The sequence below is a fragment of the Bos javanicus genome, chromosome 16, assembly GCF_032452875.1.
Source record: "Bos javanicus breed banteng chromosome 16, ARS-OSU_banteng_1.0, whole genome shotgun sequence".
Classification (NCBI taxonomy): Eukaryota; Metazoa; Chordata; class Mammalia; order Artiodactyla; family Bovidae; genus Bos; species Bos javanicus.
Window position 1 is genome coordinate 38,026,281 of NC_083883.1, and position 247,161 is coordinate 38,273,441.

A 247,161-nucleotide genomic window follows, 5' to 3' on the forward strand; every position below is an offset into this window, starting at 1 on the left:
GGCTGTGGCCTTTCATCTGAGTGCCAGGTACTCTGGGCAACCACAAGTACCTCCTCTGCTGGTTGGGCCTGAACCCCACTCTCCCTCAGAAGACTGTGCGTTTCTCCAGTGCAGGCACTGTGTCTTAGTCACTTTTGTAACCTCTGGCTCTTAGTGTACTTACTAAAAACCTATTCAAGTCACATCAGATTCCTGGCATCTGAGAAGTCTTCTCTCTCAGCCAGCCATCTATTCAGAGCAGTGATACTGTCTTTGCCTGTAACACTCAATGCTCTTCCATAGCCCTGGTTGGACTGGCACCCTCTCCACAGCCTGCATTAGCCCATAGCCCACAGAATGTTCTTGCATTCAGAACCATGAACCCCTTGTCCTCTTCCACCACACGCTTTTCAGTTGAACAAAAATATATAGAATTGAAGGAAGCACTAGGTCTTTTTTCTTTAACAGATAGATTGTGTGTGTGTGTTCAGGTGCTCAGTTGTGTCTGACTCTTTGTGAGCCTGTGGACTGCAACACACTGGTATTGTGGGAAATGACTCCCTGAACAGTGTCTCTGCTCTGAAACTGGGGCTCAGAAGAGCCTGCTTGTGCAGTCTGACCAAGCGAGTTCTTACACAGAGGGTGTAGAGTTCCCAGGCATAATTAGAACAAAGGCAGCTTTAATTGTGGCTTCCACTGGCCTGAGGGTCCCTGAGTGAGTCCTACAAGGATAGGTAATTTTGAATTATGCTTCAAAATTATTTGCATGTAAATTTAAAAATTGCTTCCTTTCCTTGTGAATATCTTTGTTATAAAAATGTGTAATTTACTGAAATACATGTAAATTCTGGCCATGGCATTAAACAATAGATTATCATAACATAGAGAAATGGGAAAATGGCAGCTGTATAAAATCACTTAGCTGGAAGTAATCAAATCAAGTCCAAATTTTTAATCTTCAAATAATTCCATGTTCCTGGCTCCTAATAAAAGGGAATTGTCTTACCAAGAGTTATAATAGTCTCCTAGGGATTTGCTCTCCTTTAACAATAAAGAGACAGGAAAAGGTGTCATTTGAGGTTTTAATTTGGCTGACTCATTCATGAGTAAACTATGTGTACCAAGTGTTCTCTTTCTATAGCTAAAGTTTGTTGTTTTACTCTGTTATTACAGTAAAATTATGATTTTTAGCTCTTCTGTCAATGTAATTAATAAAACTTTCTGCAGGAAGTCTTTTGCTGAAATGAAAATATAAAAGTAATATATTCTCTTATAAAGGATCCCTACCCATACAGAAAGTTTAAAAGAAAAGTGAAAATCATCCATTATATCACCTCACCCAAAGATAACCACTATTAACTTGGTAGGCTTTCAGAATTTTTTTAATTCATATATTCAGAAAAATTTTTTCAACAAAACTATATTACAGTTTTATTTTTATATTTTGGTTCTTAAAACTAAACCATATATTAAGGACATCTTTTCTTATTAATAAATATATACCTACATCAGCCTTCATAAGGGCTGCATAATATTCCATTATATAATATGCCATAACTTATTTAAAATATCCCATATTGATAAAAATCTTGCTATCATAAATAATACTGCAAAACATTGTAGGATATTTATCTTTGCCTATATCTGTCCTATAATTTCTCTAGGAAAATTACTAGAAGTGGATTTACTAGGGCAAAACCTATGTGCATTTAAAATATTGACAGAAACTATTTCATAATTCTCCAGATAAAAATATAAATTTGACTTCTATCACCAGTAGGGTATGAAAGTGTTCATTTCTTCAGTTTTGCTCTAATGCTCACTTTATCAATTTTATAACTTAAGAAACTTGGCCAAACTGATAAATAACTACCAATTTAAGAAACTTCACCAAACTGATAAATAACTGCAACAAAAATCTCATTTTTCTAATTTTTATGAAAAATTTTAAAATTTTCTAAATTTTATGAATTTTTCTCATTTTTTAAATTTTAATTTTAGATTACTAGAGAGTTTATCTAATCTGTAGTATTTTGAGACTATAACACAAAAAACTGGGACACTTTCCACTTAACAAGCTTGGGGACTTTGGTACAGTCACTGGCAGTGAGGTGTGAATGGTGGCAGTCTCAACAGAGGTGAAAAACGACAGAAACCATAGATGTCCAAGACGTAAACATGAACTGCTCCGTGGGTTTTTGGCTGCTGCTTTCGTAGTTATTCAGTTCTTGCCCATTTTTAAAAGATTATCTTATTTCTGGGGACTGCATTGTTAGACTTAACGAGGAGAATTCAGATCAACATGTGAACCTGAATAATAAAAAAAAAACCAAAACTCCATAAATACTCTGGAATACTTGGCACCCAAATATCTTGGTTATCAAAATGAGTCACTGAACAAAATACATATTAACTCCAGCTGTGACATTAAACAATACATCAAAATATAATAAAGAACTGGAAAAACAGCAACTATATGAAGTCACTTAGCTGAAAGGAATCACATCAAGTCTGAGTTTTTGAGGCTCAAATAATTCTATGGATTCTGGCCCTTGATAAGATGGAATTGTTTTTCTCAGAGATTTCTCAGAGGTTATGAGATGATGGGGACCCTGCATAACTCTAAATGAAACATTGGGGTCCTACTACTGCAAGGCAAGGGACGGAGTGGTTCTTTCTGAACAAAGTGGTCTGCTGGTAATCACTAAACGCCTTTTAGGTCGAATCCATTTTTTTCCAGTCTACTTTACTCAGAATGTCGAGCTTTCAGTAGTTGGTTTTTAATAAATATCTGAGTTGTGTGGCCTTGGGCAAGTGGCTTATATTCCCTTAGTTCAACTTTCCTTATGTGAACTATCTAAACAATGAAGAGGTTGCATAGTGTACCATGACCAATTGGGATTTGCCCCAGGAAGGCAAAATTGTTTTAACATTAGAAAATCAGTTATGTAATTCTCCATATTAAGAGAGTAAAGAAGAAAAGCATGTAAACTTCTCAATATACACAAAAAATGTTCAGTGAAATTCAACATCCATTTATTTAAAAACAATTAGAATGTTAGGAAACTTCTGTAATGTAATAAGTGTTATCTAAAAGAAAATCTTTAATAAGCATTATACTGAGTAGTGAAACACTGTAAATGTTCCCTGTAAGATCAGTAGTCAGACAAGATCCCACTGTTTCCACTATTCAGTATTGCACTAGATGTCTTAGACGAGAAATAAAAAACAAAGATTACTCTAATTTCATTCTTTTACATGTAGCTGTCCAGTTTTTACAGTACCACTTACTGAAGACACTGTCTTTTCATCATTGTATATTCTTGCCTCTTATTTGGCAGATTGACCATAAATACATGGGATTCTTTCTGGGCTCTCTGTTCTGTCCCATTGATCTATGTGACTTTTTCTGTCAGTGCCATACTGTTTTGATTACTAGAGTTTTGTATTATAGTGTGAAGTCAGGAAGCATGATTCCTCAGGCTCTATTCTTCTTTCTCAAAAATCTTTTGGCTATTCAGAGTCTTTTTTGTTTCCATACAAATTTTAAAGTTAGTTCTGTGAAAAATGTCATTGGTCTTTTGGTAGGGATTGCACTGAATGTAGATTGTCTTGAATAATAAGGTCTTTTGGCAATATTAATTCTCCCTATCCAAGAACATGGTATATCTTTCCATCTGTTTGTATTATCTTAAGTTTCTTTCATCAGTGTCTTGCAGTTAACCAAGTATAGACCTTTTACCTCCTCAGGTAGGTTTATTCCTAGATATTGTATTCTTTTTGACCCAATGGTAAATGAGATTGTTTTCTTAATTTCTTTTCCTGAGAGTTTGTTGTTAGTGTATAGAAATGTAGATTTCTATATATTAATTTAAAAATTTTTTTCTTGAAGGATAATTGCTTTACAGAATTTCGTTGGTTTCTGTCAAACCTCAATATGAATCAGCCATAGGTATATATTTATCCTCTCTCTTTTGAACCTCCACCCATCTCCCTCCCCATCCCACCCCTCTAGGTTGATTCAGAGCCCTGTTTGAGTTTCCTGAGCCATACAGCAAATTCCCGTTGGCTATCTATTTTACATATGGTAATGTAAGTTTCCATGTTACTGTTTCCATACATCTCACCCTCTCCTCCCCTCTCCCCATGTCCATAAGTCTATTTTCTCTGTCTGTTTCTCTACTGAGCTCTGTAAATAAGTTCTTCAGTAACACTCTTCTAGATTCCGTATATATGTGTTAGAATATGATATTATTCTTTCTCTTTCTGATTCACTTCACTCTGTATAACAAGTTCTAGGTTCATCCACCTCATCAGAACTGACTCAAATGCATTCCTTTTTATGGCTGAGTAATATTCCATTGTGCATATGTACAACAACTTCTTTATCCATTCCATCTGTTGATGGATATCTAGGTTGTGTCCATGTTCTAGCTATTGTAAACAGTGCTGCAGTGAACAATGGGATATATGTGTCTTTTTCAACCCTGGTTTCCTCAGGGTATATGCCTAGGAGTGGGATTGCTGGGTCATATGGTAGTTTTATTCCTAGTTTTTAAGGAATCTCCATACCATCTTCCATAGTGGCTGTATCAATTTACATTCCCACCAACAGTGCAAGAGCACTCCCTCTTCTCCATACCCTCTCAAGAATTTATTGTTTGTAGACATTTTGATGATGGCCATTCTGACCACTGTGAGGTGATATCTCATTGTGGTTTTTATTTGCATTTCTCTAATAATGAATAATGTTCAGCATCTTTTCATGTGTTTGTTAGCCATCTGTATGTCTGTTTAGGTCTTTTCCCCACTTTTTGATTGGATTGTTTGTTTTCCTGGTATTGATTTGTATGAGCTGCTTGTACATTTTGGAAATTAATCCTCTGTCAGTTGCTTCAGTTGCTATTATTTTCTCCCATTCTGAGGGTTGTCTTTTCATCTTCCTTATACTTTCCTTTACTGTACAAAAGCTTTTAAGTTGAATGAGGTCCCAGTTGTTTACTTTTATTTCTATTTCTGCTACTCTAGGAGGTGGGCCCTAGAGGATCTTGCTTTGATTTATGTCATCAAGTGTTCTGCCTATGTTTTCTCTGAGAGTTTTATATTTTCTGGTCTTACACTTAGGTCTTTAATCCATTTTGAGTTTATCTTTGTGTATGGTGTTAGGAAGTGTTCTAATTTCATTCTTTTACATATAGCTCCACCCGTTATCCCAGCACCATTTATTGAAGAGCCTGTCTTAGCCCCATTGTATATTCTTGCCTCCTTTGTCAAAAATAAGTCACCCATAGGTTCATGGGTTTATTTCTGTCTTTTCTATCTTGTTCCATTGGTGCATATTTTTATATTTGTTCCAGTACCATACTGGCTTGATGACTGTAGCTTTGTAGTATAATCTGAAGTCAGGAGGGTTGATTCCTCCAGCTCCATTCTTCTTTCTTAGGACTGCTTTGGTTATTCAGGGTCTTTTGTGTTTCCATATAAATTGCGAAATTTTTTTGTTCTAGTTCTGTGAAAAATGCCTTTGGTAATTTGATAGGGATTGCACTGAATCTGTAGATTGCATTTGGTAGTATAGGCATTTTCACAATATTGATTCTTCCTACCCAGGAACATGGAATATCTCTCCATCTGTTTATGTCATCTTTGATTCTTTCATTGGTGTCTTATCATTTTCTGTGTACAGTTCTTTTGTGTCCTTAGGTAAGTTTATTCCTAGATATTTAATTCTTTTTGTTGCAATGGTGAATGCAATTGATTCCTTAATTTCTCTTTCTGATTTTTCATTGTTAGTGTATAGAAATGCAAGTGATTTGTGTATATTGATTTTGTATCCTGAGACTTTGCTAAATTCTCTGATTAGCCCTAGGAATTTTCTGATGCTATCTTTAGGGTTTTCTATGGGCAGTATCATGTCATCTGCAAACAGTGAGAGCTTTACTTCTTTTCTGATCTGCATTCCTTTGCTTTCTTTTTCTTCTCTGATTGCTGAGCTAGGATTTCCAGAACTATGTTGAATAATAGTGGTAAAAGTGGACACCCTATTCTTGTTCCTAATATTAGGGGGAATGCATTCTGTTTCTCACCATTGAGAATAATGTTTGCTATAGGATTATCATAGTAGGCCTTTACTATATTGAGGTAGGTTCCTTCTATGCCCATTTTTCGAAGAATTTTAATCATAAATGGGTGCTGAATTTTGTCAAAGGCTTTTTCTGCATCTATTGAGATGTTCATATGGTTTTTATCTTTCAATTTCATAATATGGTGTATCACATTGATTGATTTGTGTATATTGAAGAATTCTTGCATCTCTGGAATAAACCCAACTTGATCATGGTGTATGAGCTTTTTGATGTGTTGCTGAATTCTGTTTGCTAAAATTTTGTTGAGGACTTTTGCATCTATGTTCATCAGAGACATTGGCCTGTAGTTGTGTGTGTGTGTGTGTGTGTTGTCTTTGTCTGGTTTGGTATCAGGGTGATGGTGGCCTCATAGAATGAGTTTAGAAGTATTCCTTCCTCTGCAATTTTTTGAAAGAGTTTTAGAAGGATAGGCATTAGCTCTTCTCTAAATGTTTGATAGAATTCTCCTGTGAAGCCATCTGGTCCTGTGATTTTGGTTTTTGGGAGATTTTTAATCAAAGCTTCAATTTCAGTACTTGTAGTTGGCTTGTTCATAATTTCTATTTCTTCCTTGTTCAGTCTTGGAAGTTTGAACTTTTATAAGAATCTATCCATTTCCTCCAGGTTATCTATTTTATTGCCATATAGTTGTTCATAATAATCTCTTATAATCCTTTATATTTCTGCATTGTCTGTTGTAACCTCTCCTTTTTCATTTCTAATTCTGTCGATTTGATTCTTCTCTCTGTTTTTCTTGATAAATCTGGATAAAGGTTAATCAATTTTATCTTTTCAAAGAACCAGCTTTTAGTTTTATTAATCTTTACTATTGCTTATTTCATTTCTTTTTCATTTATTTCTGCTCAGATCTTTATGATTTCTTTCCTTCTGCTAATTTGGGGGCTTTTTTGTTCTTTTTCCAGTTGTTTTAGGTGTAAAGTTAGGTTGTCTATTCGATGTTTTTCTTGTTTCTTGAGGTAGGATTGTATTGCTATAAATTTTCCTCTTAAAACTGTTTTCCTGCATCCCTTAGATTTTGAGTTGTGTTTTCATTGTCATTTGTTTCTAGAATTTTTTTATTTCTTCAGTAAACTGATGGTTATTTGGAAACATGTTGTTTAATCACCACATGTTTGTGTTTCTTACAATATTTTTCTTGTAATTGATATCTAGTCTTATGGCGTTGTGGTTGGAGAAGATGCTTGATATGATTTCAATTTTCTTAAATTTACTGAGGTTTGATTTGTGACCCCAAGATGTGGTCTGTCCTGGAGAATGTTCCATGTGCACTTGAGAAGAAGGTGTATTCTCCTGCATTTGGATGGAATGTCCTGAAGATGTTGATGAGATCCATCTCATCTAATGTATCATTTAAGACTTGTGTTTCCTTATTAATTTTCTGTTTTGATGATCTGTCCATTGGTGTGAGTGGAGTGTCAAAGTCTCCTACTATAATTGTGTTACTGTCAACTTCTCCTTTTTTGTCTGTTAGTGTTTGTCTTATGTATTGAGGTGCTCCTATGTTGGGTGCACAGACATTTACAATTGTTGTGTCTACCTCTTGGAATGATCTCTTGATTATTATGTACTGTCCTTCCTTATCTCTTGTAATCTTCTTTATTTTAAGGTCTATTTTGTCTGATATGAGGATTGCTACTCCAGCTTTCTTTTGCTTCCCATTTTCATGGAATATCTTTTTCCATCCTCTCACTTTCAGTCTATATGTGTCTTGAGGTCTGAAGTGGGTTTCTTGTAGATAGCATGTATATGGGTCTTGTTTTTGTATCCGCTCAGCCAGTCTGTGTCTTTTGGTTGAAGCATTTAGTCCATTTACATTTAAAGTAATTATTGACATATCTGTTCCTATTGCCATTTTATTCATTGTTTGGGGTTGATTTTGTAGATCTGTTTTCTTCTCTTGTGTTTCTTGACTATAGAAGTCCCTTTCACATTTGTGGTAAAGCTGGTTTGGTGGTACTGAATTCTCTTAACTTTTGCTCATCTGAGAAACAAAATTGATTGATTTCTCCATCAATTTTGAATGAGGTCTTTGACAGGTACAGTAATCTTGGTTGTAGATTTTTGCCTTTCAGTACTTTAAATAGATCCTGTCATTCCCTTCTGGCCTGCAGAGTTTCTGCTGAAAGATCACCTGTTAAGTGTATGGGATTTCCCTTGAATGTTACTTGTTGCTTCTCCCTTGCTGATTTTAATATTCTTTCTTTGTATCTAGTATTTGTTAGTTTGATTAGTATGTGTCTTGGTGTGTTTCTCCTTGGGCTTACCCTGTATGGGACTCTGTGCCTCTTAGACTTGATTGACTATTTCCTTTTCCAAATTGGGGAAATTTTCAACTATAATCTCTTCAAATATTTTCTCATTCCCTTTCTTTTTCTCATCTTCTTCTGGACTCCTATAATTTGAATATTGGTGCCTTTGATATTGTCCCAGAGGTCTCTGAGACTATTCTCAGTTCTTTTTACTTTATTCATTTTACTTTATTCTGCTCTTCAGAAGTTATTTCCACCATTTTATCTTCCAGCTCAATTATTCATTCTTCTGCTTTAGATATTCTGCTATTGATTCCTTCTAGAGTATTTTTAATTTCAGTAATTGTATTATGTAATTGTGTTATCTGCTTTAGATATTCTGCTATTGATTCCTTCTAGAGTATTTTTAATTTCAGTAATATGTGTTATGTACATAAACACAATGTATGTTTATTCTTTAATTCTTTTTGTCTTTTTTAATTGATTCTTGCATTTTCTCCATTTTGTTTTCAAGGTTTTTGATGATCTTTACTATCATTATTCTGAATTCTTTTTCTGGTAGTTTGCCTATTTCCTCTTCATTTATTTGAACTTCTGTGTTTCTGATTTGTTCCTTCATTTGTGTAGTATTTCTCTGCCTTTTCACTTTTTTCTTTTTTTTAATTATTGTATTTGAGGTCTCCTATTCCCAAGCTTCAAGGTTGAATTCTTTCTTCCTTTTAGTTTCTGCCCTCTAAGGTTGGCCCAGTGGTTTGTGTAAGCATTGTCTAGGGTGAGATTTGTGCTGAGCTTTTCTGTTTCTGTTTGTTTGTTTTTCCTCTGATGGGCAAGACTGAGTGAGATGGTAATCCTGTCTGCTGATGATTGGGTGTGTATTTTTTTGCTTGTTGTTTAGATGAGGCATCCTGCACAGGGTGCTACTGGTTGGGTGATGCCGGGTCTTTTTTTTACAGTGGCTTCCTTTGTGTGAATTCTCACTATTTGATACTACCTGGGGTGAATTCTCTGGGAGTCTAGGATCTTGGAGTCAGTGCTCCCACTCCAAAGGCTCTGGGCTTGATTTCTGGTCAGAAATGAAGATTCCACAAGTGGTTTATTATGGCATTAAGTGAGATTAAAACAGATATCAAAAACAAGAAACCAAAGGTGAACCCCAAACAAATGACAGTTACAAAATCAGGTAAATAATAATTAAAATAATGCTGCTGCTGCTAAGTCACTTCAGTCGTGTCCAACTCTGTGTGACCCCATAGAGGGCAGCCCACCAGGCTCCTCCATCCCCAGGATTCTTCCAGAAAGAACACTGGAGTGGGTTGCCATTTCCTTCTCCAGTGCATGAAAGAAAACTGAAAGTGAAGTCGCTCAGTCGTGTCTGACTCTTTGTGACCTTATGGACTGTAGCCTACCAGGCTCCTCCATCCATGGGATTTTCCAGGCAAGAGTACTGGAGTGGGTTGCCATTTCCTTCTCCAATTAAAATAATGGAACTTACACATATACATATACACCCATGAGCAAAGTCAAACAGTCCAACAAAAATAAAATACAGTAGGTTGAGCTGGTGAACAAAGAAAACCAAAAATGATATCTATCAGAACAAAACTAACTAAAGCGCAAACTGGAAAACAAAACTAAAGCAAGGTGCCAATTGGGAAGTAAAGAAATGAAAATAAAACTTGTAAATATGTTAAGAGGAAAGGAAAGAAAGAATAGATATGAAAATTTAAATAGAGGTAGATAAGGAAGTACTGCACTTTGGACTCTTTTGTTGCCATGATGGCTACTCCATTTCTTCTAAGGGATTCCTGCCCACAGTAGTAGATATAATGGTCCTCTGAGTTAAATTCACCCATTCCAGTCCATTTTAGTTCACTGATTCCTAGAATGTCGATGTTCACTCTTGCCATCTCCTATCCCTGCTTATTTAACTTATATGCAGAGTACATCATGAGAAACGCTGAGCTGGAAGAAGCACAAGCTGGAATCAAGATTGCTGGGAGAAATATCAGTAACCTCAGATATGCAGATGACACCACCCTTATGGCAGAAAGTGAAGAGGAACTCAAAAGCCTCTTGATGAAAGTGAAAGAGGAGAGTGAAAAAGTTGGCTTAAAGCTCAACATTCAGAAAACTAAGATCATGGCATCTGGTCCCATCACTTCATGGCAAATAGATGGGGAAACAGTAGAAACAGTGTCAGACTTTACTTTGTGGGGCTCCAAAATCACTGCAGATGGTGACCGCAGCCATGAAATTAAAAGATGTTTACTCCTTGGAAGGAAAGTTATCACCAACCTAGATAGCATATTCAAAAGCAGAGACATTACTCTGCCAACAAAGATCCATCTAGTCAAGGCGATGGTTTTCCCGTGGTCATGTATGGATGTGAAAGTTGGACTGTGAAGAAAGCTGAGCACCGAAGAGTTGATGCTTTTGAACTGTGGTGTTGGAGAAGACTCTTGAGAGTCCCTTGGACTGCAAGGACATCCAACCAGTCCATTCTAAAGGAGATCAGTCCTGGGTGTTCTTTGGAAGGACTGATGCTAAAGTTGAAACTCCAGTACTTTGGCCACCTCATGCAAAGAGTTGACTCATTGGAAAAGACTGATGCTGGGAGGGATTGGGGGCCGGAGGAGAAGGGGATGACAGAGGATGAGATGGCTGGATGGCATCACTCGTTGGACATGAGTTTGAGTAAACTCCAGGAGTTGGTGATGGACAGGGAGGCCTGGTGTGCTGTGATTCATGGGGTTGCAAAGAGTTGGACACTACTGCAACTGAACTGAACTGAAGATAAGGAAGATTTATATACATTAAAGATTAACTGCAAGGAGAAAAGAACCATAAGAAAAGCAAACAGAGGAATAAATGTAGAAAAAATAGTAATAGGTTTTAAAAAAAAGGAAAGAAGGGGGGGGGGAGGAAAACTCCACAGAACTGCAAAAGCCCAACATAGAGGCAGAGGTTTATAACAACATGTGACAGGAGGAAAAAAAATGTGACTGAGAAAAAATATCTCAAAAGTTTAATTAGATTTAATAGTGCCAACAAAATTGACAACTACAACAGAGGGAGGAAAAGGGGGTGGGGAAGAAAAATATCCAAAATAATCTACAGAACAAGTCAAAGCATAAGAATAATAAATGTTTTTCTTGAGTCATTGCTGTTAGAGTCCTTTCCCTTGCTGGGAGTCAAGTCCACCTCACCTCCCTAGGATGCCCTCCAACACTGTGCTGGTGGTCTCTGTACCTGCTGTGGGAACAGCTCAGATTCTAATCTGGTCCTACTCCTGTGTGCTCTTGCCTCCACATACAACTATCAGAACTAGTGTGTTTTCCTTTGTGGGAGCTCACGATGTGCTTTTATATATTCCATAAACACAGTCTGCCTAGTTGATAGTGTGGATTGAATCTGCAGCCTGAATAGCTTGTGGGAAGGTTTTGGGTCTTCTTCCTTAGCCACACTGCCCCTGGGTTTCAAGTGTGGTTTTATTTCCACCTCTGCATGTGGGTAGTCCACTGGGGTTTGCTCCTGAGGCTGCCCTGGAGGATTTGGGTCTGCCCCTGTGAGGGCCAGATGTGGAGGTGGTGCATCTGCTTGGGTCGCAGGGGTTCTGGTAGCACCAGGTACTCAGGGGAGTTGGCAGCTAGGGCAGCAGGAACTATAGTGCTCTAGAAGGGTATGGCAACCAGTATTTGCCAATACACTCCAGTATTCTTGCCTGGAGAACCCCCTCCCTGACAGAGAAGCCTGGCAGGCCACAGTCTACAGGGTCTCAAAGAGTCAGATACTACCGAAGTGACCCTGTGAGTATAGATGCAAGACTTTTTTTGCCTGTGGCATCTCTGCCCTAGTGAGGATTGAGCTTGAAAGTGGCACAGCTGCTTGACTTGCCAGGACCCTGGCAGCGCCAAGTGTGCAGGGACACAGACTGCCTCCGCCGCAGGAGTTATGGCTTTATCAGAGTCTTTTTTCAACCCTCTTGTAGCTGGTGATAAGAAGGTCTCTTTGGCCAATCTTTCTCCATAGCTCCACCTGTTCAGGCACTTAGAAGGCTCCCTTGCCTGGGGTCCTTTCTCTGTTGTTCAGTGTGTCAGACACTTAAAGGGGCACCCTGGGTGGGGTCCTACTTTGTAGTTCAGTACATCAGTCACTTAAAGAAGCACCCTTTCAGGGCAGACACTTGAAGGGCACCCTGGGTCAGACACTTAAAGGGCACCCTGGGTGGGGTCCTACTCTGTAGTTCAGTGCGGTCAGGCGTTTGATGGGCCAGTCTCTCTATTATTTGGCTGCGGATGCTGGTGTGTGGAGACAGAGAGACTGTGGTGATGGCTCCACCCACTACGTGTGACTCAGCAATATTGCCTTGCTTCCATGGCTGCCTAACTTTCCTCTACAGGCATTTCCCACCACAATCTCCTCCCTCACATCCCCTCTATCCATCTCTCCACAGTCAACAGCAGCCCTTGCCCTGGGATTGCTCCACAATCCCTAAACTCCAGCTCCCAGCTGCTGTGCTTTCCAGGGGACCTGTGTCCCTATATGGGGTATGTATAGATGCGACAAGTACTGTCTGATTCTCATTCCATTTAGGCTGCCACAGATCAGCTGTTTCACTTTCAGCCTTAAATGTTTCTCCTCTGACTCAGACAATCGCCCCAGTGTTGGGATTGGACCCCTGCTTCAGTTCCCCCACCAGTGGAGGGCAGGTCCAATCCTACTAACACTTCTGTTTTCCCCCTACTTCCTTCATCCTACTGAGTTTTGCATGATTCTATATATTCTTTTCCACTCATCAGGTACTCCTGTCTGCTCTCATCTGGTATTCTGCATGCACTTCTGTGTCTGCAGGTGTATTCCTGTATTCCATGTATCCGTGAAGAGAGATGTATTCCACGTTCAACTGCTCCTCTGCCATCTTCTTCTCTCTTCTTTATATTAATTTTGTATCCTACAACTTTACTGAATTCATTTGTAAGCTCTAATAGTTTTCTGGGGCATCTTTAGAATTTTCTATGTGTAGTATCAAATCATCTGCAAATAGTGACGATTTTACTTCTTTTCCAATTAGAATTCCATTTCTTTCTTTTTCTTCTCTGATTTCTATAGCTAGGACTTCCAATACTGCCTTGAATAAAAATGGCAAGAGTGAACATCCTAGTCTTATTCCTGATCTTAAAGGAAATGCCTTTAACTTTTCACCATTGAGTATCTTAACTGTGGGTTTCTCATGCATGGCCTTTATCTTGTTGAAGTATGTTCTCTCTATACCCACTTTCTGGGCACTTTTTATCATAAATGGATGCTTAATTTTATCAAAAGCATTTTCTTTATCTATTGAGGTGATCATATGATTGCTATTCTTCAGTTTGTTAATGTGATCTGCTATTTGCAACAATGTCAATGGACTTGGAGGGTATGGTGCGAAGTGAAGTCAGGCAAAGAAAGACAGATACTGTATGATATCACTTACATGTGGAATACTCAAAAAGTACAATAAAATAGTGAATGTAACAAAAAAGACACAGACTCACAGATATAAAAAACAAATTAGTGTTTACCAGTGGGGAGAGCAAAGAGGGGAGGGACAACATGGAGCTAGGGGGTTAAAAGTACAAACTACGCTATTGCTAAGTCACTTCAGTGGTTTCCGACTCTGTGCGACCCCAAAGACGGCAGCCCACCAGGCTCCCTTGTCCCTGGGATTCTCCAGGCAAGAACACTGGAGTGGGTTGCCATTTCCTTCTCCAATGCATGAAAGTGAAAAGCGAAGGTGAAGTTGCTCAGTCGTGTCTGACTCTTAGTGACCCCACGGATTGCAGCCTAACAGGCTCCTCCATCCATGGGATTTTTCAGGCAAGAGTACTGGAGTGGGGTGCCATTGCCTTCTCCGAAAGTACAAACTACTAGGTACCAAATAACTTGCAAGGATATATTGTACAACACAGGAAATATAGGCAATATTTTATAATTATAAATGGAGTATAATCTTTAAAATTTGTGAGTCAATATATAATCACTATAATTATATAATATTGTACATTAACTATAGTTTTAAAAAAGACAGGGAATAAAAGGAAAAAAAGATATAAGGACTGGAGAGTGAGAAACAAAATCATCTTTATTTGCAAATGATATAATTGAGTAGAAAACCTCAGTGAAATTACAGATAAGTTATTAGGACTAATGACAATTTTAAGAGGTGACTCAATAATCAAATAATATACAAAGTTAAGCTGAAATTCTAAGCATCAACACAAAGAACCAGAAAATGTGATGTTTTTCTAAAAAGGCTTTACAATATTATAAAAATTTTGGATATCTAGGAATAAACCTAACAAAAGATGTGTGGAGCCTTATAGCAAAAATTTATAAAGCTTTATTGACAAAATTACAGAAAACACAAAGGTATATTTATGAATCATAAAATATAAATACTCCTAAAATTAATCTAATCCTATATAACTCTAATTTTAATAAAAATCTCAGTGGATTTTTTTGTTATATATATTTTTTTATTTTTATAGTTATTAACTTAACAACTGTTTACTGATCACCTAGTCCTTGCCAGATGCTGTACTAGGCGTGATAGAATATAGCAATGAGCATGATGTATCCTTATCTTTATGGACCATCGTCTAGAGGGAAAAACTGACTTAAAATGAGCCAACATTAGTATGTGATATTGATTATAGGCTGTGTGCATGACATTTTGCTGATGATAAAATTGAAGCTTAAGCACATCAGTTGCCTTGTTCAGGATTGTAGAGCTGATACCAGACCCTCTTCTCAAATCAAAGTCATGAAGTCTGACTTCAAAGATCCAGTTCTCCTCATGCCACCATACAGGTTTCCAAGATCCCTTTTGGCCAAAAGTTCAGCCACTGCATATTCTTCTGTATATCTTTATGGAGCCACAGATGCTTCTGAAACATCCACAGAGTATACATGACCTGGACACAAAGCTGCGTAAGGTAAGAGTTGCAGCAGTGACAAAGTGCGTGCAGCGTTCACTATGCCGGCGCCACTGGGCTCTGTGTTTAGACATAGTTGGCAGCTGCCAGGATGTGATTTCAAGGATGTTTCTCTAAAAGCTCTCTTTCCTGGATTATCTCAGTTTTTGAAAAATTCCACAATTAGAGAGTCAGGCTCCAGGATTTCTAGGAAGATTGTGCAATAAGGGAAAATGTCAGCAACCTTCTTGTCTCCAATGCTGTTACTTTAGTGGGGCTTTTTTTTTTTTTTTTTTTTCCAGTGACTATGGTAATAATGACACAAAGGCTCAACCTTATATCATAACTAAGATTTTTCCACAGCCTGGCTTCATCTCCTGTAACTTGCCTAACCTTAGTACCCAAATGCATTGTGAAGGGAACATCCTTGCATAACCATGCTTCAGAAATGGGATCTGAGACCTGTTCCCCCAGTCCTAATGAATGAAACCCTACAACTCACCTGGCTGGAGTCCTGGGCTACTACCCCATCTCACCTTCTGCCTTGACCTTGCTGTAGGAAGCTTCAGTAGGTAATTTAAGGCAAGTGCTTAAAATTCTCTTTTCAGGTTTCTGAATGACAGTGAACACCAATAAGTCAAACTGATGGAGACTAAATAGGAAGGAGAAGAAATGCTTCTAATAAATAGGAATCAAGCCAAGAGCTGAGAAAAGCCTTTCTCTAGAGACTGTTTTAATTCATAAACCTGAAAAATCAGGAGATTATTTTAAACAACTGGTTGTTTATTATGTCCAGTGAGATAAAAAGAGAATATGGCATCAGGGACAGGTGTGAGAAAAAAACAAGCTCAGCAATATGTGGTGGAGCAAAGAAAATAATGGCTGTAAACTGTAAAACTGTAAAAAGCAGAATTGTTACTGCAGAAAAGCAAATCCAAAGGGCAATGTCTATGTTGTAATGATCAAGAACTTGTCTCTTCAATCAGACGGGTTTGGCTTTAATTCAATTGCAATTTGGCTTTAATTGAATTACAATTCTGCCACTTGTCAGCTGTATGACCTTCCGAAATTTATTAGAGCTCCACACATCATTCATAAAATAACAATAATGGAGGATTAAATAAGATAATGCATTTAGAGTGCTTCATGTAGTACCCAGCACATAGCAAATGCTCGAAAAACTAATGCCTATTATTATTTTTATTCTAACTGGTAAAGTTGACATTTATTCTTTGGATTTAGGCATTCAGGATCCACTGCTCAAATGCTAATATCCCTGGGAAAGGTAGGTATTATTATTATTGTTGAGCATCTGCTTTGTATAAGGCAAGTTTATCAAATAACTAACTAAAAAAGAGGAAGAAACACCAGTATTTTGAAGACCTGTACCAGGCAGCCTGGGACTCCCACCAGGTGAGCTGCAGGGTTTCATTAGCCTGGAGTAGGGATACCAGGGTAAGGTGTGTTTCCCTGATGTGACCATGGTAACATCAGGTCAAGGGAGATACAGGAAGAACACCAGTTTTCTGGCTCTTCCCATGACCATGCACGTGACTGACCTCACCATTGTGGAAGAATGCTGATGGTATTAGCAGACCACACTCTTTCGTGTGGAATTACAAATTTTTTTCCCATCGCCTATAGAAGATTCATAGTCTCACTAGGGTTTCCCTTATATTACTAGGTTTGCCAACTCATATTCCCCTCCTTGGTGCTGGTGGTTTAGTCACTTAGTCGTGTCTGACTCTTGTGACTCCATGGACTGTAGCCTGCCAGGCTCCTCTGTCCATGAGATTCTCCAGGCAAGAATACTGGAGTGGGTTGCCATTTCCTTCTCCAATCCTTCTCCTTAGGAGGTACTTAACCTCCAAGTATCTCTGACAGAAAGACACAATTTCCCAGGAAAGGTCATAGCATGGTCTGGGAAAATTGCCTTATTCATACTAGCTCTAAGATCCCAACTGGGTTGATAAGTGATGGAGAAATAGTGGGAAATGACTGAGTTAAGTCATTTTTAGGTGGTGTGTATCTACTGATAAAGAAGAGGGTCATGATCCCAGGCATCTCAGTGAGCAATAGGAGACTGCAGATGATGATAAGGAGACTGGGGCAGGACTAGAAGCCAATTTAAACCACGTCACACCTGGGCCTGGTTCCAACTTTCTTTGGAGCAGCGAGATGGCAGCATCTTTTCCTGTCTTCAAGTACCTAGGGACTTAAACAGGAAGTTAGTTACACTGGCCTGGCAATCTTGGATGACAAAGAGTGGATTTGCTGTGTTTTCCACACAATGTTGTATTTCCCCTGCTAACATCTCCCATTGTGGAAAACTCCAAACAAATGAAAATTAACGGGAATCCAACATTTTCCTTCCTATAGTGAAAAGTTTCCTTAATAAACTCCTTTAGGAAACTCTATGTCAAGGGGTTAGGGAATTGGAGAAAGACAGCCTGAACACCACTGCAAAATTATTTTTAGCTCTATGTGTTGAAAATGAATATATAACGAAAAACTGTTGTGCACACAACAGGTTGCCTATAAAGCAATGATGATAAGCAATCTGTACACCACAATATGGATGAGTCTCATAGATGAAATGCTGAGTGAAAGAAACCAACTGAAAAAGAGAACATAGTGAAAGATCCTATAGATAGAAATAAAAATCATGTTGGACCAATATGTGCTGTTAGAAGTTGGGAGAGGGCTTACCTTGAGGAGGTTACATTTGACTCTTAAGAGGTAATGAAGGGAAGATGCTCGGGTCTGGTAATGATGTTTCTTGATCTGGGTGCTAACTACACGGATGTGTTCAGTTGGTGAAAATTCACCAAGCGGTATATTCTTGGGTGTGCGTGTGTGCTAAGTTGCTTCAGTGGTGTCCTGAAGCAACCCTATGGGCTGGGGCCTGCCAGGCTCCTCTGTCCATGGGATTCTCCAGGAGGGTTGCTGTGCCCTCCTTGGTACATTCTTGACATGTATCCATTGTCATGTGTATTTTATACTTTGAAAAAGTTCAAACAGTAATTAGCAGTCAAAACTACCTACGTTAGCCTCAGCATTCTGGCTTGATCATGGTTTCATCTTTCTAAAAGAGAAACCATCAATCACTTTAAGAATGGGCAAATTTAGGGGGATATCAGAAGAGGAAATTTTCAGAATTTAGGTTTATTGGATCATTTATTGAGTCATTAGGTTTATAGGTTTATTTTCCACAGATTATAGCAACATAGGCGTATTCCTCTATGCCAGCCCTTAAGTAATCAGAGCACTTTGTCTTTTTCTTCTGAAAAACAACCTCTGTTTCTATTACCTGAAAAAGCATTTAACCACAATTGGTAGACAGGTAAGGGCTTCCCTGGTAGCTTAGCTAGTAAAGAATCCTGGTAACTCAGCTGGTAAAGAATCCACCTGCAATGTGGGAGACCTGGGTTCAATCCCTGGGTTGGGAAGAAACCCTGGAGAAGGGAAAGGCTACCCACTTCAGTGTTCTGGCCTGAAGAATTCCATGTATAGTTCATGGGTTCACAGATTCAGACATGACTGAGCAATTTTCACTTCTGAATGGTTACAAGGCTTTGGCTTTTCCTTGTAACAAACCTCCCATGAAGATAGGTGTTTACTGCTGTTTATCTTATTCAATCTAAATCAAACTTTTTGAATTAAAAAATTTGAGTGTAATGTGAGATCTTCTGAAGCCAGAGGACTCATTCAATATTTAGTTGAAAAATTTAGTGGTTTTTATGTATTTTCACACAGAGGTGAATCATGGAAAAGTTTTTTCATTGTGAATTTTTTTCCCCCTTGGACATCAGGTTCTCCCCACTACTGCCCCCCAAAGCCCCACTGAAGGATAATTTCTTAATCAAAACCCAGTTTTTATAGTATTTTCCCAAGATTAAAAGGGTACTAGCATTTTTTATAATGATAAAATTAATAGATGATTCTTTTTTTTTAAATTATATATTACAAAAAATCACAATAATAAAAATTTTAAAGTTGCTTGAACTCCTAGAAAATAGTGGTTAAGAATTTGATATAAAATAAATATGCATACATATTCCTAAAATTCTTTCCCTTAAAAATGCATGTATGGATTTTAATAAAAAGTGAGGGTCTAATGCCATTTGAATAAAAATAAATACATTATGTGCTTTCACACCATGCCTTTCATTTATACCCTTTATTATAGCAGTCATAAAATAGTGATTTACATCATCATTAGTGTTGCTGGTAGTTAAGTGCCCCTTAGAGCTAGACTCCCTGGTTGTTACTCCCACATCTGTCATTGACCAGAAATGTCATCGTGGACAAATTATTCTTGCGCCTCAGCTTCTTCATCTGTAAAACAGAAAAGTAATATATACCTCACAGAATTAGTGTGAGTGTACCAAGGGAATATTTCATGCAAAGATGGGCTTAATAAAGGACAGAAATGGTATGGACCTAAAAGAAGCAGAAGATATTAAAAAGAGATGGCAAGAATACACAGAAGAACTGTACAAAAAAGATCTTCATGACCCAGGGAATCGCAGTGGTGTGATCACTCTCCTAGAGTCAGACATCCTGGAATGTGAAGTCAAGTGGGCCTTAGAAAGCATCACTACAAACAAAGCTAGTGGAGGTGATGCAATTCCTGTTGAGCTATTTCAAATCCTGAAAGATGATGCTGTGAAAGTGCTGCACTCAATATGCCAGCAAATTTGGAAAACTCAGCAGTGGCCACAGGACTGGAAAAGGTCAGTTTTCATTCCAATCCCAAAGAAAGGCAATGTCAAAGAATGCTCAAACTACTGCACAGTTGCACTCATCTCACACGCTAGTAAAGTGATGCTCAAAATTCTCCAAGCCAGGCTTCAACAGTATGTGAACCATGAACTTCCAGATGTTCAAGCTGGTATTAGAGAAGGCAGAGGAACCAGAGATCACATTGTCAACATCCAGTTGATCATCAAAAAAAAAAAAAAAAAAACAAGAGAGTTCCAGAAAAACATCTATTTCTGCTTTATTGACTCTGCCAAAGCCTTTGACTGTGTGGATCACAATAAACTGTGGAAAATTCTGAAAGAGATGGGAATACCAGACCACCTGACCTGCCTCTTGAGAAATCTGTATGCAGGTCAGGAAGCAACAGTTAGAACTGGATATGGAACAATAAATTGGTTCCACATAGGAAAAGGAGTGCATCAAGGCTGTATATTGTCACCCTGTTTATTTAACTTACATGCAGAGTACATCATGAGAAACGCTGGGCTGGAAGAAGCACAAGCTGGAATCAAGACTGCCAGGAGAAATATCAATAACCTCAGATATGCAGATGCCACCACCCTTATGGCAGAAAGTGAAGAGGAACTAAAAGCCTCTTGATGAAAGTGAAAGAGGAGAGTGAAAAAGTTGGCTTAAAGCTCAACATTCAGAAAACGAAGATCATGGCATCCGGTCCCATCACTTCATGGCAAATAGATGGGGAAACAGTGGAAACAGTGTCAGACTTTATTTTCTTGGGCTCCAAAATCACTACAGATGGTGAATGCAGCCATGAAATTAAAAGACGCTTACTCCTTGGAAGGAAAGTTACGACGAACCTAGACAGCATATTCAAAATCAGAGACATTACTTTGCCAACAAAGGTCCATCTAGTCCAGGCTATGGTTTTTCCAATAGTCATGTATGGATGTGAGAGTTGGTCTATAAAGAAAGCTGAGCGCTGAAGAATTGATGCTTTTGGACTGTGGTGTTGGAGAAGACTCTTGAGAGTCCCTTGGACTGCAAGGAGATCCAACCAGCCCATCCTAAAGGAATTCAGTCCTGAATGTTCATTGGAAGAACTGATGTTGAAGCTGAAACTCCAATACTTTGGCCACCTGATGCGAAGAGCTGACTCATTTGAAAAGACCCTGATGCTCAGAAAGATTGAAGGCGGGAGGAGAAGGGGATGACAGAGGATGAGATGGCTGGATGGCATCACCGACTCAGTGGGCATGAGTTTGAGTAAACTCTGGGAGTTGGTGATGGACAGGGAGGCCTGGCGTCCTGTGGTCAATGGGGTCGCAAAGAGTGGGACATGACTGAGCAACTGAACTTAACTGAACTGAAAACACATAGAACAAGGTATGTCACATATGAAACCCAAATGTATTAGCTGTTGACTTCTTTGCCTAATATTTCCTTTTCAAAAAGCTCCATGCATGCATGGACAACGTTGGTCTTGTTTCCCATTTTATCCTTAGCCTGGTACACCTAATGTGTGTCAATAATTCTTTACTGATATTTTTAATAGCATTCAATAAGCATCTGCTGAATGGATGAAGGATTACCCATTTACTGCCAAGATATTCAATATTCATAGAGTAGTGGGGAAAGCCCACATTTTAGAATCAAACAGATTTCAAAACCTTATTTCTGCATCCTTAACTATTGACTTTCTTACAGGGAGAGAGGGGTCGACATAATAAGCTTTACTAAAATCACTGCAGATGGTGATTGCAGCTATGAAATTAAAAGACGCTTACTCTTTGGAAGGAAAGTTATGACCAACCTAGACAGCATATTAAAAAGCAGAGACATTACTTTGCCAACAAAGGTCCATCTAGTTGAGGCTATGGTTTTTCCAGTGGTCATATATGGATGTGAGAGTTGGACTGTGAAGAAAGCTGAGTGCCAAAGAATTGATGCTTTTGAACTCTTGAGAGTCCCTTGGACTGCAAGGAGATCCAACCAGTCCATTCTAAAGGAGATCAGTCCTGGGTGTTCATTTGAAGGACTGATGCTGAAGCTGAAACTCCAATACTTTGGGCACCTGATGCAAAGAGCTGACTCATTTGAAAAGACCCTGATGCGAGGAAAGATTGAGGGCAGGAGGAGAAGGGGAAGACAGAGTATGAGATGGTTGGATGGCATCACCGACTCGATGGACATGGGTTTGGGTGGACTCTGGGAGTTGGTGATGGACAGGGAAGCCTGATATGCTGCAGTTCATGGGGTCTCAAAGAGTCAGACACAACGGAGTGACTGAACTGAACAGAACTGAACCCTGACTTCCCACTTGTAAAATGGAGATAGTAATTTCTTCTTGCAACATTGCTACGTGGATCTGAGACAATTGTGTTAACTTATCAACAAAGAGTAACTATTTCTTGTACAAATATCACATTTTAGTGTCCAAAGTATTACACTGCCTATAACCCAAAGGGGCACAATTCATGTTGAATATGTCGGAAATGGTGTTCTCTGGAATATGCACTGCAGGAGGTATCATAATATACTTTACAGTTGATAAGAATAACAAAATGGCCCTGTATTAGAGTTTCTCAGGGTAAGATATTTTGGGTGTCCAACAGCAATCCCACTGCTGGGCATATACCCCCAGGAAACCAGAACTGAAAAAGACCTATGTAGCCCAATGTTCATTGTAGCACTATTTACATTAGCTAGGACATGGAAACAACCTTGATGTCAAATCTGCAGATAAATGGATAAGGAAGTTGTGGTACATATACATGTGAAATATTACTGAGCTACAAAAAGGAACCCATTTAAGTCAGTTCTAATGAGGTAGATGAAACTGGAGACTATTATACAGAGTGAAGTAAGTCAGAAAGAGAAAGACAAATACTGCATATTAATGTGTATACATGGAATTTAGAAAGATGGTACCAACGATCCTACTTGTAGGGCAGCAAAGGAGACGTAGATATAAAGAACAGACTTTTGGACTCAGTGGGAGAAGGCAAGCGTGGGATGATTTGAGAGAATAGCATTGAAACATATACATTACCATATGTAAAACAGACGACTAGTGAAAGTTTGACGCATGAAGCAAGGCACTCAAAGCTGGTGCTCTGGGACAACCCAAGGGGTGAGGTGGAAAGAGAGGTGTGGGGGGTAGGGGTTCAGACTAGGAGAGACACATGTATACCTGTGGCCGATTCATGTTGATGTAAGGCAAAAGCTATCACAGTATTATAAAATAATTATCTTCCAATTAAATTAAAAAAATTTAAAAACCCACAATTTACGGTTAACATTAGCTTCAGAGACCTTCTCTGACTATATATGCCCGCAATGCGGGAGACCCGGGTTCAATTCCTGGATCAGGAAGATCCCCTGGAGAAGGAAATGGCAATCCATTCTAGCACTCTTGCCTGGAAAATCCCATGGACGGAGGAGCCTGATAGGCTACAGTCCATGGGGTCCCAAAGAGTCGGACATGACTGAGCCACTTCACTTCACTTCAGAGACCATCTGAAGGTGATATTTTCATTTCCATGGAAAATAAAGACATAGCTATAAATTCAGGTATACATGCATGCTCATTCGTGTCCAACTCTTTGCAACCCATGAACCAAAGCCCACCAGACTCCTCTGTCCTTGGTATTTTCCCAGCAAGAATATTGGGGCAGGTTGCCATTTCCTCCTCCTCAAGGGGATCTTCCTGACCCAGGGATAGAACCTGCCTCTCCTGCTCTGGCAGGTGGGTTCTTTACCACTGAGCCGCAAGGGAAGCCCAGGACCTGGGGTTAAGTTCAAACCCTTTAAATTCCAAGTTCACTATTTTCTAAAACCCAATAAATACAGAGACATTTAACACTCTGTAACAGAGAACAAAGGGGGGAAAAAAAAAAAAGCTGAATAGGGGTTTCCCTGGTGGCTCAGTGGTAAAGAATCCACCTAATAATGCAGGATTCAGGAGTTCGATCCCTGATCTGGAAAGATCCCCCATGCAGTGGAGCAACTAAGCTGGCGAGCAGCAACTACTCAAGCCTGCATGCCCAGAGCCCATGCTCTACAAGAGAAGCCACCACAGTGAGAAGCAACTGGAGTTCAGTTCAGTTCAGTCGCTCAGTTGTGTCCGACTCTTTGCGACCCCATGAATCACAGCACACCAGGCCTCCCTGTCCATCACCAACCCCCAGAGTTCACTCAAATTCATGTCCATTGAGTCGGTAATGCCATCCAGCCATCTCATTCTTTGTCGTCCCCTTCTCCTCCTGCCCCCAATCCCTCCCAGCATTAGACTCTTTTCCAATGAGTCAACTCTTCGCATGAGGTGGCCAAAGTATTGGAGTTTCAGCTTTAGCATCAGTCCTTCCAAAGAACACCCAGGACTGATCTCCTTTAGAATGGACTGGTTGGATCTTCTGGCAGTCCAAGGGACTCTCATGAGTCTTCTCCAAAACCACAGTTCAAAAGCAGTTCAAAATTTTTCGGTGCTCAGCTTTCTTCATAGTCCAACTCTCACATCCATACATGACCACTGGGAAAACCATAGCATTGACTAGATGGATCTTTGTTGACAAAGTAATGTCTCTGATTTTTAATATGCTATCTAGGTTGGTCATAACTTTCCCTCCAAGGAGTAAGCGTCTTTTAATTTCATGGCTGCAGTCACCATCTGCAGTGATTTTGAAGCCCAGAAAAATAAAGTCTGACACTGTTTCCACTGTTTCCCCATCTATTTCCCATGAAGTGATGGGACCGGATGCCATGATCTTAGTTTTCTGAATGTTGAGCTTTAGGCCAACTTTTTCACTCTCCCCTTTCACTTTCATCAAGAGGCTTTTTAGTTCCTCTTCACTTTCTGCCATAAGGGTGGTGGCATCTGCATATCTGAGGTTATTGATAATTCTCCAGGCAATCTTGATTCCAGCTTGTGCTTCTTCCAGCCCAGCGTTTCTCATGATGTACTCTGCATATAAGTTAAATAAGCAGGGTGACAATATACAGCCTTGATGTACTCCTTTTCCTATTTGGAACCAGTCTGTCGTTCCATGTCCAGTTCTAACTGTTGCTTCCTGACCTGCATACAGGTTTCTCAAAAGGCAGGTCAGGTGGTCTGGTATTCCCATCTCTTTCAGAATTTTCCACAGTTTATTGTGATCCACACAGGCAAAGGCTTTGGCATGTCAATAAAGCAGAAATAGATGTTTTTCTGGAACTCTCTTGCTTTTTCCATGATCCAGCAGATGTTGGCAATTTAATCTCTGGTTCCTCTGCCTTTTCTAAAACCAGCTTGAACATCTGGAAGTTCACAGTTCACATATTGTTGAAGCCTGGCTTGGAGAATTTTGAGCATTATTTTAGTAGCGTGTGAGATGAGTGCAATTGTGCGGTAGTTTGAGCATTCTTTGGCATTGCCTTTCTTTGGGATTGGAATGAAAACTGACCTTTTCCAGTCCTGTGGCCACGGCTGAGGTTTCCAAATTTGCTGGCATATTGAGTGCAGCACTTTCACAGCATCATCTTTCAGGATTTGGAACAGCTCAACTGGAATTCCATCACCTCCACTAGCTTTGTTCATAGTGATGCTTTCTAAGGCCCACTTGGCTTCACATTCCAGAATATCTGGCTCTAGATGAGTGATCACACCATCGTGATTATCTGGGTCCTGAAGATCTTTTTTGTACAGTTCTTCTGTGTATTCTTGCCATCTCTTCTTAATATCTTCTGCTTCTTTTAGGTCCATACCATTTCTGTCCTTTATCGAGCCCATCTTTGCATGAAATGTTCACTTGATATCTCTAATTTTCTCAAAGAGATCTCTAATCTTCCCCATTCTGTTGTTTTCCTCTATTTCTTTGCATTGGTCGCTGAGGAAGGCTTTCTTATCTCTTCTCGGTATTCTTTGGAACTCTGCATTCAGATGCTTATATCTTTCCTTTTCTCCTTTGCTTTTCACTTCTCTTCCTTCCACAGCTATTTGTAAAGGCCTCCCCAGACAGCCATTTTGCTTTTTTGCATTTCTTTTCCATGGGGATGGTCTTGATCCCTGTCTCCTGAAAATGTCATGAACCTCCGTCCATAGTTCATCATGCACTCTATCTATCAGATCTAGTCCCTTAAATCTCTTTCTCACTTCCACTGTGTAATCATAAGGGATTTGACTAGGTCCTACCTGAATGGTCTAGTGGTTTTCCCTACTTTCTTCAATTTCAGTCTGAATTTGGCAATAAGGAGTTCATGATCTAAGCCACAGTCAGCTCCCGGTCTTGTTTTTGCTGATTGTATAGAGCTTCTCCATCTTTGGCTGCAAAGAATATAATCAGTCTGATTTTGGTGTTGACCATCTGGTGATGTCCATGTGTAGAGTCTTCTCTTGTGTTGTTGGAAGAAGGTGTTTGCTATGACCAGTGCGTTCTCTTGGCAAAACTCTATTAGCCTTTGCCCTGTTTCATTCAGTACTCCAAGGCCAAATTTGCCTGTTACCCCAGGTGTTTCTTGACTTCCTACTTTTGCATTCCAGTCCCCTATAATGAAAAGGACATCTTTTTTGGGTGTTAGTTCTAAAAGGTCTTGTAGGTCTTCAGAGAACCGTTCAACTCCAGCTTCTTCAGTGTTACTGGTTGGGGCATAGACTTGGATTACTGTAATATTGAATGGTTTGCCTTGGAAATGAACAGAGATCATTCTGTCGTTTTTGAGATTGCATCCAAGTACTGCATTTCAGACTCTTTTGTTGACCATGATGGCTACTCCATTTCTTCTAAAGGATTCCTGCCCACAATAGTACATATAATGGTCATCTAAGTTAAATTCACCCATTCCAGTCCATTTTAGTTAGCTGATTCCTAGAATATCGACGTTCACTCTTACCATCTCCTGTTTGACCACTTCCAATTTGCCTTGATTCATGGACCTAACATTCCAGGTTCCTATGCAATATTGCTCTTTACAGCATTGGACCTTGCTTCTATCACCAGTCACATCCACAACTGGATACTGTTTTTGCTTTGGCTCCATCCCTTCATTCTTTCTGGAGTATTTCTCCACTGATCTCCAGTAGCATATTGGGTACCTACCGACCTGGGGTACCAACATCTTTCAGTATCCTATCATTTTGCCTTTTCATACTGTTCATGGGGTTCTCAAGGCAAGAATACTGAAGTGGTTTGCCATTCCCTTCTCCAGTGGACCACATTCTTTCAGACCTCTCCACCATGACCCACCTGTCTTGGGTGGCCCCACATGGCATGGCTTAGTTGCATTGAGTTAGACAAGGCTGTGGTACATGTGAGTAGATTGACTAGTTTTCTGTAATTATGGTTTAAGTGTGTCTGCCCTCTGATGCCCTCTCACAACACCTACCATCTTACTTGGGTTTCTCTTACCTTGGACGAGGGGTATGTCTTCACTGCCACCCCTCCTGACCTTGAACGTGGAGCAGCTCCTCTCGGCCCTCCTGCGCCAGAGAGTAGCCCCCATTTGCCACAAGTAGAGAAAAGCCTGTGCAGCAATGAATAGGTTGTCCAGCACAGCCAAAAATAAATTAATTTTTAAAATTATTTTAAATCCCACATTTGTCTTTTTAAAAATCAAAATGAATAAAGTAGTGTCAATGTTTGTGCTAACTGCTGGTTTATCATTTAACATCGATCAGATGCTCCAGAGCAAAAGAACATCAACTCAATTCTACACCCCCATCTCTGTCCTGCATCCTGGGGTAGATTCTGTTCAACTGATATCCGCAGTCAGGACAGAGTCTCAGAATACAAAGAGAATCTCCTCTTTAATCAGATGAATAGGATATTTGGCAATAACAAGCTGCTTCTGAGGAAAAGTGAGTTTCTTGGCATGTTCCTTGTCAGTATTACAAAGCTGAAAGTTAAATTTCTCTTCACTTATAGCAGCACACCCTGTTGCCTCAACATCTTGGTCATTTGCCTCTGCTATTGTTGCTGGGGGGGTGGGGGGCATGAATCAGGACTTCAGCCCCCAGGTTTTCCCAGGACTTTCTTACAGGCAAAATCTAAAACTGAGGAGTAGTCACAGGCTGACACACAAAAGGGCCAGCCTGGGGGCTGGAGAGCACTTGCTCAGGGAGTCCTCAGCAGAGCCCCAGGAATTCCATTTCAATAGAGCAGGAAGGGGAAGTGGTGGCCTATAACCTCAGGGAATATTTCCAGATGACCCACCCAAAGTTTCTCCTGCTTTGAGGAAGTGGCTTAGCCCAGAACAGCACCACCCATGAGAGAAATGCAAATCCTAACTAGGAGAAGCAGACCCTTACTAGGGTGGGAATAATTCAGGGTCATCACCAGATGCTGTTACAATTTTTAAAAGCACTCAAGTGTTGGCAAGAATAAATGATCTTGGGTTAACTGTAACTACAATATTGGCTTCCTCTGTGTCGAAGTTTCAGTTCCCCCAAAGAACAGAAATATACTGAGGTTACAACAAGAGGAATTTAAGCAAGATATAAAGGAGAGCTTCCTGAATACTAGTTTAATTACATTTGGAACTTTTTTTTTTTTTTCCCAGAGAAGAACTGTTCAGAGTCCTTCCTGAAGAAGGAATGTTAGAATGATGTTGTAGTTAACCAGACCTCTGCAAGGATTGGATCTGTTAAGTAGTTAGAATAGGAAACAAGAGTCCAAAATGGCGGAAGCTAAAAGACAAGGAAGGGAAAAGCCTGCAAAAATAGAACAAACGAAGATCAAAGAAAGGTCTGAGGACCAGAGTGAGGACTTCAGGTAGAACAAACAGCACTCCTGGCTGGCCCAATTTGCATAGGGCAGACCCAGGGGGAGGAAAAAACATATAAAAGGAGGAGCCAAAGCGCTCTCTCTTTCTCTCTTCCCCGCATGTGTGCGCTCTTTCTCTCCACCCACCCCCCACGTGCCTGCGCTGTTTCTCTTTCTCTCTCTCTCTCCCCCACGCGCTGGGGCACTCTTCCTGTCTTTGGGTCGACATGCCCTCACACCTGGAGGATGGATTCTCCTGCCATTTTCTAAATAAAATAGAGCTGTAACATTGACTTGTCTAAGAGCTATAACACGGTTTGTCCAAGACCCGAGAGCTGTGATGTGCTGATAGCTTTAATGTCCGTCGCTCCAAATCTTTGTTGTGATGAGACAGAACCAAGGAGCATACACTCGCTTGACAGATCCATGCTAATATGTACTCTGTTATTCCTGTAATCAGGACTTTTCTGATGGCTCAGTGGTAAAAAATTTGAATGTGATGCAGGAGACCACCTGCAGTTCAGGAGCTGTGGGTTCCTTCTCCAGGGATCTTCCCCACACAGGGACTTTCAATGAATATCCAGGACTGATTTTCTTTAGGATTGACTGCTTTGATCTCCTTGCTGTCCGAGGAGAATCTCCACGGGATTCTCAAGAGTCTTCTCCAGCATCACAGTTCAAAAGCATCAATTCTTCAGCACTCAGCCTTCTTTATAGTCCAACTCTCATATCCATACATGACTACTGGAAAAACCATAGCTTTGACTGGCCAGACCTTTGTCAGCAAAGTGATGTCTCTACTTTTTAATACACTGTCTAAGTTTGTCATGGAGAAGGCAATGGCACCCCACTCCAGTACTTTTACTTGGAAAATCCCATGGACAGAGGAGCCTGTTAGGTTGCAGTCCATGGGGTCACTAAGAGTCGGACACGACTGAGCGACTTCACTTTCACTTTTCACTTTCCTGCATTGGAGAAGGAAATGGCAACCCACTCCAGTGTTCTTGCCTGGAGAATCCCAGGGATGGGGGAGCCTGGTGGGCTGCCGTCTATGGGGTCGCACAGAGTCGGACACGACTGAAGTGACTTAGCATAGGTTTCTTCCATCTTTTAATTTCATGGCTGCAGTCACCATCTGCAGTGATTTTGGAACCCAAGAAAATGAAATCTGACAATGTTTCCACTTTTTCCCCATCTATTTGCCATGAAGTGATGGGACCAGCTGCCATGATCTTAGTTTTCTGAATGTTGAGCTTTAAGCCAACTTTTTCACTCTCCTCTTTCACTTTTATCAAGAGGCTGTTTAGTTCCTCTTCACTTTCTGTCTTAAGGGTGGTGTCATCGCATATCTGAAGTTACCAATATTTTTCCCAGCAGTCTTGATTCCAGCCTGTGCTTCATCTAGTCCAGCATTTATCATGATATACTCTACATATAGGCTAAATAAGCAGGGTGACAATATACAGCCTTGACGTACTCCTTTCCCAATTTTGAACTAGTCAGTTGTTCCATATCCAGTTCTATTCATCTGGTTTTTAAATCAAGGATATTTGGGGGATAGCTCTTCTTGTCATCTCCCTAGAAAAGGTTGAATATATTTGGAAAAAGTCTGATTTTTTTTTTTAATTGATAGAACACACCTGTAAAACTATCTGAGCCTGATATTTACTTTGTGGGAAAAGTTTTAACTCCAGATTCAAATTCTTTATTGATTGTAGGAGACCATTCAGGTTTTTTAATTCTTTAGGAGTAAATAGAAACTCTGGCAAGTATATTTTTTCCAGCAAATTTGTTAGGCTCTTACAAAATATATTTTTATTATTGAGTGGTTTAGTGTCACAAAGAAAATCATCCTTGATGCCACTATATATATATATATCTTTTTGCTACTCCTAATTTTATGTATTTGTACCATTTTTCTTTTTTCTTTCTTTCTTTTTTTTTTTTTGCTTGATCAGTTTGTCTACTTTTGGATCCTCTTTGTTTCTCTACTTCAATGCTGTGAAAGTGCCGCACTCAATATGCCAGCAAATTTGGGAAACTCAGCAGTGGCCACGGGACTCGAAAAGGTCAGTTTTTATTCCAGTCCCAAAGAAAAGCAATGTCAAAGAATGTTCAAACTATGGCACAGTTTCACTCATCTCCCACACTAGCAAAGTAATGCTCAAAATTCTTCAAGCTAGGCTTCAAAGGTACGTGAACTGAGAGCTTCAGATGTTCAAGCTGGATTTAGAAAAGCCAGAGGAACCAGAGATCAAGTTGCCAACATCCATTGGATCATAGAAAAAGCAAGAGAGTTCCAGAAAAATATCTACATCTGCTTTATTGACTATGCTAAAGCCTTTAACTATGTGGATCACAACAAACTGTGGAAAATTCTTAAAGAGATGGGAATGCCAGTCCACCTTACCTGCCTCCTGAGAAATCTAAATGCAGGTCAAGAAGCTACAGTTAGAACCAGACATGGAACAACATTGTTCACATGTTGCATTCAGGAATGAAAAGCTGCCACCACCAAAACAACCCCTAACCCATGACAAGGGACAGGAAAATTTTTAAGATAAGTAATGAGATTTTCACTTTCCTTTGGCCTTAGTCTTGTCTATCTAGTGACATTTGACATTTCATGATATGCAGCCTTCCCTGTGTGACTCTGAAAGGTTTCAATGGAACTATGGTTTATTCCTAGACAGTATATTAAAAGGCCGAGACATTACTTTGCTTACAAAGGTCTGCATAGTCAAAGCTGTGATTTTTCCAGTAGTCATGTATAGATGTGAGAGTTGGACCATAAAGAAGGCTGAGGGCTAAAGAATTGATACTTTTTGAACTGTTGGAGAACTCTTGAGAGTCCCTTGGACTGTAAGGAGATCCAACCAGTCAATCCCAAAGGAAATCAGTCCTCCTGAATGTTCACTGGAAGGACTGATGCTGAAGCTGAAGCTCCAATACTTTGGCCACCTGATGTGAAGAGCCGACTGATTAGAAAAGACCCTGATGCTGGGAAAGATTGACCTCAGGGGAGAAGAGGATGACAGAGGATGAGATGGTTAGATGGCATCACTGACTCAATGGACATGAGTTTGAGCCAGCTCTGGGAGATGGTGAGGGACAGGGAAGCCTGGTGTGTTGCAATCCACGGGGTCGAAAAGAGTTGGACACAACTGAGTGACTGAATAGCAATAACAAAGGTTTACTCAACATCTTGGTATGAAGCTTGTTCCAAGTATCAGATCAAGTTGTAGTGTGTCCAATACAAACAGTTCCAACAGCAAAAGTAGTCATGATGGTGATATTAGCAGAATAACAGATTCTTTTCTTTAAGTTTATCATTTTAAACTTATTTTACTTGCATCCAATTATCTTATGTGGCATCCAAATCAAAATTGGGGAAAAAAAAACTTTCTTTTCTTAGGAATCCTCTAAGGCTGAAGGTGAGACCCTTCAGATTCAGACTCAGTGTTGGCAGAAACTTGAGCAGTAGTAATATGTAATGAGGCTGCCATGCATAAAAAACAATGCAGGGAAGTTAGTTTTCTTTGCTCCTGCGAGGGTGTGACAAGGAAAAAGAGAAAGGTAATGAAGACAGAGAAGAATGAAAACAGAAAAGTTGTGAGAAGCAAGAACTCTGTAGGAGCATCCCAGCCTGTTAAGATCAATATGAATATTAAATGGTATGATTCCCCCAGCATTACACAAACCTGTAATCATGCTGGGGCTTCCCTGGTGGCTCATATGGTGAAGAATCCACTTGCAATGAGGGAGACCCAGTTTCAATCCCTATGTTGGGAAGATCCCCTGAAGAAGGAAATGGCAACCCACTCCAGTATTCTTGCCTGGAGAATCCCATGGATTCTGGAGCCTGGTGGGCTATAGTCAATGGAGTAGCAGAATCAGACACGACTGAGTGACTCTCACTGTCACTGTCACTGCAAACATTCTACTGCTAGAACCATATTCAGGTTGCTTTGAAGGAGGGGTTTAAGGTGAAGGGGCTACTTCCTTAGTTTGGGAAAACAGCAGTTATGAAAAAATAGCCACAAAAAGCAAAGCTGGATCAAATATTTTGGCAGGGACTTCACTGGCAGTCTAGTTGTTGAGACTTCATCTTCCAATGCAGGGGATTCATGTTTGACTCCTGGTTGGTGAGCTAAGATCTCACATGCCTCGTGGCCAAAAATCCAAAACATAAAATGGGAGCAATTTGAAACAAATTAAATAAAGACTTTTTAATTTGATGGCCCACATTTAAAAAATCTTTTAAAAAATTACTTTGGCAGAAGCAAAATATTTAGAAGAAAATTAGTACCATGGTAAACATGAAAATTAAGGGAATTTTGAGAAGTTTCAGAGAGGGTTTTGGGCTTCCACAATAAGTATTTTAATGCATTGTATAATCTATTAATGATAATCCATAAAATCCATTAATAATTGGGATTTTCAGGGGCAGAGAGACCCTACTTGACAACTGGGTTACACTCCTCATAGAATTTAGTCCTCGGCCACAGCTTTTATTATGACTATTTCAAATTTTAGGAAACTGAGACTCAAAGATGTTAAATAACTTTAGTCCACACGACTAGTGTCTGTTTAACAGGTAAGGAAAGGTGATATTAAAAAGAGCTGTGTGGGACTTTGCTGCTGGTCCAGTGGTTAAGAATCCACCTGCCAATGCAGGGAACATGAGTTCAGTCTCTGGTCCTGGAAGATCCCACATGCCATGGTGCAACTAAGCCCATGCACCACAACTACTGAAGCCCACGAGCCCTAGAGCCTGTGCTCCACAATAAGAGAAGCCACTTCAATGAGAAGCCTGCACATCGCAACAAGAGTAGCCCCTACTCACCCCAACTAAAGAAAGCCCATGCTCAGCAGTGAAGACCCAGCACAACCAAAAATAAATACATATATATTTTTAAAAAAATAGCTGTGTGTGACAAGGACTTAATTTCCAAAATATACAAATAGCTCAAACAACTCAATACCAAAAACAAACAACACAATTTTAAAAATGGACAGAAGACCTAAATAGACATTTCTCCAAAGACATACCGATGTCTAATAGCCACCTGAAAAGATGCTCAACACTACTAATTATCAGAGAAATACAAATCAAAACTACAATGAGGTATCTCCCCATACCAGTCAGAAGGGCCATCACTAAAAAGTCCACAAACAATAAATGCTGGAGATGGTGTGAAGAACCGGAACACCCCTCCACTGTTGGTGGGAATGTAAATCGGTGCAGTCACTATGGAAAACAGAATGGAGGTTCCTTAAAAACACTAAAAATAGAAGTACCATATGATCCTGAGCATACATCCAGAGAAAACTCTAATTTGAAAAGATACATGCACCCCAGAGTTCATAGAAGTACTATTTACAATAGCCAAGGCATCAACCTGAATGTACATTGACAGAATGGACAAAGAAGATGTGATATATATATATATATATACACACACATATATACTCAGTAGAATATTACTCAGCCACGAAAAGAATGAAATAATGCCATTTGCAGCAACATGGATAGAACTAGAGATTATATTAAGTAAAGTAAATCAGGCAGAGAAAGACAAATATCATATATCACTTACACATGAAATTTAAAGTATGATACAAATGGATTTATTTACAAAACAGAAACAGACTCACAGACACAGAAGACAAAGGGGGAAGGATAAATTAGGTTTTTGGGATTAGCAGATACAAACTACTATATAAAAAATAAACAACAAGGTCCTACTGTATAGCACAGGGAGCTATATTCAATATCTTATAATGAAAAAGAATATATATACATACATATATATGTATAACTGAATCACTTGGCTGTACAGCAGAAACTAACACATTTAAAATAAATAATATAAAAAATAACACATTAAACTAACATTTAAAATAAATAAAATAAATTTTAAAATAAATAAAAGGAGCTATGTGTCCAATGTTGAAGAAAAAAGGTAATAAAAATTACTTAAAATAGATTTAATTTGAAGTACTAATGCTGAGCTGCTTGGGTAGGCTGAAAGAATGTGGCCATTACCCAGTTCATGCCAAAATCACCCAAGAAAGTGACCTTGAGAGGCCAGGCTGTGTCTCTTTATCTCAGCATCCTTAGAACACACCCCTATATATGGAGGATGACAGATGCTCAAAGTGGTTGCTTTTTTAATTTTAGTTACACGGGCATGTTTAGGGTAAAGAGCAGCCAGCAGCATAAGACTGTGGTCTTTAGTTAACTGATAAATGTCTACTGAAAAGTCACTATTGTAAAAAATGTTACCAGGGGCCAAGTCCTGCCCTGAGGAACCCAGCATCTGGAGGGGAGGGAGAAGAACATCTCTAACTGCTTGTGGAGGCAGTGTGAACTCTGGCATGCCAAGTGTGCAAGCCCAGAGGTACTGCAGTCCAGAAGAGAGAGGGGCCACTTGACAAAGGGCAGCAGAATTTACAGATAAAATAAATCTTGAGTGAGGTCTAGTTAGGAACCAGAAGGTGAGTTAACTATCTAAGACATAGATATGGAAGTCAGGGATATCAGACAGGCATACGGGCTTAGCAGAGAATCAGCAATGAATAGGCACAGAATATCTTTAAACTCCAGACTAACACATGTGAAGTTTACTTGGTAGTTTCTGGGAAAGCTTGAGCAAGAGAGGATAGAATTACAGTGATATTCTGGGAAGATTAGCGCTCCTAGGGGTTAAGGAGTGGAAAGAAACGGAAGCAGGGAGACAGGTCAATAGATGTAATCACTCAAGCCTGATAATGAGGGTGGAGCCAGGAAGATTCCAAAGTGAAACAGAATTAGATTTTGGTCTCCGACTAGCTGGGGTCCAGGGACAGAAAGGGAAATGCAAGGGAGTATAACAAAGCATTCAGAAAAGAAAGACACAAAGACGCTGGTTAAAAATGGTTTATGCAAATATTCTTTTTTTTTTCAAAGATCTTGTAGGAAAGTCCCTCCTTTGTTATATTTCCTCTACATGAACATTTCTCCTTTATTCTTAATTTAGGACTAAGTCAAGGATATGACAAAATGACTTTGGATTCACTACGACAAGTGGTGGAGTCTGAGAATGGAAAAAGTCCCCAGACTAAAGAGCTCTTAGAGAGAGAGAGACGTGGGTTTGAATCAATTCTGAACCCTTAAGGGAAGTGAAGTCACTCCGTCGTGCCCAACTCTTTGCGACCCCATGTACTGTAGCCTGCCAAGCTCCTCCATCCATGGGATTTTTCCAGGCAAGAATACTAGAGTGGGTTGCCATTTCCTTCTCCAAGGGATCTTCCTAACCCAGGGATCAAAACCAGGTCTCCTTCATTCCAGGCAGACTCTTTACCCTCTAAGCCCCCAGGGAATCCTTAATTGAAATCAATCTGTGTTTAGTTTCCACAAAGCAGTTTTGACAGAAACCCTCTTGCAGACTGGCCTCCTGTCTTGGTGTGCTGGGACCTGTCCATTGGGTTCACCTTTGATTACATGGTCAGTTTCACATGGATTTAGAGTTAACAAGCAGGAGGCAAGTTTGATGATACACATGAGACATGCACAGTTGTGCTAATTACTTCTGAAGCACTGTGTGAATGTTCTCGAGAAATCAGTATATCTTTAGAAAGCGTATACCTGAGGAGTAGTTTCCAAACTTTTTTGTTATGAGGAACATTCGTTAATGTTTAAAAACTGCAGGATGGTGGTTATTTTCACTATCCACTAATTGAAAAAAATACAGATGTATATATGGATGTAAAAAATAAAGGTTCCTTACTCAGAAGGAATTTAAGGCCCAGAAGTTAGAAACTACTGTTTGTTCCTACACAGCAATGTGTTTAAAGAGCCCAGCTTTATAGATATCAGGCCTCTCATCTTCATCAAAGAGTATATTCAACCACAGTCCTCATGCAAAAACACCTATGTATGATTTCATGGACCTGTATAGAATACAATTAATCAGTTCTATTACACATGGAACATGTATAGAAATAGATCATAGAATACAAAGCAAGTGTTAATAAGTTTTGAAAAATCAGAATTATACAGAAAAAAAGTCTTTTCAAAGTTAAGAAGACAAACTTTTAAAATCCCAGTATGCTTAATAATGTGAAAGTATTTAAACAACTCTTAAGTCAAAAAAATCTCAAAGAGAATTTTGAATTATTATTAATTGAATAATATTTAAGATACTACATATTGATATTTCTGGGTATAGCAAAAGAAATGTCAAGGAAATTTTATCATTTTATTGTTTATTTATTTGTTTTTTTTAAATCTTGAATGCATTTTATTTATATATATATATATATTTTTTTTACTTTACAATATTGTATTGGTTCTGCCACACATCAACATGAATCTGCCACGGGCGTACACGTGTTCCCCATCCTGAACCCCCCTCCCACTTTCCTCTCTGTTCTCTCCCTCCGGGTCATCCCAGTGCACCAGCCCCAAGGATCCTGTATCGAACCTGGACTGGCAATTCATTTCTTATATGATATTATACATGTTTCCATGCCATTCCCCCAAATCATCCTACCCTCTCCCTCTCTCACAGAGTCCAAAAGACTGTTCTGTACATCTGTGTCTCTTTTGCTGTCTCGCATACAGGGTTATTGTTACCATCTTTCTAAATTCCATATATATGCGTTAGTATACTGTATTGGTGTTTTTCTTTCCGGCTTACTTCACTCTGCATAATAGGCTCCAGTTTCATCCACCTCATTAGAACTGATTCAAATGTATTCTTTTTAATGGCTGAGTAATACTCCATTGTGTATATGTACCACTGCTTTCTTATCCATTCATCTGCTGATGGACATATAGGTTGCTTCCATGTCCTGGCTATTATAAACAGTGCTGCAATGAACATTGGGGTACATGGGTCTCTTTCAATTCTGGTTTCCTCAGTGTGTATGCCCAGCAGTGGGATTGCTGGGTCATAAGACAGTTCTATTTCCAGTTTTTTAAGGAATCTCCACACTGTTCTCCATAGTGGCTGTACTAGTTTGCATTCCCACCAACAGTGTAAGAGGGTTCCCTTTTCTCCACACCCTCTCCAGCATTTATTGCTTATAGACTTTTGGATAGCAGTCATTGTGACTGGTGTGAACTAATCTCAAAAAAATACAAGCAACTGCAGCTAAATTCCAGAAAAATAAATGACCCAATCAAAAAATGAGCCAAAGAACTAAACAGACATTTCTCCAAAGAAGACATACAGATGGCTAACAAACACATGAAAAGATGCTCAACATCACTCATTATCAGAGAAATGCAAATCAAAACCACAATGAGGTACCATTTCACACCAGTCAGAATGACTGCTATCCAAAAGTCTATTGTTTATTTTAGAAAAGTAAAATGACAAAAATTAAACACTTAAGAGTTAGAGGGAAAAAAATATATTCAATAGAATAAACCATAAGAAAGTAAAAAAGGAAAATAATAAATTTGAGAAAAAATTAACATATAGAAAAAAGAACAATAGAGAATCAGTTCAGTTCAGCTGCTCAGTCATGTCCAAGTCTTTGCAACCCCATGGACTGCAGCACACCAGCCTTCCCTGTCCCTTACCAACTCCCGGAGCTCACTCAAACTCATGTCTTTCGAGTCAGTGATGCCATCCAACCATCTCGTCCTCTGTCATCCCATTCTCCTCCTGCCTTCAGTCTTTCCCAGCATCAAGGTCTTTTCCAATGAGTCAGTTCTTCATATCAGGTTGCCAAAGTATTGGAGCTTCAGCATCAGTCCTTCCAGTGAACATTCAGGACTGATTTCCTTTGGGATTGACTGGTTGGATCTCCTTGCAGTCCAAGGAACTCTCAAGAGTCTTCTCCAACACCACAATTCAAAAAGCATCAATTCTTCAGCCCTCAGTCTTCTTTATGGTCCAACTCTCACATCTATACATAAGAATAACTAAAGAGCCTCTTGATGAAAGTGAAAGAGGAGAGTGAAAAAGTTGGCTTAAAGCTCAACATTCAGAAAACTAAGATCATGGCTTCCTTCCCATCACTTCATGGCAAATAGATGGGGAAACAGTGGATGACTTTATTTTGGGGGGCTTGGAAATCACTGCAGATGGTGATTGCAGCCATGAAATTAAAAGACGCTTACTCCTTGGAAGGAAAGTTATGACCAACCTAGACAGCATATTAAAAAGCAGACACATTAAAGTCCGTCTAGTCAAGGCTATGGTTTTTCCTGTGATCGTGTATGGATGTGAGAGTTGGACTATAAGGAAAGCTGAGTGCCGAAGAATTGATGCTTTTGAACTGTGGTGTTGGAGAAGACTCTTGAGAGTCCCTTGGACTGCAAGGAGATCCAACCAGTCCTTCCTAAAGGAGATCAGTCCTGGATGTTCATTGGAAGGACTGATGTTGAAGCTGAAACTCCAATACTTTGGCCACCTAATGCAAAGAGCTGACTCATTTGAAAAGACCCTGATGCTGGGAAAGATTGAGGGCAGAAGGAAAAGGGGACGACAGAGGATGAGATGGCTGGATGGCATCACCGACTCAATGGACATGAGTTTGGGTAAACTCCGGGAGCTGGTGATGGACAGGAAGGCCTGGCATGCTGCGGTTCATGGGGTTGCAAAGAGTCAGACACGATTGAGAGACTGAACTGGAACTGGAATTGGAAAAACCACAGCTTTGACTATACGAACATTTGTCGGCAAAGTAATGTCTTCGCTTTTTAATACACTGTCTAGGAATAAACCTTAGTTCCATTGAAACCTTTCAGAGTCACACAGGGAAGGCTCTTTATCATGAAATACCAAATGTCACTAGATAGACGAGACTATGGGCAAAGGAAAGTGAAAATCTCATTACTTACCCTAAAAATTTTCGTATCCCTTGTCGTGGGTTAGGGGTTGTTTTGGTGGTGATTCTTTCCTGAATGCAACATGTGAACAGAAGGAAGAACCAAATTGCTAGAGTCAAGAGAAGGGTAATTGCAGAACTTTGCACAAAAAGGGAAGTAAAGAGTTGAGTCAGCTGGCAGAGAATAGGAACCTTGATGGGGAAGAACATAGATGTCTAGAGGATAACTTTATTAATTTTCCACAGTATGACTTCAATATAAAACCTTTTCCTTGCTTCATCTCTTTCTCATTAACTTATTATGGAGTTAGGTCTGTTTCAGATGTGTGACAAAGAACACAGCACAGTCTTAGGGAGGCCAAGGGGTGGTGGGTAACACTCAGGGGACAGATTTATCAGAGCTAAAGTCATAAGATTAAACCTTAGTTTAATAAAATATTTCTTGAGGAAACTAAAATAGTATAGCACAGGTCCTCCAAGCTGTGGCAAACAAATCCAGAGGAATGGATCATTCTATGTACCTTGGATTCTATCAGTTTCATGAAGGCTGGTATTCTGGGTTATGGGAGAAATGGGTTATTTCATTTAATCTGGAGCATAACTGTGTGAGGAAGATGATGATATCCCTATTTCAAACTAAATCTGAAATTCAGTGAGGTTAATGACTTACAGGGTCACCCAATAGAGGTAGAGACCGGATCCCAACCAAGAGGGTCTGTTCTCCAACCCATCCCCTCCCATCTGACCCCAGCAAAGGCACAGGAAGTAGAGCTGACCTGTGGGGAAAATCTGAGCACTGGGTTGTGAGTGGGGCACAAGTGAAGGATCCCCTCTGGTTTCTAATCTCAGGAGAAGTCCTCAGATCTGCTTGTGTTCAAGCCCTTGCCTAAGGCCAGAATCCTACACTACTGAATGCATGTAAGACAAGATTTGGGTGGGAAAAAAAGTCTACATTTAAGGTTCAGTTCACAGAGCAATTTCATACCCAATCAGTGCAATAACCCTGTGAGGTAAGCAAGGCATACTTCATTCTTATGACTAAGTCTTAGGGAGGTTAAACCCAAGGTCTTTGAGGAATTTATTTTGTGAATCTTTATTTATGAATCTTCATGAAATGTCATGTGACATAATTCCTAAGATCATATAGTAGCCTCAGGGCTTAAACATAGGACTGTGTTTTTAAGTCTATATATCTTACCCCTAAGTAGCCACCTCTACTTGTGTTCTTTGATCTTGATATCTTAGTTGAATAAGCTCTTGCAATCAGGACTGCCCTGTGAGTCTGTGCAGGCTGTACTCTGCACAACTTTGAAGGATTTATTCTAAGCTACATGAATGTGAATGGCACATCCTCAATCTATGGTGCACATCATGGAGAATTGTTTGCAACAGCCCTGACATAATACAGAATCTGAGGTGGGTTTGACAAAGGAAAATGTAATCATTATGAAAAAACGATTCTCATAACGTGTACAAGTTTGTATGAAAGTTGTATAGGCCATGGTGCAAGGAGTATTTCCAATGAGTTTTTACACAGGAGCCCATTCTCTTATAAGAATTAAGCCCTTGACATTAGATGAGTATCTGTATGGGTCATAACATGCCATGGAGAAAGAGTTTGCTGCAACTGATTTTCACAGTACACTGTATTCTCTTTCTGATTTATTTGAATGCACATTTACTAAGCATCAAGTTATGAATTAGACATTCCAGGGACGTGGCACAGTGTCTGCCTAAAAGGGGGTTAGAAATTCCCTGGGGAGAAAACACACTTAGGATTTAATTTAAAAAATAACAAACCAGGTAAGATTTTATTTTAAAAAATTATATTTAAGTACAAAAAATGCATGTTACTAATCTTGCAGTAGGAGGCCAGGAAGGGGAGATTTCCAGTTTGGACTAGTTAAGGATTAGTTATGAAAACAGTGGCAAGGGTGGGGGATGCCTGAGATGAATCAGAAAGAGTAGATAGAATCAAGGCGGATACGTGAAGAGGATTGAGGGTGAGGAAGAAGGGACATTTCAACCATGAGTCAAGACATCTCTTTCCACTTGCTTTAGCTCTTCTGTATGACATCAAAGAGATGCCTGCAGCTGCCATTCTAGTGATGAGTGGTCATAAGAGAAACATCTGGATGGGGCTAATAAAAAAGAAACACTAAAACCCCAATCCAAATATAATTTAAAAAATAAAACCAACAGTGCAGGCTTTTTCTTCTCTTCTTTTGTTTGGTGCTCATGAGCTGCTATATGTGGAAATGAGCCAACTGAGGAGAGATGGCTGAAGAAGGCAGGCGACTGGAGGAGTTAAATGGGACGGCATCTAATTATAGAGGCTAATTATACTTGCTACTGCTGCTAAGTCGCTTCAGTCGTGTCTGACTCTGTGCGACCCCAGAGACCACAGCCCACCAGGCTCCCCTGTCCCTGGGATTCTCCAGGCAAGAACACTGGAGTGGGTTGCCATTTCCTTCTCCAATGCATGAAAGTGAAAACTGAAAGTGAAGTTGCTCAGTCATGTCCGACTCTTAGCGACCCCATGGACTGCAGCCCACCAGGCTCCTCCGTCCATGGGATTTTCCAGACAAGAGTACTGGAGTGAGGTGCCATTGCCTTCTCTGATAGAGGCTGGGGCTACACTGCAAATAGGACTTTTCCTAGTTGGAGCAGATCCCCAGTACCACTTGAGCTGGAAAGCAAGGATAACATCATTTTATGAATTGCCCCCACAGTACACTGGAAGGACTAGGGAGATAAAGTGTGTTCTGTAACAAAAGTGAGCCTATAGTTGCATATGTATCAAATTTTCACTATATTTAAAAGTATATGTCATCAGGTAGAGCATGGAATTGAAGCTGGAAGCCAGAATCAAGAGAGAGAATGAAATCAGTGCATTTACATTCCATAGTAATCCTTTTTTCCCGTGGTCTTGGTAGTCCATGGAAAAAAAGAATGAAAGGCTGAGCTATTAAACTCCCTGCTGCAGGCTGAAAGTTGAGGGATGGGAGATGTAGCAAAGCGGGAACAGAAGGAGCAGCTGGTCATGTTGAAAACTCTTCAGATATGCTGGGAGAGACACACTTCCTCTTCAGTGTAGAAGATGCCACCAGCAAAACTTCATGAGGGGATTTGAAGGATCCACTGACACTTTCATATCCGAAGAATTTTCTTTCAGAGCAGGTTGTTTAATATGCATCAACCATGCTGAATGAAAAATCAGAGAAAATAAACTCAGAAACTGGAAAAACTGCAAAACTTAAAGTGTTGGTGGTAAAGATAAATTGTCACTAAAGGTCAGAAGTAAAGGAACTCCATATTTCAGATGAGTTACAAGATGCAAGACATTTAATGAGGCACAGGAACGAGAAGTCAACCCCAAAGCCACGCTTCTCACCATTTCAGGTGCTTACCACCCAGACATGGTGCTAAAACACAGACCCTGTTCAGGTCTGGGGGGACCGAGATTCTGCATTTCTAACAAGTTCTTGGGTAATGCTCAAAGCAGCCAGACCTCAGAACCCACACGGAGAGAAATTTCGACAATACAGACTTTGTCTTCAGATCTAATGAATATGAAGGGCATTTTGATAGAATTTGAACAGTGGAAAAGTCAGAAACGTAGAATAAGACATATTTCAATGGAAAGAAAAATCAGAGAGAATCAAAACTCATGAAAGGTAGTACAATAGTGATTCTGAGGTCCTGATGCTGGTGGGATATGATTTGAGGAGGTGATTAGTTTTGTGAGAAAAAAAATTGACACTTGTGTACGTGTGAAACAATTGTCTTATTCTTGGAAAGAACAAGGGAGAACCAAATAGGGTATATCTTAATAACACCCTTCAAAAGAAGAACCAGATTCCGAGACTCTGCTCTCATGATGAACTGCCAGGGTAAACCACAGTTCAGCAGCTGCAAGCACGCTTGCCAATTACAGAGATAAAAATGTTTCTGAAAACAAAATTTCACGTATTCCCCCCCCACCCCAACCCCCCACCTCTGAGGTTGGCATCGTATCTTCCTGTGTATCTTGGGTGTAGCTTTTACCAGGCAGAATTTAGACACTAGAAACCAAATGAGGTGATAAACAGAGCCAGTTTGCAGAAGAGTCAAAATAACCCAGCAAGAATTGAAACCACAAATGCCCTAAGAGTCAGTCATTCACCAACCAAATGCTAATAGGGATTGGCACAAAGGACTATGCAGGTCAGTTCAAGGACTTAAAACTGATATGTGGTGTTGTGTGTGATAGTGTTCACTTCACCTTTGGCTTGTTTTAGAAACACATCCTACCTCTGCCACCCCACCCTTCCTCAGTGTCATCACAAAATGGTTTCAGTGCAAAAAACTTACAACACTGGGGGAGGAGGGTATCTGGGACTTATTGTGTTGGTCATAAAGTTCGCTTAGGTTTTTCCGTAAGACCTTATGGAAAAACCCAAACGAACTTTTGGCCAACCCAATACAACTCCAACCTGGGTGTCAAGAGACCTGAGTTCTAGAAGCACAGATGTTAAGATCTTCGGATCATGATGGGTGACCTAGATCATGGTCTTTAGATCTAGATGGGTGCAAATCTCAGCTCTGCCATTTATTCAGTGACCTCAGGTAGTTAAGTTCATTGGCCCACCACTTTAAAGTGGAAATATTAATAGTACCTACATTCACAGGCTTGTAGGCAATCTTTAATGATGTAAGACATGTAAGACACTCAGAACAATGCACAGCATGGAATTAATGGTTGATAAATGTCTGTTATTATTGTAACTAACTCTGTCACTAATTCAGGCACTGTAAGAAAGATATTTAATAAAAAGGGAAATAAAAAATTCTAGAAACAAATGACAATGAAAACATGATGACCCAAAGCCTCTGGAATGCAGCAAAAGCAGTTCTAAGGGGGAAGTTTATAGCAATACAACCCTACCTCAAGAAACAAACAACAACAACAACAACAAAAATGTCAAACAGACAACCTAACTTAACACCTAAAACAACTGGATAAAGAACAAAGAAACCCCAAAGTTAGTAGAAGGACAGAAATCATAAAGATCAGAGCAGAAATAAATGAAAAAGAAAGTTAATTAGCTCAATTATCAAGAGAGTATGAACATCAAAATCCTTTCCATAACTAAAATTCTATGATTGTATGGTCACTCCGGGAGTTGGTGATGGACAGGGAGGCCTGGCATGCTGCGATTCATGGGGTTGCAAAGAGTCGGACACGAGTGAGCGACTGAACTGAACTGAACTGATGATCACTTTGGCCAATAATTTTGAAACATCCCAAGGCATCTGGGCAAATAATTCTTCTCTGCTAGGTCCTTCTGGAATGTCTGGTAAAGCATTCAAGACCTGTGTTGATGGAGCAAACCTTTCCTTCCAACTTCTGTTCACTGCTCCTGTTCACAGCCCATACTGCGGGCTCCAGGTAGCTCTACTCACTGGCCCTTGAAGGTGCTTTCAGAGTCCCAGGACCATGCCATCTACATCAGTTCCTCTCCAGACTGCCTTCCCTGCTTTCTGTCCATACCCCTAAATCCTATCTATCGTTCAAAAACTAACCCAGGTTCCAGCTTCTCTATAAGGTTTTCTGCAATCACCATACTTCTGTATTGAAGAAGTCTTGTCTTCAATATACAGTTAATTGACTATTACCACATTCTGCCTTCATTCTTCTGATTTTTTTCCCCCTATATTTGTTAACTTTCTCAACCCACTCCAGTATTTTTGCCTGGAGAGTTCGATGAACAGAGGAACCTGGCAAGCTACAGTACATGGGGTGGCAAAGTCAGACACGACTGAGCTGTCACTCCTTTGCGTTTCAACTGGATAATAAACTCCCTGAGGTCATGCATAAGGATTTACTCCTCTTGGTACCTCAGTCAAACCTAGTATTTCCCCAACACACAGGTGTTTTAATAAACAGCTATTGATTGGTTTGTTGTAAAAACCTGTGAAGCACTTAATAAGGCAATTAGCTTAATATGGAACTTCACTTGATGCTAATACTCTTTCTGCCAGCATCTCTTTCTGCCCCTCAAAGATATCTGAAAAATTGATCTGCTTCCATCTAGTGGCAATTAAAACACAGGTAGTTCCTGTGGCCAGAAAAGACTTTCACTCAGTGGGAGTGAGCATGAAAAAAATCTTTCTATCTTGTGGATTTCCTGCCCACAGAGAGGTCAGCCTAGAGAAGGGTCAAGGGCTCCCATCTACATTATCTAATGGGAGACAGGGAGGGCAATAAAAGAAACTTCATGGACCCTATGTCCCCATCCAGTTACCCCTCCTGACTCTCTCATCTCCTTCCAGCCAAGTTTTATAAAAGAGATGATGTATATATTCTGCCTCTACATTTTCATCCCCACTGATTCCTCAATCCCTGGCTATAGGACTTGCGTCATGAGCTCAACATTGAAAACAATTTCCCCACTGATACCCTTATATTATATCTAGTAGAAACTTACTGGTTCTCCTTGCAGTATTTGAAATCATTTTCATTTCCTGCTTTCCTTAGGATCATGACCGCATACTCTCCTCATTTTTCTTCTACCTTTCTGGCAACCTCTCCCTGTTCTCCTTTACCTTAGCTGACATGTTGATATTGACCTTCCTCTGGCTCCTATCCTCTCTCCCACATCCTCTTCCATCTCACACTGTACATATTCCCTTCCATTCTCACACTGTACATACTCCTTTGGTGACTACGTGTTCCTAAGATATGGTTACCTCCTATAATGTGAGGACCTCCAGATCCATTTCTTCTGCCCCAGGGTAGCCCCTTTGGGGCAGATAGAACCAATGGACTGTGGTTGAACCACAGACACCTAAACCTTAACAGGTACAAAACTGAACTTGTGATCATCACCTCCAAAACTTCTCATTCTTTTGTGTACCCATCTCAGTAAATAATAAAACAGAGATGGTAACCATCCACCAGATCCCAGATCAGAACCATGGCAACTTATTTGAGTCTTCTCTCTCTCTCTTAGTTAATAATCATAGTCAGTTGCTTCTACCACCAGTTATCTCACAAACTCATCCTCATTGCTATTGCCCTAGACAGGCATCATTGGCTTTAACCTAATAACTTCAAATGCCTCCAAAACAGTTCTTTGCCCTCAGACTCACTCAACTCCCATGTTTACAAACTTTTATGGATAGTGATCCTCCCAAGATGCAAATTCAGCATGACATTCACCTGCTTCAACCCCTGTTAGTAACAAGTCAATGACCTCAGGATTAAGTCCATACTCCTTTGTATGGCTTATAAATTACTTTATAATAGCCTCTGTTGCCTTCTGTCTCCCCAGGTTTTCTTTTGTACCCTAAGCTACAGCTCAGTAAACTACCAAGAACTTCTCAATAACAATCTGTGGTTCGTAGGGTGGTTGCCTGAACAAGAAACCAGCCTCCTCAGGGACCATCTTGCTTCATTTCCTCCAGCATTTGAAAAGGAGCCCAGTTGTCTGGCTGGGCACCTAGTCTGTCACCAAAGTCTCATCTTTGTTGTTCGTTTGACTTATACTTTCCTTCCTAAAATTTCAAAGCAAGTCATCAAACCCTGAAACTGAGAAATGTTTTGTTGTCTTCATTTCTGCCAGGTGGGGCCTTGTATTTTCATGTGTGTGTTTTTGCAATTGAAGAAATCTGAGATTCAAGGCCAAATCAAACAACTTCCCCTTCTTTGGGGGAAGCTGTAGGTAGAATTAATGCTCCCCACCTTTCCCACATTTCTGAGGTCAGTGCTTATCAGAGGTCTTTTACCCTCTTGTGCTAGGTGCTGTAGGCTCAGGGTCTGGAATTATACCATTTTCTTAGAACCTGGGATTCATTAGTTTTTCAATAAATAAATCCTTGTTGACGTGATTGTTCACTGAATACTATATTTACCATTGCCCTCATGTTCAGTTGGGATAAGAAGAAAAAAACCATAATGCTTCCAATCCGCAAAGAAAATTCTGAAGCAATCAGAAAAGGCTGTCTTTACATAAACTGTCACTTCTTAATAGGTTATTACTTGTTCATTCATTCAGCTCCACTAGCACTGAAAAACCTGACAGCTATTAAGGAAGGTTAGCAGATTTATTACTTCGTCTGGAAACTTCATTTGGATGAGATCCCATGTAAATAACTGTGTGCTTGCGTGCTCAGTTGCTCAGTCATATCCAACTCTTTGCAAAGCCACAGACTGCAGTCCATCCGGCTCCTCTATGTTAGTCTTCAGACAAGAATACTAGAATGGGTTGCCATTTCCTCCTCCAGCGGCTCTTCCTTACCCAGGGACCAAACCCACGTCTCTTGCGTCCACGTCTCTCACATTGGCAAGAGCATTCATTATCACTGAGCCACCTGTGAAACCCATGTGAATAACTACTAAGGAGTTAATGTTTCTAGCTATAACAGGAAGTATCTTACAGAGGTAGAGAACAGATCAACAGATGTAGAAACTTCTTTCTGATCAAACTTACCTTCTCCGAGACTTTTTGCCTAAAAATAGAAGAGAAAAATGGTATCAGCAGAAATAGGCAATTTCACTATTTTTCACTTAGAAGAGAAGGGAGATTCCCTGTCTCAAAACAGTTTTTTGAAGAGTCTTATGTTAGGTGGACCTCATCGGTATCTAAGGGGATTTGAGGTCCTGGCTTAATGTTCTCATTTGAGCTTTGGTAGTTACTCATTCGGAACAGACCCATTAATGCAGATGCTTCTTAGAGCACCATTTCATCCTTGGTGCTGCTCATAAAGACAGAAGGCTAGTCTGAACTGTCTGATGATCAAGGCCCCATGTACCCATTCTTGTGTTTACCCATTCTGATCTGCCATCTCATCCTACCTACACAGTTTTCCCTAAGAAAGACAGCTGCAAATACTGTAAGAATATGTATCGTTACACCTCATGTCATCTTCTCTGTGAGAATATGCAAGAGAAATTTCACTCAGGTCTCAGTAGTACGAACTACATACCTCATCTGTGTAACCATTGTGTTCTTATCTTACAAACATACTGAATAGCATTACTGCTTATGTGTCCTTCTTTGGCTGGCTGCAGGAAAACAGGTGTATCTGAAACCTCTTTGTCCCTGGCTCTGACTTATTTGTGGTATTCTAAACCTTGACCTCCTTTTTCTTATTTTTAAACTAATTTTAATTTGCTGTGTTGAATGCATTTGAGAAATTATCTTACATTCTTTTTGAAAAAAGTAGAGTATAAATAAGTGAATGAAACTGCAGGGTTAGGCTCCAGAGGAGACAAAAGCAAAAAATGCTTTTTGAGGAGGAAAAATATCACTAGGAGGCAATGTATTTCTGTGGCTGTTAAGCTGGAGCATGATGAAATCTGGGTCCAGGTCCCTTTTTGCCAACTTAAGTGTGTCTTTGAATAACTACTTATTCTCTCTAAGTTACCATTTATCTGTGAAAGAGGCCGATAATTGTTTTCCTCACTGAGTTGATAAAATGTACTCAAAATATTTAAGCCAGGGCCTACAGCATAGACAGTGCTCAATTCTTGTTTTAAACTTTTAATTAATTCTTCCAAAATTTAGCCTGCCAGTGACATGAGCCAAAAGCATTTGAGCAGGGAGAAATAAATGAGTGAATTTCAGATTCTGTTCATTTTCATACAAATATATTTTTCTCTCATGAACAATGAAACACATAACAATACATGAGCAAGAAGCTGTTCCTATTGAGAGAGTTTCTTTTTCAAGAAAAAGGGAACTAAGGGGCATCTGTTCAGTTTTGTGCCCAGTTCTCAGCCTGTGTGTTGGTTCGGGTGGAAATTTCTTCTGGGGGGGGCGGGGGTGGGCGGAGGAGGAGAAAAATAGAGCCTCATTAATCTGAAGACCAGTGGTTTTAAGGGGCATATTTTGATGGAAGTCTGATCTCTGACCCTGGCCCCTGCTGATATGGAATTTTAGAGATATGGCCTAAAACAGCATTGCCTCAGTTTCTTCATTTACTGAATAGGGCCAGTGATGCTGACTAATCAGAATTTGATGATGCTAGGAGAAAAAATATATATATTTCTAGACAAGCGCATACACAGGGAAGCATGTTTCTGGAGCCCACCCTTACTCCTTTCTTAGGAAAAAAAATAAAGGAGCTGAAGTCTGGATATTAAGAAAACTCAGGCAGGGGCCAAAGTACAGGTTCAGAAGATCTATCTGACGACAGTATAGGGGTCAAGACTCTGGTCATTTTATTGGCTACTCTGCTCAAAATATTCACTTGTCCCTTTTTTGCAGCTTTCAGAACCCCGAAAGCCTATATACAATTCTCAGATTGATGAATACTGGATGCAGGCAGATTTATTGGCTTTGATGTTTCTTCTTAAACAGGCATCAGCTCTATTGTATTAGAAAAGCTCTAGGGGCTTAACCTGGAAATCTATCCATCATTTCTAATCATTGTCTCTAGAGGAAAAACATTTCTTTTTCCAAGAACTAACAGCTAAAAATTTTTAGAAGATAAAGTCCCTTGAGAGTTAGCGATATCAGAAGGCATTTCACCAATGAGGACGACTGAGTGTGAGACTAAAGATGCCCTGACTTCCCTACAAAGTCAGTGATCTCACAGGGCTTCTGTTTGCTTATGCTTTTCGTTGGCATAACTGTAACTAGCCTAACTGCCCGTTATCTATTTCCTGTTTGCCCCACACTGATTCCCACAGTGGGGGCACGAAGTTTTCAAGGTATCAGTTTGAGATCTTGTACAGAAATGACTCCAAGGTTAAAAAAAAAAAAAAATTAAAAACAACCCCACTGCTTTTCTCACCACTGGTTAGAACACAGCCTTAGGTAGAACCTGCCTCCTGCACCCCACTACTAAATACACACTTCAATTCTGTTTTTTTTTTATTCCACTAGCACTTATTGAAATATGTAGTCATTTGGGAATATCTCCTTCCTAAGGAAACTTCCAGCCCCACTGTCCTTAGTGGTTATTTAAATAATAGCCCTCTTATCCCAGAGGGCAGAGCTTAACTACCCCATCTCTTCTCTACCACCTCATTTCTGCCAATGTCACCCAAGGAAGGAGGAAAGAAAGGATGTTTGTGAGACTGGCTTTCAGTCTTAAGGGAAAGGATAATCAACAGTAGGAGAAAAATCTCATTCTTCTCTTGCCTTAGGTAATATTTAAGTAAATATCATAGTACTATAAGATGATGGGATACAGTCTCAGCTGAAGTTGCAAAAGCAGGAGCAGAGACCCTTTAACTGCTCAGGACTCTTCACTTTACAGTTAATGAAGTTCTTGCACATCAGGAGCACCCCCTTCCATTATGTTTCTGGGTTGGTTATAAAACTGATCTAGTACCCTTGGTCTGGGCTTCCCAGGTGGTGCTAGTGGTAAAGAACCCACCTGTCAATGCAGGGGATGCAGGAAATGCAGGTTTGATCCCTGAGTTGGGAAGGTCCCCCAGATAAGGGCATGGCAACCCACTCCAGTATTCTTGCCTGGAGAATCCAATGGACAGAGGAGCCTGGCGGGCTACAGTCCATGGGGTCACAAGGAGTCAGACACGACTGAAGCAACTTAGCACGCAGGAACCCTTAGTCTTCAATTTTGAATGAAAGATCAGATCATACCAGAGGACCACTAGGGATTGGCAGATAATATTCCTGCAATTTCCAGTGAGAATGGGTGGTGTAGCAGTCTTTACATACTATATTCATGGAATATAATATATACTAATTAATTTGATGGAAGTGAAATTAAAATGTCACTCAATTGACCCCATAGAGGTAACACAGAGAAGTTGGTTAGCTATTGTTCTGAGGTCCTTGATGGCCCGTGAAGTTGAAGCAAGGTTATCTTTAAATCTGCCTAATGTCTATACTCGTCATAATCTTGAATGTTTCTGCCTGATGACTTTGGCCAAATGTGTGAGCACATACCCAAGGCTTGCCTGACTATGGCCCTATAACCAGCAGGTTGGTTCCACTTGAGGATTTGGACACACTCAGAAGGACAGTGAGGGGAATGATGCTTCTATTCTTCAGTGATGGTGTTTTGCCTACTATGCTAAGCAACAGACACTAACTTCTTGAGGCAGTCCTCCTTATTATCTTTTCTTTTCCAGTCCAGAGTGGAGGGGAAGCGTAAGTATGGGGTGCATTTGGTTAAACCTGTGACCTTGGTGAATAGACACAGGGAAGAAAATGTGGGGATTTCCCTAAGGGACAATGCAACAACTCCCACACATTAGGAGCCAGACAGGTGTCTGACTCTTGACAAAGTTACGTATTTGGGAGCAGTGCTTTGAAAACATTGCGTGCATGCTCAGTCGTGTCCGACTCTTTGCAACTGCATGCACTGTATCCCATCAGGCTCCTCTGTCCATGAGATTTTCCAGGCAAGAATACTGGAGTGCATTGCCATTGCCTACTTCAGGGGATCTTCCCTATCTAGAGATCAAACCTGCATCTGCTCCATCTTTGGTGGATTCTTTACCACTGCGCCACCTGGGAAACCCTATGGGACATTAAATTCACTTCCTAGTAGAATTGCACTGAAATCAAAAGCATGTGGGCTCTTATAGGACCAGATCACACATTCCTTTTTTTTAAGAATTAAATAATAGCAAAGAACCATTACAATTTCTCATTTGTCTGTTAATACCCTAGCAAGACGTTCAGGTAGTAACAGGTGCTTGAAGATAGTAGGCATTTTAAAAAGACTTGTCAGATGAAAAGAAAAAATTAGCCAACTTATCGTAATGAAAGTGTATACTGGGCTGCTTCATGCATATCTAGGGACTGATGTTTATAGAACCCAGAACTTGGTATTCTGTTTTAGTCAAAGCTCTCATACTTAATTTTCTGTGATTTTGCACGTTTTCTTCCACTTGAAAGTTGCATTATTTTTACATGAAGGTAAACTCACGTACTTTTTCTTTTTAATCTCCTTGCCAGCCAAATGATAAATGCCAACCCAGAGAATGCAGTAACCATAACTGCCACCGGGATGAAGAGGGGGTTATAATCACTCTCTTCATTTATTGAGATAGTCCTGTTTATTTCTGAAAGAGAAATCAGTAAAACATTTAGATGAGGCCACAAGCATTATTTCCTTAGTGCCTTTTCAAAACATTAAACTTTCTTCCTCCTTACATCTTCTAATAATTGTCCATTTGACACTATTAGACAAATGAGGAAACTGGCCTAGGAAAACCCATGATGAGTGTATCGCAGAAGCAAAGACTAAACTAGCTTTTCTGGCTCAATGCCTATAGAATCTCAATCCTCAGATTTGTGAGTCATAGAATTCCTGGGAGATGTACCTAAATATTTTGGTAAAAAGTGGTCATCATTGTATTTAGCTCCATGATCTTGTTCACTGCCTAGGACTCAAACATAGAGAGGAACTAAAAAGTCTAGTATGACTACAGAAAAAATAAAAGCCAGTGATCTGAACCAGGTAACTTTTCAATCAAAGCAAAGTGTTAAGGCTTTGAAGCAGCTGTGCAAACACAGGCACATAAAATTACATGCCAAGGACTTGCACTAATTTGTCTTTCAAATGCTGTAGTCCTACCATTTCCCTCTACTTTCTTCACAAATAAATAAAAGGATACATCTATATATCCTCTCATAAGGGTGAACTAAGTTTATGTGGGGAACTTTATTGAAAAAATACTGATATAAAAAAATTTATCTTCTGATACCACCAGTTGAAGAAGGCACAGTAAGTTTCATCCCCGCACCCAAATGTATAATGGAAAGGAGGTGCAATTCCCAGAGGGTTGTACCTATGGACTGTAGGAGGTTAAGGAGGCAGACACTAGCCCAGCCCTTAAAGGTAATGCCCCATAAGCCTGATGTACAGTCCTCCTCTAAAGACCCCATGCCACCTCCCCAGCTCCCTACCCCACTTCCTGGCCCCAGACCACAGAGAGATCAGCTTCTCTGTGAGCTTCTACAGATCCTGCCACTTAAGGACTGCTGCCATGGGATGAATTGGGAGAGTAGCACTGACATATTTACACTACCACGTGTGAATAGATAGCTAGTGGGAAGCTGCTGTATAGCATAGGGAGCTTAGCTCAGTGCTCCGTGATGACCTAGAGGGTGGGATGGGGGTGGTTCAAGGGAGGCTGAGAGGGAGGGCATATGTGTATACTTAGAGCTGATTCATGTTGTTGTACAGCAGAAGCTAACACAACATTGTAAAACATTTACACTCCAATAAAAATAGAGCCTTTAAAAAAGACAAAAATAAAGAGTTCTTTCATTGGTGTAGTCTTGGGGCAGACGTGGGTAACTATTCTGTCAAATGCTAATTGAACATGGATTAATATAGCACCTATTGCCAGGCGCTGTGTCAGGTGGAGGGTATACAGAGATGAGGAAGACACAGTTCTTCTTATGCACAGACAGATTTGGGAGGAATCAATCTTGTGATCATGGAGAAGTATCCATTACTTTGGGAATTAGGTGATCATCGGTGACTTTTGTGGAGACATTTTAGTAGACTAACAGAGAAGTGAGATTGTACTGGAATAGAAAAATGGATAAGAAATAAGTCAGTAGAGACAGTGAGTTTAGATGTTAAGGGAGGAGGAGTTGAGAACTGGCTGGAAAAAAAAAGCAATCACTGTCATTGAAGGAAGAGGAAAGAGCAGCCAAGGATTTTATGGTAAATCAATGTGTATGAATTTATTTTTAAGCTACATATGTCTTAGCAACAAAACTTAAAAGTTTAATTTTTTTCCCACCATCTGCTTATTCATCAAATACCTCTTTAAGTCTTGAACATATTGGACCAGACTTACTCACTTTGACATCTTGGACTAGGGCTGGACCAATTTCCAGACAATCCACAGATAGTTTTTTTCTCCCCAATTAACTCAGCTTCTTCTGAACAACTGAAGGTGCATGTGGAGGAAAAGCCAAAGTCGACAAGGGGGTGATTACAGTCCATGGTTCCCAAATCGGGTTCTGTTAGAGGCTCACATTGAATCACTTCAATGAAAAAGAAAAAAAAAATCAGTATTTCTGAGCAGAGACCCTCTGTGAGGAACAGCCTTTAGCCAAACTGCCTAACTTAACTGGGGAACCATTGACATGAATCTGCTGCTGCTGCTGCTGCTGTTAAGTTGCGTCAGTCGTGTCCAACTCTGTGCGACCCCATAGACAGCAGCCCAACAGGTTCCTCTCCCTGTCCCTGGGATTCTCCAGGCAAGAACACTGGAGTGGGTTGCCATTTCTTTCTCCAATGCATGAAAGTGAAAAGTGAAAGTGAAGTCGCTCAGTCGTGTCCCAATCTTAGTGACCCCGTGGACTGCAGCCTACCAGGCTCCTCCGTCCATGGGATTTTCCAGGCGAGAGTACTGGAGTGGGGTGCCATTGCCTTCTCCGGACATGAATCTAGACGTTTCTAATTTCTAGAAATTACTTCTGATGATGCTTCCAGGCTTTCTTGTCTTGAGAATGATGGAGAGTGGTGAGTCAGAGGTAGAATGAGGAGAACCCAGAACGCCCATGGTGGGAGGGGAGCAGTGGGATTGGGGAGAGGAGGGGAGAGCTGGCTGTTCCATGTTGCTTCCCCAGCCCTGGTAACTCTCTAGCTCTTCTAGAAGCACCATGCTACGTGGCCTTGGCCTCAAGAGCTCTTACGGTGCGTTATCAACGAAGACAGAGAATTTCCTGCCTTTTACCTATTCTAACATCAACCCAAGAAGTTTTGAAAAACACCCCCATTCTCTGAAGCAAGTCCCTCAAATTTTGTGAAATTTAGCAGGTTGGTCAGTTAGTTCTGATTTCAAAAATGATTGAATAGTGCTTTTGGGAATTAAACCACTTAAACTAGTGAGTCAAAAGCATAAAGGTTGAATATGTAACCAAAACTTCACAAGTTTAGATACCACCAGTTTTTTTCCCCTAAAGAGATGATCTTGACAGTAAATAAGGGAAAAAAAAAAAAAAACCCACCATGTTTCAAATGAAAAAAAAAAAAATCAAGAGATTGTATGTTTGTTTTTCACAGAATTTCGTATTGTCCTGAGAGTTCATGGAGGAGGAAAGGTAAAACATAATTCTAAGAATAAACCAAATAAAACAATCAATAAAGACCTCTAACCCCACCACCCTGCAATAAGGAAATTGTTTGGTGTCAAGTGGGACACCACACAGAGAAGGCAATGGCACCCCACTCCAGTACTCTTGCCTGGCAAATCCCATGGACAGAGGAGCCTGATCGCTGCAGTCCATGGGGTCGCACAGAGTCAGACATGACTGAGCGACTTCACTTTCACTTTTCACTTTCCTGCATTGAAGAAGGAAATGGCAACCCACTCCAGTGTTTTTGCCTGGAGAATCCCAGGGACAGGGGAGCCTGGTGGGCTGCGGTCTCTGGGGTCGCACAGAGTTGGACACGACTGAAGCGACTTAGCAGCAGCAGCAGCAGCAGCAGGACCACATAAAATCAGTGTTATTGAAAGGGGAGAACAACCAAAATTCAACAGCAGTTCAGCAAGACTGATTATTCCATAGCAATGAGAAAAAATAAAAATAAAATTAAAAATACAGTATAACCACACTGTTCTGCTGAAAATTATATGTGCATATATATATATATATATATATATATATATATAGTGACGTAGTCACTGAGATAGTTGGTTGTTATTTTTTGTTTGTGGTTTTTCTTTTAAATTAGAAAAAATAACACCTTTGAAAAGTATCATGGTAAAATCTAAGTTAGGTTAAATTATGTTTCAAAAGAGGATATAGAATTCTTAGTAAGGCTCCACCACATTTTCTTGGTTTATAAATCCAGGATTCCCACGATAAAGCCTCTGGTACGAACATAGGCTCACCTCGACAGGTTGGTTCTGGAGATGACCAATTTCCAAATGGTGCACAAGTGGCTTCTTCAACCCCAATCATGTCTGTTCCCTTGGAGCAGTTGAAGGCACACTGCGACATGAAGCTGAAGTTCCCCAAAGGGTGAGTGCAGGCCATGGTACCCAGCTTTGGGGCCTCCAAAGGCACACATTGAGTCACTTCAATGAGAAAAGAAACAACACTCAACAGAGTTAAGAGGACCTGATGACCGGGTTTGAATCTTAGCTCTGATACTTGATAACCAAGTGTCTTTAAGCAAGGTGATTTAATCCTTCCAGCTTTAGGTTCTTTATCTATAAAAGAGGAATAATGATAAATGTATTGACTTCTCAGAGTTTGGTACTTAAATAATTTAATGCAAGTCAAGGATTTAAAGTCTGGTTCAGGGGAAGCTTTTAATGAAATATTAGCTAATCTGCGTGTAAACAATCTTATTATCTTTGGCATTACCTGGACAAAGAACTTTCAAACATAGACACGTTTAAGTGGGAATGACCAGCTCAGTTTGGAAACAGTTGCCACATTAGAGACCCTAAGTATGCTAGAGTGTTGGAAGTAGGAGGTTCAGAGAAAGACTGGGTATCCATAACTGTCTTCTTTACAATGGGAGAAGATAAAAGCTTTCAGTTCAGTTCAATTCAGTTCAGTCCCTCAGTTGTGTCCGACTCTTTGCGGACACATGAATTGCAGCACGCCAGGCCTCCCTGTCCATCATCAACTCCCAGAGTTCACTCAGACTCACGTCCATAGAGTCAGTGATGCCATCCAGCCATCTCATTCTTTGTCATCCCCTTCTCCTCCTGCCCCCAATCCCTCCCAGCATCAGGGTCTTTTCCAATGAGTCAACTCTTTGCATGAGGTGGCCAAAGTATTAGAGTTGCAGCTTCAGCATCAGTCCTTCCAATGAACACCCAGGACTGATCTCCTTTAGAAGGACTGGTTGGATCTCCTTGCAGTCCAAGGGACTCTCAAGAGTCTTCTCCAACACCACAGTTTAAAAGCATCAATTCTTCGGCGCTCAGCTTTCTTCACAGTCCAACTCTCACATCCATATATGACCACTGGAAAAACCATAGTCTTGACTAGATGGACCTTTGTTGGCAAAGTAATGTCTCTGCTTTTGAATATGCTATCTAGGTTGGTCATAACTTTCCTTCCAAGGAGTAAGCGTCTTTTAATTTCATGGCTGCATTCACCATCTGCAGTGATTTTGGAGCCCCAAAAAATAAAGTCTGACACTGTTTCCACTGTTTCCCCATCTATTTCCCATGAAATGACAGGACCAGATGCCATGATCTTAGTTTTCTGAATGTTGAGCTTTAGGCCAACTTTTTCACTCTCCTCTTTCATTTTCATCAAGAGGCTTTTGAGTTCCTCTTCACTTTCTGCCACAAGGGTGGTGGAATCTGCATATCTGAGGTTATTGATATTTCTTCTGGCAATCTTGATTCCAGATTGTGTTTCTTCCAGTCCAGCGTTTCTCGTGATGTACTCTGCATATAAGTTAAATAAGCAGGGTGACAGTATACAGCCTTGACATTCTCCTTTTCCTATTTGGAACCAGTCTGTCATTCCATGTCCAGTTCTAACTGTTGCTTCCTGACCTACATATAGGTTTCTCAAGAGGCAGGTCAGGTGGTCTGGTATTCCCATCTCTTTCAGAATTTTCCACAGTTTATTGTGATCCACACAGTCGAAGGCTTTGGCATAGTCAATAAAGCAGAAATAGATGTTTTCCTGGAACTCTCTTGCTTTTTCCATGATCCAGCAGATGTTGGCAATTTGATCTCTGGTTCCTCTGCCTTTTCTAAAACCAGCTTGAACATCAGGAAGTTCACGGTTCACATATTGCTGAAGCCTGGCTTGGAGAATTTTGAGCATCACTTTACTAGTGTGTGAGATGAGTGCAATTGTGCAGTAGTTTGAGCATTCTTTGGCATTGCCTTTCTTTGGAATTGGAATGAAAACTGACCTTTTCCAGTCCCGTGGCCACTGCTGAGTTTTCCAAATTTGCTGGCATATTGAGTGCAGCACTTTCACAGCATCATCTTTCAGGATTTGAAATAGCTCCACTGGAATTCCATCACTTCCACTAGCTTTGTTCGTAGTGATGCTTTCTAAGGCCCACTTGACTTCACATTCCAGGATGTCTGGCTCTAGGTGAGTGATCACACCATCGTGATTATCTGGGTCATGAAGATCTTTTTTGTATAGTTCTTCTGTGTATTCTTGCCACCTCTTCTTAATATCTTCTGCTTCTGTTAGGTCCATACCATTTCTGTCCTTTATCAAGCCCATCTTTGCATGAAATATTCCCTTGGTATCTCTATTTTCTTGAAGAAATCTCTAGTCTTTCCCATTCTGTTGTTTTCCTCTATTTCTTTGCACTGATAGCTGAGGAAGGCTTTCTTATATCTCCTTGCTATTCTTTGGAACTCTGCATTCAGATGCTTATATCTTTCCTTTTCTCCTTTGCTTTTTGCTTCTCTTCTTTTCACAGCTATTTGTAAGGCATCTCCAGACAGTCATTTTGCTTTTTTGCATTTCTTTTCCATGGGGATGGTCTTGATCCTGTCTCCTGTACAATGTCATGAACCTCCATCCATAGTTCATCAAGTACTCTATCAGATCTAGTCCCTTAAATCTATTTCTCACTTCCACTGTAATAAGGGATTTGATTTAGGTCATACCTGAATGGTCTAGTGGTTTTCCTTATTTTCTTCATTTTCAGTCTGAATTTGGCAATAAGGAGTTCATGATCTGAGCCACAGTCAGCTCCCAGTCTTGTTTTTGCTGACTGTATAGAGCTTCTCCATCTTTGGCTGCAAAGAATATAATCAATCTGATTTCGATGTTGACCATCTGGTGATGTCCATGTGTAGAGTCTTCTCTTGTGTTGTTGGAAGAGGGTGTTTGCTATGACCAGTGCCTTCTCTTGGCAAAACTCTATTAGTCTTTGCCCTGCTTCATTCCATACTCCAAGGCCAAATTTGCCTGTTACTCCAGGTGTTTCTTGACATTCTAATTTTGCATTCCAGTCCTCTATAATGAAAAGGACATCTTTTTTAGGTCTTAGTTCTAAAAGGTCTTGTAGATCTTCATAGAACTGTTCAATTTCGGCTTCTTCAGCATTACTGGTGGGGCATAGGCTTTAGGAAGCATCTAAGCCTGGATTCTGTCTTCACTATCTCTAGCTCAGTTCCAGAACTTTAGTTCTTCTGATTTTGACAGTCCTCTGCAGAAAGTATGTCTACTTCCTTTCTCTGACCAGTGGCATAATAGATTAAATTAAGATTTGGAATTCAGTCTTCATGTTTTAAGTCCTGCCACATCATTTAGGCAAATATTGAAACTCTTGTGTCTTATTCCTTATCAAATGTGAGCCATCATTTTAACCTTGTTCTTAAGAGATCAATGAAGAATTGAAGGATGAATTCAAGAAATTAGAAGAATTTTAATATTTTCCATCTACAGTACAAGTCCAAATGAAAGTCACTTATGTTGTCCAATTCAGTTCATGCCCACAAGCAGGTGCCTAAGTCTCAATCTTACAGATACAGTGATAAATAAAATACTGACTGATCTCAAGTTGCTGTCAGTTTGCTGAGGCATACAGACAACTAAATGGATGATTTCAACAAATGTCAGATAAATAAGAAACAAATATGTGGAGCTATTGGAACACAGAATAGGGATGCTTAGCCTGTCTTGGCATCCAAATAAAACTTCCAGAAAGAAATGGTCCCTGAACTGTTATCTTCCAGTTGAATAGGTATTTTATCCATGTGCAAAATGTGGAAGCCATGAGCACATCAATGAGCTATAAAGAAATATGGTAAGTGTGGAAGACTACAAGCATTTTGATGTTAAAACTAGAAGGAAAGAGGAGGCAGGGGATGATGTGAGATGAGATTAGATAGAAAGACAGGTGCTAAGGCAAAAGGCCCCTATCTTTTCATCAATTTAATGAGTATCTACTATATATCAAGCATTATTCTATGCCTTGAGGATTTCAAAGTTCAAATTTCATCCTATAGGACAAATGATAGGTAGAAATTAAACGGTGGGTGGCCACATATGTGTGATGTTTACTTGATTTTTTAAATTTATCAGACTGCCTATAGTATGAATAATATATTTGAGGGGAGCTAATTTAAAGATGTGGAACTCAGCTCAGAAATTATTGCAAGAATCTAGGAGGAAGATAATGAAGGCAATAGTGTAGAGTTAACAAGAAGACAAGTTGGAGAAACATTAAGTTATAAAAATGAGTAGTGTGTTACTTTGCATAAATGTAGGAGGAGGTGAGAGAGTTTTATACCAGGGTACCCATATAAATGGTGGTACCACACACTGAGATAAGGAATACAAAAAGGAAAGCTGGCTGGGGAAAATTGATTTTTCAATATTTGGGGCATCACAAAGATTATGCTTAGCATATTTGGAGTTCAGGGCTGGAAACAGATTTGTCTGTCCAAAGCTCACATAGGTGTGTGCTTCCGCAGAAGTTTCTAGGTTTGACCAAAGGGGACATGTAAAGTGAGAAGAGCAATGGATGAAAGATGGAAGATAAGAAATAACAATAAATATATGGGCTTGAGTAAGTGCCCATGAAGAAACCCAAGGAGAAACAATCATAGGTAGAAAAAAAACCAGGGAAGAGTTTTATGATGGAAACCAAGACAGAAAAAAAAAAAAAAGAATAAAATGTTCAAAAAGGAGTGAAATAGGCATGCTGATGATAAAATAATTTTTAAAAATTTAGAAATGGAGTGAGTATAAAGTATTGGATAGAAGTCAGGGCTTAGGAATTGAGTGAAATGAGCCAGAGCTGTTCCAGTCGGTTGATCATTTAAATTTGTTTGGCTTTAATTCCTTATTCATTGCAAACACTGCTCTTTTCTTATTATAATTTTCTATTTTATTCACCAGATACTTCAAATGTAGTTTTGAAACTCCACCAATATCAATCAAAGGACTTGAAGTTTTCTTTCAGTAGTGAGTTGACTAGGTCAAAGACTCTATGTCTTTCAATCTATGTATTCTTTCCTTTCTGTTTCTACCACCACAACTCAGAATGATTTCAGTGGACTCCTAATGATGCTCTCCATCATCTCATCTTCTCTCTTTTTTGTTCTCCGGTCCATCTTATGCACTGCTTCTAAGATAATTGCCCTAAATGCTGGTGTTCAGATACTAAGTGGTTTCTCACTATCAAATAAAGGCTAGAGACTTTTATTAGGCAGTTTTCAGTCTTCACAGGCTTCCTCCAGCATATCTGGCTTTCCATCAGATTAAATTATAAGCATGTGTAATTTCCACTGTGTGCATGCTCAGTTACTAAGTCATATTTGACTCTCTACGACCCCATGGACTCTAGCCTGCCAGGCTCCCCTGTCCATGGGATTTCCCAGAGAAGAATACAGGAGTGCGTTGCCATTTTCTCTTCCAGGGTATCAAACCCTCGTCTCATTTCCTGCATTGGCAGGCAGATTCTCTACTGCTGAGCCATCAGGGAAACCCATAATTTCCACTAGTTAACTGTAAATCCTTTAAGGTAAGAATCTGTAATAGATTTATCCTCATCCCCTAAAATGCCAGCCAATGTATTGAATTTATTATTATATTTTCTGACAGATACTATATATCATTATGTGAATTTTTCTTTTTGTCTTGCCTTTGTCATGATCTTGAGGATAATGTAAAACATAAGATGGGTGACTCAGCCTCCTAATGATAAACGGTATTGTTTCTTTCAGATTCAGAGTTCTAATGAATCCAACAAGCTCACTAGCTTATCCATTTCTTAACAGCCGGAATCTATCAGGTCTGATTCATTATTGTAATCCTTACAGCTTTTATTCCAATGCCAATGCTCTTGTGGCACTCAAAAGGACTTGTTGAGAAGTGAATTGAAACTTCATGCTGACTTATGAAATCTTTACGGAAAAGTAACAATATTGTGCAAGCATGGCCTACTGATCAAAACTTCTCATTTCTCAGAATGGCTAGTATCATTTTCCCCCAACCAACTTCCATAAACTATAATACTTTACATAGGAAGAAACAAAGAAACAGAAGCAGCTTACCGAATTGACACTCGGGCCCGTAGTACCCCAAGTCACAGTTGCAGGTGTAATTATTGATGACTTCCACACATTGTCCACGGCCGCTGCATGACCAGGGTTTACAAGAAGCTTTAAAGGGGTCAGAAATTATTTTTAGATGGATACTTTTTTAGTACTCCTAGTCATTTCTTTAGATATAAACAACTTTTTGGCTGTGACTATTTTAACAAACAGGGAAAAGTATATTTGTACATTCATACCATTTTTGCATAAAAACCATATCCTAAAATTTTTACTTATACAATATAGTCGTCATACAGCCATAGACATTTGTTTTTAGAATGAACTTACTGAAGCTGATACTCTATAACATTTAGGGGAAACAGTGATATACATTGAAACTCTTAAAATTTCTTTTTGTTTTGTTTTTGATGCAGTAAGTGGATTAAATGATAACCTGACCCCAATCACTTCTGTAGTATGCTTGACAATCCCTTTCATTATAGAAAGTACTGAACAAAAATTAGAGAGTCTGAACTTACTGAATTAGTACGCACATGCGTGCTCAGTAGTATTCAACTCTGTCACCCTACGGACTCTAGCCCATGAGGCTCTTCTGTCCATGGAATTTTCCAGGCAAGAATACTGGAGTGGGTTGCCATTACCTACTCCAGGGGATCTTCTCGACCCAAGGATTGAACCCAAGTCTCCTGTGTATTCTCCATTGGCAGGCAGATTCTTTACCACTGAACCTCCTGGGAAGAAGCCCTGCTAAATTGGTAGAGAGTCCAAGTGAACAAGAGATTGAATGAATGTTTCACTGTTAAAAATAACTTGGAAAAATACTGATTATTTTTGAACTGTCACCATTGTCTCTACAGAAATTTTCACATACCACAGATAATGAAATACTGCAAAGTTTCATTACATAGAATTCTATAAGATTAGGACTCCCCAGATGACTCAGTGGTAAAGAATCTACCTGCCAATGCAAGAGATGCCAGAGACGAGGGTTCGATCCTTGGGTCAGGAAGATCCCTTGGAGGAGGAAATGGTAACCACTCCAATATTCTTGCTTGGATAAGCCCATGGACAGAGGAACCTAATGGGCTATATAGTCCATAGGGTCACAAAGAATGGGACATGACTGAACACTATAAGATTAGGCCAAAAATGAAACATGTAGCATCAAGTCGCCTACTTCATGAGGGAGGAAACAAGTGATGTGAGCATCAGCTCTTGGCCCTCTGCTTCCGCTTCCCTGCCTTATTATCAGGGACACTCACTGTCTAGCTCTTCCTCTTTACTTTCCACATGGATTTGTCATCTTAATGTAAACTGATTCAGGCATAAGGATTTTGGGCATAGGGCCTAGTCTCACCCACCAAAAATGCTTAGAAGTGACATGATTCAAGCTTGTTTAGAGGACTGGCCTATTTCAGAATGCCCTAGCAGCTGCTCTGTGGTCCCAGGTTCCCATGGGGTTAGCGCGTCCGTTCCCAGCACTCTGCCCTCCCTGAGCAGTGCAGCAGTCTGGTCGGTCCCTACCTGTGTAGCAGAGGGCTGTCTTTGCTTTGTGGCAGGCATCATCATTCCATTTCCCCGAGTCTTTGTTCCTCTTGATATAGATTTCCACACAGTCCTCCTTACTCTTCCTGTTGTTGGGCTCCCCTGCACCCCAGTTCTTTGCTTCTTCAGTGAGAGATTTGTTGGTTCCCACCCAAGTCCACACCCCTTCTACTTTCCGGATTCCAATCCAGTAGTAAGAACGGCTGAAGGGAAGTGTCTTATTCAGGTATTCGATCTCTCCCTTGTTTTGTATGGCAACTAAATCTGTGTAATTTTCCCTGCAGAACGCTCTAGCCTTTTCCCAGGGCATGGGTCTTTTAGAATAATGGTAAGTCCAGCAATCGGTGCCATGATGAGCAAAGAAATCTGAAAGACATCAGTGTGAATTGTGTAGCTGCATGGTTATAGCTGAAAAGACCCTAGAACTAATCCAAGCTGAGCCTGACATTTAGAGACGAGGAAGCTGACACCTCAGAAGGGTAAGTTACCTGCTTGAGGCCTTGGAGTTAGTCATCTGCATATCTGAAGTAGAACCTAGAACTTCTAGTCCTAATCACTTTTCAACATAATATGGAATACTTTTGCTCATAGTTCTATTTTAGATGAATTTGGTGGCTTTCTAGATTTATTTTCATAAACTAGTTTTTTCTCAAAAATTATTTCCAGTAAAATTTAACCAACATATTTTAGAAATTCATATTTCTTAGTGGCTCTCGGTCATTTAATTTAATTATAATATATATGACTCTAAAATTTACTGCCCACTCTTTTATTCTGGGATAATTTCCTAAAGACCAGTATTTATGTTCCTAAAGGAGAAATAAAATAAGAACAGAAATAATGGGACACTTTGAAGTAATCTCTTTTATATAAAAAAGATAATGTTTTACCATAAAAGAGCTGCTTCTGACAGTCCAAGCCTTATATACAAAATAGAAAAAGGACAATTTACAAAACCAGATGAGGTAGGATTATGAAACTGATTTTAGATTTTGTTACACACACAAAGATACTCAACTGATGGTGTTTAATAATCACATGGGTGCTTCAAATATGAGGGCTTTGAAGAAATCAAAACAAACACATAATTACACAATGACACTATAATAATACATGCCATTCTAAGCATGGTATGATCTAAGTGAAATGCTATTATAGCATAAGGTTAAAGTTTTCACAGCCATCACCATTTGCTGAGTTTTCACTGTGTAGGGCAAATACTATGGAGAAATACCAAAGAAAACACAGATTCAATTTTTACAGTTTTCTAAGGACTCTGAGCAAGGAATAACAGATGCAAAGAATACATAATTAATCTTGATCAAATTAAACATATATAAAATGTACAGAGAACTGGGAAACAGTTATGATTAAGGAATAATGTCATAAAATAAACCCTGCAGCAAAGGTTGGGTCAAGGCTAGGAGTTCTCTGGGGAAGGAAATATTAAACATGAAAGGAAGAAAAGAGATGTTTGCAGAAAGGGTAAAATTAGCAGCTATCTACCTAATACTTTTACCTGCCACTTTTACCTATGTACACTCAGTAGATATGTACCCAAAACTGACCATATGTTTTTAAAAAAGCTTAGCAATTTATAAAAATCATAACATACCACAACAGAGCATAATCCAGACCCACAGTTTAAAGACATTCCATAAGTCCCTCTGAGCATTTTGACATTTCCATGGACATAGCTGCAAATAGAATACAAAATTTTACTCAGATTTATACTCTAAATCACCATTTTACAGGTACCTTGAAGAAGTACTTATAACTTTCTCAAAGTTCAAAGTATAACACATATGCCTACTAACCTTGTCTGAGGTAAGAGATTTCTCAGACATGGGTGAACAGATAGAATTAAATTTGCCTCAAAACTGGTGTATAGTTGATTTTTTTTTTCTCCTATTTTAGCCTCAAGTTGCTATTGCTGCTGTTCTGATTTTTTTTTTTCTATATTTCAGTAACTTTTTGCATCTACTTATCTGCTGAGCTGTCAGATAAAGCTATGTGATAGTACATATATTTTTAAAGTGTTCTTTGGTCCTTAATTGGAGAAGAAAATGGCAACCCACTCCAGTATTCTTGCCTGGAGAATCCCATGGACAGAGGAGCCTGGCAGGCTGCAGTCCATGGGGTTGCAAAGAGTTGCACACGATTGAGCAGCTAACACTTACTTACTTAGTCCTTAATGAACTATTAGTGTCTAGATTTAATATTAAAATCTCACACTTAACTATGATGGGTCAGTACTCCAAATTCCTAAAAGAATTAGGTAACCAAACAGACACTACTGAAAGAAAGGAGTTCATTTTTTCTCAACTAAACAGAAATACATTTTGAGCAACTCAAGTGACAAGACCATAAAGTTTCTTCACACCTTTACATCATATTTTCTGAAATGTTTCAATTCTCAGATAGTGCCAGTGTTCAGTCACAAGAGTGCTAATTTCCGCAAGATAGTGGTACTTCTTCAGGAACCCTCAGTAGAGACAAGTCAAGGAGAAGAAATCAGCACACGTGAGAAGAGAGATTCTAGGAACACTTTTTAATTTAGACTCAGCAATTTTAGTTTTGGCTTTTTTAAACCAAAAAGTAAATGGGCTGCTTCTTGTCCTTTGCCACCTGCCTCTGCATCCCAAGACGAGGTTCTGTCTGAGCATCTGGACATATTTTAGGCTGAAAAGCTTACCATGGCTTTGCTCCGTCCTTTCGTAGCCCTTCAGCCTCTCAGCTCAGCACCACAGGTCTCTGGATCCTTGCCCAAGGCTGGGTGTGCAGGGAGACTGCGCTCACTGTCCCCAGAAAGGCTTACTTTCTTTCATATCTCTAACCAAGGCTCACACCCTCCCCTTCCCCTTCTTCCTCCCCTTACCCCACCTCTCTGCACCTCTTTCTCCACCCCTTTCCTAGTCTGCACTCTAACACCAGCCCTAAGAGAAAAAGAACTGCTGACCCAAGACATGAGTGCTGGATTTTCCCTTCTTCCCTCCTTTGCTCCTTCCCTCTTTCCTTTCTCCCTTCCTTCCAACCTTCTTCTCCCCCTTCTTCTTCCTCTCCTCCTCCTTTCTCTGTCTCTCTCTCCTTTCTTTTTATAAGCATTAGACTAGCTCCTGGCTATCCATGGTAGAGAGCCCTGATAGTTTCAAGCACCACACACTCAAAACATTATTATTATTTTGGCCAGATTTATAGTCTCAAACCTCAGCGTTTGTGTGCTCAATTGTATCCGACTCTTTTCGACCCCATGGACTGTAGCCCGCTAGGCTCCTCTGTCCATGGAATTTTACCAGCAAGCATGTCCTTGCATTGGCAGATGGATTCTTTACCCCTGAGCTACTACATGCGGTGAAGTGAGTGAAGTCGCTCAGTCGTGTCCGACTCTGCGACCCCATGGACTGTAGCCTATCACGCTCCTTCGTTCATGAGATTTTCCAGGCAAGGGGAGTACTGCAGTGGGTTGCCATTTCCTTCTCCAGAGGATCTTCCCAACCGCGGAGGCCCTGTTAAACTCCAGTAGAGCTAACCCAACAGACTGGATTAATGGTAGCTCTTTCTCCTCCCTCTTTCCTTGCTCACCCCCTAGTGGACGTTCTTATTAATGGCACCTCCTGAAGATAGGCGACTCTAGCTTTTTGCCCCGGAGAAGGCAATGGCACCCCACTCCAGTACTCTTGCTTGGAAAATCCCATGGACGGAGAAGCCTGGTGGGTTGCAGTCCATGGGATCGCGAAGAGTCGGACACGACTGAGCGACTTCACTTTCACTTTTCACTCTCATGCATTGGAGAAGGAAATGGCAACCCACTCCAGTGTTCTTGCCTGGAGAATCCCAGGGACGAGGGAGCCTGGTGGGCTTCCGTCTATGGGGTCGCACAGAGTCGGACACGACTGAAGCGACTTAGCAGCAGCAGCAGCAGCTTTTTGCCCTAGCAGGTATCAGGGCCTACAGGTACCTTTGTATTTCTAGACCTAAGATGTAAAGGAGATAGACTGAATATAAAATTAGGACCCATATGGTGGAAAGCAATGTAAAGGAAGAGTTACTGACATAGTCAGATTAACATTTTTAAAAAGACAGTACAAAAATTGTGTAGCGCTCAACACTCCATATTTATCACCTTATTTAACCTTTATAAAGCTTAATATCACTGCTCTCCAATAATTATATTAATATATTACTTCTTTAATATTGTAATTATATTAAATAGTACTGCTTAAAAATTATTATATTTAAGCAGTAATATTAAAACAATAATCCAGTAATTATATTAAATATTACTGCTCTCCAGTGAATGTAATTATTATCCTCAATTTTAAAAGTCTCAGAGAGGTTAAAAAAGTTGCTTTAGTCACAACGGTAGTAAGAGACAGGGCTGGGGTTTTGAACCAGGGTCAGTCAGTTCTGGAAACCATGCTGTTGATAGTTAAGCTGCAATTCTGGAAGGAACCCAGAAGACATGTTGAAGTGGGAACCAACCTGGGAGCTAAGAAGACCAAGAAGTGCCAGTGCTCCTGCTATATATACCCCAAAGACATGTCTAGACCTGCGTTTCTAAGTCCTTCCTTTTAATTCTCTCAACCCTTGTCCATCCAACCAGGCTTCCAACCACACACATCCCCAGACACTGCTCTTGCCAAGGTCCTTCACTTCACTGAAGCCAAAAGCCAGTTATCTGTCCTTATCTTATTTGATCAATCAGCTCTGGGATTTCACTTCCCTAGTGACTCAGCAGTAAAGAATCCACCTGCCAATGGAGGAAACTCAGGTTTGATCCCAGATTTGGGAAGATCCGCTGGAGGAGGAAATGGCAAGCCATTCCAATATTCTTACCTGGGAAGTCCCATGGACAGAGGACCCTGGTGTGCTACAGTTCATGGGGTCGCAGAGTCAGACGTGACTGACCAATGGTGCACACGTGCACGCCTGAGTTTCCTCCTGCTTCCCTGACTAGTCCTTCTCTACTTCATTTGTTGATTCTCCCTCATCTCTCCAACCACCAGACCTTTGGAGTGCTCCACTGCTCACTGCTTTCTCTCTTCTTATTTACCTTCATGGACTTGACAACACAATCCAATCTCTACACTTTGATGACCAGCTAGATGCTGATGACTTTCAAATTTATATTTCCAGCCAGGCCATCCTTGTGCCCTAGGAATGTTCTCCATTCCTAACCAAATGCCTCCTTGATATTGCCATTTAGTTCCTCAATAAGCCTCTCAAATTGTGCATGTACTGAATTGAACTTCTGAACTTCCTCCATACCTGGTGGGTTCTTCCCACAGCCTTTCCCATTTCAGTAAATTATAACCCCATCCTTCCAATTACTTAAGCCAAAGCTTTGGAGTTAACTGGGACACCTCTCTTTGTCTCACAACTCATATCCAATATGTCACCATCTTTTGTCTTTCTCATGAAAATATTTTCAGCATTCAATCACTTCTATTTTATTATGAATCCAAACCATCATCATCTCTCACCTATATTATTGTTGCAAAAGCCTCCCATCTGGACTCCATTTTTCTGCTCTTTTCCTCTTATGGCCTGTTTTCAACAAAATAGTTTAAGTGATTCAGTTAAAATGAGTTTCATTCAGGGGCCCATCTGGAAACAAAGCTGGCCCCAGATGAGTGAATTCTTCCCCCACTGAAGAGCCTTTAATGGAGGGGCCACTTGCAACAGGTAAACAACAAGGTTAAGGAAACAAGCAAGAGAAAATGAGTATCCGGAGCCTGGCAATACAGGAAGCTATTGCATCCTTGGGACTGAAAACTCAAGGAGAAGACATAGTGTATCAGTGAGGACTGGGACCCTGGGGAGAAGTCCCCCATCAGAAGATGTAGTAGAGGAAGGAGGCAGCTGCTTCCCGAAATAGCACCAAAAAGGGAAAAGAGTGAGTACGAAATAACCTGACCACTCTCTCTTCTCATTTTCTGGTCTCCTTTTGTTGTTGTTTAGTCATTCAATTATGTCCAACTCTTTGCAAACCCATGGACTGTAGCCCACCAGGCTCTTCTGTCCATGGAAAATTCTCCAGGCAAGAAAAGTAGAGTGGGTTGCCAGTTCTTTCTCCAAGGGATCTTCCCCAACCCAGGGATTGAACCTTCATCTCCTCCATTGACAGGTGGGTTCTTTACCACTGAGCCACCAGGGAAGCCACTGCATTGCCTCTTAATCCTACCTTATGGAATCTCTAGGATATTACCTAGTTCCTTTATTTCTAGCCATCAGCTTTCTCTTTATTTCCATTTTATGCTGTACTGTTGCCAAATATATTTTGCTGCATAACTGGATTTAAAATTTTTGCCTTCTGAGACAACTCATTCCATTTGTGAAAAGCAGTCCTGCTTCTTAGGATGAGCCCAAATCTGCTTTCGTTCATCCATTTATTTATTCATTCATTCAATAAGTATTTGTTGAGTATCTACCATGTTTCAGGAATAGGCCAGGTTCTAAGATTATAGCAATGAATAAGGTAATAAGTTCCTACTCCTAAGAAACATAGAATCTAGTGGGGAAGACAGATGTTAAACAAATAATTATTTAATACCAATCAAAGAAAAGAAGAATATGGGCTATGAGAACATTAAAGAGGGGACCTGGTCTAAGGCGTCAATTGTCATGAAGGGAAATTTAAGCAGAGAACCTGAAAGATGAGGAGGAATCAGGGACACAAAGAGTAGGGGCTTTCTAGATGGGGAAGGGGAGTAACTGCAGACAGAAGAAGCTAATGTCTCCAAGGCAGGCAGAAAAACTTCTCCATTGTGGATGGAGTACAATTCCTGAAGTGCTGGTGTGAAATGTGGTTGGGAAGTGAGCAAAGACTAGATTTGTGTGCTGGTTGTGTCAATGACTTGAAACCATAGTGCATCTTAACAGCCAACTGAGAACCTAGAAACTAATGAGTTTGTGGGGATTTTATCAAGTAGTCCAGGGGTGGTAATAAAGACCCATTCTGAGGGCTCTCAGTGGGAATCAGTTGATGAAAGTTATTAAAATAGCTATTGATAGGATTTTGCACTATTGGGAGATCAAGGAAAAGAAAACATCTCCTTGATTTTAGACTTTAATCTTATAAACCAGCAGCCTGACTACATATGTGCATAACTGAAGAGAGCAATATTTTAATTTCTTTTGGCTTAGAATCTTTTGGGAGAAGGCAGTTAAAGTTTTAAGGTACAAACTATATTTTTTCGAACTGAAAGAGGACCATGAGCTCTTCCTGTTTAGGTAGATTTTTGTGTTCTTTCGTTAAAAACTTCTTTTCTAATCTTTTAATCTGCTGACACCAAGAATTGTTCCACTTTGCACTACTGTATGCGTTCTACTTGTCTATGTCCGTTTGACTTGGGTATCTTCTGAATACATTTAATTTGTTCAGTCTTCTCTTTGGGGGAACCTGGGAAAGCTAATATTCCTGCTTCCTCTGCATTTCTAGCTGATGTCTCAAGTGTGTATCCATTTCAGTCCTACATGAAAACATCCCTAATTAGCAGGATCTATACTGGTTTTCGCCTTTTCTTTAACTTTAGTACTTTGAGCTAAGAAGAAGTATAGAATCAAAGTGAAAAAAACTTTAGCCTGTACCAATGTTATAGCCTTTTATTTTTTTTTTTTTTTTAAGTCTGGCTAACCAAGCCAAACATTAAACCCTGTTTTCTTAGGAATTTCAGATATTCCAATTCTTTGATAACAATGAGATTCACAAGGTGGTTTTTAGCTGGGTACACACAAGGCATTTTGCGTTGACACTATTTTAGCAAAGAGAAGGCACACGTTCTCTGTAGGAAAAACTACTGTCTCTAACCCTGGAGAATAACTGAGTCTGGAGGATAAAACAAGGTGAATTGGTTGACTTGAGTAACCTAGAATTGAAGCTAGCATGATGCACAGACTCCAGAAGTCTTTGTTTCATCGTGCTTAATGATTGTTTTTAGATTATTAATATTTTTCCAACAACTGTACAGTCTTGAAGCCAAAACCCATATGTATACTATTTCATACACACTAGGGTGGTGATAATCAAAATGACAGGCAATAACAAGTATTGAAAAGAATGTAGAGAAATAGGAACCTTCACACATTGCAGATGGGATTGTGAAAGGGTACTGCCCTTTTGGGAAACAATTTGGCAATTCCACAAAACGTGAAGCATTAAGTTACCATATGACCCAATAATTCCTCTTCTGGGTATATGACCAAGACAACTGAAAATATAAGTCTACTCTAAAACTTGAACATGAATGTTCATAGCAGTGTTAGTCACTATAGTCAAGAAGCAGAAACAATCCAAATGTCCATCATTTGATGAATGGAAAAAGAACATGAAGCATATTCAAACAGTAGAGTATTATTCAGTAATGAAAAGGAATGGAGTACTGATACATGATAGAAAAAAATGGCCGAATCTTGAAAGTTCAGTTCAGTTCAGTTGCTCAGTCGTGTCCGACTCTTTGCGACCCCATGAATTGCAGCACGCCAGGCCTCCCTGTCCATCACCAACTCCCGGAGTTCACCCAAACTCATATCCATCAAGTCAGTGATGCCATCCAGCCATCTCATCCTCTGTCGTCCCCTTCTCCTCCTGCCCCCAATCCCTCCCAGCATCAGGGTCTTTTCCAATGAGTCAACTCTTCGCATAAGGTGGCCAAAGTATTGGAGTTTCAGCTTTAGCATCATTCCTTCCAAAGAAATCCCAGTCTGAAGGACTGATCTCCTTCAGAATGGACTGGCTGGATCTCCTCACAGTCCAAGGGACTCTCAAGAGTCTTCTCCAACACCACAGTTCAAAAGCATCAATTCTTCAGCGCTCAGCTTTCTTCACAGTCCAACTTTCACATCCATACACGACCACTGGAAAAACCATAGCCTTGACTAGATGGACCTTTGTTGGCAAAGTAATGTCTCTGCTTTTGAATATGCTATCTAGGTTGGTCATAACTTTCCTTCCAAGGAGAGAGCGTCTTTTAATTTCATGGCTGCAATCACCATCTGCAGTGATTTTGGAGCCCAAAAAATATTATGCTAAACACAAGATGCTGGACATAACAGGCCACATATTGTAGGATGATTCTATTTTTATGAAATGTCCAGAAAGGTAAATTTATAGAAGGAAAAAGTAGGTAAGTAGTTATCAGGGACTGGGAAAGATGGAGAGTGACTATTGTTGGGTCCTGTGTTTCTTTTGAGGGGTGATAGAAATGTTCCAGAATTAGATAGCAGTGATGGTCACAGGATCTTGTGAATATACCGAAATCCATTGGATTTTATATTTATAAACAGTGAATTTTATGGTATGTGATTTTTACCTAAGTAAAATAGATTTTTAAGAGCCATTACACAGGATAAATATAAACATGTTTATTATCAAACTTTACAGAGCCATGTTACGTACAATAGCTGTGATTGTAGACATTTGTTGTTCAGTCACTAAGTTATGTCCGACTGTTTTACAACCCCATGAACTATATATAGCCCAGCAGGCTTATCTGTCCATGGGATTCTCCGTGCAAGAATTCTAGAGTGGGTTGCCATTTGCTTTTCCAGGGGATCTTCCTATCTCAGGGATCGAACCCACATCTCCTGCTTGGGAGATGGATTCTTTACCACTGAGCCACCTGGTAAAGCCCAGGTATGACATTAGCTTAATAAATACGTACATAAAACATTTAAAATAATAACTTAAAATACTTGTACTGAATTAAGACTTAAGGCATTTATACTATATTCAATGCAAGCAAAAAAGAACACAACCTCTAAAAGCACTTTAGTGCTTAGTCGCTCAGTCGTGTCTGACTCTGACCCCATGGACTGTAGCCCGCCAGGCTCCTCTGTCTATGGGATTTCCCAGGCAAGAATACTGGAGTGGGTTGCCATTTCCTTCTCCAAGGAATCTTCCCTACAAAGGTATTGAACCCACGTCTCTTGCATCTCCTGCAGTGGAGGCAGATTCTTTACCACTGTGCCACCTGGGAAGGTAAAAATACTTTAAAAAACACTGAATCCCACAAGGATCAAAGTGACTGAGACTGTACTTGCTGTGCTAAATAGAATTTTCACTATTAACAACTTTTCACATGTCATCACCCTGTGGCATGAAACTTTTGTCATTTTCCCCCGTCTATTAATAGAATATCTACAACCAATTAGTTTCCTCTAAATTCTTGACAATTACTCATCCCCATAACAGCAACTACAGAGTCAGCAGCTGAAACACCATGAGGGACAAAAGAAAGAAACAGTGCCACTAAATATTGTATTACCCCCACAAGATTTCAAAGTGAGTGAAGGGTGAGTTAGGAAAGGAATCCTGAGATTCTAGAGCCTTAGTCTCTTTGCTTTTGCATGGACAAGAATATCCTTCCCTTCCAGTAGCCATCCTTCCCTTCCAGAGCCAGCACTGGAAAGGAGAGAATTGAGTCTTTTTTGGTGGCAGACTGGACTTGTTCGTTGGATTTTGTCCACTGAAGTCCTCATGGGTACCATGGCCCCACCTGTAAATGTAGCCGGTGGATGCAGTAGGAGAGAAGAGCTGGAGACCCAAGCAGACCTCTCTGTCTCTGCCATCTTCAGGGTATTGCTCTAGTTCCCTAATTTGCTTGTGCTCCTGCAATGAGAGTACATGACATCAGGATCCTTAATATTTTGCATACTAACAGCAACAACAAAATTCCCCTTCTAGCACAGACAGCTGTGTGTACTCTCACGAGGCTAGTCCAAATATGAACAGCAAATAGGAACGCTATCCTATTCAGTTGGGATAGTGAAACGATTCTGTACGATACTGTAATGATGGATACATGTCATTATATATTTGTCAAAACCCACAGAATGTACAGAACCAGGACTGAACCCTAATGTAAACTTTGGGATTTAGTTAATAATGATGTATCAAAACTGGCCCATCAATTTTAACAAAATACCATACTAATGTAAGATGTCAATGATAGAGGAAATCAGAGGGTATGAGGGAGGTATGTTGGAACTCTGTTCTTTCTACTGATTTTTTTCTGTAAACCTAAAACTGCATACATAAAAATGTCTATTAATTTAAAAAAAATCTATTCAGAGGCAACTTGAACCTTCCAAATTCTCACAAAGCAAAGCAGAGTGTTTTTAAGAATACAGATTTTAGAGCCAGACCGCCTGAGTATGATTCCTGACTATATAACTTAATAGTTTTGAGGTTTTAGGCATTACTCAACTTCCCTGTGCCTCATTTTCTTCATATATATAATAATAAATACAATAGCCCTTATCTCATAGAATTCCTAGCTTAGAGTGGTTCCTAGACTATAGTAAGTGCCATAGAATGGTTAACTATCATTATTATCATTAATGTTCATAAATGAAATGATTCATTGAAGGCAAGATTCTTGTTCCTTTCTTCTCCTACAAAAAGAAAAGAAACAACTTTCCATAAAATAACACCAAGGTGGTGATATCCCCCCTAGAAACTAGCAGGTTTGGAGGGTTCAAGAAACAGTAGAATATGTGGAGAAGATGTCTTTTTTCAAAACCATATGTGATTTTCAAATCTTACCTGATTCCTTTGGACTTAAATTAACTTGGAAGGTGTTGAGTAGCATCCATTGGATTTCAGGCTTGAGCAGCTGCTGTGGAACACATGAGAACACCAAGGTAAAGCACTGGTTTCCAACATGAAGAGAAAAATGTGTAAAATGTTCAAGGGCATGCTTTACAATTAGGTTGGTACAAAAGTATTTGTAGTTTCAGACTGTGAATTTTAAATCATAACTAGGCTTCAAACACATCGTTAGCAATCAAAATAGGAACGTTACAATCAACACGTTTTTACCAATGAGAAATAACTTGCTCTATCCCTGTAGCATAAACATGTGTGCTTTGGTATTCAGTGAACTCTTGGCAAGGATTTTCTGCCTCAGGCTGGTTGTAGAAGCATTTTCCCTGCAAAAAGTTGTAAAGCTGCTTAACGAAGTGCTAGTTGGTTGGCAAGAGGTCAGCTGAATATGGTGAATGAGGCAAAACTTCATAGCCCAATGTGTTCAACTTTTGTAAGCGTTGGTTGTGTGCTGTGTGGCCCAGCATCGTGGAGAAGAACTGGGCCCGTTCTGTTGACTAATGCTGGCTGCAGACGTTGCAGTTTTGAATGCGTCTCATCAATTTGCTGAGTATACTTCTCAGATGTAATGGTTTCACTGGGATTCAGAAAGTTGTAGTGGATCAGACAGGCAGCAGACCACCAAACAGTGACCATGACCTTTTTTTGTGCAAGTTTGGCTTTTGGAAGTGCTTTGGAGCTTCTTCCTTGGTCCAGCCACTGAGCTGGTTGTCATATAAAATCCACTTTTCATTGCATGTCACAATCTGATTGAGAAATGGTTTGTTGTTGCTGTGTAGAATAAGAGAAGGCAACAGTTCAAATTGATGTGTTTTTTTGATTTGTGGTCAGCTCACTTATTGAGCCTTTTCACCTTTCCAATTTGCTTCAAATGCCAAATGACCATAGAATGGTCGACATTGAGTTCTTTGGCAGCTTCTCATGTAGTTAGTTGTTAGAGGATCAGCTTTGGTGACACTGTCAATTGGTCATTGTCAACTTCCGATGGCAGGCCACTATGCTCCTCATCTTCAAGGCTGCCTTCTTTGCAAAACGTCTTGAACCACCACCGCACTGTGCGTTCATTAGCAGTTTCTGGGCCAAATGTGTTGATGTTGCAAGTTGTCTCCGTTGCTTTACAACCCATTTTGAACTTGAATTAAAAAATTGCTTTAATTTGAGTTTTGCCTAACATCATTTCTGTAGTCCAAAATAGCAAGTTTGATGCATGAAGCAGGGCACTCAAAGCTGGTGCTCTGAATAGGGGGATTCAGAATGGGGGGACACATGTGCATCTGTGGGTGATTCATGTTGATATATGGCAAAAACCACCACAATATTGTAGAGAAATTATCCTCTAATTAAAATAAATTAATTAATTTTTAAAAAAAGAGCAAATAGCAACAGAGTAGGAAACTATTGCTCTTCATTATAAATAAATAAATAAATAGCAAGTAATGCCATTAGCAGGGCTTTCCTAGGGGGCACTAGTGGTAAAGAACCTGTCTGTCAATGCAGGAGACATAAGAGACTCAGGTTCGATCCCTGGGTTGGAAATATCCCCTCCAGTATTTTTGCCTGGAGAATCCCACGGATAGAGGAGCCTGGTGGACTATTGTCCATAGGGTTCCAAAGAGTCAGACACAATTGTGCTGACTTAACACACACAACGTCATTAGCAAAAACACATAAATGAGAGAAATGTGAGAAATGTGCATTAAAATAATGTATAACATAACCACATTTATTTAAGAATGTATTCCAATATCAAACAGCAAATTTCAACAGTGCAAAACCGCAATTACTTTTGCACCAACCTAAATTCAAGAATGCAGCTTACCTGGCAGGAGAAAATTTTTTTGCTGCAAGAGAAAGAGAACTATTAATTTGGGCTAAGTGACTTTCAAGGACATTTTAAATCCTGAAGCAATATGACTCTATTTATCAGGGATTGCAAACTCAAGGCCTTCAAGGCCCCTATAATTATCAGAACACAAACATATCTTGGTGACAACAGGGCAGGGTGAATGCAAAGTGTACATTCATGCAAAGAGGACAGCAGCTTCCTAAGGCAGGCAGATAGTCTATAGACTCCACCTGCCAAGTCTGTGTGTCTTCCAGTTGGTCATGAGAAATCTCAAATCAGATTTGATATGAAATTTCCTATTTCATAAATGTCAGAGTTTAGTTCAAAAAAATTTAAAGACTCTGTAGGTCAAACAGATCAAGAGTGTGGTGAGATGTGTTTGCATATTCTCTGTGTGTGCTTAGTTGCTCCATCATATCCAACTGTTTGTGACCCTGTGGACTGTGGCCCACCAGGCTCCTCTATCTATGATTTTTTCCTGGCAAGAATAGTGCATATTTCCTGAGATGCTCCCAAATTTAAGCCTGTATCCCAAATACAATTTTTGGAAACATTTTCTTCATTTTCCCAGGAACACTAATTATGGCAGCCTCAGTGCAGCAACTCCTCGGACCACAGAGTTCAAAGTGAATAGCACCCCCTGGAGCTGTACAATGTTAGCACACTAACGTTTGTATTAAAACTCTTTTCCTAAGATTTCTGCTTATTTATCCTGCAGTTTATTCATGTTTATCATTAAATGACTAGTGATTTGATTCTGATTACATTTTAATCTATGAGAGACAATATGACTCATCAATGAGAAAAAAATTTTTTTTCAAAAAACCTTTTTGGAGTACATTCATAAATGCCCTCACCTTTCTTCTGAAGGCGTTTCAGAAGCCAGAAGAGAAATGATGGTATTGTCACAAGGGAGACTCCAGCAGTAGAAAGTCCAACTGCCAAGGGAGTTTGGGACACAGTGGGAGCTAAGGAAACAGGGGGTAGACAGTCATGAGAAGAAATTAAATTTAAAGTCTTCCTGTTCTGTCCATTTGCCCTTTTCTTTGTACACTGGTTATAATGTGCAAAGAAGAAGAGTCATCTAGTCCAATACATGAGGCAGAGACATGGTACTAAAGGCCTTTGAGATCAGCCCAAACCTCTCTGTGAGCTTATCTCCCAGCACAGTCAGACAGAGCTCTAACTTGCCAAGCTTTTACAGCACACCTTGGTTAACCTCTGTCTCTCTTTCTCTCTTTTTCACTCATTTTCCTTTCCCCTCCAATTTCTCCCACTAGCTCTCCTTTCTCCAATTATCAAAATTCCATCAGCATGTCACTCCTGTTTTCTCTCTTCCCTATAGAATGAAATATCCATCCCTCAAATGTTAACCTGGGTAACCTTTCTGACCTTCCTGGTTTGGATATACTGGATAGTTCATTATTGTAGCCAGATAGCTTCCTTTCTTTGCTCGCTTTCTTCTCTCTGATTCCCCCGCCCCAGACAACCACCATCACTCAGTGCTTCACCTTCACAGGTTGGCAGCATCCCAGACCAGTGTCCTGTAGCACCGCAGGTCAGCACTACAGAGCCATTGAGTGTCCATCTTTCAGGACATGCAAACGTACACTCAGTGCCAAGCACGGGCTCCCCAGTGCAGTTCATGTTGAGCTTTCCAGAAACGTCCAAACGTGAACATCGTACCACTGAAAATGAGAGCATATGGGTAGCAGTTAAGAAAAATCGCCTGGAAGACTTCTGAAACTGACAGAAAGTCACCAATAAGCTTAAGTACTACATAGTTTTCAGCATGTAGGAAATTAGAATCAAGTCCTTTGGGGCAATCTGCAAAGCAGATAAATTGTATGTGGCTGCCTCTTCATTGGGCTTCCCTAGTGACTCGGTTGGTAAAGAAACTGCCCTCAGTGCAGGAGATCCAGGTTCAATCCCCAGGTCAGGAAGATCCCCTGGAGAAGGAAAAGGCAACCCACTCCAGTACTCTTGCCTGGAGAATTCCATGGACAGAGGAGCAAGGCAGGCTTCAGTCCATGGGATTGCAAAGAGTCAGACACAATTGTGCCTCTTCAGTCCCTGGACAAATGGGAAAACGGCTGTTGTTTTTTTTTTTTAATTCCAGTGCCTCTGTTGATAATGGTACTAGACAGCCTTTTACAGGACCAATGGCTCCTGAGCTCTGTTCTGACATGTGATGAAGTTAGGGTCAGGAGAAATATTTTAGGTAGCCAGAGAGCAACTTATGAGTCTTGAGTACTTACAGATGAGGCCAAAAAGAAAGGAAGATAAGAAGGCAGCCACATCAAATTTATCTGCTTTACAGTTTGGTTTTTGTCTTGTGGTTTTTTGCAACTAGAAATAACTCTGTGCTGTATTTGGCTACAAAAATGTTAGTACCTGATGGTGAACCTTGCTTGTTTTCAGTATCCTCGCTCTTGCTTTATTAAACTAAATTTTAGTGCTTATGTATGTTTTAAGGCTGTCCCTTTAGCTGAGACCATACTTGAAATGTTTTCCTCACTGCTAGTTATAAACAGTTTCAGAAGAAGGGCATGACAAGAGTTTTAGAGTCAAATCATAAGGAGAAGGGGGTGGCAGAGGATGAGTTGGTTAGATAGCATCACCAACTCAATGGACATGAATTTGAGCAAACTCCGGGAGATAGTGAAGGACAGGGAAGCCTGGAGTACTGCAGTCCATGGGGTCTCAAAGAGTCAGACACAACTTAGCAGCTGAACAACAACAGCAACAACATGTTCTCATAATTCTATTTTGTAAATTTTCTAATGTGATTTCCCTTTAGATTAAGCTTTCTGCTTACTGATGCCAGTTTATAAAGTTATACATATTTATATATTTGCGTATGTGCTCAGTTGTGTCAGACTCTTTGCAATCCTATGGACTGTAGCCCCTTGGTGACTCAACAATAAAGAATCCACCTGCCAGTGCCAGAGCCCAGGAGATGTGGGTTCAGTCCCTAGGTTTGGAAGATCCCCAGGAGGAGGGCATGGCAACCCACCTCAGTATTCTTGCCTGGGAAATCCCATGGACAGAAGAGCCTGGTGGGCTACAGTCCGTGGAGTTGCAAAGTTATATTAGCCCAGGACAATTAAAAAACCAGCAAAGCATCCACTCTTATTCCACACAGTCCTTTCCCTGGACAAGCATGAGTTCTTTTATATGCATCTCAAAAACATAAGATGATTGTTGCCCATCAGATCTGGTTATTATAGTTAATGTAGGCAGCTGGTTTCATTTTAAGTGCCCACATGTGCAGACTGCTGTTCTTTGAGAAAGGAGACTCTCAGGCTTACCTTCACAAACTGGGACCCGCTGTGTCCATTGTCCCTGGGCAGTGCATTCAACCTGGGTTGGCCCCTGCAACGTGAAGCCCTCTGCACAGGTGAAGTGGCAGGATGACTTGAAGGCAAAGTCTCCAACCACGGAGTGGCTACAGTTCACAGTGCCGTTCTGAGGATGGCTGATGGCTGCACAGCTTACAGCTGCAACACATGTCCCAGTTTATATTAACAGATCAGACTTGCCCATTTGGAGAATAGGTTGAGATGTTACAGTAAATCTTGATGCGGAGCCACCTTACCTTTACATGTTGGCTGCTTGTTGTCCCAAATCCCAGAGGAGGTACACTGTAGGTGCTGGGGTCCAGTAAGTTTATATCCTTCCTGACACTCAAACGTACAGGTGGTGTTCCATGGGAGGCTTCCATGGTTTGGGGAACAGTTTACAACTCCATTGTCCAGATTTGACAAAGCATCACACTTAACCACTAAGGATTTGAAAGAACACCATGAAATTTTAAAGAAGAGTGAGATATTCACTTCTTATTGAACTGGAGTTTATAACACAGTAAGGAAACTACCTTCAGAGAGTAGAACTCAAAGCCCGAGGTTAACTTCTGAGGACATGCACACCCACAATAAAGTTGTTATGTTTTTTTCTTGATATTTTCATCCTCTCTAATTGACTTTGACTATGCTAAGTAGTTCCTGATCGTTTTACCTGGCTTATTTTACAACAGGCAAAAACAAAGGAAAATAGCAGATTCTAGATCAGGATTTATGACTAGTTGTGATTAAAAAAAACAAATCCCAGCATACACAGAACATTCATTTATTTTAGCCCAGCAAGACCTGGAGAATGGAGAAGGAAATGGCAACCCACTCCAGTATTCTTGCCTGGGAAATCCCACAGACAGAGGAGCTACAGTCCATGGGGTCACAAAAGAGTCGGACATGACTTGGCAACTAAACAATAAGACCTGGAGGAAAGAGTTTTTCTGTCTTTGACCTAGGAAGATAAAACAGAGAAAAGGATATACTGAGGGTACTTGGTTATCATGATCTTCAATGGTCCAATTGCATGGATGAAATTAAACAGAGAAAGGAGAGAGGAAGTCATTCAGATTTTGAGGGGGCAGTTCCACAGTTCGGTGTTCCCTTACATATCATGAGAGCCTCAGAAACACTCATGTCAAATACAGGATCAAAATTTTTCTCAAAGCCAGCTGGTACCGTATTGGGCCTATATTCACTGGCTGAGAGAACAAGTTGAATCAGAACTTGTTTAATTAGGATAAGTTTAGAAGGAACTTTCCCTGAAGTGCTGAAAATGGCACAGTGAAATGAAGTGGTTCAGTCATGTCTGACTCTTTGCGATCCTATGGACTATAGCCTACAAAGCTCCTCTGTCCATGGAATTTTCCAAGCAAGAGTACTGGAGTGGGTTGCCATTTCCTTCTCCAGGGATCTTCCCCACCCAGGGATCAAACCTGGGTCTCCTGCATTGCAGGCGGATGCTTTACCGTCTGAGCCACCAGGGAACCAAGGGGGTGAGAGATGAATTGGAGAATGCTCTATGCTTTCTGAGAGAGACTTACCATTGCATTTTGGGAGAGGAGTGCTCCATTCTCCAGAGGACATGCACCGAGTGGCCTCTATGCTGCTTGGGAGGTAGCCCTCTGCACAGCTGATGGAGCAGGAAGAGTTGTAGGTGAATTTCCCCAAAGGGTTGCAAACCAGATGTCCATGCTCAGGATGTTTCTGTGCTGGACAGGTCACAACTGAAAAAGGAAAACAAATCAGTTCTGTTCCTCTCTCACCCTGTAGCATGTGGGAAGAACCCTGGAAACCAGAACTACTATTTATCAAACGTCAGGCACCAGGCTTCCCAGGAGGCACTAGTGGTAAAGAACCTGCCTGCCAATGCAGGAGACAAAAGAGACCTGGGTTCCATCCCTGGGTTGGGAAGTTCCCCCGGAGGAAGACACAGCAACCCATTCCAGTGTTCTTGCCTGGAGAACCCCATGGACAGAGGAACCTGGCAGGCTACAGTCCATGGAGTCGCAGAGAGTCGTACATGGCTAAAGGGATTCGGCAAAGAACAGGCACCATGAAAATGTGTCTGCATTTGTTCACATCATCCAAACCATAAGCCTATGAAGTTGGTACTCTACTGTCCTTGTTTTACAATGAGAAACCTGGGACTTGAGAGTTTTCCTCCCTGTTGTCAAGGTGCCATAACTACTAAGTGGTGGATCTGGGATTCAAACGCAGGAGAATCTGATTTCACAGCTTCAGCTCTTAACCTCCTTCTGACTCCATATGCTCCGGGGAAGGCAAAGCATGCAGACCTGACACCAAAACCAGCTGGGACATAAAATGCTCCTACAATCTCAAGTGAAGGAAAAGCTGAGACCACGCCTTACCTTGCTCACATTTGAGGCCCTTGAAGCCAGGGTGGCACTGACAAGTGTAGTTGTTGATGGTCTCTACACATTCACCATGGCTGCCGCAGGGTGTGGGGTTACAGGCAGCTGTGGAAAAGACAATCCGCGATAACTATTGTTGTTATGCTTCAATGGAGTTTCTTTGAATTTAGGATCAATGATGTGTAACAGGGATGTCACCAATGATACAGAGTGTCAGAGATTTTAATGGAGGTGCTTGATGAAATGCCCAAGCTGAGTTTTAAGCTCAAAAATTTCAAACCCTGATGTTAATATCAGAGGTAGAGCTGTAACTGGCACCCGAAATAGAAAATTCACTTTATCACAAATTCTAAAGAGAATTATCCTACTGCAAATAAATAACAAGTAACTAAAAAGTGTGTTATACGTGTGCATACACACTATATATAAGTATGTGGCGGTTTAGTCGCTAAGTCATGTCTGACTCTTTGAGACTCCATGGACTGTAGCCTGCCAGGCTCCTCTGTCCATGGGATTCTCTAGGCAAGAATACTCGAGTGGGTTGCCATTTCCTTCTCCAGGGGATCTTTCGCACCCAGAGATTGAACCTGAGTCTCCTGCATTGCAGGTGGTTTCTTTACCAACTGAGTCACTGGGGAAGCCTATATTTATATATACATATATGCATATATTTAGGTCTATACTTATATATGGCTTCCCTGGTGGCTCAGTAGGTAAAGAATCTGCCTGCAATGCAAGAGACTCAGGTTCAATCCCTGGATGGGGAAGACCCCTGGAGGAGGAAATGGCAACCCACTCCAGTATTCTTGCCTGGGAAATCCCATGAACAGAGAAGTCTTGTGGGCTACAGTCCATGGGGCACAAGAGTCAGACACAACTTAGCAACTAAATCACCACCATACATAAATAAATACATTCTTAACTACATTCACACAAAGAAACAAAAAGAGGCAAATTTCAGGTGTTTAAACATTTCAAATAGAATGTTTAAAAACCGTATCTTTATAGAACATAAAATCCACGCAATAGAGATTAGTTTTTGTATACAGTCAACAATCTGTCAAGATGCTCACACACAACATCTCCCTCCCACTGCTGCCACAGACTCCCTACCTTTGTAACACAAGGCGAGTTTCTGTTTGGTGCATTTCTCATCATTCCACTTGCCTGAGTCTTTTTCTCTCTTAATATAGATCTCTACACAGTCCTCGTCACTTTGCTTATTGTTTGGTTCACCTGGAGCCCAGTTTGTGGCTTCTTTGGTCAAGGACTTATTGGTCCCTATCCAGGTCCATGTACCGTTGATCTTTCTGATTCCAATCCAGTAGTAACTTGGTGAATAGCTGAATGTGGAGTTCAGGTATTCAATCTCTTCCTGGTTTTGAATTGCAACTAGAGCTGTGTAAGTTTTCCGGCAATAATCTCTGGCCTCCTCAAAAGTCATGATTTCCGTGGATGCATGGTAAGACCAGGTTCTACTTTCTTTAAACAGGAGAAGCACTAAGGGGGGAAACATGAAAGGAATGGGAAAGTTTAGCCCTGCTGTGGTTTGAGTCTGTTATCTGAATCTTTTGTTGTCATATTTTTGGCATCTAGTGGCCTTTGTGTGCATGCTGCTCAGAGGCTTCAGTCGTGTCTGACTCTTTGCGGCCCCATGGACGTAGCCCGCCAGTCTCCTGTCCATGAGATTCTCCAGGCAAGAATACCGGAGTGGGTTGCCATGCGCTTCTCCAGGGGATCTTCCTGACCCAGGGATCGAATCCACGTCTCCTGCATTGCAGGTGGATTCTTTATTGCTGAACCACCAGGGAAGTCCCCTAGTGGCCTTTGGGATGATTCAATTGTTTTTCCAAAGTAAGAATTTCTTGGAAAAACTTTTTCCAAAGTAAAAATGGGTACGAATGGAGACACTACCATCTACTGCGTTTCTCTTTTGTAATTGACCTTCCACTTGGTGCTTACCCACTATAACCTATCAATACACCTACCTAATAGTAGAATAATAGAATAACTAAGCTTTTTTGAGCACTAAATATGCACCATCAAGCACTGTCTGAGGCACTTTACATGAGCCATGATATTGAATCCTCAAAAGGCCTCTGGGAAATAGATTACTTTTGATCACTCTTTATACCTAAGGGATCTGAGACACAAAGAGGTAAATGGCTCCTAGCCCAGGGCACAACACATTATGAGGAGGAGCCCAGGATGCTGCTAAACAACCTACATTACACTTGGAAGCCCACCCCAAGGAAGACTTATCTGGTCCAAAATGCCAGTAGTGCTAAGGATAAGAAATTTTAGTCTATCAACTGACATTGACTTACCGAAAGTGAGAGCAGAGAGATACTGTGACACAATCATGACTTCAAGAGTTCTTTTGATCCAAAGATTAGACTTGAAAATGCTTTTCTGGGGGGGAGGGAGGGAGGTACAAAATTAATTATAGAATGAACTCCCAGGCTACCAGATACCCAGATCATTCTACAATGATGTGTAAAGTGGCATCATAAGATGTTTAGATTAAAGGATTATAATCTTTTGCCACAAGGTTTATTTCAAAGAAGTTTGCCCAAAGGAATAAATACAGAAGTTAAGATTTTCATCATTTCAGTCAAAAAGAAAAGCCAGGTTTTAAGCAGTCTGAATACAATAAGAGCTTGCACAGATCTTCTATGGAAGGAGTTTTGCATATCTGTTCATATTCATGATCTGTGCTTCATGGTCAAGACTGCTCTTGTAAAGATTTCTTGCACTTACTGTTCAGTATTAGATTCCTTCCGTGTTGCTGCTGCTTCTGTGTTGTGCCACTCCTGCAGGTTTGACGTGAAGTCAGCCAAGAACAGTGGAGCCCTGCTCCTGCTGGAACCATTCTTTATAAGATGCTCGCTTCCTGTGAGTAATACAAAGATATGTCCAATCCCAGTAAAGAGGAATTCCCAGCAATTCCACAGTGCTAAAAATTACAAGGATTCATTACAAAATGAATTCTCCTTTTTAATGTGCCTTTTTATTTTAGATGAATTCTATTAATATGACACAAATGCACGGTTTTAATTCTATTAACATAAAATCCATGTCTTTAGAAAGTTTTAAAACGTGGCTTATTAGCAGTCCCTTTCCTGAAATTGTGGTAGTAATCAGAATTTTATCAACTGAAGTGAACTAAGAATAGTTTTGTCATCTATGGGCTATTACTCTTGATTTTCTTACTACATACCAGTCAATAATGGGTTTTCTCTTTCTCACCTTCCAACTCAACTCATTTTAAGGTACACTGTCTCACAGAGGTAATGTTAATCATGAAAAAATGTTAATCCTCAGATTCTATGCATAGTTTTGACTAAATTACTAGAAATAGTATCTCCCGCTTACATGTCTGAAATAATTCCTTGTTTCTTAAATATAAGAAAAATGAGAAACAGATATTCCATCTGGAAAGTGTTCATGATTTATTCAGTGAGAAAATAAAGATGAAAACTATACATATTTGTATTTAATTGAACCAAATTTGGTTTGAAAAAATTTAAATGTGAATTGCAAAAAAAAAAAAAAAAAAATTTTTTTTTTAAATGTATCAAAATGTCAACAGTAATTTCTAGAGGACAGAATTTAGGGGTTATTTTTATAAGCTTCATGACTATTTTCAGCATTTTGCAGTTTTTGCAATGACCCTCTATTACTTTTTTAGTAAAATGAACACAGTTTAAAGATTTCTGTATCAAATATAACTATATATATATAGTTATCACCTTCATATATGTATATATAATATCACTGATTCCTGCTCTTTATATTGGCATTTCTTTGGGGGGATTATATACAATATAATCACCATTCCCCATCTCTGCATCCCATCTAATTCAAATGGTAGCGACAGTAAATGGGAATCTTTTAATTTCCATATTCTGTAGAGATCAAGTGAAGCTAATATTCTATAGTTACAGCTTTTAAAAATAAGACAGCTAACAATGTACTCTCAGCAGACATGAAGTAGTCATGAGGGGATTGAGGGGGATATAACAGGTTTGTTTCTCGCACTACTTGTTAGTGCCCTGGTTCTGTGTACATAAAGACCCAAACCAAACAGAAAAAGAGAAGAAAAATTCCAATAAATACAACTGACTTAAAAAGTAAATGTATAATCCAGTTAGCTAATTTAATTCTTAAATATGCCCAAATTTAACAGAGAATATATACCATCCACCCTCCCACTGTCCTATATTTTCCAGATATTAGCATTATTTTAACTTTTTATCAAACTTTACTTTTGTAAATGTGGTTGCTGTTGCTCAGTAAATGTGGAAAGTAATCAGCCACAAGTGTTTGTTTAGATTTTAGAGAAAGATGTGAAGCTGGGTTAATATTAATATTGTTAATCTATATGTATATTAATTTTCAATAAGTTGTGAACACATGATTTGTCACTTAAAAATGTGTACTGTAGGCAGATCTTTATCTGACACAATAATAAAGTACCTAATAATTATTTTGAAAATAGTAGTTAGTCATAACAGCCCAAGATAACTACATTTACTATTATGATTTTTTCATAACTAAATTAAGTTTGTCTTTTTCCTTTCTCATTAGTTCACAAATATCTAAAAATACCTCCAATGGTGGTACAGTCCCTATTTCATTGACTATATATGTCCTGGATGCCCCAGTTATGATCTGTAACATATATTGAACCTTCATCTTGTGCCAGGCCCTGTTCTAAGTTTTTTACATATTCATCTACATATGTATTTAATTCTTACAATAGCCTATGAAATAGGTGCTCTTATGATCCCCACAACACAGATGAAGAAATGAGGAACCAAGGATTTTACGGGTCTCAACTAAAAGCACAGAGCTAAGGAGTTGAAACCTGGGCAGTCAGTCTCTGGAGCCAGCTTCCTTAACTGCTATATTCCAGTCTGTGGTTTCTCTTGTTATTTTGCCCCACAATGAGCCTCCCTATTCTTCCCAAGTCTCCAGTCTTCCCTTGCCCTCTTTTTCCCAAGCCTCCACTCTCTTTCTTCTTCCCAAGAGCAGTGTGATAGTCCCAGCTCTCCCTCAGAGTGGCTGTGTCCTGCGTTCTGAGACATGAAGGCAGGAAGGGAACTAGGGGGCAGTAAGCAGTAGACAGAAGATATAGTGAAAGTAGACTCTAGGTTCTCCGCTGTGGTGGGAAAGTGGATGAAGAGACAAGCAAGGCAGGCTGAGCTACACCAGGGAAAGTTTTGATCCCTGTATCACACTTTCCAGGAGATCCTGATTTTAAAGCAGATTCTCTCTATGGCTAAAGGGTGCAGGGACATACCCCAATACCAAAAAAGAGACATATGAAAAATAAGGAATAGAAGCGACTGTGAGTAAAGGTAACTTATTGTTATTACCACCAGAAGTATAATATTCCAAACTCACTCACCCTTACAGTTATCCTGCATTCTCCCAGAATATTTTCCACACGCCTGTCATCTGAGGTTGGGACCACAAATCAAGTACCTGGCCACTAAGAGTGGAGGGGCTTTCTTTTGACTGTAGAGTTGCTGAAAGAGGCCATAGACAGACCTCATTTGCCTCTCATAGAGAGATGCCAGCATAGTGAGGGCCAGGAGTGGGTTGACAGCTGGACTGTAGCTTCTTCACCTGCTTTTTTTGTATCAGAATCTGATGAGGGGGGCACCCTCACTTGGAGGATAGAAGAATGAGTTGAAGAGGAAATCAGGTGAGCACTGAACAGCTGGGGGTGTTGAACATTATCTCCCCTTCCCCAAATGAACCTAATGCCCCCACATAGCAGGCTGATTAGAGGTGCCTCGAGGCCACATGGAATCTCCCAAGCTCAGAAGATGCAGCTGGCTATCCCTGGATAGCTCCATTTTCAACGCTGGCCTCATATGGACACCCCCTCACAATCTCCAGCTTGAGGAGGCCAGGAGAAAAGGAAAGAAGATAATCCAAACACGGGCACCCCTCGGGCTCCATCCACCACCAGGGCTATTTTGTCTGAGGTGCCGCCCTTCCTGGCGTCATCATCAGTTTCCTGAAAGTGCCCTGCCTGGCGTCTCCACATCCTGTCATGGGGCACCAAGGACTTTAAACATTTTTGCTGCTGCCCCCAGGCAAACTCATTCTTATCTTCATGGTGAAGGGACATCCCTGAGGAAGTGAGGGAGAGCTGGAAAGAGGATGTCAAGGTTCCCAAGGCAAATGTTACAGTTTTACTCAAGGCCATCCAGTTCATCTTCCATAGCGAGGGACAATAAAAGCTATGGACAGGAGATTGTTGGGTTGAATGGGAAGTAGCATGGGCCGTAAGTACACATGGCAAGACCACCTGTTAAAGTGTGAATTTAGCTTTGGTTCCTCAGTTCCCTCAGCTGAAAGGAACTATGACCCATGGGCAGTAGCCTTCCTGAGGTTCTGGGTTCCCTCACCTCTGGGCAGTGTTGCAAGATGCTTCTTTTTGAAAGCCTTGGTAACTTGCCCCCAGATTTGACTCTGCTAACATCTAAAGTACTTCTGTAGAGTCTAAGGTAGGGAGTGCGTGTGTGCAAAGTTGTTTCAGTCGTGTCCAGTTCTTTGCGACCCTTTGGACTATAGCTCACCAGGCTTCCCTGCCCTTGGGATTCTCCAGGCAAGAATACTGGAGTGGGTTTCCATGCCCTCCTCCAAGGGATCTTCCCGACCCAGGGATCGAACCTGGGTTCGATGTCACCTGCTTTGGCAGGCAGGTTCTTTACCACTAGTGCCACCTGGGAAGCCCAAGGTAGGGAGGGGAAATCCTAATAAAGATTCAATCCTACTTGGGGTATACAAATATGATATTTCTTGCACACTCAAAATTGTGAAGTTAAATTAATCAACAGTGCTCCATCATGGTGTAGAATGGCATTTCTTGCATGACTTAAACATGAGTATATTTGATAGAAAATGAGTCTGGTTCCCTCTAAATTCATTCTGCAGAAAGGCATGTTCACTTTTTTGGGATGTGTAGCCATCTCAAAACACCTGGGTCAGGTGGGAGCCTTGGGCTCTCAATCTGCACTCCCAATCCTAGGGAGAAGTGGAGTTTTCAGACCTCTCATATGAAGAAGACTCACCTGAGCAGCTCATTTAAAATGTGTATGTGGGGTTTCGCTGGTGGGTCAGTGGTAAAGACCTCTCCTGCCAATGCAAGAGACAGGGGTTTGGTCCCTGCTCTGGGAAGATCCCATGTGCCACTGAGCAGCTGAGCCTGTGTACCACAACTACCGGGGCTGTGCTCTAGGACCTGGGAGCTGCTACTGTTGAGCCCACATGCTGCAACTACTGAAGCCTGCACACCTAGAGCCTGTGCTCTGCAACAAGAGAAATCACCTCAATGAGAAGCCAATGCACCATAACCAGAGAGAAGCTCCACTCATCACAGCTAGAGAAAGCCTGAATGCAGCAATGAAGACCCAGTGCAACAACAACAACAACAACAAAACTAATGTCTTTTAAAAAATAAAATGTGTGTCTTGGGCTTCCCTGGTGGTCCAGTGGTTAAAAGTCTGCCTTACAATACTGGACACGTGGGTTCAATCCCTAGACTGGGAAGATCCCACATGCCATGGAGCAGCTAAGCTTGTGTACCGCAACTATTGAAGCCTGCAACCCTAGCAACCAGAGCTGGTGCTCTGCAACAAGAGAAACCATGGCAGAGAGAAGCCCGTACACTGAAACTAGAGAGTAGCCTCCACTCACCGCAACTAGAGAAAGCCCAGGAGCAGCAATGAACACCCAGGGCAACCAAAAAATAAATAAGCAAAATAAAATAAAGTGCTTTATCTTCAAGCCCAACACTTAGAGACTCTGACTCAGTAGGTCTAGGGTTGGGACCAGGAATCTGTAGTTTAAATGAATATTCAGGTGATTCTGATACAAATCCCCCAGTTCTACCACACTTTGAGATATGTTGGTCCAGGATCACCTGATTTGGGAAAGAATACCAAGAAGACCCTGTGGCTGGTGCTCAGCTCTCAGTAGAATTTTGACCCAAATGTCAGTACAGTTACTGACACCCTCTCTACTGGAAGACTAGAGGCACCATTGGTAACAGTGCTGGTCAAATACAGAAAATAAGTAGGATGAGTTGTTGTTTTGATTTCTCATACATGTAAAGTAATTTTTTTAAATTTTTAATTGGAAGATAATTGCATGATAATGTTGTGTTGGTTTTTGCCATACAATAGCATTAATCAGCCATAAGTATATATGTATCCCCTCTCTCTTAAACCTCCCTCCTACCCCTCACCCCATCCCACCCCTCTAGATTGTCACAGAGCACGGGGTTGAGCTCTCTGTGTTATACAGCAACTTTCCACTAGCTATCTATTTTACATATGGTAATGTATATGTTTCAACGCTACTCTCTCCATTTCCCCTGCTGTGTCTACAAGTCTGTTCTCTATGTCTGCTTCTGCCCTACAAATAAACTACTTAGGAGTAAACCTACCTAAGGAGACAAAAAAAACCTGTATACAGAAAACTATAAGACACTCATGAAACAAATCAAAGATGACATAAACAGATGGAGAGATATATCATGTTCTTGGGTTGGAAGAATCAATATTGTAAAAATGACTATACTACTTAAAGGTATATACAGATTCAGTGCAATCCCTATCAAATTACCAATGGCATTTTTCACAGAACTTGAACAAAACATTTCACAATTTGCATGGAAACACAAAAGACCCCAAATAGCCAAAGCAATATTGAGAAAGAAAAAAGGAGCTGGAGGAATCAACCTTGCTGACTTCAAACTATACTACAAAGCTATAGTCATCAAGACAGTATGTTACTGGCACAAAAACAGAAATATTGACCAATGGAACAAGATACAAAACTGAGAGATAAACCCATGCACCTATGGGCACCTTATCTTTGACAAAGGAGGCAAGCGTATACAATGGAGAATAGACAGTCTCTTCAGTAAGTGGTGCTGGACAGCTATGTGTAAAAGAATGAAATTAGAACACTTCTTAACACCATACACAAAAGTAAAATCAAAATGGAATAAAGACCTAAATGTAAGGCCAGAAACTATAAAACTCTTAGAGGAAAACATAGGCAGAACACTCTGACATAAACCACAGCAAGATCTTCTATGACCCGTCTCCTAGAGTAATAGAAATAAAAATAAACAAATGGGACCTTATTAAAGTTAAAAGCTTTTGCACAGCAAAGGAAACCATAAACAAGATGAAAAAACAACCCGCAGAATGGAAGAAAATAATTGCAAGTGAAGAAACTGACAAAGGATTAAGCTCCAGAATATATAAGCAGCTCATGCAGTTCAATATTAGGAAAACAAACTGCCCCATCAAAAAATGGGCAGAAGACCTAAACAGACATTTCTCCAAAGAAGTAAATGGTTTTTAACCAAAGAAAGCAAGTTGCTTTAAAGAAGTACCATAAGTATGTATATATTTATTCTCCTTTCTCCTCTGATTCAAGAGGACTCGGTAATTCCACTAATTTCCCTTTTTAAACTTCTAACATGATTCTGAGATTTCAATTCTAATGTGTTTCCTTGCGTCCTGCTTGGCAGCACCTTATCTTTTTATTGTTCAGTCGCTAAGTCATGTCCAAATCTTTGCAGCCTCATGAACTGCAGCACACCACGTCCTTCACTATCTCCTGGAGTTTGCTCAAACTCATGTCTGTTAAGTCGGTGATGCCATCCAACCATCTCATCCTCTGTCATCCCCTTCTCCTCCTGCCCTCAATCTTTCCCAGCAATAGGGTCTTTTCCAGTGACCCTTCAGTTCTTCGCATCAGGTGGCCAAAGTATTAGAGTTTCAACTTCAGCATTAGTCCTTCCAATTTAGGGTTGATCTCCTTTAAGATTGACTGGTTTGATCTCCTTGCAGTCCAAGGGACTCTCAAGAGTCTTCTCCAGCACCACAATTTGAAAGCATCAGTTCTTGGCTCTCAGCCTTCGTTGTGGTCCAACTGTCACATACATGACACTGAAAAAACCATAGCTTTAAATATGTGAACCTTTGTCTCCAAAGTGATGTCTCATACACTATCTAGGTTTGTCATAGTTTTCCTTCCAAGGAACAAGCGTCTTTTAATTTCATGGCTGCAGTCACCATTGACAGGGATTTGGGAGCCCAAATAAATAAAATTGGTCACTGTTTCCCTTTCTGTTTTCCATGGAGTTATGGGACCAGATGCCATGAACTTAGTTTTAAGTTTAATGTTGAGTTTTAAGCCAGCTTTTTCACTCTCCTCTTTCACCCTCATCAAGAGGCTCTTAAGTTCCTCTTCTTGTTCTTGATGATACCATTAGAGTGGTATCATCTGCATATCTGAGGTTGCTTATAGTTCTCCCAGCAGTCTTGAAGCTCCATTTTCTGTTTCAGAATCTAAGAAATAACTAACGGGAATATCTTCAAAATGAGCCAAGCCCAGTGAGTTCCCAAAGCAGAAGAAATACGGGCAGATGGGCTGATAGATTGGCAGAATCCTTCCTGAATGTAGCCAGGCTGTTTGCCATCTGTCATTAAGAAAGAAGGGAAAATCCTCCTGGATTTTAGAAAACTTTCTTTGCTTGTTTTCCTTGGCCATTGTGCTGCTGGTTTTGTAATCAGAAATTTCCTAAATGATTATTATTAGCTTTGCTCTCAGAGCCCTACATCAGGAGAAAAACCTGGCTTTGTCACTTTTGGAATAAAAAGATCGACTCTGTTTCCCTTGTATATTGTTATAATTTTTGAGCATGTGAACGTACTACAAAAAAAAAAAAAAAAAGAAAAGAAAAAACCATCTGCTGTTTTACACCATCACTGTGACTTGGAGCAAGCTTCTTGTCCTATTTAAGTCTCAGATCTCTCATCTAGAATTAAAGGTGTTTGACCCCAGTCCCTGCCAGCTGTAATATATTATGATATAACATAAATACAGGAAGAAACTCTAAATCCGAGTGTTCCTCATTTTTCCTTGCTGTGATGTTTATAGCTAATGATTAATAATGATATCATGTACTATTGGCATACATGTGTGCCTAGTGTGTGCCAAGCACTTTACCTGCATTACTTCATGCAAATTTCACAAAATGAAAAGTAGATATTATTAATTCCATTTACAGAGGATGAAACACAGACCTCAAAAAGTTAAGTAACCAGTCTGTTTTTTCAGCTAATATGTGGTCAAGCAGGGAATCTAATCCATGTCTTTATTATTCCAAAGCCCATCTTTGTGTTGATTCCATGCCTGCTCAGATTGAAACCTTAGAAGGAAAATATACTTTAGTTTTTGCATTAAAAAAATGTTATAGCAACTTCCTTGGCTTCCTGTACCTCCAACCAGCCCTGTAAGTTCAGTGTCTTAGATTGAGTTCCTTCTGAAGCAGACCCGGCCACAAGCGTGTAGGTGTAAGTCAATTATTTTCAAGGTGATCCCAGGAAGTACTAGTAGGGGAGTGAGAAAGTGAGACAAGCAAAGGAAGGAATCTAGTAAAGGGTGCGCTAATCAGCAGGTAACCACTGTGGAAACCAGGATTCAGCCCCACTAGAGTACTGGGAGATATCTCAGAGTATTCTCAAGGAAGGGCAAGGGAGCTGAGGGATGTACCTATTAATTCCAGTCATCATTGGCTAGAGGCTGATCCTAGTGGGAGGGAGGGCATGGTTAATTCTCCTGCTCTTCCAAGTGGATTCCTGAGGCCAGAGAGAGACCTCCACAAAGAGATGCAGGTGCTTGTGGTTGGAAATGACATGATTTGACCTGGGTTTTTAAAGGATGGTCTATAAACTGTGAAAGTTAAGTGAAGTTACTCAGTCGTGCCTGACTCTTTGCAACCCCATGGACTGTAGCCTACCAGGATCCTCCCTCCATGGGATTCTCCAAGCAAGAGTACTGGAGTGGGTTGCCATTTCCTTCTCCAGGGGATCTTCCCGACCCAGGGATCGAACATGGGTCTCCCGCATTCCAGGCAGACGCTTTAACCTCTGAGCCACTAGGGAAGTGAACATAATAGGCATGTTAGTTTTCTATCACTGCTTTAACAGAATACTACAAATCTAGTGGGTGAAAACAACCCCAATTGATTATTTCATTGTTTCTGTAGGGCAAAAGTATGGGATGCTCTGCTCTGGGTTTCACATTGCCAAAGTCATGAAGTCAGCCAGTTGGACTTTTCTTGGGGGAGTCTGGGGAAAATATACTTCCAAGATCATCCAACTTGTTGGTAGAATCTAGTTCCTTGTGGTTGTCAGACTGGGATCCCCATTTTCTTCTGGCTGTCAGGAGTCATTTTCAGCTGCTGCTACTAAGTCACTCCAGTCATGTCTGACTCTATGCGACCCCAGAGACTAGTGGCAATTTGCATTCCTTGGTTTATGGCTCTCTTCACTGTCCAAAATGGCAATTTGTCCTCCTCTCTTCAAATCTCTCCGACTTCCCCTTCTGCTTCATCACTTGTTGGCCTACAACTTCTGCCACATTTCTCTGCCTTACTCTTCTGCCACCACTTTACTACTAAGGGTTCATGTGATTACACTGGGCTCACTCAAATTATCCAGGATAATCTCCCTATTTTAAGGTCAATACATTAATAACTGAATTCCATCTGCAAAATCCCTTCCTGACAGTACCTAGATTTGATTGGATAATCAAAATATTTGATTAGATAATCAAAGAGGAGAAGGGAATTTTTGGGGATGGAAGAGAACATCTTTATCATTTTGCCTATCAGAATAGGGACTTGGTCACAGGGATGCAGTACAGGAACCAGGTAAATGGCTAGCCTAAATTAGTGCTGCTGTGCTAAGGCCAATTCTGTTGTGATGTTTTCTCCTCTATAGTAAGTTCCCTATATACGAATAAGTTCCATTCTGAGAGCATGTTCATTAAGTCCAATTTGTTTGAAAGTCAACAAAGTTAGCCAAAGTACCCAACTAACACAGTTGCCTATCTAGTACTGTATTGTAACATGTTTATAATACTTTTCATACAACTAATACAAAAAAAAAACACTAAAAATAAAGAAAACATTTTAAATTTTATTTTAACTTTGAAAAGTACAGTAGTACCAGCTACATTGAGTGAGTGAGTGAGTGAAGTCGCTCAGTCGGGTCTGACTCTTTGTGACCCCGTGGACTGTAGCTCCCCAGGCTCCTCCGTCCATGGGATTCTCCAGGCAAGAATACTGGAGTGGGTTGCCATTTCCTTCTCCAGGGAACATTACCAGCTACATTACCACTGCTTTTACACTTGCTTCTGGAATTGCTGAGCTTGAAATAATAAAGATACTGTACTACTGTACTCGATACATTACTGTACAGTAAAAGACACAAACGTGCAACCACTTATAGAGGATGCACACACTTGACAGTGTACACCATACACATGAACTAACTTACATGATTGGTCATGAGAATACACTCTGAATCTTTGAAAGTTCTCATGTAGGGGACTTACTGTACTTAGAACTGGGACTAATTCCCTGAATCCAAGAATGTTACAGACCTTGAAGTGGGGATTAAATACACATAGAGATTTATAGCCTGTAGAATCCAGGACTGGCTCACCTCAGACCAAACAACTAAGAGGAAGGGAGCACAGCCCCAACCATCAGCAGACAAATGGATTAAAGATTTACTGAGCATAGCCCTTCCCACCAGACCAAGACCCAGTTTTCCCCACAGCCAATCTCTCCCATCAGGAAGCTTGCACAAGCCTCTTATCCTCATCCATCAGAGGGCAGACAGAAGAAACAAGAACTACAGCCTCCAGAACAAAAACCACAATCACAGAAAGCCAACCAATATGATCATAGGGTTCATAGCCCTGTCGTGGCGAAGGTGCTTACATAACTCACTGAAGCTATGAGACGTGTGGTGCAGAGCCAGTGAAGACAGATGGGTCATGGTGGAGAGTTCTGACAAAAAGTGGTCCACTGGAGAAGGGAATGACAAACCACTCCAGTATTCTTGCCTCAAGAACCCCATAAACAGTACGAAAAGGCAAAAAGATATGACAAGGGAAGATTAGTCCCCCAGGTCTGTAGATATCCAATATGCCACTCAGAAAGAGCAGAGAAATAGCTCCAGAAAGAATAAAGAGGCTGGGCCCAAATGGAAATGATGCTCATTTGTGGATGTGTCTGGTGGTGAAAGTAAAGTCCAATGCTATAAAGAACAATATTGTGTAGGAACTGGAATGTTAGGTCCATGAATCGAGGTAAATTGGACATGGTCAAGCAGGAGATGGCAAGAGTGAATATCTACATTTTAGGTATCAGGGAGCTAAAATGGATGGGAATGGATCAGATTACCATTATATCTACTACTTGTAGATTCTTGTGGGCAAGAATTCCTTAAGAGAAATGGAGTAGCTCTCATAGTCAACAAGAGTCCGAAATGCAGTAATTGGGTGCAATCTCAAAAATGACAGAATGATCTGTTTGATTCCAAGGCAAACCATTCAATGTCACAGTAATCGAAGTCTATGCCCCCAACCACTAATGCCAAAGAAGCTGAGGTTGAATAGTTGTATGAAGACATATAAGACCTTCTAGAACTAACACCAAAAAATTATGTTCTTTTCATCATAAGGAATTAGAATGCAAATATAGGAAGTCAGGAGATACCTGTAGTAGCAGGCAAGTTTGGCCTTGGAGTACAAAATGAAGCAAGGCAAAGTCTAACAGAGTTTTGCCAAGAGAATGCACTGGTCATAGCAAACACCCTCTTCCAACAACATAAGAGACCACTCTACACATGGACATCACCAGATGGACATCTGATGGAAATCAGATTGTGGAGGTGAAACAATCAACAGTTACTTATTAAATGAATAAATGAAGTCACTTGAAACATGTAAAACATTTGTTAATGTGTCCTACTCATGAGTTTTAGAAAAGTTGGCATCCTAATAAAAATGCATGTGCTATTCTGTCCACTTTAATTTTTTGTGATTGTAAAAACAGAAAAGCATCTGGGAAAAGCTGTCAGCCTCAGTGTCTCCTAAAAACAAAATGAGTGCTTCAGTGAGAGGGTTGCTGAGCCTCACCCACATGCCTCACCATGCTGAGAGCCCTGTGGGTAGTCAGATCACAGGAGATCAGAGGGCACCCTTCCAGGGGCATAGTTCCACACTGAAAATAATTAGGCTCAAATATTAGATGCATGGGGCTTCCCTGGTAGCTCAGCTCTTAAAGAATCTGCCTGCAATGCAGGAGACCCTGGTTCAATTCCTGGGTCGGGAAGTTCCCCTGGAGAAGGGATAGGCTACCCACTCCAATATTCTTGGGCTTCTCTGGTGGCTCAGATGGTAAAGAATCTGCCTGCAATGTGGGAGACCTGGGTTTGATCCCTGGGTTGGGAAGATCCCCTAGAGGAGGGCATGGAAACCCATTCCAGTATTCTTGCCTGGAGAATCCTCATGGACAGAGGAGCCTGGCAGGCTACAGTTCAAGGGATCACAAAGAGACTTGAATGTATGGACTAAGCTCAGCACAGCACAGCATTAGATGCACAGCTAAAATGTTTTTTTATATTTAAAGGCATAAAGAAGATTGCTCAATAAAGAATGACTCTGATTTATAGCATCTGCAAACCCTCTTTAATACTTTATTTATTTTTTGCCACACATTTGGGACTCTGATTTATAGCATCTGCAAACCCTCTTTAATACTTTATTTATTTTTTGCCACACATTTGGACTTATGGGGATCTTAGTTCATTGACCAGGAATTGAACATGGGTCCTTGGCAGTAAGAGTGGGCAGTCTTAACCACTGGACCACTAGGTAATTCCCTGAAACCATCTTTGAAATATCTTAATCCAACTAATTATTAATCCAATTTATCCAACTAATTATAGGAGGGCTAGCACAAAAGTTGGAAACCATTTTTTTTTTTTTTTTAAGGAAACCAATCTTTGGACATCTAGAAAAAAGAGTCTTGATCTGGAAACCCCACCTGAGTCAACCATCCTGACATTGCCTCTGTGTGTCTTGTCTACACACAATAGTCATCTATGTAAAACACAGGAATCAGGGTAATCAACCACATTCCTTTCATCTAAATTGCCAGTGTTATAGGTTGAAAAGTTAGTGCTTGTGTGGGGCAGAGCATCTGTAGTTATGAAATGATAAACCTGACAATGAGGAGTTTGCATGCATTATTCAGGAAAGAAACTGAAAGAAGATTTAGGGTTGACTTTCAAAATGGAATTTCCTTGCTCTCTGGGTGTTGGCTTCCTTGGCCTTTGATGGTTAGAAGTTCATTTTGTTGTTCAACAATGTTGATTTTGGAGAGAAAATAGCGTTTGAAAACCCAGAGGTCATTTTCTAGAGACTGTTACAGGAATACAGAGGGCAGTTTCATGAAGCCGGCAAGGCTTCATCTCGGCTTCTAATAGATAGGAAGAGAGGAAGAGATGAACAATACATTTTTAAGAAGTTCAGCTTTATTTCCTAAAAAGATGCCTCCAGTCAGTCTGGCTAAAGGTAATTGGCATGGGAACATCTTTATGATTCTAAAAAGTAGAATGTTTTCCTTAATTAAGAAAGTCTTGTGTGACTCGGGGAAAATGAAACAGTTTCTCAGATATGAGTGGACCATAATCCCCACTAAAAAGACCCAAATAAGGGCAGTTGTCTGGAGTATCAGAAATGAGTCATATTCAGAAAACTGAAGCAAAACCATAAATTTTTTGCATTTTCTTTGTCTAACAGATAATTTTTTGTTTATAAAATATAATTTTATCTTTGCTACTCTGCTGTCATATAAGGCATAACATCTTCACAAAACTCTTTTGGATCTACCGTCAATGATTAGCAACACACAATAGTGGTCCAACTCTCTAAACAATAATCACTAGACACACAGGATGCCCTCTCACATGCACAAATCTGCATGGAAAAGTACTACATTTTTGACTCAGACTTGTGTACTGTGGCTTATTTCCCCTTTCTAGTGTATTAAGAAATGACATGCAGTCCAATTTGCCAAAAGCAGTGCTTGTATTTTGACATCAACAGGTTACTTCTATTACATGGTGAAGTGAATACCAGTACTTCAAAAGCAGCAGGTGTAAGTGAAGTGAATTTTTATTGGGAAGAGAAGTTGTCAACTTAAATAGCAGCAAATGAAGAGCGTATAAGGAAACTCTCTGTTGTCATAGATACACCAGACCTCCATCATATGTGACACAGGAGGCATTTCAGTTTGTGATCCCCAGCCCAGAAATGTTGAATGATTTTCCATTCAATCTGATGCTTTTGGATTCCTACCAGTAAGGAATACATTAAGAATATGGAAAGCTGCTTACTGAAAGGAAACCCTTGAAGAAAAGTAAGAGATGACATATAGAAATTAAGAAGCTATGGGGACTTACCTGGTGGTCCAGTGGCTAAGACTTCATGTTCCCAGTGCAGGGAATCTGGGTTCAATCCCTGGTCAGGTAACTAGATACTGCTGCTGCTGAGTCACTTCAGTCGTGTCTGACTCTGTGTGACCCCATAGACGGCAGCCCACCAGGCTCCCCCGTCCCTGGGATTCTCCAGGTAAAAACACTGGAGTGGGTTGCCATTTCCTTCTCCAATGCATGAAAGTGAAAAGCGAAAGTGAAGTCGCTCAGTCGTGTCGGACTCTTCATGACCCCATGGACTGCAGCCTACCAGGCTCCTCCGTCCATGGGATTTTCCAGGCAAGAGTATTGGAGTGGGGTGCCATTGCCTTCTCCACATTAAAAAGCTAAAATTTGGTAAATCCAACCTTAGCAAGTTTGGTGCAGATATGGAACATTGGAAACTCCTGTCTCACTGGTAGGAGTACAAATTGGCTCAAGCAGTTTGAATTTGACAGTACTTAAATTATAGGGGAAAAAATCACCTTCGTTCAGGCAAGTGTTATGAATGGACGTATTACTACTGGCTAAAGATACTATTCAGTAAAGAGAAGGAGGTATTTATACAGTTTTAAGGTAACAGCCTAAAGATAACTTATTCATTACAGATGGGGAGAGGTGCCTTTACACAGAGGAAATCTGACAGATACCGCCTTAAGTCTACTGATCAAACTTAATGTCACCAATAAGGCATCAAATTGAATCATGTGTCTCTTTATATGATATCATGCTTAGGAAAGATACAAATTATCAATGTGATACTCTTCTGTGTTGGGCAGTACTCAAGGTAAAGAAGACCTTTATTACTTACTTTATTACTGTTGGTTTTAATCCATTTTGAGGATCTCAGATTCTGTATTTTCTTGTCAGTTTAGTAATTCATTTAAGAAAAAGGCTTTTACATTCCATTCAGTATCTTGGTTGTTTTAACGTGGAGAGTCTTTCAAAGTTTCTAACTCATCAAATTACCAGGACTGGGAAACAGGATGGTTTCTTTTGAAAATATCTAACTCTGCACTTACTTTTGTGTGTCACTTAGATTCATAGAGCCCTTTTGCCTAATAATGCAGCACCATGTGGGAAGGGCTATAAAAAAAAAAAAAAAAAAAAAACCCTTTTATTCAATAATATGGCTCTTGAGAACTTATTCTAAGGAAATAATTTAGTAGCAACAAAACACTTGGCACAAATCGTAATTTGATTTGGACAACCAAATACTGGAAACAACCTAAATGCCCATTGGGGAAATCATTTACTCTGCAACCAATAAAACACTCATTATGAAGACTGTGATAACACAGATGATGGTTCTGATGATAAATTTTAAAAGTGAACATAAAATTTGCTTATAGGCCAATCACAACTTCTAGAAAAACATGTGCACATAAGATTAAGATGGTACTGTGAAATGGAATTTTTCCTGCGATAGCAGTAAACAAGGATGTCACAGTCTTCATTGGGATTCCAGCCTCCTAAAGGTACATTTCTGAGCCCAGGAAGAACAATGCCGCTATCCAGCAGCTATCCAGCAGCCACCAGTTATCCCCCACGGTAAGTAGTAAGCGCTGAGGAGCTGGGTGTGGGAGTGAGCAGGATGTGAGAAAGCGCAAAGGCAGCCATCAGGCCACATCCGAATTTCTCATTTACAGTAAGGGGTGGTGGATGTGGCGGATGACTACCTCTTGTGTTTTTCACGTCCCTCCAGCTCCTCAAGCTGCCGTTAGCGTGAGGTGGTTGTTAATATAATCATACATAATGGCCTGCCTCGGGGAATCCTGCCCCCTTCCCTGACATTTTTAAAAATTTTATTTTTTAATTGAAGGATTATTGCTTTACAGAATTTTGTTGTTTTCTGTCAAACCTCAACATGAATCTATATAACTTCCTTTGTTCAGCTCAGTTCAGTTCAGTTCAGTTCAGTCGCTCAGTCGTGTCCGACTCTTTGAAACCCCATGAATCACAGATGCCAGGCCTCCCTGTCCATCACCAACTCCCGGAATTCACTCAGACTCAAGTCCATTAAGTCAGTGATGCCATCCAGCCATCTCATCCTCTGTCGTCCCCTTCTCCTACTGCCCCCAATCCCTCCCAGCATCAGAGTCAGCTCTTCACATGAGGTGGCCAAAGTACTGGAGTTTCAGCTTCAGCATCATTCCCTCCAAAGAAATCCCAGGGCTGATCTCCTTCAGAATGGACTGGTTGGATCTCCTTGCAGTCCAAGGGACTCTCGAGAGTCTTCTCCAACACCACAGTTCAAAAGCATCAATTCTTTGGTGCTCAGCCTTCTTCACAGTTCAACTCTCACATCCATACATGACCACAGGAAAAACCATAGCCTTGACTAGACGGACCTTTGTTGGCAAAGTAATGTCTCTGCTTTTGAATATGCTATCTAGGTTGGTCATAACTTTCCTTCCAAGGAGAGAGCGTCTTTTAATTTCATGGCTGCAGTCACCATCTGCAGTGATTTTGGAGCCCAAGAAAATAAAGTCTGACACTGTTTCCACTGTTTCCCCATCTATTTCCCATGAAGTGATGGGACCGATGCCATGATCTTCATTTTCTGAATGTTGAGCTTTAAGCCAACTTTTTCACTCTCCTCTTTCACTTTCATCAAGAGGCTTTTTAGTTCTTCTTCACTTTCTGCCATAAGGGTGGTGTCATCTGCATATCTGAGGTTATTGATATTTCTCCCGGCAATCTTGATTCCAGCTTGTGCTTCTTCCAACCCAGTGTTTCTCATGATGTACTCTGCATATAAGTTAAATAAACAGGGTGACAATATACAGCCTTGACTTACTCCTTTTCCTATTTGGAACCAGTCTGTTGTTTCATGCCCAGTTCTAACTGTTGCTTCCTGACCTGCATACAGATTTCTCAAAAGGCAGGTCAGGTGGTCTGGTATTCCCATCTCTTTCAGAATTTTCCACAGTTGATTATGATCCACACAGTCAAAGGCTTTGGCATAGTCAATAAAGCAGAAATAGATGTTTTTCTGGAACTCTCTTGCTTTTTCCATGATCCAGCGGATGTTGGCAATTTGACCTCTGGTTCCTCTGCCTTTTCTAAAACCAGCTTAAACATCAGGAAGTTCACAGTTCACGTATTGCTGAAGCCTGGCTTGGAGAATTTTGAGCATTACTAGTGTGTGAGATGAGTGCAATTGTGCGGTAGTTTGAGCATTCTTTGGCATTGCCTTTCTTTGGGATTGGAATGAAAACTGACCTTTTCCAGTCCTGTGGCCACTGCTGAGTTTTCCAAATGTGCTGGCATATTGAGTGCAGCACTTTCACAGCATCATCTTTCAGGATTTGAAATAGCTCAACTGGAATTGCATCACCTCCACTAGCTTTGTTCGTAGTGATGCTTTCTAAGGCCCACTTGACTTCACATTCCAGGATATCTGGCTCTAGGTTAGTGATCACACCATCGTGATTATCTGGGTCGTGAAGATCTCTTTTGTACAGTTCTTCTGTATATTCTTGCCACCTCTTCTTAATATCTTCTGCTTCTGTTAGGTCCATACCATTTCTATCCTTTATCAAGCCCATCTTTGCATGAAATGTTCCCTTGGTATCTCTAATTTTCTTGAAGAGATCTCTAATCTTTCCCATTTTGTTGTTTTCCTCTATTTCTTTGCATTGATTGCTGAAGAAGGCTTTCTTATCTCTTCTTGCTATTCTTTGGAACTCTGCATTCAGATGCTTATATTTTTCCTTTTCTCCTTTGCTTTTCGCTTCTCTTCTTTTCACAGCTATTTGTAAGGCCTCCCCAAACAGCCATTTTGCTTTTCTGCATTTCTTTTCCATGATGATGGTCTTGATCACTGTCTCCTGTACAATGTCACGAACCTCATTCCATATTTCATCAGGCACTCTATCTATCAGATCTAAACCCTTAAATCTATTTCTCACTTCCACTGTATAATCATAAGGGATTTGATTTAGGTCATACCTGAATGGTCTAGTGGTTTTCCCTACTTTCTTCAATTTAAGTCTGAATTTGGTAATAAGGAGTTCATGATCTGAGCCAGTCAGCTCCCGGTCTTGTTTTTGTTGACTGTATAAAGCTTCTCCATCTTTGGCTGCAAAGAACATAATCAATCTGATTTCGGTGTTGACCATCTGGTGATGTCCATGTGTAGAGTCTTCTCTTGTGTTGTTTGGAAGAGGGTGTTTGCTTTGACCAGTGCATTTTCTTGGCAAAACTATTAGTCTTTGCCCTGCTTCATTCTGTATTCCAAGGCCAAATTTGCCTGTTACTCCAGGTGTTTCTTCACTTCCTACTTTTGCATTCCAGTCCCCTATAATGAAAAGAACATCTTTTTTGGTTTTAGATCTAAAAGGGAACCCTGCCCCCCTCACCTGACATTTTTAAAAATTTTATTTATTTTTTAATTGAAGGATTATTGCTTTACAGAATTTTGTTGTTTTCTGTCAAACCTCAACATGAATCTAAATAACTTCCTTTGTTCAGCTCACAGGGAGATAATCTGACCCTGCCCATCTGTGAATGGCTGCCAGAATGAAAAGATTAACACATTCCTTCCCTGAGGTTGGCCATTCCAGGAGATATTTGCAAGATAATGGCCTTCACTTCCTAAGATCCTCCCTCTCTCTGTTCTACAAAGGAACCTGGCATTCAGGCCCCAACACAATGGTTATTTTGAGACATTAGTCTGCCATCTTCTCAGTCAGCTGGCTTTCCAAATGCGGTTATCTCAACGCCTTGCCTCAACACCTTGTCTCTTGGATTCACTGGCCTGTCATGTGGCAAGCAAAGGGAACTTGGACTAGTAACAGAATGAAAGTAGAGGAAACGAAAACACGTTTACTCTTAGCTATTCACTGTGCTGTTTAATCGGCCTTTAGTCTTTCTCGTCAGCTCAAGCTAGGATGTGGGTCTGAGTTTAAGTCCTTGTTTGGCCACTTAGAAAGTGACCCTGGGCAAGATACTTGTATTCTTTAAGCCTCCATTTCTTCATTTGTAAAACAGGGATATTAATGTACACCCCACTTGTCTTGCAAGTGTTTTGCAAGGCCTCTAACCTAAACATAGTTAAGTCACTATTATCTTTATGTTGGTAAACTATTCTGAGATATGATAACAAAAATGTTTGGTATAATTCCACTGGGATATTCCAAGTTCAAAAGATGGAATTAAAAGGCCTTATCCTTAAAAAGTGACTTCCTTCCTACTTTTGCATCCCCATTCATCACCACCAAGCCCTCATGAAATGGCAAGTTTTGCATGGTTAAAAATAAATCTTTTTGAGTATTTGACATCCACATATTCAAACCATATTTTGAAAAACTTGCTATATTTGTCCTGTCCCTATAGAAATCAGGGAGATATTATAGAAGAGAGAGAGGACTGCACATTTTTTTCAGCAAGTATTGCATCTTTTACAGAATGTCCCAACATCAATTCCTGTGAGAGAGATTAGTAGCCAAGGATTAATGGCTATAAAGAGTACTAAGATGTGGATGAATGGGGCAGTCAAAATGGAGCTCCTTGTGTGAGAACAAATGGATGCTCTAAATAAAAAGATAGGAGGTTGTGAAAAATTGGTGGGTGTAAAAATTGTTGCAATGGATTCTGGGGGAAACTTTGTCAATAGTTATCAGACTTTTACCAATTGACCCAGCAATTCCATTTCTTTCTTCAGAAATATTCATGTAGATAAACATATAATAAGTTGTTCATTGCAGTAATAACAACAAAAAGAAAAAAAAATCAGAAACAACCTAAATGGTAGTACATATAGGTCATCAAAATACTATACCACCATTAAAAATGTTAATGTAGGCATACATTTTTGGTGAATTTGGCTTAGGTCTTCAGCAACTGACTTTTTAACATTGCTCACAGAATTGGACTTCGCTGCTTAAGTCTCTGACCTCACATGGCCAACACAAGGTTTGTCTAGCAGGGGCAATGCCTTATACCATATATCACTGAGTAGGACACAAATTCTCTACGGACAAGCAAATCCCAAAGAGAAGAGAGGGAGGGACTGAAACACTGTGGGGTCAACTCCTTCTCATGATCTCTCCAATAAGAGAAGATGGACAGTTGCTGGAAAAATTTCTCTAGTGAACATCTCATCACAATAGCCCTTTGCCTGAGTCTCTAGTGTTGCACTCATTTCATGCCCTCTCAAGTATAATATTTATTTCATCTACTTTCTGCAACAGTTAGCACAGTGGCTGATACAAGAAAAATAAAAGGCTCAGTAACAGCTGGGTGAGTTAACTAATAGCACCACTGAAAATGAGAATAGCAGACCTCATAGAGTGAGCCAAGTATTGACATCATCCTGAAAGCTGATTTAGTATATGAAGATAGCAGTTATTTAGAATGTAAGGAATGCGGGTTATGGTCAGTAAGAAAATATCTTTGTATTGTCTTTGTTGTTGTTGTTTAGTTGCTAAGCATGTCCTACTCTTTTGCAACCCCTTGGACTGTAGCCCTCCAGGCTCCTCTGTTCATGAGATTTCCCAGGCAAGAATACTAGAGTGGGTTTCCATTTCATCTAGGGGATTTTCCCAACCCAGAGACCAAGCCTGAATCTCCTGCATTGGCAGGTGGATTCTTTACCACTGAACCACGAGGGAAGCCCTTTGTATTATCTTACCCAACCACATTATCGGTTCCACATGTCACTGAGGCTTTTTTCTTTTTCTTTCTTCTGTTTTTCGCTGTTGTATGCAATCTTTCTGTTCTTCAGACTGTGTAATTCTTGTTCAGCTAACTTCAAGTTCATTCATTCTATTTGGTCATCTCCAATCTACTGTTAAGTCCAGTCAGTGAATTTAAAAATTTTAGACATGTTGTTTTCTAGTTCTAGAACACCCATACTTTCTTGTAGTTTCCATTTCTCTGTGGAGATTTCCTATTTGTTTGTTAATTATGATCATGTTTTCCTCTACAGTATTGAAAATAATTATAATAGCTAACCTAAAATCTTTGTCTCAGTTTCCAACACCTGAGTTATTTTGGAAACAGTCTCTATTACACTGCCTTTTTTTAAAAAAGTATAGATCATATATTCTGGTTTATTCATATGTACAATAATTTTTTGGTGCTACCTGAACATTTTGAACTGTTCATTGTGAAAAATAAGTTCAACTGGATTCCTTGAGGGGTATGGAATATTTTTTTCTATTAGGCAGGCAACTCAATCAAACTCACACTCCAAACTCACTGCTTCATAATGGGCAGCAGCATAAATCTTTGTTCAATTGTTTGAACCTTAGTCATATGCTTGACATCTGCCATTCACACAGTAGTTCATGAGTAGCTAGAGATGTGGGGACATTATATACAGAATTTGGGACTCCATTTCTCTGGATTTCTGCTTTTCTAGAATTTTTCCTTCTAGTTGTTATGGTTGCCCTAAACTTTGCCTTCTGATTCTTCAGGTCAGTAAGATTTTAGATTTCCTATCTAAGTTTTAGCCTTGTTTGAAGCAAAAAGTTGACAAAAATGGGAACATTTTTTATCTCGGTGCTATTCCCTTCCTCCAAGTATAGATGACACTCCTCCCCACCCGGATGTCTACCTGCTTTGGGTTGCTCTCCAGAGTCCAGAATTTATGGTTGTAAATAAATTCTTCAACTCTTGAAGAACTGAGTTGAAAGGACTACTTCTCCATAATTGGAAGTTTGAATCCTCCTAGATATAACTGGACTTTAAATAGTGTTCTTCTTTGGAAAGGACTTATAGCTACTTCATGTGTACCTTCTTAGTTTCTGTTTTTCTCAGCCATAAACTTATTTCCTAGTTTCTTAGTCAGGTATCTTTCTGCTTGAAGGTTCAGTGATTGTTATCAAATGTCCTCTGTATCGTTAAATATAATTCCCTTCACTTTGTATTTATAAAAAGGAATATGTATTTTTGTTTATTAGAGAAGACAGTATGCATGCATGTGTGCATGCTAAGTTGCTTCAGTCATGTCTGACTCTTTGCAACCCTATGGACTGCAGCCCGCCAGGCTCCTCTGTCCATGGGATTCTCCAGGCAAGAATACTAGAATGGGTTGCCCAACCAGGAATTGAACTGGAAGATGTCTCTTATATAAGTCTCCTGCACTGGCAAGCAGGTTCCTAAAGACAGTATGCTGCTGCTAAGTTGCTTCAGTCGTGTCCAACTCTGTGCGACCCCATAGACGGCAGCCCACCAGGCTCCCCTGTCCCTGGGATTCTCCAGGCAAGAGTACTGGAGTGGGGTGCCATTGCCTTCTCCAAAGACAGTATAGTATAATTTAAAAAAGTACTTGGTCTTCTCAGCCAGGGAATAAAGGTTAGCATCTCAGGTTCTCACTTATTAACTGAAGGACCTTGACAAACTCATTTATTCTGGACAAGTAACAGTTTTCTAATTTGTAGGACAAAGTTCAGTTCAGTTCAGTTCAGTTCATTCGCTCAGTTGTGTCTGACTCTTTGTGACCCCATGAACCACAGAACGTCAGGCCTCCCTGTCCATCACCAACTCCCGGAGCCTACCCAAACTCATGTTCATTGAGTCGGTGATGCCATCCAACCATCTCATCCTCTGTCGTCCCCTTCTCCTCCTGCCCTCAATCTTTCCCAGCATCAGGGTCTTTTCAAATGAGTCAGCTCTTCTCATCAGGTGGCCAAGTATTGGAGCTTCAGCTTCAACATCAGTCCTTCCAATGAATACCCAGGACTGATCTCCTTTAGGATGGACTGGGTGGATCTCCTTGCAGTCCAAAGGACTCTCAAGAGTCTTCTCCAACACCACAGTTCAAAAGCATCAATTCTTTGGTGCTCAGCTTTCTTTATAGTCTAAATCTCACATCCATACATGACTACTGGAAAAACCATAGCCTTGACTAGATGGACCTTTGTTGGCAAAGTAATGTCTCTGCTTTTCAATATGCTGTCTAGGTTGGTCATAACTTTCCTTCCAAGAAATAAGTATCTTTTAATTTTATGGCTGCAGTCACCATCTGCAGTGATTTTGGAGCCCCCACAAAAAGTTAATAGCATCTATTTTAGGATAAGAGATAGCTTACATAGATTGGCCTGGTGTCTGACACAAAACAGGTGCTCAGAAAATAGTAGCAATGGCATTTTTAAAGATAGGCTTCATTTTTAGAGTACTTTTAGGCTCATAGGAAAACTGAGCTCAATGTACAGAGCTTCCATATAACTCCTTACCACTTCCCATGCACAACCTACCCCATCATCCATAGGCCCCATCACTCTAGGGTACATTTTTTACAATTGATGAACCTACGTTGACAAATCATTGTATCACTGTCACCCAAAGTTCAAAATATACCTTAGGGTTCACTGTTGGTGCCATACATTCTGTGGGTTTGGACGAATTTCTAATGATATGTATCCACCATTGTGATGTTATACAGAATAGTTTCACTGCCCTAAAGAGCCTCTGTGTCTCCAAACCTGTGGCAACCAATAATCTTTTTTTTTGTCTCCATAGTTTAACCTTTTCTAGAATTTCGTATAGTTGGAATCATATAATACGTAATCTTGAAAGATGGTTTCTTTCACTTAGTAATATATATTCAAGTTTTTTTCATATCTTTTCATGGTTTGATAGTGCATTTTTCTTTAGTACTTTCTACTTTCTGAGTGTACCATAGTTTGTTTATCCATTCACCTACTGAGGGAAACATTGATCATTTTCAGGTTTTGACAAATGTGAATAAAGCTGCTATAAACATCTGTGTGCAGGTTTTTATGTGGACATAAGTTTTCAATTTATTTGAATAAATACCAACAAACAAGATTGTTGGATCATATGATAAGGGTATATTTAGTTCTGTAAGGAACTGCCAAACTGCCTTTCAAAATAGCTGTATAGTTTTGTACTTCCATTAGCAATGAGAAAGTTCGTGTAACTCCACGTCCTCACCAGCATTTGGTTTTGTCACTTTGAGTATTATATTTTATGTAATTTTCCCTAGTTTTTCCTTGTTCAAGGAAGATAACAGAGAAAGAATATATAATGCTATCTTTTATTTGTAGTCCATCAATTAATGAGATGTTCTCATCACAGCTGATATTACTAACTCTGATCCTGTTCTCCCACTACCAGCACCACCCCTGCTGATGATGTATACAGGAAAGAAAGGAAGTTTTCCTATGTCTCAGGCTTGCATTGGTTGTGTCATTCTTAGGCTCCCTGTAAGTGAAGCATGACTTTTGCTTCGATTAAATGAAATATTGCTCTGCGTTATTACCAAACTATTTGAAGTGTCATATCTCCTGAATTAAATCATAAGCTCTTGTAGAGCAAAACTTGTATTTATGGATGCTAGTGTCACACCATAGCACATATCATATGTCCTTACGTATTGTTACATGAATTGATTCTTTCTAAATTAAAGGTAACTCCCACAGTAGTTCATATACATCATTAATTCCTCATCTGACACCCAGACCCTCATCTGTGGGAAGTGAATTGAATCAGCATAGGAGTTAGAGATGGATGACCATGTACCACAGTTATGGTTGTTGGAGAGTCTCCTATGTCATCAGTTGCCTCCCAGGCCTTCTCTTCTTGTGGACAATATGTGGCACAAGAGAAAATTCAGCAGATAAATTTGCTCAACGCACAAATTCTTTGTCACCTCTTACAGTTCACAAATGAAAGAACATCCAATGCCTTGTAAATTGTCTGATATATAAAAGGCACTAAATAAATGTTTGTTGAAAAAATACATAAATGAATGAATGAGTTCTTACCTTTAGATAATTTAACAGGCACAGTAGTGGACCTCCGCAAATGCTCAAACTCAAATTCTTGGTATTTGTCTGTTGCATGAAATGGCAAGAGAGAATTTCCTGATGTAATGAAGGGTATGGACCTCGAGATTGTGAGATTATTCTGGATTACCTATGTGGGCCCAGTCTAATCACATGAGATCTTAAAGGCAGAAAACATGGCCTGGCTAAGTTATAAAAGGATGAGATAGAGGGGAAAAGAGAAGAGAGTCAAAGTGAGAGAATGAGTTTACCCACCATTGCTGGCTTTGAAGATGGAGGAAGGGAGCCACAAACCTAGGAAAGTGAATAGCCTTGAGAAACTGGAAAAAGCGCTGAGTTGATGGCAAGTAAAAAATCAGGAACCTTAGCTAAAGCACAAGGAGCTGAATTCTATCAACAGCTCGAATGAGCAGGGAAGTGGATCTTCCCCTAGAACCTTCAGAAAGGAATGCAGCCCTGTGACACCTTGATTTTAGCCAGGAGAGACCTGTCAGACTTCTGACCTACAAGACTATAAGATAATACATTTATGATCATTTATTACTGCATCAATGGAAAGTTAACACAGAAAGACTTAAGCGAGAGTGAGTGAGCTCTTCCCTGAAAATTTTGCAGGTGTCTGGGCCTACGCCAGACAAACTTCTCAGAAGATTAGCTGATTGTGCAGCCAACTATTATGTCTAGTTCTCCAGCTTCACTTTCTTAGGCTCACTGTATGTCCAGTATATCCACAGGAAAGTCAAACCTGGATGCTGAGTAGCTGGGAAGAAAAGATGGATTGGAAATGAGTTGTGCTCCAAGCAAGAAGACAAGAGGTAGGATCCCGGCTTCTTTCTCATGTCTAAGGCTGCAATCTTATGAATGTTTTCCCTTTGCAGCTGTTGGTGACAGTCCAGTAACGTGATGGGACCTGGTTATTACAGTAATAATGGCTCTGGCGTCCAAGGACTCCAATGTCCCATAGGACTCATTGAACAAAACTGGCTGGAAATGAGCTTAAATGGGGAATTTCCTGAACATATTCCCCACTGTTACAAAGCTGCGTTGGCTTCCTCACCTACAATTATGCCAAGCAGTCACACTACACAGTCTCTAGGGACACGATATTACTAATTGCTTTCAATATAAGCAGTTTCTTAATAGACATTTATACTAAATGCAAAAGAGATGATGGCTTTTTCACCAGAAGTGGAATTGGCTACCCAACTGGAAAAGAAGACAGGAAGAGGGTAACATAGGAGACTCTCCACCAATCATAACTGTGGTGTGTGTGTTCTGGCCACAGTTGGTATTGCTAACTCTGATCCTCGTCTCCCACCTCAAGAAGACAAGGAAAGGATCATCTCCAAGAAATGGACAGTAATCCCCACTAAGTGTATCGGCACCTGACTCTTCATTGTACATTTCTTTATTTTACTTCTCAGCACTGACAGGGCCTTTATTTCAGAATGTCAATTTGATGAGTGTTAAGTCATGTCTCTGAGAATTTGATCTAAGGATAATTTGTTCTTTGGACAAAGAAGACATAGTTTGGAGCCTGGGGTCATGTGGTTGACCTAACTAGGTAAGAATAGTTAGTAACGGCAGTGAGGTATGACTCAAATTCTGTCAAATGGCCAGAGTATTGACCAGAAACAAGTGTTCTCTGGCTCATCTCACAACTTGAAAATTTCTTCAAAAATTTTAAATGTAGATATTTAGTTCCTGAGCCATCAAGGCACAATTATTATTAATATTAGCTAAATTCCTTGGTGACTTTTACACATTATTATGGGCTCCCTTGTAGCTCAGTCTGTAAAGAATCTGCCTGCAATGCAGGAGACCCAGGTTCAATTCCTGGGTCAGGAAGATCCCCTGGAGAAGGAAATGACAATCCACTCCAGTATTCTTGCCTGGAGAATCCCACGGATAGAGGAGCCTGGCAGGCTACAGTCCATGGGGTCACAAGAGTCAGACACAACTTAGCAACTAAACCACCACCACATATTATTATAACTGACAGAGGATCTAAGCCAGCAAACTGGGCCACATATGATTGTTTGACAGTCTCCACACTGCTAAAATACTTGTTTCATAAATATAGTAGAATTTATTTGCAGTTTTGACCCAGATAGAAGTCTAGAGCTCTTCCCAGAATAAATCTGTGTTTTCCAGTTTGCTACTATACAGAGGGTTTTAAATTCACTTGGCAATTTAGACCTATTTATATGTGACCAGTGAGTCTATTTCACTTCTCCATACCATAAGCATTAATATACCTACCAACTCTAAAATACCTGTGCTTAATTTGACAAGGAAGTACCCCAAGGTAGGATATCATTATGTTAATGCTTAGATAGTTATAATTATTGGTAGATAATAATGATCTGTCTTCTCTGTTTGAAAGACAAGAGTTAAAACGGGCCTATCCAAGTTTTGGATTTAATGTGGAAATAGATGAGAAAGAGGACTCCAAGGTGGCTTTCAGTGTCTACATTGGGTAGTAAATGGTTATGTTAGTGAAGACCGGAAATTAAAAGAGGATTACTGGTATGTAAGGGAAGATAATGAACTCACATTTTAACATGCTGAGCTTGAGGATGGGAGATATCCAAGGCAATTTGCCCAATAAGCAGTTGGAATCAAAGGTCTGGAGCTTAAGAGAGAAGCATAGCCTAGAGGTGGGAGGATTGTAAAATGGTATAGATGCTCTGGAAAATAGTTTGGCAGTTTCTTAAACTAAACATGTACTTACCATACAACTCAGGAATTAAAGCATTTATCCCAGGGTTGGGGGGAAACATGTTTACACAAGAACTTGTAATTGAATATTTTTAGAAGCTTTATTCATTAAAAACTGGAAGCAATCCAATGTCCTTTAATGAGTATGGTTAACCACATTTGGTATATCCATTCAATATATACCATGGACTATTTACTCAGCCATTAAAAAAAAAAGAATGAAATTTTGCCATTTGTAACAATATGGACGGACTTGGAGGGTATTACACTTAGTGAAACAAGTCAGATAAAGACAAATGTTATATCTTATTATTATATATATTATATAAGATATATTATATCTTATTATTTATATGTGAAATCTAAAAACAAGTGAATGGATACAATAAAACAGAAACAGAAGCAGCTTCATTTGTAATAGCCCCTTAACAGGAAGCAAACCAAATGTCCATCAATAAGTGAATGCATAAACAAATTGTTGTTATGCATAAAATGAAAGGTGGCTCAGAGGTTAAAGCATCTGCCTGCAATGCGGGAGACCTGGGTTCAATTCCTGGGTCAGAAAGATCCCCTAGAGAAGGAAATGGCAACCCACTCCAGTATTCTTGCCTGGACAATCCCATGGACGGAGGAGCCTGGTAGGCTACAGTCCATGGGATCACAAAGAGTCGAACACGACTGAGTGACTTCACTTCACTTCATAAAATGAAATGCTACTCAGCAATAAAAATAATTAAATTATTGATAGACACAGCAAGGATGGATCTAAAAACAATAATGTGAAATGAATAAAGTTAGATGAGAAAGAATATATACTGTATGGTTGCATTAACATGAAACTCTAGAAAATGAAAACTAATCTATAGTGAGAAAAAGCAAAACAATTGTTGTCTAGGTGGGGATGGGGGTGAGAGTTACAGAATTTTTGAGGTGGAAGGATGGATTAAAAAGGTAGCCTAAGAAACTTTGGGATGATGGGTTTGCTTATGATCTTATTTGTGATGGGGTTTCATGGCTGTATACATATGTGAAAATTCACCAAATTGCAGACTTTAAAACATTCTGTTTGCCATATATCTATTCTTCACCAAAGCTGTTGGAAGGAAGGGAGGAGTGGAGGAAATTCCCAATCTTAAAGATCTTAGAGTCTTGATTTAGAATTGTTGAAGGACATTGAGACTTGGTGCATACAAAGAATATAGGGAGAGGAGTCCACAAAGAGCACTAGAAGCTCAGCAACTTTAATCTTTTAAGGAAAGGACTTATGGCACCTTCCTAACGTGTGGCATCACCACCACTGGTGGCTATCCTTCGCCTCTGAATACTCTTTTCCAAGCCACTTGCCTAATCTAAGCCTTCCCTTTATACCTTATGAGAGATTCCAAACTAGTTTCTTTACCTCCAGTTTCTCCTCCTTCTAATAGATCCTGTATTCCATGACAAGATAAGTTTTTTTTCTTAAATTGAATTTGCAGTATATTACTTGTACAGTGACAGATTTTTAACATTTTCCTACTATCTACAGGCAAAAGACTTTGACCCCTTAGGTGGGGCAACAGAGCTCTCCCTAAGCAGACCTCAAGCTGACTTTGTGGCAATAATTCCTCTGCAGTACTTGTCTACTCACTGGCCCTGTGCTTCTTGCTTACATCTGCTCTGTCACAGTTTCTAGGGAAATGTCCTTTCTTCATCTTGGTTACTCAACTGCATTCAACCTCCAAAGCCATATTCTTACCCTGTCTCCTACAAAGCTTTCCCTGACTACGTCAGCCCACTGTGATTTTTACCTATTCTGAACTTCAGGATATTCTTTTGACTATTTTTTAAAATTTATTTTTAATTGGAGGATAATTGCTTTGCAATATTGTGTTGGTTTCTGCCATATATCAACATGGATCAGCCATAGGTATGTCCCCTCCTTTTGACTCTGTAATTCATATTTACTCACAGATGATCTTATGATGGGCTTCCCAGGTGGAGCTACTGGTAAAGAACCCACGTGGCAGTGCAGGTAGATGTAACAGATGTGGGTTTGATCCTTGGGTTGGAAAGATCCCCTGGAGAAGAAAATGGCAACCCACTCCAGTATTTTTGCCTGGAGAATCCCATGGACTGACAACCTGGTGGGCTACAGTTCATGGAGTCTCAAGAGTCGGTCACGACGTATTAACTAAACCACCACCAAGTTTTGTGATAGGAGAAGCTTTAGTGAACAGAACAGGGGTAACAATCCAAATCCTTTCTGGGATTTGTAGAAAGACACTTATGAGATTCGAGTGAACTTATATATATGATGATATTTGCTTGTTTTTTCCTCCTCAGCTGTCTGCCCTGAAAAAATGTTTTCTTACAAATGGAAAATTCCCATTAAGTTCAAAGGATGTTTCCAAGTTTAAATTAATCACAAGTCTAATTTTGACTTAGAAATGTACTCATGAAACTTGATAATTAGAGCCCAATTCCCGAAAACGCCCATTCCTTAGAAAACAAGCAGTGAAAAGCAAAGGGGCCCAAGGGCAGAGGGGTAAAGAATTAAAAGTCATCAGTTTTCATAGGAAACACCTTGCTTAACCTAACCTTCAAAACTTTTATTACTATATTAGTCACTACAACTGCTTTCTGATTGCTATGGTAATAGGTTATTTGAAACAAGCCTTCCTTAAGAATTGTCACACCAATTTAAACAAGATGAAGAGACAGAGGAATACCCAGCAGATAAAGGAACAGGATAAATGCCCACCAAACCAAACAAAAGAGGAAGAGATAGGGAATCTACCTGATAAAGAATTCCAAATAATGATAGTGAAACTGATCCAAAATCTTGAAATTAAAATGGAATCACAGATAAATAGCCTGGAGACAAGGATTGAGAAGATGCAAGAAAGGTTTAACAAGGACCTAGAAGAAATAAAAAAGAGTCAATATATAATGAATAATGCAATAAATGAAATTAAAAACACTCTGGAGCCAACGAATAGTAGAATAACAGAGGCAGAAGATAGGATTAGTGAATTAGAAGATAGAATGGTAGAAATAAATGAATCAGAGAGGATAAAAGAAAAACGAATTAAAAGAAATGAGGACAATCTCAGAGACCTCCAGGACAATATTAAACGCTACAACATTCGAATCATAGGGGTTCCAGAAGAAGAAGACAAAAAGAAAGACCATGAGAAAATACTTGAGGAGATAATAGTTGAAAACTTCCCTAAAATGGGGAAGGAAATAATCACCCAAGTCCAAGAAACCCAGAGAGTCCCAAACAGGATAAACCCAAGGCGAAACACCCCAAGACACATATTAATCAAATTAACAAAGATCAAACACAAAGAACAAATATTAAAAGCAGCAAGGGAAAAACAACAAGTAACACACAAGGGAATTCCCATAAGGATAACAGCTGATCTTTCAATAGAAACTCTTCAAGCCAGGAGGGAATGGCAAGACATACTTAAAATGATGAAAGAAAATAACCTACAGCCCAGATTATTGTACCCAGCAAGGATCTCATTCAAGCATGAAGGAGAAATCAAAAGCTTTTCAGACAAGCAAAAGCTGAGAGAATTCTGCACCACCAAACCAGCTCTCCAACAAATACTAAAGGATATTCTCTAGACAGGAAACACAAAAATGGTGTATAAACTCGAACCCAAAACAATAAAGTAAATGGCAACGGGATCATACTTATCAGTAATTACCTTAAACGTAAATGGGTTGAATGCCCCAACCAAAAGACAAAGACTGGCTGAATGGATACAAAAACAAGACCCCTACATATGTTGTCTACAAGAGACCCACCTCAAAACAGGGGACACATACAGACTGAAAGTGAAGGGCTGGAAAAAGATTTTCCATGCAAATTGGGACCAAAAGAAAGCAGGAGTCACAATACTCATATCAGATAAATTAGACTTTAAAACAAAGGCTGTGAAAAGAGACAAAGAAGGTCACTACATAATGATCAAAGGATCAATCCAAGAAGAAGATATAACAATTATAAATATATATCCACCCAACATGGGAGCACCGCAGTATGTAAGACAAATCCTAACAAGTATGAAAGGAGAAATTAACAATAACACAATAATAGTGGGAGACTTTAATACCCCACTCACACTTATGGATAGATCAACTAAACAGAAAATTAACAAGGAAAAAAAAAACAAAAACAAAAACATGTATCTATAAAGCTCACTAAAGCAAAGCACAGTAAAATGAGGTATGGCAATAAAAGGCGTTAAATTTATCAAATAAAAAAAATAATAAAGTGCTGAAAAATTAAAGCTGTCAATTCTGTAATAGATATTCATTGAAAGTATCTATTGAAATGGGGGTGAAAACACCTTCAGAGAAATGAAAGCTAAGGAAGCATGCACGAGCTATAAAAAATGATAAAGTCCTTTATGAATGATGATAATATCAAAACAAAACTGGGAAATACAGGAAGGAGTAAAGAGCACTACGAACAGTCAATACATGGATAAACATTAGAAACTATTCTCTTTTCTTAATTTCTTCATGGTAAACTATCAACATTATATTGTGAAATTTTTCAGAAAAAAAAAAAGAATATGGTATGACATAGTTCTGTCTTAGATATTATGCAAGTGGGATGAATACTGAAAATAACTAAAGTACCTCATGGTACATATTTTCAAAAAAAAAAGAAGACCGTGGTGAGAATTTTTCTCTCTCTCTCTGACAGGGGGAGAGGTGAGACAGTAGAGGGGAGAAGTACTTTGTGGGATTAAGGAATATAAATAGTATAAATAATATATGATATATGCACTATTATTATACCCATTTCATAAAAAATAAATAAATAAAATAAAATGAGAAATGAAAAAAAAAAAAGAATTGTCACACCATAGTCTCAGTGAGAACCCCCAACATTTTTCTTGTTATTGGCATTTGTGGAAACATCCACAGTTCCAAGAAGACAAGGAGACCTCTGAACTTTCTAAATGAGGACTTCAAACTTTCTGGTCTGAATAGGAAGCTGTTTGGGAAGATTATCTATCAACCACCAACACAGAGGAACTGAACCCCAAGCTAAGAGTTAAAAGTTTAAGTAGAAGTGAGTCAGGCAAAGATGAATACAGAGTGGGGAGAGAATCCAAAGAAAGAATAGCACAGCTGCAACTCCGGAAGTGGTGAGTAGTGACAGTACCTACCAAAGCTAAGGAGAGTTCGGAGCATCTGAGCAGTGACTGCTAAGGCTGGATAAGGAAGCAGGGTCTCCCACATTGTAGGCAGACGCTTTACCGGCTGAGCCATTGCTGAACCTTATCCTAAATGCACTAGGGAGCAGCTAAAGAGTCTTGTAGCCAGTTGTTCAACAAATATTGACTGAGAGCCTTTTACGTACAGGCATCCTCCTAAACACTGAGGATATAACAATGAATAGGATGCATAAAGTTCCAGATTCCTGACATTCCAGAGAGGGAGAGGAAGACAATAAATAAGGAAACATATAATTGAACAAGGTGATTTCAGACAATGGTTTCTATTGTCCAAGGCTATGGCCAGAGAGAAAGTAAAGGAAGGAAAGGTACTTCACTTTGGATAGTCTCTCTGAGAAGGGAACCACATTTGAACTGAGACCCAAAGGATACCAAGAATGTGCAAAGATGTGGGAAACACGTTTAGAGCGAATAATAAGGGTAAATACCCTGAGGTGGGAGCTAGCTTGGTCTCTGCTCAACAAACAAAAAAGTCAGTGTGCCTTTAGTGTAGTCAGTTAGGAAGGAAAAAGTGGTATATGCTGAGGCTAGAATTATAAAGAGTCCTTTATAGGTCATGATAAGAAAATTAGATTTTATTCCAAGGGCATCTGAAACCATTAGAGGTTTTAAGCTAGGATGGATGGGATATTTGATTTATATTTTTAAAAGATAATTATGGAGAATTAATAATGAAGAGGCAGGTGTAAAATAAATTAGGGTCTATTTTTAGAATTATAGTAGTGGAAATAAATGAAAGTGGAACAAATTTAAGACTTATTTTAGAGGTAAAGTTAATACAATTGATTTATAAATCATTAATAGGAGTAGGGAAAAGGAAGAAATTGATAATGATTCCTAGGTTTATGCCTGAGAAACTGAATAAATGGGAGCTATGAATTGAGATACGGAAGTTGGGAAAGAGAATAGGGATCACAAGCTTTGTTTTGCTACATTAATATTGAAAGCCTATAAATATTCAAGTGGAGATTTTAAGCAAGCAGGTGCTTGCCCATGAGCTGAGTTTAGATAAAAGGTAAGGGACAAAGGCAATAACTTGAGGCTCATTGGTGTATGCAAGGCATTTAAAGGCATAAGAGTAGATGAGGTACTTACTCTGAATAGATGAAGATAAAGAAGTGATGAAAGCCTGGAACTCTGGGATGCATTTAGATGGTTATCAGAGGAATAGAAACTGGCAAAGGAGATTGAGACTGTGCAGGCAATGGAGTGGAGCATAAAATTGGGAAAGTGTAGCAACATAGATATAATGGTCATCTAAATTCACCCATTCCAGTCCATTTTAGTTCGCTGATATTCCAGATGTTCAAGCTGGTTTTAGAAAAGGCAGAGGAACCAGAGATCAAATTGCCAACATCCGCTGGATCATGGAAAAAGCAAGAGAGTTCTGGAAAAACATCTATTTCTGCTTTATTGACTATGCCAAAGCCTTTGACTGTGTGGATCACAATAAACTGTGGAAAATTCTGAAAGAGATGGGAATACCAGACCACCTGACCTGTCTCTTTGAGAAACCTATATGCAGGTCAGGAGGCAACAGTTAGAACTGGACATGGAACAACAGACTGGTTCCAAATAGGAAAAGGAGTATGTCAAGGCTGTATATTGTCACCCTGCTTATTTAACTTATATGCAGAGTACATCATGAGAAATGCTGGGCTGGAAGAAGCACAAACTGGAATCAAGATTGCCAGAAGAAATGTCAATAACCTCAGATATGCAGATGACACCACCCTTATGGCAGAAAGTGAAGAGGAACTAAAGAGCCTCTTGATGAAAGTGAAAGTGGAGAGTGAAAAAGTTGGCTTAAAGCTCAACATTCAGAAAACGAAGATCATGGCATCCGGTCCCATCCCTTCAGGGCAAATAGATGGGGAAACAGTGGAAACAGTGTCAGACTTTATTTTGGGGGGCTCCAAAATCACTACAGATGGTGATTGCAGCCGTGAAATTAAAAGACACTTGCTCCTTGGAAGGAAAGTTATGACCAACCTAGATAACATATTCAAAAGCAGAGACATTACTTTGCCAACAAACGTCCGTCTAATCAAGGCTATGGTTTTTCCAGTAGTCATGTATGGATGTGAGAGTTGGACTGTGAAGAAAGCTGAGCGTCGAAGAATTGATACTTCTGAACTGGTTGTGTTGGAGAAGACTCTTGAGAGTCCCTTGGACTGTGAGGAGATCCAACCAGTCCATTCTAAAGGAGATCAGTCCTATGTATTCTTTGGAAGGAATGATGCTAAAGCTGAAACTCCAGTACTTTGGCCACCTCATGTGAAGAGTTGACTCATTGGAAAAGACCCTGATGCTGGGAGGGATTGGGGGCAGGAGGAGAAGGGGACGACAGAGGATGAGATGGCTGGATGGCATCACCAACTTGATGGACGTGAGTTTGAGTGAACTCTGGGAGTTGGTGATGGACAGGGAGGCCTGACATGCTGCAATTCATGGAGTCGCAAAGAGTCGGACACAACTGAGCAACTGAACTGAACTGAGCATCAGTTCAGGCTGTGGTCAACCCCTGAGCTGATGAGTAACGTAAGGACAGAAAAGTGACCACCACTGGATTTGGAAATATGGAGTAATGAGCTATTTGTGTAGAGTGATGAGTACATGCAAGCTAAGTCACTTCAGTCATGTCCAACTCGTGTTGAGACTCTATGGACCATGGCCCACCAGGCTCCACTGTCCATGCAATTCTCCAGGCAAGAATACTGGAGCAGGTTGCCATATTCTCTTACATGGTATCATTCCCAACCCAGAGATCAAACCCACATCTCTTATGTATCCTGCATTGGCAGTTGGGCTCTTTACCTCTAATGGCACCTGGGAGGCCTGTAGAGTGGTGAGACAGAAGCTCAACTAGAAGAGCTTGAGGAAATAGGAAAAATGAGGCAATATAACATGTGAGTGTAAATATTTTGGAGACATTTTTCTGTAAAAAGGAAGAGTAAGATGGAGTCTTAGCATGGCTTGTCTTTCCATGGGAAATGTAAACAGTTTGAGACCGGGAATAGTATTTTATTATTCTTTTTATACTTCTATCCTGGGTTTCCTTGGTGGCTCAGATGGTGAGGAATTCACTTGCAATGCAGGAGACCCAGGTTTGATCCCTGGGTTGGGAAGATCCCCTGGAGAAGGGAATGGCTACCCTCTCCAGTATTCTTACCTGGAGAATCCCATGGATAGAGGAGCTGGTGGGCTACAGTCCATGGGGTTGCTGAGTCAGACACAACTGAACCAACACATCCTACTTAGCATACAACTATACTCCTAAGTCGGAGAAGGCAATGGCACCCCACCCAGTACTCTTGCCTGGAAAATCCCAGGGACGGGGAGCCTAGTGGGCTGCCATCTATGGGGTCGCACAGTCGGACACAACTGAAGTGACTTGCAGCAGCAGCAGCAGACTATATCCTGCTGGGCTCCTCTGTCCATAGGACTTCCCAGGCAAGAATACTGGACTGGGTTGCCATTCCCTTCTTCAAGTGATCTTCCCAACCCAGGTATTAAACCTGTGTCTTCTGCATTGGCAGGCAGATTCTTTACCACTGAGCCACCAGGAAAGCCCTCCATAGAAAATTAGATGCAATTATTTGCTTAGAATTTCAAAAAGTGATCATTGATACTAGCATGTTTCTTGTGGAAAAGTTTTGGTGTTTCATTGGTTGTGGTTAGTATCTTGCAAAATTGCTTCCTGTTCAAGATAAAAAGCTGAAAGCCTCATTTGGATAGCCCCAAGGTTCCCAGGGGTCCTTAGGACAAATTGTTTCCAAAACTCTGACAGTAATAAGAAAATCGTTGATATACTTGACCGGTCTAAACAATGGAAAGACAATTCTCAAAGAAAATTTGTTTTAAGACACTTTCCATAGCAATCAGACAGTAGTCCTCAGTGACTAACATGGTCAGACAAAGGCTGTTAGCTGTTTGCCCCAACCTCTTGGCTTGCTGTATCTTACTTTTCCTAAAATTGTTTCTGAAATTGTCAAATCCATGAACTTACTAGGGGTTAACTAGGCTCTGGGGAATTACATACATGCAGGAAACTTACAGTGGACGTATTTATATGCCATGGGGATAACTAATAGGAAAAAGTTTGAACTGAAAATAAGAGTTTTTTATTTGCAAATTGGTTCCCTTTCTCAGAGCAACTACTGGGGAAATTGTCACGCAATAAAAATGAATCTTTGGAGTTCCCCTTTCCTTTTTTTATATGTGCTTTTTCCGTTCATAGGCACCAGATGTATTGTGTTCTCTGAATCTTACCTTCACAGAAAAAGAATAAAGTGATTTGACAAAATAATTTACAAGGAAGTACTGTTGTTCCAATGTAATTGTATTTTCAGAGATCCCAAGGAGAAGTGATAACCTAAGTGTCCATCAACAATGAATGAATAAAGAAAATGTGGTACACACACACACACACACACACAGGAATACTACACAGCCATGAAAAAAAATTGAAATCCTGCTATTTGAGACAACATAGATAAACTATGAAGGCATTATGCTGAATAAAATAAGTGAGGCAGAGACAAATGCTGTATGATCTCACTTATATGTGGAATCTTAAAAAAAAAAAAAATCTCATAGAAAAAAGTTTGTGATTACCAGAGGCAAGAGTTTGGGGAGGGGGGAGGTTGGAGAATTGGATGAAGGTGGTCAAAAGTTACAAACATCCATTTTATACACGGAAAACAAATAAGTATGGGGGATGGAATGTACAACACGATGGCATAGTTAACACTGCTCTACAGGATATTTAAAAGTTGCCAAGAAAGCAAATCCTGAAGGTTCTCACCACAAGGGGAAAAATATATATATATACTTTTTCTTTTCTTTCCTTTTTCTCCATATTTATATGAGATGATGGGTGTTAACTAAACTTGTGGTAATCATTCACAATGTATGTGAGTCAAGTCATTATGCTTGACTTGAGATCTGTATACCCTAAACTTACACTGTGCTGTATGTTAAGTATATCTCAATAAAACTGGCAGAAGAGGGTGACTTTTCCTGCAGTCCAGTGATTAAGATCCTGTGTGTCCATTGTGGGAGGCATGGGTTCAATCCCTGGTCAGGGAATTAAGATACCACATGCTGCACGGCACAGCCAAAATATAAAAATTATCCAGCTAAAAAACTGATAGAAGAAATAAAATTTAAAAAGAGAGAAAGAGAAGGGAACCCAGGTGGTCATAATGAGGTGTGTGTTAAGTCACTTCAGTTGTGTCCAACTCTGTGCGACCCCATGGACTGTATGTAGCCCGTCAGGTTCCTCTGTCCATGAGGTTGTCCAAGAGAAGGAGGAGATTCTCGAGGCAAGAATACTGGAGTGGGTTGCCATTCCCTTCTCTAGGGGATCTTCCCAATCCAGGACCAAACCCGTGTCTCTTGTGTCTCCTGCACTGGCAGGCAGGTCTACCACTAGCACCACCTTGTACATCCATGATGGGGTAAGTAACCTTTGATAATGAAAGATCGCTTTAGGAGGAATAGTTATAGCAGTGTTCTAGAGACAGCATGGAAATGGTAGTTTTGGCTAAATTAAGGAGAGTCTTGAATGCAGACTAAGAGATTTAAACTTCACTCTTGAGATAATAAAGAGTTACTGAAAATTTTTGAGTAAAGAAGTGATCAAATAAAACACTGACCCATTTCTCAAGCACTCAGGCCTTTCTCCAGAAGAAGGGGGAGGCTACTCTTGGAATAATCAAAGACACCAAAGTAAGTTCTCAAAATTTCTCCTGGAAAGTCTCCCGTGGTAACCCCAAGACATCCTGGTCCTCTTTTCTATACACGAGGCTCTTATGGTTCTGCTGCTGCTGCTGCTAAGTCACTTCAGTCGTGTCCGACTCCGTGCGACCCCATAGACGGCAGCACACCAGGCTCCCTGTCCCTGGGATTCTCCAGGCAAGAACACTGGAGTGGGTTGCCATTTCCTTCTCCAATGCATGAAAGTGAAAAGTCAAAGTGAAGTCGCTCAGTCGTGTCCAACCCTCAGAGACCCCATGGATTGCAGCCCACCAGGCTCCTCCGTCCATGGGATTTTCCAGGCAAGAGTACTGGAGTGGGTTGCCATTTCCTTCTGCAGGGGATCTTCCCAACACAGGAATCAAACCCGGGTCTCCCACATTGTGGGCAGCCGCTTTACTGTTGAGGCAGAGAAAATTATGATAGTAGAATATTAGGAGATTATGCTGAACTCCTGGTGTGTCTTATGCTATGGGAAATCAATCAATAATTAATTTCTTTGTTATGCTGTAGATTTTAAAAAATCGAATGCAAATATATGGTCTAATATTTTCTTCCTTTCTCATTACAATTAGGATATTTTATGCCCACTTTGGAGACCACAGTATTTGAAAATGGTACCATTAAAGATGGTAATGAGGAAGAAATTAAACTGGTGTGCTATGAAAACTATCATTATAATCTGGTGTTATGATTTGAATGGATTCAGTTCAGTTCAGTTCAGTACAGTCGCTCAGTCGTGTCCGACTCTTTGCAACCCCATGAATCGCAGCATGCCAGGCCTCCCTGTCCATCACCAACTCCCAGAGTTCACTCAGACTCACATCCATCGAGTCAGTGATGCCATCCAGCCATCTCATCCTCTGTCGTCCCCTTCTCCTCCTGCCCCTAATCCCTCCCAGCATCAGAGTCTTTTCCAATGAGTCAACTCTTCGCATGAGGTGGCCATAGTACTGGAGTTTCAGCTTTAGCATCATTCCTTCCAAAGAAATCCCAGGACTGATCTCCTTCAGAATGGACTGCTTGGATCTCCTTGCAGTCCAAGGGACTCTCAAGAGTCTTCTCCAACACCACAGTTCAAAAGCATCAGTTCTTCGATGCTCAGCTTTCTTCACAGTCCAACTCTCATATCCATACATGACCACTGGAAAAACCATAGCCTTGACTAGACGGACCTTTGTTGGCAAAGTAATGTCTCTGCTTTTGAATATGCTATCTAGGTTGGTCATAACTTTCCTTCCAAGGAGTAAGTGTCTTTTAATTTCATGGCTGCAATCACCATTTGCAGTGATTTTGGAGCCCCAAAAAATAAAGTCTGACACTGTTTCCACTGTTTCCCCATCTATTTCCCATGAAGTAGTGGGACCGGATGCCATGATCTTCATTTTCTGAATGCTGAGCTTTAAGCCAACTTTTTCACTCTCCTCTTTCACTTTCATCAAGAGGCTTTTGAGTTCCTCTTCACTTTCTGCCATAAGGGTGGTGTCATCTGCATATCTGAGGTTATTGATATTTCTCCTGGCAATCTTGATTCCAGCTTGTGTTTCTTCCAATCCAGCGTTTCTCATGATGTACTCTCCATATAAATAAGCAGGGTGACCTACAAGACTGTCTCAATTTTGAAATTAGAAGTAAAAAAAAGAAAGGCAGGATTTCCTAACTCTGTGACCCATCTTCCAACCTCTATTTCTGTGTGAAAAATTACCAAGTCACCATCAGATGATTAACATTTTGAAATACCCATCTTTTCTCATTTCTGTCCACTTTCTCCCTAATATACGCCATTACAGGCAGACGGTCTTACTCTAGAACTCAAAAAGAAACTCTGTCAGACATCTTCACAGTGGCCTATATGCAAAGGAATCTAAGAAGAACTCAATGAATGTATATGTATAACTGATTCACTTTGATGTACAGCAGAAACTAACACCACATAGTAAATCAACTATACTCCAATACAATTTTTTAAAAGAAAAAAGGAAAAGAAACCTGCACAGTGTGTGTGATGAAAGAGGTTCACTAGTTGTGTTATTATTTCTACCCCACACTGGAAGCTCCCTAAAACACAGAACATATTACTTTATATTCCGTTGTCAAGCTCAGTGTCTGACATATGATAAGAATAGGTGCATTTTGCTTGATTCCTGGGTGTAGGTTTTTAAAAAGACTGAACTCAGAAGTTAATAGTGATTTATTGAGTGGTTTTTTCCATTGTGACTTACTCCACAAAAGTATAAGGTTAAGGATAGTGCTACAGGGTTGGTATAAACGATCATATCTTTAGCATTCAAATCAGGAGAGTTTGAGAATGCTAGAATGTTAAACCAGATGAGACACTGGGGCAGTGGGTGTGGACCCAGGACTGTGTCAGGGCCACTGGGATGTGTGGTCATTCTAGGTTTGAAGCTCAGCAGTATTGTCCCATAAAACCAAATCTTCAATGGGGATGAAATGCTAGGGGTATAGCCAGGTCACTTGGGGCTGCCATAAAATGCTTTTCCTTGGCCTCTTATCATAATCACGTGACTTTGTTCCTTCATTGTCTTTTCTGCTGTGAGTCACCAGGAATCCCACCTCTACTCACTTGTTTAAAAGTTCAGCTATTGTGCAAATTCCAAGAAATCTCTTGACTTCCTAATTGGTCTTTTTCCTTGGGTTCCACCATTTTAACTTTCCCCAAACCCTTTCTGGTTTCCTACATTTTAGTTGATATAACTCCATATTTGTCTCTCTATGGGCTTCCCTGGTGGCTTAGATGGTTAAGAATCCGCATGCAGTGCAGGAGACTGGGATTCGATCCATGGGTCAGGAAGATACCCTGGAGAAGGGAATGGCTACCCACTCCAGTTCTGGTATAGAGAATCCCATGAACAGAGGAGCCTGGCGGGCTACAGTCCCACCAAAGAGTCAGATACAACTGAGCTACTAAGCACACAAGTCCTCATTTCTCTCTGCCATTCCTCATTTCTGTCCTTTCCCTCCTACCCTCCCAGTTTTGGGTGTTTGTTTTGCTTTCATACATCTCTCTTCTTCTGAGGCTCGAATCCTGTCGGTTATCTATTGTCCTGTTTCCTGTTAGTTAATCTCTGACCTTTCACAAATTAACTTTGACAAAGTCTCTTGATTAACAAAGGAAATACACAAGTCATAGTAAAGGGGGCACACTGAAGTCACATATACTTGGGGACTTGTTTATTCTTCACACCACTTCTGGAAAGATCCAGAAGAAATGGAGTATACCTGGAAGTGTTTGGTTACCAGAGAAGCGAAGAGTAAACTTTTATTACAAATATTACATATCTTTAACAGAAATTATTAACAATAGAAATAACATATCTTTTCTTTTCTACATAACAGTGAGTGCTTGATGAATTCTTGTTGGCATGAGAATGCATTTAGGCTTTAGAATAGAACAGAATTCTATTGTATTTCCAAATATTGGACAAAACTAACCACGAAGGGACTGGCACCAAGGAGGGGCTCAATTCTTCCTATTACTGAAACACAGCAGGACCCTATAGTCCTTCCCCCCATGTCCTCTGCCTGTCCTTTGTCTATGGAAAACTTTAGTCAAAGAATAAGTTTAGTCAGAGAAATGAGCACATTCACAAACAAAGGAAAACAGTCACAGGAGATCAAATAATAAGTACTCATTAAGTATAATCAAAGATGTTTTGTTCCTTCTCAAGGGCTATACATAATATTCTGAGCCATATCCTTTCAGCAGTCTTATAGACACTGAAAGGCTCATCAGATGGAGAAATTGAATACATGAAGATCAGGCTGTAGCCGTGTTGTAGGCTGCCACAGTTATGAGTGAAAGCGTGAAAGTAAAAGTCGTTCAGTTGTCTCCGACTCTTTGCGACCCCATGGACTATACAGTCCATGGAATTCTCCAGGCCAGAATACTGGAGTGGGTAGCCTTTCCCTTCTCCAGGGGATCTTCCCAACCCAGAGATCAAACCAGGTCTCCGACATTGCAGGTGGATTCTTCACCAGCTGAGCCACAAGGGAAGCCCAAAAATACCGGAGTGGGTAGCCTATTTCTTTTCCAGTGGATCTTCCCAACCCAGGAATTGAACCGGGTCTCCTGCATTGCAGGTGGATTCTTTACCAACTGAATTATGGGGAATTGGCTTCAAAGACATGGAGACAAACCAGCCCTGGAACTGAAGATTGCTGCTGCTGCTGCTAAGTCGATTCAGTTGTGTCCGACTCTGTTCGACCCCATAGACAGTAGCCCACCATACTCCCCCGTCCCTGGGATTCTCCAGGCAAGAACACTGGAGTGGGTTGCCAGTGCCCTCTCCAATGCATGAAAGTGAAAAGTGAAAGTGAAGTCGCTCAGTTGTGTCCGACTCTAGCGACCCCATGGACTGCAGCCTAGCAGGCTCCTCAGTCCATGGGATTTTCTAGGCAAAACTACTGGAGTGGGGTGCCATTGCCTTCTCCGGGAACTGAAGATTAACTGTACCTAAAACAACTAGATGACCCTGGTCAGACCACTGATGACCAATCTGAAGATGACTGTCAGAGCTGACTGTACTGTTTCTGCTGTGGCCCCCTTCCTCAGCCTATAAAAGCGCTCACCCCCTGTTTGTCAGGATGGTAGTCGACCTTTGGACAGATACCCACCCTCCCAAGTTCACTGGTGGGCACCGGGCAACCTTCCCATTTCTGAGGTCTACTGCTATTTGGGCTTTCTCTCCAGTTGGTTCAGATGTGTATATGATGTTGAGACTGTTTAGGGGCACGAGGTGCTATTAGGGCATTTTGCCAGTTGATTCTGATGTGTGTTTGATGTTGAGGACCATTGGTGGGCACTGACTGCTATTTGGGCATTTTTGCCAATTGGTTCTGACATCCATCTACCACTGAGGACTGTTTGTGAGCATTGAGTGTCATTTGGGACTTTTGCCAATTGGTTCTGATATCTGACTACCGTTGAGGATCATTTGTGTTGGAGAAGTGTTTGTTTGGGACTCCGTACCAGTCACCACTGGAGAGGGTTTATGACAGCTCTGTTGTTTGATGTGTGACTGGATATTCCATTTGTGTGATTGACAGTATTGTTGCCTATGTAAAATGAGAAAATCAGGTTCAATTCATTAAGAAAAAGTCAAGCTATAAAACTATGACTATAGAAAAAGAAAGATGATTTTTTTCTGAACAATGTATGGCAACAGTATTCCTTAGACTCCAGAGAAAACTGGTTAAGATGAAACTCTTTTGAAATTCCAAAACTTGTTCTTTTTGCATATGCAGTTAGAGAAACCTGGCTTGATAAAATGGTTTTTTTCAGACACTAAGGAAATGAATATGCCTAGGAGAAAATTTGAAGTTAGTTTTTATCATGTCCTTGAAATACAAACACAGACCACTTTGCCTGGGACTCTAACCTTGGGTTAAATAGTAAAAGTTTAAGCCAAGGGAAACAAAAGGGAAGCTTTTTAACATTGAGAGTATAAATTCAACTATTCTGACTATTATTAATAAACTGATAAAGTTTATTCACAATGCCTAATTTATGAAATGTAGAAAGATGAAGCAATGATATCTCTGTTTGTCTGAATGTCTATATGTCTGAATATGTGTTTTTGTCTTTGGATAATATTGCTGAGGTTAATTTGTAAATGAGATCAATTTAATTGGCTTAAAAAATAAGTGCTTACAAATCCAACAAATCTAAATGTATCTACTTTTGTCTTGCAAGACCAAGAAGGAAACTAAAAATGTTTGGGTTTATAAACACATACCCTGTACCACATTTAAGAGAAATTTTGATATGAAAAATGTATGTTTTTAGAGGTTATAGAATATGTTCTTGAATTTTCCAATCAGAAAATGCTGGTATAACATTTCAATCACTTGTTTCTTGGTTTTGTTAAGGTTTTCCAGGGTTAAAACTTGTGATGTGTATAAATGATAAGGGAAGCGTTTCAGTGTGTAAAGCAAGTAGGATATGTGTGTTTTCAGTGAAGAGAAGGTATAAAGAATGGAAATATTTTTGTTGAGGAAAAATGATAATAATTTTATCCTACAGTTGTTTGTTTCTGGATGGGGAAATACAGGACAAATTTGTTTGAATCCATAAAATGGTAAAAGATTTGTGGAAAAGGAACTTTGAGAAAAGAATTTTGTACATTGTCAGGATACACACTGAGGAAACCAGAAGGGAAAGAGACATGTGTACCCCAATGTTCATCGCAGCACTGTTTATAATAGCCAGGACATGGAAGCAACCTAGATGTCCGTCAGCAGATGAATGGATAAGAAAGCTGTGGTACATATACACAATGGAGTATTACTCAGCCATTAAAAAGAATACATTTGAATCAGTTCTAATGAGGTGGATGAAACTGGAGCCTATTATACAGAGTGAAGTAAGCCAGAAAGAAAAACACCAATACAGTATACTAATGCATATATATGGAATTTAAAAGATGGTAACAATAACCCTGTGTACGAGACAGCAAAAGAGACACTGATGTATAGAACAGTCTTATGGACTCTGTGGGAGAGGGGGAGGGTGGGAAGATATGGGAGAATGGCATTGAAACATGTATAATATCATGTATGAAACGAGTCGCCAGTCCAGGTTCGATGCACAATACTGGATGCTTGGGGCTGGTGCACTGGGACAACCCAGAGGGAGGGTATGGGGAGGGAGGAGGGAGGAGGGTTCAGGATGGGGAACACAGGTATACCTGTGGCGGATTCATTTCGATATTTGGCAAAACTAATACAATATTGTAAAGTTTAAAAATAAAATAAAAAAATTTAAAAAAAGATTTTGGAAAAATTGTTGAGTAAAGTTGTCACAGAGTATAACTTCTCACAATGTGTAGCACTGATGGCTTTAAGTTCACTGCTTAAAGCACATGTCCAATGTTTGTGTGACAACTGGGTATAAATGATAAAATGCATGGCTTATAAAGTGTTTCCCTATGAATATACCTCAGAGCCTGTCCATGATACCTGATTAGTTTTCCCCTAATGTGGACAACTAGGCAGATACATAAACATAAAGGAGGTCTAGAACCGAGGGACATGGATAGACCCAGAGCGGACTACTGAGCCACCCTGGCAACGCTGGAAAAATATACTGCTACTGCAAAGTCCCTTCAGTTGTGTCTGACTCTGTGCAACCCTGTAGCCAGCAGCCCACGAGGCTCCCCTGTCCCTGGGATTCTCCAGGCAAGAACACTGGAGTGAGTTGCCATTTCCTTCTCCAGTGCATGAAAGTGAAAAGTGAAAGTGAGGTTGCCCAGTCATGTCCGACTCTTAGCGACCCCATGGACTGCAGCCTACTAGGTTCCTCCATCCATGGGATTTTCCAGGCAAGAGTACTGGAGTGGGGTGCCATTGCCTTCTCCAAAAAATATACTGATTATCAACAATTTCTATGGAAAGATTTACAGTTGAAAAGTGTAAATGATGAAAGAGATTTTCACATGTTGAGGTATGGGGAAATCATTCTGGCTTATACATGACTTACTTTGAACTTTAGGCTAACCAAAACAGCCTGTTTGTGGCCTATTAAACGTATATTGTGTAACTTCCACGGTGGCTTAGACGGTTAAGTGTTTGTCTACAATGTGGGAGAACCAGGTTTGATCCCTGGGTCAGGAAGATCCCCTGGAGAAGGAAGTGGCAATCCACTCCAGTACTATTGCCTGGAAAATCCCATGGACAGAAGAGCCTGGTAGGCTACAGTCCATGGGGTCGCAAAGAGTTGGACATGGCTGAGCAACTTCACTTTTACTTTCAAACGTATATTGTACATTTGCTTTAACCATTTAGAAAAATAGATTCAGAGAACAATACAAAGATGCATTTTGATTATTATCCTCATTGTAATATGTCTAGTAATTTTCAAATGTTTGTCCAGGTACTATGACAAAGTAATGTTCCCTTTCTTGCTCTGTGTCTCCACAAGATTGAGGAGTATCAAAGAAAAGGGGGGACTGAACCAGAGCAGCGCCCCCCCCCCCCCGCCACCCCCGATACTTCCTCCCATGTCCTCTGCCTGCCTTTTGTCTATGGAAAACTTCAGTCAAAAAATAACTTTAATCAGAGAAATGAGCACATTCACAGACAGAGGAAAACAGCCAAAGGAGACCAAATAATAATAATGTACTCATTAAGCATCTCAAGGACCTTTAGTTCCTTCTCAAGGGGTACAGATAATATTCTGAACCATATCCTGTGAGCTGTCTGATAGATACCAAAAGGCCCACTAGCAGGAGAAGTTGATTACATGATAACCAGGCTGTAGCCATGAGGCAAGCTGCCCACTTATGAGAACTGACCTCAAAGAAATGGAAAAAACCCAACCCTGGAACTGAAGATTAATTGTACCTAAGATAACCAGGGGTTTCCCCAATGGCTCAGTGGGTAAAGAATTTGCCTGCCATGCAGGATATCCAGGAGACATGGGGCTTGATCCCTGGGTTGGGAAGATCCCCTGGAGAAGGAAATGGTAACCTTCTCCAGTATTCTTGCCTGGAAAACCCCATGGACAGAGGAGCCTGGCTGACTACAGTCAATAGGGTCACAAAGAGTTGGATACAACTAAGCACGCAGGAACGACATTGCAAAATAACCAAGATGGTGCTGGTCAGATCACCAGTGACCAATTTGAAGACAACTGTCAGAGCTGACTGTACTGTTTCTGCATATAGCCCCCTCCCTCAGCCTATAAAAGCTCTCACCTTCTCCTTGTCAGCGGGGTGGGAAGCGAGTCAGCCTTTGGACAGATGTCCGCCCTCCCCTCCCAGTTGCTGGCACCTGAAATGAAGCAAATTTTCCTTTCCACCAACCTGGCCTGTTTATTGACTTTTGGGCAGTGAGCAGCTGCACCCCACACCTTTTGGTAACATTACTATAATACTCCTGAGAGGCCAAAACACCACGTGCATATTTATGTGTGATCAAACAGTGGGCCCATCCAAGATGTCTTTTTTTTAAAATTGAAGTATAATTGATATACATTATCTTAGTTTCAGATGCACAACATAATGACTCGATATTTGTATATATTATCACAATCAGTCTAGTTACCATCTGTAACATACAAGGTTACAAATTTTTTCTTCTGAAGATAACTTAAAAGATTTATTTTTTATTTATTATTCAAATTTGAAGCGCAATATTATTGACTACAGTCATCATTGCTGTACGTTACATTCCCATGATTTATTTATAACTGGAAGTTTGTACCTCTTGATCCCCTTCACCCACTTCTCCCACCCCCTCAACCCCCTTCCCCTCTGACAAACTTTTCTCTGTATCTATGAGTTTTGTTTGTCTCCTTTTTCAGATTAACAATGAACTATCAGAAGCAGAAGTTAAGAAAATAATCTCATTCACAATTCCATCCACAAGAATGAAATATCTGGGAATAAATTTAACCAAAATGCCTCATTAGACCAATTATGGTAGAGCAATTCACATTCAGGGTCTGACATTTGGCTTTGTCCTTTATTTTTAAGGAATCAGGTAAAATGTTTATATGGTGATAATAGAAGTTAGGAAACCAAAATTATCAAGACATAAAGGTATCTAGTGATTTTGACTCTAAGGTTATATCTCTTTCTGCTGAATTACAACATTATGGGATACAGGGCAGAAGAGTTTCTGAAGTATTTGGGGGGAAGTTTATAGAATAAGATATTTTTCTTACTCTGAGAAAATGAAAAATGTTTAAAATAAATTTAACATTAAAATATTTAATGTTTAAAATAAAAGCCTGAACCAAGTCCCTGTTAAAGGTACTAAAATGTCAGCACATTAGAAACGTGTGCCACTCTTCTGAGAAAAGGTTTCTCTGAGCTATTTTCCTTAGTAGAGAGACTTTTTATGGTTCTTATTGTAAAAATCTTGGAGAAGCTTGAAAACAACAAAGCAGACAGGAAGCAGAGTTCAATTTCTGGAAAGCTAAGGGAAGAAAAGCATATCACTGAAAATGTAGCTCCTTCTGAAGATTCTTTAAACACAGAGGTGGGGAAGCAATGATTAAAAAACAAAACTGGCATAGGGATAGGCTAACGAGAATGTGGTGTGCCAGTGACTAACTGGTCTGTTTTGAGTTTCTAGGGCTTTATTCTACCTTTTTTTTTTTTTTTCTGGCCGTGCCAGGTCTTCATTGTGGCACACAGGTTTTAGAGATGAAAATGCAAGGGCATTCTAGTGTTGCAGCATTCTTGTCGTATTTGCCCCAGGGCATGTGGGATATCCATTCCCGAAAAGGGATCCAACCACGTCCCCTGCATTGGAAGGCAGATTCTCGACCACTGGGCCATTAGGGAAGTCCCCTATTCTACTTTTTTATACAAAATCTTTCCTAAAAAATGCTCCCCAGCCCAAACACTTTTTCAGGCTGTTAAAAACAAGTTCAGAGTCAAGTTTATAGCAAGAAATGATTAGCCTAGAACAGCAAAGACCTACAAGAATTTTGAGTTCTAGAAAATTTTAGACACACCTAAAGAATGCTGTCAAGTCTTGGCCTTGTCTACCTCAGATTTCCATTAACTGAATGAGGACGATACATTTTTCTGTTTATCTCTTTGACTAATTTTCTCACAGTGGGTGGCTTTGTTCTTGGCAGGTTCTGAGGCATTGATTTCTCTGTAGATGTGAAATATGATCAGGCTGGTTGAATGATTGCTGTTCATTGTATTGGGACCAGGAGTTGAATCTCGCTGGTGGGGACCTGCTGAATTTTAGAGAAGGCTGAGAAAATTGCTAGAGCTACACTCACGCTATATGGCTAACTGGATATGCTGTGTTAGGAGGCTTTCAGAATCGTGCAGCTGCTATGCAGCTGAGCCCTCCAGAGAACCTTAAGACTCCTGGATGGGGTGATATGGACAGGTTTCAGTCACTGTCTGCCTTCATTGCTCATGTTGGCAACCTCTGCTGCAGTGTCCAGTGTGCAGCGGGAGATCACATGCGAATACTTGTCTCAGCAGCTCATCCCCTAGTTCAATCATTTCTTGTGAGTTCACCTGCTGCACAGTTAGATCCCTAAGACCTTAATGCCATCAAACTGTGCTGGTTGCCCCTGACAGAAAGGCTGTAAATCACCTTGAGAAAAGAAAAGAAAAGCACTGTCTCTGATAGTTTCTCACTTCCTGTATTTTGTGGATGTTATCTGATTCTCTTGGTGTTCATCAGTTTATTGCCCATTTTCCAATCCTTTATGAGTCAGAAAGTTGTGGAAGTTTGTAAGGCTAAAGTGCAGGGCCACTAAGAAGTGTAAAGGGGCACATGGAGCTGAAAACAGCCCTATTCCACTTGCCAGTTCTGTTCTCAACCTGAGGCTGAATCTGCCTGGAGGGCATGCGAAGTCGCTTCAGTTTTATCCAACTGCTTGTGACCCTATGGACTGTAGCCTGCCAGGCTCCTCTGTCCATGGGATTTTCCAACCAAGAATACTGGAGTGAGTCGCCATGCCCTCCTCTAGGGGGTCCTTCCAACCCAGGGGTCAAACCTGTGTCTGTTATGTCTCCTGCATTGGCACCCAGCTTCTTTACCATTCGCACTATCTGGGAAGCCTGCCTGGAGGGTAGAGTGTCTTTTTGTTTACACAAAGGCACCACAGCATGCAGCATGGCCCAAAGCACTTTGGGTTCCATGACACCCAGTACATCCGATTCTACTGCAAAGGCTTATGCTGCTGCTGCTAAGTCGCTTCAGTCGTGTCCGACTCTTTGCAACCCCATAGATGGCAGCCCACCAGGCTTCGCCATCCCTGGGATTCTCCAGGCAAGAACACTGGAGTGGGTTGCCATTTCCTTCTCCAATACATGAAAGTGAAAAGTTAAAGCAAAGTCGCTCAGTCGTGTACGACTCTTTGTGACCCCATGGACTGCAGCCCACCAGGCTCCTCCATCCATGGGATTTTCCAGGCAAGAGTACTGGAGTCGGGTGCCATTGACACACTGCCAAAGGCAAGCCTTCACATTGACTTTTTCCATCCCATGAATATATACCATGGAAAAAGAGGCAGCATCCTCTTTGTTGCATTTTTAAAGATCATAATAACCCTCTTGGCCACTTACCCTGTTCTATAAGGGATAAGAGTTGTCCTTTTTGGATGCTTTGGCATTGCGGAGCATGAAGGATGAAGAATGCATCTTGGAAATCTGTTGCTAAAAACTCAGTCACATGCCGGCTGTGTTCTGCCTTCAAACTTCCCGTTTTTCAGATTGCCTGTGCCCTTAGCTCTCTTTCCACTGTTCCACAGAGGCTCCCTGCCAGTAGCTCAGAAACTGAGGAGGGTGGGGATGTGGGTGTCTCCATGCAGACCCGGAACTGACACACTGCCTTTAAAAACGTTTAGGTTACTAAGCTGTTTGTTATTATTGTAACTTTTACTGTTTCTTTCAAATCAAGTTATTACTCCTCCTGGAAAAGCGCTTTGACAACTTCCTGTATAGAGGATGAAGTTACTTTCAAAGGTTATCTGAGTTCACTTTTAATCCCTTAAGAAAACAGCAATCGGCATTGTAAGAGACTAACTATGATAAACGTACTGTGGCTTCCCCCACTAGAAGTTACATCCCAGAGCTGCAAAAAATGGAGTCTTTTATAGCACAGAGAACTTTCTCTGCTGGGCTGCACTCAAGTTATGATGGTAATTTTGAATTGCACTTTTACCCAAAGAAAAAATTTAATATCAGCAAATTCAGTGCAACCATAACACAGAATGAGAAGTTCAGGAAATTCTGGCTGAAGTGTAAGCAAAGAATCAAGGTTATGTTGTCACATAGGTTTCTTTTTATTTCTTTTTATTCAAATAGCTATTCATTAAGCTCTTATTTAACTTATATGCAGAGTACATCATGAGAAATGCTTGCCTGGAAGAAGCACAAGCTGGAATTAAGATTGCTGGGAGAAATATCAATAACCTCAGATATGCAGATGACACCACCCTTATGGCAGAAAGTGAAGAGGAACTAAAAAGCCTCTTGATGAAAGCAGAAGAGGAGAGTGAAATGTTGGCTTAAAGCTCAACATTCAGAAAACTAAGATCATGGCATCCGGTCCCATCACTTCATGGGAAATAGATGGGGAAACAGTGGAAACAGTGTCAGACTTTATTTTTCTGGGCTCCAAAATCACTGCAGATGGTGATTGCAGCCATGAAATTAAAACATGCTTACTCCTTGGAAGGAAAGTTATGACCAACCTAGATAGCATATTCAAAAGCAGAGACATTACTTTGCCAACAAAGATCTGTCTAGTTAAGGCTATGGTTTTTCCAGTGGTCATGTATGGATGTGAGAGTTGGACTGTGAAGAAAGCTGAGCACAAAAGAGTTGATGCTTTTGAACTGTGGTGTTGGAGAAGACTCTTGCGAGTCCCTTGGACTGCAAGGAGATCCAACCAGTCCATTCTAAAGGAGATCAGTCCTGGGTGTTCTTTGGAAGGACTGATGCTAACGCTGAAACCTCAATACTTTGGCCACCTCATGTGAAGAGTTGACTCATTGGAAAAGACTCTGATGCTGGGAGGGATTGGGGACAGGAGGAGAAGGGGACGACAGAGGATGAGATGGCAGGATGGCATCACCTACTCAATGGACGTGAGTCTGAGTGAACTCCGGGAGTTGGTGATGGAAAGGGAGGCCTGGCGTGCTGCAATTCATGGGGTCACAAAGAGTCAGACACGACTGAGCGACTGAACTGAACTGAGCTGAACTGAAGTTCTAATAAAACCTGAATAAAACACTATGGATGGTACTAAGAAGTACCCGCTAGCTGAGCAGCTGACCTCATCTGACCCATCTCCCCTGAGGATAGAACAGCACACGCGTCATTGGTGACTGCATTTGACAAAGGCAGTGTGTCATCTCCCGGTCTGCAGGGAGAAAGCCTCCTCCCCAACCCTCCCCAATTTCTGAGCTACTGGCAGGGAGCCTCTGTGGAGCAGTGGAAAGGGAGCTAAGGGCACAGGCAATCTGACAAATGGGAAGTTTATTTTGTCAACAAAGGTCCTTCTAGTCAAGGCTATGGTTTTTTCAGTGGTCATGTATGGATGTGAGAGTTGGACTATAAAGAAAGCTGAGTGCCAAAGAATTGATGCTTTTGAACTGTGGTGTTGGAGAAGACTCTTGAGAGTCCCTTGGACTGCAAGGAGATCCAACCAGTCCATCCTAAAGGAGATCAGTCCTGGGTGTTCATTGGAAGGACTGATGTTGAAGCTGAAACTCCAATACTTTGGCCACCTGATGCAAAGAGCTGACTCATTTGAAAAGACCCTGATGCTGGAAAGATTGAGGGCAGGAGAAGGGGATAACAGAGGATGAGGTGGTTGGATGGGATCACCAACTCAATGGACATGGGTTTGGGTGGACTCTGGGAGTTGGTGATGGACAGAGAGGCCTGGCGTGCTGCGGTTCATGGGGTCGCAGAGTCGGACATGACTGAGCGACTGAACTGAACTGAACTGAAGGCAGAACACATCTTGCATGTGACTGAGTTTTTAGAAACAGATTTCCAACATGCATTCTTCTTCATCCTTAATGCTCTGTAATGCCAAAGCAGTCAAAAAGAAAAAGAAAAAGACAACTTAGAAATAAGGTGAAGTAGGGGGCAGGGCTGTGGAGGGAGAGAATGGCCTTGGGCAGTGAAAGTTCTTCAATCTATTTATTTCTCCAAGTTCTGAACTGGGATTTGTAAACTGTAAAGTCTCAAACCCAATTTTTAACAAAAGTGAAAAAGGCTTCCTATTTGATTGAGAAAACAGGGTGACTAAATACTACGAGAATTCATGAGCATAATAATTTCCATTTATCCATAGTAATCATGTTGAAGGAACCATGATAAAGGCTCAGTACTAAGTTGCTGGGTTGTTTTTGTGTGTGTGTGGTAAAGTACAGCATTTATTGTAAGGCACAAATACAAGAATGGGTGGTTCATGCTCTGAAACTCCAAACTCCCTGAAAGGTTCCCAATATTCACAATGATTTTTAAAAAGAATTCTCTTAGAGAGATACTACTACAAACCCTGCTCTCTAGTTGGGAAAACTGAATTTTAACCCAAGTATTGAACTCCAAAACTCATTGTCTTGACATATTAATAGATGCTTCTTTAAATGATTCAACTATTTACATGACAAAGTGTACTATGCTATGCATTCTTCTCTTGGATTTATATCCATACTTTTATCTCCAGTCTCTTTTGCTGCCAGCTATCTTAGGTAGATGTGTTCCTGATCAGCGGTCACCTCCAGAATTATCTTTAATGCCCAGGATTATCTAGTTCCCAGGACTGGGCTTCTGTTTTGACTCCTGCTGTTTTCACTAGGCCTGCTTCCCTTGGGGCTGAAATTGTTCCCTGAGCCCCTATACAGGGCTGTGTCTCTTCTACTTCTGGAGAAGCCTCCTGGATGACATCTCTTTGGGTGTCTAATTCATCACAGAGAACTGAGAGATACCTGTTTGTCTCAAAATCATTGATGCTGACCATTGTCATGGGACTCTCATCTAATGCTTTGTACCTCCTCAAATAGCCAAACCTGCTGTCAGGGCTATTCTGCCTTATCTAGTAGGTGGGTCTGGAATTGTAGCTGTGACATTGACAGTAACCATATCTTAAGTACAAACATATTACTACTACATACTTTCTCACCAGCTATACCTGTGCATTTACCTGAAGGAACACAAATTATTTGTTTATAAATGACTTTCTTCATATTATAGGTTTATACATATATATATGCACACACATATATACACATGATAAATGCATTAGGGGTTTATGTTTCAGTTTAGTTCAGTCACTCAGTTGTCTCTGACTCTGCGATCCCACAGACTGCAGCATACCAGGCTTCCCTGTCCATCACCAACTCCCGGAGCTTGCTCAGACTCATGTCCATTGAGTCAGTGATGCCATCCAAGCATCTCATCCTCTGTCGTCCCCTTCTCCTCCTGCCTTCAATCTTTCCCAGCATCAGGGTGTTTACCAATGAGTCAGTTCTTTGCATCAGGTGGCCAAAGTATGGGAGCTTAGGCATCAGTCCTTCCAATGAATATTCAGGACTGATTTCCTTTAGGATGGACTGGTTAGATCTCCTTGCAGTCCAAGGGACTCTCAAGAGTCTTCTCCAACACCACAGTTCAAAAGTATAATTCTTCGGCGCTCAGCTTTCTTTATAGTCCAACTCTCACATCCATACATGACTACTGGAAAAATTATGACTACAAAAAAAATTCTTTTAATGATGTATGTAAATAAGTTGGGGCTTCCCAGGTGGCACTAGTGGTAAAGAATCCACCTGCCAAAGCAGAAGACATTAAAGGATGCAGATTCTAGCCCTGGGTTGGGAAGATCCTCTGGAGAATAAAATAAAAATACAGCCCATTTGTGTTCTTGCCTGGAAAATCACATGGACAGAGGACCCTGGCAGGCTACGGTCCAGGAGGTTGTAAAGAGTTGGACATGACTGAAGTGACTAAGCATGCATGTAAATAAGTTTAACTGTGGCTTTCATTTCAGAATAATAAAAGGGTCCTAAAATATTTGGCATTGTAAGGCACGGTTAAGAGCACTGGGGTGGTGAAGAGTAAATCTTCACCACCTTTTAAAAAAAGACTTTAGTTCAGATTCAGGTTCTGAATATGAGGACTGTGATAAGGATCAAATTACCTTCTTGAGTCTCAACTTATCTATAAAATGGAGACAGTAATTATAATTCAGGGCTGTTATGAATATTAAATGTCAGTGTATGTAAATCCCTTCTACCCTGCATATAGTAAATGCTGAAAACTGTTAGCTATTATGATCATTATTAAAATATGGATGATATATACCTTGTAAGATTATAAAAATTCAGCAACAAGTAGACAAACTGCCTAATTAACAGACATTGTGACTATCACATCTCATTGAATCCAGGTTGTACCATTATTTTAGTTACCTCCAAGAAAGACAATAAAGACTGCCAGTGGCACAATAGTTATAGATAGTAAGGTTGAAAAATGAAATGTTAGTCACTCAGTCGTAGACGACGCTTTGTTACCCCAAGGACTGTAGCCCGCCAGGCTCATCTACCCATGGAATTCTCCAGGTAAGAACATTGAAGTGGATTGCCATTCCCTTTTCCAGGGATCTTTCCGACCCAGAAATTTAACCTGGATCTCTAGCATTGCAGTTATAAATAGTAAGGTATAGATTCCAATTTCAGGTACGTTAAGTGTGAAAAATTTTGCATTAAAATAAAAAATACTTTATCTCTTCTTCTCTTCCCTATTACTTAAAGAATGAAGAATCTTTACTCCTTAGAGTCTGAAATTGTGTTTCCTATTCTTTTTCCTACCAAGACCCTAGGATCTCCTACTTACTTGGCTACAAAAGGGCTACAAGCACTGTAAGCTTTCTGTATCACTTTTATACTATCATGATTCCTTTATCTATTCCATCTCAGTGTGAATTCAACTGCTCAGCATTTTGATTCTTGTTATATAAGATAAATGAATATTTTAAAAGCCCAAACCTCTTCCTAGTTACTTAACACCTCTGATCTAGTATTTAGGTTCAGAACCATTCAGTAATGCATATGTACACCTTTGGGCTTTCCAGATGGCTCTAGTTGTAAAGAACTCACCTGCCAATGCAGGAAAGGTAAGAGATGGGGGTTCCATCCCTGGGTCAGGAAGATCCCCTGAAGGAGGGCCTGGCAACCCACTCCAGGATTCTTGCCTGGAAAACCTCATGGACAGAGGAGTCTTGCAGGCTAGTTTATGGGGTCACAAAGAGTTGGACATGACTGAAGCAACTTAGCACACATGCATGCCTTTTAAGTGAAAAGCATGGTGATTGACCAGGCACTCCATGGGAACAGAAACTGACAAAGCCTGCGAAGAAATTCGAATGTGAAGTAAGAAATGGCAAATTTATGTGCTAAAGGTGGTAGAAAGGTTAAATAGAATGAAAGTGAAGAGTAGAAAACTTTCTCACAAAATTACTTCCTAGGAAATCTCTTCAAATGCTCAGAAACACTGTTCTCTCAGTCTCACCAACAAGTAAAGTGTTAATATAGTTGGTCTCTTATTTGGCTAAACAAAATTAAACAAACATAATAATTTCAGAAATAATAGAAATCAGAAATCATTCAAAATAAGGTTTTAGTTATTCCGTTTATTTCACTTAGGACGCTCAGTGGACATTAAGTGGGGTACTTAAAAGTCATTTCAATTAGGCATCTCTTTAGTCCTTCATCGATTATTTCAAGTGTTCTAGTCTCAAATACATTCCTTTCTTCTACAAACTTCTGAAAGAGATGAGTACCTCCACCCACACCAAAATAATGTACTTTGCTGGCCAAAAGCACCTGCCCATTTTTATCTAACAATCTAAGGAATGTTTGGTGCAAAGGAACATAATAATCTGGATTGTAAATCGTTTCTGAAGTAAGAATGAGATCATATTTTTCAAAGAGTTTTTCACTGCTCAGTATAAGCTTACAAAACTCAGACCACTCCCCTGAAAAGAAGCGGCATTTACATAGCTGTTGTGCTACTGTTGATCTCCTGAGTCTTTTCACATCTGGTTCATTTACATCATTTTCTTCATCTTCCAAAGTCAAGTTGGCCACTACATTAGGTAAGGTTACTTCATCAATCACCACACTGTTATAATCTTGAAAATGAATTTCTTTGGCACCTCCCTTGAGTGCCATTATACCCAGCAACCCTGATCCACAACCGAGATCCAACACTTTTTTCCCAGCAAATTTCACTTTGGCCTTTGTCAAATATGCCATGAGGTCAAAGGTACACTCCCAGATTTTCAAGCCTCCTTCATAAACACCTGAAATCAGGTCAGAGTGAGAAGAAAAGCTTTTTGAAATGATATTTTCTCCAGGGAAGTTCTCTTTCAACAAGGTGGTTTTCATTATTGATATGTTAACGTGTTGGAGACCTGGTAATGTTTCTGTGACTTTATTTTCTAACACTGTCTTTAAATCTTTAGGCACAGCATGCTCTTTGGCAACTTTCAAGCAGGGCTTTTCCTCATGTGGTTCCAAGTTACTTGAACTGTTAGCTGCACCAAATGAGCTGTCTGGGTCTTGAGAGGGAGCCTCATTTCTCTCTGACTTATGTTCCCACAAATGGTCCTGCAGCAAGTCAGATTGTTCTGTGGAACATTTTTTGTCTCTGTGTGTACCTTTTTGTCTTTCTGAGACTAAAGACTCTTTTGAAGAATGTAGGGCCAAAGCTCCATCTCCAAGAGGTGTTAATTCATCTTCCAGATGGTCTTCTATAGTGAAATTAAATTGAAAAGTCATTCTCTCATAAAATGCACACAAACGTTAAACTTCAAGGAAGCTTCTTCAACTTCTGGATAAAACTGATGACACACATATAAACCTGCCTCAATTAATTATTCTGTTAGTTTTGCTGAAGGTCTATTTCTCTTTAGCTGCATATACAGTTATAAATATTCAGAGCTATTTCCAAATGACTTTCAAGAGGTCTTTGCTCTTCTTTCAGTGCAGCTCTAGAGAAAAAAAAAGAAAATTGTTATTAAGAAGCAAAGTGACACATTTCATTTAAATTTAATACTAAACATTCCACCCTCCCCCACGAACAGCTTTTCTATGAAAGCTGTGGAGAGAGAGGGAGACAGATTTGGAAACACACACAGCCTTCAGGGTTCAAAAGCTGAAGATAATAAACTCTAAAAACAAACAAAAGAACAGCAGCAGCAGCAACAATTAAAAACAATACAGTCTGAAATTCTCGAGCAGAAAATGATCAGCTTAGCGATTGTCACGACCCTGCCCAAACATATAATATTTACCTCTTAAACTGCCAGAATCTCTTCAGTCTGTTACCGTTTCATGTAACAGGACTTCAAGATTGAATCTTGCTGAATGAGCATCCCTTTAAAAACATGCACAGCTATGCTGATGTGTGTAAATTCACCCAAATGACCTAACTACAAACACTTAGCCGAGATCAGCAGCCCTAAGTGTACGGAGTGAGGTAACTCTGGAGTAATTAGTAAAGATTAGCTTGACACAAAATAAGGGTACTGAACCGTGTGGAGAGGCCTGTAGAAAATGGAAGCAACTTAATCAAGAGGGTCTTCTCTGTATCTACTGTGCTAGACACTTAATATATACCATCAGTTCAATCTGCACACCAATTCTGACAGGTGGGTCTCTAGCCCCATTACACAAGATATAAAGTAGGGTCAACATATTAAGTGGGTAGGTCGGCGCCTGTTTCTATCCCACTTCACCGCGGGACTTGTCATTCCTGGCCGCATGCCTAGGTCAAACCCAACCCCAGATGTGCAACCAAAAAGCCCCACGGGATGGAAGGTTGTAAATCTGGGGACTCTCGGCCCTCACCTCCCCCACAGCGTCTCAAAGCAACGTTGACAGTTATCCAAACTTGGAGATGCTCACCGCCCGACAGACTCCCTACTCACCTCGCGGAGAACGCCGGCCAGACTCGCCAGACCGGAAACGTGCACCAGTGAATCGAGTCCTCCCCAGGCCAGACAAGCCCGGCTTTCTTCCCAGTCGTGCGGGGCCCGGGCTCACCAAGGAAAGCGGCGCCCTTCTTCTCTATGGTCTTGGTTCGCAAGGCCTGCCGGGACGGTGGGAGTTTCCGGTCTTGGTTCTGGCGGGAGTGTTTTGAAGCTTTGGTGCTGGGCGAAAGCATGTCTCAGGAACGCGCTGTCCCGGAGAGCGCGGTTCCACTGGAAGAAATAAGTAGCTGGCCGGAGGAACTATGCCGCCGGGAATTGCCGTCTGTCCTGCCTCGGCTCCTTATATCCTTTACTGTCATTTCCACCTGGAGAGGGCTGTGGGGCCGGTCTCCAACTTTCTGTCTCATCTAACCGGCTTTTGGGCCTTGCTGGGTCCATGCGGCTTCAACCTTCTCCGCTCTCTGTTGACAGCGAGATGAGTAAGCGAGGAAATGAAGGGCGAGCGAGAGCCGTGGGTGCTGAGGCCAAAGTCACGCTTGGCTTTGGCATTCGGAGGGCTCTCGGGTGTTCTTACAATGGTTTTCGGCAGTGGATATGGCGTTTTCTTCCACTCCTCTGAGCCTTCAGGTTGCTCTGTATGTGCAGTTAAGTGTCATTACTTTTGCTTGGTGGAGAGCGGGGGAGACAGGAACTTAGCCTTGAGCTGTAAGGTGAGCCGACTCTGGATGAAGTAGAGGAGAGCGAGATACTCCGAGCGCTCATCTCTAAAATGGGCGGTGATAGTGAATACCTTCCTCCACTATTTTGAGAATCGAATTAAAGGACGTAGTTCTGCCATGCTGCCAGGTCTGTAAAAGATGTTAAGCAAATTCAAATGTTATTCCCGTCCGGTTTTCAAACTTCTTGGTTTATTGCTGGTGAGAAGTTGCTTCGTTTACTAATTGGCTTTCATGTGCTGCGTTTGAGGTACTTAATGACTCTTTTGTTCAGGTGCAGACCGTTTAGTAGTTGAATCCCTTTTTGGTTGTAAATGTATGTGGAGGCCTAGCCCTTCGTGTGGGGGAAGGCAATGGCACCCCACTCCAGTACTCTTGCCTGGAAAATCCCATGGATGGAGGAGCCTGGTAGGCTGCAGTCCATGGGGTCGCTAAGAGTCGGACGCCACTGAGCGACTTCCCTTTCACTTTTCACTTTCATGCATTGGAGAAGGAAATGGCAACCCACTCCAGTGTTCTTCTTGCCTGGAGAATCCCAGGGACGGGGGAGCCTGGTGGGCTGCCATCTATGGGGTCTCACAGAGTCAGACACGACTGAAGTGACTTAGCAGCAGCAGCAGCCCTTCACGTTAAAGGGTAGCTTTTTTTTTTTTTTTAACAGCTTTGAGCACAGAAAACTTAAAACTGCACTCAAAAACAAGGCCTTCACTTGAGAAATTCTGAACACTGCACAAATAATTTTTTACAGATAAAGCCAAATGTAGGTATTACTGTCACAAAGAAATCCCACTTCAGTGCCAAAGCCCTTTCTTAGTTGTTGTGCAGATACGGAATTTCTGTCCTAAAAGATTTTTGATTTCTGCAGCTAATAGCCATCCTTATCCTCAAAAACTTTTATAATGTACATAATACACAGCAGGCCGGGTGTTAGGCTTAGGGGGAACAAAGAGCATGGTTCCTCTCCCCCCCGTCCCCCCCCCTCAAGCTTATAGGGGATTTCAGTAATTGAAAGTAAAAATTTTTATTCCCACCCCCCCCCCCCAAAAAGTCAACATTCCCTCCTGGTTTTCATCTCAAACTTAAAATTCAAAAGAACCATAACCTGTTCTTTTGATGAAATTTTAAGTTTCATCTCAAAATTTGAAAGAACCTAAACCCCTAGGCTTCTTAAACGGTTTCACAAGCCAAAACCTTTAATCAAGTTCTTTCATTTCTGCCCTCAGACTGTATTTTGAATCCATCATCCCCATTTCCTGCCACTGCTCCAAACCCCCATAACCTCTCATCTGGGCTGTAGTTAATAGTTCTTTTGCTTCTACTCATGTCCTTTTATAGTCTCCCCCAAAAAAGTTCATATTGAGAAACATGTCATTTCCTTTTTAAGGCACCCCTTACCACAAAGGCTTCTTAACAAATTAGGAATAAAATCTAAACTTTTACTTTCAGGTCTCCTCATGTTCTAAGCCTTGTCCTCTCCTACTTAGCTCACTACATTCTAACCAGAGATACATGAAGGTCACCTACCTTAGGATCTTCATGTTTGTTGATGTTCCATGTAGCTCTTCTCCCAGTCTTTGGTAGGTCTCATTATTCAGGTTTCAGCTCATATGTCACCTACTCAGGTAAGCCGTTTTCAGAGCCCTCAGTTTTAGGTGGTTTCCCCAAACCCAGTCAGTAATACTTACCACATTGCTCTGTTCAGTTTTCTAAAGAGCAGTCAGATCGTTAATAGAAATTATGTTGTTTACTTTGTTTCCTTTTAGCTTTTCCTCACTATACTGTAAAGTTCATAAAGGCAGGAATTTTGTTTTCACTGCATTGTCTCCAGCACTTAGAATAGTTCCTGGCATATAGTAAGCATTCAGTGAAGGGCTAAAAAATTTTGTCATGTTTTAAAATGGCCTGAAGTCTCATTATATAATTTTGTTTTTCAGCTTTTGGTTTTACTACAGCACTTTTAACAAATGAAAGATATTTTCTATAAATCCACAGTTCTGTCACCCAAACGTTATTATTTTTATTGTTTGCATTTTACATGTTATTTTTCAGTCTTTGCCTGCATGTCTGCATAATCATAACTGAAGTTTAAATTTTGGAAGAGGTTAAATTTTTTTTTTACCTTTCCTAAAATTTATACATGAGGCAGATTCTGCCCAGTTTGAACTAAATTAGTTCTACTGAACTAAAATGAGTTAGTGACCATGCCTCATTTTGATTGCTGCTGTAAGATATGTAGTTGCAAAGTAAGATTTCAGAAAAAGAATGACTTCTTATATTACTGTGATGGGGTTGTGTTTTTTTAATTTTTCTGATTGACACATGCTTTAATAATTCTTATATTATTTTTACAGTAAAAACTTTCTAACAATTATTCTTAATGGTTTGAAAGTGTATAGTTTATAATGTGATTACTGTTAACTTTTACAGTGCATATAGGATAGTTTATTATCATGTATTTGTAAGCTCCTATTTGCAGAAGAGTTTCAGTCTGATAAGGTGCTAAGATAGATATGCTAATAACATGAAAAGAAAGTAGAAAATGATTGGTGACAGGTGTAGATACAGTACTATAGAAGTGCTAAGGAGAAATAAATTTGTTTCAGAAACCATGGATTATTATGGACTGTTTCTCATCTGTCAGAAATATGTCATAATTACATATAGTTCGAAGAGATAAGTTTATCCTAGAGCATTTTGAAAATACTTCCTTAAAGTATTTTCATTCTATAGTTTGTTAGCTTAATAAGCATTACTTTTTTAAAAGCAAAATTAAGCCAGTAATTTGAGTCTCATCTTAGTCTCTTATTATCATTGCTTAAACTTCAAGAAAGGTCTTTTGAAACACTGTTCTCAGTAGTGAATATTTTACTCAGTTCAGTTGCTCAGTCGTGTCCGACTCTTTGCGACCCATGGACTGTAGTACGCCAGGCCTCTCTGTCCATCCACAACAACTGAAGTTTACTCAAACTCATGTCCATTGAGTCAGTGATGCTATCTAACCATCTCATTCTCTGTCATCCCCTTCTCCTCCCACCTTCAATCTTACCCAGCATCAGGGTCTTTTCAAATGAGTTAGCTCTTCATATCAGGTGGCCATACTTTGGAGTTTCAGCTTCAATATCAGTCCTTCCAGTGAACATTCAGGACTGATTTCCTTTAGGATGGCCTGGTTGGATCTCCTTGCAGTCCAAGGGACTCTCAAGAGTCTTCTCCAACACCACCAGTTCAAAAGCATCAATTCTTTGGCACTCAGCTTTCTTTATAGTCCAACTTTCACGTCCATACATGACTACTGGAAAAAACATAGCCTTGACTAGACAGACCTTGTTGGAAAAGTAATGTCTCTGCTTTTTAATGTGCTGTCTAGGTTGGTCATAACTTTTCCTTCCAAGGAGTAAGCGTCTTTTAATTTCATGGCTGCAGTCACCATCTGCAGTAATTTTGGAGCCCTCAAAAATAAAGTCTGTCACTTGTTTCCACTGTTTCTCCATCTATTTGCCATGAAGTGATGGGACCAGATGCCATGATCTTAATTTTCTGCATCTTGAGCTTTAAGCCAACTTTTTCACTCTCCTCTTTCACTTTCATCAAGAGGCTCTTTAGTTCTTCACTTTCTGCCATAAGGGTGGTGTCATCTGCATATCTGAGGTTATTGATATTTCTCCTGGCAGTCTTGATTCCAGCTTGTGCTTCTTCAGCCCAGCGTTTGTCATGATGTACTCTGCATATAAGTTAAATAAGCAGGGTGACAATATACAGCCTTGACTTACTCCTTTTCCCATTTGGAATCAGTCTGTTGTTCCATGTCCAGTTCTAACTGTTGCTTCCTGACCTGCATACAGATTTCTCAAGAGGCAGATCAGGTGGTCTGGTATTCCCATCTCTTTCAGAATTTTCCACAGTTGATTGTGATCCACACAGTCAAAGGCTTTGGCATAGTCAATAAAGCAGAAATAGATGTTTTTCTGTTTCTCTCTTGCTTTTTCCATGATCCAGCAGATGTTGGCAATTTGATCTCTGGTTCCTTTTCTAAAACCAGCTTGAACATCAGGAAGTTCACGGTTCACATATTGTTTAAGCCTGGCTTGGAGAATTTTGAGCATTACTTTACTAGTATGTGAGATGAGTGCAATAGTGCAGTAGTTTGAGCATTCTTTGACTTTGTCTTTCTTAGAGATTGGAATAAAAACTGACCTTTTCCAGTCCCGTGGCCACTGCTGAGTTTTCCAAATTTGCTGGCATATTGAGTGCAGCACTTTCACAGCATCATCTTTCAGGATTTGAAATTGCTCAACTGGAATTCCATCACCTCCACTAGCTTTGTTCATAGTGATGCTTCCTAAGTCCCACTTGACTTCACATTCCAGGATGTCTGGCTCTAGGTGACTGATCACACCATCGTGATTATCTGGGTCATGAAAATCTTTTTGTACAGTTCTGTGTATTCTTACCACCTCTTCTTAATATCTTCTGCTTCTGTTAGGTCCATACCATTTCTGTCCTTTATTGAACTCATCTTTGCATGAGATATTCCCTTGGTATCTTTAATTTTCTTGAAGAGATCTCTAGTCTTTCCCATTCTATTGTTTTCTAATATTTCTTTGCACTGATCACTGGGGTAGGTTTTCTTATTGCTCCTCGCTGTTTGGAACTCTGCATTCAGATGCTTATATCTTTCCTTTTCTCCTTTGCTTTTCTCTTCTCTTCTTTTCACAGCTATTTGTAATGCCTCCTCAGACAGCCATTTTGTTTTTTTGCATTTCTTTTTCTTGGTGATGTTCTTGATCCCTGTCTCCTGCACAATGTCATGAACCTCCGTCCATAGTTCATCAGGTACTCTTGTCTATCAAATCTAGTCCCTTAAATCTGTTTCTCACTTCCACTGTATAATTGTTAGGGATTTGATTTAGGTCACCTGAATGGTCTAGTGGTCACCTGAATGGTCTAGTGGTTTTCCCTACTTTCTTCAATTTAAGTCTGAATTTGGCAATAAGGAGTTCATGATCTGAGCCACAATCAGCTCCCGGTCTTGTTTTTGCTGACTGTATAGAGCTTCTCCGTCTTTGCTTGCAAAGAATATAATCAGTCTGATTTCAGTGTTGACCATCTGGTGATGTCCATGTGTAGAGGCTTCTCTTGTGTTGTTGGAAGAGGGTGTTTACTATGACCAGTGCATTCTCTTGGCAGAACTCTCTTAACCTTTGTCCTACTTCATTCTGTACTCCAAGGCCAAATTTGCCTATTACTCCAGGTGTTTCTTGACTTCCTACTTTTGCATTCCAGTCCCTATAATGAAAAGGACATCTTTTTTGTGTGTTAATTCTGGAAGGTCTTGTAGGTCTTCATAGAACCATTCAACTTCAGCTTCTTCAGCGTTACTGGTCGGGGCATAGACTTGGATTACTGTGATATTGAACATCTTAATACTATAATACTAGTTCTCCCTTAATTTTTTTACTCTATGTATCAGCATTCTGACAATTGGATTGAGCATATTCGTAAGTAAAATTGTCTTAATTGTATGATTGCTTTGATGTCATTAAAGCTTAAGTCCCACATCTCAATACAGTTTCATATTCCTTTTCAATTCCTTATTCTTCCTGTTGTATGGTTACAACTTTTGTTATCTTCAGTTAGTTAAAATGACCAATTACCTCAAATTATAGTACTTAAAAAGTTTTAAATTTCAGTCTGCATAGATACCAAAAGTGTTCTATTTGATAACGTGTGATAAGCACAATGTACATTTTAAATATTAGTTGTTAAGCTGGTTAGACCTATAAAAAACATAATTTGCAGTCTACTGAATAACCTTCAACCTCTTTATTTGTGTAGTGTTAGTTAGGAAATACTTTGTAAGCTACAAAAAGCTGCTTGTTTAGGCATGACTAATTTGTTATTTGGAAAAGTTGACTTTAACCTCATCTGTCTTCATTACTCTTACTTGATGTTATTTACTTATTTACTTAGAAAAAGAGGTAGAGAATTAAGACTATCCTTTCTAGTTTCCCCATATATTTTGAGTTCTTTCTATTTACGTTTCACTTGATTGTGGAATTTGCTTACAATCTTGAACCTATGTGCTGCATATGGGCATATGGAGTCTAATTTTTTTTAAGTAACAGTTATTTTTTTATCCTGAGGTTAAGAGTTATGCACATTCAGTATAGAAAATTTGTTAACATGCAGAAAAACAGAATAATAAAACAATTATGAATCTGAAATATTTCAGATTTTGGCTTAAGACATCCTCATCTTGATTCTGTATATTCCTGCTAGCTTATCTGTGTATTATTCTTTGTATATACATGTTTATATATATATATATTAAAATTAGAATTATACCATTTGAAACTCTCTTCATTTTAGCTTAAAGTATTGTGGACATTTTATCATTGTTTTACATAATCTCTAACAAATGTTTTAATGATCACAGATCCTATTCAGTAGATGTACTTCATCCATTAACTAATCCTCAATTACTGAACATATAGGTTGGGTTTTTTTTTTTTTTAATTTTGCTATTATTTCAGGTTATTTAATTGTTAATAGTTTCTCCACATAGACTATGGCATTTTGAAACTGTTCAAAGCTTTTGGTTGGTAGTACTTAAATATGCTTGCATTGGGAATGGATAGTAATCTTTGTTGGCTGATGTGACTTAATATTGTTAGAAAATATATTACTATTTTCTTTTATAGAAATTCTGAAAATTATTGTGGAAATGTTTTTACCTCATATGAACCACCTGACATTGGAACAGACTTTCTTTTCACAAGTGCTGCCAAAGGTATAGTACTACTATCTTAATTAATCTACATGTTATCAAGGCTAGTAAAATGTATCCTCAGTTTTAGGCCATTTATTCTTAATTTCTTAATGTATCACATGCTTGAAATACAAATAAAACAGTTAAAAATGATTTCATGTGAGAATATAATGGTGTTAGTATGATTGTTAGGTGAATAAACAACTTATGTTTTTGGAGAGTATGGATTTTTTACTAATTGAATTTTTATTATTTGTAGTTAATTTTAAATACTCTTGTTATTTTTAAAGCTATTCATTGAAAATTGGGATGGATGATGAAGTTAATTAAGTCTCTTTTTGTATCTTTTCTATACAGTTTATTAATAATTGTTAAATTTCATTGTCTGGAAAAATGAAGCTAGAATTTATCAAAGCAGCCTTAGAATAAAAATGGCTGGAATATTGGTAAAATCAAGTAAATTAAGAGGAAGCATCAAATTCACCACTGCATTGCTACTTTTTAGATATATGTGGTATACCTTTTCTCTGAAAAGCAGAGTCATTACTTTTTTTTTTATTATGAGAACTAAAGGTACTTTGCTGACAAAATGAGATATTTTTGTGTGATAACTTATCTCTTATTAGAATGGACTTCTAAGTGTAGCTTTGAAGCAAATAGTTATCAAAACTCCTTTTACTCATTCACTCAGTTCTCTAAAAAGATTCTTAAAATTTGTTCTTGATACCAAAAAAGGTCCAGCTAACCTATGGATGAAAAGGAGATGTTGAGTGTTAACAGGCCTAAGGGAAACAGTATCCTCTTTAATTATAGTGTGTTGTCAACTATGATTATTCTTGTAGTGTAGTGTTTAGGCCACTTAACTTGTTTAGATTTTAATTTGGCTAACTTTTCAGACAAAAACACTTAGTTCTGAGGTTATGTACTGTGTCTCTAATCTAGGAATGGTATTTTGAGCTGGTCAAAAATGGAAACTGGATAAAAAACAAGTAAATAGGTAATTCAACACAGATTCATTACCACTACCAGAAAATATCCTTTTAATGTTCACATGGATGTTCATTGGTTAAGATCATCATCTTTTATTTAAGTGTAAGAGTAGCACTTTTGTTACAACACCAAAAAGTGAACTTTGAGTGATTTCTTTATGGATATTATTACAGAAATGGAAGACATCAATTTTTGTTGAAGACTTTGTATTTTTCAAAGAGATTATATTGCAGAAACACTATACAAAAAATACTATACACACACACACATTATTAACTGTATTAGGTACAGTTATTATACTGGACAATATCCTGTGGCTATTAATAATGCAAAATCAAGTCAATTTTTTTCTTGAACGGTGTGTCTTTCTTTTCTAGTGACTTCTATTACTGCTGTTTATGACCTGCTTTGTTTTCACAGACTGTGAGATTATTTGATGACATGATGTATGAGTTAACCAGTCAAGCAGGAGAACTGTCAAGCCAAAATTTAGAAATCCAGAGCACTCTAAGAAATATTTTACAAGTATGTCAAGTATATTAGGAAGGGGGGTGGGGCAGAACTTCAAGAATGTGAGAATTTTTATACTAATATTAGCTGTATACTGTTTATATAATGGCCCAATGCTAGAATTAAATTTATAGAATTAAAGATAGGAAGATATTGCAAAAGGCATAAATGAATTTTTATAAAATTTTGTGCTTAATAAACATCTAAACTTGTATAAGTTTAGACAAGTAATAAACTAGTGTAAAACAAATATAATCAAGATATCATGCCCTATCTATAATTCCAAGGCATATGTGTAGAACACCTGCCATATACTTTGATGTGTGGGTTAGTATGCCAACTTCTTTTTTTTAACCAAATGTATAGCCAGTTTTAATATTTGTAATTCTGATAGACTAAAGTTATGTGTAAGGGGGAACAGAGGGTCCGTTTTGTTCATTGCTATATCCCTAGTATACTAGTTCAGTTCAGTTTAGTCGCTCAGTCGTGACTGATGCACAGAAAATACGTTCTGAGTGAAACTTCTTTCCTTATTTCCAGACAATGGTACAGCTATTAGGAGCTCTTACTGGATGCGTTCAGCATGTCTGTGCCACTCAGGAATCCGTCATTCTAGAAAATATTCATAGTCTTCCCTCCTCAGTCCTACATGTAATCAAAAGTACATTTGTACATTGTAAGGTGAGTAATGGGTCTAAGTACACTTTAAATGGCCTAGAATCCATGAGCAAAGGGCCTGAATTGGTAGTGTTTATGTTTGTTCATGGGAGAAGGCAATGGCACCCCACTCCAGTACTGTTGCCCGGAAAATCCCATGGATGGAGGAGCCTGGTAGGCTGCAGTCCATGGGGTCACTAAGAGTCAGACACGACTGAGCAACTTCACTTTCACTTTCCACTTCCATGCATTGGAGAAGGAAATGGCAACTCACTCCAGTGTTCTTGCCTGGAAAATCCCATGGACGGAGGAGCCTGGTAGGCTGCAGTCCATGGGGTCGCACAGAGTCAGACATGACTGAAGCGACTTGGCAGCAGCATGTTTGTTCATAAGCTTACATTTATCCTGTATTATTGCAATGGGTTTTTCCACAGAGCAAACAGCATGTATGTAAATATTTGTTTCAAAATAAGTAGTTGTAGAGAAATCTTACAAAGGGGGCGCTTGCAGTTTCCTTGTTGTTGTCTTATTCTGTTTCCTCTTGATAAGGAAAGAAGTGATAAGGATTCATGTTGAGTCACAGGGATCCTGAAATAGTTCTGTCGTGGCATTGGTGACTCAGGTGAATTCCTTAACAATTAGTTGCCTATAAAAGGACCTTGACCTTTATTTAGTCCTGTGGCAGCTTTAAAGCAGAAAAGCTGGCCTAGGATTTGTGGGTCACAGGCAATTTTGATAATGCTGTTTGTTGGATAATGCTGTTGTTGGGTGATAATGCTGTTTGTTGTTACCTAATCCTTCTCTTTGGTGATAGGGTACTAAAATGTCATGCCATGGACCTAGTGTTATTAATCTTCTTTTTTGTTCTATATTTGTAAGATCTTAGAAGTCAGAGGTTGTATTTTATACATGCCTGCATCTCTCAAAGTACACTATATATGATGAAAGTTCATTAAGCATTTCTTTAATGAATATGTCATTCAGTAAAAATATTAAATTTATAAGCTCTGATAGAATGAGTTAAAATAAATTTGGCTCCTGAGCCTTCTCTGATTTGCTTTTTTCCTCTCGTTATTTTTTTGTGATCAGAATAGTGAATCTGTCTATTCTGGGCGTCTACACCTAGTCGCAGACCTTCTGCAGGCTCTTTTTAAGGAAGCCTATTCTCTTCAGAAGCAGCTCATGGAACTGCTGGATATGGTGTGCATGAACCCTTTAATAGATGAGCATGATGATATTTTGAATATGGTAGTAGGTGAGTGAGGAAAACTTACTACTTGGTATGTGATGTATATTGACTATAAACCATGCATCAACTAAATTACTGAACCCAATCATTGTTTCTAATTAGCGATTCATGATATTAAATTTATAAAAAAATTTAAATCCTACCCAATAAACTTTTAATCTTTTCAATTTTTAGATTTTGTAAAGTTGATATTTGATGCATTAACAGATTTATATATTTGGTGATTTTCCCTACTTTTTCTTCAATTTAAGTCTGAATTTGTCAATAAGGAGTTCATGATCTGAGCCACAGTCATCTCCTGGTCTTGTTTTTGCTGACTGTATAGAGGTTGTCCATCTTTGGTTGCAAAGAATATAATCAGTCTGATTTTGGTATTGACCATCTGGTGATGTCCGCTGCTTTATTGACTACACCAAAGCCTTTGACTGTGTGGATCACAACAAACTGTGGAAAATTCTTCAAGAGATGGGAATACCAGACAACCTCACCTGCCTCCTGAGAAATCTGTATGCAGGTCAAGAAGCAACAGTTAGAAATGGACATGGAACAACAGAGTCATTCCAAATAGGAAAAGGAGTATGTCAAGGCTGTATATTGTCACCTTGCTTATTTAACTTATATGCAGAGTACATGATGTGAAATGCTGGGATGGATGAAGCACAAGCTGGAATGAAGATTGCTGGGAGAAATATCATAACCTCAGACATGGAGATGACACCACCCTTATGGCAGACAGTGAAGAACTAAAGAGCCTCTTGATGAAGGTGAAAGAGGAGAGTGAAAAAGTTGGCCTAAAGCTCAACATTTAGAAAACTAAGATCGTGGCATCTGGTCCCATCACTTCATGGGAAATAGATGAGGAAAAAATGGAAACAGTGAGAGACTTTATTTTCTTGGGCTCCAAAATCACTGCAGAAGGTGATTGCAGCCATGAAATTAAAAGACGCTTACTCCTTGGAAGGGAAGCTATGATTAACCTAGACAGCATATTAAAAAGCAGAGACATTACTTTCCCAACAAAGGTCTGTCTAGTGAAAGCTATGGTTTTTCCAGTAGTCATGTATGGATGTGAGAGTTGGACTATAAAGAAAGCTGAGCACCAAAGAGTTGATGCTTTTGAACTGTGGTGTTGGAGAAGACTCTCTAGAGTCTCTTGGACTTCAAGGAGATCTAAGCAGTCCATCCTAAAGGAAATTAGTCCTGAATATTCATTGGAAGGACTGATGCTGAAGCTGAAACTACAATATGCTGGCCACCTGATTTGAAGAGCTGACTCATTTGAAAAGACACTGATGCTGGGAAAGATTGAATGCGGGAGGAGAAGGGGACGACAGAGGATGAGATGGTTGGATGGCATCACTGACTCAGTGGACATGAGTTTGAGTAAGCTCCAGGAGTTGGTGATGGACTGTGCTGCAGTCCATGGGGTTGCAAAGAGTCAGAGACAACTGAGCAACTGAACTGAACTGATATATTTAGTTAATGTTCAAAGTAGGTTGTTTCTCCACAGTGATTAGCAAAGAAAGCTGTGCAACCTTGTACCTTCTAAAGCAGTAGCTTTCAGAATTTTTAAGCTATAAATTCTTAGTAAGAAAGTTTTCATTCCTTCCTGAAACACATAAATACATGTGTATGTGTATGTTTGTGCATGTGTATGTATATACTACATTTATTTATTGTATGTGAAATAATGTACTCTATTATAGTCTATTTTATTTTTAAAAAGTGCTGATTGCTCCTTCATTCATTTCATCACTTGCCAAATGCATCATGACCCAGAGTTTAAGAAACAATACTCCATAAAGGCAAAGTTTGCATTCATAACTTCAGCATAAGGAGAGTAAGTTGGTTTTGTACAGTATTATAAGGTACCTTTTGCTCTGTAAAAACCACCCCAAAATCTGTTATATTGAAGCAACTACTAGGGAGTTCCTTGGGGGTCCAGTGGTTAGGACTTGGGGCTCTCATTGCCGGGGCCTGTGTTCAGTCCCTGGTGAGGGACTGAAAATCCTGCAAGCTGAGTGGCATAGCCCAAAAAAAATGAGAAGAAAAATAAAGCAATTACTGTTTCATTTATTCACAGTTCTGAGTATTTTTAGGCTGGGCTGAGGTGGGACAAGATTTCTCTGCTTCACAGGGTGTAACTGGCTCACCTGGGTGTTTGTGGCCATTGACCTTACTCATGAGTGGTTGTGAGCAGAGGGAGGAATAATGTGCTGAGTCAGCCATGTGTACCCCATCATCCAGCAGGTTAGCCTGGGATCAGCTACCTGCTGATAGCTTCAGGGGTTGTCAGAGCAGCAAGAGAGGGCAAGCCCCAGTAGTCAGGCACTTTAAAGTCTTTGCTTGCCTCACGTTTATTTTTGTCCTGTTGACCAAAGTAAGTTATATGGCCATGCCTGGGGTCTGTGGAAGGGAACTGCCCAAGCTCATGAACACAGATAGGGGGTTTATTGTGCTTACTTTTACAAATTATCTACTACAGGCAGAGTAGAAACCTTAATAAGTACTGTACAAATTTGTTTTGATTCTTCTTTGTTAGGTTTTCTTTCCTTAGGAATATATCATTTTTTATTAGAATCTCTGCAGAATATTTCAGTTATAATAGGGCACAAATTTTATTCCACTGAACATTTTTCATTTTATTTAGGTCATAGAGTAGCTATAAGCATCAAACTTAATTTTCCATATTTTATAAAAACTCTAAATCAAAAGTGTGACACTTTATTTTGATGTAATTTTTTAAAACTATATTACTTATTTTAACAAATGTTAAGATCATTCATTAGATATTTTTAAACTCACTCCATATAATATTTCAATGTCCTAAGAGTTCTGTTCTCTTTCCTTGTAGTTATTCATTCATTGTTGGATATCTGCTCTGTTATTTCCAGTATGGACCATGCATTTCATGCCAATACTTGGAAATTTATAATTAAGTAAGTTTTTGTTTTGTTTTTACTTTTTGTAATACATTTTCTATATCCAAAGTCTTAATTATTTGTAATTTTCTTAGATTGCATTTAAAACATTTTGTATGGGTTTGTGTAATATTTACTGACACTGCTCTCTGATAATCCAGATATTGTACATGTAACTCCCAAACTAAATCTTACTTCTTTATCCTGCCATCTCTAAAATTAAAAAAAAGTTCTACTCAGTTAGCTAGTATATCTGAAATAATAGGGCATGGGTCTTAACCACTTGCCTGCTGCTGCTGCTAAGTCACTTCAGTCGTGTCCGACTCTGTGCAACCCCACAGACTGCAGCCCACCAGGCTCCCCTGTCCCTGGGATGCTCCAGGCAAGAGCATCCAGGCAACACTGGAGTAGGTTGCCATTTCCTTCTCCAATGCATGAAAGTGAAAAGTAAAAGTGAAGTTGCTCAGTCGTGTCCGACCTTCAGCAGCCCCATGGACTTCAGCCTACCAGGCTCCTCCGTCCGTGGGATTTTCCAGGCAAGAGTACTGGAGTGGGGTGCCATCGCCTTCTCTGTGCCTACTGCTGCTAGTGTTTAACTATCAACTATCCTTTTTCCAGGCTTAGGTAAGTTAATAATTAAGCTGAATACAGTCCCCTCATTATATGCTTTTGAGTTGTTTAAGTTTAATTCCATTTATAATTTTAACTAGAATGTTGTATGAAGTTGCTAGTGTCCATAGCATTCATCACATTCTTGAGGGTGGAGGGAGTATAGTTGAGATATAAAAATGGTTAAGAACCTCTACTTTATACATATGCATAAAACATTAAAGATCAGTGTAATACTTTCAGGTCTTGGGTGCTTTTCTTGCACCAGGTTATTACATTGCCAACAAGTAATAAATAGTGCAGTGGTTAAAAGTGTCAACTCACAGCCATGCTGCATATACTTGAATCTTTTCTGAAATCATTTATCCTTTGGAAGTCTTAGGCAAGTTAGTTAACTTCTCTGAGCCTTAGTTTGCTCATCTGAAAATGGAAGTTATAACAAAAGTACCTTCTTTATGGGGGTACAGTGAGAATTAATTGAGTTTATCAGTTTGAAGTGCTTGGAACTCTGCAAGGCTAGTGAAGTACTCAGTGCGTTAGTCATACTGCTGTCACCATCAGGGCTTCCCAGGTGGTACAGTAGTAAAGAATCCGCCTGCCAGTGCAGGAGAGACAGGTTTGATCCCTGGTCTAGGAAGATCCTCTGGAGAAGGAAATGGCAACCCACCCAAGTGTTCTTGCCTGGAGAATCCCACGGATAGAGGAGGCTGGTGGGCTACAGTCCATAGAGTCGCAAAGAGTCAGACACGATTGAGCAACTGAGCACATACACCATCACCATCAAATATCGTCTACTCTTGCCCACTTCTGATTCATTTTCTATTCTTCATTCAGACTGATCTGCTTCTAAAAATGTCAATCAAATCATATCACTCTACTGTTTAAAATCCATCCAAGTTAGAGTAGATGTCTCTGTTGTAGCACTCTGAACTTCACATTAGCATTTGTCACAGCTGCAATCCATCAATTATTCTTACATTATTTAGTCTTCTCTTTTGTGTTGGACCAGAAATTCCATACAGACAGGGCAGAGATTGTGTCTTTTCATTCACTCCTCTATCTCCAGGCCCTCACAGACTCCAGTGTATAGTAAGGGTTCAATTAATATTTTATAAGGAGAAATTAAAAATTAGCAACTTAAACTAATATGACAACTTCAGAGGTAAAGTCAGCATGTCTTAATTATGCCATGTCTATTATAAATGATGCATTTTGATTTTTTATATGTTCCATCAAATCATATTTTATCGTCCTAAGTTACTTGATGTGTTACTTGTGGTGATTATATTTTCTTTTTATTCATTTAGGCAGAGCCTTAAGCACCAGTCGGTTATAAAGAGTCAGCTGAAACACAAAGATATAATTACTAGTTTGTGTGAAGACATTCTTTTCTCCTTCCATTCTTGTTTACAGTTAGCTGAGCAGATGATACAGTCAGATGCACAGGTAAAAATATGGGCTGACAGCACTGTGAACAGTAGCTCCTTCTCCTTTGACAGTTATTACTAAATCTATGGATCGATTTACCAAAATGGGTTTTAATTTGTTTTGTTTTTGTTTTCAACCTGTGAGATTATTTGTAGCCCAATATTACTTTTCACCCAGAATGTTACATTGGACTCCTGTAACTCCTCTACTTTCATTCTCTCTACAGTCAGTCTGTCCCTGCCTTTTTAAATACTCACTGGTTGGTCAAGACATTCTCCTCAGAATCCTTTCAGTCTTTTCTACTCTTACACAGAAGTCTAATTCCTTATTGCTACTTTTATTTAAGGTTGTCTTGAAATAGCCACAGTGAACCTTTTCTTCACCAATCCATTGCAACTTGTAGAGAAGCAGTATACAGATGTGTGAATGTGTGTGTATCTGTCAGTCTTCTAAACTTGGCTTATACTTATATATTTATATTGATTTCAAAAAATTATAGTGTTGGCATCAGTTTTATAAAACATTGTATTCTGAAAATTTGTAATATGCTTATTAGGAATTACAGTTTATTTTTCTATAACTATTATACATAGTCTGTTCTCAGACTAGCTCTTTAAAGTTTAACTCATAATAGTCCTAAATTATAGAACTAACCGTACTCATGACTTAACATTTATAACTAATAATTTCAGTGTGTTGTTATTTTTAAGTTGCTAAGTTGTATTCACCGTTTTGTGACACCATGGACTGTAGCACTCCCCACCCTTCACTGTCTCCTGGAGTTTGCTCAGCTTCATGTCCACTGAGTTGGTGATGCCATCCAACCATCTCATCCTTTGTTGTCCTCTTTTCCTCCTGCCCTCAATCTTTCCCAGTATCAGGGTCTTGTCCAATGAAGTGACTCTTTGCATCATGTGGCCAAAGTATTGGAGCTTCAGCATCAGTCCTTCCAGTGAATATTCAGGGTTGATTTCCTTTAGGGTTGAGTAGTTTTATCTCCTTGTTGTTCAATGGACTCTCAAGAGCCTTCTCCAACGCCACAGTTCAAAAGCATCACTTCTTCAGTCCTCAGGCTTCTTTATGGTCCAACTCTCACATCCATACATAACTACAGGAGAAACCATAGCTTTGACCATATGAACCTTTGTCAGCAAAGTGATGTCTTTGTTTTTTGATACACTGTCTAGGTTTGTCATAGCTTTCCTTCCAGAGAGCAAGCATCTTTTAGTTTCATGGCTTCAGTAACTGTCCACAGTGATTTAGGAACACAATAAGATAAAATCTATCACTGTTTCCCTAACTATTTGCCATGAAGTGATGGGACTAGCCAGGCTTCAGCAATACATGAACTGTGAACTTCCAGATGTTCAAGCTGGTTTTAGAAAAGGTAGAGAAACCAGAGATCAAATTGCCAACATCTGCTGGATCATTGGAAAAGCAAGAAAGTTCCAGAAAAACATCTATTTCTGCTCTATTGACTATGCCAACCCTTTGACTGTGTGGATCACAATAAACTGTGGAAAATTCTGAAAGAGATGGGAATACCAGACCACCTAACCTACCTCTTGAGAAGCCTATATGCAGGTCAGGAAGCAACAGTTAGAACTGGACATGGAACAACCGACTGGTTCCAAATTGGGAAAGGAGTACATCAAGCCTGTATATTGTCACCCTGCTTATTTAACTTATATGCAAAGTACATCATGAGAAACGCTGGGCTGGAAGAAACACAAGCTGGAATCAAGATTACTGGGAGAAATATCAATAACCTCAGATATGCAGATGACACCACCCTTATGGAAGAAAGTGAAGAAGAACTAAAGAGTCTTTTGATGAGGGTGAAAGAGGAGAGTGAAAAAAGTTGTCTAAAGGCTCAACATTCAGAAAACTAAGATCATGGCATCCGGTCCTATCATTTCATGGCAAATAGATGGAGAAACAGTGGCTGACTTTATTTTCTTGGGCTCCAAAATCACTGCAGATGGTGATTACAGCCATGAAATTAAAAGACACTTACTCCTTGGAAGGAAAGTTATGACCAACCTAGACTGCATATTGAAAAGCAGAGACATTGCTTTGTCAACAAAGGTCTGTCCAGTCAAGGCTATGGTTTTTCCAATAGTCATGTATGGACATGAGAGTTGGACTATAAAGAAAGCTGAGTGCCAAAGAATTGATGCTTTTGAACTGTGGTGTTGGAGAAGACTCTTGAGAGTCCCTTGGACTGCAAGGAGATCCAACCAGTCTATCCTAAAGGAGATTAGTCCTGGGTATTCATTGGAAGGACTGATGTTGAAACTGAAATACTTTGGCCACCTGATGCAAAGAGCTGACTTTGAAAAGATCCTGATGGTGGGAAAGATTGAGGGCAGGAGGAAAAGGGGACGACAGAGGATGAGATGGTTGGATGGCATCACCGACTCAGTGGACATGAGTTTGGGTAAACTCTGGGAGTTGGTGATGGACAGGGAGGCCTGGTCTGCTGCAGTTCATGGGGTCGCAAAGAGTTGGACACGACTGAGCAATTGAACTGATGGGACTAGATGCCATGATCTTAGTTTTTTGAATGTTGAGTTTTAAGCCTGCTTTTTCACTTTCCTTTTTCACTTTCATCAAGAGGCTCTTTAGTTCCTCTTTGCCTTCTGCCATTAGAGTGCTATGAGGTTGATATCTTTCCTGGCAATCTTGACTCCAACTTGTGATTCATCCAGCCTGGCATTTCACATGGTGTACTCTGCATAGAAGTTAAATTTTCAATGGTAAATGAATTAAATATTTTTCCATAGGTTAACAATAACATCTCTTCCTGTCGTAGACCTGTGAATGGATACAGGAAATTCCTTTGTCCGTTGCTCTTTGCCCAGCAACTGTGGGGGTGGGCATGTGAGGATTCATTCAGTTCCTAAAACTGGTCACAACTTCTAGGGCCGGGATGATCTGGAAAGAGAGACCTAGAGGAGGGTGGGAAGTTTGAAAAGGGCTTCTGAAATTGGTAAGAGGGAGTGAGGAGTAGCTTTAGGAAGAGGCAAACCCTTTCCTTCTTGCTTCTCTTCTTTTTATCTATCCTCCCCTCCCATCCCTTTTTTCCTTTTCTGTCCCCACTTCCTTCTTTTACCCTTTCTGATTCCCCTCACCTTGCTGAAAGGAGAAGGTATTTGCTTAACTATCAGTGGCAGAAAGGATGCTCCCTTCTCCTCCTTTATCCTGTACATTTATATCCTCCACTGCAGCCTCCTCTTTTCCCAGTTTCTATCTTGCTTATCTTGACTCCACAGATCCCCCAGTTAGTATTTATTCAGAGAGTAAGATTAGACAGATTCCTTGGAGAGAAGTGAGGTGGAGAAAGCCGAAGCCACCGTATAGTCTATTGTGGAAGAGGAAAGAGAGCTCCTGAGGGTACCTGATCAGGATGGCTGTTTGTACATAAGGTATATAAGTTCAGTGCATATAAACTCCTTGTATATGAAAATCAGAGAATTGTAAACTTTCCTAAATGTCCAAGTAGATTTTCATGTTTTTCCTTACTTGTTTTTATTTATTTGGGATTCATAAGAGTAACTAGCACTATTTACTGCTGTCCATTGCCTGAAATGGAGCTTTGAAAAAATCTCTATAGTTTCTCCATTCTTAAGTCTAAATTTTAAATAGCAATGCCCTCTGCTGTTTGCTATTGATATTTATTGAGGAATCAAACTTTCATTAAACTCTTCCAAGCAGTTTTTTCACCTTGTTTTTAAAAACATCAGAAGGAAACCACTAGATTTCATAGGTAATACGCTGTTTATGGAAGCATATAGATGTATGAGTTCCTGAATTACATAGTTGAGGCTGCTATATAACAAATGATCACAAATGACTGCAAATCACGTGGCAGATTTATTCACTCGCAGTTCTAGAGGATAGATCTCTGAACAAGCAGGACCTTGTTCACTTGCAGACTCTGTGGGAGAGTCCGCTGCATCCTCTCTTTTAGTTTCTGGCGTCACTGGCATTCCTGGATTTGCATCTGTACAGCTTCAGTCTCTGCTGCCATCATCACAAGGTATTCTCTCTTTGTCCCTTCACATTATCTTCATAATAAGGACACCAGTCATGTTAGATTAAATGTACATCCTACTCCAGTATGACCTCATCTTAACTGATTACATCTGCAATGTCCCTACTTCCAAATAAAGTCACATCCTGGGGTTTTGGGCATTAGGACTTCAACCTGTCTTTTTAGGAGACACAGTTCAACCCATGACAGCTCCTATAATGGATGTTTTCTCTCTTAAGTCTTGAACATGGTTTCAAAATCAACTATTATGTATAGACTTTGTAACAAGCTTTTTCATCACCAGTAATTTAGACAGGGAAAATTTATTTGTAAGGCTCTTAGATATAAATTTGTACTATAATTCCTATTTTTACTAATGTAATGCTTATAGAAAGTTACATTCAGAAAAACTCATTTTAAAATCTGTTGCCTATAGTTGGATTTATTGCTCACTACATTTAGACTTTATCAGTATTTTTCTTTTATCAGTACTTTAAAGAAAGGAAGAATGGCTCAATATTTTGAAACATTAAACACATAGCACACATTTAAAAATAATAGGATTATACAAATTGTTTTGCAGCTTGATTTTTTACTGAATCTATCTTGAGGCTTTCTGTATCCCTGAGGGTATATCTACCCAATTCCTTTTAATAGCTTTATGCCACTACTGTTTATGAATATACCTTGGCTTTATTTAACCATTCTCCAATTAATGGAGAATGGTTCATTTCAATTTTCACGACATAGAAAGGATACATTGCATACCTATGCTGGTATTTCAATAGAATATATTTCCAGAAGTGGAATTGCTACTGGGTCAAGGAGTTTTAATGCTCAAGCTTTTAATAATAATAATAGTAATGCAAAGAGGGTGTTATTTTATGCTCCCATAAATGTTAAAATGTTTATTACTACACTTCCATGTCAACACTGGAATATTATCTGTCTTTTAAATCTTTGCTAATCAAATAGTCACCTGTCCTCCAGCTTCAAAAGATATGTAATTAGGTTGTAATTTGGAGGTTTTCAATATTACTTATTGGAAATTTTGTAGTTTCTTTTCTACAACCTGCCTTCTCATGTCTTCTATTTGTTTTCTTTTATAGCTCATTCTTTTATGGGTTTGTAAGATCTTTTTCTTACAGTCCGTGGAGTCACAAAAAGTCAGACATGACTTAGTGACTGAACAACAACAGAGACCTTTTTCTTTTGACCATTTACTGATCCCCATATAGCAAGGGACAGTTACGATATTAAAGTTTGTTTCACTGTCAGATCAATCAAATATCACCTCTTTTGCTGTTTTAGATTATTTTCAGTAATACAGACTAATTTTTTGAAATATCTCTATAATCATTGGGTGTGTTTTGTATTGCTTCTAACAGTAATTCAGAGAACAATTATTTTCTCATGGAAAATGTTGCCACTCTGTGTTTATTAAGAGAGATTTTTAGAAAATCCTGTCTCATATACAGTTTTAGCTAATTTCATGTTCTTTTCATATTTATTATGCTTTCTTATTTTTTTTTTTTGAAACAGGATAATGCAGACTACAGATTATTTCAGAAAACACTCAAATTGTGTCGTTTCTTTGCCAACTCCCTTTTGCACTATACTAAGGTAAAGCTTATTTTTTTTATAATGCATGAATGTGAAATCTACAATACATTGTAAGTTATCCTGTTTTTTAATTCCTGCCAGAAACAATCTCTTGAAGTTATTTTGTCGAGTATATTTTGTAGGGTTTTTGGTTTAATATTGTTTCTTAAATATTGAGCATCTGTTATATCGTTTAGGTTGCTACCATCATATTGTTACTAGTTTTATTCAATTTTCTGAAAAATTTATTTTTAAGTGTAAACAATTATTTCTAGAGGCACAGATCAGTTTTTTTTCTTTTTTTTTTTTAAAGATAATTCAGTTTATCTTTACTATTGATAAATTATTTCTAAAGTAGGTTGTTAAAGTTTAAATGTTAAAGTTTAAATATTAAAGTTTAAATGTTCAAGCTGTATAATAATTTTAAGACCTGTGTGTTTTGGAGTTGTCAGGGTAGCATAGTGATAGTTGAAGATATATGAACAGAATAGGTAAGTTGTCAAGGAAGATTATTTAGAGAGAAGAGCAGGGGATACTTAACAGCAGCCAGTGAAAGAAATAGCATTAATGTTAGTAATTTAAAAACTATTGTTCATGTTGAATTTGTTTTTACCCTTGTCTTCCTCCTTTTTTGACAAAAAGAGAAGGATCTTCAGTGACTGTTTATTAGTCAAAATTCCATGACAGATACACTGACTTCTGACACACTTGCCATCCTGGTTAGTGTGCTGAGTTTGTCCTCTGGGCCACAACCACTTACCGTGATTGATTGCTCTGACACTGGGTTCCCTGCAGTTTGCAGTGTATGTATTTCAGTGGCAGGGGTTCATGACAGGGAGGTCCTAGCTCCAGTGGTACTTTTGGGTAGTTACCCATCTGATATTTGCTGATATGTAGGAGGTAAAATGTGCCTAATTATACTGAAGAAGCTAAAAGTTGATCAGTTCTATGAAGACTTAGAAGATGTCCTAGAACTAACACACAAAAAAAGATGTCCTCTTCATTGTAAGGGATTGGAATGCTAAAGTAGAAAGTTAAGAGATACTTTGGGTAACAGGCAAGTTTGGCCTTGGAGTACAAGTGAAGCAGGGCAAAGGCTAACAGAATTATGCCAAGAGAATGCACTGGTCATAGCAAACACTCTTTTTCAACAGCACAAGAGGCAGCTTTACACACGGACATCACCAAATGACCAAGACTGAAATTTGATTGAAAACGTTCTTTGTAGCCAAAGATGGAGAAGCTGGATACAGTCAGCAAAAACAAGACCTGGAGCTGCCTGTGGCTCAGATCACCAGCTCCTCGTAGCAAAATTCAGGCTTAAACTAAAGAAAGTGGGGGAAACCACTGGGCCAGTCAGGGATGACTTAAATCAAATCCCCTATGAATATACAGTGGAGGTGACAAATAGATTCAGGGGATCAGATCTAGTAAAAAGAGTGCCTGAAGAACTATGGACAGAAGTCCGTAATATTATACAGGAGGCAACGAACAAAACCATCCCAAAGAAAAAACAATGCAAGAAGGCAATATGTTTGTCTAAGGATGCTTTCAAATAGCTGAGGAAAGAAGAGAAGCAAAAAGCAAAGGTGAAAGGGAAAGGTACACCCATGTAACTGTAGAATTCTGGAAAATAGCAAGGGGAGACCTGAAGGCCTTCTTCAATGGACACTGCAAAGAAGTAGAGGGAAACAGCAGAAAGGTTAAGACTAGAGACCTCTTCAAGAAAATTGGAAATATCAAAGGAACATGTTGTCCAAAGATGGGCACAAAAGGATGGAAACGATAAAGACCTATTAGAAGCAGAAGAGATCAAGAAGAGACTGAAAGAATACACAGTAGAACTGTACAGAAAAGACCTTAATGACCTGGATAACCATGACAGTGTAGTCTCTTACTCAGAGCCAGACATTCTGGAGTGTAAAGTCAAGTGGGCCGTAGGAAGCACTGCTGCCATTAAAGCTAGTAGAAAGATGGAATTCCAGCAGAGCTATTTAAAATCCTAAAAGATGATGCTATTAAAGTGCTGCACTCAGTATGTCAGCAGATTTGAAAAACCCAGCAGTGGCCACAGGACTGGAAAAGGTCAGTTCTCATCTCAATTCCCAAGAAGGGCAGAAGTAAAGAATGTTCAAACCACTGGACAATTGCACTCATCTCCCATGCTAGTAAGGTTATGCTCAAAATCCTCCAAGCTAGGCTTCGATGTTATATGAACTTAGAACTTCCAGATGTTCAGGCTGGGTTTAGAAAAGGCAGAGGAACCAGAGATCAAATTGCCAACATTTGCTGAATCATAGAGAAAGCAAGGGAATTCCAAAGAAACATCTACCTCTGTTTCATTGACTACATTAAAGCCTTTGACTGTGGATCATAACAAACTAGAAAACTCTTAAAGAGATGGGAATACCAGACCATTTTACCTGTCTCCTGAGAAACCTTTTTGCGGGTCAAAAAGCAACAGTTAGAACCTTGTATGGAACAACTGACTGGTTCAGTATTGAGAAAGGAGTACGACAGTGCTGTTTATTGTCACCCTGTTTGTTTAACTTATGTGCAGAGCACATCATGTGAAATGCTGGGTGGGATGAGTTACAAGCTGGAATCAAGCTTGCTGGGAGAGATAGCAACAACCTCACCTTTGCAGATGGTACCATTCTAATGGCAGAAAGCAAAGAGGAACTAAAGAGCCTCTTGATGCCGGTGAAGGAGGGGAATGAAAAAGCCAGCTTAAAACTGAATATTAAAAAAACTAAGATCATGTCATCTGGCCCCATCACTTCATGGCAAATAGAAGGGGAAAAGGTGGAAGCAGTGACGTATTTCCTCTTCTTGGGCTCTAAAATCACTGTGGATGGTGACTGCAGGCATGAAATTAGAAGACGATGGCTTCTTGGCAGAAAAGCTATGACAAACCTACACAGTGTGTTAAAAGCAAAGATAACATTTTGCTGACAAAGGTCCATATAGTCAAACCTATGGTCTTTGCAAAGAGACAGAGCCAAACCAAAAACAACACCCAGTTACTTTGCCAACAAAGGTCCGTCTAGTCAAGGCTATGGTTTTTCCAGTAGTCACTTATGGATGTGAGAGTTGGACTGTAAAGAAAGCTGAGTGCCGAAGAATTGATGCTTTTGAACTGTGGTGTTGGAGAAGACTCTTGCGAGTCCCTTGGACTGCAAGGACATCCAACCAGTCCATCCTAAAGGAAATCAGTCCTGAGTGTTCATTGGAAGGAATGATGTTGAAACTGAAACTCCAATTCTTTGGCCACCTCATGTGAAGAACTGACTCATTTGAAAAGACCCTGATGGTGGGAAAGATTGAAGGTGGGAGAAGAAGGGGAGGATGATATGGTTGGATGGCATCACTGACTCAATGAACATGAGTTTGGGTAAACTCCGGGAGTTGGTGATGGACAGGGAGGCCTGGTGTGCTGCAGTCTGTGGGGTCGCAAAGAGTCGGACACGACTGAGCAACAGAACTGAACTGATGGTCTTTCCAGTAGTCATGTACAGATGTGAGAGCTGGACAATAAAGAAGGCAGAATGCCGAAGAATTGATGCTTTCGAATTGTGGCGCTGGAGAAGATTCTTGAAAGTTCCTTGGAAAGCAAGGAGACCAAACTTAAAGGAAATCAACCCTGAATATTCACTGGAAGTACTGATGTAGCTTCACGCTGAGGCTCCAATACTTTGGCCACCTGATGCAAACAGCTGACTCATTGGAAAATACATTGATGCTGGGAAGGATTAAAGGCAGAAGGAGAAGAGGGCAACAGAGGATGAGATTGGTGGCATCACCAATTCAATGGACATGATCTTTGGTAAACTCTGGGAAGTGGTGTGGGACAGGGAAGCCTGGTGTGCTGCAGTTGATGGGGTCACGAAGAGTTGGACGTGACTTGGGAACTGAACAACAACAACATACCCTTTTAAAATTAGTTCTTTTCTTACAGGGGAAGTTTTAAAATAATTATCAGTTTGTTTTCTATATCCTATGATAACAATTAAAATTATTTCTTTGACATTCTAAGATATAGCATAGTCATAATGGATAAAGCTGTCAGAGCTGTACTTGAATCCCAACCTTACTCTTTTTTTGCCATGTGACTTAGTTTATTTGATAGTTAGCTTCAGCCTTTCTAGTCTATAAAATCGGGACAATAATATGTCATTCAGTTCAGTTCAGTCCAGTTCACTCAGTCGTGTCCGACTCTTTGTGACTTCATGAATTGCAGCACGCCAGGCCTCCCTGTCCATCACCATCTCCCGGAGTTCACTCACACTCACGTCCATCGAGTTGGTGATGCCATCCAGCCATCTCATCCTCTGTCGTCCCCTTCTCCTCCTGCCCCCAATCCCTCCCAGCATCAGAGTCTTTTCCAATGAGTCTACTCTTCACATGAGGTTGCCAAAGTACTGGAGTTTCAGCTTTAGCATCATTCCTTCCAAAGAAATCCCAGGGCTGATCTCCTTTAGAATGGACTGGTTGGATCTCCTTGCAGTTCAAGGGACTCTGAAGAGTCTTCTCCAACACCACAGTTCAAAAGAATATGTCATTTTATTTTTTGAAAAGTGAAAGTCTCTCAGTTGTGTCTGACTCTTTGTGACCCCATGGGCTGTAACCCACCAGGCTCCTTTATCCATGGAATTTCCCAGGCAAGAGTACTGGAGCAGGTTGCCATTTTTTTCTCCAGGGGATCTTCCTGACCCAGGGATTGAACCCAGGTCTCCTACATTGCAGGCAGATTCTTTATTGTCTGTGCCACCAGAGAACCCCCAAAAGGTTAGTTGGTCAGTCATGTCTGACAGTTTGTGCCCCAGGGACTGTAGCCCACCAGGCTCCTCTGTCCATGGAATTCTCCAGGCAAAAATACTGGAGTGGGTAGCCATTCCCTTTTCTAGGGGATCTTCCCGACCCAGGAATTGAATTTGGGTCTCCTTTATTGCAGGCAGATTCTTCACTGTCTTAGAGAACTAAAGTAATGTTTGTAAAGTCATTACATATCTACTGAGCACTTGGACATGTTCATTAAATGATAGCTACTAATTGTGGTTGTGTTGATTGTTAACAGTAAAGAATTTTAGGCGCTTAGCCTCATTCTCCTTTTTATTTTCATGCAAGAAAAGTTGTTTTCCCTATGTAGCACATGTAGGATTTTATTTTATTTTGCATGCTTCTGATGAAAAAATATATATATTAGCAAAGCATATTGTGTACAAGGAAGTGAGGAGAGTTGCTTTATTTTTAGGAGTTTCTTCCTTTCCTCTCTGATTCTTGCTGTACGTTGCACCAGCTTTATCTTCAGATATACAGGTAAGAAGAATGCTGTATGACCATTAACATGTAATAGAGCCATTTAAGCCATGCAGCCCTTTAGTGTATGTCATTTAGAAATCAAGTATCACGTGTCATTTAGAAATCAAGTATCAATGTATGGCAAAAACCACTACAATATTGTAAAGTAATTAGCCTTCAATTAAAAAAAAAAAGCAAGTATCAGTAATTTTTCTTAATGTTTTAGTGTATTTTTATATGCTTGCTTAAAAGTAATTAATGGAGATGGAAGCTTTTCAAGAATAGATTCCATATGAGTTTTATTTATGTTTATATTCTAACTAGTATTTTATACCCAAGTGATGAATAATTGGTCTGATAATAAATACGAGACGCAAAAAAAGAGGTTATGTTTACATGTATATATTTTGTATCAGCATACTGTTTTTTATCTTAATTTTTATTTTACTTCTATGAGATTTAAGTCAAGTAGTACTTGACTCCATCTTAGAAAAAAACGAGTTACAGAAAGTGCATCATAATTTAGATAAGGGCCGAATGACATCTAAAATTGATGGTAACCTCAGAAGAACCCTTGATTTGACACTAAAGGACTCTCAGCTAATTCATCAGCAATCCTCTTATGTTTCCTTAATCCATTTAGTCTCCTAGACAGCTTTTCATATCTCTTCTTCTTCAAACATCTTAAATGTCCAGTACCATCTCCCCAGTTCTGGTTGTCAGTGTCCTCCCTCTGTGTTACTTAGAAAGATGGAAGCAATATAAAGAGAACTTCCACATTCTTCTTCTGACACATCTATTATTCTGCCTGTATCTCGGCCCACGTATTTCCTTGTTCCCAAGAGTGAACTGACTGTGCGCCTGAGGCCAGCCACTATTTCTGCATTGGATTTCACCCTCTCACATGCTCAGGGACCTCACTATCACAGTTGTTCCTTTTCCTTCTTAGATCATCAGTCCTCCCTGCCTTCTGGATCATTCTCATGAGTATACAGCATGCTGTTCCTCCCATCTTAAGAATAACATAAAGCAGTCTCAGCTCTGCATCCTCCTGCGAATAAGCACCTTCCCCTTATTCTACATTTGTTACAATAAGACTCCTAAAAACAATTGTCTATATCACTGTCTTTTTTGAAGCTATTCCAATCAAACTTTCCATTCTAACACTTCACCAGAACAGCTCTTGTTAAGGTCATCAGTGACCTCCATGTTGCTATGTATAATGGACAATTTTAGGCCTTGTCTTATGTAATCTCTCAGCAGTGCATAACCCTATCGTTTAGACTCTATTCTGTCGGCTTCCATGCCACCTCCCTTCTCAGCAGGTTCCTCCTCGTCTTTCCAGCTACTTCAAGTTGGATGTGCCCCAGCACTGAGTCTTCAGGCTTCTCTCTTCTCTGTAGTCATTTAGTCTCAAGACTTTAAATGTATATCTCTTCCCTTTAATGTCTAACCATCAATTAGGACTGATTCCAACCCCTGTCTTCTGACCCTCCTCACCACCCCCCACCAGGCTTCCTCATTTCAGTTTAAGTAATAACTTGGTTTTGCAGATTGACCAAGCCAAAAAACCTTGCTGTCATCTTTGATGTTTCTCTGCTCTCTTATGCCTCATCTAGTCTGTATTCTAGAGGCGAGTTCTGTCCGTATAACCTTCAGAATAAATATGTATATATGCAGTATATAGAAAAGGGTTTTCTATTTCATAGTTAATGTTCCCATTTAGTTTAGTTTATATTTTCCAATTTCTCTGTCTCCGTTTTTCTTTTTTGATGTTCTTATTCAAGCCTTTATCAAGTGTAGTAAAAAAGCTTTTGTAATACATATATATAAATAGTGTGTATAATATATATATTTTAGAAAACTTACGAAGTTTTGCCTAACTAAAAAGTTTATGACATTTTGTTTCCACTTGTTTGATTTAGTATGAATAGAATGCTAGATTTCTAATATTAAAAAATGGATATGCAACAAGCAACAAAGTTTTACTGTATAGCACAGGGAACTATAGTCAATATCTTGTAATAACCTATAATGGAAAATAGCCTGAAAAATAATATATGTGTATATATATGTGTATAACTGAATCACCTGCTGTGTACCTGAAACATTATAAGTTGAGTGTACTTCAGTAAAATACATAAAAGTGAAAGTGAAGTTGCTCAGTCATGTCCGACTCTTTGCGATCCCATGGACTGTAGCCTACCAGGCTCCTCCATCCATGGGATTTTCCAGGCAAGAGTGCTGGAGTGGGGTGCCATTTCCTTCTCCAAATGTCAAGTGTTTATCTTGAGGACTTCCTTTGAAATGCTGTCATCCCCAGGGTATTTGCATTTTCTGTCAAGTTTGCCATAGTTAAAATTAACACTGCAAAATATACTGACTATGTATCTCATTTCACATAAGTTTTGATGAAGCTTAGTTTAAACTGCAGTTACTGAGACATTTTCTCTGAAAGTCTTTGAATCTTCCTTCAGTGTTAGTATAGTTTGTTCTTGTAAAGCTCTTGCTTCCAGGCATTAATTCATTGTCAGTTTATCCTTCTACCTATTTGAAAACAACTTTCAATAGAAGTAATTAATCCAGAATTTATCAGAAGTATCTTTATTATATATATTTTTACTAGTTATTTGGTTCATATTTTTATAACTTTTTTTGAGAATATCATTGTCAATGTATTAAAATGCATCAAAATAATACTAACATTTTCTCTAAGATTATAAACTTTTAGTTTTGTAGAATTATAGCCATGTAATTCAGAGGTTCTTCAAACAATTTTGGTATCAATTCAGTACTCTGAGTTTTGTTTTATAAAACACATGCTACTTAATTTTTAAATATATTTTCACTTCTAGAAGACCATCATTTTGCCGTACTTAGCCTCTGGCCAAAATTAGAAGGTAGCTATTAAGTGAATGCAGAGAAGGCAATGGCATCCCACTCCAGTACTCTTGCCTAGAAAATCCCATGGACAGAGGAGCCTGGTAGGCTGTGGTCCATGGGGTTGCTAAGAATCAGACATGACTGAGTGACTTCACTTTCACTTTTCACTTTCATGCATTGGAGAAGGAAATAGCAACCCACTCCAGTGTTCTTGCCTGGAGAATCCCAGGGATGGGGGAGCCTGGTGGGCTGCCGTCTATGGGGTCATACAGAGTCGGACACGACTGAAGAGACTTAGCGGCAGCAGCAGTATTAAGTGAATGAGTTTTTTCCCTTCCTTTCCAGTAAGTTTCCTCCAAGCCTGTATGCTGCTGGGATTTCTAAAGCACAGCAGGAGGAGATAGCCAGTACTTTCCTGGTTACACTGAGTCCACTCATCAGTCAGCTTCTCACATTCCAGCCTTTTGTGGATGTGGTTTTGGACAGTAAATTAGGTAAGCTTCAAAACACATTTAATGTTAAAACATCTCTTACTAATTACAATGTGTTAGACACATGGTAATTTTTCCTTACATAGTCATCCTTTTTTTAAGTTTTAAAATTTTTCTTTAAAGTTTCTTCTACTTGCTTTTCTTGGAGTATATTTCTAACTTTAAAAAAAAATTATAATTTTTTAATATAGCAATCAAAGTTATATAAAAATAGAGTATGCTTTTACCAATTTGCTATAACTTAATTAATGTGTTTTTACCACGTGAAGAGCTGCCTTGTGAACTACAGCTTCCCCAGTGTCTGCTGCTGGTTGTCATTATGGATGAGCTGTCCTCTCGGCCTGAGGATGTGCAGGCCCTGTGGTGCACAGAGAGCCAAGTCTCAGAGGCTACAGCCAGGTAACAGACATGGTTTTGTTTATCTCCCATCATATTACGATGGTTTAGAATGCACTGTTGTTTGCAATGACCTCAAAATTAAATTCTTTGTTGTATCACATATTCTAATTAATAGTTACTATGTAGACCTCATACACATTGCTACTTAATAAAAATATAAAATACACAAATCTATGACAGGTGCTGAAAATATTTTAATTTTGTTCACTCTTTTAAAAGGTATTGCCTAATAGTGTTATAAACATTGAATGTAGTAGAGATGTAGTTGATAACATTTAAAGATGAGCTCTGATAAATAGAATGCTTAGACACTATAAGGTATCCCCTGGGAAATCTCCCTTGTGTTCATTCTTCTTGCCAATATCAGGCTCTAGTTCCTACACCCTGGCTGTTGCTGTGTTCTAGTTTTTTATCCTTTCCTTTAGTGGCATCCTATGTACCACTGTTAGGTTAGTCTTCCTAACCCCCAGCTTTGTGAGCTTGCAATTCTCCTGCTCAGTAACTGAAGCATAATGTCCCATGTCCTCAGCTTTGCGTTTAAAACCTGCTGTTGTCGTCATTAACTTTTGCTCCTTATCCTGTCTCTCTTTCTACACATATACCTTGCTTCTGTCAGACTGGTGATTCCTGTCTGCCTTTTACTCAGGCTTTCTCATCTTTACCTATTATATTTTGCTTATTTTTAATTTATTTTTAAACCCTCTATGAAGAATTCTTAAACCATTTCAATCTTAAAATGACCCCTCTCTGTATAATAGGGCCTATTTTTCATTTTATATATGATACCTAGTTTAGCTATTTAAGTTTCAGATTCCTTGATGAATTTTGTCTCAGACTTTGTATAGTTCTGTATTTTGTTAATCACTTGGTAAATGATAAAAGATGTATAGGAAAATTCTCCTTTAAGGGATTTCTCTAACTGTATTTTATTTTTATGGATACATGAATGCATATTCACATATATTGGAAACTGTTACTGATATATACATCTTGAGACATTTGGCTTTGCTAAAATACCAGTGTTACTACACCCACTAATTGTTAAATGTTAATAACGTTGGGTTCAATGTTCTCAATTTCCCTGCAGGGTGTCTCTACTCAAAGCCATTTTCTCCAGTTTTGAGCAGTGTTCTGGTGAACTCTCTCTTCCTGTTCATTTACAGGGAGTAAAGAGTAAAGGGCAAGCCGAGGTTGCTGTCACCTTGTATCAACATGTTTGCATTCATCTGTGTACATTTATTGCTTCCCTTCATCCCTCACTGTTCCCTGAACTGGTATGTTTGTCACTTGCAGGGCTAAGCTGAGATTACTTTTGCTTTCTTTTCATTGAGACTGTGAATCAGATATAGAAGAAAGTGTGGGGATAATAACTGTGTATGTATTTATTTACATGGGGTATCGTTGGGTTAGGAGCCTGGCAGGCTGTAGTCCGTAGGGTCATATAGAATCGGACGTGACTGAAGCGACTTAGCACAGCACAGCACGTAGTTGTTTACGGGCTTCCCAGGTGGTGCCCACGGTAAAGAACCTGCCTGCCAGTGCGGGAGAGGCAAGAGATGAGGTTCAATCTCTGGGTCAGGAAGATCCCCTGGAGACAGGAATGGCAACCTGCTCCAGTATTCTTGCCTGGAAAATTCCGTGGACAGAGGAGCCTGGTGAGCTACTGTCCATGGGATCACAAAGAGTTGAACATGACTGGGCACTACTACTTGCTTTACAACATTTGGTTAGTTTCTGCTGTACAATGAAGTGAATCAGCTATATGTATGCATATATCCCCTCCCTCTATTAACTCCGCCGCCACCCCATCCTCGCCATCTAGGTCACCACAGAGCACTGACGAGTTCCCATCACTACAGCAGGTTCCCACTAGCAGTTTTACATGGCAGTGCACATCCGCCAATCCCAGTCTCCCTATTCATCCACCCACCTCCACCCCGACTGCCCTCCCTGAGTATAGGTCTGTACATCTGCATCTCTGTTCCTGCCCTGCAAATAGATTCATCTTACTGTTTTTCTAGATTCCACATATATGTGATGATATTTGATTTTTTTTTTTTCTGACTTACTTCACTCTGTATGGCAGACTCTAGGCCCACCCATGTCTCCACAAATGACCCATATTATCTTATCCATATGTATCTGTATCCCTGTCATCTTTGTCCATTCATCTGTTCATGGACATTTAGGTTGCTTCCATGTCCTTGCTATTGTAAATAGTGCTGTAATAAATGTTGGGGTGCATGTGTCTTCAAAAAATAGAAAACCTAAAGAGAATTCTCTAAAGAAGACACACACATGGGCAAGAAACACATGAAAGGATGCTCAGCATCACTAATTATTAGAGAAATGCAGATCAAAACTACAGTGAGGTATCCCCTCACACCAATCAGAATGGCAATAATCAAAAAAAATATACAAACAATAAATGCTGCAGAGGGTGTGGGGGAAAGGGAACTCGCTTGCACTGTTGATGGAGATGTAAATTGATACAGCCACTATAGAGGTTCCTTAAAAAACTAAAAATAGAACTACCATATGACTCAGAAATGTGTATTTATTTTTGACTGTCATTCTCTCAGCTTGCACATTTTATGTTTTAATTCAGTTGGGTCTTAGGAAATGGTAATTTTAAGAGTCCTCTGGAATGCAGATGTAATCTTTAGCTAAAATACTTCAGAAAACATTTGGGGTGGAAAGGTATGCAAAGACAGTGTAAGAAGAAGAAAAATGGGTCTATGATTTCACCTAATTCAGTTTCTTAAAAAGAAACAGAGAATAGCAGAATGTAGTACCAAGTCTCCTACAGATCCTAGGCTTAATGTGTTTGCTTTTTTAAAACTAGAATTGTTTTGGTTTTTAAAAAAATTTTGGCTGCACCATGCAGCACACAGGACCTTAATTCCCCAACCAGAGATCGAACCCATAACCCCTACAGTGGAAGCATGGGTTTTTAACCACTGGACCACCAGGGAAGTCCCTTTTTACTGGAATTGGATTAGAAAAGACACTGATAAAATTCTAGGAAAAAAATTCTTAAAATTTATTTAAAAATCAGTATCATTTATGATATTATAAATGGGTAATATTCAGCACATATTAAATATTGTCTTTGAATAGGTTAAGACAGAAACGGAAGTATAGGCATGTGTATTATATATATTGTTTTAGAGACTTCAGCCTACATAGAGGATTTTTGTGGAGCCTAGTGACTGAGTTACCACATTGACAATCACTTTGCATCTCCGTAGCCCAGTCCAATGCTGAACATGTAGGTACTCAATAAATGTTGAGGGGATGGCAACGTGGATTCTTTCAGACACTAGAAAGTAGAACTTTCTTATTGAGGATCTGTTGGGTTTTTTTGGATTGTGATAGTATTTTGTTGTTTTGAGAAATGTTATATTAATGATAATTTATCATAAAAATTTGTTTTTCATTAGGACACTGCTCTGTTGAATGCTGTTCTTAGTGCTAATATGATCACCTCTTTGCTGGCTATGGACGCATGGTGCTTCCTTGCTCGGTACAACATGCTTTTTAAAATTTAGGGGTTGATTTACTGTAGTGATTGATAGTAAATGACTTTATACTTGTAAGTTTATAGAAAATTAAATCTTGATAATCCCATAACAGCCCCCCAAAATGATTTGATTTCACATCACAGCACTGAATTAGGTACTGAGTTCCCTCTTTCCTTTCTTTGGCTCAGATCAATAGAACCTATAGCTTAGGTCGTTTTGTATGTTGTGATATTCCTTTGCCATGGAAATAACTGCAGTTTAGAATATTTAGTGCTTTATGGTAGTTCATCTTGCTTTTCTGAATAATTGTATAAATAATTGTATGAAGATTGCCTTCTGTTTCTATCACAGATATGGGACTGCTGAACTCTGTGCTCATCATGTGACCATAATGGCCCATCTGGTAAGTAGAATTATAAAGCCTAAAACATTCAACTTCCCATGCATTTCCTTTGGGGATATGATAATCTTAAAGAATGTGAATATCAAAAGGAGAAATAGCATGTTAGCTAAATGATTTTGATAGTAAATTAGTTTCTTTGCTCAGCATTAATGCTGATGCTGGGCTTCCGTGGTAGCTCAGATGGTAGAGAATCAGCTTGCAATGCAGGAGACCCAGTTTCAGTCCCTGGGTTGGGAAGATCTTCTGGAGAAGAGAAAGGTGACCCACTCCAGTATTCTTGCCTGGAGAATTCCATGGACAGAGGAGCCTGGCAGGCTGCAGTCCATGGGGTCGCAAAGAGTCAGAGACGACCAAGTGACTTCACACTTTCACTTTCAATGTTGATGCTATTGAGAAAGACATATTAGAAAGATCGTTTCACTGGGGAAATTGTCTCATATTTTCAAATTTTTATGGAGTTTCATTGATCTGGGGAAGAAAAATTAGGTTGTTTGAGGATAAATGTAAAATTGAATACAAAGTAGAGAATAGGAGTTAGCCTTAATGTGAATGACCCAGAGTTGTTCTTACTCTCGCCTCCTTCCTCCCTCTCCCGAGCCCCTCTTTCCTGCCCCAGCCCCGTCTCTAAAATGACTTAGACATTCTGACTCTTGATTTTGATGTATATCTTTCTGAGAAGGACTAAATGTGATAGTAATTGATACCTTTTGGGTAAAGAAGTAATGTGAATAGATACAAAGAGAAAATTAATGATGACTCATGTTAATCTTTTCAGTGTTAATCTTCTTTTGCTTTTAAATCTCAACATGTTTATGTTCCATATAAGATGGGCATGACTGGTTTGTTTTGTTTTTAGTCTCTGGATTTTGATAAGATTTTATGTGGGCCGTGTGTGTTTTGTTTTTTGATTCATATATTTCTTGGTTTACCCTGTAAGGATATTGTAGACTAGATTCACTGAGGTGCATGATAACCAGGCAGCTGACATCTATGTCTGCATGGCTAATGGTCTGGAGTGCTTACCCAATTTTTTTTCTAAATCCTCATCACATCTTGCACAAAACTGACTTTTATGTTATTTGTATCATAACTACTTTAAATAAAAGCTCTCCTAGCACATTATGATAGGAATTTTAAATTCTTTTAATGACGCTTCCATCTTACAGTTATATTCACCTCTGCGCTTTTGTGCTTAGACTTAAAAAAATTTCACAAGTTATCTTTCAGTAGGGGGATTAACATATCAAGTTATAATCAAAATGGTAATTAGAAATTCAAAAGTATTGTTTTTAAATATATCACAATTGTTTCCATATTACAAAAGTAATCTAGGTTCATGGAAGAGAAAAAATTAGAGGAAAGTGCCAAATCAAAAATTAAAATTCCATGTTATTTTCCAGAAAGAGCTGTTGTTAATATTTTGGCATATAAAAGTTTGTAAAAGCTATGATTTTAAGTCTTTGATCTCTGCTCTCTCTCCTGTCTTTTCCCAGATAAAATCTTGCCCTGGAGAATGTTATCAGCTCACCAACCTATCAGTACTATTGAGGCGTCTCTTCTTCTTCATGGCCCCACCCCAACAGGCAAGGATATCTTTGTCACTGTTTTTGAGCAGCTGCTGAGAATTGGATTCAGATACTTTTGAAGGCTTTTTCACTCCCATTTATTCTGCATGTAAATGTTAACATCTGAATGTAAATTTTTAATGTATTGATTACATTGCTTATTGCTTTTAGGTGGATTTAGATTTTGATGTTAAAGAAAAGCCAAAGCTATACAGGAGTTAAAGTGATAAAAACAGATCTTATTCAGAGCTGTTGCAATAGGAGAGAAGAGATTTCAGTGTAGAACTGGGCTCAGTTCTGAATACAGCATAGACTAGTGTGAATCTAGGGTCAAGAAGCAGGGTAGGAGTCTTGTGGATAAAAATTCCTAAAAGGAAACATCAGAGGTAAGGGGGTCATCCTGGCTTGACCAGATTCTTGCTGAACACAGACCAGGATGATCAGATACTAAGGTTGAGGGATTCTTTCTAAATTTAGTTATGATTCTTGCTAAAATTGGATAATGCAAGACCCAGAAAAGATGGATACAAGCCCAGGGTCAAAGTCTTCTCAAGAAGAGAGCTAAGAAGAGCTTGACTTAAGATTGGTCAAGGAGAGAGTCCTTGTCAGTGTCTTTACTGCAAGTTACAGATAATCATTCTAACTCTGTCTTCTGAGAGAACAAGATGGCGGAGGAGTAGGTGGAGGTTGAGTACATCTAACTCTGTCTTCTTTCTTCTTATTTCTCATACATTTAAGATACTTGGAATGAAATGGTTCTGTATCCCCTGTCCCTTTAACTTATTTTGAAGAGCTAGAATATTACTTAAGCTCTAAATGAAAATGATATCTTTATCTTTTTCAAAGTAAACAAGTTGAATTTTCTGGGGAAAATTGGAAGTATGATGAGCCCTAGATGTTTGCCATTGTGAGGAAGACAAGCTCTGTGTGACAGAGGAGATTCTCCAGTTACAGGAACCTTGGTAGCCTGGTATAGTCCCTTGGATTAGTCACTTTGGAGCTCTTATGAACTTTTTATAAAATACAGGTCCTGGAACCTGTTCCAGGACCTAAGCCTGTGAATAGAATGGGTATGGAGTGGTGGCTGTTGGGTGAGGCTCAGTAACTTGTTTTTGTTCTTATTAAATTCCTACATGATTCTGACATGGATATAAGCTGGGGAAACACTAGGTTAGTGAAGTGGGTTAAAGGCCTTGGTGTGAATCCTGGCTTAATATGACCTTGGGCAAGTCATTGTTTCTGAAACTGTTTGCCTGCCTACAAAGTGACAGAAATGTGTAACTATTTTGGAAAACTTCATAAGGATTTAGAGATAATATATGTGAAATACTTAGCATAGTGCTGAGTTTAGAGGGTACTCAGTAAAGGCTGAGTTATTTCTGACCAGAGTATTTACCCCAAGTCCATGCCTGCTTTCCTGCCAAGAGAGGATGGCAGGGTAGCGAGGAGCCACACTGACCTTCTGGCCCTCTTCCTTAGGTGTCTCCAAGGCAGAAAAGCACAGCAGGCCCACCTCATCACCCTCCAGAAAACATGTTAGGGTTGCTGTTCATGCCTCTAAAACTCCTGAAGAGTTGTCTGCTCCAAGTGCAATTTTAATACCTTCCACTCCCCTATCAAAGGTCATACTCTTGGTTCCTGGTATATGGTTCTTCCTAGAAGCCCTGTTTAACTGGCAGGCCCTTCCTGAAGAAGTGGGATTTGGAAGAGATCCTCGATTTTCTCACTTTATAGGAATAAAATTCTTTTCCCAGAGTTGAGAAATTTTAACTTTTAGGATAATACAACTCAGAATGAATTAGCCCCAAGTGAGTTCTAGCAGGTTTGTTATAACAAACTCTAGTGTATGTTTAGAGATCTCTTATATACTTCTCAGTTTATTCTGAAATTTACTAATTGCAACTATCAGATATGAAGTTATGGATAAATGAGGGGTTACTTGTAACATTTTCCTTCATTTATCAAATACTGATTTTTCCTGCTGTGTTCAAGTTACTGTATAACACTTAAAATTAAGGGAGAAACCTGAATTTGAATTCCTGTTCTGAGAGCGCTTGGGAGAATTAGTTAATCCTAGAATTGAAATATTATTACTTAGACGGCAGTTGTGAGACTCAAGGAGATAAGAGTGTATATATGCATCAGGTAAGCATTTAACAAGTGTTAGTTCTTCTATCATGTCATGTCATGTCAGCTCTTTTTCCTTTTCTCTTAAGACATGATCCAGCATCTTAAAGGAAGCAGCAGGGAAGCCTGTATTTTTTTCAGACTATACTATGGACCAGGTTTTGTAGTAGGCACTTTAATTCTTTTAATCCTTACCTCAGCCTTGTGGGATAGATATGTTATCATGTCCATTTTACAGATGAAGATTCAATAACTCAGGATAATTAAAGACCTTCTCCAAGCTCACACATAATAAGTGACTGAGCTAGGATTCAGATAAGATCTGATTTGCTTCCAAGTCTGTGCTCTTTGCATGGCTCCCGTATTGTTTTTAGCTGGTTTTCATGCAGCTGCTTCAGAGCCCTCCTCTGTGGGATGTTGCCTCTGCCTCCTTATGCCCTTTTACCCTAGGAAATATGCTTTTTTATTTCCTGAGGTTACCTGGGGGGAAAGGATATTAGTATGGTCTGGTTGAAGCACATTGGCAGCTGTGCTACCATTTTCATGTAAAGGAAAGATTACTTAATATATTTGCATTTTAAGCCCACTGGTGTATTTTTCTCTCAGTGTTAAGGAGGGAAGTCATGTGCTCTGCACATTAGATCCCCTTATATTTCACTCCTTGTGAACTGTCAGCACTAGCAGTTTTAAATCTTGCAAACTGTGTTGAGGCCAAGGTTTTCAAACCCATAATAGTAAATAAATAAATCAGTCTTGGTATGTAACAGATCTTGGCAACTCCTACCTATGTTGTCCAGGGTGTTATTACTTATAGTTCTATTTTGGAAAGGGAAATCATTCACTCACTGGACTTTATTATAAAGAAAGGTCTTGTTTGAATTGATGTTAGTTGGCACAATTCTCTTGGCTTTCCTGATGTAGTTTGGTTTCAAGAGTAAAGCTGCCTGTTGTAATAGATGCATAGCTCAAGAAGGGATCCATTTTTCTGGCTTTATCAGCTGTCCCAGAAGATAGCTATGTAATTTCTCCCTTGTGTTGACAGCTAAGTATTTTCTCCAAACAAATAAAATTCAAATATAAATATGATATATAATGTAGAAGAGTTTCTCTGTCAGATTTAATATAGTGGTGTGTTTTTTCTTTTCTCATTTTTGATGTAAGAAAATTTTTTTTCTGTCATTCAGCAAGTAGATTTTGGATATTATAAATTGAATTCTTCTTCTTAAAAATTACATCAATATTCCTAGAGTATACCTTAATTAGTAATTAAGTACACCATTGCTTTTGCAGTTTTTCCACCAGAAACTGACTTAACAGTTTAACTCTTTCTTAAAATAACTTTTGCCATTTTTATCTAGTCCGTTAACGTGGCATTTTAACAATACTGTTTTTCTGTTAACCTGGCAAACACTTTGAATTATTTCAGTGGTAGAATTGTTTTGCCAACCATACTGTTCTGAACACTTGCGAATGAGTTTCATATGTTGTCTAAAGTAGAGCAGAGCTGGATAGCCCATTGGAAAACTGAACCTGTGACCTTTGCTTCTCTGTGATAGCTAAGTAGTAAGCCACAAAGGTTGGTTAAATCAATCTTGTTGGTGTATTTTTGAATATTACTTTGGATTTAGCTGTACAAGTTGTTGAGTACACTGATTCTTAGGGAAAAATAGACTTATTGGGTAGAAGCATTTAAAATAGCTGACATGACTAATAATGAAATACATTATTTAATATTTCTTAATGCATTTATATCGTGTTGCACTTAATCTGTTTTTTCAATTTGGAAACAAATGCAAAAACAAAAATAACTAAAATGCATGTTCATTTAGGCTACATTGATCTGGTACCTTGTGATACTGTTATGCAGTTAAGAACTATTATTTTTTGTCATACCACCCACACAACATGTGGGAACCTTAGTTCTCCTTCCAGGGATCCAACCTGCACCCCCTGCACTGGAAGTGCAGAATCAGAGACTTAACCATTGGACCACCAGGGGAAATCCCAAGAACTTTAAAAAAATATTAAATATGGAAGCTAATACTTAGCTTTGGTGTATCAGTTCACTAGACTGTCTGTTACTCTTGTTTTTTTAACAATTAATTTCAGGTGGAGTTTATCCAGAAATTTCCCCCAAAAGAAACAGAAAATCTGCTTCTGTGGCAGTATATTTCCTTTCAGGCATTACCTGCTGAGCTTAGGAAACAAACTGCACTTGAGGTCACCAGAGCAGGTACTGCATGGTGTATGAAGTGGCTAGGCAGTAACCGCACGCTAGAAGAACTTGAGTCTCTGGTAAGTGCATTATGATGGCCTTGATTCGTTCTGTAGCTGTTTATGAAGCTGCTTTAGTTACTGGGGATGTGTTGTTAAAAAGACACAGTTTGTGCCCTCAGAATCTAGCAAGAGTTTCATATTTCTACACTGTAAGAGTCTGTGAGAAATGTGCTATTATCTTGATTGATGTAAATATGAGAGGGGAGGGTGGAACAACACGAAACACATTATGAAATACTTTATTTGTAGTATATTTGCTGACATATTTCTAGATTTGGTAGAGAAGATTCTTCTTTTTGTACAACCCTCATTTTATGCAAATCTCTTCTGAGTCTTTATATACCTTTCTATTTAGAATGCGCCCTCTTAAAATAATGAAATAAAAAAGAAGTTGATCTATAAGTCAAAATACAATTTTAGAAACTGAATATAGTACATGTTGTTTGGTGTTTATTTGCACATTCTTTGATTCATCATTCACTCAGCATATTTTGAGTGTTTATATGTGCCAAGCTCTGTTTTAGGCATTGGAGATAAAAATATATCAAAGAACAAAACCAACAAAAATTCCTGCTCTCATGGACTTACATTCTTTAGCTGTGGACAAAGAAGTAACACACCCACACGTGTGTATATATATATATATATATATATATGTAAAACTTAGATACATATATCAGTTTGTGATAAGAGACAAATCAAGCAAGGATGGGCACAGAGCATTCAAAGGGGTGAGGGCTTATTTGCAATTTTAAATTGAATTCAGGGTTTTCTTGAGACTTATATTTCTAAACTGAGTGTAAATGTTCCGATACTCTATTACATAGTGGCATTTGACCTTAATCATAAAGATAATTTAAAACATTTACATATATTGAAAGGAAATATTTCTATGTGCCTTTATTGGTGAGATTGTTCAGGTTTTGTATTCATTATACACAAATTTCTATAGTAAAGACAAAAACTTTTGTATTAGATAAAATAAAAGCACCTATTTTCTAAAATTCAACGGCTTTACTCTATGACCAAAACCAGATCAGCAAGTTATTTAATGTTTATTGTAAAAGGAAATAAGTTAATCATAAGTTAAAAGCTGTGTGGTGATTACATAAAATTAAGTGTGGTTGTTGAAGTATAATGGATGAAGGGCAAAATTACTGATTGTTACCACACGCCAACCAACCCCATTCCTGGCCAGAGAGACAGACATTTGATATATCATTAAGAGTGAATCCAGGAAAAATTATCTTTTGTTTTAAATTCTAAATAGTGTACTTAGGTACTATATTTGTTTATTGAAGGCAGTGTTGCTAAAAAATTTTAAAGATTAATTATACAACAACAGCAACAATAATTTAGTAAACTTTAAAAGGTTGCTAAGTACATAATGTGAAAAAAATTTAGTTGATAAATAGTATGAATTAGCTTGACCGTATTATAGGCCATTTGTATCAAATCTATTTTTTAAAATATGATGCAGTTTCCATTTTGTTAAATTTTCAACCTAAAAGGAAAAAAAATTTTTTTAGGAAAATGAAGCTAATGTTTCTGTGTATAAGGAAAGTAGTTTTAACAAAATATACTGGTTGGCCAAAAATTTGAGTGTTTCTATAAATACATCTTATTTGGCTAACATAATACATGTATTAAGACATCGCTGAAAAGATGGCTTTGGGTCTTAGAAATACACTTCTAGTGTTTTTATGAAGAGTTAGAGGTAACTCAAAACCTACAGGTAATTGGGTTCCAGCTCCTTTAAACTGATGTCTGCACTCAGGTCCTTTCCCTGTCTCTTGCCTTTAGAACACAGTGCTCTCTGCTCTGCTTGTTGTATGTAATTCTTCTGGTGAAGCTCTGGATTTGGGGCAGCAAACTGCAATTAAGGAAGTTGGAAGTCAGCTTTCAATTCTTTTAAATGTTAAACTGGTAAGGAAGGCAACTATAATCATTTTGCTGAAGAACAAATAAAATACTGAAAAAGAGAATGAAATTTCCATACAGAGTAAAATGTATGTAATTACTTTAGGTTCTTGGTAGCACTTGTGATTAGAACTTAAAAATACCTACTTTTACTCTTTCAGCCAGTTCTATTTAAGTTGATAGAATTATATTAATAAAACTAGAAAGTAGTGAAGTGACAGTGACAGTCTAGCTACTATTTTCAACTCTTACTGTTTTTTCTTCTTTGTTTGCTATGGCCTGTTTCTGTGATTCTGGAGTTCTTTTATAAAATCTTTTGAGCACTGGGAGAGTGGTCTGGCTTAATAGTAGAAGGGGCAAGTAAATGGATGTGGTTAACTTGTATTCCTCTTCTCCATAAAAGCCAAAATCAGGCTAGAATTAGAATGATATATGTCCCACAGATCATTGTAATTTAAAAATCATATTTAGTTAAATATCTAACTATGACATTGATAAGTTGAAATACTGGCCTCTGGGTGTCCCAGTCAGTGGAAGCTGAAGGCAACATTAATGTTTGTGAAATAACAGAAATGGTTTTGCAGATGATATTTTATCATTAAAGTTTATGTATATGGTTAGATTTCACTGTTGCAGCATTTTAGCTTCAAGTGCTTTCCCCTAATCCTCATTAAATTATTCAATAAATATTCACTGAGGATCTTTCTTGGTGATAAAGCTTATAATATCATAATAGAAGCAAGAGTTCTGGAGAGGAGAATGGAATTTTAAGAAGACTAAGGAATAAGCAAGCTTTTTCTGTGACAGATAAAAATAATGAGATGCCCATCTGAATTAAATCTGGGTTTAGAACATGGCTATACTTTTTCCTGTGTGTCTAGAGGAAATTACTTAACCTCTCTACCCTTTTCTTAGTAGTAAAGTGAGGGTAATAATACCTGCTTCAGAGTTATAAGGAATAAGTGAAGTAATAAATATAAAGTGCTTAGCATATTTCCTGGAATATAATAAATGTGAATGTTGCTAGTCTTATGTAATGGAAAATTTTCACCAAAATTATTTTGTGCTTCTTATTTAAGGTAATAGGTCAACCTTATGTTCAGCAGACACTCAGTCTTTTACTTCCACTGCTGGGATTTTTCATTCAAACTTTAGATCCTCAGCTAGTAAGTCAGGTAAGAATAGTGGGCAAGCTATCTATTCTCTTATCTCTTTGATACTGAATAGTCAGACCTGTTTCATTGTTGCTGGTAACTGCTTAGGAAACCCTGAGGTTAGGAGTCAGTTCACCTGGGAACCCTGCCTTTATAGCATTTTCAAAGGTATGCCAGAAGCTGTTGTTGAAGTTGCATTAGTCACTCAGTCCTGTCCAATTCTTCGGGACCCCATGGACTGTAGGCCACCAGGCTCCTCTGTCCATGGGATTCTCTAGGCGAGAACACTGGAGTGGGTTGCTATTCCTTCTCTAGGGGATCTTCCCAACCCAGGGATCGAACCTTGGTCTCCTGCATTGCAGGTAGATTCTTTACCATCTAAGCCACTAGGGAAGCTATGCAATAAAACCAACATGGACTTGAGGATAATCCTCATTTTGTTTGAAGAAATAAAATGAGGAGCACTACTGAATTCTTCCGCTGGTCCCTAGCTTGCATGGCTGGACCTGGCAGAACCAGGGCCACTGGGGGATCCTCGTGGTGTTGCCTCAGGTATGCCTTGCTTTGGGTGGTTCTAAGTGATGGAGAGAGGGAAAAGGGGAGAAGGCCTTCATCTTACCTGAAGTGATTTGAGGATCTGGAATGAGTTCATACTAGACAGACCCAATCCCCTAATTGTTGGTTTAAGCTTACTGTCACTTAAGAAAACTATTCCGAGGTAAAGCCAGTCCTTCCTATTTAGGAAGCAACGCAGCAGCAACAGCAGCAGCATATTGCAGAGAGTGAGACTAGCAACACCTTGTTTTTAGTAGCTCTGGTTTTGGTTGTGTATATGAAGAACTTAGCATTAAAAAATGTTTACTAATTAGGCATATTTTTAGTTACTATATATGTTTTACAGAGAATGTAGTAAAATAACTGACTCAAATATGTTGATTCTGAAGATTCTAATCTTTTTTGAAAAATACTGATAGTTTTGATGTAATTGTACCTATTTTTAAAAAATCCAAATAACTAACATTTAATATTTTCAACATAAGTAAATTATTCATTGAGACACTGCTTCCATAGAAGACTATTTCAGTGTCCTTTACACCAGGCAAACTTTGGCCTCCTGACTAGGTTCTGCTCTCCTGTTTTCATCAGAAGCGCTAAGGAAGATTTTTTACATTTTTAAAGGTTTGTTAAAATATCTATATATATATATGTATGCAACAAGGAACAAACCCAAAATATTTACCCTCTGGCCCTTTACAGAAAGTTTGCCAATCCGTGTTTAAAGAATGAACTTCTCCTTCTAGAATTTAAAATGCAAAATAATTTTTAAAGATTTAAAGGAAGAACACTAGCATATTGTTTTTCAGAAACACATGAATTTTTAATTTTTTATTTCAATGGTTGGTAAGACTAATATTGTGGTAGTAACTGAATGAGTGATTTTATTGTTTTATTCAAATTCCACCTGTGAAGTGTAGGCTTTGTAGAATCTTTGACTGTCCTGGGTTTGGTTTGGTTTCCCGTCCTGCATACCCATCAAAATCTTAGTCGTGTCTCTACAAAGCACTTGTTTTATAACTGCTTGTAACTATTCTTTGATCTTTGCATCTTTGGTTATACTTTGCAGGTTATAACTTTGCAGACCTCACTGCTTAAATTAGAGCCTCCTGACCATGTTCGATTGGCATTTCTGGATTTTCTCTCTTCTCTGGGAAAACTTTTTATACCTCAAACTATCCAGGTAATACTCTCTTAATCCTGTTGTTCCCATGTTAACAAAATCTCTCATAATTACTGAGGGATTTTCAGGCTTTAATTTCTGGAATTCTATGGATTGCTGACAAATGAAAATTGGAGAAAAACTATTTTGTGAAGAGAGGGTTACTGTCTTAGTATAACTCAAGTCATGGTTGAGTTATATATATAAAATATATGTTGACATACAAATAATTTATAGAACTGGCTACAGTAAGATTTATGATAGTTGGGTTCTAGCATACAAAGTTCCTAAGGAAGGAAAGTATGTCTTCTAGGGAACAATGTATAGTGAGGAAATTGGGTGATTTATCAGTTATTCTCTTGGTTTCTATATCCATTAAAGGGAGCCTATTTGTTTCTTTAGAAGATATTTTTGAAAATTTTGCGAAGTATATATAGTTGACAAATAAATACGTATTTATAAAACTGTAAAGGCCTGGTGATACACTTCTACTGAATCTTAAGACATACTTCACAGCAAAAACAAGTCTTCCTCCTAAATTGAGTTCTTCCTTCCTTATTACTGTGGTCAAGACAATTCTAGACACTTGACATTTTCCCCCTACTTCTAGGTCATACTGAAGATTTCAGTGCTGAGAACTTGTTATGTAAGTGGGGCAAAAATATGATGAATGTTTTCTCAGTACATGTTAAATAATTAAAACCTTGAAACCAAAACTTGAACTGGTTAGTTTGTAAAGGGCTCTCTTGTTCAAAGGTAGACAATACCATACTGTTGCTTTCCATCACGTAAAGTTGTGTTTCTTGAGGTAAGTGTAGAGTTGACAGCTTCTTTTCAACTCTCTGGATAGAAGTATTCAAAGATACTTGCATTTGAGCTATCTTTTTAGCATAAAATGAATGTAAATGTATTCTGAAATTCTGCTTCATCAGTGCCATAGCCATGGACCCTGCTGGGCCCAGAACCTACGGAGCAAATGTTTAATAAAAGCAGAAATTACTTTACCTATTCTCAGAGTGAAGTTAAGATCTAAAGAAATTTGGGGGAATTCATCAGCATATGAGAGGCATTTAACCCATGTGATATTAATTCATTTATTCCATTCAAGAAAAAGTTGAGTTCTTGTTATATGTCAGGTGCTATTTTGATCGCTGGGGATTCAGTATTCAGTAAATCAAACTAATAAATACCCTCAGCCTGTTGAGAAGCAACAGAGTACTAAAGTGGGGATATATGAAAAGGACTAAATTGGTGGTGAGTGCTATGGAGAGAAATAAAGCAAGAGAAGGGGAAGAAAGAAGGTATATGTGGGAGTAGAGTCTGAAATCAGACTTGGTCACTGGAGTCCTCACCGTAGTGACATGTGGGTAACACCTGACGCTGAGGGAGCAAACCAGGCAGGTGCCTGAGGAGGCATCTCCAGAACAGGGGAAATGGAAGCGAACACCCCCCAGCTGGAAGCACATCGGAAGGAGAGCTAACACAAAGGCAGTGGGGCTTAGAGCAAAGGAGGGACACAATTGAACACGTTTTATTGTGTTCCCTGAGACAGAATTAAGGAAAACTGATAAGGAATGTACTCTGCTGAGGTTCTCCTCTAATAAGGTTTGGTTTTCTTTGTAGGACAGAATTCTGCCCAGCCTGTCTTCTGTTTTTGCTTCACTGCTAGCTGACAGGAACTGGCTACTGGAACAACATTCCTTGGAGGCATTTACTCAGTTTGCTGAGGTAATTAATTAGAAGGCCAGTCTATCACAATGATTTCTAAAACATTTTCTGATATTGCAAAATATTCCAAAAACATGTATAGAGCTGCTTTTTGTATCTTAGCCATAAAATTTCTGGAGGAGATATTGCTAGCCTTCTGTTTTACAGGATCTAAAAATGAAGTCCAGAGAAGGGAAGTGATTTTCCTAAGGTCCTCAGTAGTAATGATCAGAACAGGCATTCAGACTAGGTGTCCTAATTCAGATGCTATTTGGGGTTGAATGATAATATATTTCATCTCCACCTTTCACGGGAGCTAAGTTGATGAACACAGACCTGTTAGCTCAGCTCTGTAGAGAAGGCGACCCTGCCCTGGGCTGCTTTTACTCTTAGCTGCCGTTGTACAGTCCTGCCCTTCATCACAATGGGACCCAAAAATGTTGGGATGACTGGGCAGAAATCGTTACAGCTCACAACTTTATACTTGTGCACCCTCAAATAACTATGAGCTTATTATTTTTTGAGTGATTTTTCTTTTAAAGTTGCATTTTTAATTAAAGTAGCTCTTAAAACTTGTGTACTTCTTTTTGCAGGTTATTAAAATGTACTGAAATTAGTTTTTTATCAATCTTTTAATAGGGAACTACTCATGAAGAGATAGTTCCACAATGTCTCAGTTCTGAAGAAACAAAGAAAAAAGTTGTATCCTTTTTGGAGAAGGTATTTTATTTGTATAGCATCCAAGTAGCAGAACACATTTTGTTATGTTACTTTTTAAAAATTATTGCCAGGTTGAATATCCTGTTAGCTTATTAAGCAGTTGGGACCTCACTGCAGGTCAGAAGTGAAACACTTGGGTCACTCTGGCTGTAGTCTGGGATACTGCAGCATTGATCATCCAGGCCCAGAGAAAAAGAATGTGGATCCCTCACCAGTAACTCACCATCATTAGACTCACATGTGGAATTGTAGGCCCAAGAGGGTCATATTCACCACCATAATCCAATCAGGACTTTTCCAAATAGTGGCTCCCATATTTTGTGTGAGCTTTGAAACTTACATGGGGACAGTGGTAGGATGTAAGTTAAAGGTTAACCGAAACACTAATAGAACAGTTAAACCACAAATTTAGAATACTAGGATAAAGTGAATTATGCTTAAGTACTTAATTTTCTTAAGAATATCTCATTGAAGTGGGCTATGTCTCTTTTTTGTATATATGCATATATTATATATAAGCTGGATGTAAGCAAGGGTGTGTACATGTTAAGCTGGATGTAAGTAAGGGTGTGTACATGTTTCTTTTAAAAATTTCTCACCCTGTTCAGTAAAGGCTAGCAGATAATCTTTTTTTTTTTTTTCTCTGTAGGGAAGGCGTACACTGTAAAATATTTTTACCCAAATCACACTGAGAATAATTTTTACAGATGAGTCCAACTTACTTCCAGAATTTGCATAGTTCACAAGCTGAGCCTTGTAGTTAAACATTCAGCATTTAATACACACAGGTCTTTTCACTGAGTATCACACCATTTTGATAACGAGTTGAGAGTGCTAATGTTGGTATTTACTTGGTTCTTCATGATCTCTGGCAGACGGGGTTTGTAGATGAAACTACAGCTGCGAGACTGGAACGTATCAAACAGGAAAAAGGTACTTTCTGGGAGCCTTTTGCTAAAGTTACTCAAGAAGAAACAAAGATGTCATCTTTACAGGTATGGACTGCTCTTCAGTGTGGATCAAGCTTTAATAAAAAATGTGCTTTATTACTTACAACAGTAGAACAGAAACTAGCATGGTTCTTTGCCTCGTACAGAATAGACATGTGAAATTGTTTTATGGTAGTTGCTCTTTTAAAAATCACATTTCTTCTTTCTGGAAGGCTGACAACACAGAGAACAGAGGTGGGACTCCAAAAAATGTTTTAAACATCATACTGAATATACTTTTAATATAACTTTAAACTATTTGCAATAACCTTTGGAAAAGTTATGTCTTTGTACCAGTGATGCTACAAATGCAGTAGTTTCTGAACCACAGAAGAAAACTGATTCACATACCTTCTTAAGTGTTTAGTTTGATCCTTTGCTTCATTCATCACAGTCCAGAAATTATATCTATCATAAGGCAGAAATCTGACATTTCTAAGGATACTCAAAATTGTTTGAGCACTAATAGTATATTTGGAATGGCAATCCATAATGGTAAATATAAGTTACAACTCTTAAAAACCCAATAAGTGGTTTTCAAGACATGTTAACTTTTATGCCTTAAATCTACAAAGTTAAATATATCAGTAGTGTAAGTAAGCCCTAAAGAATTTATATATTACGACCATCTGTAGGAAGACAATGATTTTAAAAACTGTATGGCTCTAACCCTTCGTCCTCCTTCTGGTGCAGTGAAAGCATCATTATAAACTTAGCATTAAAAAGAAAAGGGCATTTTAAAAAATTCATACTTGGGGCTTTTTTGTAAGGACAGATTATATGGTTAAAGAACACTCACCTGAAGTCACTGGACAAGGCAGCACCTCTTCGTTTCCTCGGACCCTGAGCATCAGTTGTGGTAGCACCCTGAATCCCTGTTGCAAATCAACACTGCCTTCATGTCTCTCTCCAGATGAAGGCGGGGGTAAGGGTCTCCTGCCCTTGTGAGCCAAAGACTAGAATAAAATTTTCGTATAAAACTTGACAATTTTAGAATTTGTCCTTGTAAGCTTTAGTCCAAAAGTAAAGTTCTGTTTGGAACGGGGATTATGGCATTACATGTTTTTCTCATTTGCCAGCCTTGTGTGAAAAGAGCCCGTCACGAGCTCCCCTCAGAAGATGAGTACAGGTCAACACTGCAAGCGGCAACAGAAGCCTTGGAGGCGATCGAGTTACTACTCCAGAAGTCTCCTCCTCCAGACTGGCTCCTGATGGAAATGGAGACGCTTCAGGAAAGGATTGAAAAGCTAAAACGTCAGGTACTCTAAGGTGAAGAGTTAGTGGACTAGACCATTTTGTCAACTAGGTAAATGAGTTGAATATGATATTTTTGTTACCCTATAGTACATTTTGTAAATGAAAATATTGACATATCTGTACATGATCTAACACATAAAACTTTTATGAAGTTGAATCTAGTGAAAATAAGTCTTTATTTATGGACATTTAGAGAGCAGGATTGTGGGGGATATTTCTCATTAAGGACTTTGGTACAAGGTAATACAAGTGGAACAGTCGGTAACTGCCCAGGTCTCCACAGGGCCACTCACTCATATAGTACCTCTGTAAACAAATAAATAAGCTGCCTAAGGAAACCTTAGCAATTTAAAATCATTTATATACTTTATAGCTAAAAGTTTTTCAGTAAGTTGTATTCCATAATAGAGTTTACTCTTCTGACAAAGAAATGGCACAGAATTAAGCTAATCAGCTTAAATTTTTGTGTTTATTTTCTTTACTTCCAGAATTGCTCTGGAAGAAAGCAGTAAGTTCCACCTTTCCACAGCCACTTGCTCTTCACAGAAACTGGCCTCTGTCAGACGCACAGGCTCTTCCTCTGAGAAGGGCTGTGAACCTCTGCACTGCCCAGGGCTCTCCGCCAGCAAGCCAGGTCTCCTCTCACTTCCATTGGTAGACTGGATAAAGAGCTCCTGACATGAGAAAAACAGGATGCTTTGGGGCTTTCTCATCTGCAGTGCCTGCTTCTGAGGTATTAGTTTGATTTTTTTTGTTTGTTTTAAAGAAATCCTTTCTCCTGAAAAGTGACTTGCAGCCACTGTCACCAGCTGTTATCGTCCCAGTTCAGATCACCATCTTCCCCCCAGCCTGAAGACTCTCCCTGCAACGAAAGAGAGCAAATAAGGGCAACCTGCTGAAACAAGTCACATTCAGATTTGAAAGATCGGCAATTTAAAAGGGGCCCAACACGTGTCTTTCGACGCCAGAATACATTTCTTCATACATAATTTACTATAACAGAAACGTGAAAAGTAGGGTCACTTTGGTTCCGCTGTTACAAAATCACAGCATTAAAAAAAAACTTTCACAAGAACTATTTAACACTTAGCCCAAGCATTTCTATTAATACATTTTCCTGGGGAAGAAAAAAAGATACCATTGACAGGAACTGATTTTGTTCATTTTCTGATCACATTACTAAACCAGTTGTGGACATCAGTCTTCTATCACTGGGAAAGTGTATTTTTTTTTTCTTTATAAATGGGACAATATAACTGCTGCCTGTGAGAGGGAAATATGTAAACTAATAACACAATTTAATGATCCTCACCTCAGTAATTTCTGCTGCAGCGAATTTTGAGGAAAAGTGCATCACTGATGAGACATTATCCTTGTTGGGAACCACTGTTTCTGTCCTCAGTTCAGGCAAAATAAGAATAGCAGCTGAAGGCTTAATTTCTGGGATCATATCAGCAAACCAGTCCAACTCTGGGTCTTTCACTGGCTTCTTTTTTACCTGAATGGTAAACTCCTCTCCTAAACCCAGTTCTGATGGAACTTTAAGGCGCCTTTCTTGTGACAACACTTTCGGTGGCTTGGTTTGGTCTGGGTCATCCCTGCTTTGTGCAAGACTGGTCTTTGGGGGTAGGCTCGATTTTGAAGGCAAAGCAGGAGTGGCCTTTTGCTCCCCTGAGGTAACAGGTCTTGTGGGCATCATTCCACCTTCCAGATTTACTTCAGTATCTAAGCTGCCGGGCTCAAAGTCATCCCAAGGCTCTTCCTCTGCATTCAGGTTAGTGAGCGGGGATTGGGCCGCTGCGTGGGGATCTGCAGGACAAACCTCTGCGTTGACAGTTTTGTTCTCAGGCTCCTCAGGCTCACTCCAGTCAGGCCACTCCTCAGCCTTTTTAGAACTTGATGGGAAATTTTCACTGTCTCCTGAGGTAATTTTCACTTCGGAGATGCCATTGATGGGAAATTTGATAGGCTGAGAAAATTGATCATCTGTGGGGGGGATATGTATAAGAGTTATTCTCATAAAATGTTGGTTAAGACATGCAATATATTTAGGAGAAAGTAAACACTGAAGAAATGTATAGACCCAATTCCTTGGAAATAACCCATGTGTACTGAACTATGAGGTAGCCCAGCAGAACATAAACCAACAAAGATACAAGTTAAACAAATGTGATTTGATGGGCACATACCAAGCAACAATTAACTGGAGCACCTAATCCTTTACTAAATACTCAAACATACTATTTATCTATAACAAATACAAAAATGTTCTAGCCAGGTACTGATACCCTCAAGACGTTAATTATGTATACCTTGAGAAAGTGTTGTATGCTCAAGTAGGCTGCCTCACTTTAACATATCCTCATTTTAAATAGATTTTCATAAGCATAGTCAAGTCATGAAGTCCTTTGTAGTACGGTCTGACTGTGTGCTTAATTCCACAAACTTATTTAACCACAGAACTCCTCTTTCATGGTATACCTGATAACATCTTCCAGAACTATCATACTTTGATATAATTTGGGGAAAGTCCCCAAAGTAAAGTATCTGGTCCAAAAAAGAATGCAAGCAACGTCTCCACCAGTTACGAAGAAAACACAAGTATTTACCCTATAGTCCAGGGAAAAAAGATGCACCCAAGCTGACTACGTAATTGTAAATAATAAGAGAATTAAGTCTCAATAGTCCCAAAGTGCCCTTTAGTTTCAGAATTTTAATTACTCAGGAAAACATTCACCAAGCAGTGGAACAGCTGTATAAATTTAATAAATCTACCTGTCTGTAGAAAAGTACTGTAGTAATCTCGTGGTATGTGCTTCTTGCTGTTGATGGGCATGTTGCCAGAAAAACATTTAGGGAATATGCCAGGGGGGGCGTTCTTCAAGATTGGCAAGCTCTGACTGCGCTGGCTGCAGGTGACGTGCACAGGAGAATCTGAAGATAAATAAAAACTCCAAAAAATGAAAGAGTAGTAAATTGCTTCTTTTCCTATCACATGTTAGGTGAGCAACAGTTAAGAGGAGGGGTATATTTAACACAGATCAGAGATAACCTGCTGGGAGAGGACGTCTCCAAATATTTGGAGAGTCATACCTACTATGGAAGTGTCCACATGGTGGTAAACAAAGGATTCAAGCATTAGGTAAGCATTTGGAATACAGAGAGAAAACTAGGATACCTAGTTATAAAAGTTAACAGCCTTTAAAAACATCTCAGTGGTGATTTAAAACTGTACTTGATTCTACTTTCCTTTTAAGAATAAAGAGTACAAGCACACGGATATGAATGTACTTAATGCCACAAAACTGTACACTTTAAAATGTTTAAAATAGTAAATTTTATGTTATGGACATTTAACTCCCAGCTGGAAAAAGAAAAATGTTTTAAGAAAATGTAGTCTTTAGCACCTTTTAGAAAGTTCATACTTTTAAGAATGAGTACTGGTCAAAAGGATCCTAGCAAAATTTCTGACTACTTTATCTGCCTTAGGGAAATGAGGGGGTGGCCTGGGCTGAGTCATCACAGGCCACACCTCCCCTCCTCACCCCAGACTGATCTTTGCAAGCCCACCACCCTCTTGCGTATTTCTGCCACCATCCTCCCTCCCTGCTGAAACCTACTAATTTTTCTTACAAATTGTCCCCTTCTCTACATTGTCTTCCCTAACTCTTGTTCATGCAGACTTATTTCCCTCAGGTACATTTTTCATAAACCTTAGTATCAGCCTTCATTCTTAAGTCTGATCATGCAGGTAAACTATAAGAAGGAAAAAAAATCTAAGAGTACCTCCTTTACACATGCCCCTCACCCAGCAGCCCCTGTGCCCTATAGGACGAGGGCCTCTCTTTACCAGAGATCTGGGATACAAGCTGCCACCGGGGTCTCAGCCATCCTGGATGAGGAGTCTAACTTGGCAAGTCAGTGGGATTAAAGTTTTCATGAAAATCTATTTTAATAAAAACTTAACCGCTATTGATGCTTTGGTGCCCTTTTCTGTTTCCTATTCAGATTATAGAGTGATCCAAATGGAGAGTATGTAAAATATCTAGAATCAGAAAACCCCATCCAATAAATAAAGTTGTTGGGAGTGGGGACTTTTGTTAATTCAACATGTAAAGCTGTATAACTCTGAAGGATGATGGCCATGTTATGAAGCTCTAAATCTCTGATTCAGTTCTCAATGATAGTGAGTAGAGAGCATGGAAATGGTTATTAGTAAAAAAGAACTGCCAGACTTTTCTCTGCTGCTGCTGCTAAGTCGCTTCAGTCGTGTCCGACTCTGTGCGACCCCATAGACGGCAACCCACCAGGCTACCCCGTCCCTGGGATTCTCCAGGCAAGAACACTGGAGTGGGTTGCCATGGCCTTCTCCAGTGCATGAAAGGAAACGTGAAAGGGAAGTCGCTTAGTCGTGTTCGACTCTTCCCAACCCCATGGACTGCAGCCTACCAGGCTCCTCCACCCGTGGGATTTTCCAGGCAAGAGTACTGAAGTGGGTTGCCATTGCCTTCTCCGTCCTTATCTCAAAACTATGCATATCCTCTCCTATGGCCAGAAATTCCTCTAGTATGAAATATAAACCCTTCATCTGCTCTTGGTGTGCTCTGCTAAAAGAAAAACTGGTAACAATAGACCTCACTCAGTTTGGTGTGGATGTTTCATGGCTGAAGAGGTGGTGACAGTTTCTACATCACCTTCTTCAAGCTCCTCAGAGTCGCACTAACACTGACTTCCTCAAATTTTGAGGAAGTCAGTGTTGCTTTAAAAATTCTCTTGGCAGCAAAATTAGAGAAAAGTCTGGCAGTTCTTTTTTACTAATAACCATTTCCATGCTCTCTACTCACTATCATTGAGAACTGAATCAGAGATTTAGAGCTTCATAACATGGCCATCACCTTCAGGGTTATACAAAGGAGCAAAGAAGCAACGGCGCTGTCAATACAAAATTCTTATTCTTTTATAGCCTATAAAGACCAGAAATTACTGCTACTTCTCAGGTAATATTTCAATGGGAACATCAGAATTAAGGATTTTTTTCTCTCGATTTAAGTACCTAAAAATCAACAGCTTGTCACCTAACAGGCCATCAAAATCTAAAGAAATTAAAATTAAAACATTTGGTGTCACTAAGAGCTGCTATGGCCTTTTTGGAAACGGACACTATTAAGATGTAAAATATTCTGTATATCCTTTGACTCAGTAAGAAATTTAGAAAGGAGTGCAACAGCCATCAATAGCGAGGGAGGTCACTAAATGAATTATAGTCAATGAAATATTAGGCAGCTATCAGTAAAACAAATTATTAGGTAGTTATGTATTGACCTGGAGACAGGTCCCTGATTAGCTGTTAACATGAAAAAAATCAAGTTGTGGAACTGTGCATAGTATTTTTTTAAGAAATCCTATGTGTGTGTGTTAAAATACATTTGTGTTTGTGGGCTTACAAAAGGATGAAAGAATTCCCATTAAACCATTAAAATTGGTTACCTTAGATGCCCTAGAAGGAGGTGAAAAAGGGAAAGAAACTTTTTCCTTTTAATTCTCTATCATTTGAATATAATCTATCTGTGTTGCTTGTATAATGTTTAAAATCTAATAAAACAATAACACGACCTTTTAATCACTCTTACCTTCTGGGGAAAGGTCCACAGTTTTAGTAAAGCTTGGGGCAGTGCGTTTGAAGATCTTGGTTCTCTCTCCTCCCACAACCACCTCTGGTCCAAGCAGCGAGACCAACACTGCTAGGCTGTGAAGAGTAATGGCCACGATGGAGTCGCTGGTATCACGCAGGCCCAGTAAAACCTAGGAGTAAACTGGGTAGTAAGTGGACACAACCATGTTGCCTGTCTCTTCTGCCTTTCCCCCCAACCCCAACAAGTAGTTGGGTGCAATCAGACTGTGTTTTTTTTCAAGTGAACTTCATTTCTTAGATGTGTTCTAGGTCAGTAGCTCTCTATTTGTGGTCAAGGACCAATGTTTTCTCTTCCCAATCCAGCATACCCTGATACTTTTTTGAAGATACAATAAAAATGAAGTCAAATAAGTACATGAGAAATGTATTAGAAATAAGATTACTCTGTTAAGTTGCTATAAAAGTTTTTAGATTATGATGCCTGTCGGCTCTTGCCTCCAAGCCACCACCACAGATCCTCCCAAGGGCTCAGCCCTTTTCAGTCTACAGCACCAAGTATTCCCAGGTGGTCTTCCATTCAAGTACTAACTAGGCCCGACCCTGCTTAGCATCTGAGCTCAGATGAGATGGATGCATTCAGAGTGGTAAGGCTGTAGGCAGTTCCCCAAATTGTTGCCGAATCTGAATACTCCATCCAAAAGACAGTTGCTGAATGGATTAAAAAAAAAAAGACTCATCTGTATGACGCCATAAGAGGCTTCTCATGTAAGGACATAGATAGAAAGTGAAGGAACAGAAAAAGATGTTCCATGCACATGAAAACCAAAAGAAATCTAGGGAAGCTATACTTAAATCAGACAAGACAAACTAAAACAAAGAGTAATAAAAGAAGGCATGACATAATGATATATAAATCCAATATTTATAACATTTATAAATACTTATGCACCAAATATAGGAGCAGCTAAGTTAAAGCAAATACTGGTTGTTAGTTGCTCAGTCGTGTCTGACTCTGCAACCCCATGGACTAGCCTGCCAAGCTCCTCTGTCCATGGGATTCTCCAGGCAAGAATACTGGAGTGGGTTGCCATGCCCTTTTCCAGAGAATCTTCCTGATCCAGGGATTGAACACAGGTCTCCTGCATTGCAGGCAGATTCTTTACTGTCTGAGCTACATGGAAGTCCCTAAAACAAATATTAACAGGCCCTAAAGAGAGAAATAGAGCAATACATTAATAGCAGGGGACTTTAATATCCCATTTACATCAATGGATAGATCATCCAGACAGAAAGTAAGAAAATGTTGGCCTTAAATGACACATTAGATGGATTTAGATATACAAAGAACGTTTCATCCCAAAGGAACAGAACACACATTCTTCTCTAGGGCACACGGAACAGTCTCCAAGATGGGTTGTATGTCACATGACAAAACAAATCTTGATAAATTTAAGAAGACTGAAATCAAGTATCTTTTCTGACCCTAAGAGTATGAAATCAGAAATCAATTGTAAGAAGAAAACTGGAAAATTCAAAAATGGGGAGATTAAATAGTATGCTACTGAACAACCAATGACTCAATGGAGAAATCAAAAATATCTTGAGACGAAAATGGAAATAAAACATACCATCTATGCATGCATCGATGGGATGCAGCAAAAGCAGTTCTAAGAGGAACGTTCATACTAATAAATGCCTACCTGAGAAATAAAAATCCCACGCAAGTAATTCTACATCTCAAGAAGCTAAAAAAAGAAAGCTCAAAGTCAGTAGAAGGAAGGAAATAACAGAGCAAAAATAAATGCAATAGAAAAAAGAAATTCAATGAAACTAAGAGCAGATTCCAGTGGTCAGGTATAGATGTGAGAGTTGGACTGTGAAGAAAGCTGAGCGCCAAAGAATTGATGCTTTTGAACTGTGGTGTTGGAGAAGACTCTTGCGAGTCCCTTGGACTGCAAGGAGATCCAACCAGCCCATCCTAAAGTACATCAGTCATGGGTGTTCATTGGAAGGACTGATGCTGAAGGTGAAACTCCAATACTTTGGCCACCTGATGCGAAGAGCTGACTCATTTGAAAAAACCCTGATACTGGAAAAGATTGAGGGCAGGAGGAGAAGAGGACGACAGAGGATGAGATGGCTGGATGGCATCACCGACTCAATGGACATGGGTTTGGGTGAACTCTGGGAGTTGGTGATGGTCAGGGAGGCCTGCCGTGCTGCAGTTCATAGGCTCACAAAGAGTTGGACATGACTGAGCTACTGAACTGAAGAGCTGATTTATTCAAAAGATAAAATCGACAAATCTTTAGCAAGACTCACTGAGAGAGGACTCAAAATTGTAAATGAAAGGAGACGTTACAACTGGTACCACACAAAGGGTCATAAGAGATTACTATGAACAACCGTGATGCTGTTTAGTCCCTAAGTCATGTCCAGTTCTTTTGCAACCCCATGAACTACCCACCAGGCTCTACTGGCCATGGGATTTCCCAGGCAAGAATACTGAAGTGGGTTGCCATTTCCTTCTCCAGGGGATCTTCCCAATCTAGGGATCAAACCCACATCTTGTACACTGTCAGGTGGATTCCCTACCACTGAGCCAGCCACCTGGGAAGCCCCACTATGAACAATTAATGTACCAATAAATTTGAAAAACTAAAAGAAATGGATAAAGTCCTGGAAACATACAACCTATCAAGACTGAATCATAAAAAAGTAGAAAATCTGGACAGGTCAAGTAAGGAGACTGAATCAGTAACCAAAAACCTACCAACAAACAGAAGTCTAGGACAGATAGCTGCTCTGGTGAATTCTACCAAACATTTGAAGAATGAATACCAATTCTTCTCAAATTCTTCCAAAAAAACAGAAGAGGAGGGAAACTTCTTCTTCTTTAAAACTCCTTTTAAAAGGTTGACATTACCCTGACACAAAACCAGAGAAGGACACCACAAAAAAATTACAGGCCAAAATCCCTTCAAGAAAATTAGAGAAACCAAGGGAACATTTCATGCAAAGAGGGGCACAATAAAGGACTGAAAGTTATGGACCTAACAGAAGCTGAAGATATTAAGAAGAGGTGACAAGAATACACAGAAAAACTATACAAAATACATCTTCATGACCCAAATAACCATGATGGTGTGATCACTCACCTAGGTGAGCCAGACATCCTGGAATGTGAAGTCAAGTGGGCCTTAGGAAGCTTCACTATGAACAAAGCTAGTGGAGGTGATGGAATTCCAGTTGAGCTATTCCAAATCCTAAAAGATGATCCTGTGAAAGTGCTGCACTCAATATGCCAGCAAATTTGGAAAACTCAGCAGTGGCCACAGGACTGGAAAAGGGCAGTTTTCATTCCAATCCCAAAGAAAGGCAGTGCCAAAGAATGCTCAAACTACTGCACAATTGCACTCATCTCACACTAGCAAATTAATGCTCAAAATTCTTCAAGCCAGGCTTCGACAGTACGTGAACCGTGAACTTCCAGATGTTCGAGCTGGATTTAGAAAAGGCAAAGGAACCAGAGATCAAATTGCCAACACCTGTTGGATGACAGAAAAAGGAAGAGAGTTCCAGAAAAATATATACTTCTGCTTCATTGACCACGCCAAAGCCTTTGACTATGTGGATCACAACAAACTGTGGAAAATTCTTCAAGAATTGGGAATACCAGACCACCTGACCTGCCTCTTGAGAAATCTGTATGCACGTCAGGAAGCAACAGTTAGAACTGGACGTGGAACAACAGACTGGTTCCAAATCAGGAAAGGACTACAATCAAGGTTGTATATTGTCACCCTGCTTATTTAACTTATATACAGAGTACTTCATGTGAAATGCCGGGCTGGATGAAGCACAAGCTGGAATCAAGATTGCTGGGAGCAATATCAATAACCTCAGATATGCTGATGACACCACCCTTATGGCAGAAGTGAAGAAAAGAACCTCTTGATGAAAGTTAAAAAGGAGAGTGAAAAAGTTGGCTTAAAACTCAACATTCAGAAAACTAATTTCATGGCATCTGGTCCTATCACTTCATGGCAAATAGATGAGGAAACAATGGAAACAGTGTCAGACTTTATTTTTGGGGGCTCCAGAATTACTGCAGATGGTGACTACAGCCATGAAATTAAAAGACGCTAACTCTTTGGAAGAAAAGTTATGACCAACCTAAACAGCATTAAAAAGCAGAGACATTACTTTGCCAACAAAGGTCCATCTAGTCAAGGCTATGGTTTTTCCAGTGGTCATGTATATATGTGAGAGTTGGACTGTGAAGAAAGCTGAATGCCAAAGAATTGATGCTTTTGAACTGTGGTGTTGGAGAAGACTCTTGAGAGTCCCTTGGACTGCAAGGAGATCCAACCAGTCCATAAGGGAAATCAGTCCTGAATATTCACTGGAAGGACTGATGCTGGGAAAGATCAAAGGTGGGAGAAGGGGAAGACAGAGGATGAGATGGCTGGATGGCATCACCAGCTTGATGGACATGAGTTTGAGCAAGCTCTGGGAGTTGTTGATAGACAGGGAAGCCTGGCGTGCTGCAGTCCATGGGGTCCCAAAGAGTCGGACATGACTGAGCAACTGAACTGAACCAAATATTCCTGATGAATGTAAGATGCCAAAATCCTCAACAAAATTATAAAACAAATTCAACAATATATTAAAAGGATCATATACCACAATCAAGTGGAATTTTTTTCTAGTGATGCCAGGATGGTGGAACATCCACAAATCAACGTAATACACTACATTAACAAAACGAAGGATAAAAATCATATGATCATCTCAATGAACACAGAAAAAGTATCTGACAAGATTCAGCATCTATTTATGATAAAAACTCTCAACAAACTGGATATAGAGGAAACATACCTCAATATAATAAAGGCCATATACAACAAGCCTACACTTAACATTACACCAAAAAGCTGAAGGCCTTCCCTCTGAGATGAGGAACAAGCCAAGGATGCCCACTGTTGCCAACACAGTGTTGGAAACCCTAGCCATAGCAATTAAGCAAGGAAGAGGAGGAGGGGCAAGGACATTTAAATCAGAAAATAAGAAGTACTGTGAAACTATACACAATATACAAAAATTTGTAGCATTTCTATACACACTGGGTTGTCAGAAAAAGTAACCCCATTTATAATTGCATCAAAGAATAAAATTCATAAAAATAAATTTAACCAAGGAAGTGGAAGACCTCTACACTGAAAAGTACAGGGCACTGATGAACGAAACTGAAGAACATAAATAAATGGAAAGATATTCTGTATCATGGATTGGAAGAATTAATATTGTTAATAAACTGCCCATAGTTCCCTAAGCAATCTACAGACCCAAAGCAATCCCTATGAAAATTCCAATGACATTATTCACAGCACTAGAATAAACAATCCTAAAATTTGTATGAAACCACAAAAGACTCTGAATAGCCAAAGCAACCTTCAGAAAGAAGAACAAAGCTGGGAGCCTCACATTCCTTGCTTTCAAACCATATCACAAAGCTACAGTAAAATAGTATTGGCATAAAACAGACACATAGGTCAATGGAACAAAATAGCCTAGAAATAAACCTATACATATATGGTCAATTAATTTATGACAAAAATAGCCAAGAATACACAATGCAGACAGGACAGTCTATTCAATAAAGTGCTGAGAAAACTGGACAACTGTCTTATAACACATTAACTTAAAATGGATTAAGGACATAAACATAAGACCTGAAATGATAGAACTTCTAGAAAAAAACAGGCAGTAAGCTTTTTGACACAAGCCTTGGTGAGAGTTTTTGGATCTGACACCAAAAGCAAAGGTTACAAAATCCAAAACTAAGAAATGGGACTACATCAAACTAAACAGCTTCTGCGCAGCAAAGGAAACCATCAAAAAGTAAAAAGGTAATCTACTGGATGGGAGAAGATATGTGCGAATCATATATCTAATAAGGGGCTAACATTCAAAACATACAAAAACTCATACAGCTCAAAGGGAAAGACGATCTGACTAAAAACTAAGTTGAAGATATGAATAGATGTTTCCCCAAAGATGACATAAAGATGGTCATGAGGTACACGAAAAGATGCTCAACATCACTAAACATCAGGGAACTACAAATCAAACCACAATGAGCCAGCACTGCACGCCTGTTAGAGAGGGATGGCGAGGCTGTGGGGCGGAGGGAACCCTCGTGTGCTGCTGGGGGGAATTTTCATAATGGGTACAGCCACTATGGAAAACAGTACAGACGTTCATCAAGAAATTAAAAATGGGATGACCATACCATCCAGTGGTTCTACTTCTGGGTGTTTATTTGAGGAAAAACCTTACTAACTCAAAAAGGCATATGCACTCTCATATTCACTGCAGGATTATTTACATTAAAGTATCTATTGATGAATGAATGGATAAAGAAAATGCAGTATGCACACAGGAAGATTATTCAGCCATACAAAAAGAATAAAATATTGCCATTTCCAACAACCTGGATGGACCTGGAGGGCATTATGCTCTGCTAAGGGAAATAAATCAGACTCAGAAAGACAAATGCTCACTTACATGTGTGTGTGGTGGGGGAGGTGGGGTGGAGGACAAACAGAAAAAAACAACACAGATACAGAGAACAGATGAGTGGCTGCCAGGTGGAAGTGAGGAGGTAGAGGAAACAAAATGGGGCAAGAGGCATACACTACATTACAAAATAAAAAGGCCACGGAGATATAATGCACAGCAGAGTGACTATGGGTTATAATACTGTACTGCATATTTCAAAGTCACAAAGAATATTTTTTAAAGCTTCATCATGAGAAATTTCATAACTGTATGGTGACACATGGTTACTAAGCTTATTGTGATCATCTGCAATAAACATCAAATCATTCTCCTGTATACCTGAAACTACATGTCCATAATGTACCTCAATTTTAAAAAAAGATTTTAAATGTTAACTTTCTGTATCTGTACTCAGCTCAATGCAGCAGAATCATAACAAACAGTTCATGGACAGGCAATGTTCTGCAGAGCGCACTTGAAACACTCATCTAGGTCACTAAGAGCTGTGTCCTTCACCTCTTAGCTTAATACACAAGAACAGGACTGTGAAAACTTTTTTTATATCTGATGCATATAACACCTGTCCCAAACTGAGCCAATTATGATCTCTTTCCCAGTAATAAAAACTGGAATTTAGAGAAACTGGTTATCTCTGGTTTGCTTAAAGGGAGGACAGTAAACTTGGAAACTATGGGGCAACCATGCTTGGCCATGTGTATACCAAATAACAAAAGCTGGTCTTCAAAAGTCAAACGTGAATGGATGTAAAGAGAAAGGAAGGGAATGAAGACCATATGGCTGAATCCCAGCTGCACTTGATTTTCCTCTTAGGTAGACTGACGTCCTTTGATTAAAGTCTCTCTTTTGGGCTTTAGCCCATTTAAGTGGGTTTCAGTTACTTGCAACCAGAAGAACCTTGATTAAGACATTCACATGGAGCTATAAGGAGAGGTTTTGCTCTGAATTGGCAAACATGTATAGAAGACAGACAGAGGCAAAGCGTCTGCACCAGTCAGACACAAGGCCAGGACGACTGGACTGCCCGGTGGAGGGGGCATCATGGGTTCAGGAATCCGGGGTTCTGGTCCAGTCTCTGCTGGGAATTCTCAATGTGACTCAGCCAATTAATCGTTTCATTTTTCTGGTCCAGTTTCCTCATTTACCTAAGATAAAGGTTTCCAACAGGACTCAATAAAGAAGTATCAGGTCCAATGCTAACAAACCAGGCACTGTCTCAAAACACAGCTGTACAAGTAAACTAAATCATGGTTAGAATTCTGTCAGCTAATTATGGTAATCTTAAGAAATGACACAAGCCAAAAACCCAAGAATCACCCTCAAAACTCTCCCATCTAGTGAAAAACGGAGTCCTCCCCCTTTTACCCTTCACCACTGCCACCATGTTCCCCAGTCTTTGCCACCTCCTAGCAGGACTATTCTATAATGTCCTCATTGAGCCTCCTTGCTATATAGTCCGTCTTCCACACTGCCACCCAAGTGATCATTAGAAATCAGCTAAGTTATTCCTCCACAGGGGAAGTAACTCCACTCAGAGTTTTCACTGCTTTTCACGTGCTGAATACCTACTTGTTAACAGGTTGTTGCAGAAGTAATCACAGCTTTGCACTGTTGAACTTTTCCATTTGATACTGGAATATATTCTTAAATAAATGTGGTTATGTCACACATCATTTTGATGCACATTTCTTGCTTTATGTTTTTTGCTAATAATTATTACTTGGTGTTTATATGTATTTTAGACTATGGAAATGATGTTAGACACAAAAGCAAATTTGAGCGATTTATTCGAGTTCAAAATGGGTCAAGAAGCAAGACAACCCGCAACATCAACAAATGCATTTGGCCCAGGAAGTGCTAACGAATGTACAGTGCGGTGGTGGTTCAAGAAGTTCTGCACAGGAGACGAGTCTTGACGATGAGGAGCACAGCCAGCCTCAGGAAGCTGACAACAACGAACTGAGAGCGTCAATGACTGGTCCTCCTACAAGCACACAAGAAGTCACCCAAGAACTCAATGTCAATCACTCTACAGTCCTTCGGCATTTGAAGCAAATTGGAAAGGTGAAAAAGCTCGATAAGTGGGTGCCTCATGAGCTGACCGAAATCAAAAAAATTGTCATTTTGAAGTGTCATCTTCTCTTATCCTATCCAATAACAATGGCTCATTTCTCAGTTGGACTGTGATGTGCAATATAAAGTGGATTTTATATGACAACCAGTGAAGACCAGCTCAGTGGCTGGACTAAGTAGAAGCTCCAAAACACTTCCCAAAGTCAAACTTACACCAAAAAGGGGTCATGGTTACTGTTTGGTGGTCTGCTGCTAGTCTGACCCACGACAGCTTTCTGAATCCCAGCAAAATCATTACATCTGAGAAGTACGCTCAGCAAACTGATGAGATGCAGTGAAAACTTCAACACCTGCAGCTGGCACTGGTCAACAGCCTGGGCCTAATTCTCTGCAACAATGCTCCACCGCATGGCACACAATCAACGCTTCAAAAGCTGAATGAGTTGGGCCACAAAGTTTTGCCTCACCTGGCCTCTCACCAACCGACTACCACTTCTTTAAGCACCTCGGCAACGTTTTTGCAGAGAAAATATTTCCCCAACCAGTGGGACACAAAAATTGCTTTCCAAGAGTTCATAGAATCCTGAAGCACAGGTTTTTTTGCTACAGGAATTAACAAACTTATTTCTTACTGGCAAAAATGTGTTGACTGTAATGGTTCCTGTTTTTATTAACATAGATGTGTTTGAGGCTAGTTATAATGATTTAAAATTCAGAGTCCGAAATCACTATTACTTTTGCAAAAACCTAATACTGATCTCAGCTCAGTGCCAATTCTGAGACCTATGACAGGACCTCTGTTTCAGACTTAGAGTGCTTCGTTCCTCTTCTACATTCTCAGACACAAAACAGCTACAGGTAGAGTGGCAACTTCCGCTGCAGATGTAAACACAAAGTGCTATGCTGGAGCAACGAGGCTGTAAAGCCAGCCGTCAGTGAACCATGCCCCAGTACCCACAGCCCTGTAGAAACCCACCCACAGTGAACATGGCCTGACTTCTGTGACTCACTTCAATCAAGAGAATGTGACTGAAGTGATGCGGGCAGTTCCCAATCTATGCCTTAGGAAGGCTGCCTGGGCTCTGTGGTCACCTTGGGCAGCCAAGTACAAAGTCCACTGACCCTGCTGGGAAAATCATGTGGAGATGTCACTTGGGGAACAAGGGCCCTGAGATGTCCGGAGACTTTGTGGAGAGACAGCCCCAGATAAGTCTGGCTTTTCCGCCCTCCCCTCCGAGGTGCCAAGGAGCTGTGTGGATGTGTCCTGGGGCTCCAGATGACTGCTGCCTCCACTGACATCATGTGGAACAACAGAACCCACAAGCTGAGCTCAAGCAATCCAAAGAATTATGTGAATTAATAAAGTGTCGTGGGACTTCCCCGGTGGTCCAGTGATTAAGAATCCACTTTGCAAGACAGGGACACAGGTTTGATCTCTGGCTGGAGAACTAAGATCCCACATGCTGTGGGGCAACCAACAGTGTGCACCACAACTACAGAGCCCTCATGCTGCAACTGAGACCCAACGCAGCCGAATAAATCAAAAAGTAAATAAATAAAATGACTGTCGTTTTAATATACTAAGTAGTTTGGGGCGGTTTGCTACACAGATAACAAATATTCATTATCTTCCATCTTCTCACTTCTTGAAAGCAGGCAGAATGTTACACACCTCTGTGGCCCCAGTACTTAGGCACAAGAACCGGCCTAAAACCTGGCCTTATCATCTTTAAATAAATTAATCTCATAGCAAAACAGACAAAATCTTTCCAAATCTCATACTGAGTTGAACAGTGTCTCCTCAAAATTCATGCCCACCCAGAAAGTGACCTTAAATGAGGTCGTACTGTGTTAGAGTGGACCTTAAATTCAATGCCCAGTGTCCTTATAAAAAGGCCACGTGCCAACAAAAGCAGAAACTGAAGCAACACAGCGACAAGCCAAGAAACTCCAAAGGGCTACCAGAAGCTGGGAGGAGGGCAAGGGAGGACTCTCCCCCAGCGCCTTCAGAGGGGGCCCGGCGGACACCCTGACTGCGGATTTCTGGCCTCCAGAGATTTCTATTGTTTAAGCCACGCAGTTTGTGGTAATTCGTTCCATCAGTCACCAGTACAAACCCAGAGGCCCAGAGTGGGCAAAGGTAACAGGAGCCCTGATGGTGGATCAACGGGCTAAAACCACGGATAGGAACCATCTCCTTTCCTCTCAGCTATAGTCTAGTTACTTTATAGTAAGTTAATTATGACACGTGCAGTTTCTCTTCACAAAGCATCCCCCAAACGAATCTTGTTAGTTTTCCTCCAAAGAATTAGCAAGCAGAATTACAGGTTTCCGGTTATAAAGAAGCGAAGACTGACCAAGCTGGTATAACTGCTTTGCCTGGGTGACTGGCCTGGAAATGCAGTTTTCGCGTCCGCCCTTTGGGTTCTAGGAGGCTTCCACACTGAAACGCTGTCTCAGGCCTTCTCAGCTCTTATCCAAATGCCCCCAAGCCCCCTTTTCCTTCCAGCCCACCCCCCGGGTGACTCAGGGAACGCCCGCCCGCTGACCCGACCACGGCTACCTGGGGCAGGATGACCTTCTTCAGCTGCTCCTGCGTGAAGTGCTCCACGTAGGCCTCCAGGTGGGACAGCAGCACCACGCGCACGTGCTCCTCGTGCACCTCGAACAGCCGCAGCAGCACAGGGATCACCCGCGCCTGGAACAGGGCTGGGGAGAGGAGGCGCGGGGCTTCTCCGTGCGTGTTGTCTTCCCCGAGATCGGACAGGGAAAAAAAATCATCACTTCAGTGAAAGGAGCACGAAGCCTAGAACTTCACACACAATCTTAAGTACTCTTCGAGATTCTTATGTCCCAAACCAAAGGCAAGTGCTTCTCTGACCCCATATTACTCAAGGCTTAACTGTCTTAAGTACACTCCACCTTGTAGGAGTGTTTCTGATACACTCATCATACTTAACGTACTGCAAAGAAACCTTATGTTTTAACATAATTCTGAGTGGATAGCTCTCTGTATTAATACATTCATGTCTAATCAAGGAGAAATTTCATATACTAGATTCAACTGATATTATTGTTCCAATTTTTCCTGCAAAGCCAGGAAGCATTAAATGCTACAACAGGAGCTGGTCCTCTCTTCCAAGCAGTTAAGGAAGGTCCTTCAACAGAGACAGGCATCAGAACCATTTGGGGACCTTTGAGAATATGTATTCACCTGTCCTCCTTGTGTCCCAGACCTAGGGGGCCAGGCACAGGCAAATTTAGAAAAAGCTCCCCAGGTCATTCAGATCACCACACACTAAGCGCACACTGTTTAAATGGGGACGAATAATTCCCAAACTCTGTAACTACCAGGAATACTTTGGGGAAAAATTCACCTTTTTTAGGGCCGAGGAGATAAGGAAGAAAACTCTTAACAGCTACTGGCTCTGCAAACACCAGCTGGTTAAGCAGAAGAGGCACCAACCGTGAGGCTATTAATTCCTCTGACAGGCAGCTGACTCTGTCCAGCAGGAATCTGGGGGCAAAGAAGGAACGCCTGGGACACTGCAGCAGGTTACTTGCAGTTGAGACACGTGCAGCCTTAGCCCACATCATCGAAGTGATGCATCTGAAATGTGGCTAGGGAAACTGAACGGGTGGGTCCCCAGATATTTAAGAAAAACACAGAAGGCGTGAAACAACACCAGCTAGTCAGTACATATACAACCTCCAATCCAAGCTACGAAATTTTTTTCAACAAATTGCTCCTCATTAATAATAGCGAGAGTGCCCTCTTTACCCCCTAATAAGCCAGAGTCCTTTTAGTCAATAAAAGATATTTTCTCAAATTGAAAACACATGTGCGTGCTTAGTCGCTCAGTCATGTCCAACTCTTTGTGACCCCATGGACTGTAGCCCACCAGGCTCTTCAGTTCATGGAATTCTCCAGGCAAGAATACTGGAGTGGGTTGCCATTTCCTTCTCAAGGGGATCTTCCTGACCCAGGGATTGAACCCCGGTCTCCAGCATTGCAGGCAGATTCTTTACTTCCCACCAGGGAAGCCCATTTAAAACACACAGGATATTACGTTACTTAAAGTTTCTATGGTAAACAAAACACTGGCTTTTGTTATTAGAAGCTAAGTACAAGCACTTTGTTGAGAAATACACCGACATCAGGTATTAACAGTAATAACATGCCACCATACAATCACCCTGAGCAAGTATCTTGCCTCCTACCTAATCAGGAAACGGACCATACCAAGCTTTACCTCCTTCAAGCCCCTCAGCCACTATCCACAAACAGGTCCACGGCCAGAATAATTCCCACCTCTTTTCCAGGTACCAAGGATGTGAGGGATTCCTCTTATTTAAGGTCAGCGCCACAGGGCCATTGCTCCAACATTCGCTTCTACCCCAGGGCCACAGGCCAACAGCCCCCCAGCACGAGGGGGGCTTCAGTTCCTCCCTCACTCTCACCAGCTCCATTCTGTGAGTCCAAAGACATGCTCCCATCTTTTCCAGCCTTAAAAACAGCCTTACTTGACTCCCTTAGCAACTCGGTAGCAATTCCATTTTCCTCTCTAAGCTTTTCAGGAGGTTTTACCCAAAGTCCATGTTCTCACCTTCTGCTCACATTTCAATTCACAGCAGTTTGATTCTCTCTGCTGAAAAGGCTTTTTCTAAGACAAAGTTACAAAAGCTCTCTTGATGGCAAAGTGATTACTATCTTTCTCAAATTCTCTACCATTTGGAATACCAGCCCTCCTGTTTCTGAATCTCCCCTAATCACTTCTGCCTCACTTGTCAGCCACTCCCTCCCCACCAGCCCCCTGACAAGCTGGGTGCCCCAAGTCCTTTTCATGCTACCCACTTTCTCCGGGAAAATGTCAGTGACTACAGGCTAATGAACCTTAATACTCACCTCAAGCTCATCCTCATCAGACTTCTCTCCTGAGATGCAGACCCATCTGCCCAAAGGCCCATGTCCATCTCTACCTGGAGGCCCACAGCCACTTCCAACCAACACGGACACCAGGTCCTATGTCTTCCCTCCAATATTTTCCAGCTCGTTTAGTGATAATCACTAAGGCTTGCCAGTTTTTATGTTTTAGTATTTCTTATCTGTGTCTTCACTGTACCATCGCTGCCGTTACATGAGGCCTCCCATGGTCTGCCAACCAACCCAAATCTTACATGAAGTAAAGCTGTGCCCACTCCGTAGAAAACAGAGTAATCCACCCAAGGTGAGGGTCATCTGTCTCACAGCCTGTTTTCACTCCTTTGACAGCTTCAAAGCCTGAAGCCCACTGCTTACCAACAGAGTCAATACTCCTCTCGGCTATATCCGAGGGTGCCTGCCCTACCCGCTCCGGCAGGACTCAAGTCGTCAGTCCACACACAAGACCTACTGCATTTCGGCTTTGTGCACTGGTTCACACTGCCTCTCTGCCCAACAGCTTTTCTCTAACCTCCTCCTCCCTGCCCCGTCCTCTGTGTTCTCAGGACACCCCCTCAAGCTCCACTACTGTCTAAGGATTATCAGTCTGTATCTGTTTCCTTCACCAGAACCATACTTCCCAGGGTCTAGCAGAGAGCCTGACATAGAGGAAATGTCACTGAACTCTGTCTAAGAAACCCAATGACAGACTCGTCTTCTCTAGGACATCTGAAGTCATTACATGGACTTAATCCAAGTTACTACATTTTAAGGCCTGAATTTTCTGAACTTACTTGAAAAATTCAGTTTTTTCCTCTTCGCTCTTCAATGTTAAACTTTTCAAGAAATTTACAACTTCTAGAAAATCATTCCTAAATGCCAAAAAGGAAAAAAAAAAAATGCAGGACAACAGATTAAAGAAAGCACATTAAATATCAAAGCCATAACCGCAGACCATACAATACTACTACTCAACAAAGACACATCTCCCTTGACCACGTGGAAGATTCTACTGTAACTAAGTAGCTTAGAAGACAAGTGCTATAGGACAAGCCCATAAGGAATTTAATATTTTAAGAATATCAAAGAGATCCGTGAAAAGGATACATGCTTAACCACACACATGTGTGCATACACAAATGTGAACAAATGCTGTGGTTTTAATAAAATCATCATAATCATCCAAACATTTTGTTGTAATAGGATGTGGTTACATGAAATGTCCTCGGAGAAATGCTTTTACCATTACAGAGCAGTTGCTGATTCTCAAGTCTCCTCTGGGGAAGAAATAACTATTAAAGAGGGTTGCAGAAAGAGGCACTTCTGGTACAAGTCACAGGGATCTTCTCATTTCGCCTGTTTTAAGTTGTCTGGTCACTTTTCCAGCCAGGCAGGGAAGAGGGTGATAAGAGTAGGTGGTTTCCTGCAGGGCCTGGAGACAGTCCCAAAGCCAGCTCAGCTCCAAGCAAATGTGGCCCCTGGGAGGGAGGCTTTAGCAGCAGCCAGCAGCCCCCACCAGCAGGGCTGACCTCCTCTCCTGGGTCTCCACACTTCACCTTTGCACCTGTTTCCCTGCGGCTTGGCAGAAAGAGCGCAAACGCCTTGACCAGAGTGTAAAACCAGATGGCTCAGCTGCCTTGGCAGGAGCTTCGGCCCTGGCTCCTCCCCCTGCCCCTGGCTGGGCTTTCCCATCAGGGGCAACAATCCCCCCACATGTAACAATTTATCAAAGAGGGAGCTGGTGTGTGGTTCTGCCTTCCCTCTCCTGTTTTTGTTTTGTTCAATTAAGAAGGATAATTCAATTCAACTTTACAATGTTGTGTTGGTTTCTGCCAAACATCAACATGAATCAGCCATAGGTATACCTATGTCCCCTTCCTCTCCCCTCTGGTTCATCCACAAGTCATACTAAAGAACTCCTACCAAAAAAAAAAAAAAAAAGAACTCCTACCACACACAGTGATGAGAGAATCCATTTACTGTAAAGGATTCTTCTTTGCAGAGAGTCTATCAGTCTGAAACATCCCCCCCAAAAACACATGGAGATACCTTGGTTAAAGGACTCATAATGGGAAAGGTCTGAATAGCTCTTTTGGAACATAAGTAACAAAGCCACGTGACCACAAGGAAAATATCCCCTCTGCCGTGTTTAATGATATACCTCATCCTATCTTAGAGCCCCCTCCAGGGATAATATCAGCTCTCCCTTCACTCTGATTTCTCTCAGGCTTTCTGACTGCAAACACATAAGGATTTTTAGTTTCACAACCGACATGAGTTTGATTTTGCTAATAAAAGTTATCAATGAGGAGTTAACCTGTGCAGAAGTTCTGCAGACACGGAAATTTAAAAAACAAAGGACACATAATTAAAACTAACCTTGAAGAGAGAGGTTCAAAAATCTCTCTGAATCCAGCGACAGTATTGACAGCTATACTGTGCCCTCCCTCTAAATTGACTTCTTTGCTCTTCCATCACGAATTACTAAACAAAGAAAACAATCTTCTGCCTGCCTGAAGAAAAATAAGCTCATTTCCATGCCCATCCCCCACCAAAAAGTAAAATTCAACAATAACAAACTCGTATAAATAATACAATGTCAGCAAAACAGAGAGGCTGTGTTAACATTAAGTTCCTCAATTAACTTCTCCAACTCTACACCACTGGACACAGCCTAGCTTCTTCCCATTCACAGAAGTCCTAAGAAATCCAGCTATAATGTCTAGACCCAGGCGTCCACGGTGAAGGGTTTCTAGAACTTCCTATCTGTAAGAGGAACGTGAGAGGCAATGATCATGTCTCCCTCTACTTCCCACGTGGACATGACTCACTCTCTCCTAATACTGAAGGACAGCAGCAGCAGCAGCACAAGGGCCCGCATCGCCCGGTCCCCCGAACCCCACCGCAGGAGTGCGGCCCGCAGGAAGGCAGGCGGAGGCAGGCAGCACTCCGCGCCGGGCGCCTCACCTGAAGAAGTCATGGCACAGGAGGCTGCAGAGCGCTGGCCGGCAGTGCGGGCTGGGACTCAGCAGGGCTGAGCGCAAGGTCTGTTGAAAGCTGGAGAGAATATCCGCTGCAACTGAAACCCAGAGTGACAGTTAGTTCCCACTGCCTCCTCCCTCCTGTTAGGACCTCTACAGCTGGAGGCTGACGGGAACAAAAACCAACCTGGAAAAAGCCCAAACAGAGCCCTGGCTGGTGCTGAACAGCTCCCTGCCTGCCTGAAGTCAAACTCCTGGGCAGGTGGAGAAAATCATCCTGCCAACACATCTACCCCCCTGCTCCCCTTGGAGGCCCCCACCTTTCCTGACTGTCAGCTTAACTCAGCTCAGGCCTAGAGGAGGAAGCTTAGTAAGTGGCAGGTTTGAGGCCTTTTCAATCAAGTCTCCTAACCCTCAAAACACAGGAAGTTATTTGAAGGACTGTATTTCCTCTCAAGGATGGTACATAATTGCCACCGTGCTAGAAACAGTGAAGAGCAGTGAGTTCATCACCCACAAAGGATGTCCTGGAGCTTAATTCTCAAATGTTCAGGCTGGGACAGCTCAGAGCTGATGGCTGAATGGTGCTTGTAACTTCAGAGGATGGAATGAACCAGGCAGAAGAAACTGCGTTAGAACTGCACAAAGCTGCAGCAACATGAGATACAGGCTGGTAAAGGGACTTAATGTACAAAGACCCCAGTCCATGCAAAGGGTGGACACCTGAAGGCCCGGAGCGGGTGGAGGACAGTGAAGCGGGCTGTCAAGCATGCCGCCAGAGAGCTCAGAGAAGAACTATGTGCTCAGTAGCCTGGCCTTTAAGGGCCAACCAAAGAAAAAAGTAATGAGTAAATGAAATAATGGCAAAAAAAAAAAAAAAAAATCGAAAGGACTTTGAAAGAATCAAGATAAAGAAATGTTAATCTTAATTTAGAAATTAATTTAAAAAAACTCTGAATCTTATCCTCAGATCATTACATACACATCAATAGCACCATTCATTTATTTATAGGCTGGTTTGATAAGCAATAGTCTTTAGACCATAAATACAGTACCAATCAATAAGATCATAATATAAGATACCCAAAGCCATAGTTCCAAGTGCTTCCTACCTAAAATTCTTTTAACTGTTCAAAGTGAAGAAACCCAAAGTTTCTGCCCTCACTGCTATCACCATCTGCCCTGCACAAAGTTACTTGGTAAGCAACAGTTCCGTACCACGATCAAACGCCGCAGCATCCACCGTGGATGGCTGTCCCACTAATTCTGTGGATGCAGACAGCACAAGTCCAACTCACCCTGTTCACTTAAGACTGTGAGCAAACTTTCCACCAGTGTCCCAAAAGAATAGGCATCCCGGGCGTGTCCGTGGGACGCTGGCAGAGTCGTGAATTCTGGAGACTAAAAGCAGTAAAGACCATTACAACCAGAGGATCTGCTTTAGAAACCATTCCTAATCTTCTCTGAAGCACTTTCTCCCATTTTTGCATTTAGTGTATCCAAAATTAACTACACAGTATTACACACAATTTCTAAGCTCTTAAAACGATTAGTGAACAGAATTTATCAAAGATATTAATAATATTAAATAAGGAGCGGGGAAAGGCCATAATATATGTTTGTGGCTTTCAGAAATATTTCTGACTACAAACTAGAGTAAAAAAAATTGTCATCAGCATTATATGCACATATACGGGTAAGCACATAACAAAAACAGAAGTTTCAAACAACAGTTCTTAGTCTTGCGCCCCAAGATGTCCAGTGATACTTTCTATTTACTCCCTTATTTTTCTCCCTTAAAATGCCAGTCAGGACCCCTAAATTGATTCAAAACCTACAGATCGTTGGTTTGAAAGACACTAGTATGTACATACGGTACTGCTTTGAATAAACCTGACTTATTTCAAGTCCTAGGTTTATACTTAAGTTTATTTTTGAGTTTGTCTTTCCTGCAAAGCACACTAAATATGTCTTTGGGGATCAAAGTCTATAGTGGTTAAGGACAAATTTAGAAAGAACAAGTGCTTTTGAATTTATTGTTAAATATTATCTTTCTTTACCAGCACCATAATATTAATAATCACTCTTCCTCACATCTTGGAATCCCAACTAACGGCAGATAGGCAGATGACCAGCTCGGGTGAAGCACAGGAAGGTGCTGGACTCTTGTTTCCTCAACTCTCATGGCTTCCACAAAGGTACACAGGCTCACCATGAGATGGCTATGACGCCCCCACCCTGCTCACACCGAGGTACCTCTTATTTTTCAGCACTATCACAGGTGTCTACATGACCAAAATGTAAGCTGAGTTTCAAGAAAAAAGGCTCTCTGCTCTGATGACATGATCAGTCTCAGAAGCCTTCAAGGCCAGAGGAATCAGGAAGTGTCTATGACTTAGCAAAGAGGTGGGCAGAGGAAAGGTTTTTGTTTTGTTTTTAAGTTTCATACTCAGTTACACAAAGAAGCTTTCGTGACATCTGGAGTGTATCATCTTACCATCTCTTCAGGAGGAATAGATGCTGGGTCTCTTACTGACCGAATACTCTTCAGAAACTAAGAGAAATAAATTATGGAAAGTAATTCAAGCATATGTTTGGTGAACCAATCTCTTACATCAAGTTACAAAAGCAAAGAGCAATCAACACCAATGAAACCTTCAAAACAATGCTATAGGCTAAATACATAAATTAAAAATCTTCATCACTGAAAAATGTAGATACAGTGCCTGGTATGGCACAAGACTTAGTGGAAAATAAATATCAGTTCCCTTTCCTTTTCCTTTCAGCTGGTTTAACAGATACCCTCTGGTGTTCAGAGGCATCTCTATATCTGATTTATTTATAAGGAAATTAGAAATACTTCTTTCTCATCCTACATGAAAGTGAAAGTGAAAGTCACTCGGTCATGTCCAACTATTTGCGACCCCATGGACCATACAGTCCATGGAATTCTCCAGGCCAGAATACTGGAGTGGGTAGCTGTTCCCTTCTCCAGGGGATCTTCCCAACCCAGGGATGGAATCCAGGTCTCCCATATTGTGGGTAGATTCTTTACCAGCTGAGCCACCAGGGAAGACCACCCTTATCCTACGAAGATATTAACAAATAAAAGACTTCTCTAGCATAGGACAAATCTATCATTAATCTGCTCTCTGAGTCAAGTCAGTCATAAGCTGGTTGCCACATGAGATATGTGAGGACCTTATAAACTAGAGAGACAGAGCCAGCATCCACAGAACAACATTCATCTATTGATTCATCAGATTATTTCTCAAGAGCTTGTATGTTCCAAACGCCATCTAGGGCACCATGAATACGTATTGAATGCAATAAATCCCTGTCCCCGGCCAGGAGCTCACGACCTAAAATGTAAACTAAGAACTTCGATAACCTGCGCTGGTTGAGCACCTGGGAAGCCCAGGAGGAGGGCTACTCTTGTTGGGCAGGGGACACCTCAGGGAGGCCTTCACAAAGAGGAGACTTAGCCTGATCTAGACTTCGGCGAGACGTCAGCCTCATCTTACATCCTGCAGAGTCCAGGGGAAGAAAGGCGACAGAACGGCACACAAGGGAAAAAGCGGGTGAAGGAGGAGAACCCCGCTGGACTGCATGGAGCAGGATGCAACCAGCGTGGAGCTCAATAACCAAGTGGGACCCCGTGGTACAGAGTCTGGGATACACCCCGCAGAGGGAGTTACGCTGTTATACTGATTAGCTGGAAGCCGACTTCTGAGAAGAAAGGGATCAACGGGGACAGAAATAACAGAGGAATGTCTTCATGGTGGAAGGAGCATTTGAGCTGAGCCAGAGCCCTTGAAGGTACACATGCAACAAGGCCCCCATGAAACTGGCACATGAGGGAAGAGGGGAGTGAGGTGGAGCCAGGAAGTCAGGGAGCCCCCTCGTCAGTAAGGAAATCATGATGTGTGTGTTTGTGTGTGTGTGTTTGAAAAGGCTAAGTCTAGTGGCAACATGCAAAATTATGGAAATAAGAAACAAAACAGAGAACAGTAAGGCTGCTCAACTCCGGAGGGGAATTTGTAGACCTCTGTCAGACGAAATCATAAGGCAGAGCCCAGGCAGCAATACCGTGGCCCACAAGGAGTTAGGATGCACAGTCCCTGACACCAGCTCTTAGGACGTAACGTATGACTCTGGAGAACACGAACAAGTGCTCAACGAACATGTCTAATGGGCCTAATATGTGCCAGGCCTATTCCAGTGGATGGACAAAGATACATATACAACACTAGCACCCTCAAGAAGCTCAGCCACTGGTAAAGAAGGCAGACACACGGAGGCAATTCAACAGGAAACACTCAGTGGTAAAACCACGTGCGGGTTACTAGGGGCACAGGGGGCGGGCATTTCATGGAAAACCGACCGAGCCACTCTTCCATTCGCAAGATACCTTCGCTCTAAAATGAGAAAAGAATAGATGATGCCTAGCCCCTCTGGACAGTAAAAGCCTACAACCCTGTGAATGTGAGTACTGACAAAAAAGTCAAGTCTCCAAACCTCAGCTCATACTATTATTGAAGCACAGTCCCTAACCGCACACCAAAATGCTACCAGACTCTGAGTGACATGGAGGGCCTGGCACCTGGCTTACCTCTGGTGTGGCCTGAGCAACTTTGCAGACTGTTTCCATTCCTCCCAGCTTCCAGTGCCCATCTTCGCTCACAAACACAGATGACACGCAGACATTGTTGTGTGTGAGGTGTCCCTGGGAAAAAAGAACAGGAAGAAGACTGCCATTCCCATTTTCTGAGAAGTTTTAGAAAACTAAGAAGTCATCACCCCCCAAAAAAAACATTACGGCAAGCCTTCCTACCTGTGGCATAATAAACAGAACTACAACTTTAAGAAATGACAAATTCAATGAGCCAGCCTAAGCATTATGAGGTTAGGAAAAAAGGAAAAACACAATGGAAAGGCTTATCGCCCCCTGCCCAGTGTGGCAGGTTAATAAAGACACGAAAGCCACCACACAGACACTGTACATCCCCATCTCCATCAGAGTCGGGAGATACAGGTGTCCTTACAGGTAAATTTACAAGTCTTTTCAGCCTACGTCGTGTGCTTCAAACGCCTTTAAAGGAAAAGTTTATCTTTGCTCCCATAAGGTTATTGTATTAATTTTCTCCTCTAAATTCTTTCTCACCTACATTCTATCACGAACCCAGATCCACTTCACCTGAAATCTTGTCAGTAGGCATTAAAAAAATTCTGCCTGAAGAAGAGGAAAACGGAATGATAAGGACCACCAGAAATATCCCACAGACCACAGAAGAGCCAAATTTAAAACTATATAAAAGAAGAGCATAGTCAAATAAATGAAGGAAGAAGAAAACGAGAACGGGGGTGAAGTATGTTTTTTTCTCAAACCAGAAATTATGGCAGTAGATAAACGCACTTTAAATACTCTACCCATCAGATCCAATATGTACACATTTTATATATAAAACACTCCAAGGTATGTATATATTTTTTTAAAGGAAAGCTTGGAATAGTATTAGGGTGTGTTTCCGCTTGAGAAAAATAAAGGTGAATAAACACTTAGATATTTGCTTAGGACACACAAAGAGCATCTGTGGCCTAACACACTGACCACTGAGGTTGTCTATGGCAAGAAGCAGGGCCCTGGCTTCAAGGACAGGGACTTGTTTCCTTGTCTGCACTCTCATACTATTCAAACTTTTTAGTGAATTCAAACATTTTTCCAACAGAGAAAATATTCCACCACGGTGCAGCATTAATAATTCTACTTATGTGTATCTTAGAAATACTTTTAAGAGACAATAAATTCAAAGTGATATTTGGAGAGTCTATCTCCCATTAATAGAAAAAAACTTTTTAAAAACACATTAAGATGAGTCAAATGCAAGTGCTTCTAACCTGTAACTGGTGTTTTTTAATCTTGGGAGGCTGCCATAGGCCTTTATACCTCAGAATGTAAATCCCATTAAGAAACTACCACAAGTAAACAATACCATTTTATCCCCATAATAGTGAATACTGCCGTGATATTAAGGGGCTGCCTATCTTTGGCACCACCTACTTGAATGGCAAAGGGTGTGTAAAACTCTGCCTCTTTCTAAGAAATGATCATTTCTTTCATTAAAAAAAAAAAAAAATTCCTGAAAACAAATAGAAACATGGTCCACACCAGCACTGATGTTATTCAACTTTTATCTCATCCTAATAACAAATACCAGCTGTAGATACTTTTAGGTAAAGACTTATCCAAAACTAGAGACAGACTATCTAGTAAACTGAAATAAAGTTCTATAAACAACTACCCAGGGACAAAGAACTTGTTGCCTGCTCCACAAACCACTTGTCTGTCTATAGCATCTCATGTGCTGTTTTCCCTCAGGAAGCTTTCCGATGAGAATAGTAACTTATGATTTCTATAGATATCAAAATTCACAAGCACTACCCCATACATCAGCCTCCATCTCCCACTCCTGGTCTAAACGAAAGGCTGTGAGGCAGACTGTCCAGGTTACTTACTCGGTCATGAAGGAAGATAAGAGCCAGCAATATGTCATAGATCCCAGCACAGACCTCTGCAGAAGACAATGTTTCCAAAACCACTTCCAGAGGCTGCACTCGCTCAGTGACGAGATGAATGCCGTCTGCTTCCACAGTGCAAGATAAAAACCTTAGCAAGCACGGGTGACGAAGGGTCTTCAGGTGCTTTAAAAATACAAATAGAAAAGTCAGTAAAGTTAATGACTCCACGCTTTACCATCTGAGCCACCAGGGAAGCCCAAGATTAATTATAGTCTCATATATATTGTAATCAATTCAGAAAATGTATACTTAAATTCAAGGTCTTCTCCAGTTTCTTACCTCCCCCACCTAACCCCCAAGTTTCAAATAAGGCAAAGAAAATTCCATGACTTGTTCTGACAGTGTTTACTTAACCAGCATTTATATTACTCTAGAGAGACTTTCATTTCCATGAGTGTAAGCCCCCAAGAGCCCGGATTTCCAATGATTTTTGCTATAAACTCTGAACAAAGCACGGAAAACAACATGTGAGAACTCTGAAAAGTAAACAAGAGCATGTAGATTATGGACGGCAGTCACCCATGGGGTGAGTTTCCCGGTTTGGGGGATGTCCCTTCTCACAGCTGTGCGCTGAGGGCAGGCCCCAGGTGCAGAGCAGTGCAGCAAAGGTGGCTAGAACTCGAATGGAACCTCTGCCAGCTTTGTGGCCAGGAGAACCGAAGCAGGTTTGAGTCTGAGGAAGCTGTCCCAGAGGAGAGAGAGCCGAGGGAGGGAGAAGAAGAGGCCCCAGTTATCTGTATACCCACACAGGTCTCAGGCTAACCCCAGAACCAGTCACAGGACAGACCCAAATTAGTACAGCAAAGTTTTGAAAAATGAACTAAGGTTTGAACTACCATGCACAGGAAGGGCGAGAGCAGAGTAGTTTAAAAAAACAGGTGGGCAGGAAGCTTGAACCCAAGGGAACTGACCATCTGCAAATGAAAAACATCAACATTCTTCAGAGAATTATAACAGAACCAAGAGTCTATGCAACAGGGCATTCAAAATGTCCAGGATGCAATCCAAAATCACTCAGAAGATAAAGAATCATGAAAATGTGAAAAAACAGCCAACAAATACCCCAAGATTGACCAGACACTGGATACTAGAAATTATCAGAAGGAATCTGAAACAGCTATCACCACCATTCCCGCCTGGAGATAAAGGAAACAGTTATAAAATAAGTAGAAAGATAGAAGCTCCCAGAAGAGAAATGAATGTTACATAAAAGAACTAAATGGAAATTTTATAAATTAAAAATACTACAAATAAAAAAATACAATGGATGAACTTAATAACAGAATGATAATGACAGAGACAAGACTCAGTGAACTTAAAGTTGTTAACCAATCTAAAGAATGAAGAAGAAAAAGTAAAAGAAAAGGTCAGAGCTTCAGAAACCTGGGTGACAATAACAAAAAGTTTAATGCGCATAACTGGAGTTCTAAAAAAAAAGAAGAAAAAATAATTGGGACATAAAAAAATATAATGGCTGAAAACTCCCCAAATTTGGCCAAATACTTAAGTTTACAGATTTAAGAATGTCAGTGAATGCTAAATATGATAAATCAGAGAAAACTACACCTAAACACATTATGATCAAACTGCTGAAAACCAAAGATCAATTTAAAAATCTTAGAAGTAGCTAGAGCAAAACAACACAGGTGGAGAGATAAACTGAATGATACTAATTTCTCATAAGAAAACAGAATCCTAAAGATAAAGGGGAACTATCTTTAAAGCAATGAAACAAAAAAAATAATCAAACCTGAATTCTGTACCTAGCAAAAATACACTTCAGGAAAGACGGCAAATTAAAAGCATTTTTGATCAAGAAAACAGAAAAGTTGTTGCTAGATGATCTGCTCTACAAAAATGCTAAAGTTAGTTCAAGCTGAAAAGGAAACAACACCAAAGGGAAACCTGGATCTTCAGGATTGCAAGAAAAGCATCCGAAATAGTAAATATCAGGTTAAAGCTGAAGGTTCTATTTTTTCCCTCTTATTTAAAATATATAAGGCAATGGCACCCCACTCCAGTACTCTTGCCTGGCAAATCCCATGGACGGAGGAGCCTGGTAGGCTGCAGTCCATGGGGTCGCTAGGAGTCTGACACGACTAAGCGACTTCACTTTCACTTTTCACTTTCATGCATTGGAGAAGGCAATGGCAACCCACTCCACTGTTCTTGCCTGGAGAATCCCAGGGACAGAGGAGCCTGGTAGGAGGCCGTCTATGGGGTCACACAGAGTCGGACACGACTGAAGGGACTTAGCAGTAGCAGTATGTAGAGGAAGCACTGTAACACTCACCTGGTAAGGTTTTCCACGTGTGCGATGTACATGCATGCCTGTGTAGCTGTGCGCACATACAGTTAATATACATGTAACAAAAGGACAGCAGGGTTGGAGGCTGGAGACATCTATGTGATTCCAAGGCTTCTACATTTTATGTGACTGTGGTACAATGCTAACCATAATTAGTGGTTAGTACTAACTAACCACAGTTAATAACCATAACTAATTAAAAGTTAGTTATGTATACTGAAGTCCTCAGTGTAACTATTTTTAAAAAAATAAAGAAACATATAGCCCCCATTCAAGTTACATTAAAACAGAATACTAAAAATATTAAAATAATTCACAAGAAGGGGGAACAGAAGAACAAAAATCAGAAGGGGATGAAAAGAAAACAAATGATAAATAATTACATTAAATGTTAAAAAACTAAACACTCCAATTAAGAGTGGATAAAAAAGGAAGATCCAACTATATGCTGCCTATAGAAGACACACTTTAGACAAAAGACAGAGATAGGTAAATGAATAGAAAATAAATGAATTTGATGGAAAAGGATATCAGTAGGCAAAAGAAGGCTGACATGGATATATTCCTATCAGACAAAATATACTTCAAGACAAGAGTATGGCCAGAGATAAAATGGGACAATTACTTAAGAATAAAAGGGATAATTCATTAAAAAGACATAACTAATTATAAATGTGTATGCACATAAGAGCAGAAACTCAAGATACACATGAAGTAAAACTGGGAAAATGAAAGGGAAAAACAGACAATTTCACAATCATAGTATCAGAGTTGGAGATTTTAAAGCTCCTGTCTCAACAATCAACAGAAAAAAAAAAATCAATAGAACTAGCAGAAAATGAACTAAATAGATAAAAACTTAGAAAACCTGAATAATATCAACTACCTGAATCAAACTGAGATTTAGAAAACACTTTATCCAATTGCAGATACAAATTCTTTATTTGATGATCAGTTTTCTAGTTAATGAAAAGAGAAAAGCTTTAAAGATAGTTGAATATAATTAAGGGGATTAAATGTTTAAGTAAAAAGGCAAAAAATAAGAAAGCAAGATCAACAAAATTAAATTGTTTATCGTGGATCAGGGTACTAATCCATTCAAAACTGTTTTATGATCCAGCACATTATTCAACCATCTTTAAAACTTTTCTCTTTTCATTAACTAATGAGGTGTCCCAAGTGGCTTCATATTTGTTTAAATGAAGGAAGAAAGAATGGAATAGATCTTGCATGATTCTGAATAAGCACTTAATTCAGCAAAAACACTGTCACTCCTCTTTGGCACATGTAATTATGCATAAAATTATGCATAAATTCACAGGAAAGGTGAGCAGTTAAGAATGAAATAGAAATACTTCTTGATTTAAACTTCTGCTGTTTCAAAGAACAGACGGAATGACAAGATGTACTTGCTAAGTTTAACTAGGATATTTTCTCAATGAACATCAATTAAAGAGAAAAATGCTTTTGTTCTGGTGCAGAATAGTGACTGCTATTGAATGAGAGTTATCTGAAACCAAGTATCGATCACATCTCATTCACTCCACTAGGTACGAGGATTCTGAGTAAGAACTTTATATTATTAAATATGAGTAGTAGTAGATATTTTGCCGATCTATGCCCACACACAGATGTTAAGTGTGTGGTATCCCTACTATTCAGGAATCAGTTAGGACTCAGCCATTCAGAGAATTAATTCAAGCCTCAGGGGCTTGACTTTTCATTACCGTTCTACCTCGAACTTGCTACTTCACTTTGAAAACAACACAAAGTAGTTCTCAACTGTAGCTTAAATTCACTTGGAAGTTTTTAGACAGGGAGAAAGCTTTACTGTCACTCTGCTAAAGAACTACAACAAAATAACAAGATGCCTAAACCAGTGAGCAAGAATCTTCAGGGAGACATATTATTCCTCCTACCCCTAAAATTCAAATTGGAGAAAAAGAAGTCCATTCTCTTTAAATGTTCACTGCCTAGAGGCAGGGTCATAAACCAAGAATAAAATGCAGGAAGGTAAAGGGATAAAGAATTCTGTGCTGGAAAGCATGCTTTGGGGAACAGGAGATTCTGAAGAGGCACGTGGAAGTAATAGCTCTGGAGCTCAGACGAGGTTTTGACAGCTATTTAGAGACAAAAGGATGAGGCTCAGATGAGGTTTTGACAGCTATTTAGAGACAAAAGGATGAGAATGTGAAGTCTGAGAACTCCGGTGGGAACTAGCCGAGGGCCAGTGCCACCTGGTGACCCTAACACCCGGAGGGAGGGGTAACACTTCCAAGTTCTTCTCAGCGGGTGGTGCTTGGGAGCCTTGTAAGAGAACCAGACTTTGACCATGAGGGGAAGGAAATCATTTTTTTCAAAGCTGACGATACAGGGAAGTTGATTTACCAGAATGGGGTTATAAATAGCATAAAAAAGGCTGAGAGGGAGAGGAACAGAAAGAAAATGTCAGCATAAGGAAGAGCAGTAAAGCATTTCCCAAACGGAATTCAAGCTCCTTTAAGCACAGCAATCAGTCCTTCTATTTCTTTCTCATGCCCACACAATGTGGGTTCTCAAGTATGTTGACCAACAGCAGCGTGAACCCACCCTGGAATTACAGCATGCCTCCTAAGGCACTCCACAGAGCACCTACACAGCATCTAAATACCTATTCTGATGTGGCTGCCAGATAGAAAGACACTTAGGAACCATTCTTTGAGCCTGCACTCACCATGAGGCCCTAACTAAGCACTTACATTGTATTATAGCAAACCACAGAGTAACCAAGTTCTGACAGGATTTACCACCCCTTGCAGGCTATTGGTTAGAAATGAATCATAATCCCAGTGAGAAAATTATACTGCTGTATCAACAGCTAATGAATTCAGGATAAAATGAGAAGGTGTGATGGACTTGAAGTATTTCTGATACTGTTTTGTGGCCAAAGGTTATACCTGCATTTCATCTTACTTCAGAGGTTAAACAGTGTGCTGAGACTGCTGTTTTTTATTTACAACATGGTTAGAAGAGCATAATCCCTACCTAACAATGTTTGGCTAAGGAAACACTGCGTATCTGCTTGAAATGGTAATCCTACCATTGACAGCTATTAGAAATGTCAGTGGTAGGATTAGGAACCTGATCTCTAGAGAAAGGAAGCAAGTTAACGATGGTACTTCAATATTTCAGGTATCTAGGAAACCAAGTCTCTAAAACCTGTTGCAATCCCATTCGTTTCTCAAGTACTATGACCTTCATCTAAACTCCTTATAATTTTGTTGCCATTTCAAAATTTCTCAGATTCATGGTTCAGGTATTCAAAGCCACATGATAGCCCGAGGAACCTAAGGGACAAGTATGAACTACTAGAGAAGAGTCAGGGCTCCGAAGAGTATGTGTAGATAACATGGGCAGAAAAAAATATTCCTTCTCAAGTTTTGCAATTCCTACAGTGTGGAAGTCGTCAAATATTGCATGAGTTTTGCTTCTTCCCTTTAAACTTTTATGATTTGGGTTGTTCAACTTCCATGCTACATACACCATAAAGATTAACATAATTTAAAAAATCTATGGTCTTATAAATGATTATAAATTTCTAGTACCTCACTGCTGCTGCTGCTCTTCAGTCATGTCTGATTCTGTGCGACCCCACAGACGGCAGCCCACCAGGCTCCCCCGTCCCTGGGATTCTCCAGGTAAGAACACTGGAGTGGGGTGCCATTTCCTTCTCCAATGCATGAAAGTGAAAAGTGAAAGTGAAGTCGCTGTGTCCAACTCTTAGCAACCCCATGGACTGCAGCCTACCTAGTAATAGTCAATTGTTATTTTTAAAAAATGTGCAATCTTATTAGATGAAAATAATAGGAAGTATGTCAGATAGTAACTGCACCTAAGCAAAAGACAGGGAGGCAAGGCATTGTATCTTTTGTAAAATCACAATAAAAAAATATTATCAATTCCCAGATGGGCTGGAAAAGAGACAAATGTGTGGTCTTAACAAAAAGCACAATTACTTAGTGATACAACAGCCAGCTACACTTTTTATCAGAGCACATTAATGGAAAATGCATTCTGAGCAAAACATTTTCCTTAGGAACCATCTTACAACTGTTAATCTCAAGGCTGATCAGAGACATCAAATAATGAACTAGTGTGACAGACAAAATGCCTAAACTATATTCCTGCTGCTGCTGCTGCTGCTAAGTCATGTCAGTCGTGTCTGACTCTGTGAGACCCCATAGACGGCAGCCCACCAGGCTCCCCGTCCCTGGGATTCTCCAGGCAAGAACACTGGAGTGGGTTGCCAGTGCCCTCTCCAATGCATGAAAGTGAAGTCGCTCAGTCATGTCCTACTCTAGCGACCCCATGGACTTCAGCCTACCAGGCTCCTCCGTCCATGGGATTTTCCAGGCAAAAGTACTGGAGTGGGGTGCCATCACTATATTATAATATAGCCCTTTATAATCATGATCAAGGTATAAACCATTTAAACAGATCTATGAAATACAGGAGTGGGTTGCCATTGCAGGGGAGAAGGCAATGGCAACCCACTCCACTACTCTTGCCTGGAAAATCCCATGGATGGAGGAGCCTGGTAAGCTGCAGTCCATCTGGTCACAAAGAGTCAGACACGACTGAGCGACTTCACTTTCACTTTTCACTTTCATGCATTGGAGAAGGAAATGGCAACCCACTCCAGTGTTCTTGCCTGGAGCATCCCAGGGACGGGGGAACCTGGTGGGCTGCCATCTACGGGGTCGCACAGAGTCGGACATGACTGAAGAGACTTAGCAGCAGCAGCATGAAATACAGGCTTCCCTGGTGGCTCAGACAATGAAGAATCTCCCTGCAGTTCTGGAGACCCAGGTTTGATCCCTGAGTCAGAAAGATTCCCTGGAGAAGGAAACGGCAATCCACTCCAGTATTCTTGCCAGAAGAATTCCATGGACAGAGGAACCTGATGGGCTACCGTCCAAGGGGTCACAAAGAGTCAAACACTGAGTGACTAACACTTATGAAATATATATCAATGTTTCATTCTTATTGTTAGTACAAAGAGACTCAAGATAATACAGATCATAACGTCTAACAAAGACCATGAATCAATCTGAAAGGGCTTTCCTTTTTAGAACCTTCCTGAAGATAATCTGAATGCCTGAATACCCAAGGAAATGGCTGACTAGACAAATATCAGCTAATACTTTCCTTTTCTCTAATCTGAAAAGATACTTAGGGCTATTTTCTTGAATTATATTCCAAGGTGGAGTCATTTTTTCTAATGACAGCCCAACATCCCCTGAGAGCAGGTCAGCCAGCTCGCTGGCGCCCTTCACAGGAGCAGCGGTTAGGAGGCTTGAGGTGGGAGGAACTTCTTCGTAATAATAAAACTGAAGCTGCTGGGGGTTGATGCTCTAGGGTCCCTCAGCAAGAAGTAGGGCCCAGGTCACAGTCTTTCTGGGGCATCCCATCCCACATTCCAGTTTCACATTCTTTCCGGGAGCACCACAATGCCTCAGAAAAGGAAAACACACCAGTTACAGTTCCTAAAATATATAATTTCCAGATCTATCCCATCATCAGCACACCAATTAAAATGTTGTCTGTACTTATAGCATTTTTGCTATGCTAGAATTAAGTCCCTTTATCTTCTGTGAGCCATGTAAAATCCCCTCCCAAACTTTCTCGCTAAAAAAATAAAATACGATGAGAAGAGCTATTACGTTGAGTTGCATAAAGCTTTTGGCTAATCTGTGGTACTTGACCTCGTGATACAAGCTGGTGACGTTCCCATGAAGTAAGGACAACTGTATTTTCAAAGGCCATGAATGAAAATATTACTATGACCTACCCCTTTGGAACTTTATTAATTTCATGATTTTTTAAAATAGAAAACAAGAAGATAGTAAAAAGTACTAGCTATTAGGTAGTCACCTATGAAGGTACCTTGGCAGCTTTATTAACCTTATCTTCGTTTTCTCTCTTATACACAAAGACTGACGCGAGTTTGCCATCTTGCAATACAGCGGGGTAAACAGCAAGTCCGGAGGGTAAGGTGAACGGCGGCTCCTTCAGGGCATAGCTCTTCAAAGCGCTGTTCTCTGAGCCCATCCCTTATTCGGTGAGACAGGGGTGCTGCAGCTCCTTCTCAAAGCCAAGCAGACCTGAAAGCAAACAGGAAACATTTCCAAACGCTGAGTATCTGAGCCATGAGCCAGAGACAGCCAAGTAACCAGACCCAGGCACTCCGCTGCAGAAACTCCTACCACTGCCTACAATCCTCATCACCTAGGTCATGTGACAACAAAGACAGTCAAAGTTCAGCAAGTTACCTGCAAGGCTGGACAATGAACAAGTAATAGCTCTAGAAAAAAACGCACTGAACTAAACAGACACATGCAGTTACTGTCGTTCCCAACCCCCACTGCACACACGGAACCTCCACAGAGGAAAAGCGATCCAATACAGAATAAGGGCTCTCTGGCTCCCTAACCCACTTATATCCAGTCTCACAGAGGAAAGTGCTGCAAAACTTGATCATTCAAAAATGATAAACTTCTGGATGTCTAAAACAACTCACAATTATATGAAGAACACTACAAACTGGAAAATATTTCTAAAAATGTTGAAAAAGTTTGTATAAATCAAGAAAACATAAAACACCAGCAGAATAATGGGAAGGGAAACAGATAACTCATTGAACACAAATGACAACAAATAAAAGAAAAAATACAATCCCATGACTGCTCTCCGAAGTATGCTAAAAAGGGGAAAAAGCAAAACTGTATAATCCCAAACATTAAAAAGATGTGAGATTCTAGGAAATGCAAACTTTCTATAAGGACAGAAAACAGGTAAGTGGTTGCCTGGGGTGAGACTAGTTAGAGGAACCATGGGAGAGGACAGGAATACAACGGGGTGCAAGGAAACTTTGGAGGGAATGGATATATTCAGTATACCTTGACTATGATTATAGTGATGAGTGATTTACTGCTATAGCTACACACACACACACACACACACACTTGAAAGATGTATTAAGTATTAACAGGTTTGTTGTGGATGTCAGATCATGGATGATTCACATACATGAATGTGAATGTATGTGAATTCACATTCTGTGTTTGTCACAAACACAGACATACATTTGCCTGCACCTCCCAACTATTCCACAATAAGAGTATATCTTTCAAGGATTCAAACTCATGTGGTTACAACAGACAGTACATAGAGGTTCAGCAGTATTGGTGGAGTAGTAAAGGGCTTACTGTGTGTGCAGGCGCCTACTGTGACTGGGTTTACACTACGAAGGGAGCCACCATCACAAGGTCCCAACCAGAACTGCCACTTCAGAACTGCCAGGTCACACGATTTACCCATAAAGAGCCAAGAGCCTGAATATTTATGTGGAAATTTCTATATTTTTAAACATTGGCTACAACATTTTTAAACCTGTATAGGCCAAACAACACATGTCTGAAAAGTTTATGGCAGTCAGTTTTTAGTTCTGGCTTTACCATAACTTAAAAAATACAGGATAAAAAGAGTTCTTACTAACTCTGGCAGTGTGGGAAGCAAATTGAGAGCTCTAAGTAACAGCCAAAAATCTAAGTGGATCTTTAAAAAATTCACGTTAAAATCTTCATCCTTTGGGTAAATATAAACCCAAGAATCATTATACGTAGACCCTCTACTTGGGATTTTTTTTCCCCTACCTTGGTAAAGTTCCATTCAACACTTACTAGGTTATCAGAGTATGTAATACTACTTAAAACACATACCCCAACCAAAGAATTTCAAAGGGCTACAGACCTACATATAAACCTGAATAAGGATTATAACATGCATAAGGGCTAAAGTTATCTAAAATTGATGTTTTTTTAAAACCAAAGAATGTTTCTGAGGATAAGAACTAAGCTGGCTTTGTAACAAATCCACTGAGTTCCTACCTACCAATACTTTGAGCTCCAAACTCCAATACTTTGGCTACCTCATGACTCACTGGGAAAGACCCTGATGCTGGGAGGGACTGGGGGCAGGAGGAGAAGGGGACGACAGAGGATGAGATGGCTGGATGGCATCACTGACTCGATGGATGTGAGTCTGGGTGAACTCCGGGAGTTGGTGATGGACAGGGAGGCCTGGCGTGCTGCAATTCATGGGGTTGCAAAGAGTCGGACATGACTGAGCGACTGAACTGAAGAATTATGATAGAGGCAAAAAAAAAATAACCCCCCCAAACAAAAAAACACCCCAAATGACAACAAGAAACAGTATTAAAAAGTATCTCAACAACAGCTGACCCTTTAAAATCACAGGAAATTAGGGGCACCCATACCCTCTTGGTCAAAAACCTAAGTATAACTTTACAGCTGACCCTCCGTATCTGCAGTCCCACATCTGTGGATTCAACCAACAAAGGGGACCCGATCAACCACAGATCACGAAGTACTGCTCTAGGAAGATGTTAAAACTGGGTTTTATTTGGGTCCATGACCTAAAGAAATACCACCTGAAAATTGAAAGGAATGAACCCCTTCCTTGTGAGAACTCAAAAGGATGACATTTTATTAGTTTGAAAGCATGATTAATGTGGACAGCAGTCGACTAATACCACCCTGCAGCGCTTACAGTAGTTGGATTATAGCCTACTTTCAGTAAAAACTTCATTAGTTAGTGTTGATCACTCAGTGGAGTCCGACTCTTTGCCAGCCCATGGACTTGGCCCACCAGGTTCCTCTGTCCATAGAATTCTCCAGGCCAGAATACTGGAGTGGTTGCTATTTCCTTCCCATCCCAGGGATCGAACCCCATCTCCTGCATTGCAGGAAGATTAAATACCGTCTGAGCCACCAGGTAGGCCCTATTGAGAAATAAATATCAGGAAGGAAATAAAAAGATGCGCTGTTAACTGCAATTTGTATATGTCTTATAAGCAGTAGTTCTTAATTCGTAGCTTCACAATTCTGTATCCTAAGAGGCACAAAAACTATTGCTATAAACAACGCTTTAAAAATGACAATTCAGCTAAAATGGACTTACTGAAATGTAATACTGGTAAACAAGAACACCTGGACTTCCAAAATGCTCTTTTTTGTTTTGAAGAGTAAAGGGGAAAGCACCAGATCATTTAACTTTGAAATGAAAAAGTCACAAAAAGGCAGAAAAAGATATTCTAATATTAGCATAGGTATTTTTCAAAATTTACCACCTGGTGGCTCAGCTGGTAAAGAATCCGCTTGCCAAAGCAGGAGACCAAGAGACACAGACTCCATCTCTGGATCGGCAAGATCCCCTAGAGAAGGAAATGTCAACTCATTTCCAAGCTCCAGTATTCTTGTCTGGAAAATTCCATGGTCAAAGGAGCCTGGTGGGCTAGTCGATGGGGTCGCAGAGTTGGACACGTTTGATCTCTCCCGCGCGCACACAGACACTAAATTAAAATATTGGGTAGGCAGTTTCTGACTTGTATAGGTATCATCGTCTTCTCTTTAAAATGTTGTTCACCTATCTTCCTTCATCCTTTTATTTCCTTGGGCAGCACATCAAGTTTCTAGGCCACCTGTGGGATTAAAAGTCCTCGTCTATGTTACTGGGCAACTCATACACTAAACAAAGAAATGAGTGTTCTTTGGGGAACTCGCTCTCCTTCTCAAGTAATTGGGATGATCGTGATCTTAGCTCCCTCAACTTGGAAGTTCCAACAATAAGGTTTTACACTGAGAGTTCAAAGGACATCTGTTATTGACCGGTATTTTGTTATCAGGTGACAATATTACTTGAAGCCCTTTGATCTGTTTCACGCATACATTCCCTATAATGAACTCAGTCCAGCAATATATAATGAAGCCTTTGCGTACCTAAAGAACTAAGTATGACTTCAGCTAAGGCACGGGATGTTTTGGGGGTATGCGCACGGGTCCTTAAAAATAACAGTAACAGGGATTCCAAAATTCAGGATCCAACTGAGTATTCGCACGGTTACCTATATATGTTTCACCTTTATTCTAAACAAAATGCACGAACCAGAGACAGGAGCCAGCGGGGCCTCCGGGGCCCCGCACCGGTCTCCGAACGAGAATGAAGGCAGCATCCCAGGGCGGGCGCGAACCCATGCTCCCCCGGCTCGGCCCCAAGCGCCTGGCACCTTCTCGGCCCGCCGCGCACACTCGCCCTTCCGGGGGCCAGGGGGGCAGGCCGGGAGCGGTGGCTGGAGGTCGGCGGAGATCTGACCGCTACGCCTCGGGGTCGCTTAGAGGCCGGGGCGGCGATTCCACTTCGCTGGCCGCTCACCTTCCACACCTGCCCGCGAGGCCGGGCTCAGTGGCTCCCTTCCGGCGCCCCACCGGGCGGGGTTCGTCCGCGACGCCCAGATTTGCAGGGGGCCCGGCAGTGAGCACAGAGAGGCTGCGCGGAGGCGGCAAGCAGCTCTCAACCGGCAGCGGTGCCGCGCCGAGCTCGCCCCCGCGCGGGCCCCAAGCGCGGACCCGCGAGCGGGGCGCGCGCCCCCCGCCTCGCTCCCGGCCCGGGCCGGCCCCATCCCCGGCGGCCCAGACCTGCACTGACGCAGGACGCAGCCGGCGGCTCCCTGTTACCTGCGGGTGGGCGGTGGGGGAGGCGGCCAAGGGTCTTAGCTTCGGTCCCCTCTTCGCCCCGTGTTGACACCAACCACCCTCGCCTCCCCCGTGACGCACTGGCCTCTACCCCCACAATCTTCCGAGTCTGGTCTCTCCGGCACCATAGAGACGGGTCCGGAAGCCGGAAAGAATGCCGGCTTTCAGCCCTCCAACGCCACCACGAGGGCGAGAGCACCCGGAACCGAGATAGAGCGGCCGCGCAGGTGTTTCTCAGGCCGGTGCCATCTTGAGTGCGGGCGCCAGTGCGGGCCCGCGGCTCACTCTCTGGCCCTAGTCTCCTAGTTGGTCTGTGAAGATGTCTCCTCTCTTGGACTCTGACTTAAACGTGAAAGTCAGCCTTGATTTTAATTTTCAGCCATTTAACTGCACGTCTTAACTGGATTTCCGCCCTAATCAAAAATGGCCGCTGGTGGCCTCTAACAAATAGAAAAGGGGCGGGACGGAGAAGAGGCACACTCTGGAAATTGGAGAGGACTTTTAGGAGAGTGACGTGGCTAACCCCGCAGCTCTGATTGGCTGTGCTGCGTGAGCCGAAGTCCCAAGAATCCCTGGCTAAAGCTGGCAGAGGTGGAAGAGATTCCAGCTGAAGCCCTTTCAGACAGAGAATCTGAAGTTACGCTTAAATCAGCGGGGAGTGAAATTGGGATTATTAATAGTGTTTGTGGGTCCCTGGGTCAGGAAATCCCTAGGAGAAGGAAACGGCAACCCACTCCAGTATTCTTGCTTGGAAAATCTGTGGCCCATGGGATCGTTTAGAATCGGACACGACTGGGCGCGCGTGCACACACACATTATTAATATTGATCGGATCGGATCAGTCGCTCAGTCGTGTCCGACTCTGCGACCCCATGAATCGCAGCACGCCAGGCCTCCCTGTCCATCACCAGCTCCCGGAGTTTACTCAGACTCACGTCCATCGAGTCAGTGATGCCATCCAGCCATCTCATCCTCTGTCGTCCCCTTCTCCTCCTGCCCCCAATCCCTCCCAGCATCAGAGTCTTTTCCAATGAGTCAACTCTTCGCATGAGGTGGCCAAAGTACTGGAGTTTCAGCTTTAGCATCATTCCTTCCAAAGAAATCCCAGGGCTGATCTCCTTCAGAATGGATTGGTTGGATCTCCTTGCAGTCCAAGGGACTCTCAAGAGTCTTCTCCAACACCACAGTTCAAAAGCATCAATTCTTTGGCGCTCAACCTTCTTCACAGTCCAACTCTCACATCCATACATGACCACAGGAAAAACCATAGCCTTGACTAGACGAACCTTTGTTGGCAAAGTAATGTCTCTGCCTTTGAATATGCTATCTAGGTTGGTCATAATTTTCCTTCCAAGGAGTAAGCGTCTTTTAATTTCATGGCTGCAGTCACCATCTGTAGTGATTTTGGAGCCCAGAAAAATAAAGTCTGACACTGTTTCCACTGTTTCCCCATCTATTTCCCATGAAGTGATGGGACCGGATGCCATGATCTTCGTTTTCTGAATGTTGAGCTTTAAGCCAACTTTTTCACTCTCCACTTTCACTTTCATCAAGAGGCTTTTGAGTTCCTCTTCACTTTCTGCCATAAGGGTGGTGGCATCTGCATATCTGAGGTTATTGATATTTCTCCCAGCAATCTTGATTTCAGCTTGTGTTTCTTCCAGTCCAGCGTTTCTCATGATGTACTCTGCATGTAAGTTAAATAAACTCCTTTTCCTATTTGGAACCAGCCTGTTGTTCCATGTCCAGTTCTAACTGTTGCTTCCTGACCTGCATACAGATTTCTCAAGAGGCAGATCAGGTGGTCTGGTATTCCCATCTCTTTCAGAATTTTCCACAGTTTATTGATCCACACAGTCAAAGGCTTTGGCATAGTCAATAAAGCAGAAATAGATGTTTTTCTGGAACTCTCTTGCTTTTTCCATGATCCAGCGGATGTTGGCAATTTGATCTCTGGTTCTTCTGCCTTTTCTAAAACCAGCTTGAATATCAGGAAGTTCACGGTTCACGTATTGCTGAAGCCTGGCTTGGAGAATTTTGAGCATTACTTTACTAGCATGTGAGATGAGTGCAATTGTGTGGTAGTTTGAGCATTCTTTGGCATTGCCTTTCTTTGGGATTGGAATGAAAACTGACCTTTTCCAGTCCTGTGGCCACTGCTGAGTTTTCCAAATTTGCTGGCATATTGAGTGCAGCACTTTCACAGCATCATCTTTCAGGATTTGGAATAGCTCAACTGGAATTCCATCACCTCCAGTAGCTTTGTTCGTAGTGATGCTTTCTAAGGCCCACTTGACTTCACATTCCAGGATGTCTGGCTCTCGGTCAGTGATCACACCATCATGATTATCTGGGTCATGAAGATCTTTTTTGTACAGTTCTTCTGTATATTCTTGCCATCTCTTCTTAATATCTTCTGCTTCTGTTAGGTCCATACCATTTCTGTCCTTTATTGAGCCCATCTTTGCATGAAGTGTTCCCTTGGTATTTCTAATTTTCTTGAAGAGATCTCTAGTCTTTCCCATTCTGTTGTTTTCCTCTATTTCTTTGCATTGATCACTGAAGAAGGCTTTCTTATCTCTTCTTGCTATTCTTTGGAACTCTGCATTCAGATGTTTATATCTTTCCTTTTCTGCTTTGCTTTTCGCTTCTCTTCTTTTCACAGCTATTTGTAAGTCCTCCCCAGACAGCCATTTTGCTTAGTTTCTACTTAATAGGGTCTTGTGAAAATAAAGTGAGTAAACGTGATATTTTTTAGAACTAGTTGACTCAAACCCGGTGTATTTTCTCTACTATCTTACACATGATCTTAGTCATCGCTTCTATTTAATACTTTTATAACCTCACAGTTGACATAAATCATTCAATCACCTAAAAGTTTTAAATTCTTTCTGGCTTATTACAGTTTGGATAAGGACGCCACAGTTACTTCACCAGATTAAGTGAGTGAAAGCAAATAAAATGAATATTTATTAGAAAGTAGGCACAGTTAGTATTTAATTGTCTTATTAGCTGGTTGAAAGTGGTGCTCTCCGTCCTAGGTCAGCACTATGCTATAGAAATAGAACTTGAGCCACAAATGTATTATTAAGTTTTCTAGGAGCCACATCTGAAATAGTAAAAAAGAGGGGCTTCCCTGGCAGTCCAGTGATTTAAGGCTCTGACCTCCCACTTCAGGGGCATAGGTACATAGCCAGAAGATTGTGATTTAAACAATCACTCAATATAAAAAATTATTAATAAGATACTTTACATTTTTTGTACTGTCTTCAAAATCTGATGTGTATCTTTTACAATTTAAACTAGCCATATATAAATGTTCAAAATTCACATGTAGGTAGTGTGATCACACTATTGGAGGGTGCAGTTGTAGGTAGGTTTGACCACCAGCTTGTACTGACAAGTTGAGAAACAGACCCACAGGGCTGCGGAGGCAGGATTCCACTGTCAGCATCTGGCAACCGAAAATCTTGCAGACCAGTGGGAAAGCCAGAACCAACAGGGATGAAGCCTCAGATGGCATCTGAAAAGGTTGAGGACTAGAATTTTTAAACCCTGATTTATTAGGAATGGAGAGCATTGAGATTTCATCTCTAGTGTTCATCATGATAATTATTAAGCCATTATTTTTTCTGGTAAAAAGCCATTTCTGGCATTCACTATGATAATTAGCAAAATATCCAGTGTTATCAGAGATCAAGGTGACTAAATTATTTGTAGCTCCATCTCTGGAATGTGGCCTTTCTGGTATGATGCTAGCTAACTATTTCTGGAGAGTGGATTCATGGTTATTAGAATGCTAGCTGCTTCTAGGGCATAGCTTAAACCAAATAACCCACAAAGAATATTACACTGTCCTGAAGAAATTTAAAGTCAACCACAGACATTGTGCACCCATGTTGTAAGGAATATTGGCCTGCTTTGTAAACTGTAAACACTACACAAATGTTATAGAACTTACAAGCTTATGTTACAGACTATATGTATCCCACAGATATTTAAGACACACTTTTCTGAGCCATAAACTATGTTAACCAGTAAGAAAAGAAGATAACAGTCATTACAGAAAAGTGTGTTCTTTGAGGGGCCCAAATTAAACTTTTTAAGTGATTGAGGTAATGGTGCTAGGAATGTTACTTTTGTTTTTGATGTGCCTGCCCCAGCACCAACAAATAAGTTTCAAACTACTGTGTGAAGCTGGGTATGAGCCAAATGACTCTACGCTCCCTTGGTTACTCTTATGCTTTTCTGACGATTGCTCTTTGTTCATTTAGTTAGCCAACATATACTTTATAAATGCTCACTATATGCCAACCTCTGCTCTAGAGACTGGGGAAATATCCTGGCAAATAAAACAAGATAAATTTCCTATTTCTACAGACCTCAGATCCTGGAGGCGAGGTGTGGGGTAGGGGTGAGGAAAAGGGGAGAGAGACACAATAGTATATAATTGAATAATGATAAATCCTCTGAAAAAAATGAAACAAGGTAATAATAAAAGGGAGTTCCAGAAAAACATCTATTTCTGCTTTATTGACTATGCCAAAGCCTTTGACTGTGTGGATCACAATAAACTGTGGAAAATTCTGAAAGAGATGGGAATACCAGACCACCTGATCTGCCTCTTGAGAAATTTGTATGCAGGTCAGGAAGCAACAGTTAGAACTGGACATGGAACAACAGGCTGGTTCCAAATAGGAAAAGCAGTATGTCAAGGCTGTATATTGTCACCCTGCTTATTTAACTTATATGCAGAGTACATCATGAGAAACGCTGGGCTGGAAGAAGCACAAGCTGGAATCAAGATTGCTAGGAGAAATATCAATAACCTCAGATATGCAGATGCCACCACCCTTATGGCAGAAAGTGAAGAGGAACTCAAAAGCCTCTTGATGAAAGTGAAAGTGGAGAGTGAAAAAGTTGGCTTAAAGCTCAACATTCAGAAAATTAAGATCATGGCCTCTGGTCCTATCACTTCATGGGAAATAGATGGGGAAACAGTGGAAACAGTGTCAGACTTTATTTTTCTGGGCTCCAAAATCACTACAGATGGTGACTGCAGCCATGAAATTAAAAGACGCTTACTCCTTGGAAGGAAAGTTATGACCAACCTAGATAGCATATTCAAAGGCAGAGACATTACTTTGCCAACAAAGGTTCGTCTAGTCAAGGCTATGGTTTTTCCTGTGGTCATGTATGGATGTGAGAGTTGGACTGTGAAGAAGGTTGAGCGCCAAAGAATTGATGCTTTTGAACTGTGGTGTTGGAGAAGACTCTTGAGAGTCCCTTGGACTGCAAGGAGATCCAACCAGTCCATTCTGAAGGAGATCAGCCCTGGGATTTCTTTGGAAGGAATGATGCTAAAGCTGAAACTCCAGTACTTTGGCCACCTCATGCGAAGAGTTGACTCATTGGAAAAGACTCTGATGCTGGGAGGGATTGGGGGCAGGAGGAGAAGGGGACGACAGAGGATGAGATGGCTGGATGGCATCACTGACTCGATGGACATGAGTCTGAGTGAACTCCGGGAGCTGGTGATGGACAGGGAGGCCTGGCGTGCTGCGATTCATGGGGTCGCAAAGAGTTGGACACGACTGAGCGACTGATCTGATCTGATTGTTACTAAAGTTTATTAAAAAGTATGTTTTCTTTTACTCACCTCTGTTCTCTTCACCAATCCCTTGTATTATTTCATCTGCTTTTCTGTTCCAACTTCTACTTCTTTTTTTATTTACTTCTTTTTCCCATGGTATGGAGCAAATCAAGTCCATGAGGCATGAAGTCTTCATGCCTTCACCAGGGACATTCTGTGCAGGAAAGACCACACCAGTGTGTTCAAACAAGTGGACAGGAAAGATGCCTGTGTCATAAGAGTGCAGGGAATGGTACCACTGCTACTTCCCATCATTTAGATAATAGACAGGAGGGGAAGAGCAAGGGTTTATTTGCCTTTCTTACCTTCTCTAGAAAATAAGAAAGCAAGAAAATGCTAAAAGAATCAGGTAGGGATGTGCTGAAATCAGAGTAACCCTGAACCAAATAATAAGGGCATATTCATAACCAGAAATCAGATCAAGGAAGGGAAGTTAGGGAGTACAATAAAAATGTGATCACAGTAAGAGAGTTTTGGGAGAGATTAACCAAAACAGGACATGCCATGAGATTAAGCTCAGAACAAAAGCAGGGCTGAGGTGTGAGTCTGGTCAGGTCTCAGCACTGACTCACTGGTGCTCTGCTCCCCATGGTAGTAAACACATGTCTGCTCAAGTGGGTGTGTGCATTTGGAAATTTACTTTTCATTCTGAGCATTTTATTGCTGCCCAAAGAGGGACTGGAGTGATGAATGGATCAAGAATACGGGTCTATCCATAGGATGGAATATTATTTGACCATAGAAAGGAATAAAGTACAGACTCTCTCTGACTTCTGGTGGTTTGACTTATGATTTTTCAACTTCACAGTGGTGCTAGAGCAATATTCATTAAGCAGAAACTGTTACTTTGAATCTGAGCTTTTCCTCAGCTAGTGATGTGTGGTGTAATACTGTCATGATGCTGAGCAATGACAGCAGCCACAGCTCTCCATTAGCCCACACAACCATTCTGCACCCAAACAGCTATTCTTTTTCACTTTCAGTATAGTATTAAATTACATGATATATTCAACACTTTATAAAATAGGCTTTGTGTTAAATGATTTTGCCCAAAATTGTAGAGGAACTAAAGAGCCTCTTGCTGAGAGTGAAAAAAAGTGAAAAAGCTGGCTTAAAACTCAACATAAAAAAAACACACACACACAACAAGATCATGGCATCTGGTCCCATCACTTCATGGCAAATAGAAAGGGAAAAAGTGGAAGCAGTGACAGATTTTATTTTCTTGGGCTCCCTCCCAAATCACTGTGGATGGTGACTGCAACCGCGAAATTAAAAGATGCTAGCTCTTGGGAAGGAAAGCTATGACAAATCTAGTAGCATACTAAAAGGAAGAGATGTCACTTTGCCAATAAAAGTCCATGTAGTCTAAGCTATGGTTTTTCCCAGTAGTCATGTACAGATGTGAGAGCTGGACCATAAAGAAGGCCGAGCGCTAAAGAACTGATGCTTTCCAATTGTGGTGCTGGAGAAGACTCAGTTATCAATTAAAACAAAGCCCATGTAATGTGTGTGAACCTGAAGGACCATGGATATCATCTTCATCAAGTTGTTGTTCAGCATTTGTAACAAAAGTGAACTCTGTATTAATTGGTGCCTTGTGTCCTATTCTATGTTACTAAAAGTCAAGTAGGAGAAAAATTAAGTGGGGTTAGTCATAAAGACAACATTAGGAATGTTAAAAAACCAAACAAGTAGTCAGACTTAACTTCAGCGAGATAAGATTGATAGGTTTCTCTTCCATTTCCAAAGTATTTCACTGCTTTTCTGATTTGTGTGCAGGTTTGAGCTCCCTCTCCAAAAGACATGGGTCTCCTTTCCAAAATCACAGAATTAAGATGGATTTCTTCAGCCCAGGATTAGAAATCAATGAGCTGTGAAAGTTAAGATCACTGAGAAGTTTCAGCTCTTCCTTAACTGGAGTCTAGACCTTAATGGGCAGCTTCACATCCCATCTGGTGCAAACAATAACATCCGTGCTCTGTGGGTTCAACTTCACAGTCATGCCCTAGCCTGGTGGTGATGACAGTGACCTCAAGCAGACTTGAGACACCGGCAAACTGTGGATAAGGAGGAAAAAGAGCTGACTTCCTAAGAGGTGTTTATTCTGCTTTGAAGTAGCGGTTACCAACATCTAGATTCCAGATTCACTTACTTCAGTTCCCCAAACCACCAACCCAGCAAGATTAAGATTCCTGGAACAGGAAACAGTAGTGGAAATAAAGTATGTGCTAAACATTTCTTCTCAGGGTGGGAGGTGGGAGGCAGGTTCAAGAGGCAGGGGACATGCATGTATCTATGGCTGATTCATGTTGACTTGTGATAGAAACCAACAGAATATTGTAAATTATCCTTCAATTAAAAATAAATTAAAAAAACCAAAATACTTCTTCTCACAAGTTAATTAACTGCAGGGTTTCTATATTGAGCTGTCATGAGGATTAAGTACAAGTATTTCTTTTTACTGCAAAGTCCGATGTGTGGGAACTCTAGTCATAAAATATTTCTAAATGGCCTTGAGAGATCAAGATTTGTAGGAACTGATAATTTTGCTGAGAAACAAATTAAAGTATTTGCTCTACAGGGTGATATGTTATTCTTCTCTATTGTTCTTCATTTACTCATGAGTTCATGAGTAACTCATGAACTCGCAGTCTTCCTATACTTGTGTGGTGATAGATGTGAAGCAAAAGTGAAAGCTTGCTGCTGCTGCTAAGTCGCTTCAGTTGTGTCCAACTCTGTGTGACCCCATAGACGGGCAGCCCACCAGGCTCCGCCATCCCTGGGATTCTCCAGGCAAGAACACTGGAGTGGGTTGCCACTTCCTTCTCCAATGCAGGAAAGTGAAAAGTGAAAGTGAAGTTGCTCAGTCGTGTCCGACTCTTAGCAACCCCATGGACTGCAGCCTACCAGGCTCCTCCATCCATGGGATTTTCCAGGCAAGAGTACTGGAGTGGGTTGCCATTGCCTTCTCCAAAAGAAGGCTTAGTACCTGTAATTTGAAACATTTGTATAGGCTTTGATACATATATTGTTCTCTATACAATTTACATCAGTTATCAATTGCTATGTAACAAATCATCACAAATTTAGTAGCTTCAAAGAGCAACTATTTTTCTTTTTGCTCACCAATCTGTAAGGGTGTGGGCAGGGCTCGGCAGGACAGATCATCTTGGTTCGTGTGGTGTCTTCTGTGGGGGTTTGAGGGTGGGGAGGGCTGGAATCTTCTGAAGGCTTATTTACCTCTAGTTGTTAATCCTGCCTGTCTACAGGGACCTCAGGTGGGACCATCTCCATATGGCTGGGCCCCCTCACATCATGGCAGCTAGTTCCCAGAAAACAAGGCAGAAGTGAAAGTATTTTTATGACTTGGTCTAGGATGTTATGGCATCATTTTGGCTTAACCCTATTGGTTGAAAATCTGGTTCAAGGAGAAGGGACGTGGACTCCATTGCCAGATGGGAAGAGTGCCAGTATCACTCTGGGAGATGAGCAGGTTGGATGGGATCTGTTGGGGAGGTCATCACTGGAAAACACAATCGGCCACAGCAACCCAAAACTTAGAGGCTTGAAACAACATCAGTTTATCATTTCCAGGTTTTTGGTTGACTGGGTGGTCCTTCTTCTGGTCTCACTTACGTAACAGAATATTGGTGATGTGTCAGCAGGATTGGGGTCACTGCAGCTGAGAGAAACGGGACGTTTGGGCTTCTCTGTCTTTTCACAGCGTGGCAGTCTCAGGGAGCATTCTGCAAGGGCAAGGGCAGGAGCTACAAGCCTTCTGAGGTGCAGACCCCAGAACTCACATATCATTTCTGACACATTGAATTGGCCAGGGCGAGATACAAAGTTAGCCCAAATTCAAGAAGTGAAGAAACAGAGTCCATCTCATGATGAGGAGAGTGGAAAAATACCACGGACATCTTCTTTCAACCAGTACACATGGCCTTATGGCCACAATTATTTATATTCTGTCCACATGCAGAATATACTCAATTCCCGCCCCGCCCCGCCCCAAGTCATCTACCATTATGGCCTTAGGCTCTGGGTTGATGTGCAGGCCATCAAAATCATATTTGGGTGAGAATGAGGCTCCTGGGTGTGGTCTTCAGGTTCTCCTCTGTTACAGCTTTTTTTGGTTCAGAGATTTGTGAACTGAAAGAAGTTGCTTGACACCCCACCCCACTACCCCCACTCGGCATGCAGTGATGAGACAAGGATGGGACAACCACAGAGGACAATAAAGGGGGAGCTGTGGGAGCTGCTGGTTCACATCAAACCTGAAATCCTGCCGGGCATGTTTGCTCATTCCTTTTACTCTGGGGT

The 247,161-nt window shown here is 40.2% G+C and overlaps 6 protein-coding genes and 1 pseudogene across 14 annotated transcripts; 1 reads left to right on the forward strand and 6 right to left on the reverse strand.

Moving 5' to 3' along the window:
- Nucleotides 1-41,420: 41,420 nt before the first annotated feature.
- Nucleotides 41,421-66,907, reverse strand: SELL (selectin L). Of its 2 annotated transcripts, XM_061382559.1 has the most exons (9): nt 66,800-66,907; nt 65,720-65,801; nt 64,084-64,470; nt 62,557-62,664; nt 56,440-56,625; nt 54,398-54,583; nt 52,510-52,641; nt 48,086-48,104; nt 41,421-42,815 (listed from the first exon to the last, which is right to left on the reverse strand). In XM_061382559.1, exons 1-9 carry the CDS (start codon nt 66,800-66,802, stop codon nt 42,797-42,799), a joined length of 1,122 nt encoding a protein of 373 aa, XP_061238543.1. In that variant the 5' UTR covers nt 66,803-66,907; the 3' UTR covers nt 41,421-42,796. The 2 variants fall into 2 exon arrangements, with proteins under 2 accessions (XP_061238543.1, XP_061238544.1); XM_061382560.1 differs by lacking the exon at nt 65,720-65,801 and having other exon boundaries at nt 66,800-66,906.
- Nucleotides 66,908-73,452: 6,545 nt separating this feature from the next.
- Nucleotides 73,453-86,128, reverse strand: SELE (selectin E). Of its 2 annotated transcripts, XM_061382558.1 has the most exons (12): nt 86,041-86,128; nt 85,608-85,692; nt 84,394-84,780; nt 83,278-83,385; nt 82,450-82,632; nt 81,154-81,339; nt 80,867-81,055; nt 79,067-79,243; nt 78,413-78,523; nt 77,529-77,550; nt 75,650-75,722; nt 73,453-74,713 (listed from the first exon to the last, which is right to left on the reverse strand). In XM_061382558.1, exons 2-11 carry the CDS (start codon nt 85,642-85,644, stop codon nt 75,665-75,667), a joined length of 1,458 nt encoding a protein of 485 aa, XP_061238542.1. In that variant the 5' UTR covers nt 85,645-85,692; nt 86,041-86,128; the 3' UTR covers nt 73,453-74,713; nt 75,650-75,664. The 2 variants fall into 2 exon arrangements, 1 of the variants encoding a protein (XP_061238542.1); XR_009729918.1 differs by lacking the exon at nt 77,529-77,550.
- A 17,310-nt stretch (nt 86,129-103,438) lies between these two features.
- LOC133227721 (uncharacterized) lies at nt 103,439-137,346 on the reverse strand. The gene is made up of 2 exons (XM_061382561.1): nt 137,208-137,346; nt 103,439-104,961 (listed from the first exon to the last, which is right to left on the reverse strand). Exon 2 carries the CDS (start codon nt 104,780-104,782, stop codon nt 103,751-103,753), a length of 1,032 nt encoding a protein of 343 aa, XP_061238545.1. The 5' UTR covers nt 104,783-104,961; nt 137,208-137,346; the 3' UTR covers nt 103,439-103,750.
- Nucleotides 137,347-143,269: 5,923 nt separating this feature from the next.
- Nucleotides 143,270-145,681, reverse strand: METTL18 (methyltransferase 18, RPL3 N3(tau)-histidine). 3 transcript variants are annotated; one of them, XM_061382568.1, is made up of 2 exons: nt 145,591-145,681; nt 143,270-144,651 (listed from the first exon to the last, which is right to left on the reverse strand). In XM_061382568.1, exon 2 carries the CDS (start codon nt 144,437-144,439, stop codon nt 143,318-143,320), a length of 1,122 nt encoding a protein of 373 aa, XP_061238552.1. In that variant the 5' UTR covers nt 144,440-144,651; nt 145,591-145,681; the 3' UTR covers nt 143,270-143,317. The 3 variants fall into 3 exon arrangements, with proteins under 3 accessions (XP_061238552.1, XP_061238551.1, XP_061238553.1); XM_061382567.1 differs by having other exon boundaries at nt 145,511-145,610; XM_061382569.1 differs by lacking the exon at nt 145,591-145,681 and adding an exon at nt 144,955-145,482.
- Nucleotides 145,648-196,722, forward strand: FIRRM (FIGNL1 interacting regulator of recombination and mitosis). The gene is made up of 25 exons (XM_061382570.1): nt 145,648-145,935; nt 151,768-151,807; nt 153,011-153,099; nt 154,489-154,593; nt 155,119-155,259; nt 156,325-156,490; nt 159,339-159,423; nt 161,322-161,460; nt 167,021-167,101; nt 172,335-172,399; nt 175,610-175,758; nt 176,025-176,154; nt 177,242-177,428; nt 179,598-179,680; nt 180,030-180,081; nt 181,575-181,664; nt 185,883-186,068; nt 187,854-187,976; nt 189,050-189,145; nt 190,749-190,862; nt 192,465-192,569; nt 193,188-193,268; nt 194,144-194,263; nt 195,337-195,516; nt 196,003-196,722. Exons 1-25 carry the CDS (start codon nt 145,732-145,734, stop codon nt 196,024-196,026), a joined length of 2,835 nt encoding a protein of 944 aa, XP_061238554.1. The 5' UTR covers nt 145,648-145,731; the 3' UTR covers nt 196,027-196,722.
- Nucleotides 195,672-237,251, reverse strand: SCYL3 (SCY1 like pseudokinase 3). Of its 5 annotated transcripts, none has more exons than XM_061382562.1 (14): nt 237,165-237,251; nt 232,516-232,733; nt 224,220-224,405; nt 222,316-222,429; nt 220,201-220,257; nt 219,002-219,104; nt 217,690-217,801; nt 215,517-215,594; nt 213,179-213,318; nt 212,365-212,549; nt 201,145-201,316; nt 198,290-198,448; nt 196,827-197,500; nt 195,672-196,376 (listed from the first exon to the last, which is right to left on the reverse strand). In XM_061382562.1, exons 2-14 carry the CDS (start codon nt 232,678-232,680, stop codon nt 196,317-196,319), a joined length of 2,205 nt encoding a protein of 734 aa, XP_061238546.1. In that variant the 5' UTR covers nt 232,681-232,733; nt 237,165-237,251; the 3' UTR covers nt 195,672-196,316. The 5 variants fall into 5 exon arrangements, with proteins under 5 accessions (XP_061238546.1, XP_061238547.1, XP_061238548.1 ...); XM_061382563.1 differs by lacking the exon at nt 237,165-237,251 and adding an exon at nt 236,863-236,950; XM_061382564.1 differs by lacking the exon at nt 237,165-237,251 and adding an exon at nt 236,596-236,680.
- On the reverse strand, nt 201,687-201,804 carry LOC133228303 (5S ribosomal RNA; annotated as a pseudogene).
- Nucleotides 237,252-247,161: the final 9,910 nt, after the last annotated feature.

Excerpts from the sequence above, each read along its gene's own strand:
- SELL (XM_061382559.1), bottom strand. Across the intron at positions 64,471-65,719 it reads CTGGATTATGCTCTGTTGTG|ATTTCTTTGCTCATCATGGC; the intron begins GTATGTTATGAT and ends GATGTCTTTCAG. Across the intron at positions 56,626-62,556 it reads CGGGCCCGAGTGTCAATTCG|TGACTCAATGTGTGCCTTTG; the intron begins GTAAGCTGCTTC and ends TTCTCATTGAAG.
- SELE (XM_061382558.1), bottom strand. The coding sequence starts at position 85,644 with ATGATTGTGTCACAGTATCTCTCTGCTCTCACTTTCG. Across the intron at positions 81,340-82,449 it reads TCCTCTCCCAAAATGCAATG|TGGTTAAGTGTGATGCTTTG; the intron begins GTAAGTCTCTCT and ends TCAAATCCTTAG. Across the intron at positions 75,723-77,528 it reads AAAAAATTTTCTCCTGCCAG|CAGCTGCTCAAGCCTGAAAT; the intron begins GTAAGCTGCATT and ends TGTGTTCCACAG.
- LOC133227721 (XM_061382561.1), bottom strand. The coding sequence starts at position 104,782 with ATGGTCAACACCGAAATCAGATTGATTATGTTCTTTGCAGCCAAAGAT.
- METTL18 (XM_061382568.1), bottom strand. The coding sequence starts at position 144,439 with ATGACTTTTCAATTTAATTTCACTATAGAAGACCATCTGGAAGATGAA.
- FIRRM (XM_061382570.1), top strand. The coding sequence starts at position 145,732 with ATGGTCTTGGTTCGCAAGGCCTGCCGGGACGGTGGGAGTTTCCGGTCT. Across the intron at positions 156,491-159,338 it reads TATTTTGAATATGGTAGTAG|TTATTCATTCATTGTTGGAT; the intron begins GTGAGTGAGGAA and ends CTTTCCTTGTAG. Across the intron at positions 190,863-192,464 it reads TTATACCTCAAACTATCCAG|GACAGAATTCTGCCCAGCCT; the intron begins GTAATACTCTCT and ends TTTTCTTTGTAG.
- SCYL3 (XM_061382562.1), bottom strand. The coding sequence starts at position 232,680 with ATGGGCTCAGAGAACAGCGCTTTGAAGAGCTATGCCCTGAAGGAGCCG. Across the intron at positions 224,406-232,515 it reads AGGTTAATAAAGCTGCCAAG|CACCTGAAGACCCTTCGTCA; the intron begins GTACCTTCATAG and ends GTATTTTTAAAG. Across the intron at positions 220,258-222,315 it reads TTGCTCAGGCCACACCAGAG|TTTCTGAAGAGTATTCGGTC; the intron begins GTAAGCCAGGTG and ends TATTTCTCTTAG.